This window comes from Pristiophorus japonicus, chromosome 22 (genome assembly GCF_044704955.1).
Source record: "Pristiophorus japonicus isolate sPriJap1 chromosome 22, sPriJap1.hap1, whole genome shotgun sequence".
Taxonomy (NCBI): domain Eukaryota; kingdom Metazoa; phylum Chordata; class Chondrichthyes; family Pristiophoridae; genus Pristiophorus; species Pristiophorus japonicus.
In genome coordinates this window covers 34,472,956-34,761,079 of record NC_091998.1, presented here as the reverse complement: position 1 = coordinate 34,761,079, position 288,124 = coordinate 34,472,956, and the positions used below count along the sequence as shown (strand labels likewise).

The 288,124-nt window shown below is 47.5% G+C and overlaps 2 protein-coding genes and 2 pseudogenes across 2 annotated transcripts in view; 1 reads left to right on the top strand and 3 right to left on the bottom strand.

The window, feature by feature from the left end:
- LOC139234946 (tolloid-like protein 2) overlaps positions 1–27,177 on the bottom strand; it is a 251,756-nt gene extending 224,579 nt beyond the window's left edge. The window contains exon 1 of the mRNA XM_070865919.1: positions 26,724–27,177. Within this exon, the coding sequence (XP_070722020.1) occupies positions 26,724–26,841 (118 nt within the window). The 5' untranslated portion in view covers positions 26,842–27,177. The remainder of the gene's footprint in view (positions 1–26,723) is intronic.
- LOC139235233 (U2 spliceosomal RNA) lies at positions 22,376–22,551 on the bottom strand (annotated as a pseudogene).
- Positions 27,178–47,062: 19,885 nt separating the features above from the next.
- Positions 47,063–201,250, bottom strand: tm9sf3 (transmembrane 9 superfamily member 3). The gene is made up of 15 exons (XM_070865918.1): positions 201,032–201,250; positions 175,559–175,754; positions 147,621–147,743; positions 135,834–135,994; positions 125,626–125,703; positions 120,016–120,147; positions 115,012–115,178; positions 108,763–108,857; positions 97,195–97,325; positions 81,660–81,799; positions 75,074–75,142; positions 71,069–71,215; positions 70,015–70,098; positions 63,741–63,817; positions 47,063–48,447 (listed from the first exon to the last, which is right to left on the bottom strand). Exons 1-15 carry the CDS (start codon positions 201,113–201,115, stop codon positions 48,380–48,382), a joined length of 1,752 nt encoding a protein of 583 aa, XP_070722019.1. The 5' UTR covers positions 201,116–201,250; the 3' UTR covers positions 47,063–48,379.
- On the top strand, positions 103,902–104,131 carry LOC139235203 (U2 spliceosomal RNA; annotated as a pseudogene).
- Positions 201,251–288,124: the final 86,874 nt, after the last annotated feature.

Below are 288,124 nucleotides of genomic sequence, written 5' to 3'. Positions count from 1 at the left end.
TCTCTCTCTCGCGCCGCACTCTCTCTCTCTCTCTCGCGCGCACCTCGCACTCTCTCTCTCTCCTCGCGCCGCACTCTCTCTCTCTCTCGCGCCGCACTCTCTCTCTCTCGCGCCGCACTCACTCTCTCTCGCGCCGCACTCTCTCCCCTCTCGCGCCACACTCTCTCTCTCTCGCGCCACACTCTCTCTATCTCGCGCCACACTCTCTCTCTCTCGCGCCACTCTCTCTCTCTCTCGCGCCACACTCTCTCTCTCTCGCGCCACACTCTCTCTCTCTCGCGCCACACTCTCTCTCTCTCGCGCCACACTCTCTCTCTCTCGCGTCACACTCTCTCTCTCTCTCGCGTCACACTCTCTCTCTCTCTCTCGCGCCACACATCTCTCTCTCTCTCTCGCGCCACACTCTCTCTCTCTCTCGCGCCACACTCTCTCTCTCTCTCTCGCGCCACACTCTCTCTCTCTCTCTCGCGCCACACTCTCTCTCTCTCTCTCGCGCCACACTCTCTCTCTCTCTCTCGCGCCACACTGTCTCTCTCTCGCGCCACACTGTCTCTCTCTCGCGCCACACTCTCTCTCTCTCTCTCGCGCCACACTCTCTCTCTCTCTCGCGCCACACTCTCTCTCTCTCTCGCGCCACACTCTCTCTCTCTCTCGCGCCACACTCTCTCTCTCTCTCGCGCCACACACTCTCTCTCTCTCGCGCCACACACTCTCTCTCGCCACACTCTCTCTCGCCACACTCTCTTCTCGCCACACTCTCTCTCTCGAGCCACACTCACTCGCCACACTCTCTCTCTCGCGCCACACTCTCTCTCTCACGTGCCACTCTCTTTCGCGCCACACTCTGTCTGTCTCTATCTCTCTCGCGCCACACTCTCTCTCTATCTCTCTCGCGCCACACTCTCTCTCGCGCGCGCGCGCGCGCGCCACTCTCTCTCTCGCGCGCCACTCTCTCTCTCTCTCGCGCCACTCTCTCTCTCTCTCGCGCCACTCTCTCTCTCTCTCGCGCCACTCTCTCTCTCCTCTCTCGCGCACTCTCTCTCTCGCGCCGCACTCTCTCTCTCTCGCGCCGCACTCTCTCTCTCTCGCGCCGCACTCTCTCTCTCTCGCGCCGCACTCTCTCTCTCTCGCGCCGCACTCTCTCTCTCTCGCGCCGCACTCTCTCTCTCTCGCGCCGCACTCTCTCTCTCTCGCGCCGCACTCTCTCTCTCTCGCGCCGCACTCTCTCTCTCTCGCGCCGCACTCTCTCTCTCTCGCGCCGCACTCTCTCTCTCTCGCGCCGCACTCTCTCTCTCTCGCGCCGCACTCTCTCTCTCTCGCGCCGCACTCTCTCTCTCTCGCGCCGCACTCTCTCTCTCTCGCGCCGCACTCTCTCTCTCTCGCGCCGCACTCTCTCTCTCTCGCGCCGCACTCTCTCTCTCTCGCGCCGCACTCTCTCTCTCTCGCGCCGCACTCTCTCTCTCTCGCGCCGCACTCTCTCTCTCTCGCGCCGCACTCTCTCTCTCTCGCGCCGCACTCTCTCTCTCTCTCGCGCCGCACTCTCTCTCTCTCGCGCCGCACTCTCTCTCTCTCGCGCCGCACTCTCTCTCTCGCGCCGCACTCTCTCTCTCTCTCGCGCCGCACTCTCTCTCTCTCTCGCGCCGCACTCTCTCTCTCTCTCGCGCCGCACTCTCTCTCTCTCTCGCGCCGCACTCACTCTCTCTCGCGCCACACTCACTCTCTCTCGCGCCCACACTCTCTCTCTCTCGCGCCACACTGTCTCTCTCTCGCGCCACACTCTCTCTATCTCGCGCCACACTCTCTCTCTCTGCGCCACACTCTCTCTCTCTCGCGCCACACTCTCTCTCTCTCGCGCCACACTCTCTCTCTCTCTCGCGCCACACTCTCTCTCTCTCGCGCCACACTCTCTCTCTCTCGCGTCACACTCTCTCTCTCTCGCGTCACACTCTCTCTCTCTCGCGTCACACTCTCTCTCTCTCTCGCGCCACACTCTCTCTCTCTCTCTCGCGCCACACTCTCTCTCTCTCTCGCGCCACACTCTCTCTCTCTCTCACGCGCCACACTCTCTCTCTCTCTCTCGCGCCACACTCTCTCTCTCTCTCTCGCGCCACACTCTCTCTCTCTCTCTCGCGCCACACTGTCTCTCTCTCGCGCCACACTCTCTCTCTCTCTCGCGCCACACTCTCTCTCTCTCTCTCGCGCCACACTCTCTCTCTCTCTCGCGCCACACTCTCTCTCTCTCTCGCGCCACACTCTCTCTCTCTCTCGCGCCACACACTCTCTCTCTCTCGCGCCACACTCTCTCTCGCCACACTCTCTCGCCACACTCTCTCTCTCGAGCCACACTCACTCGCCACACTCTTTCACGCCACACTCTCTCTCTCGCGCCACACTCTCTCTCTCACGTGCCACTCTCTTTCGCGCCACACTCTGTCTGTCTCTATCTCTCTCGCGCCACACTCTCTCTCTATCTCTCTCGCGCCACACTCTCTCTCTCTCTCGCGCGCCACTCTCTCTCTCTCTCGCGCGCGCGCCACTCTCTCTCTCTCTCGCGCCACTCTCTCTCTCTCTCGCGCCACTCTCTCTCTCTCTCGCGCCACTCTCTCTCTCGCCCACACTCTCTCTCTCTCTCTCGCCACTCTCTCTCTCTCTCGCCACACTCTCTCTCTCTCGCGCGCGCGCGCACGCCACACGCTCTCTCGCGCGCGCGCGCGCCCACACTCTCTCTCGCGCGCCGCGCCGCCACACTCTCTCTCGCGCGCGCGCGCGCGCCACACTCTCTCTCGCGCGCGCGCGCGCCACACTCTCTCTCTCGCGCGCGCCGCGCGCACACTCTCTCTCTCGCGCGCGTGCGCGCGCCACACTCTCTCTCTCGCGCGGCGCGCGCGCGCGCGCACACTCTCTCTCTCGCGCACGCGCGCCACACTCTCTCTCTCGCGCGCGCGCGCGCGCCACACCCTCTCTCTCGCGCGCGCCACACTCTCTCTCGCGCGCGCGCCACACTCTCTCTCGCGCGCGCGCGCCACACTCTCTCTCGCGCGCGCGCGCGCCACACTCTCTCTCTCGCGCGCGCGCGCGCCACTCTCTCTCTCTCGCGCGCGCCCACACTCTCTCTCTCGCGCGGCGCGCGCCACACTCTCTCTCTCGCGCCGCGCGCACGCGCCACACTCTCTCTCTCGGCGCGCGCGCGCCACACTCTCTCTCTCGCGCGCGCCACACTCTCTCTCTCGCGCGCGCCACACTTTCTCTCTCGCGCGCTCGCGCCACACTCTCTCTTTCGCGCGCGCGCGCCACACCCTCTCTCTCGCGCGCGCCACACCCTCTCTCTCGCGCGCGCCACACCCTCTCTCGCGCGCGCGCCACACCCTCTCTCGCGCGCCGCACTCTCTCTCTCGCGCGCCGCACTCTCTCTCTCGCGCGCCGCACTCTCTCTCTCTCGCGCCGCACTCTCTCTCTCTCGCGCCGCACTCTCTCTCTCTCTCGCGCCGCACTCTCTCTCTCTCTCGCGCCGCACTCTCTCTCTCTCTCGCGCCGCACTCTCTCTCTCTCTCGCGCCGCACTCTCTCTCTCTCTCGCGCCGCACTCTCTCTCTCTCTCGCGCCGCACTCTCTCTCTCTCTCGCGCCGCACTCTCTCTCTCTCTCGCGCCGCACTCTCTCTCTCTCGCGCCGCACTCTCTCTCTCTCGCGCCGCACTCTCTCTCTCTCGCGCCGCACTCTCTCTCTCTCGCGCCGCACTCTCTCTCTCTCGCGCCGCACTCTCTCTCTCTCGCGCCGCACTCTCTCTCTCTCGCGCCGCACTCTCTCTCTCTCGCGCCGCACTCTCTCTCTCTCGCGCCGCACTCTCTCTCTCTCGCGCCGCACTCTCTCTCTCTCGCGCCGCACTCTCTCTCTCTCGCGCCGCACTCTCTCTCTCTCGCGCCGCACTCTCTCTCTCTCGCGCCGCACTCTCTCTCTCTCGCGCCGCACTCTCTCTCTCTCGCGCCGCACTCTCTCTCTCTCGCGCGCCGCACCTCTCTCTCTCTCGCGCCGCACTCTCTCTCTCTCGCGCCGCACTCTCTCTCTCTCGCGCCGCACTCTCTCTCTCTCGCGCCGCACTCTCTCTCTCTCGCGCCGCACTCTCTCTCTCTCGCGCCGCACTCTCTCTCTCTCGCGCCGCACTCTCTCTCTCTCGCGCCGCACTCTCTCTCTCTCGCGCCGCACTCTCTCTCTCTCGCGCCGCACTCTCTCTCTCTCGCGCCGCCTCTCTCTCTCGCGCCGCACTCTCTCTCTCTCGCGCCGCACTCTCTCTCTCTCGCGCCGCACTCTCTCTCTCTCGCGCCGCACTCTCTCTCTCTCGCGCCGCACTCTCTCTCTCTCGCGCCGCACTCTCTCTCTCTCCGCGCCGCACTCTCTCTCTCTCGCGCCGCACTCTCTCTCTCTCGCGCCGCACTCTCTCTCTCTCGCGCCGCACTCTCTCTCTCTCGCGCCGCACTCTCTCTCTCTCGCGCCGCACTCTCTCTCTCCCCCGCACTCTCTCTCTCTCGCGCCGCACTCTCTCTCTCTCGCGCCCTCGCACTCTCTCTCTCTCGCGCCGCACTCTCTCTCTCTCCGCCCGCACTCTCTCTCTCTCGCGCCGCACTCTCTCTCTCTCTCGCGCCGCACTCTCTCTCTCTCTCGCGCCGCACTCTCTCTCTCTCGCGCCCCGCCGCGCACTCTCTCTCTCGCGCGCCGCACTCTCTCTCTCTCGCGCCGCACTCTCTCTCTCTCGCGCCGCACTCTCTCTCTCTCGCGCCGCACTCTCTCTCTCTCGCGCCGCACTCTCTCTCTCTCGCGCCGCACTCTCTCTCTCTCGCGCCGCACTCTCTCTCTCTCGCGCCGCACTCTCTCTCTCTCGCGCCGCACTCTCTCTCTCTCGCGCCGCACTCTCTCTCTCTCTCGCGCCGCACTCTCTCTCTCTCGCGCCGCACTCTCTCTCTCTCGCGCCGCACTCTCTCTCTCTCGCGCCGCACTCTCTCTCTCTCGCGCCGCACTCTCTCTCTCTCGCGCCGCACTCTCTCTCTCTCGCGCCGCACTCTCTCTCTCTCGCGCCGCACTCTCTCTCTCTCGCGCCGCACTCTCTCTCTCTCTCGCCGCCGCACTCTCTCTCTCTCGCGCCGCACTCTCTCTCTCTCGCGCCGCACTCTCTCTCTCTCGCGCCGCACTCTCTCTCTCTCGCGCCGCACTCTCTCTCTCTCGCGCCGCACTCTCTCTCTCGCGCCGCACTCTCTCTCTCTCGCGCCGCACTCTCTCTCTCTCGCGCCGCACTCTCTCTCTCTCGCGCCGCACTCTCTCTCTCTCTCGCGCCGCACTCTCTCTCTCTCTCGCGCCGCACTCTCTCTCTCTCTCGCGCCGCACTCTCTCTCTCTCTCGCGCCGCACTCTCTCTCTCTCTCGCGCCGCACTCTCTCTCTCTCGCGCCGCACTCTCTCTCTCTCGCGCCACAACTCTCTCTATCTCGCGCCACACTCTCTCTCTCTCGCGCCACACTCTCTCTCTCTCGCGCCACACTCTCTCTCTCTCGCGCCACACTCTCTCTCTCTCGCGCCACACTCTCTCTCTCTCGCGCCACACTCTCTCTCTCTCGCGTCACACTCTCTCTCTCTCTCGCGCCACACTCTCTCTCTCTCTCTCGCGCCACACTCTCTCTCTCTCTCTCGCGCCACACTCTCTCTCTCTCTCACGCGCCACACTCTCTCTCTCTCTCTCGCGCCACACTCTCTTCTCTCTCTCGCGCCACACTCTCTCTCTCTCTCTCGCGCCACACTGTCTCTCTCTCGCGCCACACTCTCTCTCTCTCTCGCGCCACACTCTCTCTCCTCTCTCGCGCCCACACTCTCTCTCTCTCTCGCACCACACTCTCTCTCTCTCTCTCTCTCGCGCCACACTCTCTCTCTCTCTCGCGCCACACACTCTCTCTCTCTCGCGCCACACTCTCTCTCGCCACACTCTCTCTCGCCACACTCTCTCTCGCCACACTCTCTCTCGCCACACTCTCTCTCGCCACACTCTCTCTCTCGAGCCACACTCACTCGCCACACTCTTTCACGCCACACTCTCTCTCTCGCGCCACACTCTCTCTCTCACGTGCCACTCTCTTTCGCGCCACACTCTGTCTGTCTCTATCTCTCTCGCGCCACACTCTCTCTCTATCTCTCTCGCGCCACACTCTCTCTCGCGCGCGCGCGCGCGCCACTCTCTCTCGCGCCACTCTCTCTCTCTCTCGCCACACTCTCTCTCTCTCGCGCGCGCGCCGCGCGCCACACTCTCTCTCGCGCGCGCGCGCGCCACACTCTCTCTCGCGCGCGCGCGCGCCACACTCTCTCTCGCGCGCGCGCGCGCCACACTCTCTCTCGCGCGCGCGCGCGCCACACTCTCTCTCCGCGCGCGCGCGCCACACTCTCTCTCTCGCGCGCGCGCGCGCCACACTCTCTCTCTCGCGCGCGCGCGCCAACACTCTCTCTCTCTCTCGCGCGCGCGCGCCACACCCTCTCTCTCTCGCGCGCGCCACCTCTCTCTCGCGCGCGCGCCACACTCTCTCTCGCGCGCGCGCGCACACTCTCTCTCGCGCGCGCGCCACACTCTCTCTCTCGCGCGCGCCACACTCTCTCTCTCGCGCGCGCCACACTCTCTCTCTCGCGCGCGCCACACTCTCTCTCTCGCGCGCGCCACACTCTCTCTCTCGCGCGCGCGCCACACTCTCTCTCTCGCGCGCGCCACACTCTCTCTCTCGCGCGCGCCACACTCTCTCTCTCGCGCGCGCGCGCCACACTCTCTCTCTCGCGCGCGCCACACTCTCTCTGGCGCGCGCGCCACACTCTCTCTCTCGCCACACTCTCTCTCTCTCTCGCGCGCCGCACTCTCTCTCTCTCTCTCTCCGCGCGCGCCGCACTCTCTCTCTCTCTCTCGCGCGCGCGCGCCGCACTCTCTCTCTCTCGCGCGCCCCGCACTCTCTCTCTCTCGCGCGCGCGCACTCTCTCTCTCTCGCGCGCGCCGCACTCTCTCTCTCTCGCGCGCGCGCCGCACTCTCTCGCGCCGCACTCTCTCTTCTCGCGCCGCACTCTCTCTCGCGCCGCACTCTCTCTCTCTCGCGCCGCACTCTCTCTCTCTCTCGCGCCGCACTCTCTCTCTCTCTCGCGCCGCACTCTCTCTCTCTCTCGCGCCGCACTCTCTCTCTCTCTCGCGCCGCACTCTCTCTCTCTCTCGCGCCGCACTCTCTCTCTCTCGCGCCGCACTCTCTCTCTCTCGCGCCGCACTCTCTCTCTCTCGCGCCGCACTCTCTCTCTCTCGCGCCGCACTCTCTCTCTCTCGCGCCGCACTCTCTCTCTCTCGCGCCGCACTCTCTCTCTCGCGCGCCGCACTCTCTCTCTCGCGCGCCGCACTCTCTCTCTCGCGCGCCGCACTCTCTCTCTCGCGCGCCGCACTCTCTCTCTCGCGCGCGCACTCTCTCTCTCGCGCGCCGCACTCTCTCTCTCGCGCGCCGCACTCTCTCTCTCTCGCGCCGCACTCTCTCTCTCGCGCGCCGCACTCTCTCTCTCGCGCGCCGCACTCTCTCTCTCGCGCGCGCACTCTCTCTCGCTCTCGCGCCGCACTCTCTCTCTCTCTCGCGCCGCACTCTCTCTCTCTCTCTCGCGCCGCACTCTCTCTCTCTCTCGCGCCGCACTCTCTCTCTCTCTCGCGCCGCACTCTCTCTCTCTCTCGCGCCGCACTCTCTCTCTCTCTCGCGCCGCACTCTCTCTCTCGCGCCGCACTCTCTCTCTCGCGCCGCACTCTCTCTCTCTCTCGCGCCGCACTCTCTCTCTCTCTCGCGCCGCACTCTCTCTCTCTCTCGCGCCGCACTCTCTCTCTCTCTCGCGCCGCACTCTCTCTCTCTCTCGCGCCGCACTCTCTCTCTCTCTCGCGCCGCACTCTCTCTCTCTCTCGCGCCGCACTCTCTCTCTCTCTCGCGCCGCACTCTCTCTCTCTCTCGCGCCGCACTCTCTCTCTCTCTCGCGCCGCACTCTCTCTCTCTCTCGCGCCGCACTCTCTCTCTCTCTCGCGCCGCACTCTCTCTCTCTCTCGCGCCGCACTCTCTCTCTCTCTCGCGCCGCACTCTCTCTCTCTCTCGCGCCGCACTCTCTCTCTCTCTCGCGCCGCACTCTCTCTCTCTCTCGCGCCGCACTCTCTCTCTCTCTCGCGCCGCACTCTCTCTCTCTCTCGCGCCGCACTCTCTCTCTCTCTCGCGCCGCACTCTCTCTCTCTCGCGCCGCACTCTCTCTCTCTCTCGCGCCGCACTCTCTCTCTCTCTCGCGCCGCACTCTCTCTCTCTCTCGCGCCGCACTCTCTCTCTCTCTCGCGCCGCACTCTCTCTCTCTCTCGCGCCGCACTCTCTCTCTCTCTCGCGCCGCACTCTCTCTCTCTCGCGCCGCACTCTCTCTCTCTCTCTCGCGCCGCACTCTCTCTCTCTCTCGCGCCGCACTCTCTCTCTCTCTCGCGCCGCACTCTTCTCTCTCTCTCGCGCCGCACTCTCTCTCTCTCTCGCGCCGCACTCTCTCTCTCTCGCGCCGCACTCTCTCTCTCTCGCGCCGCACTCTCTCTCTCTCGCGCCGCACTCTCTCTCTCTTCTCTCGCGCCGCACTCTCTCTCTCTCGCGCCGCACTCTCTCTCTCTCGCGCCGCACTCTCTCTCTCTCGCGCCGCACTCTCTCTCTCTCGCGCCGCACTCTCTCTCTCTCGCGCCGCACTCTCTCTCTCTCGCGCCGCACTCTCTCTCTCTCGCGCCGCACTCTCTCTCTCTCGCGCCGCACTCTCTCTCTCTCGCGCCGCACTCTCTCTCTCTCGCGCCGCACTCTCTCTCTCTCGCGCGCACTCTCTCTCTCTCGCGCCGCACTCTCTCTCTCTCGCGCCGCACTCTCTCTCTCTCGCGCCGCACTCTCTCTCTCTCGCGCCGCACTCTCTCTCTCTCGCGCCGCACTCTCTCTCTCTCGCGCCGCACTCTCTCTCTCTCGCGCCGCACTCTCTCTCTCTCGCGCCGCACTCTCTCTCTCTCGCGCCGCACTCTCTCTCTCTCGCGCCGCACTCTCTCTCTCTCGCGCCGCACTCTCTCTCTCTCGCGCCGCACTCTCTCTCTCTCGCGCCGCACTCTCTCTCTCTCGCGCCGCACTCTCTCTCTCTCTCGCGCGCACTCTCTCTCTCTCGCGCCGCACTCTCTCTCTCTCGCGCCGCTCTCTCTCTCGCGCCGCACTCTCTCTCTCTCGCGCCGCACTCTCTCTCTCTCGCGCCGCACTCTCTCTCTCTCGCGCCGCACTCTCTCTCTCTCGCGCCGCACTCTCTCTCTCTCGCGCCGCACTCTCTCTCTCTCGCGCCGCACTCTCTCTCTCTCTCGCGCCGCACTCTCTCTCTCACGCGCCGCACTCTCTCTCTCTCGCGCCGCACTCTCTCTCTCTCGCGCCGCACTCTCTCTCTCTCTCGCGCCGCACTCTCTCTCTCGCGCGCCGCACTCTTCTCTCTCGCGCCGCACTCTCTCTCTCTCGCGCCGCACTCTCTCTCTCTCGCGCCGCACTCTCTCTCTCTCCGCGCCGCACTCTCTCTCTCTCGCGCCGCACTCTCTCTCTCTCGCGCCGCACTCTCTCTCTCTCGCGCCGCACTCTCTCTCTCTCGCGCCGCACTCTCTCTCTCTCGCGCCGCACTCTCTCTCTCTCGCGCCGCACTCTCTCTCTCTCGCGCCGCACTCTCTCTCTCTCGCGCCGCACTCTCTCTCTCTCGCGCCGCACTCTCTCTCTCGCGCCGCACTCTCTCTCTCTCGCGCCGCACTCTCTCTCTCTCGCGCCGCACTCTCTCTCTCTCTCGCGCCGCACTCTCTCTCTCTCGCGCCGCACTCTCTCTCTCTCGGCGCCGCACTCTCTCGCGCCGCACTCTCTCTCTCTCTCTCTCGCGCCGCACTCTCTCTCTCTCTCGCGCCGCACTCTCTCTCTCTCGTGCCGCACTCTCTCTCTCGCGCCGCACTCTCTCTCTCGCGCCTCTCTCTCGCGCCGCACTCTCTCTCTCTCGCGCCGCACTCTCTCTCTCTCTCTCTCGCGCCGCACTCTCTCTCTCTCTCGCGCCGCACTCTCTCTCTCTCGTGCCGCACTCTCTCTCTCGCGCCGCACTCTCTCTCTCTCGCGCCGCACTCTCTCTCTCGCGCCACACTCTCTCTCTCTCTCTCTCTCGCGCCACACTCTCTCTCTCTCTCTCTCTCACGCCACACTCTCTCTCTCTCTCGCGCGCGCCACACTCTCTCTCTCTCTCTCGCACGCCACACTCTCTCTCTCTCTCGCGCGCCACACTCTCTCTCTCTCTCTCGCGCGCCACACTCTCTCTCTCTCTCTCTCGCGCGCCACACTCTCTCTCTCTCTCGCGCGCCACACTCTCTCTCTCGCGCGCCACACTCTCTCTCTCGCTGTGTCTGTCTCTCTCGCGCTCTCTCTCTCTCGCTCGCGCCTCACTCTCTCTCTCGCTCGCGCCTCACTCTCTCTCTCTCGCGCGCGCGCCACACTCTCTCTCTCTCTCTCGCTCTCTTTCGCGCCACACTCTCTCTCTCTGTCTCTCTCGCGCCACACTCTCTCTCTCTCGCTCGCGCCTCACTCTTACGGAGACGTGGCTCCAGGATGATCAGGGCTGGGAACTCAACATTCAGGGGTATTCAACATTCAGGAAGGATAGAATAAAAGGAAAAGGAGGTGGGGTAGCATTGCTGGTTAAAGAGGAGATTAATGCAATAGTTAGGAAAGACATTAGCTTGGATGATGTGGAATCTATATGGGTAGAGCTGCAGAACACCAAAGGGCAAAAACGTTAGTAGGAGTTGTGTACAGACCTCCAAACAGTAGTAGGGATGTTGGGGAGGGCATCAAACAGGAAATTAGGGGTGCATGCAATAAAGGTGTAGCAGTTATAATGGGTGACTTTAATATGCACATAGATTGGGCTAGCCAAACTGGAAGCAATACGGTGGAGGAGGATTTCCTGGAGTGCATAAGGGATGGTTTTCTAGACCAATATGTTGAGGAACCAACTAGGGGGGAGGCCATCTTAGACTGGGTGTTGTGTAATGAGAGAGGATTAATTAGCAATCTCATTGTGCGAGGCCCCTTGGGGAAGAGTGACCATAATATGGTGGAATTCTGCATTAGGATGGAGAATGAAACAGTAATTTCAGAGACCATGGTCCAGAACTTAAAGAAGGGTAACTTTGAAGGTATGAGGCGTGATTGGCTAGGATAGATTGGCGAATGATACTTAGGGGGTTGACTGTGGATGGGCAATGGCAGACATTTAGAGACCGCATGGATGAAGTACAACAATTGTACATTCCTGTCTGGCGTAAAAATAAAAAGGGGAAGGTGGCTCAACCGTGGCTATCTAGGAAATCAGGGATAGTATTAAAGCCAAGGAAGTGGCATACAAATTGGCCAGAAATAGCAGCGAACCTGGGGACTGGGAGAAATTTAGAACTCAGCAGAGGAGGACAAAGGGTTTGATTAGGACAGGGAAAATGGAGTACGAGAAGAAGCTTGCAGGGAACATTAAGGCGGATTGCAAAAGTTTCTATAGGTATGTAAAGAGAAAAAGGTTGGTGAAGACAAACGTAGGTCCCCTGCAGTCAGAAATCAGGGGAAGTCATAACGGGGAACAAAGAAATGGCGGATCAATTGAACAAGTACTTTGGTTCGGTATTCACTAAGGAGGAATACAAACAACCTTCCGGATATAAAAGGGGTCAGAGGGTCTAGTAAGGAAGAGGAACTGAGGGAAATCTTTATTAGTCGGGAAATTGTGTTGGGGAAATTGATGGGATTGAAGGCCGATAAATCCCCAGGGCCTGATGGCCTGCATCCTAGAGTACTTAAGGAGGTGGCCTTGGAAATAGCGGATGCATTGACAGTCATTTTCCAACATTCCATTGACTCTGGATCAGTTCCTATGGAGTGGAGGGTAGCCAATGTAACCCCACTTTTTAAAAAAGGAGGGGAGAGAGAAAACAGGGAATTATAGACCGGTCAGCCTGACCTCAGTAGTGGGTAAAATGATGGAATCAATTATTAAGGATGTCATAGCAGTGCATCTGGAAAATGGTGACATGATAGGTCGAAGTCAGCATGGATTTGTGAAAGGAAATCATGCTTGACAAATCTTCTGGAATTTTTTGAGGATGTTTCCAGTAAAGTGGACAAAGGAGAACCAGTTGATGTGGTATATTTGGACTTTCAGAAGGCTTTCGACAAGGTCCCACACAAGAGATTAATGTGCAAAGTTAAAGCACATGGGATTGGGGGTAGTGTGCTGACGTGGATTGAGAACTGGTTGTCAGACAGGAAGCAAAGAGTAGGAGTAAACGGGTACTTTTCAGAATGGCAGGCAGTGACTAGTGGAGTGCCGCAAGGTTCTGTGCTGGGGCCCCAGCTGTTTACATTGTACATTAATGATTTAGACGAGGGGATTAAATGCAGTATCTCCAAATTTGCGGATGATACTAAGTTGGGTGGCAGTGTGAGCTGCGAGGAGGATGCTATTAGGCTGCAGAGTGACTTGGATAGGTTAGGTGAGTGGGCAAATGCATGGCAGATGAAGTATAATGTGGATAAATGTGAGGTTATCCACTTTGGTGGTAAAAACAGAGAGACAGACTATTATCTGAATGGTGACAGATTAGGAAAAGGGAAGGTGCAACGAGACCTGGGTGTCATGGTACATCAGTCATTGAAGGTTGGCATGCAGGTACAGCAGGCGGTTAAGAAAGCAAATGGCATGTTGGCCTTCATAGCGAGGGGATTTGAATACAGGGGCAGGGAGGTGTTGCTACAGTTGTACAGGGCCTTGGTGAGGCCACACCTGGAGTATTGTGTACAGTTTTGGTCTCCTAACTTGAGGAAGGACATTCTTGCTATTGAGGGAGTGCAGCGAAGGTTCACCAGACTGATTCCCGGGATGGCGGGACTGACCTATCAAGAAAGATTGGATCAATTGGGCTTGTATTCACTGGAGTTCAGAAGAATGAGAGGGGACCTCATAGAAACGTTTAAAATTCTGACGGGTTTAGACAGGTTAGATGCAGAAAGAATGTTCCCAATGTTGGGGAGGTCCAGAACCAGGGGTCACAGTCTGAGGATAAGGGGTAAGCCATTTAGGACCGAGATGAGGAGAAACTTCTTCACCCAGAGAGTGGTGAACCTGTGGAATTCTCTACCACAGAAAGTAGTTGAGGCCAATTCACTAAATATATTCAAAAGGGAGTTAGATGAAGTCCTTACTACTCGGGGGATCAAGGGTTATGGCGAGAAAGCAGGAAGGGGGTACTGAAGTTTCATGTTCAGCCATGAACTCATTGAATGGCGGTGCAGGCTAGAAGGGCTGAATGGCCTGCTCCTGCACCTATTTTCTATGTTTCTATGTTTCTATGTTTCTCTCTCTCTCGCTCGCGCCTCACTCTCTATCTATCTATCTCGCGCCACACTCTCTCTCTCTCTCTTTTTCTCTCTCTCGCGCCACACTCTCTCTCGCGCCACACTCTCTCTCTCTCTCTCTCGCGCCACACTCTCTCTCGCCACATTCCCTCTCGCCGCTCTCTCTCTCGCGCGCCACTCTCTCTCTCTCGCGCCCACTCACTCTCTCTCGCCACACTCACTCTCTCTCCCTCTCTCGCGCGCGCGCCACACTCTCTCTCTCTCTCTCGCGCCACACTCTCTCTCTCTGTCTCATCTCGCGCCACACTCTCTCTCTCTCGCCTCACTCTCTCTCTATCTATCTCACGCCACACTCTCTCTCTCTCTCTCTCTCACGCCACATTCTCTCTCTCTCTCTCATGCGCCCCTCTCTCGCGCGCCTCTATCTCTATCTCTCGCGCGCGCCACACTCTCTCTCCCTCTCGCGCGCCACTCACTCTCTCTATCTTTCTATCTCCCTCTCCCCTCTCGCATCCCCCTCTCCCTCTCGCGTCTCTCTCCCTCTCTCTCGCGCCACACTCTCTCTCTCGCGCCACACTCTCTCTCTCTCTCTCTCGCCACATTCCCTCTCGCCGCTCTCTCTCTCGCGCACCACTCTCTCTCTCGCGCCACACTCTCTCTTTCTCTCTCTCTCGCGCCCACTCACTCTCTCTCGCCACACTCACTCACTCTCCCTCTCTCGCGCGCGCGCCACACTCTCTCTCTCTCTCTCTCGCTCTCTTTCGCGCCACACTCTCTCTCTCTGTCTCTCTCGCGCCACACTCTCTCTCTCTCGCTCACGCCTCACTCTCTCTCTATCTATCTCACGCCACACTCTCTCTCTCGCGCCACATTCTCTCTCTCTCTCTCACGCGCGCCTCTATCTCTATCTCTCGCGCGCGCCATACTCTCTCTCCCTCTCGCGCGCCACTCTCTCTCTCTATCTTTCTATCTCCCTCTCGCATCTCTCGCTCGCGTCTCTCTCTCTCTCGCGCCACACTCTCTCTCTCGCGCCACACTCTCTCTCTCTCTCTCGCGCCACACTCTCTCTCTCTCTCTCGCGCCACACTCTCTCTCTCTCTCTCTCTCGCGCCACACTCTCTCTCTCTCTCTCGCGCCACACTCTCTCTCTCTCTCGCGCCACACTCTCTCTCTCTCTCTCTCGCGACACTCTCTCTCTCTCTCTCTCGCGACACTCTCTCTCTCTCTCGCGACACACTCTCTCTCTCTCGCGACACACTCTCTCTCTCTCGCGACACACTCTCTCTCTCTCTTGCTCCACACTCTCTCTCTCTCTCTCTCGCGCCACACTCTCTCTCTCGCGCCACATTCTCTCTCTCGCGCCACACTCTCTCTTTCTCTCTCTCTCTCTCTCGCTCGCGCCTCACTCTCTCTCTATCTATCTATCTCATGCCACACTCTCTCTCCCGCCACACACTCTCTCTCTGTGTCTGTCTCTCTCGCGCCACACTCTCTCTCTCTCTCTCTCTCTCTCGTGCCACACTCTCTCTCTCTCTCGCGCCACACTCTCTCTCTCTCGCGCCACACTCTCTCTCGCGCCACACTCTCTCTCTCTCTCGCGCCACACTCTCTCTCTCTCTCTCTCGCGCCACTCTCTCTCTCTCTCTCGCGCCACTCTCTCTCTCGCGCCACTCTCTCTCTCTCTCTCGCGACACTCTCTCTCTCTCTCGCGACACTCTCTCTCTCTCTCGCGACACTCTCTCTCTCTCTCGCGACACTCTCTCTCTCTCTCGCGACACTCTCTCTCTCTCTCGCGACACTCTCTCTCTCTCTCGCGACACTCTCTCTCTCTCTCGCGACACTCTCTCTCTCTCGTGACACACTCTCTCTCGCGACACACTCTCTCTCGCGACACACTCTCTCTCGCGACACACTCTCTCTCTCTCTCTCTCTCTCGCGCCACACTCTCTCTCTCTTGCTCCACTCTCTCTCTCTCTCTCGCACCACACTCTCTCTCTCGCGCCACATTCTCTCTCTCGCGCCACACTCTCTCTTTCTCTCTCTCTCTCTCGCTCGCGCCTCACTCTCTCTCTATCTATCTATCTCACGCCACACTCTCTCTCTCTCGCGCCACACTCTCTCTCCCGCCACACACTCTCTCTCTGTGTCTGTCTCTCTCGCGCCACACTCTCTCTCTCTCTCTCTCGCCACATTCTCTCTCGCCGCTCTCTCTCTCGCGCCACACTCTCTCTCTCGCGCCACACTCTCTCTCTCTCGCGCCACACTCTCTCTCTCTCCCTCTCTCGCGCGCGCGCCACACTCTCTCTCGCGTCTCTCTCTCTCTCTCGCGTCTCTCTCTCTCTCTCTCCGTCCACTCGCTCGCGCTCTCTCTCTCTCCGTCCACTCGCTCGCTCTCTCTCTCTCTCTCTCCACTCTCTCGCCCTTGCGCCCCACGCTCTCTCGCCCCTCGCTCTCTCGCTCTCTTTCTCTCCCTATCCACACACACTCTCTATCTATCGATCTACACACACTCCCTCCCTCTCTCTCTCTGCCCATTCTCTCTCTCGCTCTCTCTCCGCCCATTCCCTCTCTCTCTCTCCGCCCATTCCCTCTCTCTCTCCGCCCATTCCCTCTCTCTCTCTCTCTCTCCGCCCATTCCCTCTCTCTCTCTCCGCCCATTCCCTCTCTCTCTCTCCCCGATTCCCTCTCTCTCTCTCCGCCCATTCCCTCTCTCTCTCTCCCTCTCCGCCCATTCCCTCTCCCTCTCCGCCCATTCCCTCTCTCTCTCTCCGCCCATTCCCTCTCTCTCTCTCCGCCCATTCCCTCTCTCTCTCTCCGCCCATTCCCTCTCTCTCTCTCTCTCTGCCCATTCCCTCTCTCTCTCTCTCTGCCCATTCCCTCTCTCTCTCTCCGCCCATTCCCTCTCTCTCTCTCTCTCCGCCCATTCCCTCCCTCTCTCTCTCTCTGCCCATTCCCCCTCTCTCTCTCCACCCATTCCCCCTCTCTCTCTCCACCCATTCCCATTCCCTCTCTCTCCACCCATTCCAATTCCCATTCCCCCTCTCTCTCTCTCTCTCTCTCTCTGCCCATTCCCCCTCTCTTTCTCCGCCCATTCCCTCTCTCTCTCTCTCTCTCTGACCATTCCCCCTCTCTCTCTCTCTCTCTCTGACCATTCCCTCTCTCTCTCTCTCTCTCTCTGACCATTCCCCCTCTCTCTCGCTCCGCCTCCACGCTCGCCCGCTCTCTCTCCCTCTCCACATACTCTCTCCATTCACTCTCTCTACACTCTCCACATTCCCTCTTTCTCTCCATTCAATCTCTCGCTCCCTCAAATCTGTCTCTCTCTCCGTCTACTCACTCTCTCTCCACAATCTCCATTCACACTGTCACTCTCTCTCTCTCTCTCTCTCTGTCTGTCCAATCTCACTTTCTCCGTCTGTCCCCCGCCCACTCTCTCTCGCCTCACTCTCTCTCTCGCGCGCGCCACGCGCCACTCTCTCCCACTCTATTGCGCCTCTCTCTCTTTTTATCTCTCTCGCGCCTCACCCTCTCTCTCTCTCGCGCCACACTCTCTCTCTCTCGCGCCACACTCTCTCTCTCTCGCGCCACTCTCTCTCTCTCTCGCGCCACACTCTCTCTCTCGCGCCACACTCTCTCTCTCTCTCTCGCGCCACACTCTCTCTCTCTCTCTCGCGCCACACTCTCTCTCTCTCGCGCCACTCTCTCTCTCTCTCTCGCGACACTCTCTCTCTCTCTCTCTCTCGCGACACTCTCTCTCTCTCTCTCTCTCTCTCGCGACACTCTCTCTCTCGCGACACACTCTCTCTCTCTCGCGACACACTCTCTCTCTCTCACGACACACTCTCTCTCGCGCCACACTCTCTCTCTCTTGCTCCACACTCTCTCTCTCTCTCTCTCGCGCCACACTCTCTCTCTCGCGCCACACTCTCCCTCTCTCTCGCGCCACACTCTCTCTCGCGCCACACTCTCTTTCTCTCTCTCTCTCTCTCGCTCGCGCCTCACTCTCTCTCTATCTATCTATCTCACGCCACACTCTCTCTCTCTCGCGCCACACTCTCTCTCCCGCCACACACTCTCTCTCTGTGTCTGTCTCTCTCGCGCCACACTCTCTCTCTCTCTCGCGCCACACTCTCTCTCTCTCGCCACATTCTTTCTCGCCGCTCTCTCTCTCGCCACTCTCTCTCTCTCGCGCCACACTCTCTCTCTCTCGCGCCACACTCTCTCTCTCTCTCTCGCGCCACACTCTCTCTCGCGCCACACTCTCTCTTTCTCTCTCTCTCGCTCGCGCCTCACTCTCTCTCTATCTATCTATCTCACGCCACACTCTCTCTCTCGCGCCACACTCTCTCTCTCTCGCGCCACACTCTCTCTCTCTCTCTCCCTCTCTCGCGCGCGCGCCACACTCTCTCTCGCGTCTCTCTCTCTCGCGTCTCTCTCGCGTCTCTCTCTCTCTCTCTCCGTCCACTCGCTCGCGCTCTCTCTCTCTCTCCGTCCACTCGCTCGCTCTCTCTCTCTCTCTCTCTCCACTCTCTCGCCCTTGCGCCCCACGCTCTCTCGCCCCTCGCTCTCTCGCTCTCTTTCTCTCCCTATCCACACACACTCTCTATCTATCTACACACACTCCCTCCCTCTCTCTCTCTCTCTCTCTCTCTCTGCCCATTCTCTCTCTCTCTCTCTGTCCGCCCATTCCCTCTCTCTCTCTCCGCCCATTCCCTCTCTCTCTCTCTCCGCCCATTCCCTCTCTCTCTCTCTCTCCGCCCATTCCCTCTCTCTCTCTCTCTCCGCCCATTCCCCCTCTCTCTCTCCGCCCATTCCCTCTCTCTCTCTCCGCCCATTCCCTCTCTCTCTCTCCGACCATTCCCTCTCTCTCTCTCCGACCATTCCCTCTCTCTCTCTCCGCCCATTCCCTCTCTCTCTCTCCGCCCATTCCCTCTCTCTCTCTCTCTCTCTGCCCATTCCCTCTCTCTCTCTCTCTGCCCATTCCCTCTCTCTCCGCCCATTCCCTCTCTCTCTCTCTCTCTCTCTCCGCCCATTCCCTCCCTCTCTCTCTCTCTCTGCCCATTCCCTCCCTCTCTCTCTCTCTCCACCCATTCCCCCTCTCTCTCTCCACCCATTCCCCCTCTCTCTCTCCACCCATTCCCCCTCTCTCTCCACCCATTCCCCCTCTCTCTCCACCCATTCCCCCTCTCTCTCCACCCATTCCAATTCCCATTCCCCCTCTCTCTCTCTCTCTCTCTCTCCGCCCATTCCCTCTCTCTCTCTTCCCATTCCCCCTCTCTCTCTCTCTCTCTCCGCCCATTCCCCCTCTCTCTCTCCGCCCATTCCCTCTCTCTCTCTCTCTCTCTGACCATTCCCTCTCTCTCTCTCTCTCTCTCTCTCTCTGACCATTCCCTCTCTCTCTCTCTCTCTCTGACCATTCCCCCTCTCTCTCGCTCCGCCTCCACGCTCGCCCGCTCTCTCTCCCTCTCCACATACTCTCTCCATTCACTCTCTCTACACTCTCCACATTCCCTCTTTCTCTCCATTCAATCTCTCGCTCCCTCAAATCTGTCTCTCTCTCCGTCTACTCACTCTCTCTCCACAATCTCCATTCACACTGTCACTCTCTCTCTCTCTCTCTCTCTCTGTCTGTCCAATCTCACTTTCTCCGTCTGTCCCCCGCCCACTCTCTCTCGCCTCACTCTCTCTCTCGCGCGCGCCACGCGCCACTCTCTCCCACTCTATTGCGCCTCTCTCTCTTTTTATCTCTCTCGCGCCTCACCCTCTCTCTCTCTCTCTCGCGCCTCACTCTCTCTATCTATCTATCTCATGCCACGCCTCTCTCTCTCACGCCACACGCCACACTCTCTCTCTCTACACTCTCTAGTCTCTCTCTCTATCTCTCTCTCCGTCCACTCGCTCGCTCTGTACCACCCACCCCTCCCCCCCGGGCTGTAACGCACGGTGCCGAGTCGTGCTGTGCTGCTGGGCCCAGCAGAGATCGGTGAACGCAACACCGGCCGGGGAACAACCTGATTACGGGCCCTGCTTTGATGTACTTTATGAGCCGCCTGTTCACACACCCATTCATGTTCCCGTCCAGTGCAAACTTGCACCTCAGTAATTTCTGGAAGCGAGAGGAATAAAGCGAGAGTGAGAGAAAGATCGTCTAACTCATTCCTTTGATGCGGGCAGCGGGACAGACACCTTGAATAAAGGACACCACAGCCTGACCTCCCAGAACAACTAAATAAGTAACAAAGAGAGGGAAGATAGATTAGGAAAGAAAACTCGCTCGAAATATAAAAACAGATAGTCAAAGCTTCAACAGGTACATAAAAAGGAAAATAGTCTCCAAGGTAAATGTTGGTGCGCTGGAGGATGAGACTGGGGAATTAATAATGGGGAAAAGGGAAATGGCAGAGACATTGAACAAATATTTTGTATCGGTCTTCACGGTAAAAGACATTAAAAACATCCCAATAATGGATAATCAATGGGCTGTAGGGAGGGAGGAGCTTAAATACAATCACTATCACGAAAGAAGTAGTACTCGGTAAAATAATGGGATTAAAGGCAGACAAGTCCCCTGGACCTTATGGCTTACATTCTATGGTCATAAGAACATAAGAAATAGGAGCAGGAGTAGGCCATACGGCCCCTCGAGCCTGCTCCGCCATTCAATAAGATCATGGCTGATCTGATCATGGACTCAGCTCCACTTCCCCGCCCGCTCCCCATAACCCTTTACTCCCTTATCGCTCAAAGATCTGTCTATCTCCGCCTTAAATATATTCAATGACCCAGCCTCTCTGGGGCAGAGAATTCCACAGACTTACAACCCTCAGAAGAAATTCCTCCTCATCTCAGTTTTAAATGGGCGGCCCCATATTCTGAGACAATGTGCCCTAGTTTTAGTTTCCCCTATGAGTGGAAACATCCTCGCTGCATCCACCTTGTCGAGCCCCCTCATTATCTTATATATGTTTCGATAAGATCACCTCTCATTCTTCTGAATTACAATGTGCATAGTCCCAACCTACTCAACCTATCTTCATAAGTCAACCCCCTCATCTCCGGAATCAACCTAGTGAACCTTCGCCTGAGGACAGATGCACCAACGTTAGCGTCCTCGACCAGGCCAACATCCCCAGCATTGAAGCACTGACCACACTCGACCAGCTCCGCTGGGCAGGCCACATTATTCGCATGCCAGATACGAGACTCCCAAAGCAAGCGCTCTACTCGGAACTCCTTCATGGCAAACCAGCCAAAGGTGGGCAGAGGAAACATTACGAGGACACCCTCAAAGCCTCCCTGATAAAATGCAACATCCCCACCGACACCTGAAAGTCCCTGGCCAAAGACCGCTCTAAGTGGAGGAAATGCATCCGGGAGGGCGTTGAGCACCTCGAGTCTCATCGTCGAGAGCATGCAGAAAACAAGCGCAGACAGCGGAAAGAGCGTGCGGCAAGCCAGTCCCACCCACCCTTTCCCTCAACAACTATCTGCCCCACCTGTGACAGAGACTGTGGCTCTCGTATTGGACTGTTCAGCCACCTTAGAACTCATGTTAAGAGTGGAAGCAAGTCTTCCTCGCTTCCAAGGGACTGCCTATGATGATGATGATGATTCTTCCTTAAATACGGAGACCAAAACTGTATGCAGTACTCTAGGTGTGGCCTCACCAATACCCTGTACAGTTGTAGCAGGACTTCTCTGTTTTTATACTCTATCCCCCTTGCAATAAAGGCCAACATTCCATTTGCCTTCCTGATTATTTGTTGTATCTGCATACTGACTTTTAGTGTTTCATGCACAAGGACCCCCAGGTCCCTCTGTACTGCAGCACTTTGCAATTTTTCTCCATTTAAATTATAATTTGCTTTTCTATTTTTTCTGCCAAAGTGGATAACCTCACATTTTCCCACATTATACTCCATCTGCCAATTTTTTGCCCACTCACTTAGACTGTCTATATCCCTTTGCAGATTTTGTGTGTCCTCCTCACAATTTGCTTTCCCACCCATCTTTGTATCATCAGCAAACTTGGCTACATTACACTCGGTCCCTTCATCCAAATCATTAATATAGATTGTGAATAGTTGGGGCCCCAGCACTGATCCCTGCGGCACCCAATTACTGATTGCCAACTGAAAAATGACCCAATAATCCCGACTCTCTGTTTTTTGTTAGTTAGCCAATCCTCTATCCATGCTAATATATTACTCCCAACCCTGTGAACTTTTATTTTGTGCAGTAACCTTTTATGTGGCAACTTATCAAATGCCTTCTGGAAATCCAAATACACCACATTCACTGGTTCCCCCTTATCCACCCTGCTTGTTACATCCTCAAAGAACTCCAGAAAATTTGTCAAACAGGATTTCCCTTTCATAAAACCATACTGACTCTGCTTGATTGAATTATGCTTTTCCAAATGTCCCGCTACTGCTTCCTTAATAATGGACTCCAGCATTTTCCCAATGACAGATGATATAACTGGTCTATAGTTTTCTGCTTTTTGTCTGCCTCCTTTTTAAAAAAAAATAGGAGCATTACATTTGCGGTTTTCCAATCCGCTGGGACCGCCCCAGAATACACATCACAACGTCAACACCCTAACACAGCAGTGACTAAAGCACTGGGCTGAAGGACAGCAGTGCAATCCAGACAGGACATTAAACACTTCCCCGGAGCAGTGAGTGCGTGTGCCACAATCGGTGAGTCTATCAGCACCTTCCAATGGACCCTGGTTGTAGGTGAAGCTCTGGATCAGACTCTCACTGGGGCTCATCGGTTTCAAGCAGTCAGTCGGTCGGCCCTCCCAAACACCAGGCTCCAGCCCCCGTCCGTGCTGAATTTTTTTTTTTTTTTAATCCAATTTCGTTCCAGATCAACTCTAACGCCAAAGATCACGTTGCGCCAATGTGTTTGATCTTAGGCCAAAAGGCCGAGAGGCGAAGTTGCACCGTTCCTGGAAATATTGCAATACCAGGTCGGTGCGTAGAGTGGACGGGGCATGCCCCTGATCCAGCTCCCTGTCCAAAAATCAATTCAATATCATGTCCCCATAGGGGATATTAAACTGATAAGAACAGATACTACACTTGATCTTAGCCAAAAGGCCCGTCTGTGCTGAAATAGTCAATCCCAGCCAAACACAACTGGCCCCCAGGGCAGGGCAGGGAAGTGTTAATAGGGCTGGGCCATGGCTCCTACTCACCATCCAGTGTGTGTGAGAGAGAGAGTGGAAGAGAGAGAGAGAGAGAGAGTGAGAGTGTGAGGTGCGAGAGAGAGTGAGAGTGAGAGTGTGAGGGAGAGAGCGGGTGAGGGGGAGCGTGTGAGAGAGAGAGAGAGCGCGAGCGGAGAGAGAGAGCGTGCGAGAGAGTGGGGGAAGGGGGAGAGAGAGTGTGTGCGAGAGAGGGGGGGGGAAAGAGAGTGAGAGTGCTTGTGAGAGAAAGGGGGAGAGTGTGTGTGAGAGAGAGAGAAGGAAAGAATGTGTGAGAAAGAGAGAGAGCGAGCGAGAGTGTGCGCATGCAGGAGCGAGAGAGCAAGAGTGCGAGAGAGCGGGCGAGAGAGGGAGCGCGAGAGACAGAGAGGGTGAGTCAGTGAGTGAGAGCGCGTCAGGGTGAGAGTGTGAATGGGTGGCGAGTATGGGCAGTTCCAGGCTCAAGCCTGTGTGTGTGTCTGTCCCTGGGTGAAGATGGGCAAGGTACCACCGTAGCCCCAGCAGGGGGTCAGCGTATTGAGAACAGGGTGAGAAAGGGAAGTTTAAATCGCCAAATGCTTGTTGGGAGGGACTAAAACCCGAGACCAGGGCGGTGAGAATATGAGGTCCCCAGGGGTGGGCACTGGGAAATCCCGCTCCACTCCCAGGGTTCTGGTGGGGGAAGAGAAGAAAGAAACTTTGCAGAATATTCTCTCATGAGGTTAAACAGGTTGAGCTGACTTTGCAATACAGTGAATTTTAATCCCCCTCGGCATGTACCTTAAGCGTGGGTTAACAAAATAAAACACTAGGCCATAGAGAGAAACAGGAGAGACTGGAACAGCTGGGTTGTTCTCCTTAGAGCACAGAAGGTTAATGAGAGATTTAATAGAGATGTTCAAAATAATGTCTCATGCCACCAAGCTCATGGTCGACAGGGCTGTAGTAATACCCACCCTTCTGTATGGCTCAGAGACATGGACCATGTACAGAAGACACCTCAAGTTGCTGGAGAAATACCACCAACGATGTCTCCGCAAGATCCTACAAATCCCCCAGGAGGACAGAAGCACCACCGTTAGCGTCCTCGACCAGGCCAACATCCCCAGCATCGAACCACTGACAACACTTGATCAGCTCCGCAGGGCGAGCTACGTTGTCCGCATGCCCGACACGAGACTCCCAAAGCAAGCGCTCTACTCGGAACTCCTTAACGGCAAATGAGCCAAAGGTGGGCAGAGGAAACGTTACAGGGACACCCTCAAAGCCTCCCTGATAAAGTGCAACATCCCCACCGACACCTGGGAGTCCCTGGCCAAAGACTGCCCTAAGTGGAGGAAGTGCATCCGGGAGGGCGCTGAGCACCTCGAGTCTCAATGCCGAGAGCATGCAGAAATCAAGTGCAGGCAGGGAAGGAGCATGCGGCAAACCAGTCCCACCCACCCCTTCCCTCAACGACTGTCTGTCCCACCTGTGACAGGGACTGTGGCTCTCGTATTTATTGTGTTCCTGACACAGATGAGACTGCACACAGGGAGGTTAAAGTAACAGTGACCTCAGTCTTTATTAAGACACTCCAGAGTGAGGAACAGGCCTTATATACAGTGCTCCCAAGGGATGCTGGAATCCCTTGGGACTTCAGGGGATGCGCTCCCTGGTGGCGGAACATGGGAGTGCATGCTTTACAGATACACAACAGTATTGGACTGTTCAGCCACATAAGGACTCATAATAAGAGTGGAAACAAGTCTTCCTCGATTCCAAGGGACTGCCTATGATGATGATGATCAAAATCATGAAGGGTTTTGATTGAGTAGATAAAGGGAAACAGTTTCCAGTGGCAGGACAGTCGGTAACCAGAGGACACAGGTTTAAGGTAACTGGCAAAAGCATCAGAGGGGAGAGGAGGAGAATTTTTCTCACACAGTGAGTGGTTGCAATCTGGAACACACTGCCTGAAAGGGTGTTGGAAACAGATTCAAAGGGAATTGGATAAATGCTTGAAGGGGAAACATTAAGCAGGGCTGTGGGGAAAGAGCGAAGGCGTGGGACTAATTGGATAGCCCTACCAAAGAGCCGGCGCAGGCACGATGGGCCGAATGGTCTCATTCGGTGCTGTAAGCCTCTCGTGATTTTGAACACCTCTATTAAATCTCCCCTTCTTTCTCTGCTCCAAGGGGAATAACCCCGACTTCTCCGGTCTCTCCACATAACTGAAGTCCCTCATCCCTGGAACCATTCCAGTAAATGACAGTGTCAGCCGTGGCTCAGTGGGCAGCACATTCGCCTCCGAGTCAGAAGGTTGTGGGTTCAAGTCCCACTCCAGGGACTTGAGCACATAAATCCAGGCTGACACTCCCAGTGCAGTGCTGAGGGAGTGCTGCACTGTTGGAGTTGACACCTTTCGGATGAGACGTTAAACCGAGGCCCCGTCTGCCCTCTCAGATGGACGTAAAACATCCCATGGTACTATTTCGGAGAAGAGCAAGGGAGTTCTCCCTGTTGTCCTGGCCAATATTTATCCCTCAATCAACATAACAAACAAAACAGATTATCTAGTCATTATCACATAGCTGTTTATGGAACTCCTGCACAGCAAACGCGCCAAAGGTGGGCAGCGGAAACGTTACAAGGACACCCTCAAAGTATTCCTGGTAAAGTGTAACACCCCCACCGACACCTGGGAATCCCTGGCCGAAGACCACCCTAAGTGGAGAAAGTGCATCTGGGAGGGCGCTGAGCTCCTCAGGTCTTGTCACCGAGAGCATGCAGGCAGCGGAAGGAGCGTGCGGCAAGCCAGACTCCCCACAACCACTGTCTGTCCCACCTGTGAGAGAGACTGTAATTCCCGGATTAGACTGTTCAGTCACCTGAGAACTCACTTTTAGAGTGGAAGCAAGTCTTCCTCGATTTCAAGGGACTGCCTATGATGATGATGCTGTTTGTGGAAGCTTGCTGTGCACATTGGCTGCTGTGTTTCCTACATTACAACAGTGACTACATGCCAAGAGTACTTCAGTCGTTGTAAAGCGCTTTGAGATGTCCAGTGATCGTGAAAGGCGCTATATAAATGCAAGTCTTTCTTTCTTTTTAAATCTCTGCTGCTCCCTCTGTATCCTTCCTAAAGTGTTGTGCCCAGAATTGGACAATACTCCAGTTGATTTAGTTTTAAACATAGCGTAACTCCCTTGCTTTTATAAAGCCCAGGACCCCGTGTGCTTTTCTAACAGCCTTCTCAACCTGTCCTGCCACCTTCAAAGATTCTATGATTTGAAGTAAAGTCAGTTTTGAGGAAAAGACTGCAAATAAATGAAATGTAGTCGTGCAACAGCTGGACACAGTGTTTCCAGTCCTTGAATAAACCCGAGCAGATAAATAAACCCAGCAAATAACATTACACATGCACACGCTTTGACAAGCGATACACACGTGATACAATAACGTGAGCAACACAGCGACAAAGGGTCACACACAGTGACAATGATCCTGAGCAAGGCACGGGATCACAGAGACACTGACACACAACATGATACGATCCAGCACCTGTAGTGACAGTGTCACAGATCGCAAACACACAGTCACACTGACCCTCGGGACACACAGACAGGGACCCTGGGGTAGGGACACAGTGTGTGACAGACAGAGACACACAAAACCATCGTTCAAAATCATAAATTCAACAAGAACAGTTCCAAAACTTTCCTTAGCGCGAAATTCGGACAGTACTAGGATTTATTTGATTACCGTAATGTTTGGTGTTTAGTGAATAACTGTAAAATGAGAAGGATATGAAATAAAGGCCGACAGGTTTTATCCCGGGATGGTGAGTGAGGGGCCGGGGGACAGCGACCAGCCCGGGGTCCCAGCCCCTCTCTCTCCCCCCAGCCCGGGGTCCCAGCCCCTCTCTCTCCCCCCAGCCCGGGGTCCCAGCCCCTCTCTCTCCTCCCAGCCCGGGGTCCCAGCCCCTCTCTCTCCCCCCAGCCCGGGGTCCCAGCCCCTCGCTCTCCCCCCAGCCCGGGGTCCCAGCCCCTCGCTCTCCCCCCAGCCCGGGGTCCCAGCCCCTCGCTCTCCCCCCAGCCCGGGGTCCCGGTCACTCACCGGCCTTGCAGGGGTCCATGTAATCGATGCTATCCGGATTGTCCAGCCCGGGAGCCGAGCCCAGCCCGCGGTTCCAGAACAGCAGCGAGAGGGTGAAGAGCAGGCGGCGGGGAGTCATTGGTACCCGGGGTCCAGGGAGCGGCGCCGAGTCCCGGTCAATGAGCCGGGCTCCGGTCAGGGTTTGTGCCGGGTTTGGAGCGGGGTCCGGGTCCGGAGTGCCGGCTCCGGGGGATGGTGCGGTGCGGGTCCCGGTCCCGGTCAATGGTGCGAGGTCCTGAGCCGGGCAGAGTTAGGGTCCGGGAACTGGGAGCCGGGGAGGTGCACGGTCAGTGTGCGGAGTCCCGGTGCAGGATCCCGGTCAGTGTGCGGAGTCCCGGTGCAGGATCCCGGTCAGTGTGCGGAGTCCCGGTGCAGGATCCCGGTCAGTGTGTGGAGTCCCGGTGCAGGATCCCGGTCAGTGTGCCGGGTCCGGGGCGGCAGCGCGAGCCTGAGCCGCTCCACTTCCTGGGCCGCCGCCCCCTGTCAATCACAGCCCGCTCCGCCAATCAGTGGCCGGCAGCTCCCGGGCACTCCGCTACAGACAGCTCACCGGGACACCACCCGGGACAGGAACATTGCACCCGGGACAGGGCAATGTACCGGGACCGGGGGACAAAGCCGGGCAAACCGCAGCAGTGCACTTGGGACAATGCAGGCAGGAAGGGGACCGAGCAATGCCAGTACAGCCAGGACGGGGGGGACGATCCGGAATGAGCTGGGGCATGGAGCCAGTACAGCCAACACAAGGGGCCGGATCAGGCCACGCAGAGTGAGGTCAGTGCGCCTCGGACAGGGCAAGACACGGGCCAATGAACAGCAGCCAGGAAACCACACGGGGCTGTTGTGGTAATGGGGTTTGAGATCCGAGGAGAAAAAGCAATTGCCTGGACAAAAGGCTGCAGCGGTCCAGGTGCAACCTCTGAGCCCTGCCCCATGGCCAGCTGTTGCTCAGTGGACAGCACTCTCGCCTCTGAGCCAGAAGGTTGTGGGTTCAAGTCCCACTCCAGGGACTTGAGCGCAAAAATCTAGGCTGACACTCCCAGTGCAGTGCTGAGGGAGTGCTGCACTGTCGGAGGTGCTGCCTTTTGGATGAGACGTTAAACCGAGGCCCCGTCTGCTTTCTCAGGTAGATGTAAAAGATCCCACGGCACTATTTGAAAAAAGAGCAGGGGAGTTCTCCCCGGTGTACTTGCCAATCATCATCATAGGCAGTCCCACGAAATTGAGGAAGACTTGCTTCCACTCTAAAAGTGAGTTCTCAGGTGACTGAACAGTCCAATGCGGGAATTACAGTCCCTGTCACAGGTGGGACAGATAGTCATGGAAGGAAAGGGTGGGTGGGGAGTCTGGTTTGCCACACGCAGCCTGCGCTTGGTTTCTGAACGCTCTCGGCGACGAGACTCGAAGTGCTCAGCGCCCTCCCGGATGCTCTTCCTCCACTTAAGGTGGTCTTTGGCCAGGGACTCCCAGCTGATGGTAGGGATGTTACATTTTATCAGGGAGGCTTTGAGGGTGTCCTTGAAACGTTTCCTCTGCCCACCTGGGGCTCGCTTGCCGTGTAGGAGTTCCAAGTAGAGCGCTTGCTTTGGGAGTCTTGTGTCTGGCATGCAGACAATGTGGCCTGCCCAACGGAGCTGGTCGAGTGTGGTCAGTGCTTCAATGCTGGGGATGTTGGCCTGATCGAGAACACTAATGTTGGTGCGTCTATCCTCCCAGGGGATTTGCAGGATCTTGCAGCGGCATCGTTGGTGGTATTTCTCCAGCGATTTGAGGTGTCCGCTGTATATGGTCCACATCTCTGAGCCATAGAGGGGGGCGGGTATCACTACAACTCTGTAGACCGTAAGCTTGGTGGCAGATTTGAGGGCCTGATCCTCCAACACTCTCTTCCTCAGGTAACCGAAGGCCGCACTGACGCACTGAAGGCAGATGTCTGCCCTTGCTGATAATAGGCTCCCGTGCTATGGAAAGTGGTCTACGTTGTCCAGTATTGCGTCGTGGATTTTGATGACTGGGGGCAGTGCTTTGTGGCGGGGTCAGGTTGGCGGAGGACCTTTGCCTTACAGGTGTTTAGTGTAAGGCCTATGCTTTAGTATGCCTCGGTGAAGATGTTGACGATGGCTTGGAGTTCAGCCTCTGAACGTGCGCAGACGCAAGCGTCGTCCGCATACTATAGTGCGACAACAGAGGATGGAACGGTCTTGGATCTAGCCTGGAGGTGACGAAGGTTGAACAGGTTCCCACTATTTCTATAGTTTAGTACCACTCCAGCGGGGAGCTTGTTGAGCAATTGTTCTGACCAATATTTATCCCTCAATCAACATCACTGAAAGCCGATTATCTGGTCATTATCACATTGCTGTGTGTGGGAGCTTGCTGTACACAAATTGGCTGCCACATTTCGTACATTACAACAGTGGCTACACTCCAAAAGTACTTAATTGGCTGTAAAGCGCTTTGTGATGTCCTGAGATTGCGAAAGGCGCTATATAAATGGAAGTCTCCCTTTTTTGAGTTTGGCTGGGGACGCACACTGAACCTGTGAGGCCACGGATCAGGAAACACTCAGCACCTTCCTTAACCTGCCCCAGCAAGAGGATAACTGCTGCAAGATGGGCAGCTGGAGAGGGGGGGGGGGTTAGAGACAGAGTACCAGTCACTGAATGACTCGAGACTCTACACCAACCAGGGAGGCCACCATCACACTGTGCACTCCATGTCCAGTCCTGGAGTCTCCCATCACACTGTGCACTCCATGTCCAGTCCTGGAGTCTCCCATCACACTGTGCACTCCATGTCCAGTCCTGGAGTCTCCCATCACACTGTGCACTCCATGTCCAGTCCAGGAGACTCCCCATAAGAATATAAGAAATAGAAGCAGGAGGTGGTCATCCGGCCCCTCGAGCCTGCTCCGCCATTCAATAAGATCATGGCTGATCTGAACCTGGCCTCAACTCCACTTCCCTGCCCACTCCCCATAACCCTTGACTCTCATCATTCAAAAATCTGTCTATCTCCACCTTAAATATATTCAATGACCCAGCCTCCACAGCTCTCTGGGGTAGAGAATTCCAAAGATTCACAACCCTCAGAAGAAATTCTTCCTCATTTCTGTTTTAAATGGGCGACCCCTTATTCTGAAACTATGCCCCCTGGTTCTAGATTCCCCCATAAGGGGAAATATCCTCTCTGCATCCCCTGTCGAACCCCCTCAGAATCTTATATGTTTCAATATGATCACCTCTCATTCTTCTAAACTCTAATGAGTATAGGCCCAACCTGCTCAACCTTTCTTCATCTCAGGAATCAACCTAGTGAACCTTCTCTGAACAGCCTCCAATGCAAGTATATCCTTCCTTAAATAAGGAGACCAAAACTGTAAGCAATACTCTAAATGTGGTCTTACCAACAGTTGTAGCAGGACTTCCCTACTTTTATACTCCATCCCCCTTGCAATAATGGCCAACATTCCTGATTACTTGCTGTACCTGCATACTAACTTTTTGCATTTCATGTACAAGAACCCCCAGATCCCTCTGCACAACAACATTTTGTAATCGCTCCCCATTTATATAATAATTTGCTTTTTTATTTTTTCTACCAAAATGGATAACCTCACATTTTCCCATGTTATAGTCCATCTGCCAAATTTTTGCCCACTCACTGAACCTATTCTATCCCTTTGTAGATTATTTGCATCCTCTTCACAACTTTCCCACCTATCTTTGTATCATCAGCAAATTTTGCTACATTACACTCAGTCCCTTCATCCAAGTCATTAATATAGATTGTAAATAGTTGCGGCCCCAGCACTGATCCCTGTGACACCCCGCTAGTTATAGTTTGCCAACCTGAAAATGGCAATTTATCCCAACTCTGTTTTCTGTTACTTAGCCAATCCTCTATCCACACTAATATATTATCCCCAACTCCATGAGGTCTTCTCTTGTGCAGTAACCTTTTGTGTGGCACCTTATCGAATGCTTTTTGGAAATCCAAATACACCACATCAACTGGTTGCCCTTTATCCACTCTGCTCGTTACATCTTCAAAGAACTAACAAATTTGTCAAACATGATTTGGAAAAGTATAATTCGGTCAGGCAGAGTCGGCATGGATTTATGAAGGGAAAGTCATTTTGGACACATAAAAGGTTACTGCACAAGATAAAAGTTCGCGGGGTTGGTAGTAATATATTAGCATGGATTGGCTAACAAACATAAAACAGAGAGTCGGGATAAATGGTTTACTCTCAGGTTGGCAATCAGTAACTAGTAGGGTGCCACAGGGATCAGTGCTGGGACCCCAACTATTTACAATCTGTATTAATGACTTGGAAGAAGGGACAGAGTGTAACGTAGCCAAGTTTGCTGACGATACAAAAATGGGAGGAAAAGCAATGTGTGAGGAGGACACAAAAAATCTGCAAAAGGACACAGACAGGCTAAGTGAGTGGGCAAAAATTTGACAGATGGAATATAATCTTGGAAAGTGTGAGGTCATGCACTTTGGCAGAAAAAAAATCAAAGAGCAAGTTATTATTTAAATTGAGAAAAATTGCAAAGTGCTGCAGTACAGCGGGACCTGGGGCTACTTGTGCATGAAACACAAAAGGATAGTATGCAGGTACAGCAATTGATCAGGAAGGCCAATGGAATCTTGGCCTTTATTGCAAAGGGGATGGAGTATAAAAGCAGGGAAGTCTTGCTACAGTTATATAGGGTATTGGTTAGGCCACACTTGGAATACTGCATGCAGTTTTGGTTTCCATATTTACGAAAGGATATACTTGCTTTGGAGGCAGTTCAGAGAAAGTTCATTAAGTTGATTCCGGAATGAAGGGGTTAACCTTTGAGGAAAGGTTGAGTCTCTACTCATTGGAATTCAGAAGAATGAAAGGTGATCTTATCAAAACGTATAAGATTATGAGGGGGCTTGACAAGGTGGATGCAGAGAGGATGTTTCCACTGATGGGGGAGACTCCTTCCACTGATGGGGGAGACTAGAACTAGGGGGCATAATCTTAGAATAAGGGGTCACCCATTTAAAACTGAGATGAGGAGAACTTTCTTTTCTCAGAGGATTGTAAAAATCTGTGGAACTCACTGCCTCAGAGAGCTATGGAAGCTGGGACATTGAATACATTTAAGACAGAAATAGACAGTTTCTTAACCGATAAGGGAATAAGGGGTTATGGGGAGCGGGCAGGGAGTTGGAGCCGAGTCCATGATCGGATTAGCCAAGATCATATTAAATGGCAGAGCAGGCTCGAGGGGCCGTATCACCTACTCCTGCTCCTATTTCTTATGTTCTTATGACTTCCCTTTCATAAAACCATACTGACTATGCTTGACTGCATTATGATTTTCTAAATGTCCTGCTACTACTTCTTAATAATGGATTCCAGCATTTTCCCAATGACAAATGTAAGGCTAACTGGTCTATAGTTTCCTGCTTTCTGTCTCCCTCCTTTCTTAAATAGGGGCATTACATTTGCGGTTTTACAGTCCACTGGGACCTCCCCAGAATTCAGGGAATTTTGGTAGATTACAACAATGCATTCACTATCTCTGCAGCTACTTCTTTTAAGACCCTAGTATGCATGCTATCAAAGCCAGGGGACTTGTCCACCTTTTGTCCCATTCATTTGCCTCGTACTTTATGTCTAGTGATAGAGATTGTTTTAAGTCTCCCCCCCTCCCCCCCTCCCCCCAATAGCTCCTTAATTATCAATTATTGGGATGTTTTTTGTGTCTTCTACCGTGTAGACGCCTGAGCCCACCGGCCGACACGCGCCACGGTCAACAGAGGCAGGGTCTCTGCTGCCACCATTGGCCGGGAGGATGAGAAGGAACTGAAGAAGCAGGCAAACAGGAACTGAGTGGGGTACAAGCCGACGCAGGACACACCCGCTGTGGGGTGTAAACATCCGCGGGGCAGGTACATTCTCTCAAACGTTGACTTGCAAGCTGGCAACAACAACACGTCTCGACAACCGACCAACAGACACTCGAGTCTTTAGACCCATCACACTGTGCCCCCCCATGTCCAGACCAGGAGAACCCCATCACACTGTGCCCCCCATGTCCAGACCAGGAGACCCCCATCACACTGTGCTCCCCATGTCCAGACCAGGAGACCCCCATCACACTGTGCCCACCCATGTCCAGACCAGGAGACCCCCATCACACTGTGCCCCCCATGTCCAGACCAGGAGACCCCCATCACACTGTGCCACCCCATGTCCAGACCAGGAGACCCCCATCACACTGTGCCCCCCATGTCCAGACCAGGAGACCCCCATCACACTGTGCCCCCCCATGTCCAGACCAAGAGACCCCCATCACACTGTGCTCCCCATGAACAGAGGAGATTTACGAGGATGTTGCCAGTTCTGGAGAATTGTAGCTATGAGGAAAGATTGGACAGGCTGGGTTTGTTTTCTTTGGAACAGAGGAGGCTGAGGGGAGACCTTATTGAGGTGTATAAAATGATGAAGGGCCTGGATAGAGTGGATAGGAAAGACCTATTTCCCTTGGCAGAGGGGTCAACAACCAGGGGGCATAGATTTAAAGTAATTGGGGAGAGGTTTAGAAAGCATTTGAGGGGAATTTTTTTCACCCAGAGGGTGGTGGGGGTCTGGAACTCACTGCCTGAAAGGGTGGTAGAGACAGAAACCCTCACCACTTTTTTTTTTAAAGTATCGGGATATGCACTTGAAGTTCCGTAACCTACAGGGCTACGGACCAAGGGATGGAAAGTAAGATTAGGCTCTTTGTTGGCCGGCGCAGATAAGATGGGCCGAAATGGCCTCCTTCCGTGCTGTAAATTTCTGTGATTCGATGGCCAGTCCCAGTGGGGTCCCTAATACACTCTGCGTTCCATGTCCAGTCCTGGAGACTCCCCATCACACTCTGCGCTCCCCAGTAAGACCCCCCCCTCCCTTTCACTGTCAGTTGAGAGATTCAATAACTCGCTGTCTGGGAACCGAGTTCGGACCCGGTGACAATAACTTGCTGTTGCTTACCCCGGGCAGGGGAAGGGGTTTAACATTAATGCAAGTTGCTTTCCACTTACATTTGTAGAGTGTGTTTTGTAGGGATTTTTTTTGAAAGAAACTGGAGTATAAAGGGGGTGATGTGGGGACGTGATGTGCACTGAACACACAGAACATGTCATTCCCTGTAAATTGAATGGTTTCTGTACAAACTTGCAGGAACCTCAGGCCAGGAACTCTGTCACTTGTCAAATTTGCAGCTGTCAGTTTGTTGCACAGCAGATGTTTGCTAACTCGAGTACCTCAACCAGAAAGGGTCAGAATTCTGAAATTAAAACGGTTCCATGTGCACTATAAAAATCTTCAACTACATCTCCAGGCCACTTTCACCCCAGTCAGCTCGGTGATTAACAAAGTAAATCATAGGGCTTTCGTCTAGAAGCAACATACGGAAACCAAGGTGGTAATGTAAAACTTACACACTTGAAGTATTGTGTACAGTTTATAGAAAGATATAAATGCAATGGGAAAGGTACAGCAGAGATCCTCTGCAATGTTACCAGGCATGAGCAGAGACTGATGGTAGAGCTTATTTATAATAGGACTGACAAGGTGGGGTGACCTGATAGAAGTATCAACATTATGATAGGGTAAATGGTGAATGGTTGGTTCACTGGTCCGTGAGACAGTCACTGGAGGACACTGCTTTAAAATAAAAAAATTAAAGGGGATGTTAGGTAAAAAGTCTTCACAGAGCACAAACTGACATTGAAGCTTCACGCGAACAAAAGGGAATTAGATTCTTGCTTTAAGAGGAATTTTAGAAGGGTATGGGGAGTGAGGGGGAGAATGGGATTAGACTGGAGGGATATTAAAGGGTACAGGGAGATTAGCTTGGGAGTGGGATTAGACTGGGTGGGATATTAAAGGGTACGGGGAGTGAGGGGGGGGGGCGAAGAGTGTGATTAGACTGGGTGGGATGGAGTACAAAAGCAGGGAGGTCCTGCTGCAACTGTACAGGGTATTGGTGAGGCCGCACCTGGAGTACTGTGTGCAGTTTTGGTCACCTGACTTAAGGAAGGATATACTAGCTTTGGAGGGGGTACAGAGACGATTCACTAGGCTGATTCCAGAGATGAGGGAGTTACCTTATGATGATAGATTGAGTAGACTGGGTCTTTACTCGTTGGAGTTCAGAAGGATGAGGGGTGATCTTATAGAAACATTTAAAATAATGAAAGGGATCGACAAGATAGAGGCAGAGACTAGACTAGGGGGCACAACCTCAAAATACAGAGGAGCCAATTTAAAAGCGAGTTGAGAAGGAATTTCTTCTCCCAGAGGGTTGTGAATCTGTGAAATTCTCTGCCCAAGAAAGCAGTTGAGGCTAGCTCATTGAATGTATTCAAATCACAGATAGATAGATTTTTAACCAATAAGGGAATTAAGGGTTACGGGGAGCGAGCTGAGTCCACGGCCAGATCAGCCATGATCTTGTTGAATGGCGGAGCAGGCTCGAGGGGGTAGATGGCCTACTCCTGATCCTAATTCTTATGTTCTTATATTAAAGGGTGCGCAGAGTGAGGGGGGAGAGTGGGGTTAGACTGGGTGGGATATTAATGGGTACGGGGAATGAGGGAGCAGGAGCACAGAACTTGCCCACTTCCCAATTGTTGACCACACTTGCATTGCAAGTGAGGATTGAACACGAGCTCCCCTACCCACATCATCATCCCCATCATAGGCAGTCCCTTGAAACGAGGAGGACTTGCTTCCACGCCAGAAAAGGGATGAGTTCACAGGTGTTTCATTGAAGAACCAAATATTCCAGATCCTGAACTCCAATTGAGGGGGTGGAAGATGCCTGTACATGGATTTTTTTAACATGGGGTGGACATTGCACACCAGCCACCACACGGGCTTGACCGAGCCAAGTCTTGGTCCAGTGGCAAGGATTAACCAAACGACTGGAGGCCTGCTCTGCTGCACGGACCTAGTGCACACACATATCGCCGTGTGGGCTGGCCCGTGCTGACCCTGGGCCCTCGCCTCTCCTGGGCCCCGATCACGTCGCTCCATGATCACTCGCTGTTCCTGCTCCCCAACCTCGCCGCTCCCACTGTACCTGCCCACGCTCCAATCACTGACCTGGGCTGTGCTTGATCATGAGCTTTGATACCTTGATTCTCACAGAAAAAAACTTCAGATATTCTACTTTTAAGTATGTTCATCAAGGCCATCTATTAACATTATGAACAGTATTCCTTCGGTCCTCCGCTGGTCATAACTGTCCACCTCGATTAGGACTGATACAACAGTATCTTACCATTTAACTAATGTAGATTTCAATTTACATGTGCATTTAATGACTTGTTAAAAAAAAAAATCAGACAGTTCAATTTGAACTTCATTCACTCAACTATTCTTGGATTAATTCCATCTTGTGCCATTATCTTATTATGCAATTTTTTAAATTAAAAGTAATCATTTCATAGCAAATCATCTTTCCCATGTTCTCCATGGGCACACCTTCAATTAAATGACATTTTAAAAATATTTTCTATAGTTGAAGACAATGTTACAATAAGTCACTTGCTCCCCTTCCCAGCAGCTTCAAGAGGACTCATTCTCAAATACTTCATTTATTCTGAACCAATCCAAAAAGCTCAATTGCTCCCAACAGCCCTCGCAATTTCTGTTACCAATTTTCCCTTATCAATGTAGGAGTTTTAAACATGTAGTTTAATGTGTTTTGCCAACCAGCATTCTGACTGCCTGATGCCCATAGGCGCAAACACTGCCCCCAGTGCAGAGCTGCTGCTCCGCACGCTGTCTGCGCAGCGGGACCTGTCCCTCTCTCGGGTGTCTGCGCAGCGGGACCTGTCCCTCTCTCGGGTGTCTGCGCAGCGGGACCTGTCCCTCTCTCGGGTGTCTGCGCAGCGGGACCTGTCCCTCTCTCGGGTGTCTGCGCAGCGGGACCTGTCCCTCTCTCGGGTGTCTGCGCAGCGGGACCTGTCCCTCTCTCGGGTGTCTGTGTGTAGTGGGGCCCTTCCTCCAGACAGCCTGACACTGTCCGTGCTCACATTAGTGAAGCCTACACTGCAGCAAACTGCTTTGATGGTACACAGGACCGGCTCCGAGATTGTGCACTGGCCCATTTCCCATTAAGTTGACGCGTACAACTTCCTCGTCCTTTAAATCATTACTGAATTAAACATCACAAACACGGATGCCAAGACGTCAACTTTCTCCACATCCATCCAAAACGGATACACCATCCATAATTAGGTCACAGCTAGATCTGCTGCCCTCAGCGCTGTGAAATTGGGCAATTTGACACTGTATATACCACTGCTCCAGATCATGTAGAATGGAACTCGCTGCCACAAGTAGTTGAGACGAATCGCAGAGCTCGATGAGCAATAGGATATGCTGATAGGCTGAGATGAAGTCGGGTGGGAGGCGGCTTGTGTGGAGCATAAACACCGGCATGGAGCAGTTGAGCTGAATGGCCTGTTTCTGTGTTGTACATACTGTGCATCATCCTCAGGCAGTCCCTCGGAATCAAGGAAGACATGCCTCCACTCTTAAAGTGAGTCCTTAGGTGACTGAACAGTCCAATACAGGAATTACAGTCTCTGTCACAGATGGGACAGACAGTTGTTGAGGGAAAGGGTAGGCGGGGAGTCTGGTTTGCCGCTCGTTCCTTCCGCTGCCTGCGCTTGATTTCTGCATGCTCTCGGCGATGAGACTCGAGTTGCTCAGCACCCTGCCGGATGCACTTCCTCCACTTAGGGCGGTCTTTGGCCAGGGACTCCCAGGGGTCGGTGGGGATGTTGCACTTTATCAGGGAGGCTTTGAAACGTTTCCTCTGCCCACCTTTGGCTCGTTTGCTGTGAAGGAGTTCCGAGTAGAGCACTTGGTTTGGGAGTCTCGTGTCAGGCATACGAACGATGTGGCCTGCCCAGCCGAGCTGATCGAGTGTGGGCAGTGCTTCAATGTTGGCCTGGTTGAGGACGCTAAAGTTGGTGCACCTGTCCTCCCAGGGGATTTGTAGGATCTTGTGGAGGCATCGTTGGTGGTATTTCTCCAGTGACTTGAGGTGTTTACTGTACATGGTCTATGTCTCTGAGCCATACAGGAGGGCGGGCATTACTACAGCCCTGTAGACCATGAGCTTGGTGGCAGATTTGAGGGCCTGGTCTTCGAACACTCTTTTCCTCAGGCGGCCGAAGGCTGCACTGGCGCACTGGAGGCAGTGTTGAATGTCGTTGTCAATGTCTGCTCTTGTTGATAAGAGGTTCCAGAGGTATGGGAAATGGTCTACGTTGTCCAGGTGCGCGCCGGAGAGGGGGGGGGGGGGTGAGTGCTGTGCGGTGAGGACAGGCTGGTGGAGGACCTTTGTCTTACGGATGTTTAGCGTAAGGCCTATGCTTTTGTATGCCTCAGTAAATTAGTCAACTGTCCTGGAGTTCAGCCTCTGTATGTGCGTAGACGCGGGCATCGTCCGCTTACTGTAGCTCGACGAGAGGGGTTGGGGTGGTCTATGTAATACCAGATAACAACTTTCATCACACCAGAAACTTAACTGGACCAGCCATGTAAACACTGACTACAAGAGCAGGTCAGAGGCTGGGTATTCTGCGGCAAGTGTCTCACCTCCTGACTTCCCAAAGCCTTTCCACCATCTACATAGCACAAGCTGTACTCTCCACCAATGTTCTCCCTGGTTTTAAATCAGGTTGTGGTCCCTTTAACGGGCAGTGCGACCCATTGAAAGCTTCATGCATGCGCAAAGTTACACATTGGAAAAGTTGGTCCTGGGCTGCATGGGACTGGCAGACAGCACGGCCGCGAAGCTTAAGAGGGACCGTTTCTCTCCCCTTGTACATTGCCAGAAATAGCTATTTTGGTCCATCTAGTTCTCCACTTGCCTGAATGGGTGCAGCTCCAACAATACTCAAGAAGCTCGACACCATCCAAGACAAAGCAGCCCACTTGATTGACATCCCTTAGACATTCGCTCCCTCCACCACCAGTGCACCGTGGCTGCAGCTTAATAAAAACATAAGAGGAGCAGGAGTAGGCCATACGGCCCCTCAAGCCTGCTGCATCATTTAATATCATGGCTGATCCGATCATGGACTCAAGTCCACTTCCTTGCCCGCTCCCCATAACCCCTCATCGGTTAAGAAGCTGTCCATCTCGGTCTTAAATTTATTCAATGTTCCGGATTCCACAGCTCTTTGAGGCAGTGAATTCCACAGATTTACAACTCTGAGGAAATTACTTCTCATATCAGTTTTAAATGGGCGGCCCCTTATTCGAGTTCTAGTCTCCCCCACCAGTGGAAACATCCTCTCTGCATCCACCTTGTCAAGCTCCCTCATAATCTTATACGTTTCGATAAGATCACCTCTCATTCTTCTGAATTCCAATGAGTAGAGGTCCAACCGACACAACCTTTCCTCATGAATCAACCTCGTGAACCCTTCTCTGAACTGCCTGCAAAGCAAGTATATCCTTTCGTAAATATGGAAACCAAAACTAAGCAGTATTCCAGGTGTGGCCTCACCAATACCCTGTCTAACTGTAACAAGACTTCCCTGCTTTTATACTCCATCCCCTTTGCAATAAAGGCCAAGATTCCATTGGCCTTCCTGATAACTTGCTGTACCTGCATACTATCCTTTTGTGTTTCATGCACAAGTACCCCCAGGTCTCGCTGTACTGCAGCACTTTGCAATCTTTCTCCATTTAAATAACAACTTGCTCTTTGATTTTTTTTCTGCCAAAGTGCATGACCTCACACTTTCCAACATTATACTCCATCTGCAAAATTTTTGCCCACTCACTTAGCCTGTCTATGTCCTTTTGCAGATTTTGCACATTGCTTTTCCTCCCATCTTTGTATAGTCAGCAAACATGGCTACATGACACTTGGCCCCTTCTTCCAAGTCATTAATATAGATTGTAAATAGTTGGGGTCCCAGCACTGATCCCTGCGGCACCCCACTAGTTATGGATTGTCAACCAGAGAATGAACCATTTATCCCGACTCTCTGTTTTATGTTTGTTAGCCAATCCTCTATCCATGCTAATATATTACCCCAACCCTGTGAACTTTTATCTTGTGCAGTAACCTTTTTATGTGGCACCTTGTCAAATGCCTTCTGGAAGTCCAAATACATCACATCCACTGGTTCCCCTTTATCCACCTTGTTCGTTACATCCTCAAAGAATTCCAGCAAATTTGTCAAAACATGATTTCCCCTTCATAAATCCATTCCGACTCTGCCTGACCGAATTTTGCTTTTCCAAATGTCCCGTTACTGCTTCTTTAATAATGGACTCCACAGATGTTAGGCTAACTGGTCAATAGTTCCCTGCTTTTTGTCTGTCTCCTTTTTTAAATAGGGGCGTTAGATTTGCGGTTTTCCAATCTGCTTCACCAGCACCTTCCAAACCCGCGACCTCTACCACCTAAGACAGGGGCAGCATGCGCATGGGAACACCACCACTTCCAAGTCACCCACCATCCTGACTTGGAAATATATCGGCCTTTCCTTCATCGTCACTGGGTCAAAATCCTAGAACGCCCTCCCTAACAGCACTGTGGGAGCACCTTCACCACACGGACTGCAGCGGTTCAAGAAGACGGCTCGCCACCATGTTCTAAAGGGCAATTAGGGATGGGCAATAAATGTCGGCCTGGCCAGCGACACCTACATCCCGAGAATTACTAAAAACGTTATGTTAATTCACTGAGATTGGGCATATACTGTGCCAAATTCCCTGCGTGCCGTGTCACCATAAACCTGCCAGCATTTAGCCTCCTGAACTGTACCCTGGACTCTTAAGTGTTCTTTTCTCTGAGCCCCACCTTATTACAATCAATAACACAGTATTGTACAATGCCAGAAACGTCTATTTTGGTCCATCTAGCCAGTTCCAAAGTTTAAAAAAATGACGCATTTTTATAGCACTTTTCATGAACTTATGACATCCCAAATCGCTTTACAGTACAATGAAATACTTTTGAAGTGTAATCATTGCTGTAAAGTAGGAAACCAGACAGCCAATTTGCACACAGCAAGCTCCCACAAATAGCAATGAGATCATCTACTTTTTAGTGATGTTGATTGAGGGATAAATATTGGGCAGGACACTGGGGAGAATCCTCCTGCACTTCTTCGAAATAGTGCCGCGGGATCTTTTACGTCCACCGGAGAAGTCAGACGGTGCGTTCAGTTTAACGTATTATCCAAAAGACGCCACCTCACTCAGCACTGCACTGGAATGTCAGCCTGGATTTTATTCTCAAGTCCCTGGAGTAGGGCTTGAAACGCCAACCTTCTGACTCAGAGGCGAGAGTGCTATCATGTCTGACACCTTAATAGAGCCCACAGCTCACTATCAATATCCCTTAAAAGTAGAGCGCACAGCTCATTGCTATCATTCAATTGATTTTCACCAAATCCCTGCCCAACTGTCAAAGTTAAGGCTGTTATCGGCCTCAATTACTTTCCACCAGTCCATTCCCAACATCCATTACCTCTCTGAAAGTTAAATCTGATGTCTCCACTCTCCACCCGTGTGTGTGCAGTAGTTTTATCTGTTCATTCACCTTCCATCTGGCAGTAAGGGAATAGTGAACGAAGGCCAACGCATAGGTTTAGGAGAGAAGGGTTCAGAGTCTGGGGCATTGGGACCAGTTCTGGAGCAGGAGTGACCTGTACAGGATGGACGGCCTTCACCTGAAAGGGGCTTGGGACCGTGTCTCCTGCTGGGAAAGTAACTAGTGCTGTGGAGGAAGGGGACAAAGACATCATTAGCAACATAAAAGTGCATGGAATTGGAGGTAACTTTGGGAGATGGGTTGGTAATTGGTTTGGAGGTAGGAGACAGAGTAAAGGGAATATACTCTGGCAGGATGTGACAAGTGGTGTTCAACACTCAAGAAACTCAACACCATCCAGGACAAAACAGCCTGCTTGATTGGCACCCCACCAACCACCTTAACCATTCACTCGCTCCACCGGCACACCATGGCTGCAGTGTGTCCCATCTACAAGATGTACCGCAGCAACTCCCAAACCCTTGACCTCTATGTCTAGGACAAAGGCAGGAATGCACATAGGACCACCACCACCACCACCAGTCACACACCATCCTGACTTAGAAATATATCCTTCACCGCTGGGTCAACATCTTGGAACTCCCTTGTGGGAGCCCTTTCACCACATGGACAGCAATGGTTTAGGATGGCGGCTCACCACCATCTTCGAGGGCAATTAAGGATGGGCAATAAATGCTGGCCTTGCCAGCGTCACCCACATCCCATGAATGAATTTAAAAAAGTAAGAGAAAAACAGAAATGTAATAAAGAACAATCAGAGGAAGTTTGGAAGGGTAAAATTGCCAAAAAGGAGTTAAAGGAATTTAAGTGAGAAAGGGGAAGGATTTCTACAATGTGACCAAGATCACTTCCTACATCAGTATGTCTGTTGTCCACCATGGTAAAACCTAGCTCTAAGAAATGGCGTGGCGAATAAGTAAAATAGTAGGGAAACTTCTGGGAAATAACAACTGTAACAATTAGTAAAAAAGGAAAATACTGCTGGAAATTTGAAGCAAAAACATAAAATGCTGGCATCACTGCGGTCACTCAACACCAAATACGATCACACACGTGTTTCCAGCATCTTCCTTTGTAACTTAATTAGATGTAACCTAAAAAAACTGAAAAGGATGGATTCTAGTTTTTGGTATTTTACATTAGGAAAGATATCAAGTCCATGGAGAGGGTGCCGAGGTTGTTCGTATGATCCCAGGGATGAGGGGTTTTAGTTAGGAGGCAAGACTAGAGAAACTGGGGTTCCTTTTACAAAGGAGACAGACATACTGATGTAGGAAGTGATCTTGGTCACATTGTAGAAACCCTTCCCCTTTCTCACTTAAATTCCTTTAACTCCTTTTTGGCAATTTTACCCTTCCAAACTTCCTCTGATCGTTCTTTATTATATTTCTGTTTTTCTCTTATTTTTTTTAAATTCATTCATGAGATGTGGGCGACGCTGGCAAGGTCAATGCTGAAAAGGCAAGTCTGCATGTGACAAAAACATGGACGAGGGTTTCAGCGACAGATGGGTTCAAGTAAGGGAGGAAGACATTAAGAGAGGTGGAAGCACACTGGTCTTTGTGACGGAGGAAATTTGGTATTAGATTCTCAGCTTGGGCGCTAATATGACACCAAGGTTGCAAGCAGTCTGGTTCAGCCGGAGATATTTGCTAGGGAGGGAGATAGAGTCTGTGACAAGACTACGAAATTTGTGTCAGGAGCCGAACATGATAGCTTTGGTCTTTCCAACTGTTTAACTACAGTAAATTGTGGCTCACCGAAGATAGGGTATCAGGCAAGTAGTCTGACAACACAGAAGCACTGCACGAATAGAGATAAATATTTGAAAAAGAAAATTTAAACAGGTATGGGGAAAGGGGAGAGGAATGGGATGACATGGATAGCTTTTCCAAGAGCCAGCACAGAAGAGATGGTCCAATATGGCCTCCTGTGCTGTACAATTCTATGGCATTTGGTCAGGCAGAGTCAGCATGGATTTATTAAGGGGAAGTCATGTTTGACAAATTTGCTGGATTCTTTGAGGATGTAACGAACAGGGTGGATAAAGGGGAACCAGTGGATGTGGTGTAGTTGGACTTCCAGAAGGCATTTGACAATGTGCCACATAAAAGGTTACTGCACAAGATAAAAGTTCACGGGGTTGGGGGTAATATATTAGCATGGATAGAGGATTGGCTAACCAACAGAAAACAGAGAGTCGGGATAAATGGTTCATTCTCTGGTTGGCAACCAGTAACTAGTGGGGTGCCGCAGGGATCAGTGTTGGGACCCCAACTATTTACAATCTATATTAACGACTTGGAAGAAGGGACTGAGTGTAACGTTGCCAAGTTTGCTGACGTTTGCTGTGAAAGATGGGAGGAAAAGCAATGTGCGAGGACACAAAAAATCTGCAAAAGGACACTGACAGGCTGAGTGGGGAAACATTTTGCAGATGGAGTACAATGTTGGAAAGTGTGAGGTCATGCACTTTGGCAGAAAAAAATCAAAGAGCAAGTTATTATTTAAATGGAGAAAGATTTCAAAGTGCCGCAGTACAGCGGGACCTGGGAGGGTACTTATGCATGAAACACAAAAGGATAATATGCAGGTATAGCAAGTGATCAGGAAGGCCAATGGTCTCTTGGCCTTTATTGCAAAGGGGATGGAGTATAAAAGCAGGGAAGTCTTATTACAGCTACATAAGGTATTGGTGAGGCCACACCTGGAATATTGTGTGCAGTTTTGGTTTCCATATTTACAAAAGGATATACTTGCTTTGGAGGCAATTCAGAGAGGGTTCACTAGATGAAGGGGTTGACCTTTGAGAGGGGGCCTCTACTCATTGGAATTCAAAAGATTGAGAGGTGATCTTATCGAAACGTGTACGATTATGAGGGGGCTTGACAAGGTGGATGCAGAGAGGATGTTTCCACTGATGGGGGAAATTTAGAACTAGAGGGCATGATCTTAGAATAAGGGGCCGCCCATTTAAAATAGAGATGAGGAGAAATTTCTTCTCTGAGGGTTGTAAATCTGTGGAATTCGCTGCCTCAGAGAGCTGTGGAAGCTGGGACATTGAATAAATTTAAGACAGAAATAGACAATTTCTTAAACGACAAGGGGATAAGGAGTTATGGGGATAAGGGGTTATAGTGAGCGGGCAGGGAAGTGGAGCCGAGTCCATGATCAGATCAGCCATGATCGTATTGAATGGCGGAGCAGGCTCGAGGGGCCGTATGGCCTACTCCTGTTCCTGATGTTCTTATGATAAAAGTAGTTGACTGGACAGCAATCAAAGCGAAGTCAGACTTGCATGGCATAAAGGCTGCAGGAGCAAAGCATAAACAAAATACAGTATATGCTGATGATGTCCCAATTGATAAAACTAACTCCGCTCCCTCATTTCCCAACATCTGGCAAAAGTTCAAGGAGACTGTTGGGATAAAAGTTGAACAATGAAAAACCAAGGGCATGTCCCTCATGCAGGACCTCACCAACCAGCCATGAGACCTACCTCTTTGTAAGGTCAGAGGTTGCTCCAATCACCAGCAGACAAATTCCCCCACCCAACCCATCAACATACACACATGACATATGAATCAACCCAATCACATTGCCTCTGGGAGTAAAAAAACCCACACAATCCAACTCTGCTGCGATTTCAGAGATAAGTAGACAATTAGAATTACCGGCATCAAACAAGACCTCAACATCCACACAGATAGGTCCGAGGCAGGCATTAAAAATGCGAATACGTTGGACACCTGCTGCCCCCTCAGCCTTCCCCACTACTGGGTAGCTGAACACTGGCTGTTTATGGCCTACCTAACAATGCAGAGATCAAGGCTACCCAGCCAATCCCACCGACACAATCTCCCCATCATTCAGCACCCCGGCAAACCCGGGGTTCCAAGAACGGCCAAAGAAAATGGCCCAGATTTGGTGGTAAAAGTAACTGAGGCGATCAGCGTCACCATTATTAAAGAGTAAATGGAACAGTAACTTCCAGCATTCGCACATGCGCAGTTAAACGTGGAAATTAGAAAGTTGCCATCCAAGTTGCCCTGCTCCCCAGAAGCTTCGTTACACCGGTATCTCACCCAGAAACACATGGAATGCGTGACATTGTGATACTTACCCACTAGATAACCACTAAACCGGTCAAAAAAAGTTAAGGAGCAAGAACAGAAAATGTTGGAAATACTCAGCATCTGCGGAGAGAGAAACAAGCATTCTAATGAAAGGTCATCAACCTGAAACATTAACTCTGGTTCTCTCCACAGATGCTGCCTGACCTGCTGAGTGTTTCCAGCATTTTCTGTTTTTATTCCCAGATTTTCAGCACCCGCAATATTTTGCTTTGGAAAAAGTTAAAGCTCGTCCATTCTTGTGCAAGTGGATTTCTAGTAGCGTGATAAGTCTTAATTACTGTCAAACAACCTCTCTGGCCCTGAAAATGAACTTTAACAAGTGTAGAGTCTCATTTCTTCAAATTTTAATGATTGTTGGAGATTTTATAAAAATAAAAACAATTAATGCTTTTTGTCTCATTTTCTCTCTCAATCCTTTATTTCCTTTTCCTTTATTTCACTTTCTGTACATGATTTTACATTGAATTAAATATTCTAACTTACACTTCCTGGTTCTGTGTGTCTCAGTAAAGTTAAGGAGATACACAGTTGCTTGCCCTGTTCACACAGGTCACAGAGCCATGTACAGGATTTCTAATCACCGCAAGTTTCAGTGCAAAAGCCCAGAAAGTCTGTGGGCAGGTCCAAGTGTAATGAATCGCTGACTGCAAAATCCAGGCCAATATTATCCACCTAGGAAAGATCTACATCTCCCATAACATTCCTCATTGCCCTTTTCCAAACTAAATAGCTATCCAATTAGTCCCACTGCCCTGCTCTTTCCTCATAGCCCAGCAATCCGTTCTCCTAGTATTTATCTAATTTCCCTTTTGAAAGTTACTATTGAATCTGCTTCCACCTCCTTTTCAGGCAGCGCATTCCAGATCCTACCTCGCTGCGTAAAAAACAAAATTCTCATCTCTCCTCTGGTTCTTTTACCAGTTACCTTAAATCTGTGTCCGCCCTCCTGCCAGTGTGATCAGTTCCTCCCTATTTATTCTAACAAACCCCTCATAATTTTGAACACCTCTATTAAATCCACTTAACCTTCTCTGCTTTAAGGAAAAAAACCCCAAAGAGAAACTCCCAGATTATAAGTACATACTGTTAATTTTTTTTAATGAAAATTGAAAAATAGCTCAAAGAAATCTTTAAAATATCAACAGGCTAATTCCATAATGGATATAGGTTCTTAAATCACTCTACATGCCTTGTTAATATGGCTAACGTATCTGCACTCTTCACCGCTTACCAGTTCTTCAAGAGGGAGTTAGGTGAATGATCAGCCATGATCTTATTGAATGGTGGTGCAGGCTCGAAAGGCCGAATGGCCTACTCCTGCACCTATTTTCTATGTTTCTAACCAGTTCTTCACCTCCCTTTTCATTTTGTTCCGTCTTGGAAAGGTCTCAACCCTGTCCAGACACGGTGTGCCTCTCCAGCAATTCTGTTTTTATTTCAGATTTGCAACACCTGAGTTTCTATTTTTGCCAACGTTACTTCTCGTACTCTGTGTGCAACCATTTCATGTTAAAGACAACGACAAATCTTATGTCTGAAAAGTTTTATTTTGTTTTCATTATTCCTGAACATTCCTTCAAGCAGTAATGCTCCAGATGATGCACGTGTCGAGTGCTCAGGTAGGATTAACAAAATTTTAGGTTCTAAATTACAATTTTGTTGAGCCTTCAGAGAGAGAATTGGAAAAATACTAAAGTAGTCAGAGTAACATCCACACATATAATGGAGATACCATTTTCATGCAATGGCAGGCAAGATGTAAAAAGCCACCCAAAAAATTGTCACACATTTATACACCAAATTAATTTGTTATCAGAAAAAGTACTATGTAATAAATCTGTACATCCAAATAAATTTGGGTTCTACGCCTAAAGTTACATTATAAGGTTATATACAATTATTACCCCCTTTCATATTATCTTAAGTAAAGCCTTCATTCCCACCGCAACATAAAACAAGACTAAGCTGCAAGACTAACGCTTTGGAGAGGAGGAAAAATAAACAAGAAAATCAGTTTATACGCCCAATTAAAATATTTCACTTAGAGCTTTCGAATAAAAACCATCAACAGATCACCAGCCTTTCTAACAGTATACTCTTGTTTTCCTTTGTAAGCTAACTACCGTGAATTTCAGTGCAGATGATCATCTCTGTCCTTAGTCTTCACTCTTTGGATGGACTGAAGCCGAGAACCAAGTTACAACTTACATCTCAGGCTTGACTTTTAAGATACAGAAATGGAGTTGGTCCAATTATAATCATGACTGATGTGCACTCTTATTACTGAAGATAGTACATAAACGGTGTCAAATTTACAAATTAAAATAAATGCAATAAGCTCCCAACATTGATAAAGTACAAAAACATAGCAGGTTTTTGAGTAACGGTCACGGAAACTAGAACGCACAGCTTTTTCTGGAGTTACCCTTCTGATCGATTTGGAAAGGTAACAGTCGCAGAATGGAGGCTCGAATAACTTTCAAGTAGTCAGATTTTTCCCTCCTTCTCAATGGAACAAATGATTTTAAATAAACTGTTTGTCCTCTTCATTGAAGAGAGCTAGTCTATTCTTCATTAATGAGCTATGTTTTATGTGGGAAGATTAGCACTGTATTGTAGCAATGTTTACTGCATATAATCCAAGCTTTTGCTGAACAGTTGGTTAAAGCAGTCAATTCGAGCTCAGGATCAAGGGAAACAGATGTTGCTTTAAGCTTCCATGAATGGAACCCACATTTTACCCAGTGTTAACCCAATGTCTCCTTGCAGTTTAATCTGTGCAAGTTCCAGCCTAACAAACAAAAAGCAGTAAGTGATCCTCAGCTCCCAGGGTCTCTGGCCTTCTTTAGTCAATTTTCACATTGGTGTAGATCTTTCTGACAAAGGCACTTGTTCCCATATAACCAACAGCACCTAGAAACAAAAAACATTTTGTTGCAGGATGAGTACACAGTACCTAAATGTAACATCTGTACAATAATGAATAACTACCTGCACTATGCCTTGTATAGAGATAGCACACTGCGACATGCAGACATGGCAAGTAATAAAAGTGCGTGGCAAGTCCCTGACCTTGGGGGACTGGAGGAGGAGAAACAACAGCCAACGTTGCCCACTTCTGATCGATATCCAATGACTCCACCTGAACAGGATGCGTGCACAGACACTGATAACAATGGGGAACAGATTGAAGGCCAAATATCTGCTAACACTCCCTTTCCAAATACACACTGTACAATGAAGAATATTCACTTGTACAAGATACCAGAGTGTGTCTGTGGAACTGTACAGCAGCAAGTCACAGTCTTTAGGAGAGGCGGGTGGGTAGTAAATTTGGACACAGGGCAGAGTGCGCTTTGCAGTACCTGTTATATTTCACTTAGTTACCTGTACACCCATTCCAGTAACTATTATGCCAGCAGGCTGATCAAACCCATGCTCATTATTTCCAGCTGAGGCTGGAATAGCACCATTTTGCTTAGTAGCAACGTTGCAGTTATAATTTGCAGTTTCCATTAGGGTATTTTAAATCATTAATAGTCAAAACAACAAAGAGACAGAGTTGAAAGTTCAACCTTATTAAAGAATAAAAGAGTGGCACATTGCCAGAACAGCTTGGGATAATGGTAATGTGCCAAGTACAAGCTTTCTAAAATCGACAGTGCATCGCTTCCTGTAGTGTCAAACATGCCAGCTCACCGTACTTTGTTGCATATGCAAAACAATTTATAATGCCGGTGTTTAACTGACGAGCACATTTCAATCTGCAAAGTCCCCCCACCAATTAAACCCAGTGACTTCAGGTTATTTACTTACAACAATCAGACTGTTGGTTAATAGAATAGACTGCAGCAGCAGAATGATTCATGTATTGTATAATGCCCCGTCTTAATAAAACACCACCAGCAATATAAGGAACAGAGGAAACCCATCTCAGTGAAGTATGCCATCAATGGAGACTCAATGGAACATAAGAAATAAGAGTAGGCCATACGGCCCCTCAAGCTTGCTCTGCCATTTAATGAGATCATGGCTGATCTTCGACCTTGACTCCACTTTCCTGCCCTGTCTCCATATCTCTTCAACATGGGCAACATCTGAAGGCGCGGAGACACAAATAGCACTGTGCTGTACTAAGCAGCACTGGTCTAAGGTTACCGACACAACAGCCATTTTCAATCAAATATCTGCAGCAGAATACTTTAGCATTACTATGGCTTTTCAGTCAGATTTTAAATGCATGAGTATTTAAATAACCTGTTTCCGGCTAGACAAGCAATCCATAGCCCAATGTCAATAATATGTACCAGACAATTATGCCCCCTTTATTTGCCTAATTATTTAGTATATTAATGTCTGAAACAGCGATAATCTCTTTATATTTTGTAACTGACTATTCAAACATATGCAGAAAGCTCCGCGGTGAAATGCACTACCCATTCTGGTACCGAGCCATACGGATCAGGCTGTCCCAGCCCAGGTTCCATCGCTGGCCGACCCCGAGCTAGCGGACGTCAGCCAAGGCAGCATTTGGGATGCTGCAACCCGCCTCAGTACCCCGGAACCGGGGAAAGTTAAAGAAAATGATCTTGCTTCTGATCACCTTCACAGATAGAACCTTATCGATCTCGTGACCATCTCAAAGTGCTTCACATACAATGAACTACTCTGAAGTGCAGTGACTTGTGTAGAGAAATGGAGCAGCCATTTTGCATACAAGATATCACAAACAGCATGGAGATGAGTGTCTGGCTAATTATTTTGAGGAGGGGTATACAGTACATGAGCAAAGTAGTAACGTGTTTGTACAAGGCAATGTACAGGCCATCGTTATTGCACTGTATGCAGATATGGACAGTCCATTGTATAAAAGCCATGGAGAACACACAGGTTTTGATGGTGAATTGGGGAAAGACTAGTTCCTCTAGTTGGAGTCAGTGATAAGGGGGTCATCAACTTAAAACAGTCTTCAACAGTGAGCAGAGTTCGGAGAAATTTTTGGAACATGGAACGTTTTGCCACAGAGTAGTTCAGGCAGAAACCATTGCATCTTTTAACGTCTTAGGTCAACACATTTCAGAGAGTTTGATCCAGAAACCCCTGATGCTGCAGAGTGGAACAAAGGAACTACTAGACAAAAAAAGACCAAGACCGGTCTAGTTCATCTTCTACCATGCTGGTAGTCGCAGGATACAATGGAGATGACGACTAATCATGGCAATCAATCTCCATCAAGACTCAGACGTGGGGCGAGGAAAACCCTGGGGGTGGTGAAAACCTTTGGGAAGCACAGGTTCAGTCACCTGTTTCTCTTCAGCATACTACACATACCACGTCATGTCTCAGATTACTCAGAATCTGTGTGGCCAATTGCTGCTCGAGCACAGAATTTGCTGGCTCCACTGCCACTGTTTACTATCACTTAGTGCAATGTGCTGCACCTGGATACAACAAAGACCCACATATCGTGCTGCACATACTTTATGAGAATTCCCTGCATTGCCATCCCTGTGTTTATCTTAGAAAATGTAGATAGTGTTGGCCTGAACTCTCAAGAATTATATCCTGCTTACTCACTTCACCATAGGAAAAAAAATACTCCGATCTAAGTGGACCTCAAGGCTGAACTCCCGCTGAGGCACCTTGCCACATTCTCCCAGCCTTTCACCCGCCATCGGCCTCCTGCACCCAGTTTGCTTTGGTAAGTGCTCCGCAATGACTGGACATGGTTTGTACACAGTCTACTATCACGGTCTCCTTTAACTAGCTCAATACAATTTGTAAGACCTGGGACTTATCAAGGATGTTCTTTTGCCAATCCTTGCCTGCTTCAGACTCTGCTTTTGTTGCAGTGGTCCCCACAGTTTAGTATCTGTGAATTTACTTGCATCAAGTTTCTGATTCCATGTCATTTATGTAGATCAGAATCTGTGAGCTCCCAACTCCCATCCCTTTTATCAGTAAATTCTCCCAGTCACAGCGCATTCTTCTCACTCAATTGAAATTTGTCCAATGGAGGTGCACGGTTATGTTAAAATCACTGCTATTAGAAACATCAAAAATAGGTGCAGGAGTAGGCCATTTGGCCCTTCGAACCTGCACCGCCATTCAATGAGTTCATGGCTGAACATGCAACTTCAGTACCCCATTCCTGCTTTCTCGCCATAGCCCTTGATCCCCCTAGTAGTAAGGACTACATCTAACTCCTTTTTGAATATATTTAGTGAATTGGCCTCAACAACTTTCTGTGATCGAGAATTCCACAGGTTCACCACCCTCTGGGTCAAGAAGTTTCTCCTCATCTCGGTCCTAAATGGCTTACTACTTATCCTTAGACTGTGACCCCTGGTTCTGGACTTCCCCAACATTGGGAACATTCTTTCCTGCATCTAACCTGTCGAAATCCATCAGAATTTTAAACGTTTCTATGAGATCCCCTCTCATTCTTTTGAACTCCAGTGAATACAAGCCCAGTTGATCCAGTCTTTCTTGATATGTCAGTCCCGCCATCCCAGGAATCAGTCTGGTGAACCTTCGCTGCACTCCCTCAATAGCAAGAATATCCTTTCTCAAGTTAGGAGACCAAAACTGTACACAATACTCCAGGTGTGGCCTCACCAAGGCCCTGTACAACTGTAGTAACACCTCCATGCCCCTGTACTCAAATCCCTTCGCTATGAAGGCCAACATGCCATTTGCTTTCTTAACCGCCTGCTGTACCTGCATGACAACCTTCAATGACTGATGTACCATGACACCCAGGTTTCATTGCACCTCCCCTTTTCCTAATCTGTCACCATTCAGATAATAGTCTGTCTCTCTGTTTTTACTACCAAAGTGGATAACCTCACATTTATCCACATTATACTTCATCTGCCATGCATTTGCCCACTCACCTAACCTATCCAAGTCACTCTGCAGCCTCATAGCATCCTCCTCGCAGCTCACACTACCACCCAACTTAGTGTCATCCGCAAATTTGGAGATACTACATTTTTAATCCCCTCGTCTAAATCATTAATGTACAGTGTAAACAGCTGGGGCCCCAGCACAGAACCTTGCGGTACCCCACTAGTCACTGCCTGCCATTCTGAAAAGTAACCATTTACTCCTACTCTTTGCTTCCTGTCTGCCAACCAGTTCTCAATCCACGTCAGCACACTAGCCCCAATCCCATGTGCTTTAACTTTGCACATTAATCTCTTGTGTGGGACCTTGTCGAAAGACTTCTGAAAGTCCAAATACACCACATCAACTGGTTCTCCCTTGTCCACTCTACTGGAAACATCCTCAAAAAATTCCAGAAGATTTGTCAAGTATGACTTCCCTTTCATAAATCCATGCTGACTTGGACCTATCATGTCACCTCTTTCCAAATGCGCTGCTATGACATCCTTAATAATTGATTCCATCATTTTACCCACTACCGATGTCAGGCTGACCGGTCTATAATTCCCTGTTTTCTCTCTCCCTCCTTTTTTAAAAAGTGGGGTTATATTGGCTACCTTCCACTCCATAGGAACTGATCCAGAGTCAATGGAATGTTGGAAAATGATTGTCAATGCATCCACTATTTCCAAGGCCACCTCCTTAAGTACTCTGGGATGCAATCCATCAGGCCCTGGGGATTTATCGGCCTTCAATCCCATCAATTTCCCCAACACAATTTCCCGACTAATAAAGATTTCCCTCAGTTCCTCCTCCTTACTCGACCCTCTGACCCCTTTTATATCCGGAAGGTTGTTTGTGTCCTCCTTAGTGAATACCGAACCAAAGTACTTGTTCAATTGGTCTGCCATTTCTTTGTTCCCCGTTATGACTTCCCCTGATTCTGACTGCAGGGGACCTACGTTTGTCTTTACGAACCTTTTTCTCTTTACATATCTATAGAAACTTTTGCAGTCCGTCTTAATGTTCCCTGCAAGCTTCCTCTCATACTCTATTTTCCCTGCCTTAATCAAACCCTTTGTCCTCCTCTGCTGAGTTCTAAACGTCTCCCAGTCCCCGGGTTCACTGCTATTTCTGGCCAATTTGTTGCCACTTCCTTGGCTTTAATACTATCCCTGATTTCCCTTGATAGCCACCTTCCCTTTTTTATTTTTACGCCAGACAGGAATGTACAATTGTTGTAGTTCATCCATGCGGTCTCTAAATGTCTGCCATTGCCCATCCACAGTCAACCCCTTAAGTATCATTCACCAATCTATCCTAGCCAATTCACACCTCATACCTTCAAAGTTACCAATTGGAATTCCCGAAACACTTAAATTACTTAGAAAAATTCTCATGCAAGGCACAAAAAGTTACATCAACCAGACACGTGTTGCGATACGTTTCTTGGATAATCTGATATACAGGAGTTTTTTCATTCTATTAAAGACATCCTATTGCTCGAATATTCTATTAGAAAATACGAGCAGTCGTAGGCCATTCGGCCCTTCGAGTCTGCACCACCATTCAATATGATCATGGCTGATCCTCTATCTCAACACCATATTCCCGCTTTTTCCCCATACCCCTTGATGCCTTTTGTTTCTAGAAATCTAGCTATCTCCTTCTCAAATATATTCATTGACTTGGCCTCCACAGCCTTCTGTGGTAGAGAATTCCACAGGTTCACCACCCTCAGTGAAAACATTTCTCCTCACCTCGGTCCTAAATTTCCTACCCCGTATCCTGAGACTGTGATCCCTTGTTCTAGACTTCCCAGCCCCCGGAAACATCCTCCCCACATCCAGTCTATCCAACCCAGTCAGAATTTTATACATTTCAATGAGATCCCCTCTCATTCTTCTAAACTCTAGTGAATACAGGCCTCGTCGACCCAATCTCTCCTCATACGACAGTCCTGCCATCCCAGGAATCAGTCTGGTGAATCTTCGCTGCACTCCCTCTATGGCAAGTATATCCTTTCTTAGGTAAGGAGACCAAAACTGCACACAATATTCCAAGTGCGATCTCACCAAGGCCCTGTATAACTGTAGTAAGACATCCTTGCTCCTGTACTCAAATCCTCTTGCAATGATGGCCAACATACCATTTGCCTTCCTAACTGCTTGCTACACCTGCATGTTTGCTTTCAATGACTGGTGTACATCAACACTTCCCAAGCCATCACCATTTAAATAATACATTGTCCTTATGATTTTCCTACCAAAGTGGATAACTTCACATTTATCCACGTTATACTGCATCTGCCATGTGTTTGCCCACTCATTCAACCTATCTAAATCACCTTGCAGCGTCTTTGCATCCTCCTCACAACTCACAATTTTGCCTAGTTTTGTGTCGTCAGCAAACTTGGAAATATTACATTTGGTTCCCTCATCCAAATCATTTATATATATTGTGAATAGCTGGGGCCCCAAGCATTGATCCCTATGGTACCCCACTGCCCGCCACCCTGAAAAAAAACCATTTATTCCTATTCTCTGTTTCCTGTCAGTTAACCAATTTTCAATTCATGTCAATACATTACCCCTAATCCTATGTGATTTAATTTTGCACACTAACCTCTTATGTGGGACTTTATCAAAGGCCTTCTGAAAATCCAAATTTACTACATCCACTGGTTCTCCCTTATCTATTCTATCAGTTACATCCTCAAAAAATTCCAGTAGGTTTGTTAAACATGATTTTCCTTTCATAAATCCATGTTGACTTTGTTTAATCCCATTGTTATTATCCAAGTGTGCTGTTATCACATCCTTTTATAATTTTCCCTACTACTGATTTCAGGCTAACCGGTCTGTAGCTTCCCGTTTTCTCTTCCCTCCTTTTTTAAATAGTGGGGTTACATTGACATTGAAAAACTAATTTGAAGTCAATCTCCTGGATTTTTTTTTCTTTGACTAGTTAAATTAGGCAAACCTAATTAGGCACTGATATCTTTATCAATGAACAGACCTATACAAGAACTTTGAGCCACTGGAGAAAAGGAGATTTTGTGATTAACCAAAATGAGAGCAGGACTAAATATGTTTGAATAGTCACTGAAAATAAAGATTTACTCTGTCCCGTCCCACTATACACCTCCATCCAATATTCTACATTACACAGGTAGAATGAATATGCTAACAAATTAATTTCTAGATCTCTTCAAATTCCAGGTACTCCACAACTTAATGTGGCATAACTTGGCAGCAAGAGGTAAATGGTAACTGCTATTCGTGGTATGCCATCAAACAACATGCGCCTGCTTTTACAAAGTGACAGACCTTTTTGTTCATTTTAGAAAGAAAGACGGACTTGCATTTATAGACCTCAGGACATCTCAAAGTGCTTCACAACAATGAAGTACTTTTGAAGTGTAGTCACTGTTGTAATGTAGGAAACACAGTTTGCACACAGCAAGATCCCACAAACAGCAATGTGATAATCACCAGGTAATGTTCTGGTGATGTTGTAAAGAAGTAAATGCTAAATTTGAACAAAATGTTGGTCAGGCCACAGTTAAATGACAGTGTACAGTTTTGCCTGTCCAGTGTAGATTCACCAGGAGGATGCCAGGGATGAGAAACTATAGTTCTGAGGAGAGACTTGAGATACTGGGAATAGTCCCAATGGAGCAGAGAAGGCCAAGAGGAGATTTAATACCGCTTTTTTAAATTATGAAGGGTTTTATTAAAGTAAATATGGAAAGACTATTTCCTCTCAATTTAAAATAGTTACTAAGAGAGTGAGGGGAGGGGGTTAGGAAAAGTTTCTTCAGAGATTTAGTTGGAGCATGAAACGCATTGTCCCAGGGAGTGCTTGAGGCAGAGAAAATGATAATTATTTGAAGCAGAGATAGATACAGGACTAGAGAGAGAGAGAGAGAGAGAGAGAGAAAGGCAAAAACAATGGGATAAGTTCCACATTATTCGAGCAATTGGCCAGCACAAATACAATCGGCTGACTGGCCTTTCAGTGTAGTAAACCTGAATGATTGCAGATATACTTGCATGGATCATGGCCCTCCTCAGGTTTTTGGGGCAGAATTCGCATAGGAAATTCTATAGGAAATCTTTACATAGATTTTCATTCCAATACAACCAATTACTTTGAAATGCTTAATTGCCCAATAAAATAAAAAAAAATTGGATTTACTTAGCGTCTTTCATGATTTCAGGACGTCCCAAAGTGCTTTACAGCCAATTAAGTACTTTTTTGATGTGTAATCATTGTTGTAATGTGGGAAACACTGCAGCTAATTTGCGCACAGCAAGCTCCCACAGCAAGATCATGATCAAATAATGAGTTTTGTGTTGGTTGAGGGATAAATATTGGCCAGACCACTGAGGAGAACTCCCCTGCTCTTCTTCAAAATAGTGCTGAGAGATCGTTAACGTTCACCTGAGAGCACATGGGGCTTCGGTTTAACGTCTTTTGAAAGACGGCACTCCCTCAGCACTGCAGTGGCGTGTCAGCCTAGACTACGTGTTCAAGTCCCTGGAGTGGGCAAGACTTTTGACAAGGTCCCACACAAGAGATTGGTGTGCAAAATTAAAGCACATGGTATTGGGGGTAATGGCAGACAGGAAGCAGAGAGTCGGGATAAACGGGTCCTTTTCAGAATGGCAGGCAGTGACTAGTGGGGTGCCGCAGGGCTCAGTGCTGCCACCCCAGCTATTTATAATATACATCAATGATTTAGATGAAGGAATTGAGTGTAATATCTCTAAGTTTGCAGATGACACTAAGCTGAGTGGTGGTGTGAGCTGTGAGGAGGATGCCAAGAGGCTGCAGGGTGACTTGGACAGGTTAGGTGAGTGGGCAAATGCATTGCAAATGCATTATAATGTGGATAAATGTGAGGTTATCCACTTTGGGGAAAAAAACACAAAGGCAGAATATTATTTGAATGGCGGCAGATTAGGAAAAGGGGAGATGCAACGAGACGTGGGTGTCATGGTTCATCAGTCATTGAAAGTTGGCATGCAGGTGGTGAAGAAGGCAAATGGCTAGGGGATTTGAGTACAAGAGCAGGGAGGTTTTACTGCAGTTGTACAGGGCCTTGGTGAGGCCTCACCTGGAATATTGTGTTCAGTTTTGGTCTAATCTGAGGAAGGACGTTCTTGCTATTGAGGGAGTGCAGCGAAGGTTCACCAGACTGATTCCCGGGATGGCAGGACTGACATATGAAGAGAGACTGGATCGACTAGGCTTATATTCACTGGAGTTTAGAAGGATGAGAGGGGATCTCATAGAAACATATAAAATTCTGACAGCACTGGCCAGGTTAGATGCAGGAAGAATGTTCCCGATGTTGGGGAAGTCCAGAACCAGGGGACACAGTCTAAAGATAAGGGGCAAGCCATTTAGGACCGAGATGAAGAGAAACTTCCTCACTCAGAGTTGTTAACTTGTGGAATTCTCTACCAGAGAGATTTGTTGATGCCAGTTCATTGGATATATTCAAGAGGGAGTTAGATATGGCCCTTACGGCTAAAGGGATCAAGGGGTATGGAGGAAAAGCAGGAAAGGGGTACTAAGGTGAATGATGGTGCAGGCTCGAAGGGCCGAATGGCCTACTGCTGCACCTATTTTCTATGTTTTCTATGAACCCACAACCTTCTGACTCAGAGGCGAGTGTGCAACCCACTGAGCCACAGCTGACACTCAATCTTTTAATTTTGCTCCCACAATTTCCACCTCCTCTGCTGAAGGTGCTGCCTCCTCCCGGGGTATTGCTCCTCAGCTGACGTCAGCCCCACGGAACCTCACCTAAACAGCTACTCATGTACGAGCCTAGATATTTGCATCAGCAAGCTATTTAACTACGGACAACGTTAGTGTGGAGTCTGATCCTGCTCTCCAGATATGCTCACTTTCCGATACAAATTACTGGTTAACCCCCAGTTAGAATATAGAGTCCAGCTCTGGATACCCTATTTCAAGAAGGACATCAAGGCCAGGGAGAAGGTAGAGAAGAGATTGACTAAGATGACACTCACAATGAGAGGATCTAGTTATAAAGAGACCCGTGAGAAACCAGGACACTTTTCATTAGAAAAATGGAGGCAGAGACCTTTTCAAGAAGGGACAGAGTGTAACGTAGCCAAGTTTGCTGACGATACAAAGATGGGAGGAAAAGCAATGTGTGAGTAGGACACAAAAAATCTGCAAAAGGACATAGACAGGCTAAGTGAGTGGGCAAAAATTTGGCAGGTGGAGTATAATGTTGGAAAGTGTGAGGTTATGCAATTTGGCAGAAAAAAATCAAAGAGCAAGTTATTATTTAAATAGAGAAAGATTGCAAAGTGCTGCAGTACAGCGGGACCTGGGGATACTTGTGCATGAAACACAGAAGGCTAGTATGCAGGTACAGCAAGTGATCAGGAAGGCCAATGGTATCTTGGTCTTTATTGCAAAGGGAATGGATTATAAAAGCAGGGAAGTCTTGCTACAGCTATACAAGGTGTTTGTGAGGCCACACCTGGAATACTGTGTACAGTTTTGGTTTCCATATTTACGAAAGGATATACTTGCTTTGGAGGCAGTTCAGAGAAGGTTCACTAGGTTGATTCCGAGGATGAGGGGGTTGACTTAAGAGGAAAGGTTGAAGAAATTGGGCCTCGACTCATTGGAATTCAGAAGAATGAGAGATGATCTTATCGAAACGTCTAAGATTATGAGTGGGCTTGACAGGATGGATGCAGAGAGGATGTTTCCACTGATAGGGGAAACTAGAACTAGGGGGCATAATCTTAGAATAAGGGGCCACCCATTTAAAACTGAGATGAGGAGGAATTTCTTCTCTCAGAGGGTTGTAAATCTGTGAAATTCGCTGCCTCAGAGAGCTGTGGAAGCTGGGACATTGAATAAATTTAAGACAAAGATAAACAACTTCTTCAACGATAAGGGAATAAGGGGTTATGGGGAACAGGCAGGGAAGTGGACCCGAGACCATGATCAGATTAGCCATGATCGTATTAAATGGCGGAGCAGGCTCGAGGGGCCACGTGTTATGCTCCTCCTGTACCATGTGGAAACTCAGGGACGCCTCCAGTGTCCCTGACGACTACGTGTGCGGGAAGTGTATCCGCCTCCAGCTCCTGACAGACCGCGTTGCGGAGTTGGAGCGGAGGGTGGATTCACTCTGGAGCATCCACGATGCTGAGAATGATGTGAATAGCACGTTTAGTGAGTTGGTCATACCGCAGGTGAAGGGTCCATAGCCAGCTAGGGAATGGAAGACCAGCAGGAAGGCAGTGCAAGGAAGGTAGTGCAGGGGTCCCCTGCGGTCATCCCCCTGCAAAACAGATACACTGTTTTGACGACTGTTGAGGGGGATGACTCATCAGGGGAGGGCAGCAGTAGCCAAGTTCAAGGCACCGTGGCTGGCTCTGCTGCACAGGAGGGCAGGAAAAAGAGTGGGAGAGCGATAGTGATAGGGGATTTGATTGTAAGGGGAATAGATAGGCGTTTCTGCGGCCGCAACCAAGACTCCAGGATGGTATGTTGCCTCCCTGGTGCAAGGGTCAAGGATGTCTCGGAGCGGGTGCAGGACATTCTGAAAAGGGAGGGTGAACAGCCAGTTGTTGTGGTGCACATTGGTACCAACGATATAGATTAAAAAAAAAAGGGATGAGGTCCTACGAGATGAACTTAAGGAGCTAGGAGCTAAATTAAAACGTAGGACCTCAAAAGTAATAATCTCAGGATTGCTACCAGTGCCACGTGCTAGTCAGAGTAGGAATCGCAGGATAGCTCAGATGAATACGTGGCTTGAGCAGTGGTGCAGCAGGGAGAGATTCAAATTCCTGGGGCATTGAAACCGGTTCTGGGGGAGGTGGGACCAGTACAAACCAGACCGTCTGCACCTAGGCAGGACCGGAACCAATGTCCTAGGGGGAGTGTTTGCTAGTGCTGTTGGGGAGGAGTTAAACTAATGTGGCAGGGGGATGGGAACCAATGCAGGGAGACAGAGGGAAACAAAAAGGAGACAAAAGCAAAAGACAGAAAGGAGATGAGTAAAAGTGGAGGGCAGAGAAACCCAAGGCAAAAAACAAAAAGGGCCACTGAATGTAAAGGAGCTGCAGGAGGGGTCAAAACTAAAAATCATGGATTAAAAACTAGTATTAAAACACTCTACCTAAACACACGCAGCATTCGAAATAAAGTAAATGAGTTGACGGCACAAATCATTGCAAATGGGTATGATTTGGTGGCCATTACAGAAACGTGGTTGCAGGGTGGCCAAGACTGGGAATTAAACATATAGGGGTATCTGACGATTCGGAAAGATAGACAAGAAGGGAAAGGAGGTGGGGTAGCTCTGTTAATAAAGGATGATATCAGGGCAGCTGTGAGAGACGATATTGGCTCTAATGAACAAAATGTTGAATCATTGTGGGTGGAGATTCGAGATAGTAAGGGGAAAAAGTCACTGGTGGGCTAGTTTATAGGCTCCCAAATAATAACTTCACGGTGGGGCGGGCAATAAGCAAGGAAATAATGGAGGCATGTGAAAAAGGAACAGCAGTAATCGTGGGGGATTTTAACCTACATATCGATTGGTCAACTCAAATCGCACGGGTAGCCTGGAGGAAGAATTCATAGAATGCATACGGGATTGTTTCTTAGAACAGTATGTTACAGAACCTACAAGGGAGCAAGCTATCTTAGATCTAGTCCTGTGTAATGAGACAGGAATAATAAACGATCTCCTAGTAAAAGATCCTCTCGGAATGAGTGATCATAGTATGGTTGAATTTGTAATACAGATTGAGGGTGAGGAAGTAGTGTCTCAAACGAGCATACTATGCTTAAACAAAGGGGACTACAGTGGGATGAGGGCAGAGTTGGCTAAAGTAGACTGGAAACACAGACTAAACGGTGGCACAATTGAAGAACAGCGGAGGACTTTTAAGGAGCTCTTTCATAGTGCTCAACAAAAATATATTCCAATGAAAAAGGGTGGTAAGAGAAGGGATAACCAGCCGTGGATAACCAGGAAAATTAAGGAGTATCAAATTAAAAACCAATGCGTATAAGGTGGCTAAGGTTAGTGGGAAAATAGAAGATTGGGAAAATTTTAAACGACAGCAAAGAATGACTAAGAAAGCAATAAAGAAAGTAAAAATAGATTACGAAGGTAAACTTGCACAAAACATAAAAACGGATAGTAAAAGCTTTTACAGATATATAAAACGGAAAAGAGTGACTAAAGTAAATGTTGGTCCCTTAGATGATGAGAAGGGGGATTTAATAATGGGAAATGTGGAAATGGCTGAGACCTTAAACAATTATTTTGCTTTGGTCTTCACAGTGGAAGACATAAAAACCATGCCAAAAATTGCTGGTCACAGGAATGTGGAAAGGGAGGTAATCACTATCACTAGGAGGGTAGTGCTGGACAGGCTAATGGGACTCAAGGTAGACAAGTCCCCTGGTCCTGATGAAATGCATCCCAGGGTATGAAAAGAGATGACGGAAGTTATAGCAGATGCATTCGTTATAATCTACCAAAATTCTCTGGACTCTGGGGAGGTACCAGCGGATTGGAAAGCAGCTAATGTAACGCCTCTGTTTAAAAAAGGGGGCAGACCAAAGGCAGATAACTATAGGCCGGTTAGTTTAACATCTGTAGTGGGGAAAATGCTTGGAACTATCATTAAGGAAGAAATAGCGGGATATCTAGTTAGGAATAGTGCAATCAAGCAGACGCAGCATGGATTCATGAAGGGGAAATCATGTTTAACTAATTTACTGGAATTCTTTGAGGATATAACGAGCATGATGGATAGAGGTGTACCGATGGATGTGGTGTATTTAGATTTTCAAAAGGCATTCGATAAGGTGCCAAACAAAAGGTTACTGCAGAAGATAAAGATACGCGGGGTCAGTGGAAATGTATTAGCATGGATAGAGAATTGCTGGCTAACAGAAAGCAGAGAGTCGGGATAAATGGGTCCTTTTCAGGTTGGAAATCAGTGGTTAGTGGTGTGCCACAGGGATCGGTGCTGGGACCACAATTGTTTACAATATACATAGATGACCTGGAAGAGGGGACAGAGTGTAGTGTAACAAAATTTGCAGATGACACAAAGATTAGTGGGAAAGTGGGTTGTGTAGAGGACACAGAGAGTATGCAAAGAGATTTAGATAGGTTAAGCGAATGGGCTAAGGTTTGGCAGATGGAATACAATGTCGGAAAGTGTGAGGTCATCCACCTTGGGGGAAAAAAAAAAAAAACAGTAAAAGGGAATAATATTTGAATGGGGAGAAATTACAACATGCTGAGGTGCAGAGGGACCTGGGGGTCCTTGTGCATGAATCCCAAAAAGTTAGTTTGCAGGTGCAGCAGGTAATCAGGAAGGCGAATGGAATGTTGACCTTCATTGCGAGAGGGATGGAGTACAAGAGCAGGGAGGTCCTTCTGCAACTGTATAGGGTATTGGTGAGGCCGCACCTGGAGTACTGCGTGCAGTTTTGGTCGCCTTACTTAAGGAAGGATATACTGGCTTTGGAGGGGGTACAGAGACGATTCACTAGGTTGATTCCGGAGATGAGGGGGTTACCTTATGATGATAGATTGAGTAGACTGGGTCTTTACTCGTTGGAGTTCAGAAGGATGAGGGGTGATCTTATCGAAACATTTAAAATAATGAAAGGGATAGACAAGATAGAGGCAGAGAGGTTGTTTCCACTGGTTGGGGAGACGAACTAGGGGGCACAGCCTCAAAAAACGGGGGAGCCAATTTAAAACCGAGTTGAGAAGGAATTTCTTCTCCCAGAGGGTTGTGAATCTGTGGAATTCTCTGCCCAAGGAAGCAGTTGAGGCTAGCTCATTGAATGTATTCAAGTCACAGATAGATAGATTTTTAACTAAGGGAATTAAGGGTTATGGGGAGCGGGCGGGTAAGTGGAGCTGAGTCCACGGCCAGATCAGCCATGATCTTGTTGAATGGCTGAGCAGGCTCGAGGGGCTAGATGGCCTACTCCTGTTCCTAATTCTTATGTAAATAAAGTACAGCACCACATTCAGAGAAAGCGTTACTCACATTTGTGCGATAGGATGAATACATCTGTAAGATCCCGGATAGTTATTGAAGCAGACCATTGACTATAAATCGAGCACAGCTTCACAAACCACAGTGCATTTTTTTAGACCATAAATAAAATCATGTGCCGAGAGGCCATTGGGTTCTGGATTTATCATCCAACTGCCCTCTGGCACTTTGAGTTAGCCTCTATTTGTGCATTTAAAACACTGCACTTACCACACATGATCCCAAGTGCAGTGCTGAATACTGCCATGTACCCAAAGTAGAACGCTGTCTGAAACAGTCCATACATCCTGTTGCGGGAAGAAAGTAAAAGATGTTAATTAGCACACAATCAACGTAGAACATTTAACACACATGCGTACAGTTATTTGTCTCTTAATGCTGGCTGCCTAAATTGTCTTGGATGATCAAATACACATTTTAACTCAGCGCGCTATAAAATTCTATATTTTAGTACGTTTAGATTTCAAAATATCTTTCACAAGAATGGCAAACTAATGGAATGTATTGCACAAAAAAATTGGTTATAAATACTATAGCTTTTGTTCAAGCTCTGCAACTGCAAGGAAGGCATAAGGAACGGTAGCTTGTGTTTATGCTTAGGTTACTGGACTAGTAATCCAGACGTTGAGATTAATGATCCCAAGAGACATGTTCAATTCAAATTTAAATTCAGTTAATTAAATAAATCTGGAAGAAGAAGCTATAAGAACATAAGAATTAGGAACAGGAGTAGGCCATCTAGCCCCTCGAGCCTGCTCCGCCATTCAATAAGATCATGGCTGATCTGGTCGTGGACTCAGCTCCACTTACCCGCCCTCTCCCCGTACTGGCTAAAAATCTATCTATCTTTGACTTGAAAACATTCAATGAGCTAGCCTCAACTGCTTCCTTGGGCAGAGAATTCCACAGATTCACAACCCTCTGGGAGAAGAAACTCTTTCTCAACTTGGTTTTAAATTGGCTCCTCCGTATTTTGAGGCTGTGCCCCCTAGTTCTAGACTCCCCTACCAGTGGAAACAACCTCTCTGCCTCGATCTTGTCTATCCCTTTCATGATTTTAAATGTTTCTATAAGATCACCCCTCATCCTTCTGAACTCCAACGAGTAAAGACCCAGTCTACTCAATCTATCATCATAAGGTAACCCCATTCATTTCTGGAATCAGCCTAGTGAATTGTCTCTGTACCCCTTCCAAAGCTAGTATTTCCTTCCTGAAGTAAGGTGACCAAAACTGCACGCAGTACTCCAGGTGCGGCCTTACCAATACCTTATACAGTTGCAGCAAGACCTCCCTGCTTTTGTACTCCATCCCTCTCGCAATGAAGGCCAACATTCCATTCGCCTTCCTGATTACCTGCTGCACCTGCAAACTAACCTTTTGGGAATCATGCACAAAGACCCCCAGGTCCCTCTGCACCACAGCATGTTGTAATTTCTCCCCATTCAAATAATATTCCCTTTTACTGTTTTTTTTTGTCAAGGTGGATGACCTCACACTTTCCGACATTGTATTCCATCTGCCAAACCTTAGCCCATTCGCTTAACCTATCCAAATCTCCTTGCAGCCTCTCTGTGTCCTCTACACAACCCGCTTTCCCACTAATCTTAGTGTCATCTGCAAATTTTGTTGCACTACACTCTGTCCCCTCTTCCAGGTCATCTATGTCTATTGTAAACAGTTGTGGTCCCAGCACTGATCCCTGTGGCACACCACTAACCACTGATTTCCAACCGGAAAAGGACCCATTTATTCCGACTCTCTGCTTTCTGTTCGCCAGCCAATTCTCTATCCATGCTAATACATTTCCACTGACTCCGCGTACCTTTATCTTCTGCAGTAACCTTTTGTGTGGCACCTTATCGAATGCCTTTTGTAAATCTAAATACACCACATCCATCGGTACACCTCTATCCACCATGCTCGTTATATCCTCAAAGAATTCCAGTAAGTTAGTTAAACATGATTTCGCTTTCATGAATCCATGCCTCGTCTGCTTGATTGCACTATTCCTATCTAGATGTCCCGCTATTTCTTCCTTAATGATAGTTTCAAGCATTTTCCCCACTACAGATGTTAAACTAACCTGCCTTTTGCCTGCCCCCTTTTTTAAACAGAGGCGTTACATTAGCTGCTTTCCAATCCGCTGGTACCTCCCCAGAGTCCAGCGAATTTTGGTAGATTATAAGGAATGCATGCGCTATAACTTCCGCCATCTCTTTTAATACCCTGGGATGCATTTCTTCAGGACCAGCGGACTTGTCTACCTTCAGTCCCATTAGCCTGTCCAGCACTACCCCCCTAGTGATAGTGATTGTCTCAAGGTCCTCCCTTCCCACATTCCTTTGGCCTGCAAATTTTGGCATTGTTTTTGTGTCTTCCACTGTGAAGACGGAAGCAAAATAATTGTTTAAGGTCTCAGCCATTTCCACATTTCCCATTATTAAATCCCCCTTTTCATCTTCTAAGGGACCAACATTTACTTTAGTCACTCTTTTCCGTTTTATATATCTGTAAAAGCTTTTACTATCTGTTTTTATGTTTTGCGCAAGTTTACCTTCATAATCTATCTTCCCTTTCTTTATTGCTTTTTTAGTCATTCTTTGCTGCATCAGCAATGGTGACCATTATGTAACTACTGGATTGTCGTAAAAACCCATCTGGTTCACTAATGTCCTTTAGGGAAGGAAATCTGCTGTCTGGCCTATGTGACTCCAGACCCAAGCAATGTGGTTGACTCTTAACAGCCCTCTGAAATATCCTAGCGAGCCACTCAGTTGTACTACACCGTTATGGTACATCACGGATTGCAGCGGTTCAAGAAGGTGGCTCACCACCACCTGCATGAACTTAATTTAATTGAATTTTTATTTCAAGGGCAATTAGTAATGGGCAATAAATGCCGGCCTTGTCAGTGATGCCCACATCTAGTGAATGAATAAAACAACATAAGTCACGGGGACACTGAACACAGTGCCGGGTATGGGCTTGGTGCAGCTATTGTATGAAGCCCATGCCCCACTGGAGTAATTTGAAGGTGCAACTGACTAAAATGAACAAACGTTCATTCATGAAGCAGCTCATCAGATCCTCAGGACATCCCAAAGTAGTTCAAAACCAATGAATTACTTCTTGAAGTGGTCACTTATGTAAACAAAGAGAGCAGCTAATTTGGGTATAGCAATTTGTCCACGTACAAGTGGGATGAATGAAGTCATCTGCCTGCATTGATTAATAGAAATAAGTTGGCCAGGGCGCCGAGAGAACTTCCTGTTCCTCTTCAAATAGTACCGAACAGACCACCTGTAGAAACCTTCACAACTCCAATATTTCCACTGGTTAAAAACAGATAAGTAAATGGACAGTCTAAGAAGGGGTGGAACCTAAAATGACGGCCAAGTATATCCTTCTTTAAATAAGGAGACCAAAACTGTGCGCAGGTGTGGTCTTACCAATGCTCCTTTAAGTTGGATCAGGACTTCCCTGCTTTTATACTTCATCCCCTTTGCAATAAAGGCCAACATTTGATTTGCCTTCCTGATTACTTGCCGTACCTGCATACTACCTTTTGGAGTTTTATGTACAAGAACCCCAGATCCCTTTGTACTGCAGCATTTTGTAATCTCTCCTCAGTTAAATAATAATGTTTTTTTATTTTTCCTATCAAAGTGGATAACCTTACATTTTCCCACATTTTAAGTCCAGCTGCCAAATCTTTGCCCACTCAGAGCCTACCTATATCCCTTTGTAGATTCTTTGCGTCCTCCTCACAACTTGCTTTCCCACCTATCTTTATATCATCAGCAAATGTGGCTATATTCCACTCTGGTACCAAGGGGTACAGATATGTCGAGCTTTAAAGGTTCGAATGCAGGTTTAAAAAGGATGGTAAAAAGGTAGGTTAGTGTTGGAGAATGAAACTCTTATATCAGGCAGTGTTAGTGTCCCAGTGCACGCAGCGCAGAGCAGAGCCAGATGAAATAAAAAGCTTCCTCTACTCTGCCCCAATCCCAGAATAACATCCTGCACTACACCCAAGTGGTACTATTCCCATTAACCTCCCTTATCGTCTTGTGACACCTGAGGTACAGTTATAAACGATACTGGATTAGTATTGAAAATAAATAAATAAAATGAGAGAGAAAGAGCAGGGAAATGGGATTTGAGTGGATAGCTCAATTTGAAGAGCTGGCACCAGCAAAAGCACAAAAGTGCAGAATGGTCTCTTTAATTTTGATGATTCTACGAATTTTGCTCCTACTGTGTCTTTCTCTAAACCAAGAGCAGCAAGTAACCAGGCTCCAGGCCGTACACAATGCTGCTTTCGACTAGTTACATGAAGTCAGTTTGCATTCCTTTTGCCGTTGATTTTCCTTTGTTCCTGCCGGGGTAGTGTGGATGGGACACAGAGAGATAACAGTGAGTTTGTGCTTAATGTCCCCTTGAATAGCACAATAAGTGTAGGAACACTGCTGCGAGGGAAATTGCAGATGGAAACCCACAGATTTCCACTTCTCAGACCACACCTCTTATGCACCAGAGAAACAAGAACTAGAATTCCTTAACCATGGAAATCTCTTGCAGTTCATTGTCAAGTGCGGTGACCCCTTGTTAGAAATAAGTGATCATCATCATAGGCAGCTCCTCGTATCAAGGATGACTTGCTTCCATGCCGAAAAATGATGAGTTCACAGGTGTTTCAATGAAGGACCTAATATTCCGGATATTGAACTACATCTTGGAGGGTGGAAGATGACTGTGCGTGAATTTTTATAACATGTAGTGGCCGTTGCACACCAGCCACCACATGGGCTTGACAGAGCTAGGTCGTGGTCCAGTGGCAAGGATTAACCAAGACGACTGGAAACCAGCTCATATCAAATGAGTGATATGGCACAATTGAAAGCAGGAAGTTTAAATGCTACACTTTGAACTTCTATACTTGCAAATATAATTGGGTAAAACAATTCAGTATTATAGTGAGCATACATAAATGTAGACACTGGTCCAGCATCTACCGTGTATTTTCATAGTAGAGGGAGAGGACACAGTACAGGTACAACGTCTGAAATCCGGAATCCTCAGGACTGAGTCCATGCCAGTTTTTCAGTTTTTCCGGATTTCAGACAAGAAAATTAACAGTCTGAAATCTGGAATCCTTGGGACTGAACCCGTGCCGGATTTCGGGTTTTGCCTGATTTCAGATCTCACCGTGGACTGAATCCACGCTGGATTTTGGGGTTTGCCGGATTTCAGACCTCGCCGCCCACCAATCCTCACTGAAGTCCGGATTCAGGACGTTGCACTGGGACCTAAAAAATAAAGTCACGGGGAGGAACATGTTGAATTATTTTTTTTTTTTTAAAAAGGCAATGGGAGAAAATAATGGGACTTAAGACAAGACCAGGGCCTGCTGGTTTCCACCCCAAGGTGTTTAAAGAAATAGGTGAGCAAATTGAAGATATGTTAGTTATAATTTTCCAGAGTTCTCAAGATTCAGGAATTGTTCCTTTGGATTAGAAAATTGCAAATATCACTCCATTAACTTAGAAATCAGGAGGCAGATTTTCCACACAAATGGTATTAGAAATCTGGAACTCTCCCCAAAAAGGCTATAAATGCTCGGTCAATTGAAATTTTCAAGACCAAGATCGATAGACGTTCACCAGGTAAGTGCATCAAGGAATATGGATCAATGCGGGTAAATGGAGTTAAGGTACAGATCAGCCATGATCTGAATGCATGGTGGAACATGCTTGAGGAGATGAATGATCTACTTCTGTTTCTGTATTATTGCATTTCAGGACAGGCAACTATCACAGTAAACTTAGACTTATATACAAGAACACAGATTATTATTATTTTGGATACAACCAACTACATTTAAATAGTCATCAATTCTAACCCAGTCATTTTTTGGGTGAAGTTTGTGATGAGTTGAGGAATACTTTCCATATTGGCACACAGTGCCAGCAAATAATCAGTTTGCACCATTAAGTATAGAGTAAACCTCCTTCCATACCTCCCCACTGTACCTCAGAGGGAATCCATCAGTGCACAAGCTTTCCAACTCCCACACCATTCATCCTGTGCACTGAACAAGACTGACAATCAGTATCAAATTGGGGGTAGCATTGTGCAATGGGCCCATGTCCACTAATTCCGAGGAAGGGAAAGTTGAAAGTGGCCAAACTTATTTTAGATATGACCACTACAGCCAGCAGACAGTGGTGTCATGGGTCTGGGCTGGATTTAAACCCGGGTCCCAGAAGTGAAAAGCTTGCGCCTATTCCATTGCAGTGTCACTCTCTTAGAAAATCATGGGGAAATGAGTAATCAGATACGCAGAAGTTAGTTTAACTTAGTAAAACACTTACTAACTTAATTCACTCCTATTTTGTATGAAATATTCTTAAGCACCAGAGAATATGGACAACCTTTTTATGGCATGGTTGTTGAAATATGAATTAGAATAAATCTGCTTACTTTGTTTTGAAGAAATAGTAGTAGAAGGAGTACATGTAAACGTAGACTGCAGTGGATGCCGCAGAAAGGAAGCTTGTCCATTGCCTGCAATAGCAACAAGTTTATTGTTTAAAAACTGACTCATTAAGAATGGTGGCCAACATGCTTCTGGATATGAAAACATTCTATAAATGAAGCAAATCTCAAAGACAATACAAGTTTTAGGTTGAAAATGCGCTCGTCTGTGGTGCTTAGTTTGAGAAAAGAACAGTATCACAATTGTATTAAGCCAGCCGTTATTTTATAATGTAAAACATAGTCCAAATTCTGATAGCTGTGGCTGTCTTGTCTTAGAAACAGATCTTTGTACTATAGTTTTTTGTTCTGAATGAAAAGCTGCGTCCAATTCAAAAAGCAGTGTCACATGGCAAGGGTCTGACCCACTCTGTATGGGGCTCTTTATTGCAATAGGCTGTGGGAAGGAGGTGAATGGTTCAAGGTCGATGTTGCTGCTGCAATGGGAAGCAAAGAAACCCAACAGGTTTATCATACCAAATGTCAGCTTTTAGACAAACAAATGCAATGTCAGCGCCTCTGATCATTATATTAAAACGATCTGTTAAATATATATTTTAAGCTTCTGGCAGGGCACTTGACACAAAAATGTAAAACTACTTCCACATTATCATAGGTTGAGATTGGTAACTATATTTGAGGAACTGCGCATTCCATGAACAAGGCTAGGGTTCCCATTCCAGTGTTATCGAGCGCGTCTTGCTGCATATGAGGCGAGCACAGGACAAGGCTGAGCTACAAGGCTCTTCATGGTTACAAAGCCTGCTGAAAGGCACTGTTTAGGTTCCCTCAAGAAGAACGGCCAACTGGACAAAGTTTTGGAGCCACCTGGTATTCGTGAAATTGTACCCATCAGATGAGACAGAATCAGGTTTTCAGTGAGCCTGGCTAACTGCAGTGGCAGGATTCATTTTTTTTTGCATTAGAACAGGTTTCAGACTCGAGCGGAAGAAACCTTCACCAAACGTTCAAACAGACGGACAGGAGTTCTTTAACTTACCACCTGTAGTCTTCAGCATTGAGCAGAAAATAAGTGCAGACAATTGTCACACAGACAGTCACGATGCAGAGAATAACTAGGACCAGCATCATGAAGCCATATACATAATAAATCTTGTAAGCCCAAAAAGAAGTGAAGATGAAGTACCTAAAGATGGAGAGAAAAACTCTCAAAATGAACGTTCTTTTTCCAATTAAACACGAATCAAGCAATTAGTTCTCGTGGCAATACTGTACAATTTCACAGACTAATCCATTCTCCCGCTCCATAATAGATTAAATGACACATCTGGTTTTCTGCTCACATTCCACAATGGGACGCACAAAGCTAATTCATGCCACTGCTACGATGTATTTAGTATATTGGTACCATTACGATACAAATATTACACTTAAAACAATACCCTTTAATATTGTGCGAACCATCACAAATTACTCTCCGCCATCACCACTGACAGACCGATATCCATCAGTATTTCACTCGTGTCATGCAGTCCAAAATGATCAGACAACATGGGTTTGGATGGACAAAAATCTATTTTTTTTTTTTACATACCCACTCTTGCACTTCACTGAAATACAAGTGAGAATGCTGCAGCCTGCTTTTTCACTATAGAAGTCTGATTTAAAACTGGTTTGTTATTCTAGATTAGAATGGCTGGGAAGAAACCATCTCCTAAGCACAATTTCAGACCTTTCACAATTTCAAAAATACAAATTGACAGGTCATCCAAGGTGAGATAGACAGTTTTTAAACCGATATTAAAGAAATAAGGGGTTATGGGGAGCGGGCAGGGAAGTGGACCTTAGTCCATAATCGGATCAGCCATGATCGTATTCAATGGCGGAGCAGGCTCGAGGGGCTGTATAGCCTACTCCTGCTCCTATTTCTTATGTTCTTATAATATCATTTCCAGCAATAAACATATTGGGGGGGGGGGGTCAACTTGAAAATCAACTGCTCAAGAATCATTTCCAGTCATTGCCGCAATTTGTAAAGTGAGAAACGCTGTTTTACTTGTGAAGCAAGATGGAGCAAAAACAGAAGACTTGCATACAGTAAACTGTGTCGTACACATGTTCACACGTGCTGTCAGAGAATGAGGGAAGGAATTCTTTTGCCAGGGATCTCACTGCTGGTTGCTATATAGTGAGTTCTGCTGAAAACAGGATTGGTGTTGGCTGTGACGCCCACCATGGGCAAATAGCCAGCCAGCAGTTACTGGTCACTTGCGTGAGGTACCAGAGAAGCTAGCAGTGCTCACAAAGCAAAATGGTTCCTACTGCATCCAATTCACTTCGCTTCTCGTCAGTCAAGATCCGGTTGCTCTCTTTCTTTGATCACTGAAGCACAAGTTCAGACATAAAGTAGGGTTCAGTCCTAGATACATGTGCCCAATTTCAAAAAGGTGGAATGAGAATTATTGCAGTCAAACAACTTCAAGAACTGGATTTGGCTTAAAACTTTCACCAAGGCTGAATCCAGGTTGCAGACAAGTTTAAGTAAAAAGGTATAAAAAAAAGTTTATCACCCAATAACCAAACTTTATCCTGAGTTTTAAACTTTTCCCAAATATTAAATTTCACTACTGAAGTCAACATTATTACAGTCAACATTAAATTATTTCAGAAAAATGGTTGCATGAAATTTTCACACTGCCACTTGAATTGTAAAAAGCACACTTAAATCTGGGTTGCCTCTGGACAGAGCTTGGAGTTGTATAAACTGATGGTTACTGGCTTGTCAAAAGCTGCCAATGGAGGTGGAACAACCGGACGTAGTGATGAATGAAGGGAATTATCACACAAGTGAGCCGCCCAACACTGAAATATATTGACTTTAGTGCGATGTTCCCTGCAGTGTATCAAGATCCAACACTGTAAGACATTACAGATGACCAGTCTCAATTAGACACCAATACTTTTCAGACTGCACTCAAATACATTTACAACAGGGTTATGGGGCCCAAGTTTCCACAGGATAAAAAACGGGCGCCCCTCCGAGCTGGGCGCCCGTTTTTCGCGCCTAAAACAGCGCCAGAAAAAAAAACGCGCTATTCTCGAGCGCTTTGCAGCTCCTTGTCTGTTTGGCGCGGCGCCCAGGGGGGCGGAGCCTACACTCGCACCGATTTTGTAAGGCGGGTACTATTTAAATTAGTTTTTTTCCTGCCGGCAACGCTGCGCGTGCGCGTTGGAGCGTTCGCGCATGCTCAGTGTGAAAAAACACATTGGCACTCGGCCATTTTGTAGTTCTTTGTAGCTGTTTAATTTTTGAACATTTTTTAATAAAATCACATTGCCATCAGCACATCAGCACTGAGACTTCCCTTCTCACTGTCTCCTTCCCCTCCCTCCCCTCCGCAGCAACAAACGGCTGTCTCCTTCCCCTCCCAACCCTCCACGGCAACAAGCCGCTGTCTCCTTCCCCTCCCTCCCCTCCTCTGCGCGGCAACAAGCCGCTGTCTCCTTCCCCTCCCTCCACGGCAACAAGCCGCTGTCTCCTTCCCCTCCCTCCCCTCCTCTGCGCGGCAACAAGCCGCTGTCTCCTTCCCCTCCCTCCACGGCAACAAGCCGCTGTCTCCTTCCCCTCCCTCCACGGCAACAAGCCGCTGTCTCCTTCCCCTCCCTCCCCTCCTCTGCGCGGCAACAAGCCGCTGTCTCCTTCCCCTCCCTCCCCACTCTCCACGGCAACAAGCCGCTGTCTCCTTCCCCTCCCTCCCCACTCTCCACGGCAACAAGCCGCTGTCTCCTTCCCCTCCCTCCACGGCAACAAGCCGCTGTCTCCTTCCCCTCCCTCCACGGCAACAAGCCGCTGTCTCCTTCCCCTCCCTCCCCTCCTCTGCGCGGCAACAAGCCGCTGTCTCCTTCCCCTCCCTCCCCTCCCTCCACGGCAACAAGCCGCTGTCTCCTTCCCCTCCCTCCCCTCCACAACAACAAACCGCTTTCTCCTCCCCCCCCCCCCCCCCACCGCTCAGCGGCACGAACAGCTTTCTCCCCCCCCTCCTGCTCAGCGGCTCGGACGGCTTTCTCTTTCCCCCGCCCCCCCCCCCGGCTGCAGAATTCTCCCTGGCTGAAGCACTTTCACACAGGTAGGAAGATGGTTTATTTAATCTTTTCTTTGCTTATAAATGTTTATTCAGGTTGGATTTATTTGTATAATATTTGTATAAGTATAAATAAGGATTTATTATAGAATTTAATGACTTCCCTTCCCCCCCCCACCTCGTTCTGGACGCCTAATTTGTAACCTGCGCCTGATTTTTTAATGTGTAGAACAGGTTTTTTCAGTTCTACAAAAATCTTCACTTGCTCCATTCTACTTTAGTTTGGAGTATGTTTTCACTGTGGAAACTTTCAAATCAGGCGTCAGTGGCCGGACCCGCCCCCTTTTGAAGAAAAAAATTCTGTTCCAAAGTAGAACTGTTCTACCTGACTAGAATGCATTAAAAAAAAATGTGGAGAATTGCGATTTCTAAGATAGTCCGTTCTCCACCAGTTGCTCCTAAAAATCAGACGCAAATCATGTGGAAACTTGGGCCCCAAATGTGGCTCAAAAACAAAGTGCTGGAAACACTCAGGTCAGGTGGCATCTGTGGAGAGAGAAACCGAGTTAACGTTTCAACTCGATGTCATTTCATCAGAACTGATGCTGCCTGACATGCTGAGTACTTCCAGCATTTTCTGTCTTTTATTTCAGATTTCCAGCATCCGTAGTCGTTTCCTTTTGCTTAAATGTGGTTCGCTGCACTAATTTTTTTTCTTCCCTCTAAAAATTATTTATGACCAAAGCAGGTATTATGATTTTATTACTTAAAAAAAAATAGTAACTCAGTCTCCATCTTCCTTTCTGAGGCTGGTATATATTTGAAGCATTAATGCCAATCGCATATAGGAACATAACATTCCAATGTAAATTATGAATTCAGCCGTGAACTACACAATACAATATGAACCTTAGCTGAGGTATAATGGACACCCCATAGTACAGTAGTAAAAAGAAACTTACATCTCAATGAAAATGGAACCAAAAGGCAGGATTCCACCCAGGCACACGATAACAGCCGGCTCCATGAACCTGCAGCACGAGATCAGAATTAGCAACAGCAAGCAGAAAGTATCATCCGTTGATCCGGTATTTTCCAAAAGAGATTCCAAACTGCGGAGAGGCCTTTTAATTTGGTTCTGAGCGAGCTTCCTCAGCCCAGGAAGGTCAAAAGGTTACAGCTCCCACCCTTCTACCAACAGAGCCTTATTTTCACCCCACCGAAGGCAATTGTGAATTGTCTTTTTACCCACACTGAGAAAGCACTCATGTAAAGCTGGATAAACATGGGATTCCATAGCCCACTCAGCATTGTATTTATACAAGGTGCATTAAAAAGGTTAAATTACTAGCTGAAGCACCCTGTTGAATGCTGGTAAGGATTGTCAGCAAAATGGACACCAGCACTTCCCACAGTTATGTGAAAGCTGGAACTACATTAGCAAGCCCTTTATAGAATGAGAAACAACAGGCAAAGAAATGGGGAAGACGGAAAGGTCTGAAGTTGTTAAACTTCCCGAATTTCTAACCCATTTCTTCATCCACCTTTCTCTTCCATTTTAGAGCTAGTTTAATCCTCTCATTTTCCGTGCTCGAGATAATCTCCCCATCACCCAGCAACTTTTTGTCTCTTTCAAGCTTCTTTCATATAAACAATATTCCTGAACTGTTAACCCTATTAACTACAGTTCATATTCTGGACTCTTGGCTTGGACCTGCAGAGCTCTATCCTCTCTTATTTTAAAGGGTATGGTAGTTTAGTGGTTATGGTTCTGAAGGAGCAAGCCAGAGGTCATGAGTTCAAATCATGGCAAATTGTGAAACTGAATGTGATAAATTGCCCCTTAACACCCTCTGAAGAGCCGAACAGGACAGTCAGTAGTAAAAGCACCATCAACAATAACTGCAAGGCTTCCACATTCCAAGGATAAAGTTAAATTATTCAGTCTTACAAAGCGCTCACGCCAATATTTCAGAAGGGTCTATAATCAAACATCAACCAATCGTTTCTAGAAAAGAAAGAACTAGCATTTAAATAGCGTCTTTCACAATCTCAGAACATCCCCCAAAGGGCTTCACAGTCAATGAAGTACTTTAAAAAGTAGTCACTGTTGCAATGTAGGGAATTGTGGCAGCCAATTTGCGCACAGCAAGCTCCCAAAAACAGCAATGTGATCACGACCAGATAATATGTTTTACTGGTGTTGGTTGAGGGATAAATATTGGCCAGGACACCATCAGAGCGCCCCTGCTCCTCTTCGAATAGTGCCGTGGAATCTTTTATGTCTCATCTGAAGGGAGTCACTCATCTCCGACAGTGCAGCACTCCCTCAGTACAGCACTGGGAGTGTCAGTCTGGCTTATGTGCTCAAGTCTCTGAAGTGGGACTTTAACTCACGACTTTTGGTTGACACCTGCTAGATACATATGTTGACAGACCAGCTGTGTACCCCCAATATTTTTTTTATATATATTTAAAAAAAACCACAAGCTATATTACACCATGCAGTTACCTGACCCATGTCTATTCTATAGCAATAGGAAAGTCATTCAGTAGTTATTGATAACGTGCATAGTAGTCAGAGGCTTGTACAACTGATCAGTTTCCTTTCAATTTCCTACTTTTCTATTATTTGTGAAGTACTGTATATACTCGCGTATCCTGCGATCTCGCGTATCATGCGACCCCTAAATTTTCGTCCCCAAAACATGATTTTACCATATATCTCATGTATCATGCGAGTCACTTTTTTGAGATCGAATACAGACCTTAACATGAAACATCGAGTGGATTCTGCTGTGAAAGCTGTTCGCGAATCGAACACCGATACAGCAATCGTTCCAGCTGGCTTGACTAGCGTCGATCAGCCACAGCCTCTACTGTGTTTGGGAGTTGTGGGTGGCGGAGGTCGGGTCGCCGGGGGGGTGGGGTGAAGAGGTCGTCGGGTTGGGTCACCGGGGGGAAGCGGAGGTCGGGTTGCCGGGTGGGGGGGAGTTGGGGGAGCGGAGGTCGGGTCGCCGGGGTAGGAGAGCGGGGGTCAGGTCGGATCTGGTCCGGTCTCTTTCCTCCCCCCCCCCCCCGCGACCCACTCTCCCCCCCCGACTCTCTCTCATCCCCCCCGATACAGTACAAGCGACAATAGAGGCTGCAATCCAGCCCAGGAGATACCTGCCGAGATTCAGCGTGGATACGGTCTGCTGAACAGACTAACAGCCTAATCTTGGCCAGCACTTCACACCCGCAAATTTTGTATCTCGCATATCATGCGACCCCCCAAATTTAGGTTACAATTTAGGTCTTCAAAAGTCGCATGATACGCGAGTATATACGGTTAGTGACAATAGAAGTAGTTTTGCTTGGATGGTAGAAGAGTCAATCATATAGCCTTAGTCAATGAGACAGTGCAAACATTTTGGGTTCTTTACCCATGTACTTCCAGGCTTCTACTCTGCTACAGGACTCAAAGTCACAAATGTCATCCTATGTGACTGTGGTAATCTATCCCTCTTCATCCTTCATGATCAGTTTTCAGCCTGCGACAGTTAACCATGCCATCCTCCACCGTCGCCCAGCTGGGTGGGACTACTGTGCTTGGTTCCATTCCTATCGATTCAGTTATAGTCAGAGAATCACATGCAACGGCTTCTCTTCCTGCTCCCGCACCATTACCTCTGGTGTCCCCCAAGGATCTATCCTTGGATCTCTTCTATTTCTCATCTACATACTGCCACTCGGCGACATCATCCAAAAACACAACATGTACGCTGACACCACCCAGTTCTACCTCACCACTATCGAACCATCCACTGCCTCTGATTCGTCACGCTGCTTGTCTGGCATCCAGTATCGGATGAGCAGAAATTTCCTCCAACTAAATATCTGGAAGACCGAAGCCACTGCCTTCTGTCCCCACCACAAACTCTGATCCCTAACTACCGACTCCACCCCTTTCTCTGGCAAGGCAGAACTAGACTGTTCACTCCCTTGGGAGTCGTATTTGACCCCGAGCTAAGCTTGCGACCCCATACCCTCGCCATCACCAAGACCACCTACCTCAACCTCGAGAACATCGCCTGTCTCATCTGCTGCTGAAATCCTCATCAATGCCTTTGTTACCTCTAGACTCCACTATTCCAATGCTCTTCTGATCGGCATCTCATCTTGCACTCTCCATAAACTTGAGGCCCGAATTTCAGTTCCGCTAGAAAGCTGGTGCTCCCCCCACCTTTTTGTGGCCATTAGCGCCGAAATTATTTTGTGGCTGGGCCACCCCATATTCAGCTTCAGAAGTGAACAAATGGGGTCCAGCGTTAATGAACCCTTCCAAAGTGGATTTTTCAGCAGTGTGGCTGTCTTAATTTGAGCGTTATCACCACTGAGAAATTCAGCATGCAGGTACGGGTTTCTAATGAGCCAGCTGCTCCCTGGCCTTTTTAAAGGCCAAGGTTTGCAGCAAGGGCCCGAGGGGGGAAAGGAGGTTGGAAGGATGGCTGGTGTAAGAGGTGCCAGGAGAGCCAACAGGGTCACTGATATGGAGCTGGAGACACTGATGGATGGTGTGGAGGACAGAAGACGAATACTGTTTCCTGACATGGGGAAACCTGGCAGACAGACAGTACATAATGCATGGCGGGAGATTGCAGGCGAGGTATCAGGCACCTCCATATATGAGGACACAAGCAACCAGGAGGGAGCTGGCCAGTCTGCACCCAACCCTTCCAGGGTGGCGATGGATCGACGCCTCCTAACTCTAGGGCGACGGGGATCCTCCTCCTCCTGCACCACCTCCTCCTCAGGTGGTACTGCTGGCTTGACCTCCAGCGGCTGTCCCCTCATGATGGCCAGGTTGTGCAGCATGCAGCAGACCACGATGATTATGGAGACCCATTGAGGAGCGTACTGTAGGGTGCCACCAGAGTAGTCCAGGCACCAGAACCTCTGCTTAAGGATGCCTATGCACTGCTCGATGATGCACCTGGTGACACAACGAGCGTCATTGTATGCATGCTCTGGCGCTGTCCTGGGGTTCCGCAGAGGAGTGGGCAGCCAAGGGGACAGGGGATATCCCTTGTCCCCAAGCAGCCAACTGCAATCCTGATTCGGGCCGGTGAAGATGGCAGGGCACACTGATCTGGCGCAGAATGAACGAATCATGGCTGCTGCTTCCCTTGCCCGCTGCCTGTCTGCACGGTGCTGATGGCGACGCCATCTTCTGCGTGCCGCCCTGCTTCTGACCAGGTGTACCAGGTGTCGCCCTCCTAACACTCCTCCCATCCTCAAGGCGAACACTGCCAAGCAGGTCTCTGCAACCCACAGGACTCCACTAAAGAGTCAGACCTGAAAGTTGTACAAAAGTATGTGCAAACCTCTGAGCAGCACTCAGTAGGTTAAATGGAGCCAAAACAATTAATAAAACTATTAAAAGATAAATACAGTGGATACTGTAATCTTAAATAAAATCACTAATAATGAATAAAAACGATTTCCATACAAAAGGGCCCCGATTGTGGCAACACTCCAACGTTCGAGCATCGACTCGAATACCTTGCAGGGGCACTGCTGGGAAGTCTTACCTTTTTGCAGTTGAAAATCCCGGTCCTGGTGGCTTTCCAGCGGCCCGCACGCTGCAGAGCTCTCTGTTGGAAAGTCTCCTTTACAGCGGCTTCACGTTTCCGGCGGAAGTGCACACCGCTCAAATTCCCCACCCACCCCCGCCCCGAGCTGAATATGGCTCGGGGAAGGAAAATCATCCGACCGCAGTGACCCATCGATTTTTTTCAGTCGCCCGCCCAAACTCCGCAGTTGCCGTCCCTTCGGGGACGGTGAATTTCGGCCCTTTGAGCTCATCCAAAACTCAGCTGCCTATATATTCTAACTCGCACCAAGTTCCATTCACCCATCACCCTTGTGCTCACTGGCCTACATTGCCCTCAGCTGTCTAGGCCCCAAGCTGTGGAATTCTCTCCCTATACCTCTCCGTCTCACTTTCATCAAATGACATCCTTAAAACCTACCTTTTTTTTAAAAATCAAGCTTTTGGTCACCTGTCCGAAATAACTCATGTGGCTCGGTGTCAAATTTTGTTTGATAACGCTCCTGTGAAATGCCTTTACTATGTTTTACTATGTTAAATGTAAGGTGCTCTTGTTATGCATGGTCTTTATTATTTAACCTCAAGCTCAAAACAGAAAAAATACTTGGGACAGTGATTCTGCCACCCTATAGAAACTGTGAGGTGGTCTCACTCAGTTAAATGCAGACCATACTTTGAACTATACCTCAGTTCGAAATCAGAGTAGGCAATGCAGAGACCCAAGTTAATACTTGAACACACAAATATCAGGTCAGAATGGGGACCGAAAGCAAACTGTGAGGGAACTCTATACCGGAGACCTCATAAAAATGAGAAAGACTAAGGTAGGTATGCTAGTGAAAGGCTGGAGAATGTACTGGCCCAGAAATTCGTGCCTCCCAGGTCCGTACGGAGTGTGTACGGACCCGGGAAGGCATCGCAAAAGCCGGGTTTCAGCGCACAATGCGCATGTGCTGAAAACCGGCTTTTCCAATCTGTCAAGCTGGAGCTTAACAGATCTTCCGTATCTCGGGAGCGAGGACATTTACAAGAGCAAGATTGCGGGATTTACCCATATCTTAGCAAATGTCCTGAAAACTCTTGCGCCTGATAAAAGCATAGCCTACTTTTACAGGCGTAAGAGTTTTAAAATACACAAAAATATTTTAAAATAAAATTATAAAAATACATTTGATTGTTAAAAACTCTCCCTACTATGGTAAGTTTATTTTAAACCATAATTTAAAAAACATTTTTTTTTAAATCGGCAAAGTATATTTTAACACATAAATAACTCATTTAAATTAATAAAAATATGTGGTGTATTTTTTCCTTTTTAAAAAAAAAAGTGTTTTGGGTGTTGGGGGTTCTCATTCATAATAATGGGAACTCCAACTTACGGAGTTCCCATTATTATGAATAAGAACATACTTTACCTTGATTGTCTGCCCAGAGCCATGTGATTGCAGCTCCAGCCTTGTGCATGTCCTGACGTGCACATGCTGCAACGCGCAGTGAGTGGAGGCCTCGGGACCGGGAACTCGCATGGGCGCAGCAGCTTTTGGTAAGTGCGCACCTTTTTAAAGATTTTCCCTCGAGCCGACCGGGATTTCTGGGCCATTATTCCAGTTAGCTCCCATCAATGCGTTAAGTGCCTCCACAGTACACACAGTACTCAGTGCTGTCTGCACCATACTGGCCTCACAAGTGAGCTTGGTGTGCCTACATTTTACTGGAGTGCGTGAAGTTGACTTTGAACAGCACAGCTGGTGACACTAGGAGTCTTGTCATTTCAACAAATACAAAGGGTACTGAAGCCTGCAGCACAGATTTATCCAACCTGGAACGCGCTCATTTCTGTTGTTTGCAAAAATTGCAGTTTTAACAGGGTTTAAATAACACGACAAAATAATTTTTACATTTTATTCTTAAAACCAAATAATGCATAACTGAACAAATAGTTAATATCTACTCACCATTTCTTCTCTGGAATTGGACGTGGTACTGCATTGACACGGCAAGGAAAGTTGGGCTGACCCGACATATTTCTACCAAGAATAGTCCCCACCAAGTTCAGTGGGAGGATGACAAAAAAACAGATGCAGCACACAGCAACCTTTGAGAGGAAAAAAAGTATTGTAAAAGTCAATTCAACTTTACTGCACATGTTTATACTGCACCACTGAAATATTTTGATAACCTGTGAACTTTGCTTGGTGTGAATCGGACCCAAAACCATTGTAATCATCTAATGGGCGACTGCCAGTGCCCTAGCAGAGTATTTATATGTCAGGTCAATCCAGGAAGAGGCAATTGTTGATAAGAGAACTTGCGCCAACCAATGTTATCCTGAATTTCCTTGCACGTTGTAGGAATGATTAAGGGGCATCATGGACCCATGAAATGGGAAAATTCAAATGTACGACCAAAACCCATTAAGATATGGACAGTATCCTGACATTACAATGCTGTGACTGATCAGGGAAAAATATTGAGATTTATCTTTGCAGTCTACGGTTCCATATACAATGCTATATTTAAGTCACTTCGTGTTCTCATACATTAAGCCAGTGATTATGAATTAAGAAAATATTCTACCAGGTTGAAAACCTCTTTTTACCAGAGATAAGAAAAGAAAGGCAAAACAGTTACATGTCGAATACTACTTTAGTTTCCTAATTCTTAACTTGTGACTCAGATCATAATGCAGCTGTAGCTCATAAAATAGCTTTGCTCAGCCTCAAACTTGTCGTACAGCCTGAACTGGGATCCATCTAACTTAATGGAGCAGCACTCAGTTCACAATTACAATCTCACAGGCTTTGCTGGGATTCTGCCAAGTACAACATCTTGGACGATTATGCCATCAGCAGGCTCTTCAGTTTGTTTAGTAATGTAACTAGTAGAGATTGTACTCTTTCTATTGAAGCCTACGACATTAATAGATAGGTTTAAAACTAATCTGCGCTGGGAGCGGTTGCACTGTTGAATCAGAGGAATCCTCCTCTCCAGCAATCTGGTTCCTTCGCTAGGTTACTTGTGAATTTACAGATTTCTTACACTTCGAGAACTGGTTAGTGATTTTCCTAGAGCTCTGTTTCTTAATCTTCCTTACTGTCACAGTCCTACTATTTCTTCTCTTTCTCAGTTATAATCTGACCACTACTTTGTCTGCATCTTATTTTTAATTCTGTTCTGAGAAAAGCTACTGGTAACATAACCCGATCACAGCAATCCAAGGGCATGTGGCTTATCTTGCATTCCGGTTTCAAAATATGGGCCTTGCTTTTACTATCAACATAAAAACACTTGCAACCCATCATTGTTCTTGATAGACAGCATGGTACCAAACATCTGTGTCCATGCTGATTATGGATAAAACATCCAAACTACAAATGAAATGATGAAATTGCAGGTTGGAAGCAAAGGTGTTTTGGAGCCGAAAAGTCTATTCCTGCTGATCACTGAGGCCGCCTTTCAGACAAGAAGTACTTTCTTATAAAGAAGTTCTCTCTTCCTATGGACAGTTACAGGCAGGGAAAGATCCCACCACTTGTTTGTCGGGGGTCTTTCTCAGCCTTTCTTGGATCTTCAAGCAGTTTTAAACGCAGGAAAAGCAATACCATTTGTCCATTTTTTTTTTTTTTACAGCCCTGGTCTCTCAGGATTTTGTCCGCTCTTCCTCTCCTCAGTACATAAAAGCTGCATGATTCCCCAATTCCGTATTTAAAAAGAACTCAAAAGGAAGCTTTATTTTGATTAATGTAACGATTTAAAATAATGCCAGTCCATTTTATGGATTGGAGGTTATGCAAGTCCTAGCAAATGGAACAACTGACATGCAGTTCATTTAAAAAAGAGCTGAGCTTAAACAGTGAACAGAAAAGGGAAAGGGATCTCAATTCAAGGTCCTCAGTTAATTCAATTACCCAACTGCACAAGGCGAGGAATGGTCAGTCATTAAAAAGGCAGTGCACATGTGCCATCGAGAGACAGTTTGAGGGAGCAACGACACAGTGGTGGCACTCAAGAACGTAGCAGTGAGGAGGCAGCCAGTGGTAATCCCCACCAATATTCCCTCCTTTGATTTTCGTGTATGGGCCCTTAAATTTGCTGCAAGGGCGGTAACTCTTCTAGCGGTGGCAACCCGTGAGCGGCCTGTGCAGGACCTTGTGATTGATGCATGGCCACGCACCATAGGGGGAACATTGCTCTCCACCCATGTCTTTTCTCTCTACTTTGTTGTATCTGTGTGGTTCTCACTGATGTACTAAATATTTAGCTCTTAACTTTGGGAAGGGGTGGGTGGAACAAAGATTGGGAGCTAGACCTAGGAGTGATTGCTAAGGCTGGGATGCGAGTATGTTAAGCTCTATGAACAAAGTAACCGTGTGATCTGGGGGCACTCATTTAGGGGTGGGGGGGGCGGGGGAACCGGTGTCTGGTCTAACCTGCAGCGTGGTGTGTGAGTTTTGGAAGCGCTGAGCAGGAGAAAGCTGATGTCTGGAAGCATTTTGATGAGGTGGGAAGCTTTGTGACTGGAGCAGTCAAATTAAGTCCACTAGTTTTTGAGCGATAAGGGAGTAAAGGGTTATAGAAACATAGAAAATAGGTGCAGGAGTAGGCCATTCGGCCCTTCTAGCCTGCACCGCCATTCAATGAGTTCATGGCTGAACATGCAACTTCAGTACCCCATTCCTGCTTTCTCACCATACCCCTTGATTTCCCTCGTAGTAAGGACTTCATCTAACTCCTTTTTGAATATATTTAGTGAATTGGCCTCAACAACTTTCTGTGGTAGAGAATTCCACAGGTTCACCACTCTCTGGGTGAAGAAATTCCTCCTCATCTCAGTCCTAAATGGCTTACCCCTTATCCTTAGACTGTGTCCCCTGGTTCTGGACTTCCCCAACATTGGGAACATTCTTCCTGCATCTAACCTGTCTAACCCCGTCAGAATTTTAAACGTTTCTATGAGGTCCTCTCTCATTCTTCTGAACTCCAGTGAATACAAGCCCAGTTGATCCAGTCTTTCTTGATAGGTCAGTCCCGCCATCCCGGGAATCAGTCTGGTGAACCTTCGCTGCACTCCCTCAATAGCAAGAATGTCCTTCCTCAGGTTAGGAGACCAAAACTGTACACAATACTCCAGGTGTGGCCTCACCAAGGCCCTGTACAATTGTAGCAACACCTCCCTGCCCTTGTACTCAAATCCCCTCGCTATGAAGGCCAACATGCCATTTGCTTTCTTAACCGCCTGCTGTACCTGCATGCCAACCTTCAATGACTGATGTACCATGACACCCAGGTCTCGTTGCACCTCTCCTTTTCCTAATCTGTCACCATTCAGATAATAGTCTGTCTCTCTGTTTTTACCACCAAAGTGGATAACCTCACATTTATCCACATTATACTTCATCTGCCATGCATTTGCCCACTCACCTAACCTATCCAAGTCGCTCTGCAGCCTCATAGAATCCTCCTTGCAGCTCACACTGCCACCCAACTTAGTGTCATCCGCAAATTTGGAGATGCTACATTTAATCCCCTCGTCTAAATCATTAATGTACAGTGTAAACAGCTGGGGCCCCAGCACAGAACCTTGCGGTACCCCACTAGTCACTGCCTGCCATTCTGAAAAGTCCCCATTTACTCCTACTCTTTGCTTCCTGTCTGACAACCAGTTCTCAATCCATGTCAGCACATTACCCCCAATCCCATGTGCTTTAACTTTGCACATTAATCTCTTGTGTGGGACCTTATCGAAAGCCTTCCGAAAGTCCAAATATACCACATCGACTGGTTCTCCCTTGTCCACTCTACTGGAAACATCCTCAAAAAATTCCAGAAGATTTGTCAAGCATGATTTCCCTTTCACAAATCCATGCTGACTTGGACCTATCATATTACCTCTTTCCAAATGCACTGCGATGACATCCTTAATAATTGATTCCATCATTTTACCCACTACCGATGTCAGGCTGACCGGTCTGTAATTCCCTGTTTTCTCTCTCCCTCCTTTTTTAAAAAGTGGGGTTACATTGGCTACCCTCCACTCCATAGGAACTGATCCAGAGTCAATGGAATGTTGGAAAATGACTGTCAATGCATCCACTATTTCCAAGGCCACCTCCTTAAGTACTCTGGGATGCAGTCCATCAGGCCCTGGGGATTTATCGGCCTTCAATCCCATCAATTTCCCCAACACAATTTCCCGACTAATAAGGATTTCCCTCAGTTCCTCCTCCTTACTAGACCCTCCGACCCCTTTTATATCCGGAAGGTTGTTTGTGTCCTCCTCAGTGAATACCGAACCAAAGTACTTGTTCAATTGGTCCGCCATTTCTTTGTTCCCCGTTATGACTTCCCCTGATTCTGACTGCAGGGGACCTACATTTGTCTTTACTAACCTTTTTCTCTTTACATATCTATAGAAACTTTTGCAATCCGTCTTAATGTTCCCTGCAAGCTTCTTCTCGTACTCCATTTTCCCTGCCCTAATCAAACCCTTTGTCCTCCTCTGCTGAGTTCTAAATTTCTCCCAGTCCCCGGGTTCTCTGCTATTTCTGGCCAATTTGTATGCCACTTCCTTGGCTTTAATGCTATCCCTGATTTCCCTTGATAGCCACGGTTGAGCCACCTTCCCTTTTTTATTTTTACGACAGACAGGAATGTACAATTGTTGTAGTTCATCCATGCGGTCTCTAAATGTCTGCCATTGCCCATCCACAGTCAACCCCTTCAGTATCATTCGCCAATCTATCCTAGCCAATTCACGCCTCATACCTTCAAAGTTACCCTTCTTTAAGTTCTGGACCATGGTCTCTGAATTAACTCTTTCATTCTCCATCCTAATGCAGAATTCCACCATATTATGGTCACTCTTCCCCAAGGGGCCTCGCACAACGAGATTGCTAATTAATCCTCTCTCATTACACAACACCCAGTCTAAGATGGCCTCCCCTCTAGTTGGTTCCTCGACATATTGGTCTAAAAAACCATCCCTTATGCACTCCAGGAAATCCTCCTCTACCGTATTGCTTCCAGTTTGGTTAACCCAATCTGTGCATATTAAAGTCACCCATTATAACTGCTGCACCTTTATTGCACGCACCCCTAATTTCATGTTTGATGCCCTCCCCAACATCACTACTACTGTTTGGAGGTCTGTACACAACTCCCACTAACGTTTTTTGTCCTTTGGTATTCTGCAGCTCTACCCATATAGATTCCACATCATCCAAGCTAATGTCCTTCCGAACTATTGCCTTAATTTGCTCCTTAACCAGCAATGCTACCCCACCCTCCTTTTCCTTTTATTCTATCTTTCCTGAATGTTGAATACCCCTGGATGTTGAGTTCCCAGCCCTGATCATCCTGGAGCCACGTCTCCGTAATCCCAATCACATCATATTTGTTAACATCTATTTGCACAGTTAATTCATCCACTTTATTGCGGATACTCCTTGCATTAAGACACAAAGCCTTCAGGCTTGTTCTTTTAACACCCTTTGTCCTTTTAGAATTTTGCTGTACAGTGGCCCTTTTTGTTCTTTGCCTTGGGTTTCTCTGCCCTCCACTTTTCCTCATCTCCTTTCTGTCTTTTGCTTTTGCCTACTTTTTGTTTCCCTCTGTCTCCCTGCATTGGTTCCCATCCCCCTGCCATATCAGTTTAAATCCTCCCCAACAGCACTAGCAAACACTCCCCCTAGGACATTGGTTCCGGTCCTGCCCAGGTGCAGACCGTCCGGTTTGTACTGGTCCCACCTCCCCCAGAACCGGTTCCAATGCCCCAGGAATTTGAATCCCTCCCTGTTGCACCACTGCTCAAGCCACGTATTCATCTGCGCTATCCTGCGATTCCTACTCTGACTATCACGTGGCACTGGTAGCAATCCCGAGATTACTACTTTTGAGGTCCTACTTTTTAATTTAGCTCCTAGCTCCTTAAATTCGTTTCGTAGGACCTCATCCCTCTTTTTACCTATGTCGTTGGTACCAATGTGCACCACGACAACTGGCTGTTCTCCCTCCCTTTTTAGAATGTCCTGCACCCGCTCCGAGACATCCTTGACCCTTGCACCAGGGAGGCAACATACCATCCTGGAGTCTCGGTTGCGGCCGCAGAAACGCCTATCTATTCCCCTCACCATTGAATCCCCAATCACTATTGCTCTCCCACTCTTTTTCCTGCCCTCCTTATGGGGAGTGGGCAGGGAAGTGGAGCTGAGTCCATGATCAGATCAGCCATAAATGTATTAATTGGCGGGGCAGGCTCGAGGGGCCAAATGGCCTACTCCTGCTCCTATTTCTTATGCTCTTCTGTTTTGTCCTTTGCACTCCAGTAACCTCCCGATACACAAGAACCCAATAACTATCTTCCTTAGTACCCCTAACCCCTTCTGCTTTACTTTCTCTGTCTCTGTTCCCCCAGCACCCCAACCTCAAATTCCCCATCTTCTGGTCCTCTAACGGCCACATCATCTGTTGAACTGCTGCCTTGTCTCTACTTTTGACACCCTTATCACCACCAGCTCCCTCAGTCTCCCACTGCTTCCCATGGCACAGCGCCCACCGTTGCAACTTCAAGTGTGAACGCTGTAGGCTGGACCATACCTCAAGCACCATTGTCATTTCATCTCTGCTGAAAAATCCTCTTACACCTCCAGGATCATGCTCACCCTTCACTTCAGCAACCAACCTCCTGCAACCTCCCGCTCCCTCCTACTTCAGACGGGTGCAGTGAGATCATGCATTTCACCATCTCTAAAACGGAGACCATTCACTTAGATGCGCCAGCCTCCTACTGTCCCAGAAGGATGTGTGGAAGTGGCCAAGGACAGTCTAGGCTATGATGTCCCCCCCACCCTCATACTGACACATTTTCCAACACACACAACTAGACTCATAAATGAAGAACAGCCAATAGATAAAAGGACACCATTCTTGTGGGACTGCACCCCAACATGAATCAGCGCCTTCAGAGATAACTGGATGGATAAAGGAAAGTACTAATTAATTTGCTTTTTTTGGGGGCAATGTCTTTGTTTCAACAATCAAGAATTACTGAACTAAACAGAGAAGTAATCATGGCTGATCACATTAATTTAAGTCCACAAAAACTAGATTAGATTATCCAAATATCATGAGAATATAATCAATAAACCATTTATACCAATTTCATCATATTAGAAAAAGTCAGAGGTAGTCAAGTTTTGCAGCATAATTTAAATTTCCACTCCACACTGCAAAGTGTGCCTGGGCCAAATGCTTCCGAGAAATAGTTATGCAACAGACTGTGACAATTTATATTGCTCTACGTGATTTAGAATGGCAATGACCAATTGAGAACTGTCTCAGGGACTGAAGATCAGCCTCACTACCACTACCCCCAAGTAAATGGATTGAATGCTCAGAATTCAGATAATTGGTGCAAATTGTAAGCTGCAGCTAATAATGCAAAATATTCTTGGAAGACCATTGTGATTTAACTTGTGCAAAATCAATCACTTCCAACAATTTTTTTCCAGACTTTTGCCCATCCAAAAACCCAACAGTCTGTCAAAGACTAGAAAAGTGTATTACGGGATGTCGCAATAGCACTGAGTTAGCCAGGGAGAGAAGTTGCATTCAACAGACTATAACCGGCAGCCACAGATGGAAAACAGAGCTGGCCAAACCTGTATTGTGAACATAAACAAATGCAACTGGCAACTAGAATAGAATAGCTCGAGACTGTGGTGGCAATTGAAAATTCTGCTGCAATAGATATGTGAAACATAGCTAATCTCTGCAGAATGGCACAAGTACAACATACAAGAGTTTAGAGTACTCAAGGAGGGCAGACTTGACAGTAAAAGAGTTAGTGTAGTTATCCATATCAGAGATAAACAAAATACACCCAATGATATGGGATTGGCTTTCCAATGAGCTATGCAGCTGAGCATCAGGTTAAAATAAAAAGGACAAGCTACCCCATGAAGAGATAAGGAAGGTATATGAAAACAGTAGAGCCATATACTAACGGGGCATTAAAAAAAATATAAAATAGAATAGCAAAAATTAACTAGTTAATGTAATACATGACTAGTGTCAGCTGTGGCTCAGTGGGTAGCACACTCGCCTCCGAGTCAGAAGGTTAAGGGTTCAAGTCCCACTCTAGGGACTTGAGGTAAAAAATCTAGGCTGACATTCAAGTGCAGTGCTGAGGGAGCGCTGCACTGTGGGAGGTGCCGTCTTTCGGATGAGACGTTAAACCAAGGCCTCATCTGCCCTCTCAGGTCGACGTAAAAGATCCCAAGGCATTATTTTGAAGAAGAGCAGGGGAATTATCCCCGGTATACTTGCCAATATTTAGTCCTCAATCAACACAACAAAAACAGGTTATTTGGTCATTATCACATTGCTGTTTGTGGGAGTTTACTTATGCCCAAGTTGGCTGCCGCATTTCCCACATTACAAGTGACTACACTCCAAAAGTACAGGTTGAACCTCCCTCATCCAGAACCACCCCTTGTCCAGAAGCATTCCTGGTCATCGGGTGGCGTATGTGCAGAACTTTGACATGAACAAACTGAAGTCCTTCCGCGCTGCCAACTCCCGCAATCTACTGCCTCAATCCCAGTCCCAAGCCAGCCAGCCCAGATATCCCCTTGCTCAGTACCTGTACCATCCAATTTAACGTGACCATCCCTCGTCCTGAAAAATCCCTTTTCCAGGACAGGCCAGGTCCCGAGGGTTCTGGATAAGGGAGGTTCAACCTGTACTTCATTGGCTGTAAAGCGCTTTGAGACGTCCGGTGGTCATGAAAGGCGCTATATAAATGCAAGTTTCTCTTTCTTTCTTTCCATTGTATCACAGATGTCACAAGGGGCAATTTGCACCTCTACTCAGTAATACATTACCCACATACTTTAGCAATGGAACTATGTACCCCTGGGCAGAGTATGATTACATTTGATGTGATTTAGGATCAATGAATACTGCAAATCAATACTGCAAATGCTTTAAAAAGGCTACCTTTAAGTGATTGTGTGAAGAGCTTTAATGGATCAATTGTGGGTAGTACTAAAGGAAATCGCGGCACAGGATCAGGATCTGCTTTAAAGATGTACTTGCTGAGAATGGAAGATAAATGCCAAGGACCAGTAAGTACAGACTAAACAAACAACATAATGTGAAATAGAACAAGTAGCGGAAAGGGTGCTGGAAACCCAAGAACACCGGGACCTTGAAGAAAAAGGTAATCGGAGGAGTAAAGAGGGAATTATAAATGGTAGAAGCCAAACGCAACAGCAAGAAAATCTTCCAGTTTTAAGAGAAGCAGTAAGATCCTGTAAGGATTAAAAAACAATAAATGGAGAATGAGGTAAAAATAATGAACATGTATACTAACTAAATACATATTCCAGTATTAACTAAAGATTCAGAAACATGCAACCCAACATAGGACTTCTGACATTTAAATTGAACAATTTCAACATCATTATGATGGGAGGTCCAACACAGAAAAAAAACAATGGGTGGGCTAACAGATAAGTCTAGAGTGTGGATTGTCATCAGGAAAGAGTTGATGGACAAAGGGTTCGGGATTAGTAAAAAAGCAACACGGTGGCAAGATAGCAATCCCAGTTACTACAGACCCATTAGTCTTCTATTAATAACTTGGCAAAATAGATCATTGGGAGAAAACAAAAGGATGACTGAATGAAAATAAACTAATACATGGCAGTCAAGATGGTTTCAGGAAATTTTATTTATTTATTTGTTCACGGGATGTGGACTTCACTGGCAAGGCCGGCATTCATTGTCCATCCCGAATTGCCCTCGAGAAGGTGGAACCGTTGCAGTCCGTGTGGCGAAGGTACTCCCATAGTGCTAACTTACAGTGGCTTGCTAGACCATTTCAGAGGGCAGTTAAGAGTCAAACCACAGTGCTGTGGGTCTGGAGTCACATGTAGGCCAGGCCAGGTAAGGACGGCAGATTTCCGAAAGGACATTAATGAACCAGTTCGGGGTCTGACAATCCGGTAGTTTCATGGTCACCATTACTGATACTAATTTTTTTATTTCAGATTTATTTAATTAACTGAATTTAAATTCCCCAGCTACTGTGGTGGGATTTGAACTCACATTTCCGATCATTAGTCCAGGCCTATGGATTAGTAGTCCAGTAACATACCAGTCTAATTAGCCTTACTGACTCTACACGCGTCAGCGTGGCTCAGTGGTAGCATTCTCACATCAGAGTCAGAAGGTTGAAGCCCCATCCCAGGAACATATAATTTAGCCTGTCGCGTCAGTGTGGTACTGAGGGAATGCTGCATTGTTGGAGATCTCATCTTTCCGATGAGACATTAAACCAAACTGTCTGTCAGCTCAGATTGTTGCATATGCAATAACTCAATAGGCTTAGTAACGTGAACTCAACCAGGTGCGACCTGACTCTGCTTTATTAGCTCTCAAAGTGAGGATTAAGCATGGAGGCTTTCTTTATATACAAGGGCTGCACGTGTGTGTCTGTGGCCCAATGACCTCCTTGGTGCTAGGTCTATGGCTAATGACAATCATAGACAGATAATGTTAGTGCCCACCTCTGATTGCGGGACGTTGGTATTGATACCTTTATGCTCTGAAAACAAAGATATGAGTGGCTTGTGATTGGGCTTCGTTTCGAGCTTGAAGCCAAACAGATACTGGTGCATCTTTTTAACCCCATATACGCAGGCTAACGTTTCTTTCTCTACCATGCTGTAGGCTCGTTCCGATTTAGACATGCTTCTCGACGCATAAGCAACGGCTTGTAGTTTGCCCGACTCATTAGATTGTTGAAGCACGCAACCAACCCTATGTGATGAGGCGTCACAGGCCAATATTAAATGCTTGCACGGGTCATAATGTACCAGAAATTTGTTGGAACAATGCAGATTTCTAGCCTTCTCGAAGGCCCTGTCTTGAGATACACCCCAAATCCAGTTGTTGCCTTTTCTGAGCAGCATGCGCAGTGGCTCTAATAATGTGTTTAATTTAAGTAAGAAATTACTAAAGTAGTGAGAAGACCAAGGAACGAACGCAGCTCCATCACATTCTAGGGTCTGGGTGCATTTTTGATGGCCTCTGTTTTCGAGTCCGTAGGCCTGATGCCGTCTGCAGCAATCTTCCTTCCCAGGAATTCGACTTCCAGTGCCATAAAGACGCACTTTGAACGTTTCAGCCTGAGCCCCACTTTGTCCAGACGACGTAGAACCTCTTCCAGGTTGTGCAGGTGTTCGGCAGTGTCACGACCTGTGACCAGAATGCCATCGTGGAACACCACGGTTCTAGGGATAGACTTCAGTAAACTCTCCATGTTCCTCTGAAATATGGCTGCAGCCGAGCGAATTTCGAAAGGACACCTGTTGTAAATAAACAGCACTTTATGCGTATTGATGCACGCAGGTTTCTTTGAAGATTCGACAAGCTCCTGTGTCATGTAGGCCAACGTCAGATCCAATTTGGTGAACGACTTTTCCCCGGCTAGCATTGCAAACAGGTCATCAGCCTTTGGTAACGGGTACTGATCCTGTTTCAAAACTTGGTTGATCGTAACCTTGTAGTCTCCTCAAATCCTGAGAGTGCCATCACTCTTTAGCACAGGAAAAATGGGACTAGCCCATTTGTTAAATTCGACCGGTGAAATGACCCCCTTCACAATGAAGTCTGTCCAGTTCGATTTTGACCTCCTCCCTCATGTATGGGGCTTTGTGATGGACAGGTCTTGCATCCAAGTCCAGGTGGATCTACACCGTGGCTCCCGTGAAGTTGCAAATGCCCGGTTCAAACAGCAAGGGAAATTTGCTCAGCACTTGAGCACACGAAGCGTCATCCATCGTTCCAGTTCCACTTTATTTTTTCGAGCCAACTCCTGCCGAACAGAGTTGGACCATTGCCTGGAACAATCCACAGCGATAGATCATGAACCGCCCCATCGCACGACACCTTGACTGCTGCACTGCCAATCACTGGTATGAGCTCTTTGGTGCAGGCACGCAATTTTGCATTTACTGGACTCAGCTTGGGTTTCACGGCCTTGGTGTCCCACAGCTTTTCGAAAGTCCTCTGGCTCGTAATTGACTGACTCGCACCAGTATCTAATTCCATTCGTTCAATTTTACTTCAATCATTATCAGTTGGCTCTTTGTCAGGAACGAATGTACACTATACACTCCCCCCCCGGGTATCTCGGGTTGCATTGCCGGATCCGCTCCGGATCAGTCATCATCAAGCACTTGCTGAACTGCGGACAGATCCGCTGAATGTGCCCTATTTTCGCACAGCCTCTACAAATATACTGTCTGAAACGGCACTGATGAGGCCGATGATTGCCCCCACAACGCCAACAGGATGAAATCGGATTCGTGCCCAATGGCAAACTTCGAGCAGCTACAGGTTTCGTACCTTCAAAGCCTCCCTGGTAAAGTGTGACATCACCACTGACACCTGGGAGACCCTGGCCGCAGACCGCCCGAGGTGGAGAAAGTCCATCCGGGAGGGCGTTGTGCTCTTTGATGCTCGACGCAAGTTGCAAGAAGAGGCCAGGCGCAAGCAGCGGAAGGAGCGCGCGGCAAACCAGCCCTACCGACCCCTTCCCCCGACAAATGTCTGTCCCACCTGTAACAGGGTCTGTGGCTCCCGTATCGGACTGTTCAGCTATCAAAGAACTCACTTAGGGAGTGGAAGCAAGTCCTCCTCGATTCCGAGGGACTGCCTATGATGATGACGACAGGTTTTGCAAACACAGTCGGGTAGGCCCCGCCAGGTGCAGATTTGCCAACCGACGACACAATCTGGTGCACAGTACTTGTCGTGGAGTTCTGCGAGGATATCTGCTTTGTACTATCTACCGTGGACAGGCAAGCCTGGGCGATCGTGATGGCCCTGCTCAGATCCAGCGTCTCCACTGCTAGCAGCTTCCTCAGGATCACCTCGTGGTTTATGCCTATTGCAAAGACGTCGTGCAGCATGTGTTCCAACGTGATTCCAAACTTACACGGCCCAGCGAGACGTCTCAGGTCGGCAACAAATTCCGCCACGTCCTGGCCCTCAGAACGAACATGCTTGGAAAAACGATATCTCGAGATAATGATGCCTTCTTTAGGTTTAAGATGGTCCCGAATCAGAGCACACAATACCTCATTGGTCTTTTCCGTTGGAAGTGAGAGCAGATTCTTTATGAGGTTTCTTTACAGATTTTCTGGACCACAAACCGTGAGGGAAACTGCCCTGTGCCTAACTGCGTCAGCGTCTTCAGCCATCTTCTTGGCCACGATCTGTAAAATCCTCCCAGTCTTCTCTCTCCACGAATCGCTCCAGGATTCCAACGATGCTCATTTTTTTGTTTTGTGTGAGAAAGTTCGTATTGTGCCTCGTCGCCAAATGTAAAAACTCTATAGGCTTAGTATCGTGAACTCAATCAGGTGCAACCTTACTCTGCTTTATTCGCTCTCAAAGTGAGGATTAAACATGGAAGCTTTCTTTATATACAAGGGCTGCACGTGTGTGTCTGTGGCCCAATGACCTCCGACAGTCGCTCCCCCTGGTGGCAGGTAAACCTAAGCATACATACATTACACAGAGGAACGTAAAAGATACAAATAGCGTTACTGAAAGAAGAGCAATGGAAGGTCTTTTGGTGTCCTGGACAACATCCGTTGCTCAAACACCATCAAATCAGATTAATTGGCCATTCATCTCAATGCTGTTTTGGGGTCCTTGGCCACTATGGATGCCTACAAAATAACAATGACTATATTTCCAAAGTAATTAATTGGCTGTAAACTGCTTTGGGGTGTCCTGAGCAAATCGGCGCGGTCCCAGCCTGTAAGACCATCAGCAGGTCAGGGCCATTGGAGGGAGCAGCGTGCGGCATCATACCACTGCAGGGAGCAGCGCGTGCTGCTGCAGGAGGGCGACGGCTGTGAAGTCAGGTCGCTGATTGCAGTGCGGGCAGGCACAGCAGGAGGGGCGAAGGAGCGGCAAGAGTTTATAGAAGGAAGTAATCGGGGCCCATAAGAGGCGAGGGCCCAGGGGCAGCATGGGCTAGCCCACACTGCGATGTGTGCGCATGCTAGGTCCGTGCAGCAGAGCTGGTCTCCAGTCGTCTTGGGTAATCCTTGCCATTGGACCAAGACCTAGCTCTGTCAAGCACGTGTGGTGGTTGGTGTGCAACGGTCACCACACGTGAAAAAAATCCACGCACAGGCATCTTCCACCTTCCAAGATTAGTTCTGGATCTGGAATATTAGGTCCTTCATTAAAACACCTGTGAACTCATCCCTTTTTGGTGTGGAAGCAAGTCATCCTCGCTTCGAGGGACTGCCTATGATGATGATGATGTTTTGGGGTCCTTGGCTGCTATGGATGCCTACAAAATAGCAATGACTAAATTTCCAAAGTAATTAATTGGCTGTAAAGTGCTTTGGGGTGTCGTGATGTTGTGAAAAGCGCTATATAAATGCAAGTTCTTCTTCCTTTCAGTGTATTTTGACAGTCAGAAACCTTTTGATAAAGCTTTACATAAAAGAAGTGACGAGGATTGTCAAATCACAAGGCAATGGTCTCCATGGTGAAAACCCAGAAGTGGATAAGTAAAGACGGTGAGAAGAAAGAAAGCAGCAGGCACTAGTTAGGAGAGATGTGCTGAGTAGGGCCCCAAAGGGAACGAGGCTGGGCCCCCTTACAGATAAACAACGTGGATTCAGAAATAAAATGCATTTTGGTCCAACTGGCAAATAATGCTTAGCTAGGTTATGGTGGTTGAGTCTGATGAAGCAGACCAATGGCAGATGAAATTCAATATGTACAAATGCAAGGTATTAAACATTCGAAGAAAGAATATGAAACATTTATGCATCGAATGGTATTAAACTAGCTAGGGAGAGAGGCTGAATGAACTGGGAATGATAGTAGACGAATATCCAATCAATGTGGAACATCAATTATTAAAGTTAAAGGAATGCTGCCCTATACCACCAAATCAGCAGATGAAACATCTTGCTAAAACTTTATAGTTCTCCGGTCAAGCCACTGAGTGCTCCTTTCAATTTTAGAAACTGAGCCAGCAAGTTACAAGGACAATCCCAAGTGTTAGAGGATGCCATTATGAGTGCAGACTAGCGTATGTCTCGCTTCTTCAGCTTTATGATTAGAATGGTAGGAGACCTGATAGCGATCTATAAAATACTAAGTGAACAGGGACATAGGGTTAAACCGGTAAAAGTCAAGCTCAGCCTAATGTCATGGAGGATGTCTGCACGCGAAGAGCATTCAATACTTAAAAAGAACTTCAAGGATAGTTAGTGTAGGCGAAACCTTTGAAATCATTCAGAAGGCTGTGAATATGGTGTGGGGGGAGGAAACCATTTTCTATGGAAGGATGAGCAGAATGGCTTTCCTCATTTATACTTATCTTTGTGAAGACTTGACCTTGGCCAGTTACCATTTAATGCTTGCGTTCAGTGCTGACGTGCTTACCATTGTTCCAAAAGGAATAGCTCGTGATGCATGATAATAGATTGCAATGAAGTTTATGAAGAATGCAGTTCCGCACACCATGGCTGGTATTAGGAATGCCCCAATAAACATCTGCTTTATCCATCTTCTGCCTGTTTATAGATAAAAGCACAAATTCAAAATTGAAATCAGTTACATGATCAGTGTTCACACGGCTTTAATAGTTTTATATTTTGCTGTTACATATTTATTTGACAGTTATACAGAAAAATAATTAGTTAATAGCTTGGATGAAAATGTGAGTTTCAAACAACTACCTACACTAAAAGAGAACAAAAGAACCTGTATTTACACAGGACCTTTCACACAAGACAGAACAAAGGGCTTTGCAGCCAATAAATTACTTTCCTCTGAACTTGCAGCACTCCATTCTCTCAGTCCGATTCAAATATTGTCATTAAACCTGCTGACAAGGTTGGCGCTGCTGACAAGGTTTGACGAACCGACCTCTACCTTGCGGAGGCTGAACGCCAACTCTCAAGAGACCTTCTCCTAGCTGAACATCAAGCCATCATTTCCCAGACTATCACTGATCTCCTCTCCAATGGAGATCTTCCTTCCACGGCCTCCAACCTCATACTCCCCCAACCGCATACAGCCCACTTCTACCTCCTTCCCAAGATCTATAAACAGGACTGCCCTGGTAGACCCATCATTTCAGCCTGCTTTTCCCACACGGAACTTTTCTGGTCATTATCACATTACTGTTTGTGAGACCATGCTGTGCGCAAACTGGCTGCCGCATTTCCTACATTACAAGTGACTACGTTGAAGGTCATGAAAAGCGCTATATAAATGCAAACCTATCTTTCTTTATAACAGCTAACACAACTTTACAAAGGGAAGTCTTTGTCTGACTAACCTGTTTGACTTTTCAGTAACATCCCAAGTTGGCAATGGAAACTATATGATTCAGTGTTCTTAGATTCCCAAAAAGCTATTGGTAAAGTTAATCATGGGAGATTGCTGAAAGTCATAGCAATTCAGAGTAAAGTTTGGAAATGGTTAATAAAATGGCTGGAGGAAAGGGGAGGGAATGCTGAGGTCAGTGAAGAACCAAGTGGGGCTTTTCAGCCCATCTTGGCTAATCCATCCAAAAGTTCTTCCAGTTCCCCAGCATTTCATCAAGCCTTTTCTTCAGTAAATTTAAGGTTTCTGACCCTATCTGAAAGACCAGTGTCACGCTTTGATCATTCCAAGATTAAGTTCTTGCTGACATGTTGAACTTCCCTTTCAATCCCTTGAAGTCGCACGTGCCTTTTCATGTCTTGCATACCTCTAACAGTGTTAATACAAATTACTGACCAGCCACCGGTGTGCCTATGGCGACACCCCTTACACACAGTACAGGTAAATGTACTTCATGTGTAATTTACTTCAACAAATATCTACCACCGTTCAGTAACAAAGGATACAAAACTTAGCAAAAAATACTCTCACTCTGCTTTTCAGCTTATATTACCAACAACGCAGAAAAGGTTCAAGTGCACATGCATACACTGTATGAATATGAATATTGAGATCACATGCCCAACGGTGTCTATTACTAATTTTTTATTTACTAAATCAGAAATGCAATTAGTCACGTAGCTAGCAGCTAACGTATTGGATGAGACTGCCCCACAAGATCCCTCTTGTTTTCGGTGTAAATCAGTAACTGCAGCAAGGAGGAGAAAGTGAATATTTTGTTCCCTTTATTTCTGTGTATGACAGGAAATTTTGACACTAAATTTTAGGTAGTAGCTGTCAACAATGGGAGCAGCAAAGGAATAATGGACATGGCCAAATTACACAAGCATAAGCAGCATTAGAGACCATCATCTGAACCGAGTTAAATCACAGGAACCTCTGACGAATGCTTGCAATTCCCTTTACAAAATAAGACCAGTGTGTCCAGTTACTCCCAGAAGTTATATCAGCTCTATTTAAGACAGTGTGCAACAAGTGGTGCTGTTCAAATATTGAACTATTAGAGTAGAAGCAAAGGACAGCTTTCGTGCCTCAGTTTCACAGCAGTAATAGAAGCCTTATTACAGGAAGGATGTCGTGGCAGTATACCAAGCATGTGCTCTTCAGTTTCCTCAAGGACACACTCTTTAGTGCTAACTAACCAGAAGGTTCCAGATCCCAGCTAAGGCAGTAAACGGGAGGTACAATTTAGCTCAACACCTCCAGGCAAAAGAAAAGGGTCAAAAAGCCAGCCAGAGTTGCTGCTCCTGATAGTTATCCAGGGACCCTACTGGAGAGCATTGTCATGTGAGGACAGGAGGCCTGCAGTAGTTAAATGTCCTGCTATCATTTATAGTCTAGGTTCTGCTGTTATTGTTGTTGTTATTCACATCCTTCTGAACTGTTTGTTTCTGCTAATGTTAATAGCCCTTCAACTAGGCTGGAGTTTAATATTTTGGTATTTCAAATAACAGTGTCGATATTTGATGTCTTCAAGAGGAGACTAATTGATGTCCTGTTTCTGACTGCTCCATTTTTGATCGGGGCGGAGGAGCAGTGAGAGATCAGGGCCCAGGAGCAGCACAGACCAACCCACACTGCGATCAATGGATAGTAGGAGCATGCGTGCGCACGAGGTGTCTGCAGCAGAGCTTGGTCTCCAGCCATCTTGGTTAACCCTTGCCACTGGATCAAGACCTAGCTCTGTCAAGCCCGTGTGGTGGCTGGTGTGCAATGGCCACCCCATGCTAGAAGAATCCATGCACAGGCATCGTCCACCCTTCAGTACGTAGTTCGGGACCTAGAATGTCAGGTCCCTCATTGAAACACCTGTAAACTCATCCCTTTTTGGTGTGGAAGCAGGTCATCCTCAATACGAGGGACTGCCTAATACTAGGTTTACATATATAAACATAAGCAAAGTCAGAGATGAGAAAAGGTCATTTCGCTCATGAAGCTCACCCCCTGAGCACCTAAATCTCCCACTACAGCCATCTAACTGCATTCCAAACTGACATTTTAGTCTCCACTACCTTGCCTGGCTGGTCACTCCAAATACTTGAGTGAAGTAGGCCCTCTCCTCACTTGTTTAACATTTATTCTTCACTAATTTCCTTACTTTCTTGACTTACCTTGAAGTAACATTCTGATTTATTTCATAGCATTTAATATTTTCTAAATTGCACTGAGCTCTTTAACCATCTTCTTTGTAAAGCTTAAGTTTCTCTGATCTTTTTGCATAGCTCATTTCTTTACATTTGGAACCAGTTCTCTTGCTCTTCGCTGTATCTTTTCCGATATATATTCTTGTGTGATAACCAAAACTGAAGACAGCACTAAGTGTTGTCTGACTAGTGCATTGTACTTGCCAAGCATAACTTCTGTTTTAGGCGTCAAGCCCAGTGTCCTGAGAGTTTAAAAACATTTACATACAGGAGGGCTGTCAGCAGTGAGAGACCGGGACCAGCTAACGTCAGTAACTTGGGAAGAGGATGGAGAGAAATGGATTAAAATGGTACCACCCTCGTCACTGGATATTCAGAACATTACAGCTGTCTCAGTAACATAATCAAAATGCAATTTTAAGCCACGGTGAATTTTATAAACACCCCGTTTAGATTTAAACAGCAACAACTTTCCCCCAAATGATCAAACGACCTCATTAATACAAAGCAGAAGCATGGTGGTCAATGGACAGTGCCGTGCATTAGACATTGGGCCGGAATTTGCGGTCGGAGGCGTACCTCCAGAGTACGCCTCAGAACCGGAAAAATAATCTGAACATACCCGCTGGCTCCCGGGCTTCGGGTCCTTGGCCTGTAGGCATACACCTGTGTAAAGGCCCATAGACCCCAGGGACACAGGCGGTTCGGAAACGTCCCTGGGATCAATCAGGCCAGGTCCTCCAATCAGAAAGGAGGATTCCTCAAATGCTTATGGGGAATCCCCAAATAATTTACACAACTGGAATAAAAATAAATGTTCCCATTTTCAAATTTAATTAAGTCCCTTTAATGAAGCATTTGCAATAAAAAAATTTATTTTTTTGAACAATAATTTACATAGAAACATAGAAAATAGGTGCAGGAGTAGGCCATTCGGCCCTTCGAGCCTGCACCGCCATTCAACAAGATCATGGCTGATCACCCACCCCAGCACCTCCCCCCCACACACCCCCAGCCGCAAGGACCACATCCAACTCCCTCCCAAACACATCCAATGAAATGGCATCAACAACTCTCCGCGGCAGGGAACCCCACAGGCCAACAACTCCCCGAGTGAAGAAGTCTCTCCTAATCCCAGCCCCAAACAGCCCATCCCCCAATCCCAAGAGCGTGCCCCCGCACCCCCCACCGGCTCTCCTGACCCACCCAACACCGGGAACACTCCCCCCGCACCCAACCCACCCCGTCCCGTCCGAATCCTTCCCAAATGCCGAACACCCCCGGATGTCGAGCCTCCAGCCCCGGCCACCCCGGAGCCACGCCCCCGCGACGCCAACCACACCACATCCACCAACCGCCATCTGCGCAGTCAACCCGTCCACCCCACTCTGAACACTCCCCGCACCGAGGCACAGAGCCCCCAGGCCCGCCCCTCCAACACACTTCACCCCCCCAGACCTCCGCTGCAATGTGGCCTCTCCTGTCCCCCGCCCTGGGTTTCTCCGCCCCCCGCCCCCGTCTCCCCTCAACTTCCCTCTGCCTCCCCGCACAGGCTCCCATCTTGGGGGCGGTAACCTTCTGGGGCCGGGAATTTTAGCCCCCAGCGTGGAAGTCCTGCTCCCGCCACATAATTGGCCTTACCACCCCTCAATGGAAGCGGAGTGCAATTTCCCACACTCCACTTCCTTTGGGGGCAGTTACCGGAGCACAACTGGATGCTCTTGTGACAGTTTGAACTGGTGCTCTCCACTCTCCCATCCTGTGACAGTTAATTTAATTTACATAAACAAATTTTAAATGTTTGTGGATGATTTTTATTTTTTATTTATATTTATATTAACCCTTACGCTAGTGAAAGCAGGCCCTACGCCTTCTGTTACCAGGCACAAGGGTTTCATGGACATTTGCTGGACAGGAGTTGGACAATCAGAACAACTCTGTGCCAGTGAACGTGATTGTTGGGTCGGTTTGTATGATGTGTCAAGTCAAACCTTGAGATCGCAAGGAAACCCGGAACTTGCAGAGCTTTTTACAAAGCTTACAACGGCTTACGCTGGCCGTACACCGTCAACGGCCCCGCAAAGTCCGAGCCAGTGTTTATATACCTCTGGAACCACAGCTCAAACGGAGTCCAAACTCAAGATGAATGTCTCCTTGGTCTGTTGGCTGTACATGAAATGATTTAAGCAGCCTAGTGGACACTGCATTTATATGCATCTTAAAACACTAACAGCCAGCTCAAAACATTTAATACAAAGTAGTGGAAACGTATACAATTTTAATATTATGGATAGACAGACCAAGAGATAATGGGAACAGACCCCAAATTTCCGTGTTTTTGCCTACTCTGAAGTCAGCATTAGAGATTGGGAGAATGGTTCGTGCCTTTGCACCATCTAGTGGAATGAGAGAGCACTGAAGGGGCCTCACAGGCTTCTCTTGTCCTGGTTATGTTTATATGAAGTACGAAACACTGGCAGTATGGTAGCCGACAAGCTTCGGCTCTGCATTAATGGTGTCAACAACAACAACTTGTATTTATGTAGCGCCTTTATAAAGTGCTTTTAACGTAATAAAATGACCCACGGCGCTTCACAAGTGTTATAAGACAAAAAAATTGACACCAAGCCACATAAGGAGAAATTAGGGCAGGCTTGGTCTAGGAGGTAGGTTTTAAGGAGTGTCTTGAAGGAGGACAGGTAGAGAGGCGGACAGGTTTAGGGATGAAATTCCAGAGCTTGGGGCCCAGGATGCTCAAGAGGGCATAATTAGAGGAGTGCAGACATCTCTGGGCCGGGGGGAGGGGAAGGAGTGGTTGTGGGGATTGAGGAGATTACAGGGATAGGAAGGGGTGAGGCCATGGAGGGATTTGAAAACAAGGATGAGAATTTTAAAATTGAGACGTCTATTAGAAAAGTACTTTTGTAAAGTATGCGGTCATCAACCAACCACATCCATGCCTACAACCTAGCTTTTCAATTATGATTACTGCCCATGGTCGATCAATAAATTACGGGGCACAGTCAGTCAGGAGGCTTGCTGGATAAATCTGAGTACATGGAGGAGCACAATAATGCGCAAATTGCAGAGGCACCATTATGGCAAGCTTTAATACAAGCCATCAAAACCCACTGGATCAATAGACTTCCAGTAAGTTAACCACACAAGCAAAACGATGGAGCCACACTTCTAAACTCTTCTAGTTTCTTTCCCTAGAGAAGATGAGTCACGATCAGACTTCAATTTTTAAAATTCCCAGAATGTGTGTCGGTTTGAGTATCAGCACAGGCACCAGTACAGCTGTCACACACAGTAAAATATAAGCAGGTTTCACACTACCAAAATCCAGCTGTCCACAGATCAACTTACTACAGTCATCATCACACTTCAATGGAATACCATTAGGTTTATGATGTTAACACAAATTTAGCAACAGGAAAAGGCCATTTGGACCAACAGGCCCATCCTTGTAATCAATCCTCACCTTCTCACCATATCCCTCTCTCCAACCAATTTATACTGTCTGCTTCTATTGCCTTCCCAGTACTTTATTCCATCGCTTCTCGGCCTTTTGGCTAAGATCATGCGTAACTGACCTGACAGGGGAGTAACCATGACCCCAACGTGGTTCTCCCTGGATCAGGAAGGTGATTCTCCTATGCTTTTTGGAAATAGGTGGGTGGCTTGACCCATCCACCTCCACGGAGATGTGTGGGGGGCCTGACCCATCCACCTCCATGGCACGAACCTGGTATTGCAGTACTTCCAGGAACGGTGCAGTGGCTCTAGGCCTTTTGGCTAAGAGCATTGGCGCAGAGTGATCCTTGATGTGTGCAAGGTGACCTCTGGCGTTTGTGATTTGACAAAGAATTGGAAACATTGGCAACGAATAAAAAAAAAAGTACTTTATTCCATAACTTTTACCCTTTGCGTCACTGAAGTTCCAACAACATATTCCTAACTCCCTAATTTTTAAAACTTATTTCCTTATATTTGAAACCTTGATAAGTTTGCTTGGATTAATTTTGCCAATTCCTCTCAATCTTAAAAACGTCAATTCAAACATCTCAAAGTTCTCTGCTTTTCCAAAAATCTAGGGATTAATTTATTCCAAGAGCTTACACCATTTTTGGAGCTTCAGAGTGAATGCCCATGCACTCAAAGCTTTAATCAGTGACCAGCTTCACCATTCCTGCAGTACCAACACTGGAGAAAAGATTTGCAAAGCTGGCATAATAGCCAAAATCCACAAGGCAGCAACAGAAAACAGTAGCCATTTGGCCCGTCGAGGCTCATCCAGGCAGAATGACCTTCCAATCCCATTCAATTGCTTCTGAAATGACCCCTGGGTTTTCACCTGCACTATCCTACTCAGAGTCCTATTCCTATGTTGATCACTATGTGAAGCTCTTCCTGACATCGGTCTTCACGTTACCATTAATCAGTTTGGACCCGTGGGCCTCTGCCCTACTGGCAAAATTATTTTGAAGATATTTTCTGAATTGACCATTTTTATATTATTTACTATTTCGTAAGGTAACCTCTCAATTGTCCCCTTTTAAAGCTGAAAAGCCCAAGTATCTGTAGTTTCTACTCCCAACACCATCCTCTTAATACTAGTTCCATGGCTCTTCTCTCTGTCTCCCAGGCCTAAATGTGCCTCTGATGTCCTCTTGGCCAGAACTGGACATACTGCTCTAACCTATCCTATACTGTTTAGCTCTACATTGTTAAGCATTATATTTACTTTGTTGAATGCTGCCCCCCAGTGGCTGGAAATGTTGAGTGTTGAACCTACCAAAACCCCCAAATCTCTCAACTTCACCCAGGGTTCTTTCAACAAGTTATGGAGTATTTATGCATCCAAATATGTATTAAATTTCCTACTGCCACTATTACACCTACTTTTATATCTTGTTCAATTCATTTTGTATTTCCCAAGCTGTCTCCTCAGTATCAACTGTCCCTTCTAGCTTACTTAGCATCTACAATTTTGAGCAATTTGCAGAGTTTCTTCATCCAAGCCATTGAGGTCCAACATCAAACCTAGCACTCGGACACCTGTAACAGGTACGCATTGCTTTCTATCCTTCAACTTCTTATCCATTTCTAATTATCCTGCATAGGATATATTATCCACCACATTCCTCAAAAAACTCCAAGGAGGTTGGTCAGACAGGATCTTCCACACTGCTGAATCCATGTTGGCTGCTGTCTATTAGATAATCACAGAATGTTGCAGCACAGAAAGAAGTCATTCAACCCATCAAGTCTATGATATTTTTCTTCACAATCCCCTAATCTCTTGATTGCGCCCCATATCCTTTAATGTTCACCCCTTTCAAGCAACTAATTCCCTTGTTGAAAGTATTAATGATACGTGGTAGAGAATTGCACATTCTAACCACCCTGTGTGGTGACATAAGTATTGCTCAAGGCTACTTTCAATAATGAATTCCACTATTTGGTGTCAGCTTTGGCTCAGTGGGTAGCACTCTTACCTCGGAGTCAGAAGGTTGTGGGTTCAAGTCCCACTCCAGGGACTTGAGCACAAAGATCTAGGCTGACACTCCCAGTGCAGTACTGAGGGAGAGCTGCACTGTCGGAGGTGCCGTTTTTCAGATGAGACGTTAAACTGAGGCCCAATGCTCTGGCCAATATTTATCCCTCAATCAACATAACAAAAACAGATTATCTGATCATTATCACATTGCTGTTTGTGGGAGCTTGCTGTGCACAAATTGGCTGCCTTTTCCCACATTACAACAGTAACTATACTCCAAAAGTACTTAATTTGCTGCAAAGCGCTTTGAGGCACCAGGCGGTCGTGAAAGGCGCTATATAAATCCAAGTCTTTCTTTTCTTTCTTGTTTAACCCAGTACTGAACACAGACTAATCGGTTTGTAGTTGCCTACATCTGCTTTGCCATCCTTTTTGAAAATGGGCACCGTTAGCCTGTTTCCAATCCAGTGGGACCTAGCCAACATTCATCAATTCTCATAATGACCCTAAGTGCCTCACAACTCCTTCTCCATCTCTCCATATTCTGGCATAAATACCATCTGCCCCTGTGGCTTTGTTTTAAGCTCTTTACACCTCTCTAGGCCTTCCACCTCAATTCATTACTAAGCTATTAAGTCTTGTGTTATTGCAATTCAGGGCAGCACATTGTAAATGTCCGCCCAGTGAATATTTAGCAGAAGTAATTGTTTAGTACTCATGACTAAGCATGTGGACTGTGGAGTCAGGGGACACGTAGCAGAATGGATAGAAAGCTGGCGAGGGAACAGAAAAGATAGTAGGTGGCAAAAGGTAGGACGTGGTGTTCCATTTGGATCGGTGCTGGGATCACTGTTGTTCACCATTTACATAAACACAGGAATCGAAAGTACAATTTCAAAATTTGCACACACCACCATATTGGGGGGCATAGTTAATACTGAAGACGACTGCCACAAAATACAAGAGGGCATGCAGAATGGGTGTGCAATTGGAAAATAAATTCAATGTCGGTAAGTGTGAGGTGTTACATTTTGGTAGGAAGAATAAGGAGGTCACATACTGCTTGGAAAATAAGGGTCTAAATGAGGTAGAGGAGTAAAAGAATCTAGGAATACTGATACACAGATCACTAAAAGTAGCACTGGTTAATAAGGCTTAAAAAAGCAAACAGAGCGGTGGGATTCATTTCAAGAAGGATAGAATTGAAAAGCAGAGAAGTTATGTAAAACTTCTATCAAACCTTGGTTAACCCACACTTGGGAGTACTGTGCACAGTTCTGATCTCCATATTATAAAAAGGATATAGAGGCATTGTCGAAGGTGCAAAAAAGATTTTCTAGGATGATACCAGAACTGAGTGATTATACGGAGAATCATAGAATGGTTACAGCCCAGGAGGCTCACCAGGAAAGGCTGAACAGACTGGGCTCTTTTCTCTAGAAAAGAGGCTGGGGGGTGACCTAATAAAGGGCTTTAAAATTATGAAGGGGTTTGATAAGGTAGATGTAGAGAAGATGTTTCCACTTGTGGGGAGAACAAAACTTGGGGAAACACAAAATAGTCACCAATAAATCCAATTGGGAATTCAGGAGTAACTTCTTTACTCAGTGATTAAAATGTAGAACATGCTACAAGTTAGTTGAGGCGAATAGTATCGATGCATTTAAGGGGAAGCTAGATAAGCACATGAGGGAGAAAGAAATAGAAGGATCTGCTGATGGGGTTAGATAAAGAAGGGTGGGAGGAGGCTCATGCAGAGGATAAACAGCGGCGAAGACAAGTTGGGCCGAATGGCCTGTTTCGGTGCTGTAAATACTATGTTATTCGATACAAGTATCTTGTACTTGTGCTCAGTTTCAGCCCGATATGCATTGCTTGGGGTTCTTTCCTCTTCTCAGACAGCCCCCTCACCTTTCCCCCAGGAGCCACTTTGCAGCAGCAACCATCAAAACAATACATGTGTGTATACTGACAGTGGTCAAAGCTAGACAACTTCAGCATCACCCATGGTTGTGTGTTTTTATTTCAGATTTTCAGCATCCAGAATCTTGCTTTTGCATTTTATTACATGGTTTTGTCATTTTTACCCATGTTTTGGATATCAAATTCCACTAGCATTAATTTTTCCAGAAGAGAAAGAGAGAGAGAGAGAGAGAGAGTATTCTCAAGTTTGGAAGTACTTCCATGAGGGTCCTGGGCTTTGAGGCACTGGAGCAGGGAGGCAGCAGCTGAAACAATGGCCAATGTTTGGGGCTGGGGGAATAAATGTCAAGCAATGGAGGAGCTGGGAGTTCTGATTCGGAGGATCAGCGAAGTCACAAGCTGGACAGAAAATAGGACCGATTTACATTCCAGCAATACGTAAAAGAAAACTGCATTAAAAATACAACTACAACAGAAGCTGAAGTGGAGGCTTGATAAATGCCAATACGATGCTGAGACATCTGGACTATATGTAGAAACACTATGATTTCTTACTGAGGTAATTGAAAATCTTGGTTGCAATGCAAAAAGCTATTTTCAATATGATGTTAGGTTTTTGAAAAGTTGTCAAATTTGAAACTGTAAAAGGTCACTGAAAAATCATTTACATTTATGTTTTGTCATTTATTATAGCTGAATGTGCAGACCCAAGTTCCTTCCTTCTTACATCCCAAGTTTTGGAATATATATAACACACACACCACAGCAGATGTATGTGGGCAGGATCAGGGTCAGTTATGATCATCTACCTCACTTTCTCCCCCCCCCACCCCAAAGTCAGGGAGCCTGTGACATTCACTGTTTAGTATCACATATTAAGATTGGTCATGGGTAAAGTGTGGCAATCCGCTGTAGAACTGGAGCCCAGCACACTCAGGAAGGAAGTGAGAAATCAGAAAAACAAGATATACATCAAGATGCAGAAAGTACCTCCTTGCCGAGCATACAGGCTCCCTCCAAAGTACCCATTCAGTGGCGATGTTGCCGCAAACACAAATATAGCTGTACTTAGCATAGATCCTCTCCTGGAAATGGAGGAAAACAGAAAATAGGTAAGAGCTAAAAATTCAATACACATTTTCTCAGTTACAAAGTCAACAAAGACCTTTCATAGAATCACAGAGGAGGCTGGCTCCTGAACTGAAACCATCTACACTAATCCCATTTCTCTGGCCTTTCCCCAAATCTTTGATGAATCCGTTGAAACAAAATCTTCCCTTTGATGTGCAGAAAATCACCTGAAACTAGGAATTTAACCAAACTTGGGGTTTGCAGTAGAGAGAAATATGTTTTAACTGAAGAATTGGAAGGTTTTTATATTTTTTTAAATGGATGGTTTGATGAAAAACTGGAAATACTGAAGGAAGTCACAACCAGTCTGCAGATTCTGAACAGATTGAGGATTTCTCGCTCCAAGTCACACAAGTCTGTTTTAGTCTCGACAGCAACAAATGGTCCAAATTATTTTAAAAAGTATACCCAGAGAAGGTATCTACAGTTAATTTATCTTTCTGTAAATTCATAAAATACAATTTAGTTTGTGACAAAGTAGATGTCACATAATACTCCATAAGTTGCGAGGTACTACTTAGAAAACTTAAAAGTTCCCATAATAGCCTGCTGGTAAATGTGCCAATACAGATCAGAAAGTCAAAGGTTCAACTGCCTGTCAAGAGGTTATTAAACAAAATTAGGGCTCATGGGATTGGGGGTAATATATTAACATGGATTGAGGACTGGTTAATGGACAGAAAACAGAGAATAGGAATTATCTTGTCTTTTTCTGGTTGGCAGGCTATAACTAGTGGGGTATCGCAAGGATCGGTGCTTGGGCCCCAGCTATTCACAATCTATAGCAGTGATTTGGATGAGGGAACAAGTGTAATATATCCAAGTTTGCTGATATTACAAAGGTAGGTGGGAATGCAAGTTGCGAGGAGGATGCAAAGAGACTTCAAGGGGATTATAGACAGGCCACATGAGTGGGCAAGAACATGGCAAATGGAATAAATTGTGGAGAAATGTGAAGTTATCTGCTTTGGTAGAAAAAATAGAAAAACAGAGTATTTTTTAAACAGAGAGATTGGGAAATGTTGGTGTTCAGAGCGACCTGGGTGTCCTTGTACACGAATCACAAAGTTAACATGCAGGTACAGCAAGAAATTAAGAAACCAAATGGTATGTTGGCCTATATTACAAGAGGATTTGAGTACAAGAGTAAAGGCATCTTACTGCAATTATACAGGGCCCTGGTGAGACCGCACCTGGAATATTGTGTACAGTTCTGGTCTCCTTACCCAAGGAAAGATATACTTGCCATAGAGGGAATGCAAAGAAGGTTCACCAGATTGATTCCTGGAATGGGGGTATGAGGAGAGATTGAGTAGACTAGGCCTATGTTTTCTAGTTTAGATGAATGAGAGGTGATCTCATTGAAACATACAAAATTCTTAGAGCTTGACAGGGTAGATGCAAGGAGGATGTTTCCTCTGGCTGGGGAGTCGAAAACCAGGGATCAGTCTCACAAGAAGGGGTCAGCCATTTAGGACTGAGATGAGGAGAACTTTCCTCACTCAGGGGGTGGTGAATCTTTGGAACTCTCTATCCTAGAGTGTTGTGGAGGCTCAGTCGTTGAGTATATTCAAGACAGAGAGCGATAGATTTTTGGATACAAAGGTAACCAAGGGATATGGGGATAATGCGGGAAAGTAGAGTTGAGGTTGACGGATCAGCCATGATCTTACTGAATGGCAGAGCAGGCTCGAGGAGCCGAATGGCCGACTCCTGCTCCTAAATTCTTATGTTCTTATGTCAGTCTTTTGACTCAGACGAGGGAGCTGCCACTGAGTTAAGTCGACATATAATACACATTCTTTATCACTGTTAAATCTAAACTACATCAGATTATTTTTAAATCACTTCACAGAATAAATCTTTTTCACACAGAATGTACGTGCATTTGATGCAAAGTGGTACACTGTCCAAGAAAATCAGGAGGCGCACGGTTTGTAGGTCACAGAATTTGGTTAAGCATTCATCAACATAAAACAGCTTTAGTTACTGCAGAATGCAACTCATACTAAGTTGCACTAATTCTGCTTTACCTAATTGGAGTCTGCAGCACTAACAGCTGCCACCTGGTTATCTGGTCATTTATCTCACTACTCTTTATGGGACCTTGTTGTGCACAATTTCATTGCCATGTCTGCCTTGGCTGTGAATGCTTTGGCACATCCTGAGGATGGGGAAGATGCTACATGAATATACATTCTTTCTTCCAATACATTCCCTAGCACCATTGCAGGAAATGTGCAGAATACAATACAATATCAATGATAATGTATGGGTACGACAGACACAGACAGAGAGAGAGAGAGAGAGAGAGAGGCAGACAAAGAGAGGCGCAGAGAGAGAGAGGGCGAAACAGAGAGAGAGAGCGAGAGAGGGGCAGGCAGAGCGAGAGAGCGAGAGAGGGGCAGGCAGAGCGAGAGAGCGAGAGAGGGGCAGGCAGAGCAAGAGAGCGACAGGCAGAGCGAGAGAGCGAGGCAGGCGGCAGAGCGAGAGAGACGCAGGCGGCAGAGCGAGAGAGCGAGGCAGGCGGCAGAGCGAGAGAGACGCAGGCGGCAGAGCGAGAGAGACGCAGGCGGCAGAGCGAGAGAGACGCAGGCGGCAGAGCGAGAGAGACGCAGGCGGCAGAGCGAGAGAGACGCAGGCGGCAGAGCGAGAGAGACGCAGGCGGCAGAGCGAGAGAGACGCAGGCGGCAGAGCGAGAGAGACGCAGGCGGCAGAGCGAGAGAGACGCAGGCGGCAGAGCGAGAGAGACGCAGGCGGCAGAGCGAGAGAGACGCAGGCGGCAGAGCGAGAGAGACGCAGGCGGCAGAGCGAGAGAGACGCAGGCGGCAGAGCGAGAGAGACGCAGGCGGCAGAGCGAGAGAGACGCAGGCGGCAGAGCGAGAGAGACGCAGGCGGCAGAGCGAGAGACGCAGGCAGAGAGAGAGGCAGAGAGCGAGCGGCAGAGAGAGAGACACACAGACAGAGAGACAGAGACAGAGAGAGACACAGAGAGAGAGAGAGACAGACACACAGACAGAGAGAGAGAGACAGAGAGAGAGAGACAGAGAGAGAGAGACAGAGAGAGAGACACACAGACAGAGAGAGAGACACACAGACAGAGAGAGAGACACACAGACAGAGAGAGAGACACACAGACAGAGAGAGAGACACACAGACAGACAGAGAGAGAGACACACACACAGAAGACAGAGAGAGAGACACAGACAAGCATAGTAGATAGTGATCGCTAATTGTAGAAACTCAAACAGCTCGATTCAGCACAAAAGGTGCTGCTTAAACACGGTTCAGTGGTGTTTACGTGTGCTAATGCTGCCCTCTGCTGGACGAGACTGTAGTTCTCGTATTGGACTGTACAGCAACCTAAGAACTCATCTTAAGAGTGGAAGCAAGTCTTCCTCGATTCCAAGGGACTGCTTATGATGATGATGACTGCTGGACGATACTAAAAGCAATGTCTGGGAATGAACAATCCCTTTATCGTTAACTGAGGAACTTGTGAAAAAGCAGGCTTGAACGCATAACAATCAGCCTTCACCACCACCACCACCCTCTCTCCATGCTCTATGGGCGTGAAGGATCAGGCTCCTGGTCAGTATAACAAAATCAGAGATAACTATGGAAAAGCCAACAGTCCACACGCTCTTAAATGACTTTGGATTTTACCCCCACTGCCCATTCCAAGCGCTTGTGTGAAGAGCTTTTTTACATCCGTCCTAAATCTGTCCTTCAACAGTTTGAATCTGCGCCCTCCTATCCTGTTGCCAAAGCATGCTCTGGATTTACCTTTTTATCGATGCCATCTACTATCTGCACTGCCATTCAGCTGTCAGCTGTTGCAAGGTGGTGCCAACTGCTCAGTACTCGTCCATTCAAAGTGCTGGTTTGGAATTGAAAGGAGACGACAAAATGCACCAGTGCTGTATTAACAAGCACCAACCTTTTGAGAATTGCATTGAAGGAGAGGGCAGGCAGCTGATTAACCGACTAGCAATAGTATAATATACATCACCTATACTCATCAGGCAGCTCATGGTCATTGGGGCTACTGATAGGCCAGCTACTTAACATTTTAGGGGCTGAATATCATTTGAAGCTTTCTAAAATATTGCATCTTTTCTATTGTAGAATGTTGCATGCATTTCCTACCAGCGATATTGATGCTGAATAAGGAGGCGCTCCAGATCCGTTTTGGAGCTTAACCCTGCAGGTTATCTTTTCGTCTGATCAAATTAATGCCCTTTATATACAGCTCTATAAAATACTTCCCCCGCCAAATTTTAAAGCTGAAGAACTTGGGTTTCTCCAGCTTCCTCACAACTCATTCTTCTATTCCCTTTCCAGCACCTGAATGTATCCTGTGTGTCTGAGAGCAAAACTTGATACTATTCAAGGTGTGGCCACTTGAGTATTGTATAGTCTGAACATAATATCTATATCCAGTGACGACTTCTAGAAAATGCTTGTGTGGATGTTGGGAAGAACAGGATCAGGTTAGCTTTGAGGCACTCTACTGTGAAACAGCCAGTTACATACAAAGAGTGAACAACTGGGTGAGGTATCAGAGTTTTGGCATGATCACCAGGAGAGCACACAACTGGATAGATGGGCAAACTTTAAAAATAAGTCTTTTCTTTTCAACTGCTGTAAAATAGTATAAAAGGAACCTCGCAATCAGATCTGGAGCTCAGCAAGATGCGTCAGGAAGTCGGGTCACACTGTGTCGCAGTACAACACACACTGAGCCCACCACTATTTCCTCCTCCCCTACACACTGACTTTTGTTAGGTCATCTCTACAGGCTCTGACAATTCCAATTCTACAACAGGTACATTATTCCACCATAGAGGGCATCACGATGTATTCGATCCATTTCCACGTGATCTCCTTGTCTGCGTATTTCCAGCGAATGGGAGGAGAGCCCTTGAGGCAAATGTTTCCCAGCCCAGCTCAGTGGCCAGTAAGTCAGGGATGTCGGGAGCCATCTGCCACATTCCCTAGTGCCACGCTGGCCAAGATCAGTGAGCTCAGCACAATCTATGGATCAAACCTGGAAGCTTCTCGGCTCTGAGGTTAAGTACCTCACTCAGCCATACCAAGAAAGCTACAAAAGAACTCTCAGCACCTTCACAGTCAACTTCTGTGTTCAACGTATATTGGGGAGAAATTCGGGAGCGTCCCATTTGGGGTACTAACTTTTGAAAGCTGGAAAAATTAGCGCAAGGCGCAAATGATTCCTAGCTTTCTCTAAAATTGGTATTTGCGCTCCAGGAAGGAAGTGGAGCGCGAAATCAAGTGCTCCACTTCCTTCCTGGAGTGCTAAAGGATGTAGGCGGGACCGGTAGTGGTGCCGTGTTGCACAATGTCCCGTGCAGTGCTGCCGCGATCCGAGGCTCCTTCCTTCCCTTAAAGAGAAGGGCCATCGCTGCAGGCTCTGCACTGGGACCAGTGAGCTGGTCCATGATGGCAACCACGATCCGACCCCATCAGTCCGATACACTGCAGCAGAGTGCCGGGCTGACTGATCGCGGTGATCACAGCCTAGGAACAATTGAAAAAATTAATTTATATAATGTTAAAAAATTTTGCTCCTACCCGCGCCAACATCCGCTTTTACTTGCGCCTCCGAAGCTCCCGGCCTCCCGAACAATGCCTCCTGCAGCTGTCGGTGTTGTCGCCCGGCGATGCTGCGGGGTGGGGGCGGGGGGGAGGCGGAGGGAGGGGGGAGCGGAACCAAAATTTGGGTCCGGGGCGCAACTGGAGTGATGCGCACGACAATGACATCACGATCTCTGGGCGCAGGAGACTGTGGTGCAAAGCATTACTGCTGCCGCCAACCGCTCGGCCAAGTTAGCGAGAATCGCTCATCTCACCGCGCCCGGTCAGTAATGCGTTAACGCCCAGTTATTGCCCCCTGGAGGTGATAACGGGAGGCACTGAGGAGGCCAATTTCTAGGCCTATATTTTTTCCCTTAGTCAGAACTGCCATATTTCTCACACAAAGGAACACCGCAAACAATCTTTTGCAGAAGAACTCACTAAAATTATATTTAAAACAATACTGAAAAAATGTGAGCTGACCAATAAACACGAGATATATGTACTTACTCTGTGTACAGGTCTTCTATCATTGCCACAACAATGACAATTAGGGACACGAAGAATATCTGGCAACCAGATCCGATCAGTGATGAAAATATTAGTGGGTGACTGGATGGCCTGAACACATCACCATGAACCTGTTTCCAGCCATATTCATCTCCTAGATCTCGGTCCTGTTAAAATATAATTTTACTGTGGGTTAGAGGCATGCACCTTCAAATTATCTTTAATCAGTTCAGAAGCATGTTCAGCACTTTTTGAAAACTGATGCCAAAAGAACCCTCAATAAGCTGGGAAAAAGTCCAAGCAAGTAACGATTACAAACAGTATAGCCCGAATGTCAATTCTGGAAGGCACCTGCGAACAAATATTTTTACTTAATAAAGCCACCTAGTTTAAGTGCTTAAATTAACATTGCAGAATATAGCTGCGATTGAAGGGGTAAACCATAAACTGCCAATGAAGGCTCAGATGCTGAGCCACATCTAGCCCTTGATCGCCCAGAAATCCTGTTTGTACAGGGCTGGCACAGGCAGCCTGCAGTCAGTTCCAACAAGCTTATGAACCATCTCTTTCACCACTGAAGTTACTAAGATTAATGTCACCTCACTCCACCAGTTCTAGTTTCTGGCCACTCCTTGGTTGATTCTGACACTGTGGTACAATATGCCTGTGCCTTAAAGACCACGCTGACAGGGCATTAAAACTAAACACTAGATGGTGGCTTATTGTTTGTGCTCGCTCCTCCTTTGGTAAGGAAGAGCTTAAACGGCCTTTCTGATGTAAACCATAAAAGCTCTGTTTGATGGTGCTTATTAAATCTACATAGTGCGGCAGTCCACAAGATTTGACAAGTCACAGTAAGAATATTCTGATCTTTAAGACATGCAATTCAAAGTGAAAAATTGGCACAACACATTAAGTACATTTTATAAATACTTAACAGCAGTTAAATCTTGTACAAATCCTAGAAAGCATAGCTGAGGACATACAGTGGACTGGCTACCAAAGGTGCTATATTGCCAGCTAAAGAGAGGAAACACAGTAAGAGGGCAGCACGAGAAGTAGAAGGGCAGTCTTAAACAGCAATATTCTCATCACTCATGGGAAAATACCACCCAAAGTAAATTAGTCACTCGAAAATCTGAAGCACCATGACAGGGTTAATCAAGGAAAATCGAAAGCTCGGACAAGAAAGCGCAACAGCTGTTGGGTGAGTCAGCCTACAGAGCACTGCATGGGCACAGACTGTGGTTGTATGACCTCACCAACCACAAATCAAAATCATTCTGAAAGATAATGCAATCAATGCTGAATAGCCCTTGCCAGAACATCCATTTTACCGTCCTTAGGTTTTTGGTCTTCCCTACCCTTCTTCAGTCTAGATTTATTGGTTTGCATTGACAAATCCCAATACTCTATGCCTTTGAGGGGGTCTTTATTAACCTTACTGGTTACTCAACCAGGAAACACTAGGACTGGTTTGATGAGAATGATCAGGAGATTCAAGAACTAATAGATTGCAAGCGCAGGACATTTCTGAGCCTTAAACAGCAACCCAACTTGGGAGCAGCAAAGCAGCATTACAGACAGCTAAAGGCTAAGGTCCAACAAGGAGAACAGGAGATACAGCAGCTGGCCGACAGCCATGATGTGTGAGGATTCTTCATCGCAGTCAAGGTCACCTACGGTCCAAACACCCAAGGTCCCACCCAGCTGCTGGCTAAGAACGGGGAAACACTCATCAAGGACACCGAGGCAGTCAGGGCCCACTGGAAGGAGCACTTCGAAGATCTCCTCAATCGAAACTCTGCCTTTGACTCGAGTGTTTCGACTCCATTCCGCAACATGCTACCCGCAACCACCTCAGTGAGACCCCAACACTGCACGAGGTAGAAAAAGCCTTAAAAGACAGCTAAAAAAACAAGGCTATGGGAGCGGATGGAATCCCTGCTGAGGCACTGACATATGGCGCTGATGCACTACTGGCGCGAATACACGACCTCATCTCTCTCATTTGGAGGGAGGAGAGCATGCCGGGAGATCTCAGAGATCCAGTGATCGTGACCATCTTTAAAAAAGGGGACAAGTCAGACTGCGGTAACTACAGGGGAATCTCCCTGCTATCAGCCACTGGGAAAGTTATCGCTAGAGAGTCCCTCAACCATCATCTTCCCGTGGCCGAGGAGCTCCTCCCGGAGTTGCAGTGCGGATTTTGTCCCCTCTGGGGCACAACTGATATGATTTTTGCAGCGCGACAGCTGCAGGAAAAATGCAGGCCACAGTGCCAGCCCTTAATCATGGCCTTCTTCAATCTTACAAAGGCCTTTGACACTGTCAAACGCGAGGGTCAATGGGGCGTCCTCCTCCATTTCGGATGCCCCCAAAAGTACGTCACCATCCTCTGCCTGCTCCTTGACAACATACAGGCCGTGATCCTTACCTACGGATCCATCACAGACCCAATCCATGTCCGGACTGGGGTCATGCAGGGCTGCGTCATCGCCCCAACCCTCTTCGCAATCTTCCTCGCTGCCATGCTTCACCTCACAGTTGACAAGCTCCCCGCTGGGGTGGAACTAAACTACAGAACCAGTGGGAAGCTGTTCAACCTCCGCCGTCTCCAGGCCAGGTCCAAGACCACTCCAACCTGCGTCATCGAGCTACAGTACGCGGACGACGCTTGCGTCTGTGCACGCACAGAGGCTGAACTCCAGGACATAGTCAACGTACTTATCGAGGGGTATGAAAGCATGGGCCTTACGCTAAACATCAGCGAGACAAAGGTCCTCCACCAGCCTGTCCTCGCCGCACAGCACTGCCCCCCAGACATCAAGATCCACGGCATGGCCCTGGACAATGTGGACCACTTCCCTTATCTCGGGAGCCTCCTATCAACAAGAGCAGGCATTGACGACGAGATCCAACACCGCCTCCAGTGCGGTCTTTGGCTGCCTGAGGAAAAGAGTGTTTGAAGACCAGGCCCTCAAAATTGTCACCAAGCTCATGGCCTACAGGACTGCAGTGATACCCGCCTTCCTGTATGGCTCAGAGACGTGGACCATGAACAGTAGACACCTCAAGTCGCTGGAAAAATACCACCAACGATGTCTCCGCAAGATCCTACAAATCCCCTGGGAGGACAGACTCACCAACATTAGCGTCTTGGTCTAGGCCAACATCCCCAGCATTGAAGCACTGACCACACTTGATCAGCTCTGCTGGGCAGGCCACATAGTTCGCATGCCAGATGCGAGACTCCCAAAGCAAGCGCTCTACTCGGAACTCGTCCAGGGCAAACGAGCCAAAGATGGGCAGAGGAAATGTTACAAGGACACCCTCAAAGCCTCCCTGATAAAGTGCGACATCCTCACCGACACCTGGGAGTCCCTGGCCAAAGACCGCCCTAAGTGGAGGAAGTGCATTCAGGAGGGTGCTGAGCTCCGAGTATCGTCACCGAGAGCATGCACAAATCAAGCGCAGGCAGCGCAAAGAGCGTGCGGCAAACCAGGCTCCCCGCCTACCCTTCCCTTCAACCACTGTCTGTCCCAACTGAAACAGAGACTGTGGTTGTCGTATTGGACTGTACAGCCACCTAAGAACTCATGATAAGAGTGGAAGCAAGGCTTCCTTGATTCTGAGGGACTGCCTATGATGATGATATTAACCTTACTATCTACATTAAATATTCGGTGACATACCCAGGTCACAGAGAACCCTAGTCAGTCTATTATACTGGGATTATCCTTATGCCTCCGCAGGATCCAATCAATAAGCGACAGATCATCACATCAGAACTCTAGTTTTAAACTATTAAGCATTTTTTTTAAAACAATGAACAAGTGACTACATAAATAAAACCTATATGCACATTCACAATAAAAATGTTATCTTAAAAAGGAAAATAAAAGGCCATGGATTTATTACGACTTGTTTCTCTATAAACTGCTTAATAAGCAGCTCTGCTGCGTCTTGTCTCATATGAACATAAGAAATAGGAGCAGGAGTAAGCCATTAGGCCCCTCGAGCCATTTAATAAGATCATGGCTGATCTGATCTCGAGCTCAGCTCCACTTCCCTGCCCACTCCCCATAACCCTTCACTCCCTCATCGTTCAGAAATCTGTCTATCTCCGCCTTAAATATATTCAATGACCCAGCCTCCACCGCTCTCTGGGGCAGAGAATTCCATAGATTTATGACTCAGAAGAAATTCCTCCTCATCGCAGTTCTAAATTTGCGACCTCTTATTCGGAGATTATGCCCTCTAGTTCTAGATTCCCCCACAAGGGGAAACATCCTCTCTGCATCTACCTTGTTCAGCCCCCCGCAGTATATCTTATAAGTTTGAATAAGATCACCTCTCATTCTTCTAAACTCCAAGGAGTATAGGCTCAACCTGATCATCCGTTCTTCATAAGCCTACCCCTTCATCTCCAGAATCAACTCAGTGAACCTTCTCTGAATTGTCTCCAGTGCAAGTATATCCTTCCTTAAATAAGGAGACCAAAACTGTGTGAGTATCTAAAATCTATCTGTCTTTCTATGAAGATTTCAGTTTGTTAAATTCAACACTCAGAGGACACTCCCCCTCCAGTCTCCACCCTTTCTTATAGTCCTCAAACTGTTGCCAGGTTACGTTAGAAATGACTGACACCAGCTTGATTCAAAAAACAATAGGCCGTCATATCCTTGACTCAGCCAATGAGAAAGTATACATTTGAAAATCAAGTGTTAAGACTACCTCTAGATCAGTTATCAGTAAGACAATAATTACAAACTTTGCAACATATGAAACAATATCGGCAGAGGCTGTGCAAGTGTCCGTTTAAACCCACGTGTTGTGCTTGATTTAAAAAGGCAGTTACCAGACCAAAGCAAGACAGGACTATTTCATACTTCACATAGGCCTCCCAATGCTCTCCAGCTATCCCCGTGCCCAGAGAGCAAATCAGTCTTTATTCTGAAAAGTCATTGCCAAAATGACCATTATCAAAGGACAAATCCTTACCATGTCATCCATTTCTTCTTCCTTACTATACCTAGCATAATCCTTCCGTAATGTGCGCATTAGGATCATGGAAACCAATCCAACCAGGAAGATAACCATCATGAAGGAATTGAAGATAGAAAACCAGTGAATCTGTCAGCATAAAAAAAAAGATATCTTCAGAATTTACTTGTTAATTTTCACTTTACAGAATTGCCAATTTTTACAATCTAAAACAAATTCTGTGACAAACTGATGTTCAATAAAATAAGCTTCAACATTTATAGGAGCAATCGGCCCCAATGGCTTAGTCAAGAGCCAGCACGAAACTCAGCCATGACGACTAGAGGTCCTTAGTTCAATTCTCTGTCTGCGTGAAGTTGACCTCAGCCAAGCAAAATTGTCCTCCGTGCCCCTGCATTAGGGAGGGGAAAAAAATAACCTTCATTTTCAGTGGCTTCTGCTGGGAAATGCATGTGGACATTGGGCGAGGACTGGAGCGGATTCCGCAGCGGTGCCCGCTACAATTAAACTGCACGCCATTACCCATTGTCTGGGCTCACAAGAGGCACGGTGCTGGAGGGCAACCAGCACCCATAGAGTCATACCTCACTAGGAGTCAATACCTTTAGAAGGAAAGGGGACAACCTTGTCAAAAGGACATTGGAAGAAGAATATAAGAAAAAGTTACACAGCATTCTTCTAATGTCTAATTTATAAGTTAAACCAGAAATGAGCTAACCTAACTTTAAATAATTTTAAAAGACAGGGTTTATTTGCATCAGCAGAATTTACTGACATGACTCATGATAAACTAAGATTATGCTAGACAAATGCTTGACCAGCTACCAGAAATAGAAACACAGAAACATAGAAAAATAGGTGGAGTAGGCCATTCGGCCCTTCGAGCCTGCACCACCATTCAATAAGATCATGGCTGATCATTCACCTCAGTACCCCTTTCCTGCTTTCTCTCCATACCCCTTGATCCCTTTAGCCGTAAGGGCCATATCCAACTTCCTCTTGAATATATCATGAACGGACATCTACAACTCTCTGCGAAAGAGAATTCCACAGGTTAACCACTCTTTGAGTGAAGAAGTTTCTCCTCATCTCGGTCCTAAATGGCTTACCCCTTATCCTTAGACTGTGACCGCTGGTTCTGGACTCCCCCAACATCAGGAACATTTTCCTGCATCTAACCTGTCCAGTCCCGTCAGAATTTATTTGTTTCTATGAGATCCCCTCTCATTCTTCTAAACTCCAGTGAATACAGGCCCAGTCGATCCCGTCTGTCCTCATATGTCAGTCCTGCCATCCCGGGAATCAGTCTGGTGAACCTTCACTGCACTCCCTCAATAGCAAGAACGTCCTTCCTCAGATTAGGAGGCCAAAACTGAACACAATATTCCAGCAAGACCTCCCCGCTCTTATACTCAAATCCCCTAGCTATGAAGACCAACATGCCATTTGCCTTCTTCACCGCCTGCTATACCTGCAATCCAACCTTCTTCAATGGCTGATGTACCATGACACCCTTGTTGCACCTCCCCTTTTCCTAATCTGCTGCCATTCAGATAATATTCTGCCTTCGTGTTTTTGCCACCAAAGTGGATAACCTCACATTTATCCACATTATACTGCATCTGCCGTGCATTTTTCCACTCACCTAACCTGTCCAAGTCACCCTGCAGTCTCTTACCATCCTCCTCACAGCTTACACCGCCACCCAGATTAGTGTCATCTGCAAACTTAGAGATATTACTCTCAATTCCTTCATCTAAATCATTGATGTATATTGTAAATAGCTGTGATCCCAGCACTGAGCCCTGCTGCACCCCACTAGTCACTGCCTGCCATTCTGAAAAGGACCTGCTTATCCCGACTTTCTGCTTCCTGTCTGCCAACCAGTTCTCTATCCACGTTAATACATTACCCCCAATACCATGTGCTTTAATTTTGCACCCCAATCTCGTGTGTGGTAGCTTGTCAAAAGCATTTTGAAAGTCCAAATACACCACATCCACTGGTTCTCCATTGTCCACTCTACTAGTTACATCCTCAAAGAATTCCAGAAGATTTGTCAAGCATGATTTTCCTTTCATAAATCCATGCTGACTTGGACTGATCCTGTCACTGCTTTCCAAATGCACTACTATTTCATCTTTAATAATTGATTCCAACATTTCCTCCACTAACCGGTCTATAATTCCCCGTTTTCTCTCTCCCTCCTTTTTAAAAAAGTGGTGTTACATTAGCTACCCTCCAGTCCATAGGAACTGATCCAGAGTCGATAGACTGTTGGAAAATGATCACCAATGCATCCACTATTTCTAGGGCCACTTCCTGAAGTACTCTGGGATGCAGACTATCAGGCCCTGGGGATTTATCGGCCTTCAATCCCATCAAGTTCCCTAGCACAATTTCCTGACTAAAGGATTTCCTTCAGTTCATTCTTCTCGCTAGACCCTCGGTCCCCTAGTATTTCCAGAAAGTTATTTGTGTCTTCCTTCGTGAAGACAGAACCAAAGTATTTGTTCAATTGGTCTGCCATTTCTTTGTTCCCCATTATAAATTCACCTGATTCTGACTGCAAGGGACCTACGTTTGTCTTCACTAATCTTTTTCTCTTCACATATGTATAGAAGCTTTAGCGTCAGTTTTTATGTTCCCTGCAAGCTTCCTCTCATACTCTATTTACCCCCTCCTAATTAAACCCTTAGTCCTCCTCTGCTGAATTCTAAATTTCTCCAGTCCTCAGGTTTGCTGCTTTTTCTGTCCAATTTATTTGCCTCTTCCTTGGATTTAACACTATATCTAATTTCCCTCATTAGCCACGGTTAAGCCACCTTCCCCATTTTATTTTTACTCCAGACAGGGATGTACAATTGCTGAAGTTCATCCATGTGATCTTTAAATGTTTGCCATTGCTTATCCACTGTCAACCCTTTAAGTATCATTCGCCAGTCTATTCTAGCCAATTCACGCCTCATACCATCGAAGTTATCTTTCCTTAAGTTCAGGACCCTAGTCTCTGAATTAACTATGTCACTCTCCAAGTAAGATTTGGAAAAGTAAGATTTGCTAATACAGAATAAAAGCATTTATTGTCCAGCACAAATTTGAGTCAACTGTGAATTACTGCATCAATTTCCAGTCCAGCCCCGCTTTGATCTCCTGGCCATTAACGGACATTATGTAGACAAGGCAGTTCACAACGTGTTATCAGCACCCCCGACTTATAATTTCTCAATACTCAAATTATATTTTATTATCTGGATCTCAGGGCCTCAAAACTGAAACCAGTGGTCCTGAACATTCCTGTTCTTATCAAATCAAAAAGATCACAAGACAATGATCATAAAATAAGTAACAGATGAGGTAGGCCATTCAGCCCACCCTTCCATAGAAGTCCACTGCTCCCCACCAAGTACCTGTTTATCGATTCAAGTTTTTGCTCCCCTCTATAATGTACCCTTCAATTAAGGTTGAGCAAAGCCACAGGAGATTAGGGCATGTTGAAGGTTGTGACTAGCATGCACTGTACATTACAATGCATCCTCTTATTGGATCCTGGGAAAAGTGAACCAATCTATTATCCACTAACTCCACTGTCTCACCACACTTCTCAAGCTTCTACCACAGCCTCCGCTTGTTGTGAGCAATGCCATGGGAGATCTACTATCACTCAAAATTATAGCAACAAAGCCCAACTGCAGAAAATCAAAGCCGACCACAATAGTCTAGTCACTCTACTGGGTAAAAGCATGATAACAACTACTTGTATTTATATAGCGCCTTTAACGCAGTTAATAGTCCTAAGGCGATTCACAGGAGAGCCACATATGGAGAAATTAGGGCAGATGACCAAAAACGTGGTAAAAGAGGTCGGTTTTAATGAGCGTCTTAAAGGAGGGGAGAGAGGTAGAGAGACGGAGAGATTTAGGAAGGGTATCCCAGAACTTAGGGCCTAGATAGCTGAAGGTACGGCCACCAACGGTGGAGCGATTAAAATCAGGGATACTCAAGATGCCAGAATTACAGGAGCGCAGATATCGCAGAGGGGTGAGGGGGTTGTGGGGCTGAAGGAGATTACAAAAGATAGGGGGAGGTGAGATCATAGAGGAATTTGAAAACACAGGCAAGAATTTTAAAATAGAGGCATTGCTTAACTGAGAGCCAAGGTAGTTCAGCAAGCATGGGGTGATGGGTGAATGGGACTGGGTGCGAGTTAGGACAGGGGCAGCCGAGTTTTGGATGACCTCAAGTTTACGTTGGGTAGAACGAGAGGCCAGCCAGGAGTGAGCTGGAATAGTCAAGTCTAGAGGTAACAAAGATATGGATGAGGGCTTCAGCAGCAGATGAGCTGAGGCAGGGACAGAGACGGGGATCTTACAGAGGTGGAAATAGGCGGTCTTAGTTGTGGCGTGGATCTGTGGTCGGAAGCTCATTTCAGGATCAAATATGATACCAAGGCTGCGAACTATCTAGTTCCACCTCAGACAGATGATCGGGAGAGGGATGGAGGCGGTCGCTAGGGAACGGGGTTTGTGGTGGGGATCGAACACAACAGCTTTGGTTTTGTCAACTGGCAGCTGGAAGAAATTTCTGCTCATCCAGTACTGGATGTTGGACAAGCAGTGTGGCAATTTAGAGACCGTGGAGATGTCGAGAGGTGGCCGTGAGATAGAGTTGGGTGTTGTCAGCGCAAATGTGGAAACTGACGCTGTGTTTTCAGATGTTGTCGGCAAGTAGCTGAGAAATATGAGGGGGCAAAGGATCGATTCTTGGGGGACACCAGAGGGGCAACGATGCAGGGGAGGGAAGGGAAGCCAAGCCGCTGGAGGTGATTCCAAAGCTACGATTAGATAGACAAGAATGGATCCAGGCAAGTGCAGTCCCAACCAGCTGGACGACAGTGGAGAGGCATTGGAGGAGGATGGAATGGTCAACCATGTTAAAGACTGCAGACAGGCCGACTGCGATAATTTGCTATCATCACAGTCACATAAGGATATAATTTGTGCCTTTGATGAGAGCCGTTTCGGTACTGTGGCAGAGGCGGAAACTGAATTGAAGGGATTCAAACATCTAGTTCTGGGAAAGATGGGCACAAGTTTCGGAGGCGACAACACATTCCAGGACTTTGAACTGAAAAGGAAAGGGAGGTTGGCGATGGGGTGATAGTTTGCAAGGATGGAGGGGGTCAAGGGTTGTTTTCTTTTTGCTAAGAGGGGTGATGACTGCAGATTATCCTAATGGTCTAGTCATTCTACTGGGTAAAAGCATGGCCCAGTGCAGCACTCAGTCATACAGATCAGAGGGTGTCAGATTCAAACCCTAATTTGCAGCAAGTTAGCAGATCACAACTGGAGTAACAATTGGAGAGTTATAATTTGCTTCCGCTCCCCAGGGTTACTATTCAGTAATGAGCACAAGGACTGACTGAGGACAGGATCAGAATTGATTGCAATGGTCAAACAGTGTGCAACACTGTCCAAGTTCACACATTCAAAACAGGCACTTGGGTGAAAGAGTGGTGCACTCCAGATTGAATCAAAACCCTAAGAGAAAAGGGGAAAAATAGGCAAAAAATGTCACAAGAACAGTAACTTTTAAAACGCAACATACTCTATGCTGGAAGAAGGATGGGTCCAGGTACTTATCAAATCGGTCTTCAAACTTCACATCAGATTTCTTCCATTTCATCTAAAAAAAAGAAAAGATCAATTGATTTTAAAATACACAGTGGCACACAAGGATGAAGTTAGAACACGACTGCATCGCTTGTATTGGGTCAGGAGAATTTACAATGCAGATTGCCTGAAATCTCAGTGCATAAAAACCTATCCCACTTAAGATTTATCTAACATTTAAAATTGTGCTGCATGGTCATGTAACTTCATGACATGTTGGTCCCTGGAGTGATCAAACTTACCTTGGTTTGCCACTTAGCCTGAATTTGGATGGGTATTCTGGCCAAAGAAAACATGATTTGAACCGTAAAGAAAATTTGGGGCAAAGTATGTGACCGCCCTCCTCTTTGCAGCTATCCTTGTAACTCTCAAAATCCAAAACAATATCAGAGCAGTGGCAGCAAAACTATGTCTGGCAATGGATAATCCGGGGTCTTTTGATTCCGGGGTGCTCCAGCTGATCTGGTATTGGCAGTGCAGTGTGCAACATGCCACCGCCAAGCACAGACCGATTGATTCGTAGCCGTCACTTAATTACAAACTCGTGTAGTTGTTTCAAGCTGGAGTTGTCCTGTAAGAATGCCCTTCACTCAGTGGCCTAACATGTTGCGCATCAAGTCAATGGATCCACAGGAATTGGTGCCAATTGAAGTTATCAAGGTATCACTGGTGCTGTGCTATCAGCTAGTGAAAATACATGGAGAAATCTTTCAGGGAAGTTCCTGTACAAGTTTGCTCCAACACACACACCCTGGTCACTCCTGATGTTATCAAGAGCTGTACTAATTATCTATCTGGTGCCAAAACCAAAGCTGAGGATTGTATCGGGCTAAAATACCAATAGAAGAATTTCACTACATACTATGTTAATGAGTAGGAAACATTCAGAAAAGCAATTGAATTGGCCAGCAGGAGCACCCCTTATAGGGTGTTAAATTGCAGTTTTCGTATCGGGAGATAGCGTTGTCACATGCTAGTATAATTCTAGTTTTTATTAATAATTATTCTCGAGATGTGGACGATGCTGGCCACCCCCAAGTGACTGCTTTTACAACAGTGTCTTGTTAGGCCACTTCAGCGGGCAGTATCAACCACAAATAAAATAAAACCTACCATTGTGGGATCTGAACACACCCTCTGGTTTGCTGTGTCATAACCAATAAACTGCCAGACATGTTCAGCTTGAAGTAGCTGAGCTTAGTGTGATCGAAAACTTACCAAGAGATTGAAACAAATAAGCTGCAGTCGCATTGCAGCTAGTTTAAAGCACAGGTGCCAAGAGGTGGTCTCATGGCACATGGGCCTCAAACAACTGCAAACTATTCCAGCATTTCTTTGGCCATAATACCCATCCACATTCAGACTGAGTATGGCAAATCACTTAACCAAACAAGAACAGCAATGGAAAATAAAAAGGGGCATTACTCAGATTGAGGGGAACATAAGATTGTGAAATAGAACTGTAAATCAGCAATGAAGTATTAAGATGGAAACTATCATGTATCCTACATGGCTACTGTTGGTACTATATCAAGGTGTGCCACCAGAGGGCACAGCAGTGGGTTACCTGTACAGGTGTGCCTGGCCTAGTACAAAAAGCAGGCCCACCAGGTATGATCCTCACTCTGGAGTTAACTAATAAAGGACTAAGGTCACTACAGTTCAAGTACAACACACTGCCTCGTGGAGTCATTGTTAGAGCATCTAAGGACAAAACAACTGGTGACGAGATTACGAACTTTCACGCGGAAATGGCTACCCTTGGTACATTGCAGCAGATCGCCGATGGTGATGATTGGGATGCCTTTGTGGAGAGGCTAGAACACTTTTTCACAGCAAACGACCTGGCAGGAGACGACCCGGCCGCACTGGCTGATAAGCGCCGCACTGTCCTGCTAACCAGTTGTCGGCCCAACATTTATGGCCTCGTCAGGAACTTGCTAGCACCAGCGAAGACAACGACCAAGTCGTACAAGGAGTTCGTAACCCTAATCTAGGAGCAACTCAAGCCCAAGGAGAGCATCCTCACAGCCAGAGACGGGTTCTATACCCACCGACAGCCCGAAGGCCAGGAAATCGCGAAGTACCCCGCAGACCTCAGGAGGCTGGCGGCACCGCGCGAGTTCGGCACCCACCTCAACGAAGCGCTGCAGGACATTTTTGTCACTGGAATTGGCCATGAGGGCCTTCTTCACAAGCTACCATCGGTGGATATCACAGTCACCCTGCAGAAGGCCATCTCTGTGAGCCAGTCATTCATGACCTCGACCTGCGGCTCTAGGCAGATGTCTCACCTTCAGGACTCAAACCCGGCAGGTACTGTGCACAGAGTGGTGCCGTTCAGGAGCTGGACTGTAGAGCGCGAATCCTCTCAGGGAAGAGAGAACAGGCCCCCAGAGTCCCTTAACTCAGAGTCCGCTGAGGGGGGCTAATCGAGTAGCACCATGCTGGCGTTGCGGAGGGAATCACAGGGCTCACCAGTGCCATTTTAAAGACTATGTTTGCAAAGGCTACAGCACAAAAGGCCACCTCCAGCGAATGTGTAAAAGAAATAGGATTCACTGTGTCGATGAGGAGTCTGCAGATGGCCATGAATCCAGCATGGATTATGAATTGTTAAGACAGAGAGGCAGCCCAGTCCCACGAGGAGGTACATAGCATGTTTACCTGCAACACCGAGTGCTCCCCGCTGAAGATGGAAGTCGAGATAGAGGGAAGTCCAGTCTTCGTAGAAGTGGACACGGGGCGAGCCAGTTAGTGATGAATCAAGGAGCCTTTGAGAGGCTATGGGACAATCCAGCTGAACAGCCTGAGTTGACCCCGATTCAGGCAAAGCTGCGCACCTACACCAATGAAATCATTCCAGTCGTTGGTAGTGTGAATGAAAAGGTACTCCATGATGGCGCGGTGCACAAGTTACCTCTGTGGATTGTTGCAGGTGATGGACCAACACTACTCGGCAGAAGGTGGATGGAGAAGATCCATTGGAAGTGGGAATATTTCACCCCTCCAGCTATCGAAGCTCTCTGCACTCAGAGGCAAAGCAAGCCCTCACCTGAGGATGGACCCGGCACCGATGAGCTGACCAGCATGGCACCAGAGACACAGACCGCTCAGCACGACTGCATGGAGTTGGTCACGCTGAGACGACCCGAACGCACCTTCCAGGCTCCAGTGGCAGGACTCAGGAGGGAGAAAATCGGATCCAGCAGCAACTTCCCAACTGCGGAGGCAGAACCCGGGAGGAGGATCACCGCAGTCGACATCGTGGACGAAGAAAAGATGGCGCCCGAACCATGAAGTGATGCACTGAAGACAAAGACCATGAGGTGCAGCGCTGATGGAGCAACACGTGGGCACCAAACGGAGAAGCGAATTAGGGTAAAGCAAGCAAGGCTCTCTTAAAAGGAGGCCTGCTACCCACTACAATTAAAGGGACAGTTCCACACATTTAAGCAATGTAACAAGAATTGTAAGTTCAGAGACTATGGGCCCAAGTTTCGGATCCCTGGTAGAACGGTGCATCTCGGAGAGGCCCACCTAATTTGTAGAACTGAAAAAGCGCCAAATACTTACCTCGCGATTCTCTGATATCTGTAGGCCCGTTTGCAGCTTGGCGTGGCGCAGCAGGAGCTGCTGGAGGCGGAACAAAGGCGGTGAGCAAGCACTGCCGGCTTGGGGGGGGGGAGGGGGGCGGCGGCTAGGGCCCAGCGTCAGTTTGAGTGCCGGCAGAGTTGCGCATGCGCGTTGGAGCGTGCTGCGCAATGGCACACAAACATTGGCAATCGGCCTTCTTTAAAGGGACCTGCAGAAGAGTGATTTTTGGTTTTGTGGAACTGTGCAAAGTCTTCTGACTGATTATTTTGTGCCTGAAGGAATGCTGTTAGCAGTACTGTGGAAGAAATCAGCTGCTGGAATCAGTGAGTGCTGTTTGTTGCTGCTAAACTTCCAGAACAAGTGCTGCATAGATGTGTGCAAAATAAGGACTGTGTATTTTGAAAAATCAGAGTGTCAATTCAATACAGCAATGGAACAACGTCCACCAAGAACGAAGATTTTCTTGCATGAGGAAATGGAGACACTAGTTAATGTCATTGAGCAGAGATGGCAGGAGCTAGATACCAGCAACAGAGGTTGCACAAAAGTGCCACCCAAAGAAATGAAGAAACGCTGGAACCTAGTTGCAGAAGATTACTGCGCAGTGGTGCATACCAGGAGATCTGGAAGCCAGTGTAAAAAATGGCACGACCTCGGTCAAGTAGTTAGTGTAAGTAATATTTTCATTTTTCAATGGAATCTAAATTGTAAATGTGACCATCTGTATATGTCCCACCCTGCAGAAAGACGCACTCTGTAAAAAGTTATATTTTAATCTTTGCAAAAGAAATTGGCCCAGGAGGAGGCGTGCCAAATCTGCATCCACTGACACCCTTGGAACAGTGGGTCGCTGCTTTGATGAATCGTACTGCACAAGCTGGGCCCACGCGTAAGGGAGCGGGTGAGCCCTGAAAATGCATCGTGGACCTTCAAATTAACCTGCTGCCTGGCCTGCTATGTGTGAGACTACTCATGCCACCCATTCTGCCCCCTCCTGTGCTGCTAACCATTTGACTGTTCTGTTATCTTTTGCAGAAGATGATGCCAATCTTGAAGATCCTGAACATACAGAAGAAGAACCAGAAGCGGACGATCCAGATCAAGGGTGGCTGCAGAGGTCGACAGAAATGTCTTCAGGGGAGACTTTAGAACTTAATATTTATGAGCCCACATCAACGAACATCATTGTTTCAAACACTTGCATAGGTTCTGGTCCGACATTCTATGGTTTCATAGATTCCGATGTTGCGGGTCCCAGTGGTGCTGGTGCTGGTGTAATGCAGCAGTTTACACCCAGTGCCCCACCGTCCCAGCCTGCGCCTCCCACTGGAGTGGTGCGGACTGCAACACCCAGGGCCCCACCGTCCCAGCCTGCGCCTCCCACTGGAGGGGTGCCGCGAGGCAGACCTAGGCAGAGGAGAAGGAGAATCGAAACACGCTCTCCTGAGATGCAATATGCAACAGATGTGGGTCAGGTTGTGGCATTGGGTTTGGAGAGCAAATATTTTACCCGATCACTCATGGGCAGCATCAGTGCAGTGGGTAAAGAGGTAACGGTACTGACGGGAGAAACAGCAGTAATGACAAGGGAAATGAGGGAGGGAATGTCAGAGGGAGTACAAGTGACGGCACAGGCAGTCAGGGAGGGCCTGGGTGAGGTAGCTGCTGCAATAAGGGCACACAGCCCAGCCAATCAAATTACACCCCCATGAAGAAGTAAACATTCATCGAGATGTGGATGAGAGATGGTCGCAGCCTTTCTTTGCTGATTTTGTTCTTGTCCTTGATGTAACTGTAGTAACTTTTTTCAAATTGAAATTGTTTTGTAAGTTTTGTAACTTTACAACATAAGTGAACTTAGAATTTTTAAGTGATCTTAAAGAGCCATATTAAAGAAAAGTTTGATACAACAAATATTTTATTACACTAACATGCAGTACATTGTGAACTTTTCAATAAAATATTTTTACATTAAAATTGAATCATGTTCCATTAACACAACACAACACAACATAGGAACAACTCCAAAAAATAAACATGTCCATGCGGAACAGTTGTGATGAGCCCTCTAGCATCAGTAATTGAAGTGTTCACGGATGAGCTGCTGACGCAGGGCTCGAGCAATCGTTAAAGGAGCACGATGGACTGCCCTTCTCCGACCTTGTGCTCCGGCATCAGGCACTTGCATGCTTTCCTAATCGTCATCATCATCCTCATCCTGCTCTTCCAAAATACTATCAGGCACTCTCCCCTCATGTGAGTCTTCTGGTTCCACTACCAGCTCCTGCTGCCTCATGATGGCTAAGTTATGCAGCATGCAGCACACAACAGTGAAGTGGCCGATAATCTCAGGGGAGTATTGCAAGTGGTCTCCGGAATGGTCCAGACATCGGAAACGCTGTTTTAATATGCCAATGGTTCTCTTTATGATGCTGGGCATCGCGATGTGCGACATGTGTATTGACGGTCAGCTTCCGTCCATGTTACGCGTTGGGGCGTCATGAGCCAGGTGGCGAGGCCGTGCCCTTTGTCTCCCAGTAGCCAGCTCTGACCTTCTGGCTGCTGCTGAAACATGTCAGATATAACGCTGTCACGTAGGATGAACGCATCATGGGTGCTGCCAGGGTATCTCGCATCGACTGCCATGATGCGCTGCTTGTCGTCACACACAAGCTGCACATTAATGGAGTGGAAACCTTTTCTATTCCTGAACTGCTCGGCATCCTCCACAGGTGCTCGCAAGGTGATGTGGGTACAATCAATGCAGCCCTGTACCTTTGGGAAGCCAGCAATCTTTGAGAACCCCAGAGCCCTGTCATGGATTGCTTGTGCGGTCATTGGGAACTTGATGAAGTCATTCCTCCGTGCATACATTGCAGCCATGACCTGGTAAACGCAGGCATGTATTGCATGTTGAGAGATGGCGCACACATCTCCAGTTGTAGCCTGAAACGATCCCGAGGCGTAGAAGGAAAGTGCAGCTGTAACCTTCACTTCAACAGACAAGGCAGTCGGCATTCTGCTTCTCGGCTGTAAATCTGCTCTCTGCATATCACAGATCTCAACGACAACTTCTCTGCAGAAACGCAGCCTTTTGACACAATCAGCCTCGCTCATGTCCAGGTACGAGCGCCTGGCTCGATATTGCCGACATGGGTAAGGCCTCCTGCCCATCAGCCTATGGGCTATGACGTTCCTGGTGCGGTGAGCTCTAATCAATTCTCTCCTATGCAGCGAAGTGATGGAGAACCATTGCATAATCCGTGGTGTTGATAATGCAGCACCCATACTTGAAGTAAAAATTAAACTTTCAAAGGTGTGTGCTGGCTGGCTGGCGCTCTCTTCCGGTGTTTTCCAGGCCTCCCCTATCCCCTGGCCGAACGGCTGAAAGATCGCAGCTCGGTGCCTGCTACCGTTGCTTCGATGGAGAGGTAGGAAAATTAAATTTTTTTTTTTACTGATTTATTTATCATTTATTATTGTTGATGGCTCTTTATTGGTAAAAGTGAAGTGTTTAATGCTTTGTAAAATCCCCTAACTTCTCTTCTTCCCCCCCCGCCCACCCCAATCACTCGCTCCCTGCGCCTAATTCCTAAAATGTAGGCAAGATTTTTTCTGAGCGTACAAAAATCGACACTTACTCCATTCTAAGTTAGTTTGGAGTAAGTTTTCGCTGCCTAAACTTGCAAAACAGGCGTAAGTGGCTGGTAATGCCTCCTTTTGAAAAAAACTGTTCTAAAACGAAACTATTCTAACTAACTAGAATTGGAGCAAACTAAATGCCGAGAATTGTGATTTCCAAGATACTCCATACTAAGCTAGTTGCTCCAAAAAAATAGAAGTAACTCGAGCCGAAACTTGAGCCCTAAAGGTGTAACGGATTATGTAAAGTGTGTAACTGACCATGTAAAATGTGTAACTGATAATCGGAATTGCATACATGCAACCAGCAAGGAAATGTCACGCGATTATATACAATGTGTAACTGATGATTTGAACTGTGCATATGCAACCAGCGAGGAAAAGTCGCGTGACCGTGATCGGACCCCTAGAGTGTCCATCATAAGTAAGGGAAAGCTGTGCGATGCAGGATTCCCACTGCATAGCCAATGCAGCGGACAGACACCCATCGGGTGCACACAGGTCCAGCAAGCTACCCAATGCTATAGCCTACGTCCCGGGGACCAGAGTCATGCACCACGAAGTGTGGCCACAAGCAGTCAACACACACGAGCTGCTAAGCAAGCAACCTCAGCAGGTCAACGGCAACAGTATTGATACCATGCCCTAGGTCGGCTCCACCTCTCAGGCAACCGATGGCACCAACTGCCACGAGCCTGAAGGAGCAGACTGCACTAAGGCCATACCCCTAGATGTAGGGTCACCCACTACTGTTTCCCCAGAGGAAACAAGCACCAGTCAGGATCTCAAACCAAGCGACGCTCAGGCCAGCGAGTCAGCGGTTTCCCTGTGCACAATTCCTCAGAAGCGGCTGGGACTCAGGGCGTAAATAAAGGACAGGGAGGTCACAGACATCTGTGAACCTGCCTGACGCTAGGGACCACGGCAACAGCCCCGAGAGCAGGCTACGACCAGACTGCAGGGTCACCACCCAGCAGCTCCGGAACTAGCTTGTCCTTACGCACGGGTCACCGCATCGACAAGGCATCTAACGCCCTTGTCGCACCTCGGAACCACACAAAAAAATGGAAAACCCACTTAACTGAACTTGAATGTACATGAATGTACACAGCAACGTGGGAAGGGGGGGGGGGGGGCGGTGAATGGAGTGGTCAGGAACACACACACAAACAGCAACCACAAGCATGCTACTGCACCAACTACCCACCCAAGGTTGAGTCGACCTGCCAGAGGTCTACCAGACAGAACCCATACAGAGCTAAGCCCAGAGCATAGTTAATGCAGAGGCGATTTGCACTGAGGGTTCAGAGGGGAGTGATGTCATGTATCTTACATGGTCACCGTTGGTACTATATCAAGGTATGCCACCAGAGGGCACAGCAGTGAGAGACTCGTAGGTTACCTGTACAGGTGTGCCTGGCCTAGAATAAAAGGCAGGCAGGTGTGATCCTCACTCTGGAGTTAGCTAATAAAGGACTAATGTCACTACAGTTCAAGTATAACACACTGCCTCGCAGAGTCATTGTTAGAGCATCTAAGGACACAACAGAAACAATACAAATAAAAGAACATTCCAGTAAGGGAAAAAGAAGCATATCAAGGCTGGGGTTCAATGGAAGAGGATCATTAGCTGCTCACAGGGCAGATAATAAAATGAAAACCAGGACAAATATAAGCAAAGCTAAGAAAGACTCGTGTAGGAGAGCAAATTAGCAAAAAGTCAATTAAAAAGTTCTCGGTAGGCACATTAACAGTACGCTAGTCCAGATAAGGATACATCCGCTAACAGATCGAGGCAGCAAGCACGAGTGGCAACTGGGGTAGTAAATAACAGAGGATGAAGCAACCATAGTGGCTGTAGATGTTCAAAAAGATAAGGCATCACATAAGAGACTTATGACAAAGATAATGGCACATGGAATTGAGGGGAAATGTGATCACATAGAAGAAGAAATGGTTGGAGGGCAGAAAGCAAAAGGGTAGGGGGAAATGGAAACTTCTCAAGTCTGGAACGATCTGGCGAGTGGTGAGCCACAGGGGTCTGTGCTGTGGTTTCTCATTTACCATATACATTAGGAGGCATAGAATACAAAGCAAGGAGGTAATACTGAACTGGTACAAGACTCTCGGCTGCAATAGAAGTATTGTGTACAGTTGTGAGAATCCCATTATAGGAAGGATATAAAAGCAATGGAAAAGATACAGCATAGATTCACTAGGACATTACTGAAAGATTGGAGCTTTTTCACGAAAACGGAAAAGATACAAGAGTGATCCGATAGAGGTCTTCAACATTTCGAAGGATTCTGATCAGAGTGCGATAAATATTTTCCATTGGTCAGCGAGACAATAATGGGAGGGGCACAAAATTAAAATAATTAGAAAAAGATATCGTGGTTGGAAAAAAACCTTTCCACAAAGGGTGATTCGAATGTGGAGATTCTCCTCCACAAACCATGATTGAAACAAAATCCATAAAGTTTAAAAGAGAATTAGAGATTTGCTTGAAAAAGAACATTAAAAGGAATCGGGGGGGCATAAAAATGGGATGGGAGGAGATGGCCCATGCACAGAAAAATACTGACGCAGTCTCGATTGGCTAAGTGGCCTGATTCTGTGCTGGAACACTATTGTATGATTTACACCATTCTGAAAATTATCAATTGTACAAAAAAAGTTTTACTTGTAAGTTTGTAACAGAGATTCGACTCTGAAAATTCATATAGGTAAAGAGCAGTGCAGTTAACAGCCAAAGAGAGAAATGACAAGTGGATGTTCAGAGTTAACAAAGGATTTACATCCAAAATATTAACTTGCCCTTTGGGCCTGTAGTGTATTTGTAGCATTTTCTGTTTTTATTTGTTAAAAAAAAAATCATGGTTTCTTTTGACAAATTATACTTACAGAATACGACATTGCAATTTTCGTGTTTGGCACCAACTTGACCTTTCCCTCGCTGGTCAAGTTCACATCCACGATTCGGTTGCCATTGTAGCCTATCTCAAGTTTTTTGTACGTCCAGAGGAAATGATCCTCTCCATTTTCATCCGATTCCCCAACAATCCCTGCATGTAGCAAGAAAAAATATTGTATCATGTAGTTTAAAAAGCAAGTCCTTTCATCTCTGGAAATTGTAGAAATTCTTGGAACATCTAATAAATATCTCAAAGGAGAAACACAATGCAAACTGTTCCAAATGATGTAGATGGGTACACAGATCACCCAGCAGTGAGCCACCCAGACCAGGAAATCCCAGGTTCACCGTCTGTGTTGAGTGGCGGCAGTATTGGGCTACCAGAACTGGCTTCAGTGCCTGTAGGCCAGCGATAGAAAACAAGTAACATTCAACCGAGGTTCCTGCTCCTGTTTGCTATCCATTGGATGACTAGCAAAATATTGCACAGCTGCACTGCGGGTACAACTCCTCAGAATGATCACCATGAAATGGCAGAGTATTTTTAACGTACCAATCCACAAGATGACACGCTTATTGTTAATTTAGGTAATGTACGTCCAATATATAAGTAGCAAACTAGCTACCTGCTATAAAGATATCTGTGGTGTAGAATACTGTCCTGCCAGAAGTATTGAATTATTTGCTGAAAAATTGGACAAAATACTTCTCTTTTAGACAATCCAACCCAGACAAATGGGAAACAATTGAAAATTAATTTAGGGATAGTCTCAATCTAGTTTCATGAACTACGCAAAAGTGGGCAGTGTATAACTACTCAAAAATCAGTTAACAGGCTAAACAGTGAATGGTTATAGCACAGAAGGAGTCCATTCGGCCCGTCGAGCCCGTGCCAGCTCTCTGCAAGAGCACTTCCCGTAGCTGTAGAATTTACCAATATCTCGCAAAGATTCCAGGTACCTTTCCCATACAGAGGAGAAGAATCCCTTTCTGGGCTTTTAAAATGAGTTTAAAGGGGCAGACGAAGCCTGCGGGGGATAAAAGGGGATGCATTCATGAAGACCTCCCCCCCAGTGTTTGGACTCATAGGAAAGGGAATTCAAAATGGACCTAAATTACAGAAGCTTGAGATCCCCAAACATCTATGGGAAGGAGCATATCAATTTTAAAATTCTACAACATTTTGGCTGCGAAAAAGAGTTATCAAATACAGGAGGTGGGGCCAAATTCGTGCATTAAGGACCCCAGGCTATTCACCCTCTAAGAGATAATTGAATTACCCAATCAAGCACAATGGAAATCATGGTCAAGAAACTGGACAATCCTAAAACAATGCAAAACCAGTGATAGCACATTTTCACACCCTAATCGAGTTACTGCTGACAAAGGAGACATTTGAAAATCAATGGACAGAACACAGGAGAGAAGCAGAACACAAAACTAGCAGGACACAGATGGGAACACAGAGACAGACACAAGCAGCCGGAGTGAAGAAATGGAATAGTGAAGGAACCTACAAGAAATCATCAAGGACCGACTGAGCACGAGGCCCACGAAATGGAAGGTTGTCAGCAACCAAATTGACAAACCCGGGCTACCACAACCAGCGAAACGACCAACCAAAACCAACTCAGCAAAAACCGAAGAATCGACATTTATTTCCACTCTACAATCTACTTCTGAACGGCCAACGGGTGAGAAATTACCTAAAAGGACTAACTAAAACCAAAGAAAGTGGGTACTTATCCCATACATCCAAAACGCAACTTAGCGCATCAACGGACGCACCTCAACCGAGGACTACGCAGTCCGAAGTCCTCTCCTCCGTCCGGGATACGGCTCGCCAAGTGCAGCGAACCCCGAAACCGTGATTCACCGGCAAAGGGATTGGTGAGCATAGTCCCTGAACCCTCAGAGCTATAACTTAGTTAGTTAGGGGAATTGGGAGGGGGGGAGGCTGGGATAACTTGTGTAAATGTATCTGCATTCTCCTCTTTACCCCATTTAGAGTTTAAGCTGTATTCTTTTCCCCACAGGCTATAATTTGACATTTTATTCAATGTGTTGTACCCTTCAGTGTGTATTGGTCTGTGTGTGTGTTATTAAAGGTGTGCCTTTTACTTCCTTTTAAACACAATAAAGCCATACCTGCTTCCTACCTTGAAACCGATTGTCTGTCCAAGTCTGTCACAGTCCCTTCATAATTCCAGTGTCTAGAACCAAGGATGTGGGAGCGATTCGGAACCGCTCATAAAAGGTCAGAAGGGAAAGCTGACTCCCTGCAAACCATCCCTTACATAGCCCAGCAAAATGTTTTCCTTCAGGTACTTATCCAATTCCCTTTAAAATCCCTAGAATCTGCCTCCCCCACCCTTTCAGGCAGTACATTCCAGATCCAAACCATTCGCTGTGTAAAAAAGTTTCCCCTCATGTCGCCTTTGTTTCTTCTGCCAATCACCTTAAATCTGCGTCCTCTGGTTCTCAATGCTTCTGCCAATGGGAACAGTTTCTCTCTAACTACTCTGTCTAGACCCCTCACGATTTTGAACACCTCAATCAAATCTCCTCTCAATCTTCTCTGCTCCAAGGAGAACAACCTCAGCTTCTGCAGTCTCTCCACGTAACCAGTGGATGTGGTGTAGTTGGATTTCCAGAAGGCATTTGACAAGGTGCCACATAAAAGGTTACTTCAGAAGATAAAAGTTCACAGGGTTGGGGGTAATATATTAATGTGGATAGAGGATTGGCTAACTAACAGAAAACAGAGAGTTGGGATAAATGGTTCATTCTCAGGTTGGCACTCAGTAGCTAATGGGTGCTGCAGGGATCAGTGCTGGGACCCCAACTATTTACAATCTATATTAACGACTTGGAAGAAGAGACTGAGTGCAACATAGCCAAGTTTGCTGACGATACAAAGATGGGAGGGAAAAGCAAGATGTGCGGAGGACACAAAAAACCTGCAAAAGGACATAGACAGGATAAGTGAGTGGGCAAAAATTTGGCAGATGGAGTATAATGTTGGAAAGTGTGAGGTTATGCATCTTGGCAGAAAAAAATCAAGAGCAAGTTATTACTTAAGTGGAGAAAAATTGCAAAGTGCTGCAGTGCAGCGGGACCTGGTGCATGAAACACAAAATGTTAGTGTGCAGGTACAGCAAGTGATCAGGAAGGCCAATGGAATCTTGGCCTTTATTGCAAAGGGAATGGAGTATAAAAGCAGGGAAGTCTTGCTACAATTATACAGGGTATTGATGAGGCCACACTTGGAATACTGCATACAGTTTTGGTTTCCATATTTAAGAAAGGATATACTTGCTTTGGAGGCAGTTCAGAGAAGGTTCACTTGGTTGATTCCGGAGATGAGGGGGTTGATTTATGAAGGTTGAGCCTATACTCATTGGAATTCAGAAGAATGAGAGATGATGTTATCGAAACGTATAAGATTATGAGGGGGCTTGACATGGTGGATGCAGAGAGGATGTTTCCACTGATAGGGGAGGCTCGAACTAGGGGGCATAATCTTAGAATAAGTGGCCGGCCATTTAAAACTGAGATGAGGAGGAATTTCTTCTCTGAGGGTTGTAAATCTGTGGAATTCGCTGCCTCAGAGAGCTATGGAAGCTGGGTCATTGAATACATTTAAGACAGAGATAGACAGTTTCTTAACCAATAAGGGAATAAGGGGTTATGGGGAGTGGGCAGGGAAGTGGACCGGAGTCCATGATCGGATCAGCCATGATCTTATTAAATGGCGGACCTGGCTCGAGGGGCCTCATCCCTGGAACCATTCTTGTAAATCTTTTCTGCACCTTCTCCAAGGTCTACATATCCTTCCTTCGCTTACTTCAGCGATAACTGGTAACAGAACTGGGTTCTGCAGTGCTCACAGTAGGTAAGCATGCACTCTTGATCAACAAAATTTCAACTCTTTAAAGTGAAATACACTCCTCACAGCTTAAAACATACCCTAATTTGACAGTATTCTTACTCAAGGAGGCCATAGAACAATTGTGTGGGATGCGAAAAATCTCATTGATGCATTAGGGACATTCTTCTGTTGCAGCACATTTTTGGAGGAGATTAGAGAGTTTAACTCTATCTAACCATGATGTGATTGGCCTCGGATGAGTACTTGAATTAGCCTATTAATGTTCTCTATTAATGTTCCTCACCATAATGACACACTGACAACCCAAAAACAAGTCAGAGGAGAAATTTCTTCTCTGAGGGTTGTGGATCTGTAGAATTCGCTGCCTCAGAGAGCTGTGGAAGCTGGGACATTGAATAAATTTAAGACAGAAATAGACAATTCCTTAAACAATAAGGGAATAAGGGGTTATGGAGAGCGGGCAGGGAGGTGGACCCGAGTCCATGATCGGATCGGCCATGATCGTATTAAATGGCGGAGCAGGCTCGAGGGCCGTATGGCCTATTCCTGCTCCTATTTCTTATGTTCTTATCAGTTGATCTTAAACTAGGTGATCACTTGTGGCATTGCTGTGGGTCAGAGGTTACAGTTGCCTCAGAAAGGATTTGGAAAGAAGTTCGAGAGATGCGCACAGAAGTGTTCCTAGGAAGTTTGAGCCAATCACAATTTTCTGTGATAGGCACTTTTTAAATTCATTCACGAGATGTGGGCGTCGCCGGCACATTTACAGCCCATCCCTAATTACCCGAGAAGGTGGTGAGCCACCTTCTTAAATAAGTGGCTTGCTGAGCCATTTCAGAGGACTGTCAAGAGACAAGCACATTGCTGTGGGTCTGGAGTAACCTATAGGCCAGACTGGACAGCAGATTTCCTTCCCTGAAGGACATTAGTGAACCAGATGGATTTTTATGACGATCCAGTAGTTTCATGATCACCATTACTGATGCTAGTTTTTTTTAAAAATTCCAGATTTATTTAATTGAATTTAAATTCCCCAGCTGCCGCGATTTGAACTCATGTCTCCAGATCATTAGTCCAGGCCTCTGGATTACTAGTCCAGTAACATAACCACTATGCTACCGTACTCCACACTTCACATTGTAGTTCACACGATCTCAATCACAGACAAGGCCATCTCCGATTACTTTTGTATTGCTCACCACCCAGATTCCCCTACTCTCTTCCAACCTCACTGCCTTCTGTAGGGGGAAAAAACTCTCACCCAAGCCACTTATAACTGCAGTTTGCCAACTGCCAAGCCGTTGACCCTCCATTTACCACAATACTTCTGGTGCTGCTCAGCCACTCCCTCACCTCCACCTTTGACGCCCTTCTCCCCAGCAAGACTATTACTCTCTTCCATCCTGGTAAATCACCCTAGTATGGCCCCCAATCCTCACTACCTCAAGTCCAAGGAGTTAAGACTTGGATATATCGGGCACACATCTGGTTTAGCCATCCATCTCCTCATCTGGTTGGACCACATCAAGTGCTAGCTGGTCTCACTCCCCTCTGCCAAAACTACACACAATGCCAGAATCACTCTGGAAAGTGAAGACAAACCCTGGCTTATTTACTCCACTACCAACCATCTCCTTAAACTTCTCTCCCCTGACCACTCATTCCTCACCTCCTATAGGATGCAAGGAGGTCATGGACTCTTTGCCACTAATAAGCCAACTGCCACTTCACCATCCACGCCCACATCCCTCCCAAAAAAAAAACCATCCCACCACCTGTTTAATTGTGAGCAAATTACCATGCATTTAAAGATAAAATAGTTAGAAACAGTCAGCATGGAATTCAACAGGAACAATCGTGCTTGACAAACCTCAAAAAATTATTTGGAGGCGTCAATAGACATGGTAGATGGGAGCAAATGCAGTGGATGTAGTGTACATGGACTTTAGGAAAGCCTTAGACAAGGTCCACATGAGCGATTATTAGAGAAAGTTAAGGGATATGGAATTAGAAAGGATAATAAACCAAATAAAAAACTGCTGAGAAAGCTGAAAACTGTAGGCTTTAGGGGTAGTTTTCAGAGTGGGTGGAGGTGGGTCGTGGTGTCCCTCAATGTTCAGTTCTGGGCCCACTTCTGCCCACTGTGTAGTTCAAAGATTTGGATATAGGCCTAGAAAAAGTGGAGGCAAAATTTTCCGATGATATCAAAATAGGAGCTGTAGTTAATTTTTTAGAAGATGAAAGGAAGCTGCAATGGGATATTAATAAGATAGGGGAATGAGCTAGTGTAGGAGATCGAATTCAATGCCATTAAGTTTGAGGTGATGCATTTTGATAAAAACAACAGCAGTAATTATACTGTGAACAGAAGTGGGCTTGGTGCTGTAGAACAGCAGATAAATTCTCAATTAGAGTACTGTGTGCAGTATTGGGCTCCAGACTGTACGGAAAGATACTGAGATTTGAGAGAATATAATGGAGATTCACTAGAAAGCTGCCTGGCATGAGAAAATATGTCAGACTTGAAAAAGTGGGCCTTTTCCCCCCATTAGAACAACGTAGATTATGGAGTGATATTATGGAAGTATTTAAAATCATGAAAGGATGGGACAGGGTAGATAGACGCAAACTGTGTCCAGTAACTGAGGGGTCAGGAACAAGGGGTCATAGATACAAGATTAAATGAAAGTGATTTAGAACAGAGGGCAAGAGAATTTTCTTTATGCAAGGCTGTGCAATTCACTTCAGGATCAGTGGTTGATGAAGAAACGACAATATTCAACATCAGATTGAATAGGTGAATGAAAGGAGTTGATGAGTTATAGTAAAAAGCAGAGTAAATGTGATTAGGACTATTTTTCCCAGAGGGTGAACACCAACATGGACTGGTTGGACCCAATGGTCTGCTTCTGCGTTGTTACTTCGGTGTATCTTGCCATGCCCACAAAGCCAAGGATTACCCCATGCTAGCCCAGAATGCACGGCTTCCTCTAGTTTCTCTCCCAGCTCCCAGCTCACCTCACCTCACCTCACCTCGTACCCTCTCCAACCCCATCGCGTGTACGAGGTGCACCCCCTGCTCCTTTGACTCCATTCCCACTAAACTGCTGAGCACTCAACTTCCTTCCTGTTGCCATGCCAGCTGACATTGTAAATGGTTCCTGCTCCTCAGTACTGTCCCTTCCCTGTCAAAACCAGTCATCACACCCTCCTTAAAAGCCCCACACTTGATCTCAAAGTCCTTGAATGTGTTGTCACCTCCCAAATCCGTGTCCATCTTTCTCACAACTAAATGTTTGAATCTTGCCAATAAGGTTTCTGCTCCTGCCACAACACCAAAATGGCCTGAACAAAAGTCACAAATGACATCCTGTGTGTCTGTGGCACCATTAACCCTCTTCAACCACTCTGCAACCTTTGACACGGTTAACCACACCATCCTCCTCCAATGCCTTTCTTCTGTTGTCCAGCTCAATGGGATGGCCCTTGCTCGGTTCCACTTTCATCTACCTGATCAGTGTCAGAGCATCACCAGCAATAGCTCATCCTTCTGCCCCCAACATAGTTACCTTGGCCACTCTGCTTCCTCATCTACATGTTGTCTCTTAGCGACACCATCCAAAGACATGGAGTATGTTCCACCTGTACACTGACAGCAGCCACCTCAACCTCTCCACCACCGCCTCTGTTGCCAGACTGCTTCTCTGATATCCAGTCCCAGATGAGCTACAATTTCCTCCATGTTAAACATTGCGAAGCCATGATCTTCAGCCCCACTACAAACTCTGTACCCTTGCCATCAATTCCACCTCCACGGGCTCAACCAGACTGTTCACAGACTCGATGTCCTATTCCAACTCCACATACACTCCATCACAAAGACCACATACTCACACCTCCATAACATCGCCTGCCTCCACCCCTAACATCCACTCACATGCTGCTGAAACCCTCAACTATGGTTTTGTCACCTCCAGACTTTTCTAATCCGTCAGTCTCCCATCCTCCACCCTGTGTAACCTGCAGCCCATATCCTATCCCGCACTAACTCCCGCTCACCTATCACCCGTCCTTGCTGACCTACTTTGGCTCCCAGTTCACCACTGCCTCCAACTTTAAATTCTTATCCGTTTGTTTAAATCCCTTCACGACCTTGCCTCGCCCTATCTCTCTAATCGCCAACATTCCTATGATCCCACACCCCCAGCCCCAAACACGAAACTAGATCACTGGAAGAATCTTATGCTTAAACATAATTAATTTTAGAAGAAATAGCTATGGCCAACAAATTCCTGGTCTATGCTATCGATTCTCAGTCGGGTCAGCAGTTTGCAACAAATAACCTCAGGCTCCTGGGCACTTCTGTTCCTGATTTACGGTTCATTGATCCCTGCTTGAAAGTGCACAGGTGAAGGTCAGTGAAGGATGGGAACAGGCTCAGCTGCGACACCCAGGCTCACTGTCCAAACTCAAACCTGAAGGATGGATATTTGCGGCACGTTATCAGAGGGCAGCAGTACCTGGCAAGCCAGCGCGAGTCTGACACTAAGTTAGGTGGCGCAGTAAGTAGTGTAGATGGGAGCAGAAAGTTGCAACGGGACACAGAGATTCAGTGAGTGGGCAAAACTGTGGCGGATGGAGTTCAATGTGGGGAAGTGTGAGGTCATCCACTTTGGACCTAAAAAAGATAGATCAGATTATTTTCTAAATGGTGAGAAGCGAGGAATTGTAGAGGGGCAGAGATGCAAGGATCTAAGTAAAGAAAACTCTAAAATCTAGTGACAGGTACAAAAATAATGTAAAAGGCTAATTGAATGTTGGGCTTTATCTTAGCAGGGCTGGAATACAAAGGGGTAGAAGTAAGCTCTGATCAGACCCTATCTGGGGTAGTGCATTCAGTTCTGGGCATTGCACTTCAGGAAGGAGCGGATGCAGTGAAGAATCATACCGGGGCTAAAAGGGTCAAATTGTGATGACAAGTTGTATAGTCTTCCCTTGAGTACAGAATATTAAAGGGTGACATAATCGAGGTGTTGAAAATGATAAAAGGAGTTGCTAGGGTAGATCGAGAGGTGGGGGAATCCAGAACAAGGGAGCATCACCTTAAAATTAGAGCCAGAGGTGATGCCAGGAAGCACTTCTTCACACAAAGAGGAGAAACATAGAAATTTACAGCACAGAAGGCCGTCATTTTGGCCCATCGTGTCTGCGCCGGCCAACAAAGAGCCACGCGGCCCTCGGTCAGCAACCCGAAGGTTACAATGAACAATGGCGGAAAGGTAAAGAACACCCAGCCCAACCAGTCCGCCCCACACAACTACGACACCGCTTGCACTGCAATATTTTACACTCCACCCCACCCGGAACCATGTGATCTCCTGGGAGAGGCAAAAACCAGATAAAAACTCAGGCCAATTGGGGGAAGAAAAAAAAAAAATCGGGAAAATTCCCCTCCGACCATTCCAGGTGATCAAAACTAGTCCAGGAGATCACCCTGGCCGTATTCGATTCCCTACAGTACTTACCATCATATCTGCGCCAGCCAACAAGAGGTTATCCAATTTAATCCCACTTTCCAACTCTCGGTCCGTAACCCTGCAGGTTAGGGCATTTCAAGTGCCTATCCAAGCACCTTTCAAATGTGGTGGGGGTTTCTCACCCTTCCAGGCAGTGAGTTCCAAACCCCCATAACCCTCTGCGTGAAGAAGTTACCCCTCAAATCCCCTCGGAACCTTCCATCAACCACATTAAAACTATGCACCCGCGTAATTGATCCCTCCACCAAGGGAAACAGGCCCTTGCTATCCACTTTACCCAGGCCCCTCAAAATGTTATACACCTCAATGAGGTCTCCCCTCAGCCTCCTCTGCTCCAATGAGAAAAAACCCAGCCTATCCAATCTGTCTTCATAGCTAAGGTTCTCCATTCCAGGCAACATCCTCGTAAATCTCCTCTGCACCCTCTCCAGTGCAATCACGTCCTTCCTATAATACAGTGACCAGAGCTGCATGCAGTATTCCAACTGTGGCCTGACCCAGTGTATTATACAATTTAAGCATAACCTCCCTGCTCTTGTATTCTATGCCTCGGCCAATAAAGATAAGCATTCCGTATGCCTTCTTAACCACCTGGCCTGCTACTTTCAGGGATCTGTGGACAAGTACTCCAAGGTCCCTTTGTTCATCTACACTATTAAGTGGCCTACCCTTTCCTTATTAGTCCTCTCCAAGTGCATTACCTCACACTTCTCTGAATTAAATTCCATTTGCCACTGACCAGTAGATTGATATCCTCCTGCTGTATATGACTTTCCTCTTCATTATTAACCACACAGCCAATTTTAGTGTCAACTGCAAACTTCTTAATCATATTCCCTATATTCAAATCTAGACCATTGATGTATACCACAAAAAGCAAGGGACCCAGTGTACTGAGCCCTGCGGAACCCCACTGGAAACAACTTTCAATTCACAAAAGCATCCATCAACCATTAACCTTTGCTTCCTATCTCCAAGCCAATTTTGGATCCAACTTGCCACTTTGCCCTGGATCCCATGAGCTTTAACCTTCGTGACCAGTCTACCATGTGGGACCTTATCCATATATACTGCATCGTACGCACTACCCTCATCGATCTTCCTGGTTACCGCCGCGAAAAATTCTATCAGGTTAGTCAAACACGATCTTCCCTTAACAAATCCGTGCTAACTGTCCCTAATTAATCCTCGCCTTTCTAAATGTAGATTTATCCTGTCCTTCAGGATTTTTTACAATAATTTTCCCACCACTGAGGTTAGGCTGACTGGCTTGTTATTACTCGGCCTATCCCTTTCTCCCTTCTTAAACAAGGGTACCACATTAGCAGTCCTCCAGCACCATGCCTAAATCCAAAGAGGACTGGAAAATGTTGGTCAAGGCCTCTGCTATTTCCTCTTTTACTTCGCTCAACACCTTGGGATGCATTTCATCCAGGCTTGAGGACTTATCTAGTTGCAAAGCTGCTAAACCCCTTAATACTTCCTCTCTCACTATGTTTATTTCATCCAGAATTTCACTCTCCTCCTAGATAGGAGTATCTGCATTGCCCCTTTCCTTTGTGATGCAAAGTATTCATTAAGAACCTTACCAACATCTTCCGCCTCCACACAAAGGTTACCCTCATGGTCTCGAATAGGCCCTACCGTTTCTTTAGTTACCCTCTTGCTCTTAATATATTTTACTAGCCAAGGGTTTTCCTTAATTTTACTAGCCAAGAATTGTTCATGCTCTCTCTTAGCATCCCTGATATCCTTTTTAATTTTACCTCTTAACTTTCTATATTCCTCCAAAGATTCTATAGTATTTAGGTGAGAAAGAGAAAGAGAGATACTTACCAATCAAACAGCTAATCACTTACCTGCCCGGCCGAGGGCTGTGAGCTCCTTGCAAGAAGTGAACTCCTCAGCGACCTTCGGGCCTCCTGCTCCTCGGACTCCTGACCTCCCAACTCGCTGGGCCTCCCGACCTCCCAAACACTCGGACCTCCGGGCCTCCCGACTCGCCGGGCCTCCCGATTAGTGGAAGTCTGGAACTCCTCTTTTCCCCCCACCTACTTCCCCACCAAAAAGCTGTTGAGGTTGAGGGTCAACTGACAATTCCACACCGAAGATTGATAGATTTTTGTTAGGCAAGGGTATTCAGGGTTTAGAGTTAAGATACAGATCAGCAATGATCTAATTGAAGGTCGGAACAGGCTTAAGAGGCTGAATGGCCTATTCCTGTTCCTATGTTCCAGTACTTTCAGAAGAATGGGAAGGGGATTATTGGAAAAGAAAACAACCAAATAGAATTCAATTTGCATTCTTGTAAACACACTCCATTAAACTCAACTTCAGCCTTCACTTACCCCAAATTGGCAAATCATCAATGTACATCTGGTACCAGTAGTGGTTCTTGATAGCATAAACAAAGGCATCTCGTTTTGGTTTATCCAGCTCAATTTCACAGTATGTACTTTGCATGACATCATCTATATAAAAATAATGCATTGAAATATATTAATCACCGTCACAAATAAACTAGAATATAAATATCAAACTGTATATCTCTACATTATACATTTCCAACATACCACATTACAACAGTGACTACACTCCCAAAGTATTGAATTGGCTGTAAAGCGCTTTGAGACGTCTGGTGGTTGTGAAAGGCGCTATATAAATGCAAGTCGTTCTTTCTTTTTACCATTGTACCATTTTCACTCTCACGCTCTGGGATCTCAAATTAATACATTTCAAAGTCCTGGACTTTAATAGGTTTCTTCGTGGTTCCAAAAGCAAGTTTTGTAAATCATGAATTAGCTGCAGTCCATTAGTATTATTGTCTTTTCACTTTGGAGATCCACATCCAGCCTAGACTAAAGTCTCCATTTATTTAGCTCTGTGCTCCAAAATAAAACTGCTATGTCAGCAGAAAAATACAAAAACCTGCATTTATATAGCATCTTGACTGTAGGAAAACATCCCAAGGTCTTTCACAAAAGGGGTGGATTAGACATGGGTGGGAAGAGAATATGAAAGAAGGTGACCATAGGATCGGTCAAAAAGGTAGGTTTTATGGAGACTCAAAGTTGGATAAAAGCCAAAATATTTAAGAAAGGAATTCCAGAATGTAAGGGCCACGATGGTTGAAGTGCCTGCCACTCATGTTAAGAGTATTATAGCTATTACTGAGACATGGCTGAAAGAAGAGCAGGCATGGCAGCTCAACATTCCTGGTTACAGAGTTTTCAGACTGGATAAAGAGGGGGTAAAAAGGGAGGGGGGGGTCGCAGTATTAATTGAAGAAACAATTACAGCTATGAGATTGGATGATATGTTAGAGGGGTCATCAAACAAAGCCATATGGGTTGAACTGAAGAATAAAAAAGGGGTGATCACACTACTGGGAGTGTACTATAGACCCCCAGAGGGAGATAGAAAAACAAATATGTAGGCAAATTACTGCAAAGTGCAAAAACTATAGAGCTGTAACAGTGGGGGATTTCAACTATCCTAATATTGACTGGGACAAAATCAGTGTGAATGCTACAGAGGGTGAGGAATTCCTAAAATATATTCAGGAGAACTTCTTTAGCCAGTATGTAACAAGCCCAACAAGGGAGGGGACAGTTCAGTACTTGGTTTTGGGGAATGAAGAGGGGCAGGTGGAGGGGGTATCAGTGGGAGAGCATTTTGGTGCTAGTGATCATAATTCAGTTAGATTTAGGGTAGTTATGGAAAAGGACAAAGGTGGACCAGGAATAAAAGTTCTCAATTCGGGAAAATCAATTTTGCTACGCTGAGATGGGATTTGGCCAAAGTGGACTGGAAATGGCTACTTGATGGTAAATCAGTGTCAGAGCAGTGGGAGGCATTCAAGGAGGAGATCCTGAGGGTACAGAGCAAGTATGTTCCCTTAAAAAAAAGTGTGGGGCTAACAAATCCAGAGTCCCCTGGATGTCAAGGAACATACAGGGTAGGATAAACAAAAAGAGAAGCTTATGACAGATACTGAGAACTCAATACTGCAGAAACTCGAGTATAAAGCAGTGCAGCGGTGAAATTAAAAAATGTATCAGGAAAGCTAAGAGAGCATGAAAGAATGTTGGCATGCAAAATCAGGGGAAACCCAAAGGGAGTGTGTGTGTGGAGGCAGAAGACGTGGGTATGATTCTTAATGAATACTTTGCATCTGTTTTCACAAAAGAGAGGGGCAATGCAGATTTTGCAATGAGGAAGGTGTGTGAAATATTAGACAAGATAAACAGTGAGAGAGGAAGTATTAAGGGACTGAGCAGCTTTGAAAGTGGATAAATCCCCAGGGCTGGATGAAATGTATCCCAGGCTGTTAAGAGAAGCAAAAGAGGAAATAGCAGAGGCCTTGACCATCATTTCCCCGTCCTCTCTGGTCAACGGTGCGGTACCAGAGGACTGGAGGACTGCGAATGTTGTATCTTTGTTTAAAAAGAGAAAAAGGGATAGACCAAGTAATTACAGGCCAGTCAACCTAACCTCAGTGGTGGGAAAATTATTGGAAAAAATCCTGAGGGACAGGATAAATCTTAATTTGGAAAGACATGGATTAATCAAGGACATTCAGCGTGGATTTGTTAAGGGAAGGTCATCTCTGACTAACTTGATTGAATTTTTCGAGGAGGTAACCAGGAGGGCCAATAAGGGTAGTGCTAATGATGTAGTGTACGTAGATTTTAGCATAACTTTTGATAAGGTCCCACATGGCAGACTGGTCACGAAAGTAAAAACCCATGGGATCCAGGGCAAAGTGGCAAGTTGGATCCTAAATTGGCTCTGAGGGAGGATGCAAAGGGTAATGGTTGATGAGCGTTTTTGTATCCAGTGGGGTTCCGCAGGGCTCAGTGCTGGGTCCCTTGCCTTTTGTGGTATATATCAATGACTTGGACTTGAATATTGGGGGTATGATTGAGAAGTTTGCAGATGACACTAAAATAGGCTGTGTGGTTGATAATGAATAAGAAAGCTGTGGACTGCAGGAAGATATCAAAGATATCAGTTCCTATGGACTGGAGGGTAGCTAATGCAATGGCACTTTTTAAAAAAGGAGGGAGAGAAAGCGGGTAATTATAGACCGGTTAGCCTAACATCAGTATTGGGGAAAATGTTGGAATCAATCATAAAAGATGAAATAGCAGCCCATTTGGAAAGCAGTGACAGGATCGGACCGAGACCGCATGGATTTTATAAAAGGGAAATCATGCTTGACGAATCTTCTGAAATTTTTTGAGGATGTAACTAGTAGAGTGGATAAGGGAGAACCAGTGGATGTGGTGTATTTGGAATTTCAAAAGGTTTTTGACAAGGTCCCGCACAAGAGATTGGTGTACAAAATCAAAGCGCATGGTTATTCGGGGTAATGTACTGACGTGGATCGAGAACTGGTTGGCAGACAGGAAGCAGAGAGTCGGGATAAACGGGTCCTTTTCAGAATGGCAGGCAGTGACTAGTGGGGTGCCGCAGGGCTCAGTGCTGGGACCCCAGTTCTTTACAATATACATTAACGATTTGGATGAAGGAATAGAGTGTAATATCTCCAAGTTTGCGGATGACACTAAACTGGGTGGCGGTGTGAGCTGTGAGGAGGACGCTAAGAGGTTGCAGGGTGACTTGGACAGATTAGATGAGTGGGCAAATACATGGCAGATGCAGTATAATGTGGATAAACGTGAGGTTATCCATTTTGGGGGAAAAAACACAAAGGCAGAATATTATCTGAATGGCGGGAGACTAGAAAAAGGGGAGGTGCAACGAGACCTGGGTGTCATGGTTCATCAGTCACTGAAAGTGGGCACGCAGGTACAGCAGGCGGTAAAGGCGGCAAATGGTATGTTGGCCTCCATAGCTAGGGGATTTGAATAAAGGAGCAGGGAGGTCTTACTGCAGTTGTACAGGGCCTTAGTGAGGAATATTGTGTTCAGTTTTGGTCTCCTAGTCTGAGGAAGGACATTCTTGCTATTGAGGGAGAGCAGCGAAGGTTCACCAGACTGATTCCAGGGATGGCTGGGCTGTCATATGAGGAGAGACTGGATCAACTGGGCCTTTATTCACTGGCGTTTAGAGGGATGAGAGGGGATCTCATAGAAACATAAGATTCTGACAGGACGGGACAGGTTAGATGCGGGAAGAATGTTCTCGATGTTGGGGAAGTCCAGAACCAGGGGACATAGTCTTAGGATAAGGGGTAGGCCATTTAGGACTGAGATGAGGAGAAACTTCTTCACTCAGTTGTTGACCTGTGGAATTCCCTGCCGCAGAGAGTTGTTGATGCCAGTTCATTGGATATATTCAAGAGGGTGTTAGATATGGCCCTTACGGTTAAGGGGATCAAGGGGTATGGAGGGAAAGCAGGAAAGGGGTACTGAGGGAACGATCAGCCATGATCTTATCGAATGGCGGAGCAGGCTCAAAGGGCCGAATGGCCTACTCCTGCACCTATTTTCTATGTTTCTATGTTTACTGGTCAGGTGGGCAGTAAGTGTGAGGTAATGCATTTGGGGAGGTCTAACAAGGCAAGGGAATACACATTAAATGGCACGACACTGAAAAATATAGAAGAACAAAGTGCTTGGAGTGCAGGTCCACAGATCCCTGAAGATAGCAGGCCAGGTAGATAAGGTGACTAAGAAGGCATATGGAATACTTGCCTTTATTAGCTGAGGCATGGAATACAAGAGCAAGGAAGTTATTCTTGAACTGTATAAAACACTGGTTAGGCCGCAACTGGAACACCGTGTGCAGTTCTGGTCACCACATTACAGGAAAGATGTGATTGCACTGGAAAGAATGCAGAGGAGATTTACAAAAATGTTGCCTGGACTGGAGAATTTTGGCTATGAGGAAAGATTGGAGATGCTAGGTCTGTTTTCCATGGAACAGAGGATGCTGAGGGAAGAACTTATTGAGGTTTATAAAATTATGAGCCGCCTGGATAAAATGGATAGGAAGGATCTGTTTCACTTGGCAGAGGGATCAACAATCAGGAGGCATAGATTTAAAGTAATTGGGGAGGGGGTTTATAAAGGATTTGAGGGAAAATGTCTTCACCCAGAGGGTGGTGGGGGTCTGGAAAACTCTGCCTGAAAGGGTGGTAAAGGCAGAAACCCTCACCGCATTTAAAAAAAAATTGGATGTGCATTTAAAGTGCCGTAACCTACAGGGCTACGGTTCAAGAGCTGGAAAGTGGGATTAGGCTGGATAGCTCTTGGTCGGCCGATGAGCCGAAATGGCCTCCTTCCATGCTGCTAATTTCTATGTTTCTATGAACGAACATAGGGAAGGATGCACAGTGGATGAGATTTGCAGCAGCCACAAAGTGAGCATGAAGATGGGAAATGTTTACGGGTGCAATAGGCTGGTTTGATGATGAGAGGTTTGGAGCTCCAATCAGCATTGAGCAAAAAATGGAGGTTACTTGCTGTTGAATTCAGTCTCAGCCACCAGCACCAGAGGGGAATGGAATCATGGACAAGGGTGTAGAATTTCTGGTGACAGCTAAACAGGGTAGGTTTGGTCTTACCAATTGAACTGCATCTGTTCTGGCTCACCTATAATTCTATGCAGTCAGATCGCGGAGTTTCAGTTGGCACAACACTCAGACAAGGGTGATAGCCGAGAGACCACACTGAACATCGACAGCATACATCGAAGCTTGCGCATAATGCTACCAAAAAGCACCATGTAAATGAGGACCTGAGGGGCTGAGTATAGAACTTTGGGATACGCTGGAGGTGACTGTGCACGCACAGGAGAAGGCATTGAGAGAGATGTACTGGCTACATAGAGACAGGGAGGAATAGAAGCATGAAAGGCTGTGCCACAGAGATGGACGACAGGAGAGGTGATGGAGGATGGACTGGCGAATCGTATTTGAAAGCCATGGAAGTGCTGAGAAAGGATAACATGTCGCAATCATGCAGGATGTCACAACTGACATTGACATGAATCAGTTTTGTAGGGACCCATGCTATTCTCAAATGAATGGGGCTATCTGGACTTGGATGATTCTTATTGTTTCAGTTCAAAGTGCTATGAGAATAGTAAAGTGGTCCATTTGGCGTTATTCACATCCCTCCCCCCTCCTCCCATTTTCTGGCTGCTGTGGTCATTTAATCCAGTAAGAAATAAAAGATAACATTAATATAAAATCATACAATAATTTCCTTGGAAGAATGATCAAAAATCTTGAAATGTGACACAGATTAAGGGTGTGTTTTTGGAGGAAGGCTGACCAGAGACAGTCGCCAAATATGAAACGGAGTGACTCCTGCCAATGAACCAGAAGTGGCACAGAAGCATTCTGCTCATAACTATCAGGTCCCAAATTTAAAATAATAACGCTCACAACAGACGGAGGATCTGCAAAGTGCTGAATAAAGTTTCAAGACTGTTACACGGTTGGGTTAATGTTACTGGTGATTTTTCCAGGTTTAAGAACCGCTGTTTCGAAGGACAAACAACTTTTAAAAATAAACTCACAGTTCGAATGTTATTTAAAATTAATGGTTCCAACAGAATTTGCTAAATCTGCTTCTTTATTCCTCATTTGGCCAAGTCCGGCAACAACAAACAAAGAAACCACACTGGAACTGGCGCATGTACACCGGCTTCCGGTTCGTTGGCAGCAGTCGCATCCAATATGAAATGTGTGCACACTTTTGAGGCAACAGCAGTCATCATCTTTGCATTTCCTTGAAACATTAAATCAAATGTAGCAGTAACCTCTGCCCCCAAAATGATCTTATTTGCAGGAAACTGATTTTTGTGATTACCGAGTTGTTTAAGTTCCCGAATAAGTAAAGGTTACCACCCGTGGCATTACTGATCTTTAACAGACCAGAAAATTAGAGGATCAATTCCTTCCCAGTTTGTTTTGAATGAGTTAATCTCATCACGAAAAGCAGTTGGGGTGAGGGATGCGACATTTTTCCGATTGGGGCAAGGAAGGTTCACCAACGACAAGTGCACAATTGGAGGAGTGGAGAAAATCCGTGCTATTGACAGGGATGGGTAACGGAAGCACCTGTAGATCCTGAGGGCATTGGTCAGTCGGGTGGGTGTCCGACACCGGCAGAAATCCACTACCATTCTTAAGTTTTGTCAAACTAAGACAGAGAAATCCACATAGAATTTTAGCTTCTACGAGTCCAATAGGGATACACCATGAAGCTTAAGATTCAGGTAGGGAAAAGCCAAGAGACCAAGGGGCAGAAATTGCCTCTCCTGATAAGGCCTCTAGCCGTCTGAAAGCGGCAGCCACGGGGCGGCGCGGAATGGCCGCCGACTTTCCGCGGAGGGGGCCGCCATTTTGTAAATTACCCTCCCTCAGGTTTGGAGCGGTGTCCGGGGCCTCTCCGCTCATTTTCCCGCCGTGGCGTGCACGCGCCGACCCCTTATTGACTGGCGGGGAGCCCCTGGCGTAATTATCCCTCGGGAAGGTGCTGTCGGGGACACTGACCTGCATCGGGGCCACTCCCACGGGGCAATCTGCTGTCGGTACACACTCTGTAGCATGGCGGCCCAGCCGCCCTTAAAGGGGAGGGCACGGTGTCGTGGTCGGCATGTTAATTCTTTTTGTCGGCCGACTGCCAGGTCGTGCCGACAATTATGCTTACGGGTTTGGCCGGGCCAGCCACAGGCAGCCTGGCATTCCTTCTTGGGTGCCAGATTGCTGGCCCGGCCGAAACCGTCCCTGGTGGCCCAGTGGACCTAACTTTAAAAATATGCAAAGCTCGCAGCGGCTCTCCCCTTTAACTGAAGGAGTCAGCGAGTCATCAGCAAGACGCCGACGTCATCAGCACTGTGCCGATGACTAGTCGGGGCGGCGGACTTGCTGCAAGGGCACTTCTGCCCCGCACCCACACTGCATCGAGGCAAAAAAATTCAGAGTCCTAAATTTCGCCGGTATCTCTGCCCCATAGACTGGGGGCTGCTGCTCCAAACCTCAGTTTCCTCAAAGAATTTTATAACACAGTAGGCTATTTGCCAGCTCTCTGAAAGAGCTAATCATTTAGTGCATTCTGCATAGCATAAGCTTAAAAAAAATATTTTCAACTATTCATCCAGTTTCCTTTAAAAGCTATTATGGTTTCCACTTCCACCATGGCTTATGCCAGGGCATTCCAATTCCAAACAACTTCTCCAGCCACTCCCTCAAGCTAAACCAGACCATGTGAAACCCTGGCTCTCGGACTGATCCAGAGTTGAGCTTCAAATCCTCCATCCTGTCTATTAATAAGAGTTTGCTTTTGATAAAATACCACATAATAAACTTGTTACAAAATTCAAGCCCATGGGTTTAAAGGGATAGTGGCTGCGTGGATAGGTAATTGGCAAGGGACAGAAAGCAGAGAGCATAGTGAGCGGTTGCTCTTCAGACTGGAGGGAAGTGTGCCATGGTGTCACCCAGGGTCGGTGTTGGGATCACTGCTTTTTTTGATATATATTGATGACCTGGATTTGGGCATAAATTCAAAGGTTGCAAGTGACATGAAACTCAAATGTAGTAACAGTGAGGAGGATAGTAACATACTTCAGGAGGATAGACAGCCTAGTGAAATGGACAGACATGGCAGATGAAATCTAATGCAGAGAAATGAGGTGTGATCCATTTTGGTAGGAAGAATGAGGAGAGGCAATATAAACGAAATGGTACAATTTTAAAGAGGATGTAAGAACTGAGAGATCTGGGGAGTATGTACGCAAGTCTTTGAAGGTGACAGAAGAAGTGGAGAAGGCTGTTAATAAAGTATACAGAATCCTTGGCTTTATAGAGGCATAAACTTCAAATGCAAGGTGGTTATGCTAAACTTTTATAAAATACTGGTTAGACCCCAGCTGGAGCATGGTGTCCTTTAGGAAGGATGTCATGGCCTTAGAAAGAATACAGAGGAGAATAACTAGAATGGTACTATGGATGAAAGACTTCAGTTACATGGAGAAACTACAGAGCTGGGGTTGTCTTTCTTAAGAATAGAAAAGCTTTAAGGGAGATTTGATAGAGGTGTTCAAAATCATGAAGGGTTAGAGTAAATAAGAAGCTGTTTCAAGTGGCAGAGGGGTCAGTAACCAGAGGGTACAGATTTAAAGGTAATTGACAAAAGAAAAGTATTTTACGCAACGAGTCATTATGATCTGGCTTGCACTACCTGAAGGGATGATGGAAGCAGATTCAATAATAACTTTCAGAAGGGAATTGGATGATTATTTGAAAGTGCAAATATTCAGGGATATGGGGAAGAGCAGGGGAGTGGGACACTAATTGGATAGCTCTTTTAAAGAGCCAGCACAGGCACGATGGTCTGAATAGCCTCCCTCTCTGGTATCATTCTGTTTCTATAAGAGTGCTTACGTACACCACTGGAACATTGTCTGTCTCTGCCCGTCAGTGAAACCCATATCCACATTGTTGTCACCTCTCCATTCAATTATTCTGACGCGTTCCTCAACAATCTCCGATCCTCAACAAAACCAGCTTGTCCAAAATGCAGCAGTCTATACCCGATAGCACTAAGTCCCGCTTGCCAATCTATACACCTGCCCCCATCCTTCCTTACCTGTCCTGTATTCCAAAGCATTTGATTTAATATCCTCAACCTCACCTCTATAACTCCCTACAGTATTTTATTCCCTGCCACACCTCCTCACTTAGCCGCATTGATGGAAGGTTCTTCAGCCACCTCGAGCATACTCTCTGGATCTCTCTCCCTAAATGCCGTCCAAGTATTGACTTTACCTGCAAAGAGCCCTTTACATTTCACTACTTTAAGGATACGACACAAATGTAAGCTGTTGTTATACTTGCATTTGATACAGTCCCTTATCACGTCAAAACATCTCAAAGCACATTTACACAATTAATTTCTTTGAGTAGACAGAGTTATGAAAACATAGAAACATAGAAACATAGAAATTTACAGTGCAGAAGGAGGCCATTTCGGCTCATCATGTCCCCGCCAGCTGACAAAGAGCCGCACAGCCCTTGGTCAGCAGCCCTGAAGGTTACATATAAATCTAGGAACAATTCCGGAAAGGCAAAGAGCACCCAGTCCAACCCGCCCGCCTCATACAACTCAGGCACCCTTTAAACTAAAACATTCTACTCTCCATCCCAACCGGAGCCATGAGATCTCCTGGGAGAGGCAAAAACCAGATTAAAAACCCAGACCAATTTGATAAGAAAAAAGATCTGGTAAAATTCCTCTCCAACCCATCCAGACGATCGAAACTAGTCCAGATTACCCTGGCTGTATTCTATTCCCTGCAGTACTTATCATTAATACTATGCCGGACAACAAAAGGTTGAATGCCAATTACTAACTCTAGGTCCATAACCCTGCAGGTTATGGCATTTTAAGTGCCCATCCAACCATCTCTTCTGCATCCATCACTCTTCCGGGCAGCAAGTTCCAGATCCCCACAACCCTCTGCATAAAGAAGCCCCCCCTCAAATCCTCTCTAAACCGTCCACCACCCACCTTAAAACTATGCCCCCTCGCAATAGACACCTCCACCAAAATAAATAGGCCCTTATTATTCACTATGTCCAGGCCCTTCAATATTTCGAACACCTCAATGAGGTCTCCCTCTCAACCTCCTCTGTTCCAATGAGAACAAACCCAGCCTATCCAATCTGTCCTCATAACTAAGATTCTCCACTCCAGGCAGCATCCCCGTAAATCTTCTCTGCACCCTCTCAAGTGCAATCACGTCCTTCCTATAATACGACGACCAGAACTGCATGCAGTTCTCCAAGCTGTGGTCTAACAATTATACAATTTAAGCATAACTTCCCTACTCTTATATTCTATGCCTCAGCCAATAAAGACAAGCATTCTGTATGCCTTCTAACCACCGTATCCACCTGGCCTGCTACTTTCAGGGCTCTGTGGACAAGCACTCCAAGGTCCCTTTGTTCATCTACACTATTAAGTGGCTTACCGCTTAATGTGTATACCCTTTCTTTATTAGCCCTCCCAAAGTGCATCACCTCACACTTCTCTTCCATTTGCCACTGCTCTACCCACCTGACCATTAGATTGATATCCTCCTGCAGCCCATGACTTTCCTCTTCATCATCAACCACACAGCCAATTTTAGTGTCATCTGCAAACTTCTTAATCATACTCCCTATATTCAAATCTAAGTCGTTGATAAATACCACAAAAAGCAAGGGCCCCTTTACCGAGCCCTGCGGAACCCTACTGGAAACATCCTTCCAGTCACAAAAACATCCATCAACCATTACTCTTTGCTTCCTACCTCCAAGCCAATTTTGGATCCAACTTGCCCTGTATCCCATGGGCTTTAATCTTCGTGACCAGTCTACCATGTGGGACCTTATCAAAAGTTTTGCTAAAGTCCATATATACTACATCATATGCACTACCCTCATCGACTCTCTTGGTTATCTCCTCAAAAAATTCAATCAGGTTAGTCAAATACGATCTTCCCTTAACAAATCCATGCTGACTGTCCCTAATTAATCCCTGCCTTTCCAAATGTAGATTTATCCTGTCCTTCAGGATTTTTCCCAATATTTTCCCACCACTGAAGTTAGGCTGACAGGCATGTACTTACTCGGCCTATTCCTTTCTCCCTTCTTAAACAAGGGTACTACATTAGCAGTCCTCCAATCCTCTGGTACCATGTCCAAATCCAAAGAGGACTGGAAAATGATGGTCAAGGCCTCTGCTATTTCCTCTTTTACTTCGCTCAACAGCCTGGGATGCATTCCATCCGGGCCTGGGGACTTATCTACTTTCAAAGCTGCTAAACCCCTTAATACTTCATCTCTCACTATATTTATTTCATCCAGAATATCGCACTCCTCCTCGATAGCAGTATCTGCATTGCCCCTTTCCTTTGTGAAAAAAGATGCAAAGTATTCGTTTAGAACCTTAACATCTTCTGCCTCCACACAAAGATTACCCTCATGGTCTCTAATAGGACCTACCCTTTCTTTAATTACCCTCTTACTCAATATATTTATAGAACATCTTTGGGTTTTCCTTAATTTTACTAGGCAAGAATTTCTCGTGCTCTCTCTTGGCATTCCTAATATCCTTTTTAATCTTGCCACTTAACTTCCGATATTGCTCTAAAGATTCTATAGTATTTAGCCGTTGGTATATCACATAAGCGTCCCTTTTTTCTTTATCCTCCCCTGTCAGTCCCTAGACATCCAGGGGGCTCTAGAATGATTATTCCCAGCCTTTTTCTTTAATGGCGAATGTTTGGCCTGCACCTTACGGATCTCCTCCTTGACTGTTCCGATACTGATTTACCCACAAATAGCTGTTTCCAGGCCACTAAGACCAAATCACTCCTTAACTTAGCAAAATTAGCTTTTCCCCAATTCGGGACTTTTATTCCAGGCCTATCCTTGTCCTTATCCATAACCAATTTGAATCTGATTGAATTATGGTCGCTGGCACCCAAGTGCTCTCCCACAAATACCCCTTCAACCTGGCCAGCTTCATTCCCCAAAACTAAATCCAGGAACACCCCCTCTCGTGTTGGGCTAGCTACATACTGACTAAAAAAGTTCTCTTGAATGCATTTCAAGAATTCTGCACCCTCTATACCCTTCACACTTGTCCCAATCAATATTTGGATAGTTAAAATCCACTACTATTATTACACTATGGTTTTTGGACTTCACAGCAATTTGTCTACATATTTCCTCCTCGATCTCCTTCCCACTGTTTGGGAATCTATAATACAAGCCCAGCAGTGTGATCGCCCCTTTTTTTATTTTTCAATTCGACTCATATGGCCTCATTTGCTGATCCCTCTAACATATCATCGCTCCTCACCGCTGTAATAGTTTTTAAAATCAGTACCTTGGCCCACACCACCGCACCACCCCCCCGCCACCGCACCACCCCCCCGCCACCGCACCCCCCACTCACCACCCCACCCCCCCCACCACCATTTTTACCCCCCTCTCTATCTTGTCTAAAAATCCTGTAACCAGGAATATTGATCTGCCAAACCTGCCCTCTTTCAGCCATGTTCTCTAATGGCTATAATGTCATACGCCCAAGTATCTACCTGTGCTCTTAGCTCATCTGCCTTATTCACTATACTCCTTGCGTTAAAGTATATACCATTTAGCACAGGAAGACTTCCTTGCTTACTACAGACTAAGCTTGGTTTCCTCTGTCTAAGATACGCTTTCTAGATTCTTGCTATCCAATTTCTGCTTGACTCCCTTCCCTCTTGAATTTGTTCTCAGGTTCCCATCCCCCTGCCAAACTAGTTTAAACTCTCCCCAACAGCACTAGCAAAACACCCATGAGAATTTTGGTTCCGGCGCTGTTGAGGTGCAACGCGTCCGGTTTGTACAGGTCCCATCTCCCCCAGAAGCGGTCTCAATGCCTCAAGAATTTAAAGCCCTCCCTCCTGCACCAATTTTCCAGCCACGTGTTCATCTTCTCTATCCTTCTATTCTTGTAGTCATTAGCACGTGGCACCGATAGTAATCCGGAGTTACTACCTTTCAGGTCCTACCCTTTAATTTTCTTCCAAGCTCCCTGAATTCTGCCTATAGGACCTCATCCCCCTTTTTATCTATGTTGTTGGTCCCAATATGGACCACGACCTCTAGCTGTTTACCCGCCGCCCCCGCCCCCACCCCGCCAGAATGCCCTGCGTCCGCTCTGTGACATCCTTGATCCTGGCACCAGGGAGGCACAAAACCATCACGTCTACGGCCGCAGAAACGTCTATCTGTTCCCTTAACTACAGAATCTCCTATCACTAGAGCTCTTTTATACTTCGTCCCTCCCCCCTGTGCAGCTGAGCCTCCCGAAGTGACCATGGTAGCCATCTACACCAGTAACAATCCACAAATAGAAAGAATGACCAGGTAATCTGTTGTCAGTGGCATTTGTAGAGGAAGGAATACTGGACAGTCACGAGGAGAACTCCCTGCCTGTTGTCCAAAAAAAGGGCATGCAATTTTTCATGGCAAGTGAAAGGCCGTTGGGTCCTTGGTTTAACAGCTCATCCAAAATCACGCACCAGTAGACATAGACATAGAACATAGACATAGAAAATAGGTGCAGGAGCAGGCCATTCAGCCCTTCTAGCCTGCACCGCCATTCAATGAGTTCATGGCTGAACATGAAACTTCAGTACCCCCTTCCTGCTTTCTCGCCATAACCTTTGATCCCCCGAGTAGTAAGGACTTCATCTAACTCCCTTTTGAATATATTTAGTGAATTGGCCTCAACTACTTTCTGTGGTAGAGAATTCCACAGGTTCACCACTCTCTGGGTGAAGAAGTTTCTCCTCATCTCGGTCCTAAATGGCTTACCCCTTATCCTCAGACTGTGACCCCTGGTTCTGGACTTCCCCAACATTGGGAACATTCTTCCTGCATCTAACCTGTCTAAACCCGTCAGAATTTTAAACGTTTCCATGAGGTCCCCTCTCATTCTTCTGAACTCCAGTGAATACAAGCCCAGTTGATCCAGTCTTTCTTGATAGGTCAGTCCCGCCATCCCGGGAATCAGTCTGGTGAATCTTCACTGCACTCCCTCAATAGCAAGAATGTCCTTCCTCAAGTTAGGAGACCAAAACTGTACACAATACTCCAGGTGTGGCCTCACCAAGGCCCTGTACAACTGTAGCAACACCTCCCTGCCCCTGTATTCAAATCCCCTCACTATGAAGGCCAACATGCCATTTGCTTTCTTAACCGCCTGCTGTACCTGCCATGCTAACCTTCAATGACTGATGTACCATGACACCCAGGTCTCGTTGCACCTCCCCTTTTCCTAATCTGTCACCATTCAGATAATAGTCTGTCTCTCTGTTTTTACCACCAAAGTGGATAACCTCACATTTATCCACATTATACTTCATCTGCCATGCATTTGCCCACTCACCTAACCTATCCAAGTCACTCTGCAGCCTAATAGCATCCTCCTCGCAGCTCACACAACTTAGTGTCATCCGCAAATTTGGAGATACTGCATTTAATCCCCTCGTCTAAATCATTAATGTACAATGTAAACAGCTGGGGCCCCAGCACAGAACCTTGCGGCACCCCACTAGTCACTGCCTGCCATTCTGAAAAGTACCCGTTTATTCCTACTCTTTGCTTCCTGTCTGACAACCAGTTCTCAATCCACGTCAGCACACTAGCCCCAATCCCATGTGCTTTAACTTTGCACATTAATCTCTTGTGTGGGACCTTGTCGAAAGCCTTCTGAAAGTCCAAATATACTACATCAACTGGTTCTCCTTTGTCCACTTTACTGGAAACATCCTCAAAAAATTCCAGAAGATTTGTCAAGCATGATTTCCCTATCACAAATCCATGCTGACTTGGACCTATCATGTCACCATTTTCAAGATGCACTGCTATGACATCCTTAATAATTGATTCCATCATTTTACCCATTACTGAGGTCAGGCTGACCGGTCTATAATTCCCTGTTTTCTCTCTCCCTCCTTTTTTAAAAAGTGGGGTTACATTGGCTACCCTCCACTCCATAGGAACTGATCCAGAGTCAATGGAATGTTGGAAAATGATTGTCAATGCATCCGCTATTTCCAAGGCCACCTCCTTAAGTACTCTGGGATGCAGTCCATCAGGCCCTGGGGATTTATCGGCCTTCAATCCCATCAATTTCCCCAACACAATTTCCCGACTAATAAAGATTTCCCTCAGTTCCCCCTCCTTACTCGACCCTTTGACCCCTTTTATATCCGGAAGGTTGTTTGTATCCTCCTTAGTGAATACCGAACCAAAGTACTTGTTCAATTGGTCTGCCATTTCTTTGTTCCCAGTTATGACTTCCCCTGATTCTGACTGCAGGGGACCTACGTTTGTCTTTACTAACCTTTTTCTCTTTACATACCGATAGAAACTTTTGCAATCCGCCTTAATGTTCCCTGCAAGCTTCTTCTCGTACTCCATTTTCCCTGCCCTAATCAAACCGTTCCCAGACCGTGGTAAACTACCAGAAGAAAAGCACTCGTGGGTCACAGATCTCAACAACTTGTATTTATATAGCGCCTTTAACATAGTGAAACATCCCAAGGCACTTCACAGGAGTATTATGAGATTAACAAAATTGACACCGAGCCGTTGAAGTAGAAATTAGTGCATGTGATCAAAAGCTTGATTAAGAGGTTGTTTTAAACATAGAAAATAGGTGTAGGAGTAGGCCATTCGGCCCTTCGAGCCTGCAACACCATTCGTTAAGATCATGGCTGATCATTCCCTCAGTGCCCCTTTCCTGCTTTCCCTCCATACCCCTTGATCCCCTTAGCCATAAGGGCCATATCTAACTCCCTTTTGAATATATCCAATGAACTGGCATCAACAACTCGCTGCAGCAGGGAATTCCACAGGTTAACAACTCTCTGAGTGAAGAAGTTTCTCCTCATCTCAGTCCTAAATGGCTGACCCCTTATCCTTAGACTATGTCCCCTGGTTCTGGACTTCCCCAATATCGGGAACAATCTACCCGCAGCTAACCTGTCCAGTCCTGTCAGAATCTTATATGTTTCTATGAGATCCCCTCTCATCCTTCTAAACTCCAATGTATAAAGTCCCAGTTGATCCAGTCTCTTCTCATATGTCAGTCCGACTATCCTGAGAATCAATCTGGTGAACCTTCGCTGCACTCCCTCCTTAGCAAGAACGTCCTTCCTCAGATTCGGAGACCAAAATTGAACACAATATTCCAGGTGAAGCCTCACCAAAGCCCTGTACAACTACAGTAAGACCTCCCTGCTCCTATACTCAAATCCCCTAGCTATGAAGGCCAACATACCATTTGCCTTCTTTACTGCCTGCTGCACCAGTATGCCAACTTTCAATGGCTGATGAACCATGACACCCAGGTCTCATTGTACCTCCCCTTTTCCTAATCTGCCACCATTCAGATAATATTCTGTCTTCGTGTTTTTGCCCCCAAAGTGGATAACCTCACATTTATCCACATTATACTGCATCTGTCATGCATTTGCCCACTCACCTAACTTGTAAGTCATCCTGCAGCCTCTTAGCATCCCCCTCACAGCTCAAACCGCCACCCAATTTAGTGTCATCTGCAAACTTGGAGATATTGCACTCAATTCCTTCATCCAAATCATTAATGTATATTGTAAAGAGCTGGGGTCCCAGCACTGAGCCCTGAGGCACTCCACTAGTCACTGCCTGCCATTCTGAAAAGGACCCGTTTATCTCGACTCTCTGCTTCCTGTCTGCCAACCAGTTCGCTATCCACGTCAGTATACTACCCCCAATACCATGTGCTTCGATTTTGCACACCAATCTCTTGTGTGGGACCTTGTCAAAAGCCTTTTGAAAGTCCAAATGCACCACATACACAGGTTCTCCCCTTGTCCACTCTAGTAGTTACATCCTCAAAACATTCCAGAAGATTTGTCAAGCATAATTTCCCCTTCATAAATTCATGTTGCCTTGGACCGATCCTGTCACTGCTTTCCAAATGCGCTGCTATTTCATCCTTAATAATTGATTCCAACATTTTCCCCACCACTGATGTAAGGCTAACCGGTCTATAATTACCCACTTTCTCTCTCCCTCCTTTTTAAAAAAGTGGTGTTACATTAGCTACCCCCCAGTCCATAGGAACTGATCCCGAGTTGATAGACTGTTGGAAAATGACCACCAATGCATCCACTATTTCTAGGGCCACTTCCTTAAGTACTCTGGGATGCAGACTATCAGGCCCCAGGGATTTATCAGCCTTCAATCCCATCAATTTCCCTAACACAATTTCCTGCCTAATAAGGATATCCTTCAGTTCCTCCCTCTCACTAGTCCCTTGGTCCCCTAGTACTTTCGGAAGGTTCTTTGTGTCTTTCTTCGTGAAGACAGAACCAAAGTATTTGTTCAATTGGTCTGCCATTTCTTTGTTCCCCATTATAAATTCACCTGAATCCGACTGCAAGGGACCTACGTTTGTCTTCACTATTTTTTTCTCTTCACATATCTATCGAAGCTTTTGCAGTCAGCTTTTAAGTTCCCGGCAAGCTTCTTCTCGTACTCAATTTCCCCCCTCTTAAATAAACCCTTTGTCCTCCTCTGCTGAATTCTAAATTTCTCCCAGTCCTCGGGTTTGCTGCTTTTTCTGGCCAATTTATATGCCTCTTCCTCGGATTTAACACTATCCTTAATTTCCCTTGTTAGCCACGGTTGAGCCACTTTCCCCGTTTTATTTTTACTCCAGACAGGGATGTACAATTACTGTAGTTAATCCATGTGATCTTTAAATGTTTGCCATTGCCTATCCACCGTCAACCCTTTAAGTATCATTTTGCTGGTCTATCCCAGCCAATTCACGCCTCAAACCATTGAAGTTACCTTTCCTTAAGTTCATGACCCTAGTTTCTGAATTAACTGTGTCACTCTCCATCCTAATAAAGAATTCTACCACGATATGGTCACTCTTCCCCAAGGGGTCTCGCACAACAAGATTGCTAATTAGTTCTTTCTCATTATACGTCAATTAGTTTAGAATGGCCAGCTCCCTGGTTGGTTCCTCGACATATTGGTCGAGAAAACCATCCCTAATACACTCCAGGAAATCCTCCTCAACTGTACTGCTACCAGTTTGGTTAGCCCAATCAATATGTAGATTAAAGTCATCCATGATAACTGCTGTACCTTTATTGCATGCATCCCTTATTTCTTGTTTGATGCTGTCCCCAACCTTACCACTACTGTTTGGTAGTCTGTACACAACTCCCACTAGTGTTTTCTGCCCCTTGGTATTCCACAGCTCCACCCATACCGATTCCACATCATCCAAGCTAATGTCCTTTCTTACTATTGCATTAATTTCCTCTTTAACCAGTAATGCCACCCCGCCTCCTTTTCCTTTCTGTCTATCCTTCCTAAATGTTGAATACCCCTGGATGTTGAGTTCCCAGCCTTGCTCACGCTGGAGCCATGTCTCTGTGATTCCAATTACATCATACCCTTTAACTGCTATCTGCGCAGTTAATTCGTCCACCTTATTCGAATACTCCTTGCATTGAGGCACAGAGCCTTCAGGCTTGTCTTTCTAACACACATTGCCCCTTTAGAGTTTTGCTGTAATGTGGCCCTTTTGCCTTAGGTTTCTCTGCCCTCCACTTTTACTTTTCTTCTTTCCCCATTCTACTTCCCTCTGTCTCCCTGCATAGGTTCCCATCCCCCTGCCATATTAGTTTAACTCCTCCCCAACAGCACTAGCATACACTCCCCCTAAGACATTGGTTCCGGTCCTGCCCAGGTGCAGACTGTCCGGTTTGTAATGGTCCCACCTCCCCCAGAACCGGTTCCAATGTCCCAGGAATGTGAATCCCTCCCTGCTGCACCACTCCTCACGCCACGTATTCATCTGAGCTATCCTGCGATTCCTACTCTGACTAGCACATGGCACTGGTAGCAATCCTGAGGTTACTACTTTTGAGGTCCTACTTTTTAATTTAGCTCCGAGCTCCCTAAATTCGTCTTGTAGAACCTCATCCCTTTTTTTTAAAAAACCTTTATCGATGCTACCGAAATGCACGACAACTGGCTGTTCACCCTCCCTTTTCAGAATGCCCTGCACCCGCTCAAGGAGCGTCTTGAAGGAGGAAAGAGAGGCAGAGAGGCGGAGAGGTTTAGGCAGGGAGATCCAGAGCTTGGGGCCTGGAACAGAAGGCACGGTCACAGATAGCTGAACGATTATAATCAGGGATGTTCAAGAAGGCAGAATTAGAGGAGCGCAGACATCGCCTGGGGGGGGGGGGGGGGGGGGGCTGGAGATTAGAGAGATAGGGAGGGTATGGACGGATTTGAAAATAAGGATGAGAATTCTGAAATAGAGGCGTTGCTTAACCAGAAGCCAATGTAGGTCAGCGAGCACAGGGGTGATGGGTGAGCAGGCTTGGTGCGAGTCAGGACACAGGCTGCCGAGTTTTGGACCACCTCTAGTTTACGTAGAGTAGAATGTGGGAGGCCAGCCAGGAGTGCGCTGGAATAGTCAAGTCGAGAGGTAACGAAGGCATGGATGGGAGCTTCAGCAGCGGATGAGCTGAGGCAGGTTGGGGATGGGCGATGTTACGGAGGTGGAAAAAGGCGGTCTTAGTTATGCTGCAGATATGTGGTCGAAAGTTCATTTCGGAGTCAAATATGACACCAAGGTTGCGAACAGCCTGGTTCAGCCTCAGACAGAAGTTGGGAAGAGGGATGGAGTCAGTAGCTAGGGAATGGAGTTTGTGGCAATGACCGAAAACAATGGTTTCAGTGATCCCAATATTCAACTGGAGAAAACTTCTGCTCATACAGAACTCTATGTCGGTCGGACAAGCAGTCTGACAATTTAGAGACCGTGGAGGGGTCGACAGAATTGGTATTAAGGTAGAGCTGGTGTCATCAGGGCACATGTGGAAACTGACGCTGTGTTTTCGGATGATGTCACCAAGGGGCAATATGTCGCTGAGAAATAGGAGGGGCCCAAGGATAGATCCTTGGGGGAACACCAGAGGTAATGACGTAGGGGGCGGGAATGGAAGCCGTTGCAGGTGATTCTCTGGCTACGGTTAGACAGGCAAGAATGGAACCAGGCGAGTGCAGTCCCACCCAGCTGGACGATGGTGGAGAGGCATTGGAGAAAGATAGAGTGGTCAACCGTGTCAAAGGCTGCAGACAGGCCGAAAAGGACGAGGAGGGATAGTTTGCCTTTGTCACATGTAATTTGTGACTTTGACGAGAGTCGTTTCGGTACTGTGCCAGGCACGGAATCCAGATTGGAGGGATTCGAACATGCACTTGCGTGAAAGTTGGGCAAGGATTTGAGAGAAGACAACAGGTTCAAGGACTTTGGAGAGGAAAGGGAGGTTGGAGATGGGGTGGTAGTTTGCAAGGAGTGAGGGGTCGAGGGTTGTTTTTTTTTTAATGAGAGGGGCGATGACGGCAGATTTAAGGGAGGGGGAGACAGTACCTGAGGAGAGAGAACTGTTAACAATGTCAGCTAACATGGGAGCCAGAAAAGGAAGTTGGGTGGTCAGCAGTTTGGTGGGAATAGGGACAAGGGAGCAAGATGTGTGTCTCAGACAAGATGAGCTCAGAAAGGAGCTAGAGAAAGATATGAGGTCAGGGCTAGGGTGGGAGCTTCCTTAAAGGAAGTTTTTTCCTGGTGGGCTAGAGGAAGGAAGGGAAGAGGCAGCCGAACAGATGGTCTCAATCTTAGAATCAAAGAAGTCCATGAGCTCCTCACACGTATTGTCGGAGGTGAGGGTGGAGACTAGGGAGAGGGGTTTAAAAAGGCAGTTTGCAGTGGAGAATAGAAGCCGGGGTTTATCTTCTGGAATAAAGAGTAATTTTGGCAGACGAGAGCAGAACCCAATCGTGCTTTATGTGGTTCACCCATATCTGGCGGTGAATGGCTAACCAGTTGTCCGCCATGGTTCAAGTCTGTGTCCCTTGGACTTAAGGGATCGAAGATCAGGGTTGTACCAGGGGGAACCGTCAGGGTGAGAGAGAGTAATTGTTTTAACAGGGTCTAGGGCATCAAAGGTGTTGGTGAGGGTAAGGGTGTGATTGAGCAGATCGGTAGCTGCAGAAATGTCACCTACCTGTACATAAGAACATAAGAACATAAGAATTAGGAACAGGAGTAGGCCATCTAGCCCCTCGAGCCTGCTCCGCCATTCAACAAGATCATGGCTGATCTGGCCGTGGACTCAGCTCCACTTACCCGCCCGCTCCCCATAACCCTTAATTCCCTTATTGGTTAAAAATCTATCTGTGATTTAAATACATGCAATGAGCTAGCCTCAACTGCTTCCTTGGGCAGAGAATTCCACAGATTCACAACCCTCTGGAAGAAGAAATTCCTTCTCAACTCGATTTTAAATTAGCTCCCCCGTACTTTGAGGCTGTGCCCCCTAGTTCTAGTCTCCCCGACCAGTGGAAACAACCTCACTGCCTCTATCTTGTTTATCCCTTTCATTATTTTAAAAGTTTCTATAAGATCACCCCTCATCCTTCTGAACTCCAACGAGTAAAGACTCAGTCTACTCAATCTATCATCATAAGGTTGCCCCCTCATCTCCTCCAAAGCTAGTATATCCTTCTTTAAGTAAGATGACCAAAACTACACGCAGTACTCCAGGTGCGGCCTCACCAATACCCTGTAAGTTGCAGCAAGACCTCCCTGCTTTTGTACTCCATCCCTCTCGCAATGAAGGCCAACATTCCATTCGCCTTCCTGATTACCTGCTGCACCTGCAAACTAACTTTTTGGGATTCATGCTCAAAAGAGTTTCATGCACAAGGACCCCCAGGTCCCTCTGCACCACAGCATGTTGTAATTTCTCCCCATTCAAATAATATTCCCTTTTACTGTTTTTTCTTCCCCAAGGTGGATGACCTCACATTTTCCGACATTGTATTCCTTCTGCCAAACCTTAGCCCATTCGCTTAACCTATCTAAATCTCTTTGCAGCCTCTCTCTGTCCTCTACACAACCCACTTTCCCACTAATCTTTGTGTCATCTGCAAATTTTGTTACACTCTGTCCCCTCTTCCAGGTCATCTATGTATATTGTAAACAGTTGTGGTCCCAGCACCGATCCCTGTGGCACACCACTAACCACCAATTTCCAACCTGAAAAGGACCCATTTATCCAGACTCTCTGCTTTCTGTTAGTTAGCCAATTCTCTATCCATGCTAATACATTTCCTCTGATTCCGCGTACTTTTATCTTCTGCAGTAACCTTTTGTGTGGCACCTTATCGAATGCCTTTTGGAAATCCAAATACACCACATCCATCGGTACATTTCTATCCATCATGCTCGTTATATCCTCAAAGAATTCCAGTAAATTAGTTAAACATGATTTCCCCTTCAATGAATCCATGTTGCGTCTGCTTGATTGCACTACTGCTATCTAGATGTCCCGCTATTTCTTCCTTAATGATAGCTTCAAGCATTTTCCCCACTACAGATATTAAACTAACGGCCTATAGTTACCTGCCTTTTGTCTGCCCCCTTTTTTTTTTTTAAAACAGAGGCGTTACATTAGCTGCTTTCTAATCCGATGGTACCTCCCCAGAGTCCAGAGAATTTTGGTAGATTATAACGAATGCATATGCTATAACTTCCGCCATTTCTTTTAAAGGCTGCACAGTTGAGAGTTCATAAGTGCAGTTGTAAGAGAGTAATACAAGACTTTGGGATTCCTTTTATATTAGCCTATCTCTTTCCTAGTCTGCTCTCACGAGCATTACGTTCAGTTCAAAGAACCATGTGCGCAAACCTATGGCTGCCCTAAATTTGGCGCTTACTCCTTTGAGAACCTGGGGCTCCTTGTCCTCCTCTTGCAGTTCTATAATTCAAATTAATTTTCCAGATTCACCATTTCTACAATCTTTTGTCAGATACTTCCTTTCAAGGCTGAAAGTTTCTTCAGTATTTCTTCACAAGTCAGACCTCTAAGACGAGGTTCCATTATCTAGTCACACCTCATCCCGACTTGGACATATATCGTAGTTCCTTCTTCGCCGCTGGGTGGAAATCCTGGAATTCCATACCCAACAGCACTGTGGGAGTACCTTCGCTACACAGACTACAGCAGTTCAAGAAGGACTACCGCCATCTTCTAAAGGTAACTAGGAATGGGCAGTAAATGCTGGCTTTGCGAGCAATTCCCATAACACTAGAATGAATAAAAAAAGATCCTCCATTCCACATTGATTAGTAACTCATTAGCTGCACACATTTCACAACTTGCACACTCAGGCCCCAAATTTCCCCAGCCACTTAGAGCGGCGTAGTTAGATGTGGTGCGCCGACTTCGTGGGGGAAAAAACCCGCCGAAAACTTACCGGGATAACTTGGCCGTTCCTGGATCCGTGAGCCCGTGTCGTGGCGCTGAGAAACCTGCGGGGGGCGGAGCTTGGGCCACGCTTATTCAGCGCAGCCGGCGGGAGGGCGGGGCTTGGGCCCGGCGTGTCGAGTGCCGGCAGGGGGACCCATGACCGTTTGTGCGTGCAATGCGCGTTAAAACGTGGGGCAGGAACATTGGCAATTGGCCATTTAAATGGAGAGCGTCCTCAGTGTCTCAGCAGCATTGACAGTGGGCCACATTGGAAGGTACGGTGTGAATTGTGATTTTTGGGTGGCTGAGGGAGTGGAAAGGAGTGCTGTATAGATGAAAGGGGAGGAGTGTGTGTTTTCAAGATCACCTGAATGTAAATCCAAAACACCAATGACTCAAGGACGAAGAACTTCTTGCATGAGGAGGTGGAGAAACTAGTCACTGTCATTGAGGACAGATGGCAGGAGTTGGATATCAGAAAGAGTGGTCCCACAAAAGTTCCACCCAAAGAAATAAGGAGACGCCGGAACCTAGTTGCAGAAGAATTCTCCGCAGGGGTGAAGACCACAAGAACTGGAAACCAGTGTAAAAAGAAATGGCAGGACGTTGGTCAAGTAGTGAGTGTAAGGATTATTTTGAGTATTAAATGGAATTGCAATTGTTACTGTGATCATCTGTATATGTCCCATCCATCAGAAGCTCACCATGTGGCAAAAATTATATTTTCATCTTTGCAGAAGAAATTGGCCCACAACAAAAAGAGAACTAGAACAGGAGGAGGGCCGCTAAATCTGCACCAACTATCACCACTGGAACAGAGGGTCGCTGCCTTGCTGAGTCGCAACTGCAGAAAAAGAATCGGCTCTGCAAAAGCTGGGCCCACAAGCGAGGGTGAGGGTCAATCATGAAAATGCATCGTCGCCCTTCAAATCAACCTGCTGACTGGCCTGATACGCTTGAGACTACTCATTCCACCCATCCTGCCCTCTCCTTTCCTGCTAACCATTTGACTGATCTGTTGTATTTTGCAGAAGATGATAATCCTGAACATCCTGAAGATCAACAAGATGATCCAGATGCGTCCGCTCCAGACCAAGGCGGGTGGGGGGAGAAAGGGTCTATGGATCTGTGTTCATGGGAGAATGCTGATCGTGATATGGATCAGTCCATGGTACAGGGCATCACTTTGCCAGACACCTCCATGAGCTCTGCCAAGACATTCCTTGGTTTCACACCTTCCGAGGTTGCGGGTCCCAGTGGCGGTGGTGGAATGCAGGTTGCAACACCCAGGGCCCCACCGTCCCAGCCTGCGCCTCGCACTGGAGGGGTGCGGCTCTACAGACCAACGGCGAGGGGAAGGAGAAGCCGACCAGTCTCTCCTGGGATGCAGCCTTCATCAGATGTACATCAGGTTATGTCATTGGGTGAGGAGACCAATGCCCTTACCGGATCACTCGTGGCCGCCGTCAGTGGGATGCATGACGAGGTTGCGACACTGTCGGGAGAAATATCAGCACTGAGACGGGAACTAAGGGCGGGCATGTCAGAGGGAGCGCAAATGATGGCAGAGGCCATGAGGGAGCTAGCTGCTGCAATAAGGGCACACAGGCCTAACAATCAAATGCCACTCCCACTGCAATCCCCACACCACCTGTTGAGACCCAAGCCAGGCCCCCAGCCCCACCCCGCCACACCCATCACCACCCCATGAGGAAGTGCACATTTCCCAATACGTAGGCGAGAGATGGGTGCAGCCTTTCTTTGCTGTTGTTGTTGAAGTGCATTGTAAACTTTCCAATAAAAGATTTTTTGCATTAAAACTGAATAATGTTCCATTATCACCAGACAGCATTTAGAAACTGTAAAAAAAAAACATCCCTCATTTATCTTTCATTTATTTTTGATGATGTCGTGAAGATGTTGTGCTGAAGTTGTTTTGATGATGGGCTGATGCTGTGAAGGTGTTTAGTGCTTTAGAATCCTCTAACTCCCCCTCCCCCTCCCATCTATGGCTACCTACACGGATTTCTTAAATGTAGGTAAGGTTTTTCTGTGCCTACAAAAGTGGCCACATACACTAGCCTAAGTTAGTTTGGAGTAACTTTTAGCTGGCAAATTTGCTTCCATGGCCAAAACAGGCGTAAGTGGCTGGTCACGCCCCTTTTGGAGAAAAAAAACTAAACTTTAAAAAAAAACCAACTAACTGACTTACACTGGAGCAAGTTAAATTTGCGATTTTTAAGTTACTCCAAAAAAAGCTACTTGCTCCAAAAAAAGCGGGGCAACTCCTGGGGAAATTTGAGCCCTTACTTCCTAAACTAGTATATTTCTGATTAACCTGAAGGTTGTGGGTTACTAATTGTTATGGTTGCCATTTCCCAGAGTCAGAAGGTTGTGGGTTCAAATCCCATTCTAGAGATTTGAGCTTAAGAATCTCGGCTGACGCTCCAGTACTGAGGGAATGCTGCACTGTCGGAGGTGAATGTAGAAGATCTTAAGGCACTATTTTGAAGAAGAGCAGTGGAGTTATCCCCAGTGTCCTGGCACATATTTATCCCTTCATCAACATCACTAAAAACAGATTACCTGGTCATTATCACTGTGCTGTTTGTGGCACCTTGCTATGCTGCTGTGTTTCCTACATTACAACAATGACTACATTTCAAAAGTACTTCATTGGCTGTAAAATACGTTGGGACGTCTGGAGGTCATGAAATGCGCTGTATAAATACAAGCTTTTTCTTTCTGGCACTTCGATCTGGCACAACGTTCAGAAGGTAACTTTGAATGGATGAGGAAGCAATAGACATAGGGTAGATGAAACTGTTACTAAGTAAATTTACAAGCCAACAGTGGAACCTATTCAAGAAATGGATTACAAATTAAGTACATGTGCCTGAACAGCAAATGAGGCAAATCTGGGGTGATGCAACTATGGTGTCGAAGTGTAGTTAGAACTAGTGTTAAACACAAAACAACAGCATATACAAGGTCAAAGGAGGAGGTGGCATGCAACAAAATACAAAAAAGGAAATTATGAAAAATTTCCATATGCTTCATGGCTTATGCAGAACAATCAGACATTATTTTAAAATTTAAATTAAGACAGTTAGAAGGGCATCCAGAAAATTCTTTACACAAAAGCTGGAGAGAATTTTGAATTCTCTACTCCAGAAAGCTACAAATGCTGAAACAACTGAGATGCTGAAAAGGGAAGTAACTACTTGCTGGGCAAGCAAGATTATTAAGGGATATGGAAATGGGCATGGAATTAGAATGAAAAAAACATTGCTGACATGGGCAGGATGACGGAGCAGACTTAATACCCACTCCTAATCCTGAAACCACCACAAATCTGAAGAACCAAAAATTATGAAATAGTCATATTTTGCACAATACATTTGCAAAACTAAGATTCCAAAAACAATGTTCGCATTTCACACCATTGGAAAAAAAAAGTCATTTTATCAATGTCCCATTGGCCCATCTGTAAGATTTAATCTGTACTAATTTCAAAGATTGGTAGAGATTGAAATATGCCACTCTAAATTGAGTTTGAACAGATTGGAGTTTTGATTGCAAATCATTAATAATTCTTCTTTGTCACTATGGCCAAGATATTAACCCTCCCCCGCGCAACGGGCGGGAGATGGATTTAAAAAGTGAAATGCGCGGAACGCGACCCCAACCCACCGTTTACCCCACAATGTTTGCGGCGGTAGATATCGAGGCGTCCAAATATCCCGCTGTGGAGGGGCGGGGCACTTAATTAACATTTAAATTGGGTTCCAATTTGGAGCACAATTTGAGATTAACTACTGCTGTAACAGGTTTCCCAGGGGTCGGGAAACTCAGTAACGAAAAACTCGGTGGGAGCGGCAGACTCCAGAAGCTAGGCGGTTGTTCAAGCACTGCTTGTGGGCCAGGAGGAGCAGGAGTGCTCCCCTCTCCACTTCCAGATCTAATTGCCTGCTGCCGCCCCCCCCTTCACACCCAGCCTTCCAAGTCGCACACCTCTTCCCTGCCGACATTCGCTCCCCCCCCCCACCGCCTTCGACTGTTGATCTTCCTCCTCTTCCAATTGCTGGAGACCGTTCCCAAAGGTTCCTGGCTTCTGCCAGTGTTGTTTCTCTCTTTCCACCCCCACCACCCTCCCGCCAACCAGGCTGTCCATTTGTCCTGGTGCCAGGCGCGAGATGCAGCTACAAGATGTTAATGAGTTCTCCGCATCCCCGGACTTGCCGGGTTCTTTGGCAGTATTCGGCCTCACCCACATACTCCCCTCCTCCCTGTAAATATCGGGGCCTGTATATTTATTTTAGAAATTAAGTTACATTTCCTGTTTGACATCATATAATACACTAAGCACAGCGAGTTTAATGTCTTACCATCACGTATTCCATCAAAGAAAGTACGTTAATATTCCTACCTTTAAATTTGATATCGAGACCACTGAACTCCAGCTCTACTCCTTGAAGAGCTTCTCCCAATGTTTCATGGTAATGGTTGATAGTCTTTTTTTTCCCTGCACAAAAGGGCAGGGAAAAGTACTTGTATGTTTCTTGCCGATTATGGTAGGGTCCAACTGTGTTCATCCACAAGACTACTTCCTCTTTATCTGTATACTGGGAAAAATAAAATCAGAAGATTAAAATTACTAGCAGTTAAGTTATGCTAATTGCACCACAGAATATTACAATATCAACAGTACAGGCGGGAGAGATACAACCAATGGGGTCCTCCAACATGCAGACCCTTTGTGTCAGTCATGGCTCAGTTGGTAGCACTTTCCCGAGTCAGAAGATTGTGGGTTCACTCCAGAGACTCGAGCACAAAATTCTAGGCTGATACTCTGGTGCGGTACTGAGTGAGTACTACACTGTCAGCGGTGCCGTCTTTCAGATGAGATGTTAAACTGAGGTCCCGTCTGCCCGCTCAGGTGGACGTAAACGATCCCATGGCACTATTTTGAAGGAGTTATCCCCGGTGTTCTGGTCAATATTTATTCCTCAACCAACATCATTGAAACAGATGATCTGATCATTATCAAATTGCTGTTTATGGGAGCTTGTTGTGCGCTAATTGGCTGCCATGTTTCTTACATTACAGCAGTGACTAGATTTCAAAAGCACCTCATTGGCTGTAAAGCACTTTGGGACTGGTATGTCCTTGGATGCTCTGATAATGAATCCATGAGGCAATGTGTTGCACTTGAACTGTAGTGACCTTAGTCCTTTATTGATAACTTGAGTGAGGATCACACCTGGTGCCCTGCCTTTTATACTAGGCCAGGCACACCTGTATAGGTAACCTATAAGTCTCCCACTGCTGTGCCCTCTGGTGGCACACCTTGTGATTGTACAAACAGTAGCCATGTAGGATACATGACAGGGACATCCAGTGGTCATGAAAGGCACTATAGAATTGCAAGAATTTCTTCGTTTCTTTTTAATGTAAATAGTCTTACAATTGGAAGTATCATGTAGAATTTTCATACTAGAGCAAAATCTTGGGGACTCCATTCCACTTCATTTACTGTCATCTTACAATGCATAGATTGTCAAAGTGATGTGATTTATTGCAACATTTACATTGAAACATGCACCAAATTTCCGCTGATGCCTAAATGTAACACCAAATGCGTTACTGAGCCATACTGACCTGTAGGTCCCAGGACTAAGACCATACCTGACTTGGCTCTTTCCTGGGATACAGTACATATTTGTGTACCTACCAGTAGCCCACCTTTTGGGGAAGTTATCTATGTGCAAGCTTTGTGTCAGTGTTAGATATTCCAAGTCAAGCCTGATGTCGACCTCACCCAATGTCTACACAAACACAAAAGTTCCAACCGCAACCCGGGTCACTGAGACCAATTCTAACACCCGACTGCTACCGTGGCTAAGATCAGCTAACCCAGGATAGGCATGGTATCGAACCTGGGCCCGTCTTTATGTTCAGCCCCTCGCTGCCTAAATTCAGAGACCTCAGGAGAACTGAAAATGATTGCAAGAATTTGCTTTCCTGATGCATTATCTGCAGAGGATGCAGGCTCAGTGAATTACTTAGCCCAAGTGGATCATTAAGAGAATTCCCAAAAGGACAAAAGGGGGAAAAGTTTAAGACAATGTGTAGCACCAACACTTCCAATTTTCTAATTCAGTAGCTGCATTAGCGAGGGATCTGAAAACAGGTCATCGACACACACTTGGTCAGGGACTGGAGTGTAGGTTGACAGATGAAGCTTATAAAATAGGATGGGGTGAAGAATTAACTAAATCTCTAAATTAATAGCAAGTTGAAATGTAATACAAAAGATCTCTACTTCCACCAATCCAGCATTTCCAGTTTCAATGTATACATGACTAACATATAGGGTTCAAGTTTCGGACGCCCGCTAGAACGGTGCATATCGAGTGGCCCGCCTAATTTATAGAATAAAAATTGCGCCGAATACTTACCTCGCGATTCTCCGCTATCTGTAGGCCCATTTCCACCTCGGCGCGCGTGCGCAGTAGCTCCCGACCCTCCCAGCGAGTCCTGTCTCCGGGGAGACGACCCTATCCCAAGCCGAAGGGACGTCGCCCCTATCCCAGGCCAAGTGGCCTGACGCATCTTACCTGGTGGCGGGGCCCACCTGCCCGGTGTCTCGCTGGGGGCAGCCCCCCCCCCCGAAGTCCTCCTGGGAGCCTGGTGTCGGGGCCCGCGGCCACTCGCTAAGGGCGGGCCCCGCCCAAAGAGTTGGCGGCGGCCCGGCATCTGCTACGTGCGGGCCCAGACCCAAGTACTCGGTGGGGTCGAGCTTCGTCAGTGGTGGCCCGGCAGCGGCATCTTCTCCCCCCCCCCCATCTCTTCTGCCTCCACTTCTTCTCTGTGCCCCCCCCCCCTCTCTTCTGCCTCCACTTCTTCTCTGTGCCCCCCCCCCTCTCTTCTCCCTGGTGCTGCAGTCGGTGAGTAGAAATAATTTTTTATTTATTGAGTGATTTTTAATTTTTTTGGATTGATTTATTGGTTGGTTTATTGATTTATCATTTATTATTGATGATGGCTCTTTATTTGTAAAAATGAAGTGTTTAATGTTTGTAAACCCTCCTTTCCCCTCCCTCCCCTCTCTCGTTCCCTACGCCTGATTTCTAAGTGTAGGCAAGCTTTTTCTGAGCGTACAAAAATCTACACTTTACTCCAAACTAACTTAGAATGGAGTAAGTTTTTACTGCCTAAACTTGCAAAACAGGCGTAAGTGGCCGGACATGCTCCCTTTTGAAAAAAAAATCTGTTCTAAAATGAAACTGTTCTAATTAACTCGAACTGGAGCTAAGTAAATGCCGAGAATTGCAATTTCTAAGATGCTCCAAAAAAATTGGAGCAACTCAGGCCGAAACTTGACCCCATAGAAGTTGAAACAGGGACAATTCTTTCATTCATCAATCAGAGAAGGAGTTGCACAGATTAATTTTGGAGTGGAGGAGGTGATTCTAGCAGAAACCACTGAATACCAACCTCAAACCCTACAATCAAAAGGAATCCAATCAACTTCCATAGGGACCACTCACCACCCAATCACAGCATTCAATTCTGCTCCAACCCATTGATCGACTCTGTGCCCTTCGCCAGTGAATACTTGAATGTACTGAACTATACACCCTCAATGAATGCTTTGGGAATGCATGTAACCTGGAACATATCTTATAATCTGTATTGTACCACGAGCTAAGTGTCAAGTTTAAATAGGGATAAGAAAACATACTGTAAATATTGCAATGAAGTGGTGTTGATGACTGAACGAGTTTGTCCAGTCAGTAACTTGAGCAATGCAGACCAGAAGTGGGAAAAGCCCTTTGAGAATCCACATTGCTGAAGTGCCTTTAAAATCCCTTAATATTTCCTTTTATTTTGACTGTCAGTTTTTTCTATACTCCCTCTTACCCTTCCTAATCTTTCGGTTTTCCTCCTATATATTTTGTATTTGTTTTCTTCTGTATATCCTTCCCATGTCTCTTTTCTGATTAGCATTTTTGCTCAAACCTCCTTCCTTATCCATGGAACCGTATCCCTTTTACTGCTAGTCAGAATGTATTTAAATTAACCATTTCAGATTTAAATATTTCCCACTGCTGGTTCTACCATTTTCCAACCAGCTTATCTGGGCTCGGTCCCCTTTCATCCCACCAAAATTAGCTAATTTACTTATTTAAACTGAGAATTCCAAAAGCAATGATTGTTGATATAAACATAACCAGTGGAAGGACTGTGCCATTATTCAGGTTCGAAATGAATAAAACCTGAATTTAAAATGTTTCACCATCAAATTCTATTCAAATGCACCAAGTACTACTGTTGCAGATATTTGGTAAAGATGGAAAGACAAAAATGAAAGATTAAAGCTTTATATACATTCTTCACTCAGAGAATTGTGAACCTGTGGAATTCTCTACCACAGAAAGTTGTTGAGGCCAGTTCGTTAGATATATTCAAAAGGGAGTTAGATGTGGCCCTTACGGCTAAAGGGATCAGGGGGTATGGAGAGAAAGCAGGAATGGGGTACTGAGGGAATGATCAGCCATGATCATATTGAATGGCGGTGCAGGCTCAAAGGGCCGAATGGCCTGCTCCTGCACGTATTTTCTGTGTTTCTATGTTTAGCTTTTGCTATAAAAAGCCACACATTAAACAAATGTACAATAAAAAGTTTCACCCAATATTGTATGGCAACACTCCTATAGAAAAGTTCAGAAATAAAAGTAGAGATGAATACAGAGTTGTAGTTTTTACCCTGCTCCTGCAAAACTCAAATACTCACTGTACGGTGAAAAAGGAAAATTGAGGAAGGAAGAATAAAGTATCTCCATCTTCAAGTCCAAAAGCAATGATTGTTCATATAAACAAAGCGGTTATGGCAAAAAAATAACACATTAAAAGACAGGGAAGAGTGTTTTGGGGAGGAAGAGGAAGTAATGTGCAAAGTTGTAGGTATTAAATATTATATTGGTGATCCTGCATCTTTCAGTATCAGTAAATGAGGTAATATTTTTACCGTGAGTCAGTCATGTTTCAGCAAATTTGCTGTATAGAAGCAATGGACAAACCGTGGCCATGATTAGGCGTGGTTTGGATGACTTTTGTTAGAATAGAGCCTTAGGCCCCAAGGTTCGTCCCGTGGCGAAAACGGCGCACCTCCGAGCTGGGCGCCTGTTTTTCGCGCCGAAAACTGCGCCTAAAAAAAAGTCCGATATTCTCGAGCTCCTTGGAGCTCGATGTCTGCTTGGCGCAGCGCGCTCTTCGCAGCAGGGGGCGGAGCCTAACACTCGCGCCGATTTTCTAAGTAGCAGAGGGCGGGTACAATTTAAATTAGCCTTCGTGGTGCCGGCACCCTGCGCGTGTGCATTGGAGCGTGCGCGCACGCGCAGTCTCACACAAACATTGGCACTCGGCCATTTTTAAAAAGACTGCAGAAAAAGTGAAGATTTGTTTCTTGGACCCCTGCAAAGGCTTATAATTTAATTTTTTTTTATATTTCTGTGTGTGAGGGAGTGCTTTTAGCAGCACTGCTGAATAAATCACCTGCTGAAATCAGTGAGTTCAGCTTTTCACTGCTAAACTTGCAGAACCGGTGCTGCATTGGTGCATGCAAATTAAGCACTGTGTGTTTGAAGAAATAAGAATGCCAATTCAACTTTGCAATGGATCAACGTACACAAAGAACAAGCACCCATTCTGCAAATTTAAATATAAAACTGTTGATGTGGCTGCCTCTCCCTGTCCAAATGGCCTCAGTCCCCCTCACAGCTCGAAGGCTGCTGCTGTATCTTCGGCTGCCGTCGAGCCACTGACGCCGCCCCTAAAGCGTGGCCGAATGGCCTCAAGCACCATAAAGAGCTGCGTGTGTCAGGTGTTGATTCTTCGGCTGCCGGCCAGCCACTGACGCCGCTGATATCTTATGGCCGAATGGCCTCACGTCGATCCGCTGCTGATTCTTCGGCTGCCGGCCAGCCACTGACGCCGCTGATATCTCATGGCCGAATGGCCTCGGGTCCGTCCGGTGTTGCTTCTTCGCGGCCAGCCACGAAGAGAATGAAGGCCTGCCTCAAGCACTGCAGCCCAGCTCGAAGCTTGCTGCCGCTGCCGTCGAGACACTGACGCCACACCCCTGCCTGTCTCCAACATGAAAGGCCTGCCTGAAGCACAGCAGCTCGAAGGCTGATGCTATTTCACACAGATAGGTTTGCTTATAAATTTTTATTCAGGTTGGATTTATTTGTATAATATTTGTACAAGTACAATTAAGGATTGATTGTAGAATTTAATGACTTCCCTTCTCCCCCCACCTCGTTCCCTATGCCTAATTTGTAACCTACGCCTGATTTTCTAAAGTGTAGACAAGGTTTTTTCGAGCGTACAAAAATCTTTACTTACTCCATTCTAAGTTAGTTTGGAGTAAGTTTTCACTGACGAAACTTTGAAAACAGGCGTAAGTGGCCAGACACGCCCCCTTTTGAAAAAAAAAATTCTGTTCCAAAGTGAAACAGTTCTAACTGACTAGAACTGGAGCAAACTAAATGTCGAGAATTCCGATTTCTAAGATACTCCGTTCTACACCAGTTGCTCCTAAAAATCAGGAGCAAATCATGTGGAAACTTGGGGCCCATGTTCCTATAAATAACTTCTAATCAGCCAGTAAGCCAAGCCCTATTCATGTGTACCTGTACATGGTTGTCATTGGTTAGAATACAATCTGATATAACTCAAGTCTGTCAGCTATCTACTGACTTCAAATATTTGACATCACTATAACTCCTTCCTAGAGAGTGTGCATACATGCACGTGAAGGAGACAACTTAGAGCTAGGTAGAAAGTTTGAACCTGGGGTTTCAGGGTACCCAACAAACTGGGAAAAAGCAATTAAAAACTACAATAGTTTGGAACTAGATATATTCAGGCAGGTCAACTATAATCAGCAGTCTGGACTGTACAGGTGGTAACAGGGCACTTAGAAAATAATAATAGGATTAGGCAGAGTCAACACGGATTTATGAAAGGGAAATCATGTTTGACAAATCTGTTAGAGGTTTTTTGAGGTTATAACTAGTAGAATAGGTAAGAGGTGACCAGTGGATGTGGTGTATTTAATTTTCAGAAGGCATTCAATAAGGTGCCACACAAGAGGTTATTTATCAAAATTAGGGCCCATAGGATTATACTAGCATGCATTGAGAATTGGTTAACGGACAGAAAACAGAGTAGGAATAAACGGATCATTTTCAGGTAGGCAGGCTGTAACTAGTGGGGTGCCGCAAGGATTGTTGCTTCAGCCTCAGCTTTTCACAATCTATATCAATGCTTTGGATGAAGGGACCAAATATAATACATCCTTTAACCTCCTCCCTTCCCACTATCCAGGGCCCCAAATACTCCTTCCAGGTGAAACAGCGATTTACTTGTACTTCTTTCAATTTAGTACACTGTGTTCATTGCTCACAATGTGATCTCCTCTACATTGGGGAGACCAAACGCGGATTGGGTGACCACTTTGCAGAACACCTCCGTTCAGTCCATAAGCGTGACCCTGAGCCTCCGATCGCCTATTACTTTAATGCTCCGTTCCATTCCCATTCTGACCTCTCCGTCCTCAGACTCCTGCACTGTTTCAATGAAGCTCAACGCAAGCTCGAGGAACAGCACCTCATCTTTCATTTAGGCACTTTACAGCCTTCAGGACTCAACATCGAGTTCAACAATTTCAGACCTTAACCTCTGCCCATATTTTGTTCTTATATACTTTTCTTTCTGTGGGTGTTTCCCAGGGCAGCTGATAATTATCCTGTTTACACCCTATCTAAACTAATCTTTTTCTAATTCTGCCATTACCATCTCGAGTCGGCCCATTATCCCTTTTGTCTCTCAAATCTCTCCTGTCTTCCACCCTATCATAGACCTTCCCGTTTGTTCTTTCCTCCCCTCCTCCTTTCAGTGCTTGTTAAGAATATGTTCTTTCGAATATTTGCCAGTTCTGACGAAGGGTCATCAACCTGAAACAATAACTGCTTCTCTCCACAGATGCTGCCTGACCTGCTGAGATTTCCAGCATTTTCTGTTTTTATTTTGGATTCCAGTATCCGCAGTATTTTGCTTTTGTACTGGAGCAGTGTATCCAAGTTTTCTGATGATACAAAGCTAGGTGGGAAAGTTAGTTGTGAGGAGGATGCAAAGAGGCTTCAAGGGGATAGAGACAGGCTAAGTGAGTGGGCAGGAACATGACAAATGGAATTTAGGGCTAGAAATTGGTCTTTTAATGATAGCGGTATTTTTTCAGCATTTGTCGCCAAAAACACCGCCATTTTTTAAAGGCCTAAAATTGGCCAAAAAAAAACTGCGCCCAGTGGTAAAAGTCAGCGTTGCACAAGGATTCGCGGCTAGACAGCGGTCCTCACCAACTTTAGTCCCAGGCTGATTACCGCTAAAGACAGGCCCTGGGAGGGGGAAAACATTTTTTTTTTGCAAAAACCAATTAAAAAAAAAATCACAAAACATTCACAAGACACTTTTCTAGCAAATCGCTGAAAAAGAATTTTAAAAACTTTTGATTTACCTTTTATTGCTGTTTCTGGGACTGCAACGCAGGCTTTTCGCGTTTTTTTCCACCCAGTGTACGGGTGCGGCGAATGGCCAATTTAAAGCCCAAGCGCTTTTTTTTGTCTTGCACGCCGGCGGTCCGCTCTTCAGCAGTATTTCAAAACCGCCGGCGCAAGACTTTGGCCAATTTACCTGATCACATTTTTCCGCCAAAATATCGCCGAAAAAAACATGCGCAAGGCTAACCAATTTCCAGCCCATAATGTGGAGAAATGTGAAGTTATCGATTTGGGTAGGAAAAATAGAAAGAGTTTTTTTTAAACGGGAGATTGAAAATGTTGGTGTTCAGAGGGACCTGGGTGTCCTTGTACTCGAATCATAGAAACATAAAAACATAGAAAATAGGTGCAGGAGTAGGCCATTTGGCCCTTCGAGCCTACACCATCATTCAATATTATGATGGCTGATCATGCACTTCATGCACTAGAGTTAGAAGAATGAGAGATGATCTCATTCACTGAAAGTTAACATACAGGTATAGCAAGCAATATGAAGCAGTAGGAATATGTGTGTGTGTGAGCACTAGATCCATGCAGCAGAGCCTGGTCTCCAATCGTCTTGGATCCCCTTGAGATTGGACCAAGACCGTGCTCTGTTTTAAATAGAGAGAGATTGGGAAATGTTGGTGTTCAGATGGACCTGGGTGTCCTTGTACACGAATCACTGAAAGTTAACATGCAGATACAGCAAGCAATTAAGAAAGCAAATGGTATGTTGGTCTTTATTACAAGAGAATTTAAGTATAAGTGTAAAGACGTCTTACTGCAATTATATAGGCCCCTGGTGAGACCGCACCTGGAGTAGTGTGTACAGTTTCGGTCTCCTTACCTACTTGCCATAGAGGGAGTGCAACGAAGGTTCACCAGACTGATTCCTGGGATGGGGGGATTGTCCAATGAGGAGCGATTGAGTAGACTGGGCCTATATTCTCTAGAGTTAGAAGAATAAGAGATGATCTCATTGAAACATACAAAATTCTTACAGGGCTTGGCAGGGTAGATGCAGGGAAGATGTTTCCCTTGGCTGGGGAGTCTAGAACCAGGGGTCGCAGTCTCAGAATAAGGGGTCGGCCATTTAGTACTGAGATGAGGAGAAACTTCTTCACTCAGAGGGTGGTGAATCTTTGGAACTCTCTACCCCAGAGGGCTGTGGGGGCTCAGTCTTTGAGTATATTCAAAACAGAGATCAATAGATTTTTGGATATTACGGGAATCAAGGGATATGGGGATAGTGCACTTGAGGTAGAAGATCAGCCATGATCTTATTGAATGGCGGAGAAGGCGCGAGGGGCCGAATGTTCTACTCCTGCTCCGAATTCTTATGTTTCTATGCACCCGGTCAGCTTTAATTAGCAGTCTGGACTGTAGAGATATTACTTGGCAAATTAATAAAGACAGTTGCCGATTTAGAATCAAGGTGTATGAAAAAAGAAAAGATTTGCATAAAGATACATGTTTACCATCAGTAAACTGCAGCATATTAGCTACAGTACAATGGACAATGTAACAAGATTAATACCTCATGTGAATAAAATGAAAGCCGTTGTAATAAACACTGCACTGTGGTACAGGATAAATGTAAACTGATGCGATTAATCCTTCACACTTGTTCAGTTTAACAATACGGTTTGTTATCTGCCTCAGCCTTACGTTATCACTGGCTCCAGATGAAGATTCATTGTAGTATTCAACTCAAACTCCTTCGTTTCGAGGACCTTAAAACTATTTTTTCCCCATCCCAGTCTTTCTCTCTTTCTATAAGGCATTCAAAACACAAACCTAAATCACTAATTTTTCATTACCTGCTTTTATTCTTCAACTTTAGGCACCTGCACCATGGACCTCAGTCCTACACCATGGCAACTAAAAACTGAACATCTTCCTTTAAACTTAATGAGGAATTATCAAGTCAGGAGATGTCCATGCTGAAAAAATAGTCATTGCCAGCATCAAGCATTTCCACGACACAAACTGCATAGGTCAAATAATGGGTAAACCTCCCCTACAGTAATGCATTAATATCCTGAATTAACACTTCCCGCTCAAGGTATGGGTTCTCGTTTGCTCTTGAATTTCCTGTGTATGTCAAAGAATAACTTTATCTTGAAAGGTTTCCCATGACATACCATTAGAGCTCTGGTTACTCAACTTTCGTTCTACCTGGAGATCTGGACTCCATGGATCGATAATTTAGAGCGTCCATGTAAAACTTTGCATTGAGGTGGTCTGCGAAGAATGCCTTAGAAATAGGCCTTGAAAAGGGCACTTTAACCCTTGAATTAGTTCTAGCTTTATCACTATGCTTTGCACTTTCAGTAGCTTGCTGTGTCATAATGTTTGTATGTATTCTATCTGTAAATAAATCTATTAGTTTCAGCCTACCGGTCTGTCTGCTTAGTACATTCCCTCTTTATAAAAGAGTAAGCAGAACATGATGGGCATCCTATATGATTTCCAGCAAATACCACAATAAATAGGTAATTATTAAGACATAGGCAGGTTATCTTGAGGACACAGATCTCCTTACGGAAGCCACTTTTTGCCAGGAGCACTGAATAAGAATGTTAGGAAAAAACCTGAACTGCAACAGAGGAACAGTGTTTGATTAACTCTTTTGGATGCTCCAACTGTGCTGGGCCTCACTGTATCCAGAGTTCCAGCATTGATGTTTGTCTCTACAAACATAATGGTACAATTGTAAAGGGGGTGCAGGAACAGAGAGACCTGGGGGTTCACATACACAAATCTTTGAAGGAGGCAGGACAAGTTGATGAGGCTGTTAAAAAAGGCATATGGGATCCTTGGCTTTATAGAGGCAACTACTGCACCTCTGTACCTCGTTCGCCTTTAAGATGTACCTTAAAAACCTACCTCTTTGGTCAAGCTTTTGCTTACCTGTCCTAATACCTTGTGTGGCTCAATATAAAATTTTGTTTGAAAACATGCCTGTAAAGCACAGCTATTTTACTATGTTAAAGGTACTATATAAATACAAGTTGTTGTTAACTTTTATAGATCACTGGTTAGGCCTCAATATTGTGTCCAATTCCAGGCACCACACTTTAGGAGAAGGCGCAGAGGAGATTTACTAGAAGGGTACCAGGGATGAGAGACTTCAGTTATGTGGAGGGACTGGAGAAGCTGGGACTGTTTTCCTTAGAGCAGAGAAGGTTAAGGGGAGATTTAATTGAGGTGTTCAAAATTATGACGGATTTTGATTGAATAAATAATGAGATATGGTTTACAGTGGCAGGAGGGTCGGTCCCCAGAACGCACAGATTTAAGGTAATTGGCAAAACCACCAGAAAGGAAACAAGAAGAAAGTGTTAAAAAAAACATAGTGGGTTGTCGTGATCTGGAACGCGCTGCCTGAAAGGGCGGTGGAAGCAGATTTAATAGTAACTTTCAAAAGGAAACTGAATACATACTTGAAAAGGAAAATAATGCAGGGTGCCGGGGAAAGAGCAGGGGACAGCTCTTTCAAAGAGCCAGCACAGGCATGATGGACCAACAGGTTCTCCTTCTAATGAAGGTGCACATCAGGATTCAGGACACACAGGGACAGGCATGCACTGTAGCAGAGGGCAGGGCATGAGGGGGATCACTGGGAATTTTAGCAGTTGTTTAGCACAATTCCCAGGACCTCTAGGTTTGCGACTCAAGGGCAGAAAAACAGTTGGAAATATTCTAAAGATAAAGATTAAGTTTAATAATTTTATTGAATTATGTAATTTGTGTTTTTGTTTAAAAACCTTATCCAGTTTCCTCAAGTTACCGTGGAAACAAAATGGCAGCCTAAGGACTTTCAAACTGTATGTTCCCCTTGCTACTTTTACCAACATTTGTTTTTGCAAGCTGGTGAATAGTTTTCATACCTCCTTGGTAGTTTTTGTACGTCCTTAAACCCCTCTCCCCTGTCTCCACCACACTCGCCTCCAATAACAAGTGTGAGGAGCTCATGGACTTCTTTGTCTCAAAGATTGAGACCATCTGATCAGCTGCCCCTGCGAGTTCCCTTCCTTCCCCTAGCCCACAGGGCCAAATTTCATCTGAGGCTTCCACCTGCCCTTGCCCAAACCCATATCTTTCTCTAGTTTCTCTCTGATCTCCCCTCTTGATCTTGCCAAACTCATCTTGTCCACGAGACCCACTTACTGCTCTCGACACTATTCCTACAAAACTGCTGACCACCCAACTTCCTTTTTTGCTCCCATGTTAGCTTGACATTGTTAACAGTTCTCTGTCCTCAGGTACTGTCCCCCCCCCCCCCCTCTCCTTCAAATCTGCTGTCATCACCCCGCTCCTCAAAAAAAGCCCTTGGCCCCACTTTGCTTGGGAAGACCAAAACTGTTATCTTTGGTTCCCTAACCACTGACTCCATTCCCTCTCCCTAGCATCAATATGACGGTAAACAAGGCTGTTCGCAACCTAGGTGTCATATTTGACCATGAAATTAGTTTCCAGCCACATATCCGTGGCATATCTAAAAAACCGTCTTTTTCCATCTCCATAACATTGCCTACCTCCACACCTGCCTCAGTTATTCTGCTGCTGAAACCCTCATTCATGCCTTTGTTACCTCTAAACTTGACTACTCCAACTCACTCCTGGCCGGCCTCCCACATTCTACACTACGTAAACTTGGTCATCCAAAACCCAGCAGCCCATGTCCTAACTCGCACCAAGTCAGGATCACAGATCACTTTTCTGACCCCGGTTAAACAATGCCTCGATTTCAAAATTCTCATCCTTGTTTACAAATCACTCCATGGCCTCGCCCCTCCCTATCTCTGTAATCTTTTTCAGTCACACAACCTCACAAGACATCTGTTCTGGTCTCTTGAACATCCCTCATTATAACTGCTCAACCATCGATGGCCGTGCCTTCAGTGGTTTGGGCCCTAAGCTCCGGAACTCCTCCTCTAAACCTCTCCGCCTCTCTTTCCTCCTTTAAGACGCTCCTTAAACAAGCTTTTGGTCATCTGCCTTAATTTCTTCTTTTGTGGCTTGGTGTCTAATGTATGTGTTTTGTCTTATAACACTATTGTGAAGCGCCTTGGGACATTTGACTATGTTAAAGGTGCTATATAAATAAAAGTTATTATTTTATGAATGGTAGCTTTTGTTCCCATATGCTTTTTTCATATTGGTGGTTTCACCAATGCGTTTTGTTGCTGCCACAGTGTGGCGGCCCTGACCTGCGAGAGACCATCAGCGGCAGGTCGGGACCATAAAAGGAGCAGCAATTGGCGGCCATGGGCAACGTGGAGGCATACCACTTCAAGGTACAGCATGAGCTGGTGCAGGAGGGCAACGGCAACGAAGAGGGATGTCATCAAGGTCCAGGTCGGTGATTGTAGTGTGGGCAGATACAGCAGAAGCGGCGAGGTCGGGGCGAAGGAGCGGTGAGAGATTGTAGAGGGATGTGATCGGGACCCGGGAGAGGCGCGAGTTCGAGGCCAGAAGAGGCTTGGGCCCAGGGGCAGCATGGGCCAGCCCACACTGCAATATGTGTGTGCATTAGGCCCGTGCAGCAGAGCTGGTCTCCAGTCGTCTTGGGTAATCCTTGCCACTGGACCAAGACCTAGGCTCTGTCAAGCCTGTGTGGTGGTTGGTGTGCAACGGCCACCACATATTAAAAAAATCCACGCACAGGAATCTTCCATGCTTCAAGATGTAGTTCGGGATCTGGAATATTAGGTCCTTCATTGAAACTTCATTAGGTCCTGTGAACTCATCCCTTTTTGGCGTGGAAGCAGGTCATCCTCGATATGAGGGACTGCCTATGATGATGATTTGTTGCTGTTTAATGAGAGTCAATCAGATGTGTGACATATTTTCCACAAAGGAAAGAGAGACATGAGGTGTGACAGATGAGTGCTTGATTCAAAACTGTTACATTTTGGACCATCTTTCCACAGAAAGGATTTGGAAGAAAGCAAATTTAAATATTTAATTTTTCAGCCGTGTCTCAATGGGTAGCACTCTCACCTCAGAGTCAGATGGTTGTGGGTTCAAGTCCCACTCCAGAGACTTGAGCACAAAAATCTAGGCTGACACTCTAGTGCAGAGCTGAGGGAGTGCTGCACTGTCAGAGCTGCCATCTTGCGGATGAGACGTTAAACCGAGGCCCCGTCTGCGCTCTCAGGTGGACGTAAAGGACCCCAAGGCACTATTTCGAAGATGAGTGGGTGAGTTCTCCCCAGTGTCCTGGACAATATTTATCCTTCAATCAACATCACTAACACAAATTATCTGGTCATTATCACATTGCTGTGCGCAAATTGGCTGCCGTGTTTCCTACATTACAACAGTCAATACACTTCAAAAAGTACTTCATTGACTGTAATACGCTTTGGGACGTCCGATGGTTATGAAAGGCGCTATATAAATGCAAGTCTTTCTTTTAAAGCAGTATATCCATACATTTAAAAATGCACAAAGAATGAAGGTGGTTAAAATTTTAATGAGCTAAGCATTGAAGTTGTTTCCCCAAAAGACTGCAAACAATAAGCAATTCATTAGTCTGTCTTGGTAAGCAAGACACCCGACAAGTTGCCAAGTTGCATGTTCAGCCATGAACTCATTGAATGGCGGTGCAGGCTAGAAGGGCCGAATGGCCTACTCCTGCACCTATTTTCTATGTTTCTATGACACCCACTGTATTGGGAAGTCCCAGATCCCAAGCCCTCAGCTGGGGTTGTCTGCTATAAGCTGAAGTTCTGGTTGTGAACAAAGAGATAAAATAGAGGCATAAACGTACACCGACAGACAAGACCTTTAAACTGGAAGCTGCTAGTGAAGGTTTCTGTCCCGAATCAGGGCAGGATGCATTAGGGAGTATTTTATCAACTCAAGCAAGATGATCTACCGATGTGGGAAAGCATACTATGTTCATTATTTTGTATGACGCAAAAACAAGTTGTACTCATTAAATTCAGTGAAATTTATCATAACAGTTGCTCTGTATGTTCACTGCAATCTTGAGAAATAAAAATATCAATGTTTGTTCTGGCCTGGTCTCGGAGTATAAATTGTCCAGCTGCTGAAAGATTGGAGAAGCACGTGGAGGCACATGCAAAAGACACGATATCCAATTTGTACGTCAAGTGTGGCACATTGTTGCATCATCCGGGCGACGCTATCGGGCACGTAGATATTGGACATTGCGGAGTCAATGCTTGTGCACAAGGGACCTGGGATCCACTTTCAGGAACTGAAGCCAATGAACCAGAGAAGGAAACTATAGCAAACCAACATTTGAAACATGGGATTAAGAGAAAGCCATCCCATTCAGTTAGACCATATACTTCTCAAGGGCAGGAGCATCTAAGCTTGGTTTCCATAGGTCAATTAGGTTCATACTATGGAGCTTAAGTTTAAGTCAATGTCCCCAATAATTTCCATACACCTCAAACTATGCATGTTAACAGATCTTGGTGTTTGAATTGGCTTTCTAACCCACCAATGTCACAACACCACCAAGAACAACCCCATTCAAACCTCCAGGTCATTAAAATTTAAAGAAAACCAGTGAATATAAACAGAACGACGTATAATTATATAGTGCCTTTAATATAATAAAACCCAAGACGCTTCACAGGAGCATTATCAAACATTTTTGTTGGCACCGAGCCATATAAGGAGATATAGGGCAGATAACCAAAAGCTTGGTCGAAGAGGTAGGTTTTAAGGAGCATCTTAAAGGAGGAAAAAGAAGTGGGGAGGCGGAGAAATCTAGGGAGAGAATTCCAGAGCTTAGGACCTCGGCAGCTGAATGGTGGAGCATTTAAAATCAGGGATGGTCAAAAAGCCAGAATAGGTGCAGCGCAGAGCACTTGGGGGAATTATAGGGCTGGAGGAGATTACAGAGATAGGGAGGGGTGAGGCCATGGAGAGATTTGAAAACAAGGATGTGAATTTTAAATTGAGGCATTGATTAACTGGGAGCCATTGTAGGTCAGCGAGCACAGGGGAGATGGATGACATCAAGTTTCTGGAGGGTAGGCCTAGGGAGGCTGGTCAAGAGTGCATTGGATAGTCAAGTCCAGAGGTGATAAGGAAGCACAAATATGGGAACGGTAGCATAGTGGTTATGTTACTGGATTAATTATCCGGAGAAGCGAGTCCAAATCCCACCACGGCAGCTGTGGAATTTAAATTCAGTTCATTAAATAAATCTGGAATAAAAAGCAAGCATCAGTAATGGTGACCATGAAACTACCGGATTGTCGTAAAAACACATCTGGTTCACTAATGTCCTCACCTAGTCTGGCGTATATGTGACTCCAGACCCACAGCAATGTGGTTGACTCTGAAATGGCCTAGCAAGCCACTCAGTTGTAACAAACCACTACAGGAAAGAATAATAAAACCGGAATCAACATTGGCAGCTTCGGACACGACAACGGCACGCCCAGCCCAGTCAACCCAGATAAATCCTCCTCACTAACATCTGGAAACTTGTGCCAACATTGGGAGAGCTGTCACATGGACTAGTCAAGCAACAGCCAGACATAGTCATACTCACAGAATCATACCTTTCAGCCAATGTCCCAGATTCCTCCATAACCATCCCTGGGTATGTCCTGTCACACTGGCAGGATAGACCCACCAGAGTTGGTGGCGGTAGTGGTATACAGCCATGAGGGAGTATGACATTGACTCCAGACTCCATGAAGTTTCGTGGCTTCAGGTCAAGCATGGGCAAGGAAATCTCCTGCTGATTACCACTTACCGCCCTCCCTCAGCTGATGAATCAGTACTCCTCCATGTTGAACACCACAACGAAGAAGCACTGAGGGTAGCAAGGGCACAGAATGTACTCTAGGTGGGGGACTTTAATGTCCATCACCAAGAGTGGCTCGGTAGCACCACTACTGACCAAGCTGGCTGTCCATGAAGCGCTGTGGGCCATCAGCAACAGCAGAATTGTATTCCGCCACAATCTGTAACTTCATGGCCCAGCATATCCCTCACTCTACCATTATCAAGACAGACCACCAACCCTGGTTGAACGAGGAAGGTAGAATAGAATGCCAGGATCAGCAACTGGCGTTCCTAAAAATGAGGTGCCAACCTGGGGAAGATGCAACACAAGACTACATGCATGCTAAACAACAGAAACAGCATGTTATAGACAGCGCTAAGCGATCCCACAACCAACAGATCAGATCAAAGCTCTGCAGTCCTGCCACATCCAGTCATGAATGGTGATGGATCATTAAACAACTAACGAGAGAAGGAGGCTGCATTTAAAACAGAGATGAGATGAGGAGAAATGTCTTCTCTCGGAGGGATGTAAATCTGTGGAATGCGCTGCCTCAGAGCTGTGGATGCTGGGACATTGAATAAATTTAAGACAGAAATAGGCAGTTTCTTAAACGATAAGGGGATAAGCGATTATGGGGATCGGGCAGGGAAGTGGAGCTGAGTCCATGATCAGATCAGCCATGATCTTATTGAATGGCGGAGCAAACTCGAGGGGCCGTATGGCCTACTCCTGTTCCTATTTCTTATGTTCTTATGAACATCCCATCCTCAATGATTGCGAAGCCCAGCACACAAGTGCAAAAGACAAGGCTGAAGCATATGCAACCATCTTCAGCCAGAAGTTCCAAGTGGATGATCCACCTCGGCCTCCTCCCAAGGTCCTCACCATCACAGAAGCCAGTCATCAGGCAATTCGATTCACTGGACGTGTATCAAGTAACGATTGAGAGCACTGGATACAACAAAGGCTATAGGCCCTGACAATATCCCGGCTGTCGCGCTGAAGACGTGTGCTCCTGAACTAGCTGCGCCTCTCGCCAAGCTGTTCCAGGACAGCTCCATCACAGGCATCTACCCGACAATGTACAAAACTGCCCAGGTATGTCCTATCCACAAAAAACTGGACAAATCCCATCTGGCCAATTACCACCCCATCAGTCTACTCTCAATCAGCAGCAAAGTGATGGAGCATTTACTCAATAACCTGCTCACCGATATTCAGTTTGGGTTTCACTAGGACCACTTGGCTCCAGACCTCATTATAGCCTTGGTCCAAACATGGTGAGGTGAGAGTGACTGCCCTTGACATCAAGGCAGCATTTGACTGAGTGTGGCATTAAGGAGCCCTAGTAAAACTAAAGTCAAAGAGAAACAGGGGAAGGACTCTCTACTGGCTGGAGTCATACCTAGCACAAAGATGGTTGTAGGTGTTGGAGGTCAATCATCTCAGCCCCAGGACATCGCTGCAGGAGTTCCTCAGGGTAGTATCCTAGGCCCAACCATCTTCAGCTGCTTCATCAATGACCTTCCCTCCATCATAAGGTCAGAAATGGGGATATCTGCTGATGATTGCAGTGTTCAGTTCAATTCACAACTCCTCAGTTGCAAATGAAGCAACCTATGCATGCATGTAGTAAGACCTGGACGACATTCAGGTTTGGGTTGATGAGTGGCAAGTAACATTCGCACCACACGAGTGCCAGGCCTCCACCAACCTGACCCCGCCACACAGCACTGCCCCCCAGTCATCAAGATCCACGGCACTGGACCACTTTCAATACTTCGGGAGCCTATTATCAGCAAGGGCAGACATCAACGACGAAGTTTAACACCGCCTCCAATGCGCCAGCACAGCCTTCGGAAGAGAGTGTTGAAAGAGCAGGCCCTCAAATCTGGCACGAAGCTTATGGTCTACAGGGCTGTTGTGATACCCTCCCTCCTATATGGCTCAGAGATGTGGACCATATACAGTAGACACCTCAAATCGCTGGAGAAATACCACCAACGATGTCTCCGCAAGATCTTGCAAATTCCCTGGGAGGACAGACGCACCAGCGTTAGTGTTCTCGATCAGGCCAACATCCCCAGCATCAAAGCACTAACCACACTCGACCAGCTCCATTGGACAGGCCAAATTGTTCGCATGCCCGACACAAGACTCCCAAAACAAGCGCTCTACTCAGAACTCCTACACGGCAAACGAGCCCCAGGTGGGCAGGGGAAATGTTTCAAGGATACCCTCAAAGCCTCCTTGATAAAGTGCAACATCCCCACTGACACCTGCGAGTCCCTGGCCAAAGACCGCCCCTAAGTGGAGGAAGAGCATCTGGGAGGGCGCTGAACACCTTGAGTCTCGTCGCCAAGAGGATGAAGAAATCAAGAGCAGGCAGCGGAAGGAGCGTGCGGCAAACCAGACTCCCCACCCACCCTTTCCTTCAACCATTGTCTGTCCCACCTGTGACAGAGACTGTAATTCCTGTATTGGACTATCACCTGAGAACTCACTTTTGAAGTGGAAGCAAGTCTTCCTTGATTTCGAGGGACTGCCTATGATTGATGAGGATGATCTCCAAGAGAGTCTAACCACCACCCCTTGACATTCATCTGCATTAACATCGCCAAATCCCCCGTCAACATTCTGAGGGTCACCATTGACCAGAACCTTAATTGGACCCACCACATAAATACTGTGGCTACAAGAGCAGGTCAGAGGCTGGGTATTCTGTAACAAGTGCCTCACATCCTGACTCCCCAAAGCCTTTGCACCATCTACAAGGCACAAGTCAGGAGTGTGATGGAATACTTTCCACTTGCTGCATGAGAGCAGCTCCAACAACACTCAAGAAGCTCGACAACATCCAGGACAAAGCAACCCGCTTGATTGGCACCCCATCCACCACCTTAAATATTCACTCACTCCACAACCGGCGCACCGTGGCTGCAGTTTGCACCATCTACAAGATGCACTGCAGCAACTTGCAACGGATTCTTCGAAGTCACCTCCCAAACTGGGACTGTTACCGCCTAGAAGGACAAGGGCAGCAGGTGCATGGGAACATCACCACCTGCACGTTCCCCTCCAAGTTACACACCATCCTGACTTGGAAACATATCGTCGATCCGTCATTGTCGCTGGGTCAAAATCCTGGAACTCCCTCCCTCACAGCACCGTGGAAGTACCTTCACCATACTGATGCAATGGTGCAAGGCGAGTTACCACCACCTACTTAAGGGGCAATTAGGGGTGGACAATAAATGCTGACTTTGCTAGCAACACCTACATCCCAGGAACAAATTTTAAAAAGCAGAGTTACTGAGCCGTGTTAGGGGTTGAGGACAACCTGCCTATGGGCTAATTGGGATATTTTGCTCCAAGATTAATGTTTTTTTTAAATTCTTTTTTTTTTTAATTATTTTTATTTCTCTTTGTTCCCCACAGCCATTTGTCAAATGTCTTCCTCTCCTCCATCTCTCCTCTGAAAAGTATTATATTCTACTCAGGTCACACATTTATTTTTCTCCAGTCTTCCCTGTCTCCAAAAAAAAACTCATCCAGACTAATTTCCGGAGTAAAAGCAATTGCCATGTTAAGTGATGGAGACAGAGAATCATTAGGAAATCAGGCCCTATTTCTCACTTCATTCCCACTGCAGGACTTGAGCACGTAATCTAGGCTGAGACTCCAGTGCAGTACTGAGAGGAGTCGTTAGAAGTGCCATCCTTGAGAAGATGTTAAACCAAGGCTTGTTCCAGTACTTGCATAAGAACGTAAGAAATAGGAGCAGGAGTCGGCCATTTGGCCCCTCGAGCCTGCTCCGCCATTCAATAAGATCATGGCTGATCTGATCCTGGCCTCAACTCCACTTTCCCGCCCGCTCCCCATAACCCTCGACTCTCCTGCAGTTCAAAAATCTGTCTATCTCCACCTTAAATATATTCAAAGACCCAGCCTCCACAGCTCTCTGGGGTAGAGAATTCTAAATATTCATGACCCTCATGAGGAGGAATTTCTTCTCTTTCGGTTTTAAATGGGCGACCCCTTATTATGGAACATGCCTCTTAGTTCTAGATTGCCCAATGAGGGGAAACATCCTCTCTGCATCTACCCTGTCAAGCCCCCTCAGAATCTTATATGTTTCAATACGATCACCTCTCATTCTTCTAGACTCCAGTGAGTATAGGCCCAACCTGCTCAGCCTTTCTTCATGTGACAACACCTTCATCTCAGGAATCAACCTAGTGAACCTTCTCTGAATTGCCTCCAATGCAAGTATATCCTTCCTTAAATAAGGAGACCAAAACTGTACGCAGTATTCCAGGTGTGGTCTTACCAACACCCTGTACAGTTGGAGCAGGACTTCTCTGCTTTTATACTCCATCCCCTTTGCAATAAAGGCCAACATTCCATTTGTCTTCCTGATTACTTGCTATACCTGCATACTAACTTTTTGTGCTTCATGTAGAAAAACCCCTAGATCCCTCTGTACTACAGCATTTTGTAATCGCTCCCCATTTAAATAATACTTTGCTTTTTTATTTTTCCTACCAAAGTGGATAACCTCACATTTTCCCACATTATAGTCCATCTGGCAAATTTTTCCCACTCACTGTGCTATTCCCAACCCGTTTCCCTTGCTCTATTCCTTCTTATAAGCTCTTCATCTGTAATATCTTCTGGTTAGGACAAAGGGTTATACCTGAAACATTTAAATTTTTTGCTTTCTCCACAGATGCTGCCTGCTCTGCTGAGTGTTACGACAAAAAAAGATGAACTAGTTACTGTATTACCTATTTGTGGTGGACCTTGTGCTCTTCAAAATGGTTGCCACATGTCCCTGCATAGCAACAGTGAAGCACTTTAGGCACTTCTGAGAGGCACAAGAAGCTGCTGAATAAAGTCCTTTCTTTAACTACATTGTATTTTATTTTCCTCCTTTTTGTCGGCCTTTCCTGCTTCCTGGAACCTCTGCTCAAATTAAGTTGCACTTAAATACTTTTCCACAATAATTCATTTTTCCTCAGGTCCTCAAACTTTGAAATTCAATCTCCCTCAACCTTCCCTTCCTCCAACAACCTATAGCTTTTAAAACTAAGCTTGACATCACCCAAAACCGCTTCCCGATTTACCTTGTCTTTTCTACTCATTTCTTCAGTCTCTGGTGTCCTACACAATGGGGTGCCAGTTCACCTAGCTTAATAATTTAAAAAAATTCTCTCCTTTCACATTCCATTCATTTATTTGGGCTTGACTCCATTTATCTTCATTAGGAGGTAATGTTCTGCAATACAGCATGCAGCGATTATTACAAGGATTATTGTTCTGCCTTTCATGTTGCAAAACTATCTTCATATAATCACCATTTCTACTAAACAGTGCCTAACTGTTTAACATAATTTACTTGTAAACTTTTAACTTGTATGCAAGATGGAATGTTACATTTGGTTGAATATCTCCCAGTGTAAACAGTACGGGAATGAAGAGTAAACAAGCACTTCAGGATTTTGTAAGCATCATTAATACTCATATCTGCGCCTCTACTTGTGCAATTCCACCCACTCCAACTGGGTGTGTAACTGCTCTCTCAGAAACACCTGCTCAATTTTAGCACCCGGATCTATCATCTCATTAATTTATCACCATTGATTTTGGGTCCATCAGGTGTAAATACCAAGAAATCAATAAATGAAATCTGTATACTAAACTACAGGCGTACAATCAGTACGATATACTGGACGCACTCTACAAACAAGGAATAAAAACAGTAACAGGCTCTCCTAGGAATGGACAATTATCATTAGTTCCCTACATTAGTGCTTTGAGCGTGTAATCTTAATGGAAATATTGACTTATTATAATCTAAAAGATTGTAGGGAAAACTATGGTTTCATTCAGAAATTAAACATCCACTAATGTGGGCTGGGCAGCGCGGAAGGTTAGACACCAGCCTTTTACCTGCTTCTAAGGCATGCAGTTTACGACCACATTCTACCCATTACATGTCCAAGCCACAACTACCCTATTGTTGTAGACACTGACATACCGGAAAGACTCCCAGGCCCTCCTCATGACAGGTCTCTCCCTTCAGGTTCCATCAATGAGTCAGGCCCTGGAATACTGCCTGATTCAGGCATTGGATTACACGTCTGTGACAGAGGATCAACTTGGTTCCAATTTCCCACGATTGGGTACATCATCGAGGTTCAGCCCAAACGGGTGGAATGAAAGTTTCCTGTTTGCTGACTGAAGGGGTTGTAACTGAAATGTGTTAGGGGCAATCTCAATCGAGTTTCTCGTGAGTATGGGCCTGCAGGACAACCTATCGCTCCCAATTTAGCACTAAGTCGCAATTTCACTTGGCCACAGGATTGGTTTGGAAATGACAGAATATCATACTGCTGTAACAGGTGTTGCGCTTGAGGTTGGGGTAGAGTAGAGGGGAGCTTTATTCTGCATCTAACTGTGCAAAACCTGACCTGGAGGAGCTTGATGGCAACAGCGAGTGCCAAAATGGATGTGCCTATGAGGAGAGATTGAGTAGACTGGGCCTATATTCTCTACAGTTTAGAAGAATGAGAGTTGATCTCATTGAAACATACAAAATTCTTACAGGGCTTGACAGGGTAGATGCAGGGAGGGTGTTTCCTCTGGCTGGGGAGTCTAGAACCAGGGGTTACAGTCTCAGAATAAGGGGTCAGCCATTTAGGACTGAGATGAGGAGAATCTTCTTTACTCAGAGGGTGGTGAATCTCTGGAATTCTCTACCCCAGAGGGCTGTGAAGGCTCAGTCTTTGAGTATATTCAAGACAGAGATCGATAGATTTGTGGATATTAAGGGAATCAAGGGATATGGGGATAATGCAGGAAAATGAAGCTGAGGTAGATCAGCCATGATCTCATTGAATGGCGGAGCAGGCTTGAGGGGCTGAATGGCCCACTCCTGCTCCTAATTCCTACGTTCTAGTGTTAACATCCTTTAGCTTGAGCACAATGTTCACAGAAAACGTTTATGTATCTGCCAATATTTCACATCATGTGAATACAAGAACAGAAATAGATTTAGCCTACATATCCACATTTGATTAACGTTTTGTTATTGTTTTGTCCAGTATTAAATGGACAATGGTTAATTTTGAATAGTAATTTATTGAGACTTGGAACAGTATAATCACATTATTTCCATGGAGTCTCTGTGCATTGTTTCTTCATGTTAAATCGAAATTCCAAATCTGGCTTTCCTCCCCCCTCAATTTAGTCTATATTCACCAGCTGTCATCAGGCCCTCTGCTATCATCAGATTCTTTTTTCCCTGCTCAAGGTCCCAATTATTCGTGGGGTATGCAATGCACTAGCAGACTTCTAATTGCCATTCTTCACAACCAAGTCTCGTCTACCGATTGTCACCAAGCTCTTCACTGGATAATGACGAGGACTCACCGAGCACGCTGCTTTCCCCCTTGCTAACCCGAGCAGGTTAAGACCGTACAACTGGCCTGGCGGAGATCAGTCAACAAACAGCAACTGAACCTCGGATATCGTGCTCTGTAATGCTCGCAAGATGTTTCTAATATTATTACATTTTATACCTCAAGTTACAACTTTCATCTCCAGAACACTTTCTAACACATCCATGGACCTATCAAAACTGGCCAGAATGCTTTGATGACAGTCAGCCTTGTGGTATTGGATGTTTATATGGGGAAAAAAATAAGAGTTTAATGGAAATACTTGAAAAAGCTCTCTATTGCCATTACGACAAGCAGATTGCTGGAGAAGCAATGTTTGGTTACCCGCAGTTCACCTGATAACTTTTGTAGCTGTCACAACCAATTTGAATGCTATTAAATCCTGTCTTAGTATACAATTCACACAGGATTAGGAATAAACCATGCCAAGGCTCAATGTACAAGTAGGACACAGGGCGCTGACAGCCAGTCACCCAAATATAGCCAAGGGACAACAGCAACCATTCGACGCGGTTTTTGAGCAGGATAATGAATGCCTGAGGATGGAATGAGGAAATTAAAAGGCAGCTGTAGTGCCATCATTACCATTACTGCAGCCACTGGATTGTAAAGCACAATTTCTGGCTCCAGCTCCCGACAATGACACCATAGCTCCACCACAACATGGATCCCAGGGCCGGGCCCCGTTACACATCGGGCTCATCCAACCCTGGCCCTGCCCCAGGCTTCCGGCCCGAGTTGGCTGCAAGGCCGGGGGGGGATCGGCCCGTGCCAGCGGCACAAGGTCAGCGGCTAATCCCGCACCACAGGCCCCGGCAATCAACCCGAGGCCGGGGCCTTGAGCTGGGGCCTGCGCCACACCAGGCCGTGACAGCACGGAGCTGGGGCCCGAGGGGAGAGGGAGGGGGCGGGGGAGGCCACTCACCCCGGCGCCGGGGGCCTCACACCGCACCATGGGCCTAGGCCCTCACACGCCGGGACTAAAAGTACCTCAGCCCCCGGGAGTCCCGATCGCCCGTTCTCCCTCCCGCGCTTACCGTGTGTTCGTGTTCATCCGCTCGGCCCCGGAGCACGGCAAGGCCGAGGAAGGCGAGGAGCAGCGGCGCGGTGCGGGGTGCCATGCCGAGCGGGGTACGGGCGGTGCTGAGGCGCTCTCTGGGCTCGGGCTTCGGGCTCCGGCCCCGCCTCGCGCTGCTCTCGGGCTCAGGAGGCGCGCGCCACAACCCTGCCGCTTCGGCAGCGCCACGTCATCGCCCGCGCGGCGCAGCGCCGGGGGGGGGGGGGGGGGGCAGGGGGAGGGGCTAGAGAGGAGGGGCGGGCCAAGGGGCGGGGCTAGAGAGGGCATGGGGAGGGGACGAGGCGAGAGAGGAGTGGCTGGGGGCGGGGCCGTGATCATGCTCTGCCCCAGCTCTGCGCCCACTATTCGCATCAGCTCCTCCCTGAACACTGTCACTCGCACCGCCCCCTTGGTTATCACACTCCTCATAGGCAATTCCCCAGGGTCGAGGAAGACTTGCTTCCACTCTAAAAGTGAGTTCTCAGATGTCTGAACAGTCCAATACGGGAATTACAGTCTCTGCCACAGGTGGGACAGACAGTGGTTGAAGGAAAGGGTGGGTGGTGAGTCTGGTTTGCCGCACGCTCCTTCCGCTGCCTGCGCTTGGTTTCTGCATGCTATCGGCGACGAGACTCAAGGTGCTCAGCGCCCTCCCGGATGCTCTTCCTTCACTTAGGGCGGTCTTGGGCCAGGGACTCCCAGGTGTCAGTGGGGATGTTGCATTTTTATCAAGGAGGCTTTGAGGCTGTCCTTGAAACGTTTCCTCTGCCCGCCTGCGAGTTCCAAGTAGAGCACTTGCCTTGGGAGTCTCGTGTCAGGCAAGCAGACAATGTGGCCCGCCCAATAGAGCTGATCAAGTGTGGTCAGTGCTTCAGTGCTGGGGCCTGATTGAGAACACTGATGTTGGTGCGTCTGTCCTCCCAGGGGATTTGCAGGATCTTGTGGAGGCATCGTTGGTGGTATTTCTGCAGTGATTTGAGGTGTCTGCTGTATATGGGCTCCCTTGGTTATCACCAACATCGCCCCCTTCATTACCATCGACACCGCCCCCTTCATTACCATCAGCACCCCATCCAGCACCAACAGCGAAAGATAGATTAAGTTATATTTATACAGGGCTGTGAAAAAATAGATTTGTTGAATTTATTTTTAAGTTCTGTTTTCAGAAACGGTATGTAAAGGGTTAAAACTCAAAGTCGCACAGTATATTTCACAAAGAAAAGTTATGAGCTCAGTGCTAACCAGATTGGTTGAAGTGGACTTCCAAAGTTGTGAGAAACATAGAAACATATAGAAAATAGGTGCAGGAGTAGGCCATTCGGCCCTTCGAGCCTGCACCGCCATTCAATGAGTTCATGGCTGAACATGCAACTTCAGTACCCCATTCCTGCTTTCTCGCCATACCCCTTGATCCCCCGAGTAGTAAGGACTTCATCTAACTCCTTTTTGAATATATTTAGTGAATTGGCCACAACAACTTTCTGTGGTAGAGAATTCCACAGGTTCACCACTCTCTGGGTGAAGAAGTTTCTCCTCATCTCGGTCCTAAATAGCTTACCCCTTATCCTTAGACTGTGACACCTGGTTCTAGACTTCCCCAACATTGGGAACATTCTTCCTGCATCTAACCTGTCTAAACCCATCAGAATTTTAAACGTTTCTATGAGATCCCCTCTCATTCTTCTGAACTCCAGTGAATACAAGCCCAGTTGATCCAGTCTTCCTTGATATGTCAGTCCCACCATCCCGGGAATCAGTCTGGTGAACCTTCGCTGCACTCCCTCAATAGCAAGAATGTCCTTCCTCAGGTTAGGAGACCAAAACTGTACACAATACTCCAGGTGTGGCCTCACCAAGGCCCTGTACAACTGTAGCAACACCTCCCTGCCCCTGTACTCAAATCCCCTCGCTATGAAGGCCAACATGCCATTTGCTTTCTTAACCGCCTGCTGTACCTGCATACCAACCTTCAATGACTGATGTACCATGACACCCAGGTCTCGTTGCAACTCCCCTTTTCCTAATCTGTCACCATTCAGATAATAGTCTGTCTCTCTGTTTTTACCACCAAAGTGGATAACCTCACATTTATCCACATTATACTTCATCTGCCATGCATTTTCCCACTCACCTAACCTATCCAAGTCACTCTGCAGCCTCATAGCATCCTCCTCGCAGCTCACAATGCCACCCAACTTAGTGTCATCCGCAAATTTAGAGATACTACATTTAATCTCCTCGTCTAAATCATTAATGTACAGTCACTGCCTGCCATTCTGAAAAATACCCATTTACTCCTACTCTTTGTTTCCTGTCTGACAACCAGTTCTCAATCCACATCAGCACACTACCCCCAATCCCATTAATCTCTTGTGTGGGACCTTGTCGAAACCTTCTGAAAGTCCAAATATACCACATCAACTGGTTCTCCCTTATCCACTCTACTGGAAACATCCTCAAAAAATTCCAGAAGATTTGTCAAGCATGATTTCCCTTTCACAAATCCATGCTGACTTGGACCTATCATATCACCTCTTTCCAAATGCGCTGCTGTGACATCCTTAATAATTGATTCCATCATTTTACCCACTACTGAGGTCAGGCTGACCGGTCTATAATTCCCTTTTCTCTCCCCACTTTTTAAAAAAGTGGGATTACATTGGCTACCCGCCACTCGATAGGAACTGATCCAGAGTCAATGGAATGTTGGAAAATGACTGTCAATGCATCCGCTATTTCCAAGGCCACCTCCTTAAGTACTCTGGGATGCAGTCCATCAGGGCCTGGGGATTTATCGGCCTTCAATGCCATCAATTTCCCCAACACAATTTCCCGACTAATAAGGATTTCCCTCAGTTCCTCCTCCTTACTAGACCCCCCGACCCCTTTTATATCCGGAAGGTTGTTTGTGTCCGGGGGCGAGTCAGTCAGTAATGAGCCAGGAAGCCTTTGAGAGGCTATGGAATGATCAAGCTGAACGACCCAAGCTGGTCCAGGTTCAGGCAAAGCTGCGCACCTACACCAAGGAACTGATATCAGTTGTTGGTAGTACGCCTGTAAGTGTATCCCATGATGACGTGGTGCACAATTTACCATAGTGGATTGTTTCAGGTGATGGACCAATGCTACTTGGAAGAAGATGAATGGGGAAGATTAATTGGAACTGGGAAGACTTCATCCTTCCAGCGATCGATGTCCCCCGTGCTCAGAGGCAGAGCAAGCCCCCACCTTCAGTTGGACCAGGCTCCGGAAAGCAGATCTGCGCAGCCCCCGAGGCACAGACCGCTCATTACGACTGCGTGGCGATGATCCGGCCGAGATGACCCGAACGCACCTTCCCGGTGTCAGTGGCAGGACTCCTGGGGAGAAAGATTGGATCTGAGTGCACCTTCCCAGCTTCAGTGGCAAAATCCCTGGGAAAGAAGATCGCGGCAGTCGATATCATGGACAGGGAAAAGATGGAGTCCAAACCACGAGGAAGACGATGGTGTAAAAATAGTAAGGCCATTTTAAAGGAGGCCAGCAACCCGCCATTTTTGAATGAACTGCTTGAAATTAGTAACCAATGTAAAAGTCCAGCTGTAACGAGCAAAATGTTGTTGAGCGATGTCGGGTGCAAATTGCAATCAGCCAATGTAGCGGGCGAACACCTAACGGTCGTATACAGGTCCAGCGGGCTACCCAATGCTGTAGTCTGCATCCCCGGGACCAGAACGATGTATCATAAGGTGTCCCCACAGTTGACAGAAGTAGACAAATCACAGAGTAAACGATCCCCAGAGAGCAGAGGCACCGGTAGCGATACCCTGCCTCAGATCGGTTTAACATTGCAGGCACCCGATGGCATGAACCGCCACGGGCCAGAAACAGTAAACTGCGCCTATGCTCGCAGTCGGCTAACAACGCCCACCACCCAGCTGGAAACGGCGCAGCCCACAAACCCACTCGCCACCACAGCAATGCCCAAGAGCGAAGGGTCACCCGCAACGGCTCCTCCGAAAGGGACCTGGACCAGCCAGGATCCCAAACTAGAGAGGGCTCACAACGGTGCCCTCAAGGAAAGCGAGTCAGCAGTCCTCTGCCAACTGCTAGACAAGACGAGACAGCCTTGAAACGCTTAGATGAAACGCTCACTTGCTCAGTCCCAGGGAGCTGCAGTGACATTGTGCAAACAAAAAGGACAAGGAGGTCACACAGACATATCAGTTGTCTTTGGGCCTGCCCGATACTAGGAGTAACGGTAAGAGCCCTGAGTTCTGGCAACTCGAGCAAAATGAGCTCACCTCACCCACAGACCCACTAGCATGGGGCGCTGCACTGCCACCAGACGACCCGGATCTCATCCGGCCATGCTAGAACTAGACTGTCCTTGTGTACCTGTACTGAGATACCTGTACTGATCATGTAAATGTACCACACAAAAAGAAACGCAACTGTAATCCACCCAACAAATGTACCAAGATGTCACAATGGTTTGAGTTTACAACACAGTCTCGTGGAGTTGTTCTGAACATAACACTTTTATGATTATTTTTTGTACCTGATTGTTACATTTTTGTGATCTGTGTGCACGGATCTATCCTCTTTTGGTCCACAATGGATGACCTCACACTTAGCTGCAGTGAAAGCCATCTGCCACAGTTGTGCCCACTCACTTAATCTATTAATGTCTCTTTATAATTTTATGCTTCTGACTACACTAATTACTATGCCACCTATCTTTGTGTCATCGGCAAACTTGGATATATGGCTCTCTATTCTGTTATTGACGTCATTAATAAATATAACAAGCAGTTGAGGCCCCAACACAGATCCTTGTGGGACACCTCGAGTCACTTTTATTCCAAGTTGATTACTTAGCCATGATCCCTACTCTCTGTCTCCGCTCAACCAATAAGAACATAAGAACATAAGAAATAGGAGCAGAAGTATGCCATTTGGCCCCTTGAGTCTGCCATTCAATAAGATCATGGCTGATCTGATCTTGGCCTCAACTCCACTTCCCCGCCCACTCCCCACAAACCTTGACTCCCTATCTCCTAACCAGGTCAATAATTTGCTTCCAATTCCATGTGCTTTAATTTTAGCTAACAGTCTCTTATGTGGAACCTTATCGAATGCCTTCTGGAAGTCCATATAAACGACATCTATAGATATTCCCCTGTATGCTACTTTGGTTACTTCCTCAAAAAATTTAATTCGATTTGTTAGACATGACCGACCCTTTACAAATCCATATTGGCTCCCTCTAATCAGCTCAAATTTCTCTAAGTGCTCAGTCACTCTGTCCTAAATTATGGATTCCAATAACTTCCCCACAGATTTTAAACTAACTGGTCTGTAATTTCCTGGTTACTCCCACACCTTTCTTAAATAATAGAGTTACATTCGCAATTTTCCAATCTAAAGGGACAATTCCTCAATCAAGAGCTTTCGAAGATTATGACTAAAACATCTGCAATTTCCTCACCGACTTTCTATAAAACCCTGGGATGGAAACGATTGGGTCCCCTCTGCTCCCTCCAAGCTTATCTCATCCATGAAATCTACCTTTGAGCTGTGAATGCCTGTAAGATTCCTCAGAATCACTGCAATCATAGCATGTCATGTTTACATGATGTTACAGGCGGCGTTGACGGATTAGCTACATCCAAGGTAACAGGAGGCTGAGAGTCCTGCTCCACCACAGGGACCCGGAATGTCGTGGCCTCTTTCTTTATTGCCCCCTCCGTGGGTAGATATAGCTGACCTGCTGCATGGTAAGTCTTGGAATAGTGATGGGTGTTGGGTGAGTTGCTTCCTGCAGATTCTGAAGAGACGATAGAATCTGATTGCTGTGCCGTTTCTGTGAATGTATAAATAGGGACAATCATAGAAATAAATGCCTTGAATGTCTGAAGCAATAATCTTTTACCTTGAGCATGACTTTCATCTTCCCGTCCCAAGTTCAAGTGCCACTCCAGAGACTTGAGCACAAAAATCTAGGCTGACACTCCAGTGCAGTGCTGAAGGAGTGCTGCACTGTCGGAGGTGTCGTCTTATGGAAGAGACATTAAACCCCTCAGGTGGACGGAAAAGTTCCCATGGCACTATTTCGAAGAAGAGCAGGGGAGTTATCCCCGGTGTCCTGGCCAATATTTATCCCTCAATCAACATTTAAAAAAACAGTTTATCTGCTGTTAGTGGGTGCTTGCTGTGCGCAAATTGGCTGCCGCGTTTCCCACATTACAACAGTGACTACACTCCAAAAAGTACTTCATTGGCTGTAAAGCACTTTGGGACACCGGTGGTTGTGAAAGCGCTATATAAATGCAAGTCTTTCTTTTTCCAAGCCACGTCATGAGTGTGGAAAGTTTCTTGGGAGGCCATTTTGATGGAGGTGGAAGAGATGAGCTGGGAACTACAAACCCTGTGCACGAACAAGCACCCGTGATTCACCATCTCTTGTCACCGTCCATGCATTAGATCCTTCAAATTACTTGTGTGGAGTCAGTCTGAAGTTAGTGAGCAGGGAGACATTCGAGAAAGCGATTGATGGGGAAGGGGAAGTCATGTTTGACAAATTTGCTGGAATTCTTTGAGGATGTAGCGAACAGGGTGGATAAAGGGGAACCAATGGATGTGGTGTATTTGGACTTCCAGAAGGCATTTGACAAGGTGTCACGTAAAAGGTTACTGCACAAGATAAAAGTTCACGGGGTTTGGGGTAATATATTAGCATGGATAAAGGATTGGCTAACGAACAGAGAACAGAGAGTCGGGATAAATGGTTCATTCTCGGGTTGGCAACCAGCAACTAGTAGGGTGCCACAGGGATCAGTGTTGGGACCCCAACTATTTACAATCTACATTAACAACTTGGAAGAAGGGACAGAGTGTAACGTAGCCAAGTTTGCTGATGATACAAAGCTGGGATGAAAAGCAATGTGTGAGGAGGACACAAAAAATCTGCAAAAGGACATAGACAGGCTAAGTGAGTGGGCAAAAATTTTGCAGTTGGAGTATAATGTTGGAAAGTGTGAGGTCATGCACTTTGTCAGAAAAAAAAATCAAAAAGCAAGTTATTATTTAAATGGAGAAAGATTGCAAAGTGCTGCGGTACAGCGGGATCTGGGGGTACTTGTGCATGAAACACAAAAGGATCGTATGCAGGTACAGCAAGTGATCAGGAAGGCCAATGGAATCTTGACCTTTATTGCAAAGGGGATGGAATATAAAAGCAGGGAAGTCTCACTATAGCTATACAGGGTATTGGTGAGGCCACACCTGGAATACTGCATGCAGTTTTGGTTTCCATATTTACGAAGGGATATACTTGCTTTGGAGGAAGTTCAGAGAAGGTTCACTAGGTTGATTCCGGGGATGAGGGGGTTGACTTATGAGGAAAGGTTGAGTAGGTTGGGCCTCTACTCATTGGAATACAGAAGAATGAGAGGTGATCTTATCGAAACATATAAAATTATGAGGGGGCTTGACAAGGTGGATGCAGAGAGGATGTTTCCACGGATGGGGGAGACTAGAACTAGAGGGCATGATCTTAGAATAAGGGACCGTCCATTTAAAACTGATATGAGGAGAAATTTCTTCTCTCAGAGGGTTGTGGATCTGTGGAATTCACTGCCTCAGAGAGCTGTGGAAGCTGGGACATTGAATAAATTTAAGACAGAAATAGACAGTTTCTTAAACGATAAGGGGATAAGGGGTTATGGGGAGCGGGCGGGGAAGTGGAGCTGAGTCCACGATCAGATCAGCCATGATGTTATTGAATGGCGCAGCAGGCTCGATGGGCTGTATGGCCTACTCCTGTTCCTATTTCTTATGTTCTTATTATGTTCTTATGATGGCTACAAGTTATAACATGGAAACAGGTCATTCAGCCCAGTGCATGTTCCATACAAAAGAATATTGGCAAAAATGAGAGCATGTAAAATTGGAGGTAGAGTTTTGGACAGAGTGTGGGGAGAAAGGCTGGGTGTTCAGATTGGCATGGTGTGACAAGTGATGTTCCCCAGGGATCAATTTTGGGGCCTCAGCTTTTCACCATATTTATTAATGATTTGGATGAAAGAATAGAGAGCTGTATATCCAAGTTTGTCGGTGACACTCCATTAGGAGGGACAGTAAGTGGTGCAGATGGAGCAAGAAGTTGCAAAGAGATACAAACAGATTAAGTGACTGGGAAAAACCATGCCAGGTGGGTTCAGTGTGGGTAATCATAGAATCATAGAAATTTACAGCACGGAAGGAGGCCATTTTGGCTCATCTTGTCCGCACTGGCCGACACAGAGCTATCCAGCCTAATCCCACTTTCCAGCTCTTGGTCCATAGCCCTGAGGTTACAGCACTTCAGGTGCACATCCAAGTACTTTTTAAAAGTGGTGAGGGTTTCTGCCTCTATCACCCTTTCAGGCAGTGTGTTCCAGACCCCCACCAACCTCTGGGTGACGAAATTTCCCCTCAAATGCTCTCTAAACCTCCTACCAATTACTTGAAATCTATGCCCCCTGGTTGTTGACCTCTCTGCTAAGGGAAATAGGTCCGTCCTATCTACTCTATCCAGGCCCCTCATAATTTTATACACCTCAATAAGGTCTCCCCTCAGCCTCCTCTTTTCCAAAGAAAACAAACCCAGCCTATCCAATCTTTCCTCATAGCTAAAATTCTCCCGTCCAGGCAACAGGGACGTGTGAGGTCATCCACTTTGGACTCAAGAAAGAGATCAGAGTATTTTCTAAATGGTGAGGAGCGAGGGACAAAGGGATTTGGGAGTCCAAGTACACAAATCATTTAAAGCTAGTAGTCAGGTTAAAAAAAACAATCAGAAAGGGGCTGTTATAATTTGAACTTCAGCTGTACAGAGCCTTGGTCAGATCCGATCGAGAGCACCCCAGGAAGGATATATTAGCCTTGGAGTGGTGCAGCGCCGATTCACCAGAATGATACCGGGTCTGAGAGGCTTCAATCAAAAGGACAGGATGCATAAACATGGCTTGTATTCCCTGGAGTATAGAAGATTGAGGAGTGATCTGATCGAAATCTTTAAAATGTTCAAAGGATTTGATAGAATAGATAGAGAGAAACTTTCCTTTGATGGGGAAATCCAGAACAAGGGGGCATAATCTTAACATTAGAACCAGGCCGCTTAGGAGGGAAATCAGGAATAACTTTTTCACACAAAGCGTAGCAGAAACTTGAAATTCTCTCCTCCAAAAGGCAATGGATGCTAACAAACTATTGGAGCTTGCAAGACTGAGATTGAAAGATTTTTTCAAAAGCATTTGAAGTGATTTGTAGGAAACTGATGGCCGGATATTGTAATCACAGGGTAACGTCTACATAGGTAAAGCCCATTATAACTGGCAACATTAGAATTTATGAAGGGAAAAAGTTGCTACAGTGTGACACACGACAACTGGAAGTAAAATTGTACAGACAGGAAGTGGGCGAACACATAAGCTTATTAATCGTAAATACATATAACATGTGTGGATTATATATTTTAATATAATATGTAAGGAAGAAAATAAATAATTTGCATTGATATGACTTCAAGATATCTTAAAGCACTTTACAGCCAATGAAGTACTTTTTTTGAAGTATAGCCACTGTTGTAATGTGGGAAACGCGGCAGCCAATTTGCGCACAGCAATTTCCACAAATAGCAATATGACACTGACCAGATTAGTGATGTTGATTGAGGGATAAATATCGGCCTGCTCTTCTTCAAATAGTGCCGTGGGATCTTTTACGTCCATCTGAGAGGGCAGATAGGACCTCGGTTTAATATCTCATCTGAAAGACGGCACCTCTAACAGTGCCTTCGGGACTGCACTCGAGTGCCAGCTTAGACTTTTACACTCAAGTCTCTGATGTGGGACTTAAACCCACAACCTTCTGACGCAGAGGCGAGGGTGCTGCCCACTGAGCCACAACTGTGGGAGCTTTCATTCTATGGCAGGGAAACAGGACATCTTTCCCTTATCAACTGCCTCCAACAATTGCTCAATCGTCAGCATTAAGGTTATCTGAGCCTAAGTGAACAGCCCTCCTGTTGCACAATATTTTAGATCAGCTATTAGTTATTCCTGCTGAGCACATTCAATCTAGATCAATTAGCAGAAGCAACATGAGCTCTTGCTCTCCTCCCTTCTCTCCAAGCAGCTCTGTAGTTGTGAAAACAGCTTCTCTTCATCGTCGCCTGGGAACTCACTGTCTCTTTGCAGGCAGCAGCAGCACCTCCTTCCATCAGGCTCAAGCTGTCAAGTGGCTAAGCCACTCCCACAACAGTTCTACAACTATTTTAAGTTGAAACATAAATCAAGTGCCCCCTGATTAAAAGGGGGGGGGGGGGGCGGGGGCGGGCACTGAAACCGACACATTAAACAAATTAAACTTTTGGCAGTAATTTAAATCAAATTAAAATTTGGTTGCCGGGGGTGATGATGCATTCCAGTCCCTCCGGCGCCAAGTTTCCTGCAATGAAGTTGCAAGCTTCCCGACTGGCACACTTTACTCTCTCTGCAGCAATTCCTCTGCAGGCTTTCCCACAGAAACAAAACACTGTGCTCCTTTAAGCTGTCACAAGCCTTTCAGGTCAACAGCAGTTCTCCAGGTGAAGCATACTTCTGGCACACTCCCATGGGTCGCTCTGCTGAGCAGGAGGGCAGGAAAGAGAGTGGGAAAGCTATAGTGGTAGGGGATTCTATTGTAAGGGGAATAGATAGGCGTTTCTGCGGCCGCAAACGAGACTCCAGGAGGTATGTTGCCTCCCTGGTGCAAGGGTCAAGGATGTCTCGGAGCGGCTGCTGGGCATTCTGGAGGGGGAGGGTGAACAGCCAGTTGTCGTGGTGCATATAGGTACCAACGATATAGATATAAAGCGTGATGAGGTCCTACAAGATGAATTTAGGGAGCTAGGAGTTAAATTAAAAAGTAGGACCTCAAATGTAGTAATCTCAGGACTGCTATCAGTGCCACGTGCTAGTCAGAGTAGAAATACAAGGAAAGTTAAGATGAATACGTGGCTTGAGGAATGGTGCAAGAGGAAGGGATTCAAATTCCTGGGACATTGGAACCGGTTCTGGGGAAGGTGGGACCAGTACAAAACGGACGGTCTGCACCTGGGCAGGACTGGAACCAATGTCCTAGGGGGAGTGCTTGCTAGTGCTGTTGAAGAGGATTTAAACTAATAGGGCAGGGGGATGGGAACCTCTGCAGGGAGACAGAGGGAATTAAAATGGGGTCAGAAGCAAAAGGTACAAAGGAGAAAAGTAAAAGTGGAGGGCAGAAAAATCAAATGCAAAAATCAAAAAGGGCCACATTACAACATAATTCTAAAAGGACAAAGAGTGAAGGCTCTGTGTCTCAATGCGATGAGTATTCGTAATAAAGTGGATGAATTAACTGCGCAGATAGCTGTTAATGGATATGATGTGATTGGGTTTAAGGAGACATGGCTCCAGGGTGACCAAGGCTGGGAACTCAACATCCAAGGGTATTCAATATTCATGAAAGATAGACTGAAAGGAAAAGGAGGTGGGCTAGCGTTGCTGGTTAAAGAGGAGATTAACGCAATAGTAAGGAAGGACATAAGTGTGGACGAGGTGGAATCTGTATGGGTAGAGCTGCAGAACACCAAAGGGCAGAAAACGCTAGTGGGAGTTGTGTACAGACCACCAAACAGTCATAGTGAGGTTGGGGATGGCATCAAACAGGAAATTAGGGATGCGTGCAATAAAGGTACAGCAGTCATCATGGGTGACTTTAATCTACATTTGGATTTGGCTAAACAAACTAGTAGCAATACAGTGGATGAGGATTTCCTGGAGTGTATAAGGGATGGTTTTCTAGACCAATATATCGAGGAACTAACTAGATAGCTGGCCATCCTAGACTGGGTCTTGTGTAATGAGAGAGGATTAATTAGCAATCTTGTTGTGCGAGGCCCCTTGGGGATGAGTGACCATAATATGGTAGAATTCTTCATTAAGATGGAGAGTGACATAGTTAATTCAGAGACGAGAGTCCTGAACTTAAAGAAAGGTAACTTCGACGGTATGAGACATGATTTGGCTAGGATAGACTGGCGAATAATACTTAAAGGGTTGACGGTGGATAGGCAATTGCAGACATTTAAAGATCACATGGATAAATTTCAACAATTGTACATCCCTGTCTGGCGTAAAAATGAAATGGGGAAGGTGGCTCAACCGTGGCTTACAAGGGAAATTAGGGATAGAGAGAAAACAGGGAATTATAGATCGGTCAGCCTGACATCGGTGGTGGGGAAAATGTTGGAATCAATTATTAAAGATGTAATAGCAGCGCATTTGGAAAGCAGGATCGGTCCAAGTCAGCATGGATTTATGAAAGGTTAATCATGCTTGACAAATCTTCTAGAATTTTTTGAGGATGTAACTAGTAGAGTGGACAAGGGGGAGCCAGTGGATGTGGTGTATTTAGACTTTCAAAATGCTTTTGACAAGGTCCCACACAAGAGAATAGTGTGCAAAATTAAAGCACATGGTATTGGGGGTAATGTATTGACGTGGATAGAGAACTGGTTGGCAGATAGGAAGCAGAGTAGGAATAAATGGGTCCTTTTCAGAATGGCAGGCAGTGACTAGTGAGGTACCGCAAGGTTCAGTGCTGGGACCCCAGCTATTTACAACATACATTAATGATTTAGACGAAGGAATTGAATATAATATCTCCAAGTTTGCAGATGACACTAAGCTGTGTGGCAGTGTGAGCTGTGAGGAGGATGCTAAGAGGCTGCAGGGTGACTTGGACAGGTTAGGTGCATGAGAAAATACATGACAGTTGCGGTATAATATAGATAAATGTAAGGTTATCCACTTTGGTGGTAAAAACAGGAAGGCAGATTATTATCTGAATGGTGACAGATTAGTAAAAGGGGAGGTAAAACGAGACCTGGGTGTCATGGTGCATCAGTCATTGAAAGTTGGCATACAGTAGGCGATGAAGAAGGTGTCATGCATCTTACATTATTATATATAACTGTACCCTAACATGCTATACATGACTGTAATAAGATATGACCTGTAACCACCAGCATAACTTACCACCAGGGGTGCACTTGCAAGAGACAGGTATATAAGGACAGGTCTCAGGCAAGTGCAGCATTCCAGAGTATGAAATAAAGGTGCAGGTCCAGAGTGACCTTGACTTCACTACATGCCTCGTGTGACTCTGTACTGAGGGGACAGGACTTTACAGTGGCGACGAGTTACGGGATTACAGAATCCACAGAATGGCGAAGAATGGATCAGATGATAAGTACAATGCGGGAGACAATTGGAGGACTTTATAGAAAGGCTCCAGCAAAGCTTTGTAACCAAAGACTGGTTAGGCGACGATAAGGCAGACAAGAGAAGAGCCCATCTCTTGACCAGCTATGGCTCGAAAACATACGCTTTAATGAAGGATCTGTTGGCACCCGAGAAACCAGCAAGCAAGTAATTTGAAGAATTGAGCACACTGATAAGAGACCACCTGAAGCCAGCGAGCAGCCTACACATGGCCAGACACAGGTTCTACAACTACAGACGCTGTGTGGGCCAGAGCATACCCGACTTCGTGGCGGAACTTCGGAGGTTGGCTAGTTTATGTGAGTTCTCCAATGAACTGAGGAGAGAAATGCTGAGAGACTTTTTCATTGAAGGAATAGGCCACGCAGGCATATTCCAAAAGCTCATAGAGACCAAAAATCTGACCTTAGAGGCAGCAGCACTGGTTGCACAGACATTCTTGGTAGGGGAAGAAGAAACGAGGTTGATTTACAATGCAGGTACAACAACTAACGAAATATCGGAACAAGAAGTTCACAGCACTAAACAAGCTGCTACCCCCACACACAGACAAAACCGGGAGAACAGGCTCTCGACAGCAGGCAGAAGCCATCAAGGGCCACAGGAACGGCCATTCACACCTCATCAACCCACAATGCGAGCAATCAACTACAAACTGAGAGAAGCTCAAGAGAGATCAGCCAGGCGCAGCTCATTCTTTGGGAACACTTTGAACAATGGAACAGGTCTGTGTTGGAGGTGTGGGGGTGGGCACTCGTCAAGGGGATGTCGATTTCAGCAGGCTGTTTGCAGAAATTGTGAATATACAGGGCATTTGGCCCGCATGTGCAAAAAAACGGCAGCTCGGCTGGTATACGAATCGGATGGGTTGGAAAGCAGACCAGAAGATGGCGGGGACAGTACCCGGGACACCGATGTACAGCGGGTCAACATGATCAATGGCCGCTGCTCCTACAACAGGACGCCTCCTATAATGATGAGGGTCCTACTCAACGGGATACCTGTCAACATAGAGCTGGATACGGAAGCGAGTCAATCTCTCATGGGCACTCAACAATTTGAACAACTGTGGCCGCATAAAAGAGACAGACCAAAACTCACAAGGGTCGACACCAAACTAAGGACCTGTACCAAAGAAATCGTACCAGTCCTCGGCAGCACCATGCTCTCTGTCACACACAAAGGGATAGTGAACCGACTTCCCCTGTGGATTGTCCCCGGAGACCCCCCAACACTGCTGGGGAGAAGCTGGCTGGCAAAACTAAACTGGAAATGGGATGATGTCCATGCCATGTCATTAGAGGAACAGACCTCCTGCTCAACAGTTATAAAGCGATTTGAACATCTCTTTCAGCCAGGTGTGGGCACTTTCAAAGGGGCCAAAGTCAAAAACAACATCACACAGGATGCTAGACCGGTCCATCACAAGGCCAGAGCTGTACCCTATGTGATGAGGGAAAAGATTGAACACAAACTAGACAGGCTTCTGCGGGAAGGCATTATATCACCTGTGGAATTTAGCGACTGGGCAAGTCCCATCGTCCCAGTCATGAAGCCTGATGGATCCGTACGAATCTGTGGGGACTACAAATCTACCATAAACAGAGTCTCTCTACAGGACCAGTACCCGCTGCCCAGAGCGGAGGACTTATTTGCCACATTGGCTGGAGGTAAACTTTTCTCAAAATTAGACCTCACATCTGCGTATATGACGCAAGAATTGACCGAGGAATCCAAGCTACTCACCACCATCAACACACATCGAGGCCTTTTCATGTACAATCGATGCCCATTCGGCATCAGGTCGGCAGCTTCCATATTCCAGCGCAACATGGAGAGTCTGCTCAAGTCCATCCCGGGGACGGTTGTATTTCAAGATGACATACTTATCACGGGCAGGGACACCGACTCCCATCTCCGTAATTTGGAGGAAGTACTAAAGCGGTTGGATCGGGTAGGCCTACGAGTCAAGAAATCCAAGTGCCTGTTTCTCGCACCCGAGGTTGAATTTTTGGGCAGAAGGACTGCCGCTGATGGAATCCGCCCAACAGAGTCCAAAACAGAAGCAATTCGCCTGGCACCCAGGCCCCGGAATGTCTCAGAACTGCGCGCCTTTCTCGGGCTACTCAATTACTTTCGGAACTTTATGCAGAACTCAAGCACGCTGCTGGAGCCTCTCCATGTGCTACTCAGGAAGTGGTGCGATTGGTTTTGGGGGGACGCTCAGGAACGCGCCTTCAATAAGGCACGCAACCTTCTGTGTTCCAACAGTGTTTTGACTTTCTTTGACCCAGGTAAAAAGCTAGTTCTCACATGTGATGCGTCAGTGTATGGGGTCAGGTGCATTTTGCAACATGTCAATAGTGCGGGCAAATTACAACCCATAGCTTATGCCTCCAGGTCACTTTCGCGGGTGGAGCGCGGATACGGAATGATAGAGAAGGAGGCGCTTGCGTGCATGTACGGTGTCAAAAAGATGCACCAATACCTTTTCGGGGCCAAGTTCGCGTTAGAAACCGACCACAAGACCTCACGTCCCTCCTATCTGAGAGTAAGGCAATAAACGCCAACGCCTTGGCGCGAATTCAACGGTGGGCACTCATGCAGGCGTCCTACGACGATACCATAAGGCACAGACCAGGCACAGACAACATGCCGACGCGCTCAGCAGGCTACCCCTGGCGACCACGGAAGGGTCTGACGAATAGGACTGTGAGATAGTCATGGCAATCAATGCCTTTGAGTCCACAGGTTCGCCTATGACGGCTCGCCAAATCAGAGCCCGGACGGCCAGCGACCCCATGTTATCCTTGGTAAAAAGATGTGTCCTAACTGGTGACTGGGCAGAGGCTCGCGATGCCTGCCCCGAGGAATTAAAACCCTTTCACAGGTGCATGCATGAGCTATCTCTACAAGCAGACTGCCTGATGTGGGGCAGCCGAGTAGTCATGCCTCTGCGAGGCAGAGAGGCATTTGTCCGGGAGCTCCACCGCGAACACCCGGGGATCATTCTCATGAAGGCCATAGCCAGATCCCACGTCTGGTGGCCTGGTATTGACGCGGACTTGGAGCTCTGCGTCTGAAGGTGCACCATTTGTGCCCAACTCAGCAATGCTCCCAGGGAGGCTCCACTGAGCCCCTGGCCCTGGCCTACCAAACCGTGGTCGCGGGTGCACGTAGACTATGCGGGCCCATTCATGGGCAAAATGTTCCTCGTAGTTGTAGATGCATTTTCAAAGTGGATCAAATGCAACATTTTAAACTCGAGCACAACCTCCACCACTGTGGAGAGTCTTGCAACCATGTTTGCAACGCACGGAATCCCTGACATATTGGTCAGTGACAATGGTCCGTGCTTCACCAGCGCAGAATTCCAAGACTTTATAATTGACCACGGCATAAATCACGTCAAGGCGGCACCGTTCAAGCCAGCCTCCAACGGCCAGGCGGAGAGAGCAATGCAAATCATTAAACAAGGCATGCTTAAAATCCAAGGTCCCACGCTGCAGGGTCACCTGTCGCGACTGCTGCTGGCATACAGATCGCGTCCGCACTCACTGACTGGGATCCCCCCCCGGGCAACTATTGATGAAAAGGACTTTAAAAACAAGGCTCTCATTAATCCTCCCAGACATGCACGAAATTGTTGAGGCAAAGCGCCGTAAGCTGACTGAGTACCATGACAGAAATTCGAGGGGGAGATGGAATGAGATAGGGGACAAAGTGTTTGTACTAAACTATGGCAGGGGTCCCAAATGGCTTGCAGGGACAGTAACGGGCAAGGAAGGAAACAGGCTACTGGTAGTACAAATGGACAATGGCAAAACCTGCCAGAGGCATGTAGACCAAGTAAAAAGCAGATTTACCAACAACACTGCGGAACCAGAGGCAGACTACAATGTGGAACTCGCACTACACCTGGTGGACAGACAGAGGGAACAACCTGAGGAAAGGGCAATCCCAACAGACAGCCCAGGTGAGTCAACAACAATCACACCAATCGAAACAGACAGCCCAGGCGAGATACCAGCAACCACACCCAAAGAAAAACAGACACCAAGGCAAACAACTGAACCAGAACTCAGACGCACCACGCGAGAGCATAGACCACTTGAGAGACTGAACCTATAAAGACAATAAGACCTTGGGGGAGGGTGATGTCATGTATCTTACATTATTATATACAACTGTATCCTAACATGTTATACATGACTGTAATAAGATATGACCTGTAACCATCAGCATACCTTACCACCAGGGGTGCACTTGCAAGAGACAGGTATATAAGGAAAGGTCTCAGGCAAGTGCAGCATTCCGGAACTGTGAAATAAAGGTGCAGGTCCAGAGTGATCTTGACTTCACTACATGCCTCGTGTGAATCTGTACTGAGGGGACAGGACTTTACAGAAGGCAAATGGCATGTTGGCCTTCATAGCGAGAGGATTTGTGTATCGGAGCAGGGAGGTCTTACTGCAGTTGTACAGGGCCTTGGTGAGGCTACACCTTGAATATTGTGTACAGTTTTGGTCTCCTAATCTGAGGAAGGACATTCTTGCTGTTGAGGGAGTGCAGCAAAGGTTCACCAGACTGATGCCCGGGATAACAGGACTGACATATGAAGAAAGACTGGATCGACTAGGCTTATATTCACTGGAATTTAGAAGAACGAGAGGGAATCTCTAACGAACTGGCCTCAACAATTTGCTGTGGTAGGGAATTCCACAGGTTAACAACTCTTTGAGTGAAGAAGTTTCTCCTTATCTCAGTCCTAAATGGCTTACCCCTTATCCTTAAACTATGTCCCCTGGTTCTGGACTTCCCCAACATCGGGAACATTCTTCCTGCATCTAACCTGTCCAGTCCCATCAGAATTTTATATGTTTCTATGAGATCCCCTCTCATCCTTCTAAACTCCAGTGAATACAGGCCCAGTCGATCCAGTCTCTCCTCATATGTCAGTCCTGCCATCCCGGGAATCAGTCTGGTGAACCTTCGCTGCACTCCCTTAATAGCAAGAATGTCCTTCCTCAGATTAGGAGACCAAAACTGAACACAACATTCCAGGTGAGGCCCTGTACAACTGCAGTAAGACCTCCCTGCTCCTATACTCAAATCCCCAAGCTATGCAAGCCAAAATACCGCCTGCTGAACCTGCATGCTAACTTTCAATGACTGATGTACCATGACACCCAGGTCTCGCTGCACCTCCCCTTTTCCTAATCTGCCACCATTCAGATAATATTCTGCCTTCGTGTTTTTGCCACCTCACATTTATCCACATTATACTGCATCTGCCACACGTTTGCCAACTCACCTAACCTCTCCAAGTCACCCTGCAGCCTTTTAGCGTCCTCCTCACAGCTCACACACCACCCAGCTTAGTGTCATCTGCAAACTTGGAGATATTACACTCAATTCCCTCATTCAAATCATTAATGTATATTATAAATAGCTGGGGTCCCAGCACGGCACCCCACTAGTCGCTGCCTGCCATTCTGAAAAGGACCCGTTTATCCCGACTCTCTGCTTTCTGTCTGCCAACCAGTTCTCTATCCATGTCAGTACATTACCCCCAATAACATGTGCTTTAATTTTGCACACCAATCTCTTGTGTGGGACCTTGTCAAAAGCCTTTTGAAAGTCCAAATACACCACATCCACTGGTTCTCCCTTGTCTACTCTACCAGTTCATCTGCACATTCGCTGGAGGTGTCCCATTGTTCCACAGCCTTTGTACGCATAGTGTTTAAAGCGGCATTGATGAGCTCGATGATCACCTCCGCAGCGCCAACAAGGTGTTAATTGCCTCACATTCATACTTGATGGCAGACTCTGAGTCATCTGAGGTCGTGCAGCTGCTGGCATGTACGTTCTTCCATATGCATTCCTGCCTGAAAACGACATAACTTTGTGTATAGCCGATGCATCTTTATGCTGCGAAATTTGTTTGGTGTTATCGCTGGTGGACATAAATGCCTGGACTATCGTTATGGCCTTGCTCAGGTTCGGTGTTTCAACAGTTAATAGTTTGCGAAGGATACCCCATGGCCAATGCCAAGCACAAAAAAGTCTCTTCGCATTTGCTCAAGGAATCCACCGAATTCGCAATGTCCTGTAAGGCGCCTTAGTTCGACGACGTAGCTCGCCACTTCCTGGCCTTCAGACCGTTGTCATGTATAAAATTGATACCTTGCCATCAGAACGCTCTGCTTTGGATTTAGGTGCTCCCGGACCAGCGTACACAGTTCTTCATACGATTTGGTTGTTGGTTTCACCGGAGCAAGAAGATTCTTCATGAGGCCATAGGTTGTTGCCCCGCAGACGGTGAGGAGGATCGCCCTTCGTTTGGCAGCGTTCTCATTCCCTTCCAGCTCATTGGCCACGAAGTATTGGTCAAGTCACTCCGCGAAAGCTTCCCAATCGTCACCTTCTGATAATTTCTCCAGATACCCAACAGTTCTCTGCATTTCGCGTGATGGTTCATTATCTATTACTCATCGCCAGTTGTTACGTCTCAAATAACGCAATGTGACTGAGTACTGTAGACTTGAGTAAGTGTGATCTTAGTCTCTTTATTCTGACTCCAGAGTGCTGGCGCAGCATGGGAGGCCTGCTTTTATGCAGTGCTCGGACTCCAACAGATGCGCCCTCTGGTGGCGGTAGAATGCTGGTTACAAGGTGTTGCATACATAACACTGTTTCTATGTTTCCCCAGCATAGGGCCCTGGAAAATTGGTCTTTATAATATAAGAGTTAGATTATAACTGGTGAGGTAAAGGTCTAGGAGACTTGAGGGGGCTTGACAAGGTGGATGTAAAGAGGATGTTTCCACTAATAGGAGAGACTAGAACTAGGGGGCATAATCTTAGAATAAGGGGCCGCCCATTTAAAACTGAGATGAGGAGGAATTTCTTCTCTCAGAGGGTTGTAAATCTGTGGAATTCGCTGCCCCAGAGAGCTGTGGAAGCTGGGACATTGAATAAATTAAGATAGAGATAGATAGCTTCTTAACCGATAAGGGATTAAGGGATATGGGGAGCGGGCGGGGAAATGGATCCATGGTCCATGGTCGGATCAGCTATGATCGTATTGAATGGCAGAGCAGGCTCGAAGGACCATATGGCCGCCTCCTGCTCCTAGTTCTTATGTTCTTATGTTCTTATGAGACTGGCTGCATTACTGAATGATCAGTATTATGGGTGGGTTGAGTTGTTTCATTTCATTCAGGGTAATAAAGGATTCACCGTTTGAGCTTACATAATCGTCGACAAAACCTGAAAAAGCTGAACAACAGCTACATAAAAACTGACAGATCCAAAAAAAAAAACACCGCACAACTTTAAATGAACCCTGAATAAAGACCTCTGACCCTCAAGGTGCCCAAATAAGTAAAAAAATCCCCTTTTATTCCAGGATTCAGGGTTTTGGGATCATACTCTGCAATTTGGTTTGGTTTCCTGTGAAAACTGAAACACAATTCCAACGTATGACATATGAAAATAAATAGTTATAATGGTAGTGCAGTGGGTCATGAATTTATCATGACTCCAGCTGCAGCTAAACCCAATATTTCATCAGTTGTATTGTAGGGAATAAAATCTGGAGTACACAGAAGTGTAATTTTTGCAGTGGAGGATTAAGACAGTTTTGAAGAGAGGAAGTGAACTCTGATGGTGCCAAATGTATTTCCTGGGAAGGGGTCTGGGAACATGGACACTTTTCAGGAAATTTTGTCACCACGAAGGCCTGGTTAGAGTGGGAGAGGAGATCAGCTGCAGGAGCATTGTGCCCCATACCGGGATCCAGTGCAGGAAGTGGTTTAATGACCTAACCAGGCGCGGAAAGGTGAGTACAGTTGCAGATTCACCTACTTCCTGCAGTGTACACCCGCCCCCTCTGTCTTGTCAAGTGCACTCCATCACATCACTCCTCACAGCTGCTTAAGTTTGAAGAGCACCCGTCGTTCACTTCGTCACCTCCCCAGCCCAATCCTTATGCAATGTGATGCATCCGCCTGATCGTCAACCTCATGAATGCACTGCCTTACAGTCACTCGTAGGTCTGTCGGTTCCCCATTGCAGGAGCAGGGAGCGCAGAACACAAGTGAGAGGGAGATGACTGGAGGTGAGCCGCCACACATAGTGCAGCTGAGATCATTAGAGGAAGAGGCCATGGAGATCAGTGGCATATCTGCATCACTGACCACTGGAGATGGAGAGACTGGGACCTCCCAGTTACATGGTGACAACATGAAATATCTCCAACCCACATCTGAGACACAGTCATGTAGACTTGAATTCAGCAACAAATGAAAGATAATCCTCTTACATGCTAAGTAGCAACATTTTACATTGTACTAATTCTTATGTCTCTTCTTTCCTCCAGGGCCTTCATGCATAGAACAGCAGTCAGTGGACTTTCCAGATGATGAATCCTCAGAGGAGCTGACTCCCTCTGAGGGTGCACCGTCACAGGACACATGCTGATCATGCACCAGCTCAGACACTTGCACTTCGGTGGCACCAGTTAGGCAATTATTTGAGCTTTCACCTGGTGACTCACAGTTCACAACTGAGTAAGAGCAGACAGAGGTGGCAGGGATAGCCATGGAGAGTCTGAGTAGGAAGGCACAGTCCCACCCAAGCTTTGCTCAGCTAGATACAGCTAGGGGCCATTGATGAAAAGGATAATCATAGAGGGACAGCAGCCAATCAGTAAGGTACTGGCAGTCCTGCCACGCACAGTGTGCACAATAGCAGAGAGGATTGAGGAGTCCAGCTCAAGCATGAGTGGGTTGATGTCTCAGGCCATTGCGACAATGTCTTCTTGCATGGATAGAGTGGCTAACTTCGTGGGACATGAATCGCGGCAATCAAATAAGTCCGTGCAGGCCTTGACCACGGCCTGCAGACTCTGGATGCCAATATGTCTTCCGCCTTAAGTAGGATGACAGATACCTTAGCTGTGGCCCTACAGAGCCACACTGATCCACACTACAGTGCTCTCCAGCAGAGTGTTAGCAGTAAAATGGGGCTGGCCATGAGAGGGGCCATGGCAAAAGGACACACGGAAGTGGGAACTCCACTCACAGTGCTCCCACTTTTCACCCATTGCCTCACTCAGTCAGTAACTAACGTGCTGCCTCCTCTCCCCATGGCCCAGTCTTTGGCACGGGTTCGGAAACCCAGGCCGTCGGCCATGAGCATCTGAGCAGAGATCTGAGCAGCCTGCCTCTACCTCTGATGAAGCCACAGGGGTTGCACCATGTAGGAATGGTAGGAAAAGGAAGAGTAAAGCCTTGCTGTTCACCAAGGGTATGTACATGGGTCTTAGTGAAAGTGTTATGTTATTAATAATATGTCTCTACTTGTCTGTAGAATAACTCCACAAGACCTAGTGCTGTGCTTGAACTGCTGTGACCTTAGTTTCTTTATTGTAACTGCAGAGTGGCCTCACTACGTGGTGACCAGCCTTTTATACAGCTCCTGCCTGGGCCTCCCACAGTTGCACCCTCTAGTGGTACCAGCATAGTATATACACAGAGTATACATTTCTGACAATTAAGTTTCCTTTTTTTAATCAAATCTCATAAAATGCATTACTTTGCACTACTTTCCCATGTTGTCCATTCTTGGGTGCTGGGTATCAACTTACTTCTCAGTCGTTTGTTGGTGAATGTGAAGACCTGAATTGACGATGACCAATGGGGGTTGTGCAGCGAGTGGATGGTTGGTTACGGGACTTCTTGTGTCAGTGGGAGGGTGGGAGGGGCTGGGGATGCTGTGGCCCAGTGAATAACTAACTGAACTGTCAAGCTATTAGGGAACCCCTGGCAACCCAAGCAGCAATGTAAGCAGCTGGTCTGGCATTGGGCGTCCCATCTTCATCTTCCTCTTCTTCCTCGCCACTGGAATCCTCATCAGATGATGAGTGATGAGCAGCTTGTTCCTCCTTCACCTCTAGTCTTTATTGCTGTGCTATGTGGTGCAGAACGCAGCATACCACGAGTATCCTAGAGTTCTTCACTAGTGAGTATTGAAGGGCGTCCCCAGACCAGTCCAGGCACCTGAAGCGCATCTTTAGTATACCGAAGACTTGCTCGCTGATATCTCTGGTGGTCACATGGCTGTCACTGTATCGCTTTTGGGGTTCGTTGGTGGGCTCCCTCAGAGGTGTCATTCACCAGGTTTGAAGGGGGTATCCTCTGTCACCGAGCAGCCATCCCTTAAGGGTACTTCAGATCTGAACAGGCTGGAGATGTTGGATTGCTGCAGTATGAAAGCACCATGGCAGCTGTCGGTGGTTTTCTCGGGCGTACCCAAAACACATCTCCTACTACAAGTTCTGGATGATAGGGATTATATGATCAGACTCGGGCACGTGTTTTTCAGGCTCAACCGTATTGTGTTTAATAAGATTAACAACACCATTCATAAACAGTGCAAAACAGTACAACCCTGGCTTATCCAATAAGCCCTGCCATGCTAAGTTACCACGGCTTAATAAAAGAACCCTCCCGTGAAATAAACTAACACAGGACCCCCCCCCAGCACTAAACCCCTTGGGTTTGGTTGGGACTTACAATCACCCCCTCACACAGCGAAGTGGGCTTGTGGATGTGAGGCCCAGGCAAAATGCTCACCTTGATTGCCCTTTGTCTTGCTTGTAGCTTCTTCCTGTACGTCTTGCTCCTGGTTCCGTATCGCCGACGCAGTATCCAAGTTCCAGTTTGAGTCGAGGTCGGTTGGTGAGGGTTGAAGAGCACCGCTCAGCTTCTGGCGGGGTTTTGTTGAAAAGAAGAGAGCTTCGAACTTGAGCTTGCCAGAGCTTCCGCTTGAGCTTTTCCCTGAGCAAAACGGCTCCTTATATCCTCACAACCCATCACCTTTCCTTCCGCCAATAACTGACCGATGACCAGGTGATCTGTCTGGACCCCGTTCCCCCCTCTGGCCTGGAGTGGCCCGTAGCCTTTGAAATCTTTGTGAAAAATAATATTTTGTTTTCCCGCTCCCAGGCCTTGCACCTGGAGAGACAATGGGTGCTGATTATTGGATGTCTTGTTTCCTGAGCTGTTGGCTCCCCATTAGCCGGTAATGGGTTTCGATCTCAAACCAATCTTGCTTAACTGGCTTATCTCCTGGAAAACAATGGCCCAGCCATTTCCTGCCTTGCACCAGTTTCGGTTGGGACTGAGTCGTGATTGTGCTTTAATAATGCGAAGGCATGGTGTCTCGGAGCTACCTCTTGGGGTATTGTTCCCAGTAATCATGTTAGATGGCGTTGACATCAATCGACCTGGGTTCCCATCCACCCAGCCTATCAGTGTGAAATATCCGTTTACAAATGAATGCACCTTAGTCAAGTTAGCGTGGCTCAAAACTCCTGCCAGTCAATCCTCATCATCATAGACAGTCCCTCGGAATCGAGGAGGACTTGCTTCCACTCTCAAAGTGAGTTCATTGATGGCTGAACAGTCTGATACGAGAGCCACAGACCCTGTTACAGGTGGGACAGACATTCGTCGAGGGAAGGGGCCTGTGGGGCTGGTTTGCCGCGCGCTCTTTCCGCTGCCTGCGCTTGGCCTCTTCGTGCTCTTTGCGTTGAGATTTGAAGAGCTCAACGCCCTCCCGGATGTACTTTCTCCACCTCGGGCGGTCTTCAGCCAAGGTCTCCCAGGTGCCAGTGGTGATGTCGCACTTTACCAGGGAGGCTTTGAGGGTGTCCTTATAATGTTTCTGCTGTCCTCCTTTGGCTCGTTTACCATGAAGGAGCTCCGCATAAAGCATTTGCTTAGGGAGTCTCGTATCTGTCATGCGAACTATGTGGCCTGCCCAGCGAAGCTGATCGACTGTGGTCAGTGCTTCAATACTGGGGTTGTTAGCCTGGTCGAGGACACTGATGTTGGTTCGCCTGTCCTCCCAGGGGATTTGCAGGATCTTGTGGGGACATCGTTGGTGATATATTTCCAGCGACTTGAGGTGCCTTCGATGCATCATCCATGCCTCAAATCCATACAGGAGGGCGGGTATTACTACAGCCCTGTAGACCATGAGCTTAGTGGTAAATTTGAGGGCTTGGTCTTCAAACACTTTTTTCCTCAGATGGCCGAAGGCTGCACTGGTGCACTGGAGGTGATGCTGAATCTCCGCATCAATGTCTGCCTTTGTTGATAAGAGGCTCCCGAGATATGGGAAATGGTCCACATTGTCCAGGGCTGCGCCGTGGATCTTGATGATTGGAGAGCAGTGCTGTGCGGCGGTGACAGGCTGGTGGAGGACCTTTGTCTTACGGATGTTAAGCGTAAGACCCATGCTTTCAAATGCCTCAGTGAATGCATTGACTGTATCCTGGAGTTCAGCCTCTGAATGTGCGCAGACACAGGCGTTGTCCGCATACTGCAGCTCAATCCTATTCCCGAAGCCACTCCCACAAGCTTGCCAAACAGTACAGTTCTTTCTTGGAGGTTTTGGATTTGAGGATTTAAAGTATTGTTCATAAAAATGGCCAGAAAGCTGGTGCTACACAGCTCCCAGGGAATCAGGCGCAGAGCTGCGTGAACCTTTCTTTGTGGTAGCGCATCAGCTGAACATTGATGGAATGAAATCCCTTGTAGTTGACAAATGCTCCTGGGCAGTCGATGGCGCCCTGGAGGAAGCCAGCCAGAGATGGGAATCCGCATGCTCACTCATTCTGGCTGCTGTCATCACATGGAAAGTTTACCTAACCCCCAGCCCTGGCAAACAATTCATCCGTTACCTGCCACATGCATTTATGTGCAGTGGACAGCGAGACCCTCGCTATGCCACTGGTAGCCCCCTGGAAGAAACCAGAGACAAAAAAGTTGAGAGCATTGATCAATTTCACAGCCACTCAATCGATCAATCATGCCTCCGTTATAAAGGCGACTTTCAAGAATCCTGGAAAACCCCTGGAGGACGTGTTTAAAACAGCCTTATTTGAATATGCTAATCATTAACCTGCCACTCCAGTGCTGTTTACTCGCACACACCCAAACCCGCTGTAATGTATGCACTATGTGTATGCTCACAGGTTTGTACAGCTGTTGAGTGTTGCACGGGGGTGCAATCGCTTTTTAAGTCGGTTCACGGACTCCCAGGCCGCCTGCAATTTCTGTGGTCTGGAAGAGTCCGTGTTCCATGTTTATGTGGAGTGTGTCAGGTTGCAGCCCCTGTTGCAATATTTGAAGAGGCTGCTCCTCATATTCTGGTTGCACTTCAATCCCACGCTCCTGATCTTTGGGTACCCTGTGCGGAGGGGAGCAGCAGGTCGGAAGGCCTCCTTGTAGGACTGCTTCTGGGATGATCAGGGGTGCCATCAGCCGGTCCAGTCAAGGGGGTCGTTCAGCCTGACTGTCTGCCTTTCTTCCGTGGTTACATTCGAGCCAGGGTGTCCCTGGAGCTGAAGCACACGGTGTCCACCGGTACGCTCACGGCCTTCCACAAAAGGTGGCCGCCAGAGGGACTGGAGTGCATCATCACCCCCGGCAACCAAATTTTAATTTGATTTAAGTTTACGGTAAAAGTTCATTTGTTTATTTGTCGGTTTTAGTGCCCCCTTTAATAAGGTGGCACTTGATTTATGGTTTCAACTTATAATAGTTGTAGAGCTGTTGCATTGTGAGTGACTTAGCCAGTCATGTGATGTTCTCAAGACTCAATAAAACCCCAGCCAGTTGGGTTCGGGGATCCACAATGAGGCAGGTGGTTATGAGCCTGGTGGATGAACTGGTAATGCGTCGAGTGATTGTTAAACTTTTTGCTAATAAACCAACAAGGTCTTAATAGCAATGTGTTGCTATGAATTCTTTAGCAAAGAACTCTTGAAACAAATACATTACACATGCCTCTGCTAAAACCGAAAGTGGCCACGTCAGAGTCGAGTTGGGATTGGGTTTTAGATTTCCGATAATTTTACCTATCCGCCCCCTCCCCCACACCTCTCCTACCTGTCGTAGGGGGTTAAAATTCCCCATATGGTGGAACAATAAATGAATGAGACGCTCAGTAGGCACGAAGACTCCTGCCATCCCATTCAGGGGCACCTCTCCTCTCCGACCATTCCACTGCCCTATATCACAATCAGAACTGCAGACACCAACACTTGCAGCACTGCAAATAGCCATTTGGAACAGTCAACCTTTAGATGCTGTTTACGCTAAATGAAGAGGGGACATGGGGGTGCCTGACAGGATGAGCTTTAACTGAACTGCACACCAGATCAACGATAGGCCCAAAAATCTAACCATTTATATAAAAAGGACACAAGTATGTCTTCTGCTTTTTTCCCCAAAAATACATTGGCTCAGGTAACCTACTTCCGTCTCTCCCAATTGAAACTGGTTCAAAAAGCTGCTCGCAATTCTGAAGAGTTTATCCCTTTCCTACATTAAAAACATGCAATAGCATTTCATCAGCAGGACACAGTTACTGGGAAAGGTCGGCAGCAATATATTAGGGCTATTTTGTAAACAAATGTCAATAGTAATTCTTGAGGAAATATGACTGCATCGTTTGCACGATCCCCTCTCTGACCTGACGTTTCCCTTCTTTTTATGCACGCGTTTATTTGTACTGCCAAAATGGCCAACATGCTCCACCCTTTGTTTCTGATTGGTCCCCTTGGAGGATAAGCCACACAGTTTCACAGAATGTGTAACTGGAACCGCCCATCACAAGCTCTCACTGACTTTGCAAATTGTAACTCGATCCACTTTGACTTCCTGAAGCGACAGAGGACAGAGCTCCCCAGAAGACAGTAAGGGACAGCCAAAGTGCCTTACCCCAGTCCAAGTACATCCCTCCCCCAGCCGAAGTGCCTTACCCAAGCATGAATGCATCCTTCCCCCACCATAGATGGAGCATTGTGTACGGATTGTTAACAGGTTTATTGGGTATGAAGTGAATAGTGACAGTGTCGTGACTTCTGGATATCATCCACTCCACGATATCGCTTGTAGAGGGTTGGAAGAAAGTGATCTGTCTTCCCTGAGTTCCCTCTCTCCTCTCCGATCCCCCCCACCCCCTCCACCCCCCCCCCCCCCAGCCTCTCTCTCTCTCTCCACCCAGCCTCCCTCTCCCTCCCCCCCCTGCAGTCTCTCGCTCTCCACCCAGCCTCTCTCTTCCCCCCCCCAGTCTCTCTCTCTCGCTCCAGCCTCTCTTCCCCGCCCCTCCCCAGCCTCTCTCTCTTCCACCCCCCCCAGCCTCTCTCCCCACCCCCCCCCCCCGAGTCTTTCTCTCTCTCCACCCCCAGCCTCTCTCTCTCCCCCAGCCTCACTCTCAGCACCAAGGCCCTCTGCTCTCGGCCCTAGATTGACCGTGGTGGGGGGGGGGGGGGCGGAGCAGGGGGGTGGAAAGTAGGAGCTTCAGGTCCTGCTTCTCGGCTCCACGTGGAGGGAATGATTTGTCCGGGGGCGGGGGGGGGGGGGTTGGCGGAGCTTGACAGGGGGGGGGCTTGTCGCATGTCTGTCAAAAAAGTGCAGTGCAAATAGTTAGTCCCTTATTTTATCTTAATAAGCTCCAACAGTTCAGCCTCTGCCTTTAACTTAATGTAGGAATCACGTAACAAATCATTTGTGAATGTGACAGAATGGTCACAAGGCAAAGTAAATTTGTTAATTGGACACAAAGATCCCTGGTTGCTGAGTTTTTTAGTGGTTATTTATTTTATAATGTAAACTGACACTCCAGTGATGCACTGTCGGAGGTGCTGTCGGTGGGTTTAAACAATGCCACGGCACTATTCGAAGAAGTTCCCCCCACTGTCTTGGGGCCAATGTCTATCCCTCAACCTTCAGATTATCTGCTCATTGCTGTTTATGGGAGCTTGCTGTGCACAAATTGCCTGCCGCGTTTTCTACATTACAACAGTGGCTACACTTCAAAAGTACTTCATTGGCTGTAAAGCGCTTTGGGATGTCCGGTAGCCATGAAAGGCGCTAGAGAAATGCAGGTCTTTAGGGATACAGACAGCTTTGCTAAAGTGAAACGTTAGTCTTGAGCTGATCAGCGTTTGTTGCCATAGTGATTAGAATTAGTTTGTGGGATTGAGATTTTTATTTACTAATTGGAAGAGATTAAGGGGGCGAAATTTCCCCGCGCCCCGATAGGGGGCGGTAACCTTCCGGGGCGGGGACTTTTAGTGCCCGCCGTGGAATTGTCATTACCGCCCCTCAAAGGAAGCAGAACGCAATCTCCCGCGCTCTACCTCTGTTGGGGGCAGTAACCGGGGCGCTACTGGGGCGCTGAGGAAAGTGCTACGCCGATACTCCACGTAGTGCTGACACGCTTTGACGCCCCTCCCCTTCGTTTAAAGGGGAGGACCACTGCACACTCTGCACGGCCTCCGATGGCCTCCACTGGGCCCCCAGGGCAGCGTGGGACCGGGGCCTGCAGTCCGGCACCCAAGACGGAGTGTCGGGCTGCACAAAGGTGCTCCGGAGCTCGCTAGAGCCGCTATCTTTGAGTCGATCCGAGAGTTGACTGAAAAAATAAGATGGCGGCCCGGGGCGATGGTGCCCTCCCCTTTCAGCACCGCCCCGAGAGCGGATGCCAGCCAGCTCCATGCCCTGCGGGGCAAGTTCCCCCGTGGGGCAGTAAGGGGTTGGCATGGGGCGGTGAGGGTCGGCGCGCACGGTGATGACGTCATCGCCCGAGGCGCTAACCGCAGGACGCAGCGATGCCATGGCAGCGTCTCCACAAACTCCCAGGCAATTTCTCAGGAGGCAGTAGCGCCTCCCCTTCTCCGGGTGAAAAGTGTCTTGCCCCGGAGACGCTTTAAAAAGGGGCAATTTCGCCCCCTAAACCCCAACCTTCCTCTTTCAGCTATTTGAAAACAAACTGTTAGAAAGCAGCCTTTTCATCCAGATGTCGGCCTTTATAACTAACTGAAGGCGATTTCGCCCAGATTCTCCAGGCGCTAAAGGTGGCCAAGGTGGGGGTCTTAAGCTGAAATGCCGGTTTAGCCCACGTTTAGCGCAAGGCGGCATCTTGGTAAAGGAGTTGAAGCTTGCTCTAGGAACGGCTGCCCCGAGGATCGCTAAGCATCTGATTACCACTTAAATTGTCTGCAAGTGCTCATTAAGGAGGCTGCACGGTTTTGGTGGCTAATACTTGGCCTAGCGCCCCCTCCTAACAACGACTACCTGATTGGGAGTAAACTAGTCGTTGCTGAGGATTTGGAGCGCTTCTTAAGGGTGTATCACCTTTCCCTGTTCACTTGCTGTGGGAGGTTTGAAGAGGACATCACTAGACTTTCTGGAACCTATCGCCAAGACTTCACTAACACTCTATCAACATTTATTCTGGAAATTCTCTGAGGACTTCACCTAAAAAGAGTAAGTGCAGTGCTACTCTACCTTGTAGGAGTCACCAGGAGAAAGGGAGTGCTTGGTCATCGGCACCTTGCTCGGGGTCCCCTTGGCCTGCACGAGGAATGGGGGGCAGACATGAGGCTGGGCGGAGCTGTACCAGCTGATGCAGGAGAGATGGACATGTGGGGCAGGAGTCCTCCTCGTAGGAATGCTCCTGGGCCTAGCCAAGGAGGCCATCAGACGGTCCAGGCAGCGGGCGGTCGAGGGGGTCATTCAGCCCGACTGCCTGCCTCTCTTCCGCGGTTACATCCGAGACAGGGTGTCCCTGGAGATGGAGCACGCGGTGTCCACCGGTACGCTCGCGGCCTTCCGTGAGAGGTGAGCGCCGGAGGGACTGGAGTGCATCGTTACCCCCGGCAACCAAATTCTAATTTGATCAAAGGTTTACGTTACAGTTTTATATTGCTAATTTGAGGGTTCTAGTGACAAAAGGGGCACTTGATTTAAAGTTTCTACTAAAATGGTAGAGCTGTTGTCTGTTTAAAGTTCGATTTGTTTAATTTGTCGGTTTTAGTGCCCCTTTAATAAAGGAGCATTTGATTTACAGGTCAACTAAAATAGTTGAGGGACAGGAGAGCGAGGTGGACTCCTTCCCCCCCCCCTCCTGCAGGTAGAGGACATCCCTCCTCCTCGGGACCTCCTCCACCAGGACCTCCAGTGCCCTGTCCGTGGACCTGGGCGCCCTCTCTCTAGGTCCCTGAGACATCCTTCCACATTGGCTGCTCACCCAGCCAGTGCACTCCACACTTTCAGTGGAAGTGGGTGAGCGCAGGCTACATAAACAGCTCCAGGAAAATTGCATCTAATCAGCGTTCGAGTGCTGAACCTGCAGTGTTCGGTTTCAGCGCCTGCAGGCACTTTTAAATCATGACCATCATTAATTCAGCCGAAAATCCACGCTTTCAAACAGGCTTATTAGCACAGCACCCATTTCGCGCCTGTTTTGGCCCAAATAACCCCCATTAAATCTGATCATTGAATGAAGGTCATCAAGGCACAAAATATGGGCAAGTATGCAATCGTCAGCTGTGGCCAAAATGTACACAGTGGGGCCATCTCCAGGTCTGTGTATAGAAAATATTCAGATCCTTTGCCCAATTGTAAGAGTTGGCATACTCATGATTTTGTCCACATTTTTTACTGATAGAGTCAAGCCCAGAATTCAGTAGAGCTAGGCCGGACAGCGCATAGTCAGAGAGAAAGACGCACTGATCCCATTCCCATTTATTGTGAACAGGAGCTGGCACTGGTTCTGTGCCAACATTCGGTTCCTTACATATCATTGGACCTCCGGATTGCTATTTCTTCCATTGGTCTTCCCAGAAGGACTATTGCTCCTGCAACTCCACAGAACTTCTCTCGGTCTCTTGCTTTAACTCTGGTGAAACACCCAGCATCATCATCATAGGCAGTCCCTCGAAATTGAAGAAGACTTGCTTCCACTCTAAAAATGAGTTCTTAGGTGACTGAACAGTCCAATACGGGAATTACAGTCTCTGTCACAGGTGGGACAGACAGTCATGAGGGAAAGGATGGGTGGGACTGGTTTGCCGCATGCTCCTTCTGTTGCCTGCGCTTGCTTTCTATATGCTCTCGGCGACGAGACTCGAGATGCTCAGCGCCCTCCCGGATGCTCTTCCGCCACTTAGGGCGGTCTTTGGCCAGGGACTCGCAGGTGTCAGTGGGGATGTTGCATTTTATCAAGGAGGCTTTGATTGTGGCCTTGAAACGTTTCCTCTGCCCACCTGGGGCTCGCTTGCCATATAGGAGTTCCGAGTAGAGCGCTTGCTTTGCAAGTCTTGTGTCGGGCATGTGGACAATATGGCCCGCCCAGCGGAGCTAGCTGAAAACAGACGTGTCCTTTGGGTCCTGCTGGTCTCCTGTCAGAGTGACAGTGGTGTTATGTCTGTAGGGACTCTAGTAATGACTCCACAAGGTAAGGTATTGTACTTGAACTGTTGTGACCTTAGTCCATTTACTGCAGCTCCTGAGTGAGGGTACATCATGGTGAACTCCCTTTTATACCTGGTTACCTGTCCTGTACAGGTGACCCCTAGGTCTCCACCAGTTGCACCCTCTGGTGGTACAAGCATAGTGTGTACAGTGTGAAGGTATATCCAGTAATCTTATGTAACTGTACATTGAGTGTACAGGTTATATACTTATGTTATACACATACAACATCACTCTCTCCTAAGTCTTGTGCCACAGGCCTTTGCACTGTATGCTCTGGTCCTAGACATGAGTGCCCAAAGCCCTTGCACCTTGTCGATGCTTTGGCTTGGCTCTCTCCCTGTTGACCCCCAATCCTTATTGCCATAACATTGGGAAATGGTTAGCAGTGGATGGTTAGAGGTTGCAGTGGGGGTTGAGTGGGTTCTGGGTGTGATCCATGTGTGTCCTTGGCTACATACATCCATTTCCCTGGCCCCCTGCCCCCCCCATACATAGACCATGTGTGTGGCTCAACACCTGCATGTGCATACATATACAGAAAGAAAGAACAAAAAAAACCATAGGATTAATGACATCACTGTTTGGGTTCTGCAGTAGTGGAACAAGTACATATTACAGGTAAGGTACATACGTAGTATCACAGTCTTGCCCCTGGGGTGTAGGTGCAGGTGGGTGAGGACACTAGTTTCAGAATGACCAGACTGTGTCCAGGTTGTCTGATGGTGGCGCTGCACCCCCTGCCAGATGGGTGGGCTCGGTTCGCTCACCTGGCTGAGTCTCAGGGCCTTTGCCGTTGCCTAGTGGTGGGCAGAGCCACAGGAGTGTGTGGCCTCCCTGTCCTCCTTTGAGGGCTGCGGTGTCTCTTTGCTGCCCTTCAGCGATAGTGGGAGCCTGGTCATCCCAGGTCCCGTTGGGAAAGCTGGAGGGTGCTAGCCTCTTGCTCCCGGTACTGGCCCTGGTGGCCAGAGAGGTAGAGCCGATCAGGGGCAGGGTACCGGTAGTGGTGCCTTTGCCGTCCGCTGATCGCTGGTCCTGAAGCTGGTATGCTCCCTCTGTGTGTGGTCACACTCCCTGGGGCATCACGTTGGTCCCGGAGACGCAGGCTACATGGTTGGGTAGACCGCTGGACCTGGGTGCTTCTGACGGAAGGTTGCCCTTGGTTTTGTCGGCATGCATGTAAATCCCGGCATCGCACATCATCACTTCGTTTACTCTCACAATACATTGGTTCCGAATGCAATCGCCTGACTTATCACGGTTAGTTACATTTACAAACTTGAAAGTGTCAATTACATCTCTTACATATGTATCACTGGCATCGCTGTATAAAGAGTGGAACTGTCCTTTTAATTGTGATGGGTTGCCTGTCTCCTTTAAGAGGGCCTTGCAATCTTTACCCCAATCCGGTTCGCTGCTCGGCATCATATGTTGCTCCATCGATGCTGCCCCTCGTGGTCTGGCCACCGCCATCTTTACTTCAGGCGCTTCACCTCGTGGTGCAGCCACGAGGTAGGCTGTGGTGATCCTTTTCTCCCCAGGTTCTGCCACGGAAGCAGGGAAGTTGCCTTCTGCACCGATTTTCTTCCTCTGGAGTCCTGCCACTGGAGCCTGGAAGGTGAGGTCAGGTCGTTTGGGCTGGATCATCTCGCAGTTGGGTTGAGCGGTCTGGATCGTCTCCACACAGTCGAGTTGGGCGGTTGGTTTTTCAGGTGCTGTGCGGAATCCAACTTCGGGGCCACGGAGGACGTCGATCGCCAGAGGCTGGAGGTTTTCCCAGCTCCAACGGATCTTTTTCATCCATCTTCTTCCTCGCAGCGTTGGACCATCCCCAGCAACGATCCACAAAGGTAACTTGTGCTTCGCGCCGTCTTGGGACACCTGGATATCCACGCTACCAACGACTGGGATGGTGTTGTTTGTGTAGGTGAGCAGCTTCACTTGGATCGGGATCATTTTAGGTTGTTCGATTGGATTGTCCCAGAGTTTCTCAAAGGCCGCCTGATTCATCAGTGACTGGCTCGCCCCTGTGTCCACCTCCATTGTGACTGGAACACCGTTAATTTCAACTTCCATTTTCAACGGGAAACTCTCGGTGGAGCAGGTAAACACTCCGTACAGCTCATCGTGGGGCTGAGCTGCCTCAAGGACTCTCTCTTCATCGTCGCTGGAGTCCGGATGATCGGCTAACTCTTCATCGACTCGGTGAGTACAATTTCTCTTGCACATTCGCTGGAGGTGGCCCTTCGTGTTACAGCCTTTACAAGTATAGTCTTTGTAGCGGCACTGGTGGGCCCTGTGATTTCCTTCACAGCACCAGCATGGGGTTGGCTGGTTGGCCCCATGTGGCAGACTCAGGGTTGAGAGACTCAGGGTTCTGTTCTCTCTACCCTGAGAGAGACTGCGTTCAGCAGCCTTGCCTCTAAAAGGCGCCAGTCGGTTCACAGTACTTGCTGGGTTAGAGTCCTGGGGGTGAGTCATCCACTTGGAACCGCAGGCCGAGATTATGAACGCCTGGCTCACGTTAATTGCCTTCTGCAGGGTGACCGTGGTATCTGCAGAAAGCAGCCTGTGGAGAAGACCCTCGTGGCCGATTCCAATAAAGAATTCCAGCATATTATGGTCACTCTTCCCCAAGGGGCCTCTCGCACAACAAGATTGCTAATTAGTCCTTTCTCATTACACATCACCCAGTCTAGGATGGCCAGCCCTCTAGTTGGTTCCTCGACATATTGGTCTAGAAAACCATCCCTAATACACTCCAGGAAATCCTCCTCCACCGCATTGCTACCAGTTTGGTTAGCCCAGTCAATATGTAGATTAAAGTCGCCCATGATAATTGCTGTACCTTTATTGCACGCATCCCTAAATTCTTGTTTGATGCTGTCCCCAACCTCACTACTACTGTTTGGTGGTCTGTACACAACTCCCACTAGCGTTTTCTGCCCTTTGGTATTCCGTAGCTCCACCCATACCGATTCCACACCATCCAAGCTAATGTCCTTCCTTACTATTGCATTAATTTCCTCTTTAACCAGCAACGCCACCCCACCTCCTTTTCCTTTCGGTCTATCCTTCCTAAATGTTGAATACCGTTGGATGTTGAGTTCCCAGCCTTGGTCACCCTGCAGCCATGTCTCCGTGATGCCAATTACATCATATCCGTTAACTGCTATCTGCGCAGTTAATTCATCCACCTTATTCTGAATACTCCTCGCATTGAGGCACAGAGCCTTCAGGCTTGTCTTTTTAACGCACTTTGTCCTTTTAGAATTTTGCTGTAATTTGGCGCTTTTTGCTTTTAGCTTTGGGTTTCTCTGCCCTCCACTTTTACTGTTCTTCTTTCTATCTTTTGCTTCTGTCTCCATTCTACATCCCTCCGTCTCCCTGCATAGGTACCCATCCCCCTGCACTAGCAAATATTCCCCCTAAGACATTGGTTCCGGTCCTGCCCAGGTGTAGACCGTCCGGTTTGTACTGGTCTCACCTCCCCCAGAACCGGTTCCAATGTCCCAGGAATTTAAATCCCTCCCTTCTGCACCACTCCTCAAGCCACGTATTAGAAACATAGACATAGAAAATAGGTGCAGGAGTAGGCCATTCGGCCTTTCGAGCCTGCACCTCCATTCAATGAGTTCATGGCTGAACATGCAACTTCAGTACCCCATTCCTGCTTTCTCGCCATACCCCTTGATCCCCCTAGTAGTAAGGACTACATCTAACTCCTTTTTGAATATATTTAGTGAATTGGCCTCAACAACTTTCTGTGGTAGAGAATTCCACAGGTTCACCACTCTCTGGGTGAAGAGGTTTCTCCTCATCTCGGTCCTAAATGGCTTACCCCTTATCCTTAGACTGTGACCCCTGGTTCTGGACTTCCCCAACATTGGGAACATTCTTCCTGCATCTAACCTGTCTAAACCCATCAGAATTTTAAACGTTTCTATGAGATCCCCTCTCATTCTTCTGAACTCCAGTGAATACAAGCCCAGTTGATCCAATCTTTCTTGATATGTCAGTCCCGCCATCCCGGGAATCAGTCTGGTGAACCTTAGCTGCACTCCCTCAATAACAAGAATGTCCTTCCTCAGGTTAGGAGACCGAAACTGTGCACAATACTCCAGGTGTGGCCTCACCAAGGCCCTGTACAACTGTAGTAACACCTCCCTGCTCCTGTACTCAAATCCCCTCGCTATGAAGGCCAACATGCCATTTGCTTTCTTAACCGCCTGCTGTACCTGCATGCCAACCTTCAATGACTGATGTACCATGACACCCAAGTCTCATTGCACCTCCCCTTTTCCTAATCTGTCACCATTCAGATAATAGTCTGTCTCTCTGTTTTTACCACCAAAGTGGATAACCTCACATTTATCCACATTATACTTCATCTGCCATGCATTTGCCCACTCACCTAACCTATCCAAGTCACTCTGCAGCCTCAAAGCATCGTCCTCACAGCTCACACTGCCACCCAACTTAGTGTCATCCGCAAATTTGGAGATACTACATTTAATCCTCTCATCTAAGTCATTAATGTACAATATAAACAGCTGGGGCCCCAGCACAGAACCTTGCGGCACCCCACGAGTCACTGCCATTCTGAAAAATACCCATTTACTCCTACTCTTTGCTTCCTGTCTGACAACCAGTTCTCAATCCACATCAGCACACTACCCCCAATCCCATGTGCTTTAACTTTGCACATTAATCTCTTGTGTGGGACCTTGTCGAAAGCCTTCTGAAAGTCCAAATATACTACATCAACTGGTTCTCCCTTGTCCACTCTACTGGAAACATCCTCAAAAAATTCCAGAAGATTTGTCAAGCATGATTTCCCTTTTACAAATCCATGCTGACTTGGACCTATCATGTCACCTCTTTCCAAATGCGCTGCTATGACATCCTTAATAATTGATTCCATCATTTTACCCACTACCGATGTCAGGCTGACCGGTCTATAATTCACTGTTTTCTCTCTCCCTCCATTTTTAAAAAGTGGGGTTACATTGGCTACCCTCCACTCCATAGGAACTGATCCAGAGTCTATGGAATGTTGGAAAATGACTGTCAATGCATCCGCTATTTCCAAGGCCACCTCCTTAGGTACTCTGGGATGCAGTCCATCAGGCCCTGGGGATTTATCGGCCTTCAATCCCCAACACAATTTCCCGACTAATAAGGATTTCCCTCAGTTCCTCCTTCTTACTAGACCCTCTGACCCCATTTATATCCGGAAGGTTGTTTGTGTCTTCCTTAGTGAATACCGAACCAAAGTACTTGTCCAATTGGTCTGCCATTTCTTTGTTCCCCGTTATGACTTCCCCTGACTCTGACTGCAGAGGACCTACATTTGTCTTTACTAACCTTTTACTCTTTACATATCTATAGAAACTTTTGCAGTCCGTCTTAATGTTCCCTGCAAGCTTCCTCTCGTACTCTATTTTCCCTGCCCTAATCAAACTCTTTGTCCTCCTCTGCTGAGTTCTAAATTTCTCCCAGTCCCCGGATTCGCTGCTATTTCTGGCCAATTTGTATGCCACTTCCTTGGCTTTAATACTATCCCTGATTTCCCTTGATAGCCACGGTTGAGCCACCTTCCCTTTTTTATTTTTACGCCAGACAGGGATGTACAATTGTTGTAGTTCATCCATGCGGTCTCTAAATGTCTGCCATTGCCCATCCACAGTCAACCCCTTAAGTATCATTCGCCAATCATCCTAGCCAATTCACGCCTCATACCTTTAAAGTTACCCTTCTTTAAGTTCTGGACCATGGTCTCTGAATTAACTGTTTCATTCTCCATTCTAATGTAGAATTCCACCATATTATGGTCACTCTTTCCCAAGGAGCTCGCACAACGAGATTGCTAATTAATCCTCTCTCATTATACAACACCCAGTCTAAGATGGCCTCCCTCCTACTTGGTTCCTCGACATATTGGTCTAGAAAACCATCCCTTATGCACTCCAGGAAATCCTCCTCCACCGTATTGCTTCTAGTTTGGTTCGCCCAATCTAAATGCATATTAAAGTCACCCATGATAACTGCTGCACCTTTATTGCATCCACCACTAATTTCCTGTTTGATGCCCTCCCCAACATCACGACTAATGTTTGGAGGTCTGTACACAACTCCCACTAACGTTTTTTGCCCTTTGGTGTTCTGCAGCTCCACCCATATAGATTCCACATCATCCAAGTTAATGTCCTTCCTAACTGTTGCATTAATCTCCTCTTTAACCAGCAATGCTACCCCACCTCCTTTTCCTTTTATTCTATCCTTCCTGAATGTTGAATACCTATGGATGGTGAGTTCCCAGCCCTGATCATCCTGGAGCCACGTCTCTGTATTCCCAATCGCATCATATCTGTTAACATCTATTTGCACAGTTAATTCATCCACCTTATTATGGATACTCCTTGCATTAAGACACAAAGCCTTCAGGCTTGTTTTTTTAACACCTTTGTCCTTTTAGAATTTAGATTCATCTGAGCTATCCTGCGATTCCTACTCTGACTAGCACATGGCACTGGTAGCAATCCTGAGATTACTACTTTTGAGGTCCTACTTTTTAATTTAGCTCCTAGCTCCCTAAATTCGTCTTGTCGGACCTCATCCCGTTTTTTTACCTATAGCGTTGGTACCTATATGCACCACGACAACTGGCTGTTCACCCTCCCTCTTCAAAATGACATGCACCCACTCCGAGACATCCTTGACCCTTGCACCAGGGAGGTAACATATCATCCTGGAGACCCGATTGCGGCCGCAGAAACGTCCATCTATTCCCCTTACAATCGAATCCCCTATCACTATAGCTCTCCCACTCTTTTTCCTTCCCTCCTGAGCAGCAGAGCCACCCACGGTGCCATGAACGTGGCTGCTGCTGCTCTCCCCTGATGAGTCATCCCCCTCAACAGTACCCAAAGCAGTGTATCTGTTTTGCAGGGGGATGACCGCAGGGGACCCCTGCACTACCTTCCTTCCACTGCTCTTCCTGTTGGTCACCCATCCCCTATCTGGCTGTGTACCCTTTACCTGCAGTGTGGCCAATTCACTAAACATGCTATTCACGTCATTCTCAGCATCGTGGATGCTCCAGAGTAAATCCACCCTCAGCTCCAGTGCCGCAACACGATCTGTCAGGTGCTGCAGGCGGATGCACTTCCTGCAAATGTAGTTGGCAGGGACACTGGCACAGGAGGAGCATAACACGTGTCCGAGCTGTCCTGCCATGACTTAACCCCTAGATTAACTTAATTTGGCAACAACAATGCTAAAAGGTTACTTACTGATAAAGAAAAGAAAAAAAAATACTACTTACCAATCACTTACCCCCTTGGCTGTGACGTCACCTTTTGATTTCTTTCTACTTCTTTTTTGCCTCCCTGCTGCAGCTGTACCGGCGGGCCTCTTGTAGGCCTCACCATGCTGCTGCTCTGCCTCCTGGACCTCCCGCAGTAGTAACCGTGGCTAACAAGGCAAATTAAGGACAGTGTTAAATCCAAGGAAGAGTGTAGGGGGTTTTTGCTCTGCCTAATTACGGGGGTCTTTGGTGGCTGGTGGTGTATTGGGCCTCTCTGTCCCTTCTAGGGGACAGTCCAGCAGCTTATGGCTCACTGACCATTAAACCGGCGGTTTCGAAGTGCCCTAGCACACCTATCTGGTTCTAACCTCAGAATTTTGGTGGATTATGAGCTTCCACAAGAGAAAACAAAACATTCAGAAACAAGTGGTCCTTGGAACGAAAAATAAAACGGGTAAGTACAATTTATTAACCACGGTAAGTTTCCAATAAGGTCAAACTTCATCAAAACACATATCTGACACACACTTATAAACTATGAAAATCTATGGGAAGAAACGGACACAACGAAAACCTTACACAATTTTATCTTTACAAGACATTTCTAACAGCACCCCCACCCCCCTTTTTACCTGACTGACCTCGGCTGACAGTTGGGAAAAGAAACCCCAGGATAATACTTTCGATCCCTTTTGACAGTTATTTTTTTTTAGCCTTAGGATGGTTGGTTTACGGGGTAGCTGGAGTGAATGTTGTCTCTCCCAGTTACTTCGGTCTCTGGTTCTTCAGCTGGTTGGCCTTGGAGCGTTGTTCGGTGTGCGGCTCGGCTTCTTGCGATGATGTTGGGCCTCTCGGTAGTTGGGTTGTATATTCTGCACACAAGTCGAGTCCAGGGCCCGTTCGATGGTAGGTTTCCCAGCCGGTAACAGTCCGTCTCCGTTCTCTCTCGGTTTCTGTCTGTCTGTGACTGTTACTGCTCCTCGACTCCTTCTCCTACTGCTCCAGCTGCTTCTCCCCTCTTGGTGGTTCCGTAGGTCCTATATTTGTATCCAATTTAGTTCTGGCCTTTTCGCGCCCAAACTCAGTTGGTGGTCCATTGTGTAAGTTTGGGCGGGGAGATAGCTTTGAATATTTAATCAGAAGATGTCACAGGTACAGGTAGGTGTGAGGACAGGGGTATTGTTTCAGTGCACATTGGTGCCTCAAAGTCTGCTGGTGCATTGTAACAGTCCTGGGAGTCAATCGGTTTGGGCCTCCCCTTTGATGGGTCATCACCGCAGTGATCTCAGGACTATTGTCAACTGTCCATATTAATTAGGTAGATGATGGTCCACATTCATAATTTGATTAGGGGTGAGTCATATTTTCGAACTGGGCTGGGTAGTCCCCATTGGTTGAGGATTTCCCCGCTTCAGGCCCGACTCGACCCCTGATTGGCCTGCCAGAATGAACTTCTCCCCCATTGGCCAGTGCCTCTGTCTCGCTTGTGAGCCAGACTCCACAATGTCTGTATCCGTCCACACGTTTCCCAGCCTGCCTGGTCTGAGGATTTTATTTGGCCAAAAATGTTCATTTAAAATGTATAGGACGATCCCATCTTAGTTTTCTTGTCTTTAGGGTGTTCCAATAAAATGCGGCCGTGGATTTTCGAACCCTTACAAGAGGCATATAAATTGGCCAGAAAAAGCAGCAAACCTAAGGACTGGGAGAATTTTGTAATACAGCAGAGGAGGACAAAGGGTTTAATTAGGAGGGGGAAAATAGAGTATGAGAGGAAGCTTGCTGGGAATATAAAAACTGACTGCAAAAGCTTCTATAGATATGTGAAAAGAAAAAAATTAGTGAAAACAAATGTAGGTCCCTTACAGTCAGATTCAGGTGAATTTATAATGGGGAACAAAGAAATGGCAGTTAAACAAGTAGTTTGGTTCTGTCTTCACAAAGGAAGACACAAATAACCTTCCAGAAATACTAGGGGATCGAGGGTCTAGTGAGAAGGCAGAACTGAAGGAAATCCTTATTAGGCGAAAAATTGATGCATTGGTGATCATTTTCCAACAGTTTATCGACTCTGGATCAGCTCCTATGGACTGGAGGGTAGCTAATGTAACACCACTTTTTAAGAAAGGAGGGAGAGAGAAAATGGGTGATTATAGACCGGTTAGCCTGACATCAGTCGTGGAGAAAATGTTGGAATCAATTATTAAAGATGAAATAGCAGCACATTTGGAAAGCAGTGATGGGATCGGCCCAAGTCAGCATGGATTTATGAAAGGGAAATCCTGCTTGACAAATCTTCTAGAATATTTTGAAGATATAACTTGTAGAGTGGACAAGGGAGAACCAGTGGATGTGGTGTATTTGGACTTTCAAAAGGCTTTTGACAAGGTCCCACACAAGAGATTGGTGTGCAAAATTAAAACACATGGCATTGGGGGTAATGTACTGACGTGGATAGAGAACTGATTGGCAGACAGGAAGCAGAGAGTCGGGATAAACAGGTCCTTTTCAGAATGGCAGGCAGTGACTAGTGGGGTACCGCAGAGCTCAGTGCTGGGACCCCAGCTATTTACAATATACATTAATGATTTGGATGAGGGAATTGAGTGTAATATCTCCAAGTTTGCAGATGACACTAAGCTGGGTGGCAGTGTGAGCTGTAAGGAGGACGCTAAAAGGCAGCAGTGTGACTTGGACAGGTTAGGTGAGTGGGTAAAATCGTGGCAGATGCAGTATAATGTGGATAAATGTGAGGTTATCCACTTTGGTGGCAAAAACACGGAGGCAGAATATTATCTGAATGGCGGCAGATTAGGAAAAGGGGAGGTGCAGCGAGACCTGGGTGTCATGGTACATCAGTCATTAAAAGTTGGCATGCAGGTTCAGCAGGCGGTGAAGAAGGCATATGGTATGTTGGCCTTCATAGCTAGGGGATTTGAGTATAGGAGCAGGGAGGTCTTACTGCAGTTCTACAGGGCCTTAGTGAGGCCTCACCTGGAATATTGTGTTCAGTTTTGGTCTCCTAATCTGAGGAAGGACGTTCTTGCTATTGAGGGAGTGCAGCGAAGGTTCACCAGACTGATTCCTGGGATGGCAGGACTGACATATGAGGAGAGACTGGATCAACTGGGCCTGTATTCACTGGAGTTTAGAAGGATGAGAGGGGATCTCATAGAAACATATAACATTCTGATGGGACTGGACAGGTTAGATGCAGGAAGAATGTTCCCGATGTTGGGAAGGTCCAGAACCAGGGGACATAGATTAAGGATAAGGGCTAAGCCATTTAGGAATGAGATGAGGAGAAACTTCTTCACTCAGAGAGTTGTTAACCTCTGGAATTCCCTACCGCAGAGAGTTGTTGATGCCAGTTCATTGGATATATTCAAGCGGGAGTTAGATAAGGCCCTTACGGCTAAAGGGATCAAGGGGTATGGAGAGAAAGCAGGAAAGGGATACTGAGGTGAATGAACAGCCATGATCTTATTGAATGGTAGTGCAGGCTCGAAGGGCCGAATGGCCTACTCCTGCACCTATTTTCTATGTCTATGTTTCTATGTCCCGCAGCGCTTTGGTGAGGTGGTCACCAAAATCACATGGTGCAGCCAATTGTCTGAGGTTTGCAGCATATTTTGCGATTTCTTGGCCTTTGGGCCATTGGTGGGTGTAGATCCGGTGTCTGGCTGTGAGGATGCTCTCTTTAGGTTTGAGTTGTTCCTGTATCAGCGTTCCGAGCTTCTCATATGGTTTGGTCGGTGTCTTCGTTGGGGCTAGCGAGTCCCTGACGAGACCATAGACGGTGGGCCCACAACTGCTGAGCAGGATAGCTCTGCACTTATCAGCCAGCGAGGTCGGGGTGTCTCACGCCAGGTCGTTCGCAATAAAGAAGTGGTTGAGCCTTCCCACAAAGGCCTTCCAATCATCCCCATTGGCGAATTGTTGAATCGTGCCAAAGTTAGCCATGTTCGTGTGGAAATTCGTAATCTCGTCGCCAGTTGTTATGTCTATAAGCACTCTAGTAATGACTCCACGAGGTAAGGTATTGTACTTGAACTGTGGTGACCTTAGTTCATTTATTGCAGCTCCTGAGTGAGGGTACAGCATGGTGAGCTCCCTTTTATACCCGGTTACCTGTCCTGTACAGGTGACCCCTAGGTCTCCACCAGTTGCACCCTCTGGTGGTACAAGCATAGTGTATACAGTGTGAAGGTACATCAGTGTGAAAGTAGTCTTATGTAACTGTACATTGAGTGTACAGGGAGTATACTTATGTTATACATACACAAGTGGGAGCTGAGAACTCCCACAGGATATCAGGATACATTCTCTTGTTTGTCTAATTGAGATTGGAAAGGACATTTGGACCTTACTTTGAACTAAAGGACAAAACGTCCATCCTTCCATATGCAAATGTGTCAGCCGTGGCTCAGTGGGCAGCACTCTCGCCTCTGAGTCAGAAAGTTGTTGGTTCAAGTCCCACTCCAGGGACTTTAGAACAAAAATCCAGTGCAGTGCTGAGGGAGTGTTGCAATGTCAGAGGTGCTGTTTTTCACATGAGACATTAAACCAAGGCCGTGTCTGCCCTTTCAGGTGGATGTAAAAGATCCCATGGTGCTATTTCGAAGAAGAGCAGGGGAGTTATCCGTGGTGTCCTGGCCAATATTTATCCCTCAATCAACATAACAAAAACATATTTTCTGTATCCACATTCTGCCATTCTTTAAACAGCATTGGTTTCTTGACATTTCCAGTCTCAGGATTCTTCCGCAGTGGCTCCCTACAGATTTAATGTAGGAACTCTCTACATCCCTCCCAGGCATCTATCTGTTTCATTAATAACTCATCAAATCATAAAAAGCTGATTAAAGAGACTCCTGCAGTGCAGTTTGATGCCAGCAGACTTGGCATGGTTCGCTTGCTGCTGCGTATAATGTTACTATTTTGATACGCGCTGCAGAGTCTGGGGATTAGTTCCTAAATGTTCTTGTTGCACAAGTAAGCAGATTGCTCACCCAGGTTAGGTCACTCTCAGTCGCCTTGTGCACTGACTACCTCAATCTGAAGGGAAAGGTGAAAGACTAAGGGGGGAGAAATTCGGTCGGTTGCGCCTCATTTGGGGCGGTAACCCAGGGGGAGTGGTAATTTTAGCGCAATACTTTCAATGGCCGTACTACGGTCGTCAGGGTGAATACCCTTTCCACTCACCTTCCAAAGCTTTCATGTGAACCCCTCACTCTCTCACACAGTGTACAGACTTTGCACTGCCTACCCCTTCTCTATGTCTCCTCATTGCTGAAGCCAGCCTGAGACCTCTCCATCGCCAGACATGCCCTGCCCATCCAACCGTCTCTCACCTTCTAGCTCCTTACTCAGCCTGAGCCCACCTACCAGCACCTTTCAACTCTTCAGATGCGGTCTCAGTCCTGAGCCTCATACTTACTGGTAGTTGCTTGTGCCCCAGACCCACTGTTCACACATCCACTGTGCGATGCCACGCAGCATGAACTGCCGATATGCACACTTTGCCATCTTACTCGCGAGTACCCTACCGCAGACACATGTAGCACATCAGCACCTACACAGCCACTACAAGAACCTGCAAATCTTTCTGGGAGGACAGATGCACCAACGTTAGTGTTCTCGATCAAGCCAACATCCCCAGCATCGAAGCACTGACCACACTCGACCAGCTCCGTTGGGTGGGCCACATTGTTCGCATGCTCAACACAAGACTCCCAAAACAAGCACTCTACTCAGAACTCCTACATGGCAGGCGAGCCCCAGGTGGGCAGAGGAAATGTTTCAAGGACACCCTCAAAGCCTCCCTGATAAAGTGCAACATCCCCACCCCACTGGGAGTCCCTGGCCAAAGACCGCCCTAAGTGGAGGAAGAGCATCCGGGAGGGCGCTGAGCACCTCGAGTCTCATCGCCGAGAGCACGCAGAAACCAAGCGCAGGCAGCGGAAGGAGCGTGCGGCAAACCAGACTCCCCACCCACCCTTTCCTTCAACCACTGTCTGTCCCACCTGTGACAGGGACTGTGTCTCTCGTATTGGACTGTACAGTCACCTAAGAACTCACTTTTGGAGTGGAAGCAAGTCTTCCTCGCGTTCGAGGGATTGCCTATGATGATATTGATGACACAGCCACTAACAGCTTTTTGTTTTTGTCATTGCAGGAAAAGTTCGCGCAAAATCTGCGCGAGTTGGATCAGTGAGAGGGCGAGCCCTACCTGCAGGACCTGACCGACCAGGAGGAGCGAGTGTCCGCCCCCATGGGCGCTGCAGTCATGGCGGTGGGGGGCGGGGAGGCAGAACCCCCGCTCGACAGTGACGGTATGTGAATGAGACGGGCGTATTGTGTGACTCCCCTTAGCCTTGAGGCTGCAACCAAAATAACGATGCCCCCCTCCTTCTCGCCTTACTGCCCCCCTCCCCAGCTGATAACGGCACTTCTGTTGCTTTGTGCTTACAGATGATGAGCCAGGAGAGCGGCAGCCTGCCTGTCAGACCGACGTCTCCAGACTGTGGGGAAGATGAGGAGGAGGAGGCGGAGAGCAGTGTGCCGGGAAAGGGCGAGACGTCCACAGTTGGATCGAGTGGGGAGAGCACCTCTGTCGAAGGAGGCTGTCTTCCTGGGTCTGGCTGAACCCGAGGTTCCTGGCCCCAGTGGCCTGCAGCAACGGCCGGCGCGAGGGGAAGCTCGGGGGCCAGTTCTCTGGAGGGTAAGTCGGCCTCCGCGAGTCCTGCTCACAGACAGGCAGATGTGGACCTGGACTTGGAGGCTATGTCCAGGGAGTCAATGCGTTTGCACCGCGAGCTGGCATTGGCGAGGATCCAGCCGCGAGTGGATGCACTTGCGTTGAATGTGGCGGAGGCTGCCTCAACCTTGGCATTTGTGGGTCGGGGACCCATCAAGCCCATCCTTGGTCCATTATAACTGATGCTCAACACCACATGACCATGGGGTCCAAGACATGATGGCGCGGGCCATGGCTGATGTGGCAGTGGCCCTTGAGCAGCAGGCCAAGACCACGCAACACCTGCATTCTGCCATGTCGTCAGCGCATGCTGGCATCAATGCGCTGTCTGTTCTGATGCAGGGTCAAATTGATGCCACGCAAACGCTGACTGCTGCCATCGTGTTGGGGGCCCCATCAGGTGCCGAAGTAGGCCAGCCATCTAAACTCGAGCAGATTGCTCCGGATGCTGAGGCTCTGCCCCGGGGGAGTGGCAGGCCGTCGGTGGAGATGGAAAGCGATATCCTCTCTCAGGAGGACATTATTCGGTCCCCCAACACTGCCATTCCACCTTTGCACCTGCCGCCGTCTGCACCCCAGCCGTCCCACACTGCTGCCGCCCATTCTCAGGCTGGGCTTTCAGCATCCAGGCCTTCCAGGCCAAGAGCTATTCCAGGGTATCGTGCTTGGCCCTCTGTCCTGTCTCCCTCACACACACAGCAGGCCTGAAGCGACCTTGCTGCAGGCACTGAGGCCACATTGAGGAGGAGCAGTCGGTGAGTGAGGGGGTGAGGCAGAAGGGTAGGAAATGTCTACGCAAGACCCACCGACCAAAGGTGTGGCCATGGGCCCCATGTTGAAAAGGCCTAAATGTTATTCATCTGTTGTATTATTTGAAAGGACGGGTGCCTCCCTTTGTTTTCTTTGAGTGGGGTGGGGTATTGGGGTTGTTTGAGGGATGTGTTTGCAATAAAATGTAACGTTGAATGTTGCTGGTGGATGACCATTGATTTGTAACAGGGATGTGGTATTATAGAGCCTCAATACGTGCTTGTTACTAGCTGCATCCCTCAGCTCACTCCATTTGAGTGAAGCGTTGCCTTATGAGCCACGGCCGAATAGCCCTGCCGCCGCCAACATTGGCCGCTGCCCCCTCCGTGGATGCTGCTGGTCCTCATCATGTTGCTGCTCATTCAGGGCATCAGCATGCTCCTCCTCTCCCTCCTCCTCCCCCTCCTCTCCCCCCTTCTCTCCTCCTCCCCCTCCCCCTCCTCCTCCCCCCCTCCTCCTCCCCCTCCTCTCCCCCCTCCTCTCCTCCTCCTCCCCTCCTCCTCTTCCTCCTCTCCTTCCTCCTCCTCTCCCTCTTCCTCTCCCCCTCCCCCTCTCCCTCCTCCTTCTCCTCCTCCTCCTCCACCTCTCCCTCCTCCTTCTCCTCCTCCTCTCCCTCCCCTCCCCTCCTCCTCCTCCCCTTCCTCCTCCTCCTCCTCCTCTCCTTCCTCCTCCTCTTTCCCCTCCTCATCCTCCTGAGGTTGGCCTGCGATCCCCACTGGCAAAGCCTGGGCCCTCATGATGGCCACATTGTGCAGCTTGCAGCACACCACAATGAATAGTGGGACCTGTTGAGTGAAGTATTGAAGGCTGCCTCGAAATCACTGCTTCAGCGCCCCTATTGTCTGCTCTATGATGTTATGGGTGGCGGCATGGCTCTCAGTGCAGTGTTCCTCCGGCTCTGTGGTGGGGTTGCGGAGGTGTCATTAGCCAGGTGTCCAGGCCGTATCCCTTGTCCCCGAGCAGCCAGTCTCGGCATTGCTGTGGTGGCTGAAACAGTCGAGGCACATTGCTCCCCCGCAGGATAATGCCACCATGTGCACTTCCAGGATAGCGAGCTTTGACTGCAAGGATGCGCACACCAGCTGCACATTTAGGGAGTGGTATCCCTTTCTGTTTCTGAAGACCATTGCATTCTGAAATGGTGCTCGCAAGGTCACGACGTGCAGCCAATTGCTCCTAGCGGCCTCGGGAAGCCCGTTATCCTGGCAAACCCACATGTGCGCTCATCCTGTTTCTCCCTGGTCATCAGGAAGGTAATGAAGTCCATTCTGCGTGTGTGGAAAGCCTGTGTGATGTTGCGGATGCAGCGATATGCTGCGAATTGTGAGATACATCATAATTCTAAAAGAACAAAGGGTGTTAAAAAAACAAGCCTGAAGGCTTTGTGTCTTAATGCAAGGAGTATCCTTAATAAGGTGGATGAATTAACTGTGCAAATAGATGTTAACAGATATGATGTGATTGGGATTACAGAGATGTGGCTCCAGGATGATCAGGACTGGGAACTCAACATCCATGGGTATTCAACATTCAGGAAGGATAGAATAAAAGGAAAAAGAGGTGGAGTAGCATTGCTGGTTAAAGAGGAGATTAATGCAATAGTTAGGAAGGACATTAACTTGGATGATGTGGAATCTATATGGGTGGAGCTGCAGAACACCAAAGGGCAAAAAACGTTAGTGGGAGTTGTGTACAGACCTCCAAACAGTAGTCGTGATGTTGGGGAGGGCATCAAACAGGAAATTAGTGGTGGATGCAATAAAGGTGCAGCAGTTATCATGGGTGACTTTAATATGCATATAGTTTGGGCTAACCAAACTGAAAGCAATACGGTGGAGGAGGATTTTCTGGAGTGCATAAGGGATGGTTTTCTAGACCAATATGTCAAGGAACTAACTAGGGGGGAGGCCATCTTAGACTGGGTGTTGTGTAATGAGAGAGGATTAATTAGCAATCTCGTTGTGCGAGGCCCCTTGGGGAAGAGTGACCATAATATGGTGGAATTCTACATTAGAATGGAGAATGAAACAGTTAATTCAGAGACCATGGTCTAGAACTTAAAAAAGGGTAACTTTGAAGGTATGAGGCGTGAATTGGCTAGGATAGATTGGCGAATGATACTTAAGGGGTTGACAGTGGATGGGCAATGGCAGACATTTAGAGACCGCATGGATGAACTACAACAATTGTACATCCCTGTCTGGCGTAAAAATAAAAAAGGGAAAGTGGCTCAACCGTGGCTATCAAGGGAAATCAGGGATAGTATTAAAGCCAAGGAAGTGGCATACAAATTGGCCAGAAATAGCAATGAACCCGGGGACTGGGAGAAATTTAGAACTCAGCAGAGGAGGACAAAGAGTTTGATTAGGGCAGGGAAAATAGAGTACGAGAGGAAGCTTGCAGGGAACATTAAAACAGACTGCAAAAGCTGCTATAGATATGTAAAGAGAAAAAGGTTAGTAAAGACAAACGTAAGTCCCCTGCAGTCAGAATCAGGGGAAGTCATAATGGGGAACAAAGAACTGGCAGACCAATTGAACAAGTACTTTGGTTCGGTATTCACTAAGGAGGACACAAACGACCTTCCGGATATAAATGGGGTCAGAGGGTCGAATAAGCAGGAGGAACTGAGGGAAATCCTTATTAGTCGGGAAATTGTGTTGGGGAAATTGATGGGATTGAAGGTCGATAAATCCCCAGGGCCTGATGGTCTGCATCCCAGAGTACTTAAGGAGGTGGCCTTGGAAATAGTGGATGCATTGACAGTCATTTTCCAACATTCCATAGACTCTGGATCAGTTCCTATGGAGTGGAGGGTAGCCAATGTAACCCCACTTTTTAAAAAAGGAGGGAGAGAGAAAACAGGGAATTATAGACCGGTCAGCCTGACATCGGTAGTGGGTAAGATGATGGAAACAATTATGAAGGAAGTCATAGTAGCGCATTTGGAAAGAGGTGACATGATAGGTCCAAGTCAGCATGGATTTGTGAAAGGGAAATCATGCTTGACAAATCTTCTGGAATTTTTTGAGGATGTTTCCAGTAGAGTGGACAAGGGAGAACCAGTTGATGTAGTATATTTGGACTTTTAGAAGGCCTTCGACAAGGTCCCACACAAGAGATTAATGTGCAAAGTTAAAGCACATGGGATTGGGGAGTAGTGTGCTGACGTGGATTGAGAACTGGTTGGCAGACAGGAAGCAAAGAGTAGGAGTAAATAGGTACTTTTCAGAATGACAGGCAGTGACTAGTGGGGTACCGCAAGGTTCTGTGCTGGGGCCCCAGCTCTTTACATTGTACATTAATGATTTAGACCAGGGGATTAAATGTAGTATCTCCAAATTTGCAGATGACACTAAATTGGGTGGCAGTGTGAGCTGCGAGGAGGATGCTATGAGGCTGCAGAGTGACTTGGATAGGTTAGGTGAGTGGGCAAATGCATGGCAGATGAAGTATAATGTGGATAAATGTGAGGTTATCCACTTTGGTGGTAAAAACAGAGAGACAGACTATTATCTGAATGGTGACAGATTAGGAAAAGGGGAGGTGCAACGAGACCTGGGTGTCATGGTACATCAGTCATTGAAGGTTGGCATGCAGGTACAGCAGGCGGTTAAGAAAGCAAATGGCATGTTGGCCTTCATTGCGAGGGGATTTGAGTACAGGGGCAGGGAGGTGTTACTACAGTTGTACAGGGCATTGGTGAGGCGACACATGGAGTATAGTGTACAGTTTTGGTCTCCTAACTTGAGGAAGGACATTCTTGCTATTGAGGGAGTGCAGCTAAGGTTCACCAGACTGATTCTCAGTAGGGCGGGACTGACATATCAAAAAAGACTGGATCAACTGGGCTTGTATTCACTGGAGTTCAGAAGAATGAGAGGGGATCTCATAGAAACATTTAAAATTCTGACGGATTTAGACAGGTTAGATGCAGGAAGAATGTTCCCAATGTTGGGGAAGTCCAGAACCAGGGATCACAGTCTAAGGATAAGGGGTAAGCCATTTAGGACCGAGATGAGGAGAAACTTCTTCACCCAGAGAATGGTGAACCTGTGGAATTCTCTACCACAGAAAGTTGTTGAGGCCAATTCACTCAATATATTCAAAAAGGAGTTAGATGTAGTCCTTACTACTAGGGGGACCAAGGGGTATGGCGAGAAAGCAGGAATGGGGTACTGAAATTGCATGTTCAGCCATGAACTCATTGAATGGCGGTGCAGGTTCGAAGGACCGAATGGCCTACTCCTGCACCTATTTTCTATGTTTCTATGTTTCTATGCTGCATATGTCCCTGATGCAGCCTGGAAGGAGCCGGAGGCATAGAAGGTGAGTGCCACTGTGACCTTCACTGCAATGGGCAGCGCAGTCCTAGTGCCGACGTGAGGCTGCAGGTCTACGTGCAGGAGACGGCGTATCTCTGTAACTACCTCCCTTTGGAAGCGCAACCTTCTGACACACTGCTTCTTGAACAGGTCCAGCTATGAGCGATGCCGCCGGTAAAGCCGTGGGGGGTAAGGCCTCCTGCTCCCACATCTAGGGGCTCTCCTCCTTTGGCCGCCGACATGGCCAACAGCCCTTCGCTCTTCATGACGCCTTGCTAGAGCATGTAGAATGTGACGCTGGCGAACTAGTAATGCCCCCATTAAAGTTTCAGAAATACGTTTCTCTTAAGCTGGACGGTTATGTCTATCTGCCACTGCAAACTGGGAGGTTCACGCACCGTGCTGTGTGTAAACGTTGTACTGACCGTGATCTCCGAGGGAAGCTCTTCCTCATCCCTTTAAGTAGCCGCCAGTTAATGACTCTGCGAGCCTGGACCCAATGTTTTTCTAGACATTGTTATTGGCGGGGGCTCAATGAGGCGCATGCACCGAATTTCCCGACCAGGGCTCAAGCGTGGGTGCAACACCAGGAATACACCAGGATCGGAGCAATTGTCAGCAGCTGGCCGCTACTGGTTTGCACTCCCGGTGAGGCTCGAATTAATGTTCCGTCGAGGCGTGAAATGCTGCGCTCCCGGTGGGTAACCTCTTACACGCCCATTAACGCCCCCCTCTGGCCACTAACTGAGGCGTTAGGCATCCGAAGATCCAGTTCTAGGACTGGGCTTCTGAAGTTGGTGAGCCATTTGACGCGTGCACCCACACCAGCCCTTCCTTTCTGCCACGCGATTAAACCTGCTGCCATCATCATCATAGGCAGTCCCTCGGAATCGAGGAAGACTTGCTTCCACTCCTAGAATGAGTCCTTAGGTATCTGAACAGTCAAATACTGTTGTGTACCTGTAAAGCATGCACTCCCATGTTCCGCCACCAGGGAGCGCATCCCCTGAAGTCTCAAGGGATCCCAGTATCCCTTGGGAGCACTGTATATAAGCCGGCCCCTAAAGCCTGTTCCTCACTCTGGAGTGTCTTAATAAAGACTGAGGTCACTGTTACTTTAACCTCCCTGTGTGCAGTCTCATCTGTGTCAGGAACACAATAAATACGAGAGCCACAGTCCCTGTCACAGGTGGGACAGATAGTCATTGAGGGAAAGGGTGGGTGGGACTGGTTTACCGCATGCTCCTTCCGCTGCCTGTGCTTGGTTTCTGCACGCTCTCGCCGATGAGACTCGAAGTGCTCAGCGCCCTCCCGGATGCATTTTCTCCACTTAGGGTGGTCTTTGGCCAGGGACTCCCAGGTGTCAGTGGGGATGTTGCACTTTATCAGGGAGGCTTTGAGGATGTCCTTGTAACGTTTCCTCTGTCCATCATTGACTCACTTGCTCTGAAGGAGTTCAGAGTAGAGCGCTTGCTTTGGAAGTCTTGTGTCTGGCATGCAGACATTGAAACCTGCCGTAGCCTAACAACCCAAGGATTGAAATTGACTGAGCCCTGTAATCAGCTGAGGCAGCACGGAACGTTCAGTCAGGTTCAATTCTTAGGTTGTTGGGCTACAGCAGGTTTAACCAATGCTGCACGCTCCAATAATCAGACATGCTCCCTGCTAACAATCCCAGGCAATAATGAATGCACCCCACAATGCATTGTGGCTTATCTCTTCGGTGCATGTGCAGAACTAATAATGCATGTTGCATGGTGGGACAGTTTTAAATGAGCCAAAGTTTGAGTACAACAACAACCTGCATTTATATAGCGCTTTTAACATCCCGAGGCACTTCACATGAGTGTTATCAGGTGGATTCTTACACTGAGCCACATAACAAGATATTAGTGTAGATTGGTCAAAGAAGTAAGTTTTAAGGAGTGTCTTAAAGGAAGAGAATGAGGGACAGAAGCGGAGAGGTTTAGGCAGTGAGTTTCAGAGCTTGGGGCCCAGGTAGCTGAAGGCACAGCCACCAGTGGTGGAGTGAGTATTGTCATGTATGTAGACCATGTATACTAACTGTATAGTCACATAAGGTGTGCCACCAGAGGGTGGGAGACCTGAGGGTCACCTGCATAGGTGTGCAGGGCCCAGTATAAAAGGCTGCCCACCATGCTTGTGCCTCACTCTGGAGTTACAATAAATGGGACTAAGGTCACAACAGCACAAGTACAATACTAGATCTCGTGGATTCATTCATAAGAGTATTAAAGACATCGGGCACAAGTTTCCACAAGAAAAAAAACGGGCGCCCCTCCGAGCTGGGCGCCCGTTTTTTGCGCCTAAAACGGCGCCTAAAAAAATCCTCAGTAGTCTCCACCGACTTACAGGTCCTGTGGCACTCGGCGCAGCCGGCACGAGCTGTGGGGGGGGGCGGAGCCAGGTCGCTGCGCTGAAAACAGTGCCGGGACCTCTGCACATGCGCGCTACAGTCGGCACGCAAGTGGAGTAGCTCCAGGCGCCGAACTGTGTGGGAGGGGCCCGAAGCATGCAGCCCCTAGCCCTGGCCCAATGGCCTCACTGGGGCTGCGTGAATGAGGCTCCTCCCACGGCCAGCTCCTGCTCCCCGCCCCCGACAAGACCCGACACTCGCTCCTCCCCCCACCCCCGCTCCCCCCCGCCCCGACAGAGACCCGAGACCCGTTCTCCCCACCCCGACCCGACACTCGCTCCTCCCCCCCCCCCCCGCTCCCCCCCGCCCCGACAGAGACCCGACACCCGCTCCCCCGACCCCCCCTCTCTCTCTCTCCCCTCTCTCCCTCCCTCCCCTCTCTCCCTCCCTCTCTCTCTCTCTCTTTCCCCCCCCTCCCTCTCTCTCTCCCCCCCCCTCTCCCTCTCTCTCTCTCTCCCTCCCTCGCTCAGCGGCACGAACGGCTGCAGAATTCTCCCTGGCTGAAGCACTTTCACACAGGTAGGAAGATGGTTTATTTAATCTTTTCTTGGCTTATAAATGTTTATTCAGGTTGGATTTATTTGTATAAGTATAAATAAGGATTTATTGTCAAATTTAATGAGTTCCCTTCCCCCCCACCTCGTTCTGGGCACCTAATTTGTAACCTGCGCCTGATTTTTTAATGTGTAGAACAGGTTTTTTCAGTTCTACAAAAATCTTCACTGGCGCCATTCTACTTTAGTTTGGAGTACATTTTCACTGTGGAAACTTTCAAATCAGGCGTCAGTGGCCGGACACGCCCCCTTTTGAAGAAAAAATTCTGTTCTAAACTAGAACTGTTCTACCTGACTAGAACTGCAGAAAAAAAAATGTGGAGAATTGCGATTTCTAAAATAGTCCGTTCTCCACCAGTTGCTCCTAAAAATCAGGCGCGAATCATGTGGAAACTTGGGCCCATAGCAACTGGCAACAAGATTACGAACTTTCACACAAAAATGACTAACGTTGGTGCATTCGAAAAGTTCTCAGAGGGTGAAGATTGGGAAGCCTTTACAGAGTGGCTCAACCAATATTTCGTAGCAAATGACCTGGTAGGCGATGATCCAGCCACGCTGGCAGATAAGTGCAGAGCTATCCTGTTGACCAGTTGTGGGCCCGCGGTTTACGGCCTCCTCAGGGACTTGTTGCACCAGAGAAAACAATGACCAAGTCATACAAGGAGCTGAAAGTGCTAATTCGGGACCAACTCAAACCAAAGGAGAACATCCTCACGGCCAGACATCGATTTTATACACCCCATCGCCCCGAGGGCCAGGAAATCGCGAAGTACGCTGCCCACCTCAGGAGGATGGCAGGACCGTGTGAATTTGGTGCATCCCTCGCCGATGCGTTGCAGGACGCCTTCATAATTGGCATCGGACATGAGGCCCTTCTTCACAGGCTAATGTCTGCCAAAACCACCGTCACTCTGCAGAAGGCCAGGCGTTCATGACCTCAAGCTGCAGCTCCAAGCAAATGATGACTCACTCTCAGGACTCAAACTCGGCAAATACTGTAAATAGAATGGCACATTTCACAGGCAGAACTGTTGAGCGTGAATCTGCCCAGGGAAGAACATACAGGCCCCCGAGTCCTTTAACTCAGAGTCCGCCGAGGGATGCAAATGTAAGTCGAGTAGCACCATGCTGACGTTGCAGAGGTAATCACAGGGCTCATCGGTGTCGGTTCAGAGACGATGTATGCAAAGGCTGCAGCACAAAGGGCCACCTCCAGCGAATGTGCAAAAGAGCTGTGACTCACCACGTGGAAGAGGAGTCAGCAGATGGCTGTGAATCCAGCGCGGATTACAAGGAGATGGCTAGAGAGGCAGCTCAGTCCCAGGACAAAGTGTATGGAATATATACCTGCACCACAGATTGTCCTCCAGTGATAATGGAAGTTGAGATAAATGGTGTTCCAGTCTTCATGGAAGTGGACGCGGGGGCGAGTCAGTCAGTAATGAACCAGGAAGCCTTTGAGAGGCTATGGAATGATCAAGCTGAACGACCCAAGCTGGTCCCGATTCAGGCTGCGCACCTACACCAAGGAACTGATATCAGTTGTTGGTAGTATGCATGTAAGTGTATCCCATGATGGCGCGGTGCACAATTTACCATTGTGGATTGTTTCAGGTGATGGACCAACGCTACTTGGAAGAAGATGGATGGGGAAGATTCATTGGAACTGGGAAGACTTCATCCCTCCAGTGATCAACGTCTCCCATGCTCAGAGGCAGAGCAAGCCCCTACCTTTGGTTGGACCAGGCTCCGGAAAGCAGATCCGCACAGCCCCCGAGGCACAGACCGCTCATCACGACTGCGTGGCGATGATCCATCCGAGACGACCCGAACGCACCTTCCCGGTTTCAGTGGCAGGACTCCTGGGGAGGAAGATTGGATCCGAGGGCACCTTCCCAGCTTCAGTGGCAGAATCCCTGGGAAAGAAGATCGCAGCAGTCGACATCATGGACAGGGAAAAGATGGCGTCCAAACCACGAGATGCAACGCTAATGGAGCAACGACACATGGTTCCACGCAAGGAAGATGATTGGGGTAAAAGTAGTAAGGCCATTTTAAAGGAGACCAGCAACCCACCATTTTTGAATGAACTGTTTGAAATTGGTAACCAATGTAAAAGTCCAGTTGTAACGAGCAAAATGTTGTTGAGCGATGTCGGGTGCAAATTGCAATCAGCCAATGTAGCGGGCGAACACCTAACGGTCGTATACAGGTCCAGCGGGCTACCCAATGCTGTAGTCTGCATCCCCGGGACCAGAACGATGTATCATAAAGTGTCCCCACAGCTGACAGAAGTAGACAAGCCGCAGAGTAAATGATCCCCGGAGAGCAGAGGCACCGGTCGTGATACCCTGCCTCAGATCGGTTTAACATTTAGGCCCCCGATGGCATGAACCGCCACGGGCCAGAAACAGTAAACTGTGCCTATGCACGCAGTTGGCTACCGGCGCCCACCACCCCGGTGGAAAAGGCGCAGCCCACAAACCCATTCGCCACCACGGCAATGCCCAAGAGCGAAGGGTCACCCGCAACGGCTCCTCCGAACGGAAACTAGAGAGTGCTCACAACGGTGCCCTCAAGGAAAGCGAGTCAGCAGTCCCCTGCGAACTGCTAGACAAGACGAGACAGTCCCACCGTTGCTTAGATGAAATGTTCACTCGCTCAGACCGCTTCCCAGAGAGCAGCAGCAACACGGTGCAAACGGAAAGGACAGGGAGGTCACAGACACATCAGCTGTCTTTGGGCCTGCCCGACACTAGGAGTAACGGCAAGAGCCCTGAGCTCCGGCAACTCGAGCAAAATGAGCTCACCTCGCCCACAGACCCACTAGCATGGGGCACTGCACGCCACCAGACGACCTGGATCTCATCCGGCCGTGCTAGAACTAGACTGTCCTTGTGTACCTGTACTGAGATACCTGTACTGATCATGTAAATGTACCACACAAAAAGAAACGCAACTGTAATCCACCCAACAAATGTACCAAGATGTAAATGTAAAACCCATGTGATGACCTTGAATGCGACTTGCCTGTAATGGGCCATTAGCATGATCTTTGTGTAGTGGGGAGAATGGAGTAGCCATGGACTCACAACCAGAAACCACGGGGTAGGTGGTGTGGGGTAGGGGGGTGGGTGTGTGGGGGTGGGGGGGGTAGGGGGGTAAGGGGTGGGGGGGGTAGGGGTGTGGGGGTGGATAGGGGGGTAAGGGGTGGGGTAGGGGTGTGGGGGGGTAAGGGGTGGGGGGGGGTAGGGGTGTGGGGTAGGGGGGTAAGGGGTGGGGTAGGGGTGTGGGGGGGTAGGGGGGTAAGGGGTGGGGGGGGTAGGGGTGTGGGGGTGGGGTAGGGGGGGTAGGGGGGTAAGGGGTGGGGTAGGTGTGTGGGGGGGTAGGGGGGTAAGGGGTGGGGGGGGGTAGGGGTGTGGGGGTGGGGGGGATAGGGGGGTAAGGGGTGGGGTAGGGGTGTGGGGGGGTAGGGGGTAAGGGGTGGGGTAGGGGTGTGGGGGGGGTAGGGGGGTAAGGGTAGGGGGTAGTGGGGGTGTAGGGGGTAGGGGGGGGCCACAGTAGCGGCAACTGAGGCTAGAAACACTGCCTGTTTGCTCTGACTATGAGCAAATAGTTACCATGCGAGTGTCGGGTGTTCTGGAGAATCGGTGAAGCAGAACAACCGCTGACGGTGCATATTAATGCTGCCAAAAATGGTGATATCATTCCAGAGCAATTTGTATTTGCGAGATTTGATTTTATTTGTTGCAAAGTACTGTAGTGGTGTGGAGGTGAGGAGAGGGTGAGAGGCAGCGGGCGGATTTAGTGAGGGCAGGGAGAGACGTTGTTAACCACAGGAGACTGAAGCCAAGGTGTGGACCGGAAGTGGAAGAGAAAGTGTAAAAGCAGCAAAATGTAGCTTTCACTGCGAAGCACGAGATGAGGACTCGGGGAGAGAGAGGGAGAGAGGGAGAGAGATTGGGGACTGGGGGCTTGGGGGGGAGAGAGAGAGTGGGGAATGGGGGCTCGGGGGGGAGAGAAAGACTGTGGAATAGGGGCTCGGAGGGGGGGAGAGAGGGAGAGAGACTGGGGACTGGGGGCTAGGGGAGAGAGAGGGAGAGGGAGAGAGACTGGGGACTGGGGGTTCTGGGAGAGAGAGGGAAAGAGACTGAGGACTGGGGGCTTGGGGAGAGAGAGGGAGAGGGAGAGAGACTGGGGACTGGGGGTTCTGGGAGAGAGAGGGAAAGAGACTGAGGACTGGGGGCTTGGGGAGAGAGAGGGAGAGAGACTGGAGACTGGGGGTTTGGGGAGAGAGAGAGACTGGGGACTGGGGACTGGGGGCTCGGGGAGAGAGACTGGGGACTGGGGGTTCAGGGAGAGACTGGGGGCTCGGGGAGAGAGAGGGAGAGAGACTGGGGACTGGTGGCTTGGGGAGAGAGAGAGACTGGGGACTGGGGGTTCGGGGAGAGAAACTGGGGAATAGGGACTTGGGGGGAGAGAGGGAGAGAGACTGGGAAATGGGTCCTGGGGGGGGACAGAGAGACTGGGGAATGGGGGCTCGGGGGGAGAGAAGGACTGGGAAATGGGGGCTCTGGGGGGAGAGAGGGAGAGAGACTGGGGAATGGGTCCTGGGGGGGAGAGAGAGACTGGGGAATGGGTCCTGGGGGGGAGAGAGAGACTGGGGAATGGGGTCTCGGGGGGAGAGAGAGACTGGGGAATGGGGGATCTGAGGGGAGAGAGAGACTGGGGAATGGGGGCTTGGGGGGGAGAGAGACTGGGGAATGGGTCCTGGGGGGGGGGGAGAGAGAGATTGGGGAATGAGGGCTCGGGGGGAGACGAGACTGGGGAATGGGGGCTTGGGGGGAGAGAGGGAGACTGGGGAATGGGTCCTGGGGGGGAGAGAGGGAGACAGGAGAATGGGTCCTGGGGGGGAGAGAGAGACTGGGGAATGTGGATTCGGGGGAGAGAGACTGGGGAATGGGTCCTGGGGGGAGAGAGAGACTGGGGAATGAGGGCTCGGGGGGGAGAGAGAGAGAGAGGGAGACTGGGGAATGGGTCCTGAGGGGGAGAGAGAGACTGGGGAATGAGGGCTCGGGGGGAGAGGGAGACTGGGGAATGGGTCCTGGGGGGGAGAGAGAGACTGGGGAATGGGGATTGGGGGGAGAGAGGGAGAGAGACTGGGGAATGGGTCTTGGGGGGGAGAGAGAGACAGGGGAATGAGGGCTCGGGGGGAGAGAGAGAGAGAGAGGGAGACTGGGGAATGGGTTCTGGGGGGGAGAGAGAGACTGGGGAATGAGGGCTCGGGGGGAGAGAGAGACTGGGGAATGGGGGCTCTGGGGGGAGAGAGAGACTGGGGAATGGGGGCTTCGGGGGGAGAGAGTGAGAGAGACTGGGGAATGGGTCCTGGGAGGGGAGAGAGAGATTGGGGAATGAGGGCTCGGGGGGAGAGAGAGACTGGGGAATGGGGATTGGGGGGAGAGAGGGAGAGAGACTGGGGAATGGGTCTTGGGGGGGGGGGGGGGGGAGAGAGAGACAGGGGAATGAGGGCTCGGCGGAGAGAGAGAGTGAGACTGGGGAATGAGTCCTGGGGGAGGGGGGGGGAGAGAGAGACTGGGGAATGGGGGCTCGGGGGGAGAGAGGGAGACTGGGGAATGTAGGTTCAGGGAGAGAGGGGGAGAGAGACTGTGGAATGGGGGCTCGGGGAGGGAGAGAGATTAGGGTTAGGGTAAATTAACTAACATTTTTGAAGTCATTTGGTTAAACCTCCAGGAATGCCAGTAAAGGGGTGATTGGGAGAGGCACTGAGGGAGAGTGCCCATGAGCATCTTTGCACTCTCAGCCGCCATCGGCAAATCTTCTCTTAGGCAGTCCCCAGGGGTCGAGGATGACTTGCTTCCACACTAACAGGAGTTCTCAGGTGACGGATGAGACCAATGCGGGACCTACAGTCTCTGTCGCAGGTGGGACAGGCGGTGGTTGGAGGGACGGGTGGGTGGGGTGCTTGGGTTGTCGTACGCTCCTTCCGCTGTTTGCGCTTGGCTTCCGCGTGCTCCCGGCCAAGAGACTCGAGGTGTTGGGACCTTCTCGAATGCTGCTCCTCCACTTTCACTCACAATCCATTGTGCACGCTCCCCCGGATGTCCCCGTTTGGTAGCGGCATCTACCATCACCCTTTCCTGCTTGGCCAGCTCACACCTGGACCGGTAGTCGTGTTGGAGGATCGATAGTTGCGTCCCATTAACAACAACATCAACAACTACCTACCAGCACTGCGGTAGCACTATCGGCACTGTGGGTCAAGGAGAAGGCCCACCACCACCTTCCCTGGGCAATAGGGATGGGCAGTAAATGCATCCTTGCAAATGTCGCTCATATCATCAGAAGAAATTTTTAAAAAAGTAACATTAACATAGTGGTTATACAGCACCTTTAATGTGGTAAACTGTCGCAAGGCACTTCACAGGAGCATTATCAAACAAAATTTGACACCGAGCCACAAGGAGAAATTAGGATAGGTGACTAAAACCTTGGTCAAAGAGAAAGGTTTTAAAGAATGTTTTAAAAGAGGAGAGAGAGGTAGAGAGGCGGAGCGGTTTAGGAGGGAATTCCAGAGCTTGGGGCCTTGGCAGCTGAAGGAACGGTCACCGATGGTGGAGCGATTATAATCAGGGACGCTCTAGAAGCCAGAATTACAGGAGCACAGAGATCTCGGAGGGTTGTCGGGCTGGAGGAGATTACAGAGATCGGACAGTGTAATGTATTTGCTTCATGGGTTCTTTGCTTAAGAATTCATAGCAACACATTGCTGTTAAGAACTAGTTGGTTTATTAGCAAATGGTTTAACAATCACACTACACATTATCAGTTCATCCACCAGGCTCACAACCACCTGCCTCATTGTGGATCCCCCGAACCCAACTGGCTGGGGTTTTATTGAGTCTTGTGAACATCATGTGACTGGCTAAGCCACTCCCAACTCAATAGCTCAACATTATTTTGGTTAGAACTTTAAAAGTACCCCCTTTAAGTCAGGGCACTAAAACCCACACATTTCCAAATCAACTGGGAACTATATCAAATTAAATTAAAATTTGGTTGCCGGGGGTGATGATGCACTCCAGTCCCTCCAGCGCCCACCTCTCGTGGAAGGCCACGAGCGTACCGGTGGACACCACGTGCTCCATCTCAAGGGACACCCTGGCTCGGATGTAACCGTGGAAGAGAGGCAGGCAGTCGGGCTGAACGACCCGCTTGACCACCCACTGCCTGGACCGGTTAATGGGCCCCTTGACCAGGCACAGGAGCAGTCCTACGAGGAGGCCCTCCAACCTGCCCGCTCCCTTTAGTCTGGGATGCCCAAAGATCAGGAGCGTGGGACTGAAGTGTAGCCAAAAATCGAGGAGAACTCGTCAATTAATGGAAGAGTGGCTTAAACTTCTCACATTTTATGTAAACATGGAAAATGGACTCCTCCAGACCACAGAAGTTGCAGGCGGTCTGGAATCTGTGAACTGACTTAAAAACTTACTGCACGGGACTGCTCCGTGCAATACACTCCAGGCCAAGTCCCCAATAAATAGAGGGAGGACTCCCGCATACAGAGCCCTCCATTGAGTACTCCCGCCTCCTCTGGACGGCATGATGGTTTGCCATGGTGTGTCCGGACGGCAGACTAAGATGACAAAATGGAGGGTGTGCAAGAGCAGTCCATACAGGAATCTCCTCCTCGCAGAACTGAAAGGACAACAGCTCTACAACTATTTTAGCAGAAAACTTTTAATTAAGTGCCTTCTTTTGGCACCAGATCACACAAATTAACAATTTTAAACTGTAACGAAACCCTTTAATCAAATTAAAATTTGGTTGCCGGGAGTGATGATGCACTCCAATCCCTCCAGTGCCCACCTCTCGCGGAAGGCCGCGAGCATACTGGTGGACACTGCGTGCTCCATCTCTAAGGACACCCTGGCTCAGATGTAACCGCGGAAGAGAGGCAGGCAGTCGGGCTGAACGACCCCCTCGACCGCCCGCTGCCTGGACCGGCTGATGGCACCCTTGGCCATGCCCAGCAGCAGGCCCACGAGGAGGCCTTCGGACCTACCCGCTCCCCTTCGCACAGGGTGGACAACAGCTCTACAACTCTTTTTGGGGCAAACTCACAGGTGCATACATTACAGGCGGGGCGCAGCCATGGAGGGATTTTAAAACAAGGATGAGAATTTTTAAATTGAGATGTTACTGCCTGTAGGCCTTGATTTGCTGAATGCAGCTTGGTCTGGTAAGTGGCAAGTAACATTTGCGCCACACAAGTGCCAGGCAATAACTATCTCCAACAAGAGAATGTCTACCCATCTCCCCTTGACATTCAACAGCATTACCATCGCTGAATCCCCCACCATCAACATCCTGGGGGTCACCATTGACCAGAAACTTAACTGGACCAGCCACATAAATACTGTGGCCACAAGAGCAGGTCAGAGGCTGGGCATTTTGTGGTGAGTGTCTCACCTCCTGACTCCCCAAAGCCTTTCCACCATCTACAAGGCACAAGTCAGGAGTGTGATGGAATACTCTCCACTTGCCTGGATGAGGGCAGCTCCAACAACACTCAAAGAAGCTCGACACCATCCAGAATAAGTACCCCATCCACCACCTTAAACATTCACTCCCTCCACCACCGGCGCACCGTGGCTGCAGTGTGTACCATCTACAAGATGCACTGCAGCAACTTACCAAGGCTTCTTCGGCAGCACCTCCAAGACCCGCGACCTCTGCCACCTAGATGGACAAGGGCAGCAGGCGCATGGGAACACCACCACCTCCACGTTCCCCTCCAAGTCACACACCATCCTGACTTGGAAATATATCGGCCGTTCCTTCATTGATGCTGGGTCAAAATCCTGGAACTCCCTCCCTAACAGCACTATGGAAGCACCTTCACCACACGGACTGCAGCGGTTCAAGGCGGCGACTCACCACCACCTTCTCAGGGGCAATTAGGGATAGGCAATAAATGCCGGCCTTGCCAATGACCCTCCCATCTCCAGACGCCCTGCCATTGGTTGCCCGTGTAAGCGGTTTTGATCCTAGCCCGATTGCTAGATGGACGGTTCGAATCGCTCCCACTTACGAATCAGTGGATTATTATTCAGAGTGTAAATGGAATATGTGATGTATGTAGCACACAAATCACTGACTCCACACGGTCTGGTGTTGATCTAACTGCTGTGACCGTAGTCCTTTATTGAACAGGTCCAGAACGCTCCACAGGTGTGGTGGGCAGCCTTTTATACTGCTGGTGCAGGTACTTTCAGGTCTCCCACCACAGCGCCCTCTGTGGTGCACCATTGTACTTATCATACATTTAATGTACCAGAGCAATACACAACAGAATAAGTCACGGACAGGAATGCTTCGGTGAAAAATCGTACTTATATTTATTTGGTCTATCATACACTGGCTAAAACATGCACTGCTAAACAAAATCACTGTCTCTGTGGAAAATAAGATCCAGGTTACAAACAACATACATACAGTACAAAACTGAGGACCTGTAACATGCAGTAATTCCCTTGTTGCTATGGTGGATTCTAACTCCACCCCTACTAACAAATTACCCAGTTGCATAAGCCCCTTCACCTTGCTAAACCAAATGAAGCTTCCTCCCCAGAATAGCCCCGAAAAAACTTCACTTCTGAGAAAAGCCCTGAGCCCTTACACCTCACCCAGGCCACCTCTGGTTACTGGCTTGGGACACTCGCGACCATGCTCACCACCACACACAGTTGGTCTCGATCGCTCAGCTCAGCTGTGGGAAGTAGGGATGTGGTTCTCAGTCTCAGCGGCTTCTTCTGCAGAACTGCGGCTTCCTCCTCTGGTACTTCTTCTTGTTACGTCGATGTTGGTGGAGCGAGAGCGAGAGGGAGCGAGAGAATGGTGGAAAAGAGCCTATCTTTATTGGAGTCTAGCTACCCCTATCTTTCCCGCCAATCTTTAAAATCCTTTTGTTTCTAAGCACTCCAGTGCTTAGTCAGTGATGGGCCATCATCAGACCCATGTGTATTCCGTGATTGGACTAATGGCCCTGAGTCTGGGACATATCTCGGTCTTTGTGTTGGAAAAAAACTGGCTCCTCTTTGGCTGGCCAGGCAAGTGGGTTCATTGTTCTGCTTCTCTTCTGAGATGGGGGTAAGAAGTGCTTTTGCATTAGAGTGGCTTTCTGATCTGGTTACTGGCTTCACGTTAATGAGTGCCTCAGATTCCTGAGCCCCTTTGTCAGTGGCCCCCTTCCTTTTGCTAGGACTGGCGAGCGAACCTGTACATCCTGGATTTTGTCACGGCCAACCGCCATGCCGTCTCTAGAGTTTTAATAAACCAGCTTTTTATCTGCACAGGGTGATCCCATCACAGGGGACATACCCTCAGAAAAAACCCATAAAGTCCACAAAATATTCTCGGCTGAAACCATTCTTTAAACAGAGACTTTGCGATCTCTTCACCTGGCACGTCCATCCTCATGGGCCCCCCTCTTCGCACGGCCAATTGGAAAGCTAACCGATTGGACGGTTCTTGACTGTCAGTCAAACAGCCTCTTTTGCAATCTGCAATAAGGTTATCATCATCATCACCATAGGCGATCCTTCGAACGAGGATGACTTGCTTCCACGAGAGTTCACAAATGTTTCAATGAAGGACCCGATGTTCCAGTCCTGAACTTCAATTGAGGGGGTGGAAGATGCCTGTGCGTGGATTTTTTTAACGTGTGGTGACCATTGCACATCAGCCACCACACGGGCTTGACAGAGCTCGGCCTTTATCCAGTGGCAAGGGTTAACCAGGACGACTGGAGACCTGCTCTGCTGCACGGACCCAGTGCGCACACATATCGCAGTGTGGGCAGGCCCGTGCTGCCCCTGGGTCCTCGCCTCTTCTGGGCCCCGTACCCTCATTCGCCGCACCCTCGCCCACGATGTTCCAGGGCTCGCTGCTCCAGCTCTATTTATAGCCCCGACCTGCGATGGTGTTCGCACACAGGTCGGGGCGACCCACAATGTTATAAGGTTATAACTAGTGAATGAAAGCTCAAAGAAAATGAATTATTTTTGCTTAATGCCCCTGTGATTTTCCTCTCCGGTTTGCTCGCACCAGTGTCTCAGAGATCAATCTTTAATTCCGAGAGACTCCAGAACGATCCCAGAGAGTTGACAACCCTAGCAGGGTGGGAGAGAGACAATGAGCAATAATGAAGTGCTCCTTGTCGAGGCAGCAGTGAGACAGAGTGAGTGTGACCCACGAGGCCCTGTTGATGGTGTTGTATCACCTTAAACACCAGTGCATTGCCTGAGAGAACAAGCAGCATGACAATGGAAGTATTTAAGGGTTGGCGACTTCTATGTGTAAACAATGGAGCACATACTGTACTAACATTTGCTTATGAGGAGTTATTTAGAAACTTACAGCCAGCTCTGTCTACAGCCTGAGCAAACACAGTGTGTAAGGAACAGGATATAGCAGGAGAATGCAGGAGTCCGGCTGAGTGTTGAAGTCTGAACGCAGGCTGAGGAGAGAAACTTTCTTAATGGGCAGCATTTAGGATGAAGCCACAAGAGAGAGATAAAGGGTAGATATAGTTCGGTGACTGAGATCCCAATTAGGATTCTAAGGGAAAGGCCAAGTCAGGAATAAGACCAAAGAATGGAAAAGGAGGGAGGGTCAGGGAGAAGGGGCCAGAGCCCTCTCACAATGCAGGTGGCAGGGGCTGGATCATCGAGCAGGCATTGAGGCGATGCTTGGGGTCCCAGCCCACTTGGGGAAAGGTGGACCCAGCCCACTTGGGGAAAGGTGGACCCAGCACACTTGGGGAAAGGTGGACCCAGCACACTTGGGGAAAGGTGGACCCAGCACACTTGGGGAAAGGTGGACCCAGCCCACTTGGTGAAAGGTGGACCCAGCACACTTAGGGAAAGGTGGTCCCAGCCCACTTGGTGAAAGGTGGTCCTATGGCTGGAATGTTTTGAGGATGTAACTAGCAGAGTGGACAAGGGAGAACCAGTGGATGTGGTGTATTTGGACTTTCAAAAGACTTTTGACAAGGTCCCACACAAGAGATTAGTGTGCAAAATCAAAGCGCATGGTATTGGGGGGTAATGTACTGACGTGGATAGAGAACTGGTTGGCAGACAGGAAACAGAGAGTCAGGATAAACGGGTCCTTTTCAGAATAGCAAGCAGTGACTAGTGGCGTGCCACAGGGCTCAGTGCTGGGACACCAGCTCCTTACAATATACATTAATGATTTAGATGAAGGAATTGAGTGTAATATCTCCAAGTTTGCGGATGACACTAAACTGGGTGGAGGTGTGAGCTGTGAGGAGGACGCTAAGAGGCTGCAGAGTGACTTGGACAGGTTAGGTGAGTGGGCAAATGCATGGCAGATGCAGTATAATGTGGATAAATGTGAGGTTATCCATTTTGGGAGCAAAAACACGAAGGCAGAATATTATCTGAATGGCGGCAGATTAGGAAAAGGGGAGTTGCAATGAGACCTGGGTGTCATGGTTCATCAGTCACCGAAAGTGGGCATGAAGGTACAGCAGGCGGTGAAGAAGGCAAATGGTATGTTGGCCTTCATAGCCAGAGAATTTGAGTACAGGGGCAGGGAGGTCTTACTGCAGTTGTACAGGGCCTTAGTGAGGCCTCACCTGGAATATTGTGTTCAGTTTTGGTCTCCTAATCTAAGGAAGGATGTTCTTGCTATTGAGGGAGTGCAGCGAAGGTTCACCAGACTGATTCCAAGGATGGCTGGACTGTCATATGAGGAGAGACTGGATGAACTGGGCCTTTATTCACTGGAGTTTAGAAGGATGAGAGGGGATTTCATAGAAACATATAAGATTCTGACGGGACTGGACAGGTTAGAAGCAGGAAGAATGTTCCCGATGTTGGGAAGTCCAGAACCAGAGGACATAGTCTTAGGATAAGGGGTAAGCCATATAGGACTGAGATGAGGAGAAACTTCTTCACTCAGAGAGTTGTTAACCTATGGAATTCCCTGCTGCAGAGAGTTGTTGATGCCAGTTCATTGGATATATTCAAGAGGGAATGAGATATGGCCCTTTTGGTTAAGGGGATCAAGGGGTATGGAGAGAAAGCAGGAAAGAGGTACTGAGGTGAATGATCAGCCATGATCTTATTGAATATCGGTGCAGGCTCGAAGGGCCGAATGGCCTACTCCTGCACCTCTTCTTCTATGTTTCTATGTTTCTATGGGCCATCACCACATCACTCCTCTCACTCTGCCACAGACCAGATCAGTGGAGGTCAGTGACGCCTTGTAAGGCCACGGATATCGTATCATCCCAGTTACAGCGGCAGACATGCCCGCCGGGGTCATGACCTGCGTGGACTCATTTGAGAGCCGGGCTTGAAGCTCCATGGGGGCAGCCACTCTGTCCATGGCAGACATTCTCGCAATTCCCTGCGCCACCAATCCCCCCACGATGGAGTTGGACTCCTCCATCCTCTCCACTAGTGTCATCATCATCATAGGTAGTCCCTCGAAACAAGGATGACTTGCTTCCACGCCAAAAAAGGGATGAGTTCACAGGTGTTTCAATGAAGGACCTAATATTCCAGGTCCTGAACTACATGTTGAAGGGTGGAAGATGCCTGTGTGTGGATTTTTTTTACGTGGGGTGGCCGTTGCACACCAGCCACCACACGGGCTTGACAGAGCTAGGTCTTGGTCCAGTGGCAAGGGTTAACCAAGACGACTGGAGACCAGCTCTGCTGCACAGACCTAGTGCGCACACATATCGCAGTGTGGCTGGCCCTGGGCCCTGCCCCTGGGCCCCTGGCCCCGAACACACGCCTCTCCTGGACCCTAATCACATCCCTCCACAGTCTCTTGCCGCTCCTGCTGTACCTGCCCACGCTCCAATCACCGACCTGAACCTTACTGATGTCACTCTTCGCTGCTGTCGCCCTCCTGCACCAGCTCGTGCTGATCCCTGAAGTGGCCTCCCTCCACGCTGCTCCCGGGGCCGCCGCACCTCCGCTCCTTTTATGACCCCGACCTCCGCTGGTGTTCTCGCACAGGTCGGGGCCTCCACACTGCGGGTGAGGGTGAGTGGGAGTGGTGACTGAATAGATAGGGATGTGAGGAGGTGCATAGACAAAGACGTCGAGGTGCGCTTGCAAGGTAAATGGGTGTGAGGAGTGATATGCTGGAGGGGCTGTTATGCACAGCAGGATGTAGGAGAATGTACAACTGCACTCACCTTTCCTGATCTGGTTAGCTCATTAAAGCACTTCCTGCACTGAATCCAGGAGCATGACACTGGGTTCCTGCTGCTGGCCTTCTGGACCAACTCCAGCCATGCCCTCTCTGTGCAGCAGCAGTTCTATTCCTGCTGTTGCTGTCTCTCCGTCTCCTCACTGACCCCAGCAGAGAATCAAGTGATACATCGTTAAATTGAGATGTCGCCCCTGAGCGTCCTGAGCAGAATCTTTACCCTAACGTCCATCAAACTCCTCCAAATTGCATCTTTGGACTGTCCTATAAATACTGGAGTTGAGATCGTGTCAGACTGAGGGACCACACCACGCCCGGCTGCCACACATTCCACGCCACAGCCGGAATTAATATTTTAATTAGGTGGATCCGGGTCCCCACCCACAATCAAAGCACCCTCCCCCCCCCAGCCCCTGAGAACACAGCTCTCAGTTATTATCCGGCAGTGTGTCTCTGTGATCGACACTGTGAGGAAAGAAAGAAAGTAAGAAAGTAAGAAAGTAAGAAAGAAAGAAAAAAAGAAAGAATGACTTTCACGACCACTGGACAAAGCGCTTTACAGCCAATGAAGTACATGTGGAGAGCAGTCACTGTTGTCATGTAGAGCTTTTAACATAGTAAAAAAAAAACAAGATTCACAAGAGCATTATCAAACAACATTTGACACATAAAGAGAAATTGGGGCAGATGACAAAAAGCTTGGCCAAAGAGGTAGGTTTTAAGGAGCATCTTAAAGGAGGAAATAGAGATGGCGAGGTTTAGGGAGGGCCCAGGCAGCTGAAGGCACAGCTGCCTAATGTGGAGCGATTAAAATGGGGGAATTCGAGGAGCGCAGAGGTCTCGGAGCATTGTGGGGCTGGAGAAGATTCAACCCTGGTTCAATGAGGGGTGCCAGGAGCATGCCAAGAGTAATACTGCTCACCGATGCCCAGTTTGGGTTCTGCCATAACCACACTGCTCCAGCCTTGGTCCAAACATGGACAAAAGAGCTGAATTCCAGAGGTGAGGTGAGAGTGACTGCCCTTGACATCAAGGCAGCTTTTGACCGAGTGGGGCATCAAGGAACCTGAGTAAAACTAAAGTCAATGGGAATCGGGAGAAAACTCTCCACTGGCTGGAGTCATACCTCGCACAAAGGAAGATGGTTGTGGTTGTTGGAGGTCAATCATCACAGCCCCAGGACATCGCTGCAGGAGTTCCTCAGGGCAGTGCCCTAGGCCTAACCATCTTCAGCTGCTTCATCAATGACCTTCCCTCCCTCATAAGGTCAGAAGTGGGGATGTTCGCTGATGACTGCACAGTGTTCAGTTCCATTCACAACTCCTCAGATAATGGAGCAGTCCATGCCCGCATGCAACAAGACCTGGACAACATTCAGGCTTGGGCTGGTAAGTGGCAAGTAACATTCGCACCACACAAGTGCCAGGCCATGACCATCTCCAACAAGCGAGAGTCTAACCACCGCCCCTTGACATTCAACAGCATTACCATCGCCGAATCCCCCACCATCAACATCCTGGGGGTCACCATTGACCAGAAACTTAACTGGACCAGCCACATAAATACTGTGGCAACAAGAGCAGGTCAGAGGCTGGGTATTCTGTGGCGAGTGTCTCACCTCCTGACTCCCCAAAGCCTTTCCACCATCTACAAGGCACAAGTCAGGAGTGTGATGGAATACTCTCCACTTGCCTGGATGAGTGCAGCTCCAACAACACTCAAGAAACTCGACACCATCCAGGACAAAGCAGCCCGCTTGATTGGCACCCCATCCACCACCTGCAACATTCACTCCCTCCACCATCGGCGCACCGTGGCTGCAGTGTGCACCATCTCCAAGATGTGTTAAGTCCTGACTCTAATGTACTGACTTACACGAGACACGTGCTGAAGTGAAGGTCACTCAGGACCTGCACCTTTAATTCCAGATCTCCAGTGCCGCACTTGCCTGAGACCTCCCTTTATATACCTCAGTGGGACAGGTATGGAGTGTCTCCTGCAAGTGCACCCCTGGTGGTAAGGTATGCTTATTGTTACAGGTCATATCCAGTTACAGTCATGTATAGCATGGTAAGATACAGTTATATACAGTAATGTGAGATACATGACATCACCCTCCCCCAAGGTCTTATTGCCTTTACAGATTCAGTCTCTCAGGTGGTTTGCGCTCTCGCGTGGAGCGTCTTAGTTGTGGTTCAGTTGTTTGCCTTGGTGCCTGTTTTTCGTTCGATGTGATTGCTGGTATCTCGCCTGGGCTGGCTGTTTCGTTCAGTGTGATTGCTGGTATCTCGCCTGGGCTGTCTGTTGAGACTGCCCTTTCCTCAGGTTGTTCCCTCTGTCTGTCCACCAGGTGTGGTGTGAGTTCCACATTGTAGTCTGCCTCTGGTTCTTCAGTGTTATCAGTGAATCTACTTTTTACTTGGTCTACATGCCTCCGGCAGATTTGGCCATTGTCCATTTGTATCACCAGCAGCCTGTTTCCCTCTTTGTCTGTTACTGTCCCTGCAAGCCATTTGGGACCCCGGCCATAGTTTAACACAAACACTTTGTCCCCTATCTCATTCCACCTCCCCCTCGAATTTGGGTCTGGTACTCAGTTAGCTTTTGACGTTTAGCCTCAACAATTTCATGCATGTCTTGAAGGATTAACGAGAGCCTGGTCTTTAAGGTTCATTTCATCAATAGTTGTGCGGGGATCCCAGTCAACGAATGCGGACGAGATCTGTATGCCAGCAGCAGTCGCGACAGGTGGTTCTGCAGCGTGGGACCTTGGATTCTGAGCATGCCTTGTTTAATGATCTGCACTGCTCGCTCCGCCTGGCCATTGGAGGCTGGCTTGAAAGGTGCCGTCTTAACGTGATTTATACCATGGTCAACTATAAAATCGTGAAATTCTGCGCTGGTGAAGCACGGGCCATTATCACTGACCAATATGTCAGGAATGCCGTGCGCTGCAAACATGGTTCGAAGGCTCTCCACACTGGTGGAGGTGGTGCTCGAGTTTAAAATGGTGCACTCGATCCATTTTGAAAATGCATCAACGACTACGAGGAACATTTTTCCCATGAATGGGCCCGTATAGTCTACATGCACCCGCGACTACGGTTTGGTGGGCCAGGGCCAGGGGCTTCGGTTGGCCTCCCTGGGGGCAGTACTGAGTTGGGCACAAATGGTGCACCGACGGACGCAGAGCTCCAAGTCCGCGTCAATGCCAGGCCACCAGACATGGGATCTGGCTATGGCCTTCATAAGGACGATCCCCGGGTGCTCGCGATGGAGCTCTCGGACAAACGCCTCCCTGCCTCATAAGGGTATAACTACTCGGCTGCCCCACATCAGGCAGTCTGCCTGTAGTGAGAGTTCATGCATGAGCCTATGGAAGGGTTTGACCTCCTCAAGGCAGGCATCGCGAGCCTCTGCCCAGTCACCGGTTAAAACGCATCTTTTAACTAGAGATAACGTGGGGTCGCTGGTCGTCCAGGCTCTGATTTGGCGAGCCATCATGGGCGAACCTGTGGATTCAAAGGCATTGATTGCCATGACCATCTCACAGTCCTGTTCGTCAGACCCTTCTGTGGTCGCCAGCGGTAGCCTGCTAAGTGCATCGGCACAGTTGTCTGTGCCTGGTCTGTGCCTTATCGTGTAGTCGTAAGTCGCCAGCATGAGTGCCCACCGCTGAATGCGCACCGAGGCATTGCCGTTTATTGCCTTGCTCTCGGATAGTAGAGATGTGAGGGATTTGTGGTCGGTTTCTAACGGAAACTTGGCCCCGAAAAGGTATTGGTGCATCTTTTTGACACCGTACATGCACGCGAGCGCCTCCTTCTCAACCATACCGTACCCGCGCTCTGCCCACGAAAGTGACCTGGAGGCATAAGCAACGGGCTGCAATTTACCCGCATCATTGATGTGCTGTAAAACGCACCCGACCCCGTACGCTGACGCATCACACGTAAGGACTAACTTTTTACCTGGGTCAAAAAAGGCTAAAACACTGTTGGAACATAGAAGGTTGCGTGCCTTATTGAAGGCGCGTTCTTGGGCGTCCCCCCAAAACCAATCGCACCCCTTCCTGAGTAGCACGTGGAGAGGCTCCAGCAGCGTGCTCAAGTTCTGCATAAAGTTCCCAAAGTAATTGAGTAGCCCGAGAAAGGCGCGCAGTTCCGAGACATTCCGGGGCCTGGGCGCCAGGCGAATTGCTTCGGTTTTGGATTCGGTTGGGTGGATTCCATCAGCGGCAATCCTTCTGCCCAAAAATTCAACCTCAGGTGCGAGAAACAGACACTTGAATTTCTTAACTCTTAGGCCTACTCGATCCAATCGATTTAGTACTTCCTCAAAATTGCGGAGATGAGAGTCGGTGTCCCTGCCCGTGATGAGTATGTCATCTTGAAACACAACCATCTCCGGGATGAACTTGAGCAGACTCTCCATGTTGCGCTAGAATATAGCAGCTGCCGACCTGATGCCGAATGGGCATCGATTGTACACAAAAAGGCCTCGATGTGTGTTGATGGTGGTGAGTAGCTTAGACTCTTCGGTCAGTTCTTGCGTCATATACGCAGATGTGAGATCAAGTTTCGAGAAAGGTTTTCCTCCAGCCAACGTGGCAAATAGGTCCTCCGCTCTGGGCAGCGGGTATTGGTCCTGTAGGGAGACTCTGTTTATGGTAGACTTGTAATCCCCACAGATTTGCATGGATCCATCAGGCTTCATGACTGGGATGATGGGGCTTGCCCAGTCGCTGAATTCCACGGGAGAAATTATGCCTTCCCGCAGAAGCCAGTCCAGTTCGTTTTCAATCTTTTTCCTCATCACATAAGGCACAACTCTAGCCTTGTGGTGGACCGGTCTGGCATTCTGTGTGATGTAGATTCTAACTTTAACCCCTTTGAAGATGCCCACACCTGGCTGAAAGAGATGTTCAAAACGGCTTAGAACTGTTGAGCAGGAGGTCCGTTCCTCTGACGACATGGCGTGAACATCATCCCATTTCCAATTAAGTTCTGCTAGCCAACAGGGCTGGGAGATCCCCGGGGACAATCCACAGGGAAAGTTGGTGTACCATCCCTTTGTGTGACTGAGAGCATGGCACTGCCAAGGACTGGGACGATTTCTTTAATATAGGTCCTTAGTTTGGTGTCGATCTTTGTGAGTTTTGGTCTGTTGCTTTTGTGCGGCCACAGCTGTTCAAATTGTTGAATGCTCATGAGGGATTGACTGGCTCCCGTTCTATGTTGACGGGTATCTCGTTGAATAGAACCCTCATCATAATTGGAGGCATCTTGGTGTAAGAACAGTGGACATTGATCGTGTTAACCCGCTGTACCTCGGCATCCCGTGCACTGTTCTAATCGTCTTCTGGTCCGCTTTCCGACCCTTCCGATATGTATACCAGCTGAGCTGCTGTTTTTCTGCACATGTGAGCCAGATGCCCTGTGTAGTTGCAGTTTCTGCAAACGGCATGCTGAAATCGACACACCCTGGTTGAGTGCCTTCCCCCATATCTCCAACACAGACCGTTTCCATTGTTTCCGAAGGATGAGCTGCGTCTGGCTGATCTCCCTTGAGCTTCTCTCAATCTGCTGTTGATTGCTCGCATTGTGGGTTGATGAGGTGTGATCGGCCATTCATTTGGCCCTTGATTTTGATGGCTTCTGGTGCCACTGTCTGCTGTTGAAGGCCTGCTCTCCTGCCTTTGTCTGTGTGTGGGGGTAGCGGTTTATTTCACAATGTGAACCCCTTATTCCGATGCCTCGTTGGTTGTCGTACCCGAAGCATAGATCAGCCTCGTTTCTTCTTCGCCTGCCAAGTTCTTAGTCTCTATAAGCTTTCGGAATAAGCCTGCTTGGCCTATTCCTTCAATAAAAAAGTCTCTCAGTACTTCTCTCCTTAGTTCTTCGGGGAACTCACATGAACTAGCCAGCCTCCGAAGTTCCGCCATGAAGTCGGGTATGCTTTGACCCACACAGCGTCTGTAGTTGTAGAACTTGTGTCTGGCCATGTGTAGGCTGCTCGCTGGCTTCAGGTGGTCTCTCACCAGTGTGCTCAACTCCTCAAACGACTTGCTTGCTGGTTTCTCGGGTGCCAGCAAGTCTTTCATTAAAGCGGATGTTTTCGAGCCACAGCTGGTCAAGAGATGGGCTCTTCTCTTGTCTGTCTTATCGTCGCCCAGCCAGTCTTTGGTCACAAAGCTTTGCTGGAGCCTTTCTATAAAGTCATCCCAATTGTCTCCAGCATTGTATTTCTCATCTGAGCTGTTGGTAGCCATTCTGTGGATTCTGTGATCCCGTAACTCGTCGCCACTGTTAAGTCCTGACTCTAATGTATTGACTTACATGAGACACATGCTGAACTCAAGGTCACTCAGGACCTGCACCTTTAATTCCAGCTCTCCAGTGCTGCACTTGCCTGAGACCTCCCTTTATATACCTCAGTGGGACAGGTATGGAGTGTCTCCTGCAAGTGCATCCCTGGTGGTAAGGTATGCTTATTGTTACAGGTCATATCCAGTTACAGTCATGTATAGCATGGTAAGATAGTTATATACAGTAATGTGAGATACATGACAAGATGCACTGCAGCAACTCGCCAAGGCTTCTTCGGCAGCACCTCCCAAACCCACGACCTCTACCACCTAGAAGGACAAGGGCAGCAGGCGCATGGGAACACCACCACCTCCACGTTCCCCTCCAAGTCACACACCATCCTGACTTGGAAATATATCGGCCGCTCCTTCAGCGTCGCTGGGTCAAAATCCTGGAACTCCCTCCCGAACAGCACTGTGGGAGTACCTTCACCACGCGGTTCAAGAAGGCGGCTCACCACCACCTTCTCAAGGGCAATTAGGGATGGGCAATAAATGCCGGCCTTGCCAGCGACATCCAAATCCCGGAATGAATTGTAAAAAACTGCAGAGAAAGGGAGGGATTTCAAAACAACACCCTGTAACCTGTGTCCCTGTGTCGTGTTGGTTTGCGGCCCATCTAAATCCAGTCGAGTCCAGTGTTCGTGCCGTATGTTTGTGTGCAACAGTGGGGCATTGAAGCTTAATTAACAGCCAGTGTGTAAACACAGCTTGATGTCAATCTGTGCTACTGAACCGTCTCATTCTGAAAGGGTTTTATCGGCATGTAAAAGCATTTAACAAACCTTTGTTTGTCAAACACACTTCCAATCGCAAAAAACAAGCCGACCAACATGCCGCCAGGGAGGAGTCACCTCAATTTAAATATTGTAATGAGGCTGACAGCTCCTATTTTTCCCTCCATTTTGCGTTTAACTGTCTGTGGACGGGTTCACACATTTCATGACACATGATATCGGGGACTGCTGCATCCAGGAGGTAAGTGGCTTTATACTGACCTCCTGGACCCAAGGTCGCTGCCTTGGCCCACCCCCGTATTGGTAGACCCCGCCAAGAGGCTTCCGATCAGCCCCCGGGCCTCCTCCGCTCCCCCCGGGCCTCCACCCAACGATGAAGCAGGGTCCGGCCACGATCCTCCACCTCCCCCCCCATGATCTTATTGAATGCTGGTGCAGGCTCAAAGGGCCGAATGGCCTACTCCTGCACCTATTTTCTATGTTTCTGTCTGTAAACCCTGTGATGTTGGGTCGTGCCCCCTGCAACCTCAACCCCACTCCTGTGCCCCCCTCCCTGTGCCCCTCTCCCCGTGGCCCTGTGCCCCTCCACCTATGGCCCTCCCCCCTTGTGCATCATGCTGATACCACCACAGGACATTGTCACTGTCGTGGGGGCTGATATGCTATTAAACACATCCAATGCCCCTCCCATCCGGATCTAGTCGGTCTGAAAAGTTCCAACATTGAGCAAAAGCTGGATCCACACAAGAACTTTCTGCCAAACGTTTGCGAGGGGTAGCTGGGACCCCAACTGTAATCAGTGAGTTTATGCAGACGGGGCAATGACCAGTTTAAATACCTGCCTGAACTGTGGCTCAAACTGGCCTCCGATTCCCTGCTCAGTTTGCCCAGCCCCGGGGAACCTGTGCTGGAAATGTTCAATTTGAAGCGAAGCCAAATTCAATTTGCAAACACCTCAATAACATTTCCTAAGGACATTAATTGCACCAATAAGTACCCGCCTGCACTAATTAAGGGCCGGACTTTGGCGAGGAGGTTACTCACAGGCATCCAAACGCACCTCCTTTAATGCCAGGAGTTGGAGCCGGGTTGCGATCGCGATCCAAAATGATTTTACTGCCCCACGCATCCCAACCCAGCATACTAGGGGGTCACAGAAACACACACAGCCTCAAGACGGCAGAATATACTGGAGCTCACCAGTCAGGTGACCTGTTCCCTTTATTATAAACAGCACTGGCTGCAGTGCCACAGGAGTCCACAGGTGGCGCTATATATATATTACATTTCTCCCTTCTTAAAGAAGTAATTATAACAAAATAATCATCATACATAACTTGTATGGTTATACATAACAAAAGATATGGACTTATTTTGCCATATTTACAAATCAAGCTTAACCACTTGTTTTCTGTTTCGAAGAGGATACCTTCGCTCTCAAACAGAACCTTCCAAACATGGTGTCGAATTTAAACACATTCGAGGCTGATCCTGAGGAAAGTTTTTCTCCAAGGGATGCCCTTAATTTCCATTTGAACTCTCTCTAACTTCAAACTGTTTGTCTGCCTGACTCGGACTCAGACTTAAATTCTGACTTTCTCTTGGATTTGTTTCCAGTACATTGGATGTAGGATATGCTACTGGTACTTGTATCAAAACTATCTGATGAGTCAGAAATAATTGAATCATTCCCACCTTCAACTCCTTCCATGCCTGTGGGTAAAATATGATCAATGTGAACAAACCTAAAATGTCCATGATCAAACACCTTGACCAAATATGTGCGAGGACCACATATCTTCACCACTCTTCCTGGTAACCACTTTAACCATTTATGGTGATGGTTCTTCACTCTCACCTTCTGATTAAATTTCACACTTCTCTCTCTTACTCTACCTCTATCATGATTCTCTTTCTTTCTTAATTGTGTCTCTTCTACGGACTGTGCCAAGTTTGGTTTTAACAACGAGAATCTTGTTCATGGCTGTCGTTTGAGAAACAACTCTGCTGGTGTTCTACCAGTAGTTGGGTGAGAAGGATGACGATACATAATTAGAAAATTAGCCAATTTGTGGTCCAATGACAACTGTCGTTTTTTGGATTTGGATCCTACATCTGTTTGATGAGGGCACATTTTACAATTTGTACAATGCGCTCCGATGCACCATTTGAAGCAGGATGGTACGGTGGAACCTTAGTATGTTTCACCCCATTTTTGCTTGTGAACTGTGCAAATTCTTCTGAACAAAATTGTGGTCCATTATCAGAAACAATTTCTTCTGGGAGGTCAAATGATGAAAATAATCCTCGTAAAATGTCTAATGTTTTACTTGTTATTTTCCCCATTGGAAATATCTCGACCCACTTTGAATGGCTATCAATCACAATGAATAATTGTTGTCCTTCTAGCTCAGCAAAATCAATATGTAGCCTTTGCCACACCCTGGGAGGCCATTTCCATGGCTGTAATGGTACTGATGGTGGTTGCTTGCTTACCGATTGACATGTCGTACACTGACTGACGATGTACTCTATATCTTTATCAAGACCTGGCCACCATAAGTAACTGCGTGCAAAACTCTTGGTCAAGCACATTCCCAGGTGCTGCTCATGGAGCTCTCCTAATAATTTGGACCTGAATTTATTTGGTATAACCACTCTTGCACCCCACATGATACAATCTTTATCGACTGATAATTAATTCCTACGAATGAAGAATGGATGAATGTCTTTCTCTGTTACCTGGTTTGGCAATATAATCATTCACCTTTGACATAACTGGATCACGTTTGGTTGCTCTACCAGTCTCTTCATCTGTGACTGGCAGTTCATCAATGTATGAAAAATAGAACATGTCTTCCCTATCGGGTGATGGGGTGATGGGGAAGGCAATCTCGACATAGCATCAGCATTACTGTGATCAGCTGATCATCCGTATTCAATTTCATATGTATATGCTGACAAAATCAAAGCCCACTTCTGCATTCGGGCTGCAACTAATGTTGGAACTGGGGACTTTGGATGGAGGATTGCTGTCAGGGGCTTATGGTCTGTAACGATGGTAAACTTACGACCATACAAGTATTTGTGGAACTTCTTGACCACAAAAATTAAAGCCAAAGCTTCCCTTTCGATTTATGCATAATTAAGCTCACTGGCACTGAGAGTGCGCGAAGCAAAAGCAGTTGGTCTCTCCTCCCCACTCCGTAATACATGAGAGATCACTGCCCCAACTCCATACGGAGAGGCATCATATGCTAGCTTAATCTCCTTAGATATGTCATAGTGAATTAACATGGTGCTCTCTACTAATTTGCTTTTACACTCCTTAAATTGATATAGGCCTAGATGAGGACTTATAGTCAAGCATGACTTAGACTCCTCATCTAGTTCAAGCTATAAGTAGGCATTCGTAAGATCCAACTTTGAGAATATCTGACCACCTGTCAGTGTTGTGAACAAATCTTCTACATTTGACAATATATTGGGGACATTACCCTCTAGAACCTGGTTTATCGTTACTTTATAATCACCACACAACCTTACCTTACCATCGGACTTAGGTGCAACAACAATGGGTGTAGCCTAATTACATCGATCTATCTTACAAATAATGTTCTCAATCTCTAGTCTTTTGAGTTCTTGCTCAACTTTCTCCTTGAGTACATATGGAATGGAACGTGGCTTGCAGTAAACTGGTCTAGCGTCGTTCTGTACCCTGGCACTCGCCTTGAAGCCTTGGATTGGACTGCCTGTCTCGCAGAACACCTTTGGATAATTCTTGATGACATCATCCTTTGATGCAAATCTCGTTTCAACACGAAGAATCTCACTCCAATCCAGCTTCAGTGATCCCAACCAATTTCTTCCTAGTAAGGCAGGCTTGTCTCCTGCCACTACTAAGAGAGGCAAGCTCTGAACTTGATCCTTGTATTTCACCGGTACGGTGATACGACCTACCACAGGAATGTTCTCTCCCGAGTCGCCTCGCAGCTCTATCTTGGATTTCTTCAATGGGAAATCACGCAATTTGTCGAGGTATAGCGACTCCGGTACTACACTCACAGATGCACCAGTGTCAATTTCCATGGGTATCCTGGTTCCTACAACATCTACGTGGATGATGATACTTTTCAATTCACTGTTAGTTAATCTCATGCTCCTGATGATGTTTAGCTCTAACATTTCTTCGTACTGTTGTTTTTCTTCCATGCTATGTAGTCTCTGGGGATTTCTACTCATAGCTTTGTCGGCATTCCTTCGCAAAATGCCCAGTTTTCCTGCAGATGAAACACTCTGCCTTCACTTATGGACAACTTTGAGCAATGTGTTGTCCCAGGCACCGATAGCAGGACATCAATGCTCTGTTCCCATTTCCAGTTTCTGAGACTTTGGGGCCCAACTGCCTTCTACTTTTAACCTGCAAGCGATTTACCTCGGTTGACTGATGACTGAAAATAGTATGAAATTCTCGGGAATATTGGTCAGCCATGTTCATGGATAGCTTTTTAATGCTACAATGTACTCACTGATATTTTCTTCGGTTAACTGATCTTGTATTCTGAAATGATAACTTTCAGCAATTTCCAGGGGCTCAGGACTGTAGTGCTGTTGCTTAAGAGTTGTGTCCTTTGCCTTGACAGGCACAAGCAAATTTTTCAGGGTTTCATACACCTCGGGGCCCCCTTCAGTTAAGAAAATAGCCCTTGTTCATTTCAACACCACCCGGTTATGGTTTTCACCACTGGGGACTTCGATTATACTATTTGTAGTGAAAAACATTTCTAGCCACTCTACATACACTCTGAAATTTCCACGGTCGCATTGAAACTCCTCCAAACGCCCTATTATTCGCATAGGTGCAGCCATCTGGACTCTCGCAGTTCAAACAAGTGTGGTTGTAATTTATCTTGGATTTGTAGCTGTTAATCAAAACAGAGAAGCTCTCAAAGTCTCTCTGTCGGCAGGCTGAATCCTCCACCACAAAAATTCCAGCTTTTTTCCCCCGATAAATCCATCTTCATTGCCATTGTTATATTTTCAGTAACTCACAGAAACACATACAGCCTTAAGATGGCAGAACTTACCAGTTAGGTGACCTGTTCCCTTTATTATGAACAGCACTGGCTGCAGTGCCATAGGAGGAGCTATATATATTACATTTTCCCAGATCGTTTTGCTAATTAAGAAACCTGTTTGAAAGGATCCGGGCAATGACACAGAAGAGTCCCAATGTTTCTATCACTGGGGAGCAGGTGATATAAACCCATAATTCTAACATAAGACCACAAGAAATAAGATGGAGAATAATACAATTAATTCAGAGACTAGGGTCCTGAACTTAAAGAAAGGAAACTTCGATGGTATGAGACGTGAATTGGCTAGGATAGAATGGAGAATGATACTTAAAGAGTTGATGGTGGATAGACAATGGCAGACATTTAAAGATCACATGGATGAACTTCAACAATTGTACATCCCTGACTGGCGTAAGAATAAAAAAGGGAAGGTGGCTCAACCGTGGCTAACAAGGGAAATTAGGGAAAGTAGGGAAAGTGTTAAATCCAAGGAAGAGGCATATAAATTGGCCAGAAAAAGCAGCAAACCTGAAGACTGGGAGAAATTTAGAATTCAGCAGAGGAGGACTAAGGGTTTAATTAGGAGGGGGAAAATAGAATATGAGAGTAAGCTTGCAGGGAACATAAAAACTGACTGCAAAAATTTCTATAGATATGTGAAGAGAAAAAGATTAGTGAAGACTAATGTAGGTCCCTTATAGTCAGAATCAGGTGAATTCATAATGGGGAACAAAGGAATGGCAGACAAATTGAACAAATACTTTGGTTCTGTCTTCACTAAGGAAGACACGAATAACCTCCCAAAAATACTAGGGGACCGAGGGTCTAGTGAGAAGGGGAAACTGAGGGAAATCCTTATCAGTCAGGAAATGGGTTAGGGAAATTGAAGAGACTGAAGGCCGATAAATCCCCAGGGCCTGATAATCTTCATCCCAGAGTACTTAAGGAAGTGGCCCTAGAACTAGTGGATGCATTGGTGGTCATTTTCCAACATTCCATGGACTCTGGATCAGTTCCTCTGGATTGGAGAGTAGCTAATGTAACCCCATTTTTTAAAAAAGGAGAGAGAGAGAGAAAACAAGGAACCATAGACCGGTTAGCCTGACATCAGTAGTGGGGAAAATGTTAGAATCAATTATTAAAGATGTAATAGCAACGCATCTGGAAAGCAGTGACAGGATCGGTCCAAGTCAGCATGGATTTATGAAAGGGAAATCATGCTTGACAACGCATCTAGAGATTTTTGAAGATGTAACTAGTAGAGTGGACAAGGGAGAACCAGTGGATGTGGTGTATTTGGACATTCAAAAGGCTTTTGACAAGGTCCCACACAAGAGATTAATGTGCAAAATTAAGGCACATGGTATTGGGGGTAATGTATTGACGTGGATAGAGAACTGATTGGCAGACAGGAAGCAAAGAGTGGGAATAAATGGGTCCTTTTCAGAATGGCAGGCAGTGACTAGTGGGGTGCCGCAGGGTTCAGTGCTGGGACCCCAGCTATTTATAATATACATCAATGATTTAGATGAAGGAATTGAATGTAATATCTCCAAGTTTGCAGATGACACTAAGTTGGGTGACAGTGCAAGCTGCGAGGGGAATGCTAAGAGGCTGTAGGGAAACTTGGACAGGTTAGGTGAATGGGAAAATGCATGGCAGATGCAGTATAATATGGATAAATGTGAGGTTATCCACTTTGGTGGCAAAAACAGGAAGGCAGAATATTATCTGAATGGTGACAGATTAGTAAAAGGGGAGTTGCAACGAGACTTGGGTGTCATGGTACATCACTTATTGAAGGTAGGCATGCAGGTACAGCAGGCAGTAAAGAAAGCAAATGGCATGCTGGCCTTCAGAGCGAGGGGATGTGAGTATAGGAGCAGGGAGGTCTTACTGCAGTTGTACAGGGCCTTGGTGAGACCACACCTTGAATATTGTGTGCAGTTTTGGTCTCCTAATCTGAGGAAGGATGTGCTTGCTATTGAGGGAGTGCAGCGAAGGTTCACCAGACTGATTCCCGGGTTGGAAAGACTGACATGAGGAAAGACTGGATCGGCTAGGCTTATACTCACTGGAATTTAGAAGAATGAGAGGGGATCTCATAGACACTTATAAAATTCTGATGGGATTGGACAGGTTAGATGCAGGAAGAGTGTTGGCGATGTTGGGGAAGTCCAGAACCAGGGGTCACAGTCTAAGGATAAGGGGTAGGCCATTTAGGACCGAGATGAGGAGATACTTTTTCACCCAGAGAATTGTGAACCTGTGGAATTCTCAACCGCAGAAAGTTCGTTGGACATATTCAAAAGGGAGTTAGATGTGGCCCTTACAGCTAAAAGGATCAGGAGGTATGGAGAGAAAGCAGGGGTGAGGTAATGAGGTTGCATGATCAGCTATGATCATATTGAATGGCGGTGCAGGCTCGAAGGGCTGAATGGCCTACTCCTGCAACTATTTTCTATGTTTCTATGTAAGAGCAGGAGTCGGCCCCTCGAGCCTGCTGCGCCATTCAATAAGATCATGGCTGATCTGATCATGGACTCAACTCCACTTCCCTGCTCGCTCCCCATAACCCTTTAGTCCCTTATCGCTCAAAAATCTGTCTATCTTTGCCCTAAATATATTCGAAGACCCAGCCTCTACAGCTCTCTGGGGTAGAGAATTCCAAAGTTTCATGACCCTGTGAGAGAAGAAATTCCTCCCCATTTTACATGGGCGGCCCCTTATTCTGAAACTATGACATTCTCAAATACTCACCAACCTCACACAAACTGACTCATTTGAAAAAAATATAAAATTGTGCAACTTGTTTTAAAATTAATCAGAATGTATCAGCTTTAACTGAAAGTTCCAGTTTCCCCCAGGAGGGGGCGGCCATGGACTCTGCAGAGCGGGACCAGGGGGAGGGGCAGACTTTGGAAGGAGTGTGTACAAATTTATATTTCAACTTCACCACCGTTCTCCCTCTCTCTTTCTCTTTCCTTCTCTTGTTTCTCCCTCCTCTCTTTCTCTCTCTTTCTCTCTCTCTCTTTCTCACTGATCCGACTGTGGTCAGTGCTTGTCCGAACTTTGGATCCTTCTAAAGTCTAAATCGGCCATTCGGTGTTCTGGCTTTGAAGGCCAGTGGATAGAAGGTCGAGGAAAGGTCAGCAACTTTGAAGCTCTGGGGAAGAATGAGTTTGAGTGGGAGATCGGACTCTGAGCTGTCAGTTCATCAGAACGAGGGTCATCATCATCATCATCATCATAGGCAGTCCCTTGGAACCACAGTCCCTGTCACGTGGGACAGACAGTCGTTGAAGGAAAGGGTGGGTGGGACAGGTTTGCCGCATGCTCTTTCCGCTGCCTGCACTTGTTTTCTGCATGCTCTCGGCGATGAGACTCAAGGTGCTCAGCACCTTCCCGGATGCACTTCCTCCACTTAGGGCAGTCTTTGGCCAGGGACTCCTAGGTGTCAGTGGGGATGTTGCACTTTATCAGGGAGGCTTTGAGAGTGTCCCTGTAACGTTTCCTCTGCCCACCTTTGGCTCGCTTGCCGTGAAGGAGTTCTGAGTAGAGTGCTTGCTTTGGGAGTCTCGTGTCTGGCATGCAAACGATGTGGCCTGCCCAGCGGAGCTGATCAAGTGTGGTCAGTGCTTCAACGCTGGGGATGTTGGCCTAGTCGGGGACGCTAATGTCGGTGCGTCTGGCCTCCCAGGGGATTTGTAGGATATTGTGGAGGCATCGCCCTCTTCTCAATCTTCCTCACTGCCATGCTCCACCTCACAACCAACAAGCTGGAGTGGAGCTAAACTACAGAACCAATGGGAACCTGTTCAACCTTCGGCATCTCCAGGCCAGCACCAAGACCACCCCAACCTCTGTCGTCAAGCTACAGTACATGGATGACACCTGCGTCTGCGCAGATACAGGGGCTGAACTCCAGGACATTGTCGACGTATTTACTGAGGCGTACGAAAGCATGGGCCTTACACTAAACATCCGTAGGACAAAGGTCCTCCACCAGCCTGTCCTCACCGCACAACTCTGCTCCCCAGTCATCAAGATCCACGGCACGGCCCTGGACAACGAGGACCATTTCCCATACTTCGTGAGCTGCTTATCAATAAGAGCAGACATTGACGACGGGATTCAACACTGCCTCCAGTGCGCCAGTGCAGCCTTCGGCCGGCTGAGGAAAAGAGTGTTTGAAGAGTCCCTCAAAACTGCGACCAAGCTCATGGTCTACAGGACTGTAGTAATACCTGCCCTCCTGTATGGCTCAGAGACATGGACCATGTACAGTAGACACTCCAAGTCACTGGAGAAATATCACCAACGAGAGTGAGCGTACAGGGAAGAGAATGGACATGCCTCTATTGGGCGGCGATTCCTCACCATAGTGGCAGCTCCTCCATTTGTTCGGTGGTCCTGTGAGAAATGTACACAGTTTTATCCGGGGTGGGGGCCCTGAGATACCCCCTCACACTCCTCATGCCCATTACAAGTCCATATTGCCATCGCTCAAACACAGAGGCGTTTGCTGTGCCCCTCAACCGCACCATCGGTTCGTCTTTCCTCATTGGGTTTCCTTGGCACGTCCTCCCCTTCCTCAGTCCATTTTGAAGCTTGATAAAGTTTCAAATAACTATTTTCAACCACCTAACTTTAACTGGGAACTTCCCTTTAACTTGCACCAGCTGGCCTGAAATTCTATTTGGTCCGTTGGACATGCTCTCTGCACAAGGGCAAACAGCAATGAAGGTTCAGGGAGACAACCCTCTGCTGCACCTTTACCGTCTGTAAAGGATGGATAAGACCCTTCAGCTTATTGACCTTTAACCCTAATTCTGCCATCATTGCCGTTCCTATCGAATTCCCACATTACCAGGTTACACACTGACCTCGATGTTAACCCTGCGTGGGACAGGAGTGTGTGGGGATCTGGGCGAGGGACAAACTTGCATGCCGAAGCCTGAAGAGATTTTGGGGCGAAATTTCCCTGTGACCCGATTGGGGACGGTAACCACCTGGGATCAGGAAGCCCCGCCACCGGCGCGGAGTTGCCCTTACCGCCCCTCCCATCTCCCGCAGGGTGCTAACCGTGCAACTTCGCAAACTCCCAGGCAATTACCCGGGAGGCGGTAGTGCCCCCCCCCCCTCCCCCGGGTGAAAAGTATCTTGCCCCGGAGACGCTAATGGGGTATAAAAAGGGGCAATTTCAACCCCTTTAAGTCCCGGGCCTAAATTAAACATTCAAGCTCCGAGTCCCGCCTGAACACGGCAAGAATCACCGTCTGCCCGCTGGAGCAGGGATTCCGGGATTTGCTGGGACGGTCCCTGGCAGTCAGGTGGGGGCCAGAGGTGATCGCACTCGGCGGGGCTGGGGGGGGGGGGGGGGGAGTGAGCGGAGACCGGGCTAACGGAGGTCCAAGGCTGTGTTTGCACTCTGGGCTGCAATGCTGCCCCTCCTCGTCCTCTGCTGGCCCAGGACCTCACTTCCAACAGGCTAGGTCCACGACCTCACTCGCAGCAGGTTGGTCCAGGACCCCACTCCCAGCAGGTTGGGCCCAGGACACTGCTACTGGCAGGCTGGGCCCACAACCTCACTCCCAGCAGGCTGGGCCCAGGACCCCACTCGCAGCAGTTGGTCAAGGACCCCGGTCCCAGCAGGTTGGGCCCAGGATCCCACTCGCAGCAGTTTGGTCAAGGACCCCGGTCCCAGCAGGTTGGGCCCACAACCTCACTCCCAGCAGGCTGGGCC

Coding starts and splice junctions, on each gene's coding strand:
- tm9sf3 (XM_070865918.1), bottom strand. CDS start 201,115: ATGGCACCCCGCACCGCGCCGCTGCTCCTCGCCTTCCTCGGCCTTGCC. Junction 125,704..135,833: donor AAATTGCAATGTCGTATTCT/GTAAGTATAATT, acceptor TCTTTTTTTTAG/ATGAAATGGAAGAAATCTGA. Junction 81,800..97,194: donor CTATTCCTTTTGGAACAATG/GTAAGCACGTCA, acceptor TTCCTCTCAAAG/GTTGCTGTGTGCTGCATCTG.